The 288,358-nt window shown below is 39.6% G+C and overlaps 6 protein-coding genes and 1 pseudogene across 23 annotated transcripts; 2 read left to right on the plus strand and 5 right to left on the minus strand.

Moving 5' to 3' along the window:
- Window positions 1-2,715: 2,715 nt before the first annotated feature.
- AQP7 (aquaporin 7) lies at window positions 2,716-28,167 on the plus strand. 2 transcript variants are annotated; one of them, XM_072597018.1, is made up of 8 exons: window positions 2,716-3,138; window positions 4,692-4,735; window positions 15,648-15,780; window positions 20,153-20,279; window positions 20,718-20,855; window positions 21,622-21,740; window positions 26,973-27,190; window positions 27,810-28,167. In XM_072597018.1, exons 2-8 carry the CDS (start codon window positions 4,710-4,712, stop codon window positions 28,135-28,137), a joined length of 1,089 nt encoding a protein of 362 aa, XP_072453119.1. In that variant the 5' UTR covers window positions 2,716-3,138; window positions 4,692-4,709; the 3' UTR covers window positions 28,138-28,167. The 2 variants fall into 2 exon arrangements, with proteins under 2 accessions (XP_072453119.1, XP_072453120.1); XM_072597019.1 differs by having other exon boundaries at window positions 3,008-3,157.
- A 4,455-nt stretch (window positions 28,168-32,622) lies between these two features.
- Window positions 32,623-69,518, minus strand: LOC140496794 (tubulin polyglutamylase complex subunit 2-like). 9 transcript variants are annotated; one of them, XR_011964399.1, is made up of 9 exons: window positions 63,992-64,383; window positions 58,900-58,979; window positions 54,736-54,823; window positions 48,311-48,439; window positions 44,594-44,707; window positions 43,574-43,731; window positions 34,572-34,732; window positions 34,321-34,465; window positions 32,623-32,869 (listed from the first exon to the last, which is right to left on the minus strand). XR_011964399.1 is itself a non-coding variant. In XM_072597025.1 (8 exons), exons 3-8 carry the CDS (start codon window positions 58,945-58,947, stop codon window positions 40,251-40,253), a joined length of 768 nt encoding a protein of 255 aa, XP_072453126.1. In that variant the 5' UTR covers window positions 58,948-58,979; window positions 67,605-67,703; window positions 69,209-69,354; the 3' UTR covers window positions 38,844-40,250. The 9 variants fall into 9 exon arrangements, 7 of the variants coding, with proteins under 7 accessions (XP_072453126.1, XP_072453124.1, XP_072453128.1 ...); XR_011964398.1 differs by lacking the exon at window positions 63,992-64,383 and adding an exon at window positions 68,552-68,777 and having other exon boundaries at window positions 34,321-34,732; XM_072597025.1 differs by lacking the exons at window positions 32,623-32,869; window positions 34,321-34,465; window positions 34,572-34,732; window positions 63,992-64,383 and adding exons at window positions 38,844-40,481; window positions 67,605-67,703; window positions 69,209-69,354.
- Window positions 69,519-75,813: 6,295 nt separating this feature from the next.
- Window positions 75,814-156,825, minus strand: NFX1 (nuclear transcription factor, X-box binding 1). 2 transcript variants are annotated; one of them, XM_072597016.1, is made up of 24 exons: window positions 156,743-156,825; window positions 151,172-152,185; window positions 148,803-148,964; window positions 145,544-145,621; window positions 140,179-140,284; window positions 135,438-135,509; window positions 131,300-131,439; window positions 130,060-130,159; window positions 129,757-129,974; window positions 127,572-127,669; window positions 123,608-123,638; window positions 117,521-117,603; window positions 113,174-113,282; window positions 107,250-107,369; window positions 105,766-105,845; window positions 98,897-99,127; window positions 96,009-96,082; window positions 91,853-91,954; window positions 90,898-90,939; window positions 89,617-89,712; window positions 84,294-84,360; window positions 83,644-83,789; window positions 80,337-80,441; window positions 75,814-76,762 (listed from the first exon to the last, which is right to left on the minus strand). In XM_072597016.1, exons 1-24 carry the CDS (start codon window positions 156,765-156,767, stop codon window positions 76,690-76,692), a joined length of 3,372 nt encoding a protein of 1,123 aa, XP_072453117.1. In that variant the 5' UTR covers window positions 156,768-156,825; the 3' UTR covers window positions 75,814-76,689. The 2 variants fall into 2 exon arrangements, with proteins under 2 accessions (XP_072453117.1, XP_072453118.1); XM_072597017.1 differs by having other exon boundaries at window positions 151,172-152,303; window positions 156,743-156,819.
- A 4,821-nt stretch (window positions 156,826-161,646) lies between these two features.
- Window positions 161,647-165,048, minus strand: LOC140532149 (zona pellucida sperm-binding protein 3 pseudogene; annotated as a pseudogene).
- A 9,220-nt stretch (window positions 165,049-174,268) lies between these two features.
- CHMP5 (charged multivesicular body protein 5) lies at window positions 174,269-220,081 on the minus strand. Of its 3 annotated transcripts, none has more exons than XM_072597035.1 (9): window positions 220,014-220,081; window positions 197,263-197,376; window positions 193,969-194,073; window positions 187,470-187,516; window positions 186,266-186,359; window positions 186,114-186,185; window positions 184,301-184,409; window positions 177,189-177,301; window positions 174,269-175,581 (listed from the first exon to the last, which is right to left on the minus strand). In XM_072597035.1, the coding sequence occupies exons 2-9, from the start codon at window positions 197,329-197,331 to the stop codon at window positions 175,531-175,533; spliced, it is 660 nt and encodes a 219-aa protein (XP_072453136.1). In that variant the 5' UTR covers window positions 197,332-197,376; window positions 220,014-220,081; the 3' UTR covers window positions 174,269-175,530. The 3 variants fall into 3 exon arrangements, with proteins under 3 accessions (XP_072453136.1, XP_072453138.1, XP_072453137.1); XM_072597037.1 differs by lacking the exon at window positions 220,014-220,081 and adding an exon at window positions 201,936-202,016; XM_072597036.1 differs by lacking the exon at window positions 220,014-220,081 and adding an exon at window positions 201,498-201,621.
- On the plus strand, window positions 201,951-248,395 carry BAG1 (BAG cochaperone 1). Of its 6 annotated transcripts, XM_072597028.1 has the most exons (8): window positions 201,951-202,064; window positions 212,608-212,736; window positions 223,074-223,156; window positions 227,215-227,328; window positions 235,638-235,745; window positions 236,514-236,642; window positions 243,018-243,080; window positions 247,310-248,395. In XM_072597028.1, the coding sequence occupies exons 1-8, from the start codon at window positions 202,028-202,030 to the stop codon at window positions 247,397-247,399; spliced, it is 753 nt and encodes a 250-aa protein (XP_072453129.1). In that variant the 5' UTR covers window positions 201,951-202,027; the 3' UTR covers window positions 247,400-248,395. The 6 variants fall into 6 exon arrangements, with proteins under 6 accessions (XP_072453129.1, XP_072453130.1, XP_072453134.1 ...); XM_072597029.1 differs by lacking the exon at window positions 236,514-236,642; XM_072597030.1 differs by lacking the exons at window positions 201,951-202,064; window positions 212,608-212,736 and adding an exon at window positions 217,371-218,503.
- Window positions 248,396-259,068: 10,673 nt separating this feature from the next.
- SPINK4 (serine peptidase inhibitor Kazal type 4) lies at window positions 259,069-277,400 on the minus strand. Its single transcript, XM_072650449.1, has 4 exons — window positions 277,280-277,400; window positions 273,124-273,164; window positions 267,856-267,968; window positions 259,069-259,239 (listed from the first exon to the last, which is right to left on the minus strand). The coding sequence occupies exons 1-4, from the start codon at window positions 277,335-277,337 to the stop codon at window positions 259,194-259,196; spliced, it is 258 nt and encodes an 85-aa protein (XP_072506550.1). The 5' UTR covers window positions 277,338-277,400; the 3' UTR covers window positions 259,069-259,193.
- Window positions 277,401-288,358: the final 10,958 nt, after the last annotated feature.

The raw sequence follows: 288,358 nt of genomic DNA on the forward strand, positions 1-288,358 counted from the left end.
CATTTGCATTGTTGTAACCACTATGCATATTGTTTTCCTGGTTCTTTTATTTTACTTTCCATCAGTCTTCCCATGGGTCTCTGAATCATTCCTGTTGGGTTGGGGTTTGCTTGGTTTTTGTTTTGTGGTGTTGTTTTTTTATAGAGCAGTAATATTTCACTAACTCATTACTACAACTTGTTTAATTATTTCGTAATTGTGATGAGCATCCACTTTATTTTATAGTTCTTTGGCATCATGGAAAAGATGTAAAGATATTGATCTTTCTGTCTTTGGGTGTGTGGTCTTAATTGATCACTCTGATGGCCTTTTCTCAATTTTCATCCTTCTTGTCCTTTTTATAGCAGTTAACACTGCATGGTGGAGAGACCTTTGGACTTGGAGTCAGAAAGACCTGAGTTCAAATCCAGCCTCTAATACACATGAACTGTGGGACTCTGGACAAGTCACTTACCTTCTGTTTGCCTCAGTTTCCTCACCTGTGAAATGGACATAATAATGGCACCTACCTCGAAGGGTTGTTGAGGGATTAAATGAGATAACATCTGTAAAGCGCTTTGCAAACCATAAAGCACTGCCTAAATGCTAGCTCTTATTATTAAACTCTCCTCTCTGGGGCTTTGTTCCACTGCTCGTGCTTGGTTCTGCTATGTGCCTGACCCTTCCTTCTCAGTTTCCTTTGTCCTACTCTCACAGCCCTTCCCTCACTTAAATCCAATTCACTGGCATGTCGTGGCATCATTTCCCTGATGTCACGGTCTTCTCCGAGAATCCAGGGCAAACAACCACAATGTAACAGCAACAACTGTGGAAGTTCCCGAAGGCTTTGTTCTCCATCCTCTTCTATTTTTTCTCTCTCATTAACCTCATCATCTCTCATGAATTCAACTCTTATCTCTACCCAGATGACTCCCAGATCTACCTAACTTTTCATGGTCTTTCTCCTATTTCCAACTGGATGTCCCATAGACAACTCAAATTTAACATCCCCAAGGCAGAATCCATTATCTTTCCCTCTACACCTAACTTTATTCTGAGCTTCTCCTGTTCTGTAGAGGCCACATCCGACTTCACCCATGTTAGCATCCTTGGAGCTATCCTCAATTTCTCTGGACTGCCAATCCTTGTCAATTCTACCTCAACAACATGCTACAGATCCATCCTCTTCTCTCCTATCGAATGACCACCCCCTTAACTGATAATACAAATAATAGTGATAGTAATAATAGCTATTTATAACACTTTTATAACATTTAATATAACATGTAATACAGCATTATATTATATAATATAGCATTATAATATAACATATAATATGGCATTTTATAACACTCTAAATATTTTATAAACATCCCATATTCTCCTCACAACAACCCTGGGTGGGGATCAGGTGCTATTATTATCCTTGTTTTTACAGGTGGAGAAACAAAGCAGGTAAAGGTTAAGTGACCGTCCCTGCCTTGTCTCCCTGTCTCACTCTTCCCCCCCACCCAAATTAGCCTCCACATTGCTTCAAAGTGATATTCATAAAGCACAGGTCTGACTCATTGTTCAGGAAACTCCAGTGGCTCTCTACAACCATTGGGATCAAGGACAAACTTCTCTGCATAGCATGTATTTCACAAGCATGGTCAGCCTTACTCCCTTTCATGTGCTCCCTGGTCTAGCCATACTGGCCACCTTACTGCTGTCTCTCACATATGACATCATGTGTCTTCATTACAGGGCCGGGAAGACACTCCCTCTTCACCTTGGCCTTTTAAAACCTCCAGCTTGTTTCAAAGCCAACTAAGATGTCACCTGCTACATGAGACCTTTCCTTCAGCTTCTAGTACTTTTCCTAATCTTCCCCCTAAATGACTTTGCATTTTACATACACACACATGCGTATACACACATATATAATGTATGCATGTATATATATAGATACATATATAATATATATGTGTCTATGCATTTACATAAATATCTGCATTGTTTCCTCCCAATTAGTTCCTTGAAGTCAGGAAATGGTTTCTTTTTTGTGTGTTTGAGTCCCCAGGACCTAGCATATAGTAGGCACATAGTAAAACAGCATGTTGATGGATGAGATTCATTGGCTGGTCCCAGGGAAAAGGTAAAAATTACAACAAGGAAGATTTTGTCTTGATGTAAGAACAGAAAAGAAATTCCTAATAATTTATTCTTGTTCTTCATTCGTTTCAGTTGTATCTGACTCTTCAGGACCCGTTTGGGGTTTTCTCCACAAAGATACAGGAATAGTTTGCCATTTCCTTCTCCAGCTCATTTTACAAATGAAGAAACCAAGGCAAATAGTGATTCGGTAAGCTGTTCAGGGCCACACAGCTAGTAAGTGTCTGAGGCTAGATTTGAACACTCAAAGACGAGTCTTCCTGATCCGAGACCCAGCATTCTTATTTATTGCACCACCTAGCTGCTCCCAAATAATTAGAACTGTCTAATTATCATAGTCATTAGGGCTATCCAAAAGGGAAATGGGCTATCTCAGGGAATGATGGGTCTCTTCTGAGTGGAGATCTTCTTCAAACAGAAGAGAAATTTAAAGAGGGCATTTTTGCTTCTGTGTGAAATGAACTTGACCTCTGGGGTCCCTGATGGCTCAAATGCTGTGCTTGTATGACCTCAGCCTAAGCACAGGACTACGGTACTGACCTCACAAAGGGAGGTAAGGGAAACTGTTGGCTTTGGTATTTTGTTTTCACAGTACCTGGACCCCCTCTTCGGGGAGAAAGTGGAACAGCTAGTGCTGGGTCCCAGAGTCATGTTATGTTGGCTGCCTGTTTTTTCAATGTGTCTCATGAGTAGCTATTAATACCTCTGTCCCGTTGACCTCTCCCCCAGAGAGGTAGCTAGGACAGAGCCTCCTTTCTCTTTGTGTGTCTAAGAGGCACTGGACCTTGGGCAAGTGTAGAAAGGGGACAGGAGACAGAAGGACCAATCCTGCTCTGGCTTCCTGAGCCTAAGCGCCATAAGCCAAGGCACACCAGGGAGAGTCCTCTCTATGGAAGACCCAATTCTGGGGGTACCAGCTATAACTACAGAGTTCCTCTCTGTGCGAACTGAGAACACAGACGTGGGAGAGTGGAACTGAGTTGGCAGTGGGCCCAGGCCTTCAGGGTAAGCCAGGGGCGGAAGGGTGAGTGAAGGCTGTTTGACTTAGATATTTCTTAGGGGACCTGTGTATGCCTTGTACATGGGGGACACGGAGGGGAAAACAGAAGCAGACTATAGTTATCTCTCCATTACATGTACCAGATGTGGGTGGGTTTTTTAAAAAAATGGATAATGAAAAGAAAATCATTCTTACCCAAGTACCAAAAAATAGGGAGGGTTCAGACAACTATGAGATATAGTGGACAGATAACTGCCTAGGAAACAGGAGATTTGGGTTCTAGACCTTCTACTGACTGAAAAACTTAACCTCTGTGTTGTTATCTGTAAAATGGGGCTAGTAATCTACTTACCACAGAGGGTAAGGATTAGATGAGATAATAAATGGGAACAGTGGTTTGGAAAGCACGAAGTTTCTACAAGTGTGAGGTGTTGTTATTAAAGGGTGGGTAACCAGAATTTCCAGTCCTCCAGCCCCCTAGATCTGTAGAAAAAATGGGGTATGGGAAATGTTCAGGCATGAAAGAGATGAAAGAGATCCCCACTCTGAGGAGTTTTGATTTTGAGGGGGGTAATGATCCCAACAGGCTGAAATCAGGTCAGGAAAAAAGGGGGGCTTCTCCTTGAATAGCCTGTAATAGACTGGAGGTGCTAGGGAAAGGGGGGGGCTTTGGGTCCAGAGTTTTAGGGGTGTGGTTTTACCACACAGATTAAGAGAATTAGGCAAGTCTTGGAGAAGGGGTGGGGAGTCAGGCCTTCTGTCCTGGCAGGTTTGGGAGGAAAATAGTGAGATTACAGCTCTTTAGGAGGAGGTGAAGGTGATGTTGTCTTGAGGCAGGGACATAGATTAAATGAGTTCTCAAGATTGCTGTCTGTCCACACACACATCCCCCCCTCCATTTATTGATGGGGAAAAGGGAGAGAGGGAGATCAAAGGTTTAACGTTTTAGTAGCAGCAAGAGAGATTGAGGTTATATTAAATAGAGGACTTCCTGGCTTATGAATGGTCAACATGTCGAGGCAAGATATTCTCCATCAACCCCTACCCCGATCAGACCAAATCCTGAGGTCATTCCCCATGAGAAGATTACAGTCCCAAGAGCCTTACCCTGTTCCTTCCCCATCTTTACATCCCTTTTTGGGGTGAATTCCCAAGTCTTAGGTCTGAGTCTAAACAGGACAGCGAAGGGGATGAAGCTTGTGGAGAGCCTAGGGAAAGAATCTGGAGCATAGTGTGTGGTGTGTGTGTGTGTGTGTGTGTGTGTGTGTGTGTGTGTGTGTGTGTGTGTGTGTGTGTGTGTGTGTGTGTTTGGAGCCTGGTAGAGAATTTAGAAAGGAGAGAGGCTCTCTCCTGATGCCCTAGGATGTTTGGAAATGTAAGTCCCAATCCTCTGCCGGCCATAGTCTTTTCCCAGAAGACAACTTCTGCAGGAGACCCCTGCACTTTTGCTCAAAGATGGGTAATATGCCAAGGGTGGGAGGGAGTTGGAGAACCACAGGGACTCTCCACAGGCTCCTAACTTAATGCTGTTACAGTTCTTTTTTTTCTGTCCTTGCAGGGTGGAAGTAGTTACACCATGGAGGACACCCCACAACAAAGACAGTAAGTTTCTTTATTGCCTCTCCTTTTCTCCTATTCCTCTCCTTCTCCCTTCACTTTTCATTGATTTGAGAGGAACTGATGGCAAATAGAACTGAAGGGGAATGAATGAGCAAGGGTGCTTTTCATAATGGCCGGTTAGACAGCTAGGTGGTTTAGTGAGTGCAGCACTGGACTTGGGGTCAAGAAAAGCACAGTTCAAAAAAGATAAAAAATTAAAAAAGCAACCATTTCAAATACTAACCGTGTGACTGGACAATTCATTTAACCTTTCTCACCCTCAATGTCCTCTTCTGTAAAATGGGCATAATGTATCAGGTTACCTCCTAAGGCTATTGTGAGGATCAAATGAGATCATATATGTAAAGCAACATAGAAATGTAAGCTATGATTATCATCACAGTTCTATGTGACTCCAATCTCTTCCTCAGAATTTTAACCTTCCCTGACAGGAAAGGACACACATTGCCTCCTCTCCCACTTTCATCACTTTCCTCTTCCTTATTCTGTTTCCCCTCTTTCATTGATTGGTTCATCTGTTCATATGGTTTTGAACTGAATTGTTGTAGTAGCTCCACTGGATGCAAATCTCTTTTCTCCAATCATACCCATATTCAGGGTAAGGAATAGGTCTGTCCTTTCTGTTATCTTACCCAAAAAGTAACAGAGGATGGGGTTAGGTGCACAGAGGGTTCAGTAGAGAATTGCTTGTAAACTCATAGATGAGTTGGTTGACAAATTCTGTGTGTGGTTCCTCATTTTCTCCTTTGGTAGCATAGATGATCCAGTCTTCTCACTCTAGATGTCCCTTCTAGATCTCCTTTGTACAGATGGCTCCAAATTTTAATCTCTAGCTGTGAATTTCCATCTCCGTTCCACCTTTGACTCATTACTCATCTTTGAACAAGTCTAGTGGTCTCCTGGGAAAGTTGTCCTCTAGGAAACTTATTGCACAGATGAGAAAGACTAAGGCCCACAGAAGATATAGGCCCATATAAATGTAGAGCCAGAAAAGACCCCAGATACCACATCCCTCATTTTATGGAGAAAGAGATGTCCAATTGGCATTTCAAACTCAAGTTCAAAAGTTAGCTCTTCATCTCTTCAAACTTCCTCAAGTGAATTCATTTCAACAAATATATTAACCCCCCTCCTACTATAGGTGAATAGCCACCCTTTTCCTTAAAGACTCAACTCAAAAGCTCTTTCTCCATGAGACCACCTCAGATGCCCCCCAGAAATCACAGAATCTCCAAGTAAGAAATTTGCCTCAGAGGCATCTAGGCCAACTCATACATGTACAAGAATCTCTTCTACCATATACACAAAAAGTGGATGTTGACTTTCCCTGAAAATTTCCAGTGAGAGGGAAAACCTCCTGAAGCAGCACACTTCACTTTTGTATAGTTCTTAATTTGCCACCTGCAAATTTGATAAGGGTACTTTATCCAGCTCACTGATAAAAATAGCACAGGGCCAAACACAGGTTCCCTCAGCTCCTCCAGTAGAGACCACCTTCCATGATAACATCAAGCCATTATTAGGTTTTTGGGTCTGACCATTCAACTAGCTCAAAACCCATCTGGCCCCTCTCTCTCCTTCCTTTCCACAGGAATAGACATATCAGACTTGATCAAAATCTTTGCCAAGGACGAGAAATGATCACCATCTAAAATTGCTTCCTCTCTTGACACATTTCTTGCTTGTATACCAGTTATTTAATCATGTCTTATTCTCGTTTTGTTGATTAGTTGTGTCCCACTCTTTGTGATCCCATTTGGGGTTTCCTTGGCAAAGATACTGAAGTGGTTTGCCATTTTCTTCTCCTGCTCATTTTATATTAGAGGATAGTGAGGCAAACAGGGTTAGGTGACTTGCTCAGGGTCACATAGCAAGTGTCTGAGATCAGATTTGAACTCAGGTCCTCCCGACTCCAGGGCGCCACCTAGCCTGCCCTGTTTTGTTGTAAACTTCTCAAGATCAGGTGCTGTTATTTCTTTCCATCTTTATCATCCTCACCACCCAATGTCATTCTTCAGAAATTAAGTGGATCATCCATCTCACCAACATCAGTAATTCCCCCAATTGTATAGATTATAACCTACAGACCTCCTGCTCATCAAGCACATCTCTTGCATATGCCCCTCCCATAAACTTCTCTGATGGGGATGTCTTGACATTTCATGAGTACCCATGTAGCCTTTCTGTGCATTTGTGTTTTGCCTTTCTTTGTACATCCAGTGTTTAATACGGTGCCTGGTACATGGTAGATAAAATGCTTGTCACCTTGACTTGACCACTGTCTCTTGGTCATACCTTGGTCTCGATGCATGGCTGGCCTGCATCCTCTTTGATAGTTTATATCTCTTCACTTGTATAATTCATGTAAGGTCACGTGCCTCACCACCTGCATTTTATGTGAACTTCAGTTTCAATTCTTTGGACACTTCCATGATTCATAGCAATACATAGCAATTCTTCTTACTGGAAGAATATTTTTGTTAAAAAGATGGGTCCTTGTTTCGGGGAGGATGCTGGAAATATTAAAAACACTGCACAATTCCCCAGATGCCCTCTGACTCCCCTTTGCTCTTGCTGGTGAATTTTGAGCCTAGCTCTTTGCCCTTTTGCAATGATCCTCTAAGATGTATACACTGATAGGCCAGTTCTATAGACCCAGGAGAGAAAGGGTGTCATCATGGATAGAGAGCTGGCTTCAAAGCTTCAAAGGCCTGGGTTCAAGTCTCATCTTTAACTTATACTGGTTGTGCGACCCTGGACAAGTTCCTTAACCTCTGAGTCCTTGGAAAATCTCAAAGATTCTTTACATCTCCTAGAAAGTACTGGACTGCCTGGGTACATGCAGTTTCCTGACCTTCGAGTTCCCTATGCCAATGACATCACAAGTGTTTATACTTACAATTGGGTATCTAGGTGTTGAAGTGGATGGAGTGCTGAGCCTGGAGTCAGGAAGACTCATCTTCCTGAATTCAAATCTGACCTCAGACACTTATTAGCTGTGCGACCCAGGGTAAGTCATTTAATTCTGTTTGTCTCAGTTTCTTCATCTGTAAAATGGGCTGGAGAAGGCAATGGCCAACCACTCCAGTATCTTTGCCAAGAAAATCCCAAAAGGGATTTAGGGGTCAGACATGACTAAAAGACAACAACAATCCTTACAATTATCCACCCAAATGGCAATCATGGGGCTGCTCTTCCACTTTTTTTTGTTGTTACTGTCCATGTGGACAATTAGGCCAGTGGTTGTAGACCTCATTTTGGACAATCTACCATATTTCAGAAATCCACAGATAAGAACCTTTGGAAAACCTCCCAATCTAGAAGGGAGTTCTTTCATTTCACCTGTGCTAGACACCCTCCACAGTGGCGAAAAGACCTTGGTGGGCATGTCTCACTGACTTACGTCTCACTTGAGGTAGATGATACTCAGGGCATTGTCAAACAAAGCCATTTCATCTTTTAAGGAAGTATGTATGATTTTAACCTAGGCATGGAAGATACTTTGTCAGAGAATACTACTCTTTAAGGTGGAATCTAGCTCTACTGAGTCAAATAGTTTTTTATTTAGTCCACAAAAATACGAGCACAGTGGAATTTTATATTCTGTGTACCTTTGGGGCAATTGTGTGGCTGTAAAAATGTGATCCAGTCTAGAATATCCTCTATGAAAACTAATTCACTGCTTTCCCATATTTTTTGTCAAGGCTGTCCTTGATAAATGTGTGATTTATTTCCATAAAGATCAGGTAGAAGTCAGAAGGAAGGCATGTGGTTACTGATATTTTTTTAATCTTTTTATAGTAAATTTTTCCAAGAATTTAACATTCCCTCCTCTTTCGAGGATATCTAGAAAATTTATTCCTCAACATCCTTGAAATAATTTTACTTCTAGTGTAGCCTTCCTCCATGGGTACTTGTCCTGGTTCATGCTCTTGTCCCATCTTTGTTCTTGTTTGCTTGTATCTTTCTGTGCTTTTTAATGCCATTTCTTCTACTTCCTGATGCACTCTCTCTGAACTCCTGATGGAAAGAATTGTTTGTCATAGAAACCTTGCCCGTCTGTTTCCTTTGTCGTGGTTTTTTTCCATCCAGTTTTATCATTGAGTGCTCTTGGGATGATTTTCTTCTTGCATAGCTTTCTATAAATTCATTTTCCTCTCCATCATTTCTTTTATGAACCATCATAATCATTCACTATCTTCCTTCATAAGATTTTATAAAGAACTTTATGTTCTAAACTGATATCTAAAATATGAGATGTGCCTAAATTCACAAATACTTGTTGAATTGAATAGAACTTTGTTAAGGCATCATTCATCACTGTATTCTGGAAATGGCCCTGAACTCTCTCTCAAAGGCTATCTGAGGAGAAAACAATCTCAGTTTTGTCCTACTAAACTAAAAAAGTTTGGTTTTGGAGATCAGTAGAGATGTGAAGGCAGTATAGGTAGATCTGAGAATCATCAGCTTAGAAATGGTAATTAAATCCATGGAAGCTGAGGAGATCACCAGTAGTAAAGAGAGAGAAGAGGAGAGGAAAGAAGAGGAAAAGAGAGGAGAAGAAAGGAGAGGAGAAGAGAGAAGAGAAAAGGAGAGGGATAGAAGAGGGGAGAAGGGAGAGGAGAGGAGGAGAGGAGAGGAAAAGGGGGGGCAGGAGCAAAGGGGAGGAGGGGAGGAGAGGAGAGAGTCCAGGACAGAAGCTTGTGGAAGTGTTAGAGGGAGTGATCTGGAGGAAGGATCCAGAAAAGGAGACTGAGAGGTAAAGTGATCTGAAAGGTAGGAGGAGAACCAGGCAAAAATGGTGTTCTGAAAACCTAGAGAAAAGAGAGTATCAAGAAGTGGTCATCAAAAGCTGCAAAGAGGTCAAGAATGAGGATTGAGAAAAGGCTATTGGAATTGTCAATTAAGAGATCACTGGTAAGTTTGGAGAGAGAAGTTTTGGTAGGATGCTGAAGTCAGAAGCTAGATTGTAAAGGGTTAACAAGTAAGTGAGAGGAGAAAAGGTGGAAGCACTTATTATATACAACCTTTTCAAGATATTTAGTCACAAAGTGCAGAAGAGATATAGGATGATAATTAGTGAGGATGGAAGGTTCAAGTGAGAGAGCCTTTTGAGGATGGGAGAGACATGGCTATGTATGTTTATAAGCAATAGGAAAGGAATTTGTAGATAATAAGAGATAGAATCCAAGTGACAGAGTGGGGATGACAGAGGGGGCAATCTTTTGGAGGAGATAGGAGGGGGATCACTTGTGCAGGTAGAGGAATAGACCTTGTAAAGAGTAAGACCACCTCAAAGTAAGGGACGGGGTGAAGGAGATAGTGGCAGAAGGCATTTGAGTGATTTGAAGAAGAGGGGAGAAGAGGGAACGAATGGCCTCAAATTTTTTTCTGTCAAATATGAAACAAGGTTCTTAGCTGAAAGAGAGATCTGAGGAGGGATGAAAAGGTTTAGAAGTGCTACAGTAGAAAATGAGATAGTGAGTTGATAAGGCTGGTGTAGAACTGCCTAGCAGAAGGAAGGGCCTACTGTGTACATACTGTACACATACTGTATGTACATACACCTATTGTGTACATAAATTTGTAGGGGATTCAGTCAGAATGGTTTCATGGTTTTCTCCACTTTTGTTTAGCAGCATTAGGAGAGAAGATGGCAGATAGTGAGAGTCTGAGATTTGGCAAGATTCAGTTGGAGACCTAAGGAGCTGGGGACTCAAGAGAAGAGGATAGTATAGAATTGAAATAGTTGACCCAAGGGGTCAAGATAGAGAAAAGAGAAGATTGGCTAGTATAGGAAAGACAGTCTGAGAAAGAACTAAGAGATTGGAGGTCAGGAAGGCCAGAGGGAGTGGTGGGAAGAAAATAGATTATGGTTAGATAAGAGAATTTAACAATTCTTGAACATGGAGTTGTAATGCATTTGGGGGTGATGGCAAGTTCAAGGGTACAACCATCTTTGTGTGTGTCTAAGGTAAGGTGGGGGAACAGATCATGAGAAGTGAATAGTTTTAGAAACTAAGTAGTTAGGGGGTTTGAGACGGAGTCTCAAAGGCAGGAGTTGGGAAGGAGAGAAAAATTGTGAGCCAGGTACCAAACTCATTGAGAAAGGAGAGTGAGTACACACAACAGCTATCAGGATTTTGATTACCATGAATAGCATGAAATTCAAAGGAGGTGAGGTTATTGAGTAGTGGAGGAAGGGGGAGAGCCTGAAAGTGACAATGGGAGAACAAGGAGTATTCCAATTCCCCTTCTTCAACCAATGAGCAGACGGGAATAATTAAATCCAGTAGTGGAGAGAGTGGCCAGAAGGGGAGCCAGGTTTCAGTGATCATTAGAAGATGAAAAGATTTAGAATGAAGGGAAGTTAGTTGCCCATGGAACAGGCATTCCAGAGGGCACAGTATGGAAGGAACAGATGGCATTTGGTTGGGACTTTGCAGCGGGAGGGTTGAGGGGGAATGGGAATAAAGAATTAGGTGGTAAGGAATGGGGAAAGGAGTTTGGAGGATGAGGGTTCACAATCACTGGGATGCATCAGATACAATCAGGTGTGAGAATGCTCATCACTGCCTCTTCAGAGAGGAGGCTGGAGATCAGCCATGAGACTCAAGTGTAACATGAGGTGAGATGGTCAGATGGTCAGACGGTCGAATGAGAAGCCCTGTTTCACTACTGCTAGTCCCTCTAAGGGCTGGAGATTAGGCAGAAGATGTCATAGCAGGAAATGAAAGTCCACTCCCTGACGACTTTCCTCTTTCACTTCCTGAAAAAGGGACAGGCATAGCAGGAGCAAGGGAGGTCAAAGGCAAAGTTTCTTCTTTTCACCCTGGAGGCTTTCCACATCTTGAGTGGGAGATCAGACTGGCAGCAAGGGGTGGATATTTGTATCTATTTTTACATTTTTTTGTAACCCATGGCCCAGAATTCTGAACTGTTGGCTTGTATGAACCAAGGTCTAGTCCTGGAGGCAGTCCTATAAGTGTTGCTTCTTTTTGGCTTGTATCTTTTCTGACTTGGAGTTTATTCTGGGAAATAGCTGAATATAGATTGTGCCTCAGTCTTAGAGATATGGGTTTAAAAGGTCATCCCTTTCCATACAAGCACTCATGATAACAAATAGATACGAGGTACAGGGTAGCTTTGATCTCACCCCAAAGGAAATGAAGAAGATGCAATGAAATTACAGGAGTCCATAAACAAATGCAGAAACCTTATTAAGGGACTTGTAACAGTCCATAAAAAAATTAATGTTCCTCTCCTTCTTCAGTGAGTACCACGTTCCCATAAAATTCTGCATAGTCTCCACCAGACTCATCATGTTATCCTGTAGTTTGAACCTTTCTCCCTCCCTTGAAGGAAACTACCTGACATTTCAGTGAATCCCCTCTGTTGTTTCACAGAAACCTCTGGAGGGCGTGATCTTTCTTGGAAAGGAAATACACTTGAGGCTGTAAGAGAGGCAACTTCCTTCACATCAGACCTACACCATCCAAATAACTTACTGTAATAGTGCAGGGCAGAGCTCTGTTCCTTTTTCTCTCGGTGACATGGCTTTTAGTCCCTTGCCCCTCCTCCATCCAGCATCAGGAGTTATGTGGGCAATCCTCTCTTATCTCCAGGAGAGACCTTGAGAAGATCCCCTTGCTTGTATGGCTTTCTCAGACCCTCAAACTTAAGGTTTTTTATGAAGCAATCTCTGAGGCTGGCACTATGCCAGACATCTCCATTTTTCTGGCTGGAAGTCTAGATTCTGAGATCACTGTGCCTAAGAAATCCTCACCCTGCCTCCGACTTCTCTCTTGGGTCATGTGGGAAAAGAAAATCATAACTGTTTCTGCTGTTAGGTGGATCTTGGGGGTGGAGGTAGGCAATGCCCAACCTATTTCCATCCCTACCTGTTCTTCTCTCAGGAGGATCATCTCTGGAGGAAAGGAGGAAGGAGAAAGGCAAAAAGATCCTGAGTTCTTGATGGACTTATTTAACTCTCTCTCTCTCTTCCCCCCCCCCTTCTCTCTCTCTCTCTCTCTCTCTCTCTCTCTCTCTCTCTCTCTCTCTCTCTCTCTATATATATATATATATATATATATATATATATATATATATATATATATATATACACATATATACATATATATAGTCTTGAACATTCAGTTTTATAAGATTTTGAGTTCTACATTTCCCCCCTTCCTCCCCTCCCCCCTTCCCCAAGATGGCATGGAATCTGATATAGGCTATACATGTGCAATCATATTAAACATACTTCTACATTAGTCATGTAAAAGAAGAATCAGGACAAAAGAGAAAAACCATGAGAAAGAAAAAACAAAAACAAACAAAAGAAAATAGTATGCTTCAATCTACATTCAGACTCCACAGTTTTTCCCCCAATAGGGATAGCATTTTCCATCACAAGTCTTTTGGAATTGTCTTAGATCACTGCATTGCTGAAAAGAGCTAACACAAAATGGGTCATTGTACAGTGTTGCTGTTACTGTGAGCTGGTTCTGTTCACTTCACTCTGCATCAGTTCATGCAAGTCTTTCCAGGTTTTTCTGAAATCCCCCCCTCACCATTTCTTACAGAACAATAGTTGGAACTTACTTTTATAGGCTAATGAGAAGGGGTGGCTCTGATAAGAGTTCATCTTCCCAAGGGTCTGAACCAATTTACCTAGAAGGCAGCCCATCCTTTAGGAAGTGCCAAACAGCAACTCCAAATGGAGTGGTGCATCTTGGGAGCAACCTTTGTCACTTAAGACCTTATCAAGTCATTAGCCTTCTCAACAAGGTGCCAATGGACACTTTCCCCCTCCATGGGAGGTTGCAATTGAAAGTACTGACAATGACTCCCCTCTAGGAGGCTTGTTAAATTCCCAACAAAGACTCATCCTTCTGTGTGCTTAACAAATCTGATTAAGGAGAACTCCTAGATCAACTCTTTATTTGGGTTGTCAGAGGTTTATCAGACTTATGAAGTCATGTTAAGTCTCTTTCAATGCCTCACCTTTTCTTCCTCATGGAGATCACTTGTGATCCCCACTCACTCCCCCCTCACCTTCACCCCTATGATGGTATTGTCAGCTATCTCAATCCCCCCATTTACTTGTGAGAACAAACACTTATCAAAGCTAAGCACGAAAGATCTTCAGTTTAGTAGCCACTTTTGGATTACCTGTGCTTCTGCTCTTTAATCCATTAGTATGGATAGCTGGGATTAAAACTAGTGTCTCACTGGACCACCTTAGTTCAGCACAGGTGCTGCTGTGTCTGTCTGAGGAAAGTCAGGATTGTTGGCAGAACACAGCTTTTTGGAGTAACTGTTCACAGTCTTTTGACACTTATCTCAGTGATGTTTTCACAAGGTTTACCGAATTCATCACTGATTGCAGAGATTGTCCTTGATCTGACTCCCTCTTCCGCTCTACTCTCACCCCATCACCACCACCACCACCATCCTCACCTCCCTGTCCACAGAGGTTGGCACCATATTTTTGCTTACAAACATGGAACCCGTTATTTCTGACAGCTGACCCTCCCCCACCCTTTTTTCCCTCTGAGATCTCCCCTTTATCATTTCAAGTTTTGTTTCCCTACTTTTGCTTAGCTGCCTCCAGACTTTCTGCTCAGTCTTATCCTTGTTTAGCCATTTCAGGCATGTCTGATTCTTTGTGACCCCAACTGAGGTTTCCTTAGCAAAGATACTGAGGTGGTTTACCAATTTCCTCTCCAGCTCATTTTACAAATGAGGAAACTGAGGCAAATTTTCCCCAGGGTCACACAGCTTTAGGAAGTATCTGGGGCCAGACTGAACTCAGGAAGATGAGTTTCTGATTTCAAGCCTGGCACTTGTGTGGGGGAAGCATGACCCCTCCCTTACTCAAATTGACTGCTCAGAGGTGTCTCAAAGTAAAAACAGAAAATCTCCTTTATTAGGAGAAGCAGGTGGTCCCTTCACCAGTAAAGCTGGAGTCAGGAGGCACCTTACAGAAGCAGAATGCAATTTATATAGACCCTGACTCGGAAGTCCCCCTCCCACAGCTGACCATTATTCTCATTGGCTGAGAAGCAAGGTCTTACATTCTAGGCACGAAATCTAACCAATCCCTTTTGAAACCTGGTTCAAATTTCCTGCTCCCCGGATGTTACAAAGCCCATGAAAATACACGTCATTATATGCAAATTATGCATTGAAAATATATGCAAATGAAGTATTGACGACTCATGCAAATGAGCATTGAGAATTTATGCAAATCAAGTGGACCTATGTGAGGACTGCAAACTGCGTGCGTATATGCAAATTAGGTATTGAGGAAGTAGTGAGTCATATCCAATCACTGATCCTAATGCAATATATAGCCTTATGTGGAAATTCCCTGACTCTGGAGGAATGGAAACCTGGGCCTAAGGTCTCTTTTACTCTAGGGAGAAGACTCCCTAGAGTATCCCTGAGAAGTCTTCACTAAATGTGTTCCCATTCATACTCAATCCACTGTGACACCTAGCCACCCTCCATCTTATCCTTCCCCTCTGTCAAATGGATATGGCCAAAACTTTTCCTCTTTACTTCAGCACTATACTATGCAAACAAGAGGTAAATCCCGATTAAGCCCCAGGAACTGTCTGTCCTTCATTTTTTCCATAAACTCTCTGTTGGTCTTTCCAGAAACTTCACTGGACACAGAGCTGGACACCCTTCCCTGCTAGCTTGTCCCAGGAAGAGGACCCCAGTCATGAGTGGGGAGGAGTGATTGGGGGCATGGGAGAAGTTAAGCTTTAAACCTGGTGGATGCAGGGCAAGAAAAGAGCTTAAATGAGAGTCTGAGAGGGCAAAGAGAGCCAACACAGGGAGCTGGACCTCATTCCTCCTCTTTTTCTCTCTGCCTTTCCAGTGTTTTACCCAGAAGCCAACCCTTAAGCAGACTACAGACATCCAGTGATGTCATGCAGCGCATGCAGGAAGTTTTGCGGGGAGACATGATGAGAGAATTCTTGGCTGAATTCATGAGTACATATGTCATGATGGTGAGAGGCCAGTGATGAAGGAGGGACCCATTTTTACTTCCTCCTACAGATGCCTGGGTCAAGGGGGGTGGGTGAGGGAGGGAGTCATCCTGGTCAGAGGAAAGGGAGTATTGTTGTGTGATATCTTGACTATCCAGGGAATAGCCGTCCTCTTATCTCCAATGGGCAGAGGACAAAGAAGGATGCTGTGGGTATTGTCTCTAGAGCTCCAGATGAGAGAAAGGTACCCCAGGGGAGCCAGGAGCCCAGGGTTCCTTCTCCTTGCTTCCTTTGGAAAGAGGGTTGAGGGTGCCGAGGAGGAAGGGGAGACACAAACTTGGTCTAATGAGAAGTGGGAGAGGACATAATCCCCCTGTCCAAGGGAAGCTCATAGTCTAATGGGGAGACAAGACCCATGTGTATGAAATAATTAGAGAACACCACAGGCTAATACGTGAATAAAGGCTAGGATGTTTGCCTCAGATTTAACCTACCTGCTACAGGAGTTCTGAGAACAGAAAGGTCAGTATGAGCTGGGGACAGTATTACAGGGTTTTCCTGGAGAGTTGAAACTGAAGCTAGGCTTGAATGAATACAATTTAAATTTTTTTAGGGGGTTTTGCATAGTGTCAAGAAGTTTATGTATTTAATTTTATTAAATATCATGTAATATATTTTTGTTAAATTGTATAAATCTGGATAAATAATTGAATCTTAATCAAGTATGATTTTAAACTTACATTACTGAACACTTAGCAAAAATGTCTCTATTTTTTCTGAATTATTGTTGGTAATATGTATGAACATGCAGCACATTATCTAGTCTAGGACATGAACCCAAGGCCTCATCAAATGCTCTTTCTAAGTCCTGGTGGCCTGAACTGAACACAGTACCCCAGAAGTAGTCTCTCCAGGGTAGAACACAGAGTGACAGTTACCTCCTTATTCCTGAAATTTCTGCTTCTCTTAAGGCAACCCAAGATCTCATTATGTTTTTGGCTGCTGATACATATCAAGCTTGTGGGCCACTTGAACCCTCAGATTTTTTTCAGACCCACTGCTACCTAATCAGGCCTCCCTCATTTTGTACTTTACAGATCAGGAAACTGAGGGGAGGTGACTTGTCAAAGGTTCCACAGCTGGTACTGCGTGGAGGTTGAAGAAGATGAGAATGGAGAAGTGATTGGATTTGATAATTAGAAGGTCATTGGTGACCTTGGAGAGGACAAAGTGATGGGGGAAGGGATTGGGGAAGACCTTACAAAGTGTTAAGAAATGAGGTGGTTCAAGATAAAATTCACCTAACTTCTGCTACTCCATTGTCAATAAAACCAGTCTTTCTATTTAGCCCATAACTAGTGCCATATGGGCCATACTGGTATGACCCAACTCCAGTCAGCAGAGGACACAAAGACAAGTCAACAGTTAGTCTCTCCCCCCTAAACCAGACCAAAGTTCAGGAAGGTAATAGCATTGAACTTGGAGTTAAGGACTCATGAGTTGAATTGGAGTCCTTGTTCTTTCACTGTATAATTTTGGATAAGTCATTTAATCTCTCTGGGCCTCAGTTTCCCTATCTATACAGTGCTTATATGTAAGCACTATACAAATATAGGGCATTATTAATTCCACAGAGCTTTAATGTAGTGTTCTCAAGTCTTTCATGGACTAAATTCTAGGGTGAACTTTAAATAAATCAATTATCTTTTAATGGGAAAGGATATGGGAAATTGTAGGAATGGGGAGAGAGGAGGTAAGAGACAAAAAGGGTATTGGAGATGCATCCCACCCACTCCCTAGGTGAACAGGTAAGGGATAGTAATTTCTTCAGTTTCTCAACAAGAGTAAGGGCTATAGGAGAACAGAATGAGAAAATGAAGGCTTCTGGGGCAGGGAGTAGAAAGGGACTCTGGTAAGGAGGAGGGGGAAGGTGACTATGGGGAGAATCTAGGGTCTTATAATGGATTTAGGCTGGGGGGGATTTGCTTATTAGGAGAGCACTTTCTTGGAGAAAGACTTTTCTTTTCTAGGAGTGCATCCCATCCCAGGAGGAGGTTTGAGTGCTCAAGGGCAGTCAGCATCCAGGGTAATAAGAGGAGGCATAAAATAAAAAATGATAAAACTTGGCCTTAGAAGGAGAGAGTGATCATGATGGGAGCAGGATGTAGGCTAGAGTTTTATGAGTTGGGACACAGAGTGGCTCACAATAAATGGCATTGCTACCTTTTTGAATTAATATTTCTAAAAGTGATGGACAAGGAAGACAAAAAAAGAGGAAAACAATCAACATAAATTTCTTCAGAGGACTTTCACATCCTATTACCTCATTAGATCCTCAACAATTCTGTAAACTAGGCATTGCATTATTCCCTTTTTGACATATGAGGACACTGAGGCAGAGAGAGGGGAAATGACTGATATGTCCAAGGTCACACAGATAGGAAGCAAGGGTTTAAACCAGCATCTTTGGACTCCAAATCAGTGTTCTTCTCCACCTTTTAGAGAAAGACTGAGGTGGGAGTGGGGAGGAGCTAATGTCCCTAAACAGTTCCCTGGCTTGTTACATGGTCAGGTATTGATTAGATAATAGACAGCAGCTGTTATAATTCCTTGAGATTTTTGCAAATGGGAGATAAAACTCCCCTTCATCTCCTTTTCCTTTTTTTGTTATTGGGAAGTTGTGTTCAACTTTTTGTGATAAGTCCTTGGCAAAGATACTAGAGTTGTCATTTCCTTCTCCAGTGTGCCTTATTTTACAGGGGAGGAAGGGAGGCAAGGAGGGGTTGAGTGACTTGTCCAGGATCACATAGCTAGTAAATATCTGAGGTCAGATCTGAACTCAGGTTTTCCTGAATCCAAGACCATTGCTCTATCCACTATCTCATCCAACAGCTCCTTCTTCTTCTTTAGGCCTACCTTAATTAGAAAGGGGAGGAGAAATAGATTAGATAACCCATCATCTGCACTCATCCCAAATCCCTAAAGAGATGGGGCTTATCAAGGAAGTATCTCTGGATCCAATCTCTTCCTCTCTTTCTCTCTCCCAGATTTAAACCCCCTCTACCATTTCAACCATCAAGGGGCAGTTACTCATTGATACTAAAGAATTCCAGCCCCATGAGGGCTGTTAACCTTGGAACCGAAGGTACAGAATATACCTTTCAGATCTGCCTTTCTCTGGTGCTCTTTGGAAGAAAAAAATAGAAGTGCCCCCGCCTTTTTTGTTTCCCATCTCAGCCTCCTAAGAATCAGACTAGATTCAGTGATTTTGTAACTGCCCTTGTCTGCTGTTGATTTTTTCCCACTTAATTTGAAAACCTGCATTCTCATCAAATTTACAGCTGCTATAAAGTTGGGAAAGAGAATTACTATGTTGAAGGACAGAAGTGGAATCCAAAATAAAAAAAGGTCTTCACAGGCTATAATGATGAGCTGAACTTAAGAGGTTGAAATTGAATTAGAGATAAATGTTAAGGGGAAAAAGACTACTCTTTAGTGAGGACATAGGTATTTCATGCCAAGTCCATGTATACGGGTGTCACAGCAAAGGTACAAATCCTCTGGTGGATAGTTACACCCAGTGGAGGCCAGTTTTCAAACCCTGTAGAGACCACACATATGCCTCTCCCAGCTTGGTTCCATGGTGCACGGCCTTGGTCAGAGTAGGTCTGGTACACTGTGCTTTCGTTAAGTTTAGAACTGATGTTGATAACCTAAGGCACAGATGAGGGAGCTTTGGTTGGGTGAGGAGAGTAGAAGCTGCTGTCTCATTTCTTTTCCCCACCAACTAGTTTCTTTTATATCTGATTTTTGTTAGAAAGGCAGCTTCCCTTTAGGCCTATGGAGGCTCTGAGCAGAGGGGATAAGAGAGGTTTTCAAGCTTGGGGGTTGTCTCCATGCAAGGGAATGGCCTTTTCCAGTTCCTGGCTTTCTTCCTTTCAAAAATCAACACATATTTATTTGTCACCTCCTATGTTCTTTCTCCAAAAAGCCCTTCCTTATTTTTCTATCTTGGCAGTGGGGAGAAGGAGAGGACAGGGTATGATGGTCTAAAGGGCATCCTATTGATAAAAAGGAACTGTACAGAGATGGGATTGATGAGATCACAGTCAAAAGTTTAAGTGTTTTGACACTGCTAAGGGCATGGCAGGGTGATGGGGGCAACGAACACCCATTTGGGAGATGCTAGAAAGCGGGTGGGATGAAGATGGATGAAGATGAATCCAGAGGGAGGGACGTATGCACACAAGATAGGTCCTCCTTAAGCCATTTGCGGTATCTCTTTGGGTCACCCAGTTTGGGAGTCCCCTAAGGGTGGGACCATACAGCCTAAGCTTAGGAGACAGCAGGAGTCAGAGATCTCAAATTTTTGCTCTTCTCTTTTTGGAGCCAGGTGTTTGGTTTGGGATCTGTGGCCCAGAAGGTTCTAGGGGGGAGTGATTATGGGACATACCTCAGCATCAACTTGGGATTTGGCTTTGGTGTTGCCATGGGGGTCCACGTGGCTGGGGGAATCTCTGGTGAGTATCTGGGAATCAGACCCTGCCTCTAAAACAGATCAGCCCTTGCCTTATTTGCCTTATTTGTCTACATAAGCTGATTCCAGTCTTTTTTCCCTCGAACACTACATCATTTTTGCATGTCCAAAGTAATGAAGAACTGTGACTGGGGACCTCCCAGCCCACCCAAAAAACTTATCCTCCTTCACTGATTGCCAGTCATTCCAGGAACCCCCCCCAACCTTCCCTTTTATATTCCCCTGAAGGTTCCCTTTCCAAATTCTCCTTCCCCCTCCTCCACAATTTCTTTGAAGGCTCCACCCCTAGATCTTTTTCTTAAGTTCCCTTCCCCCACTTCCCCCAGCCCAGGGTCTATGTCACACTGGCTGACATTAGGGATGTATTTCAGACCAAGTTCCCTTTCCCCATAAGCCCCATTGCTTACTCTCCTTCCTCTAGGTGCCCACATGAACAGTGCTATTACGTTTACAAGCTGCGTCCTGGGTCAGATGCCCTGGAAGAAATTTCCTGTTTACATAGTGGGACAGTGCTTTGGATCCTTCTTAGCATCAGTTACCATATATGGCCTCTTTTATGGTGAGTCACACAGTAGTAGAATCTGGAGGTCCCATGAACAGAGCCCTGTTGTCTTAGTCTACTACACACACACACACAGACACACACACAGACACACACGTATATATATGCACATATATATACGTGTGTGTGCGTGTGTGTGTATGTAGTAGACTAAGCAGATATGTGCGTATACACACACATATATGTTTATAGATATATACATAGATATATATGACTTTTCACAGATCTGAGGTTAGAAGATCTAGGCTCTGCTATTAATTTACTATGTGACCTAGGGCAAGTCTCCTGATTCCTCAACTGTAAAATTAGGATTATTAGGTTAGGTGATTTCCAAGTTCCCTTCAAGCTCTGATATTCAAGAATTCCAAATCATTTCTCAACTCTGGACTTCTGTCTCCCTATCTGTGAAATGGGTGGTATTGAGTATATAATCATGCCTGTCTTCTTCACTCTCTGCCCTTAATAAAGAGGGTATTCTCTTCCTAAAGTAAATATTTCTGTTTGCTTACTCCACTACCAGATAGATGTTTTCCAGTCTTTATTCTATATCTCTCTCAAGTCCTATACACTATGGGGGTTACATAGGAAGGAAAATAGCTCAGGCTACCTACTGTCTCATCTCCTTCTGGGCCCTGAAGCCTAGTTTCCCAGCTGGCTTAGGGGTTAGGGCAGGGGAAAGAGTCATAGGTCCTAGATTTTTGGTTGCTTTGAGTCCATAATAGTCCAAGACTAACCAGTTGTGATTTTCACCCTCTCTTCCCAGATGCGCTCATACGGTACACGGATGGGAATCTGACAGTCACTGGACCCCGGGCAACTGCAGGCATATTTGCTACATATCCTGCGTCCCACATGACTCTGTGGAGGGGATTCATAGATGAGGTCAGTGGTGAGTGAGGGGCTCAGAGTCTAGGTGGGGGAAATGAGAGGGGGTAGGACCTTCAAGTGTTATGGGAGAAATTTAAGGGCCCTCCTAGACCACTTCCATACAAATGAAATATAGGGGTCTTCTGGACCCAGACAACCCTGCCTGTGCTCTCTACTATATTAGTACATCCAATAATCCGAGGGTGGGATCTGGGAAGAGGGGAGAGCTATGTCAGGGGAAGGGTGAACACTTCAGCTTCCCTCAAACCAAATCTGCCCAAGTAGAGGGCCAATTTTAACCCTTCTCCCACCCCCCCTGAACATGTGCCCCAGAGACAATATTTCAGTCCACTAACAGGACTGTCTCTATGTAAAAGCAAAGAAGGTCTGTTATCTGAGAAGCCCCAAGAAGGCATTTGGCCCTGAAATATCTCATTCACTTATTTGCTTATTATTACAGTAACTGAAATTCTTCCATTTGTTTATTCACTTTCATATGGTATTGTCTTCTTTAAGAAGCAAATAAGTAAACTGGGTTGAAGGATTTTATGCCCTTTCTTGTTCTAGGCAGATGAGAGGACTTGGAGGTCATGTGGTCTTGGTCTTGGGGAGCTTACAGTACAGAAAGGGAGGCAGGATTTGCATCGTCAGAACAAAGAGAGAACACTGTAGAACAGCATAGAATCAAGAAACCAGAGTTTGGGAGCTTGGAAAAAATCAGAGAAAGAGAAAATCAATGAGGTTGTTTAGGGTGTAACTCATGGTTAGGACCTGAATTAGGTTATGAGAATCATGGATAGGATCTGGGTGGTGAGAAAAGAAGGGGAGGGGATTTAGTAAGTCTCCTTTGTTGGGTCATCTTTGTCCCACCCCCAACTGTAGGTGTCCTCCAAGACTCTGGACTAGGAAGGAAAGAAGGAAGGAAGGAAACAAGCATTTATTAAATATCTACTATGTGCCAGGCACTGTGCTAAAAGCTTTAGAAATATTATCTCATTTGATCCTCACAACAACCCTAGGAGGTAGGTGCTATTATCATCCCCGTTTTACAGTTTAGGAAACTGAAGTTAAGTGACTTGCTAGGATCACACAGCAAACAAGTGTGCCTGATGTGAAATTTGAACAAAGTTCCTCCTCACTCTAGTCCCAGGGCTATCCATTATACTACCCCTCTCTCTCTCTCTCTCTCTCTCTCCCCCTCTTTCTCTCTCTCTCTCTCTCCCCCTCTCTCCCCCTCTCTCTCCTCTCCCTTTTTGCTCTCTCTCCTCCTCTCACTCTCTCCTCCCCTTCTCATCAGCTTTTATGTGTTTAATTATCCCAGATTGATATAACCAATCCTATTCTGTCTCCCTAATCTGCCTAGCTGACATGTCTAACTAGAGGTTAGAGCTCAAACTCAGCATGTGCAAAACAGAACTCCTTCTCTTCCCCTGTAAATCTACTCCTCCTCTAAGCATATTTCTTCCTACTGAGAGCACTATCACTCCCTCCAGTCACTCAGGTTTGCTATGTTAGGGTCAATCCTTAAACCTTCCCTTGCCCTCATTCCACACAGTCAATCAGTTGCTGAGTCTTATCAATAGTACCTCCCCAGCATATCTTGCATCCATTACCACCACATAGCCACCATCCTGGTTAAGGCCTACTTGCCAAGGATGGGTGTAACAACTTTCTAATGATGCTCCTGCTTTCCAGTCTCTTCACTTTCCAATCTATCCTCCACCTAGCTGACAAATTGATATTCCTTTTTAAAAAATTATTTGATATATAAGTTTAGTCATGTTGTAAAAGAAAACATAGACACTCCCCCCAAAATAAGAAAAGTAAAGAAAGTAAAAAAGAATGCTTTGATCTATATTCAGACTCCATCGGTTCTTTCTCTGGGAATGGATAGTATTCTTCATCATAAGTCCTTCAGAGTTATCTTGGATCATTGTATTACCAAAATAACCAAGTTATTCACGGTAGATTGTCATACAATACTGCTGTTACTCCATAGGATGTTGCACTGGTTCTGCTCATTTCAGTTCACCTCAGTTCACATAGGTCTTCCCAGGTTTTTCTCAGAGCATCCTGCTAGCACAATAGTATTCCATTACAATCATATACCACAACTTCTTCAGTCATTTTCCAATTGATAGGTATCCCTCAATTTCCAGTTCTTTGCAACCAGAAAAGAGCTGCTATAAACATTTTGTACATAGAAGTCTTTATCCTTTTTTAAAAAATCTCTTCTGGGATACAGACCTAGTAATGACATTTCTGGGTCAAAGTATATGCATGATTTTATAGCCCTTTGGGCACAGTTCCAAATTGCTCTATATAATGGTTGAATCAGTTCACAACTCCAACAGCGCATTAGCATCTCATCAGATTGATATTCCTAAAACACAAGTCCAACCATGTTAAGCCTCTGCTTGAAAACTTTTAGTAACTTCCCTACTTCTAGAAATAAAATACAGACTCCTCTGTTTGGCTTTTGAAGACCTTCACAATCTGGCTCCAGACTGTTTTTCCAGATTTAAATCATATTATTCTTTTTTACACCATCTCCCTTTCAGGCCTGCTGTCCTATGTACTTCCCTCCAAACTTGGTATCCCATCTCTTCTCTCTGTGCCCCAACCTTGGAATTCACCTGTGCCTCTAAGTATATCTCCTGCAAGGCTCACATATCACATTCCCCGGGAAGTCTTCCTGATTCCACTAGATGTTAGCGTTCTTTCCTTCAAAGAATCTTCTGTATGTTTATGTTTACATGGTATATCTCTGAGTAGAATGTAAATGCAGGGACTATTGAATTTGGTTTCTGTATCACTTTGCAATGCCTTATACATGGTAGGCACATGTATTAAGTGCCCACATGAATTAGTGCTATTACCTCGGATTTGGATTGGATTGGAAAAGGCAAGAGGGAGAATCAACACTGAATACAATTCCTTCCCTTAGTTCCCATCTGTCTCGATGCGTCTTCCATCATTCTGACTAAACCTTTCCCCACATTGAGTTTTAGTTCTTGCAATTCTAGCAAGTTCAAGCTTGTCCTTCATAACTGGCTTTAAGTAAGTCATATCAGACCTAGATAAGTGCAAAATTGTCATGGAATTGTTTTCAAAAAACATGTTGAGCTTCCCTTTTGTGGCCTGTAGGGTTGAGAAAGAGAGCTGCCTTTTTCTCCTTGTACATTTTAAGGAATGATTTGGTTTCTGAACACCTAACTTCTTGCCATCCTGATCTCCTAAGTGGGTTATCCCAGTGTTTTTCACAGAGCCACTCTCCTCCTCAAGTCACCAGGCAGATCCCAGCTGTAATTTTCTTCCACTGGTTCTGAAAGGTTTTGACAAATTGATTTATATAGTTGCTTTAAAGTTTGTAAAGCACTTTACGTATATCACCTGTTTTGATCCCTGTGGGGGGAGTGTTCTTATTTTTACAGATGAAGAAACTGAGGGTAAAAGAGGTTAAATCTCACACAGCTACTAATTGCTCCTGGCAGTATTTGAACTCAGATCTTCATGATCCAGCAGTCTAGCCACTGTGCCACATGTCTCCTCTTAATATACTAGCACCAGAATGCCCTACCAACTCCATACATTATGATTCTCCACTTTAGGATGGCTTCCACATCATAAAAATACCATTGACTATGTTAAGACTCCATCTGATCGCCTCACTGAGCTTTGACCCTTATGTCATGTCTTTGTTCAGAATGCTCCTCACGGCTGAAGTGGCCTCCTTCCAATCCCTATTGTTTCTTATTTAAATCCTTCCCTTTAAAAAAAATTACTATTATTGACATTCAGGTTTTTTTAAAACACTTGATTTCTGGATTCACTCCCTCATGTGAAGTCATCAAAACATACTTCCATACTAACCACGTTGGCAAAGAAAAAAAAGGAAGAAAAATAAAGTGAAAAAAATTATGCTTCAATCTGCATTTGGACTCCATCAGTTCTTTCTTTGGAGGTGGATGGCATTGTTCATCATAAGTCCTTTGGAACTGGCTTAGATTATTATATTGATCAGAATAGCTAAGTCATTCACAGTTGACCATTGTATGGTATTGCTGCTACTGTGTGCAATGTTCTCCTGGTTCTGCTCACTTCACTTTGCATCTATTCATATGTCTTCCCAGGTTTTTCTGAAACCACCTCCCTTGTTTTGAGACCCAAATGAGATTCCACCTCCTTGTAGAAGTCTTCCCTATTCCTCCCACTGGGAAGTGAGTTCTCCTTTTCTTGAATCTTTCATAGCACATTTGGCAAGGGGGGCCGGCAGGGTTTGAGGAGGAGAATATGTGTCTTAACTTGTGATATTCTCAGTGAGAAAATTCCCCCTGCTAATGTATATCTCTAAACGTCCTACAACTTATATTCTTAGACATCTGGGGTACTTGCCCAGAGTCACACAGCCATTCCATGTCAGAGGTGACAGGTCTTACCGACTCTAATGCTCCTGTTCTTTCTATGTACCACTCTTGGCCATGCTCTTTCTCACAATAATGTTAACAGCTGAAATTTATATAGAGACTGATAATTTATAAAACACCTACACATACCTTATCTCATTTGATTCTCACAACTATTCTATGAGGCTGGTGGGGCAGATATTATTTTCCCCACTTTACAAATTGGAAAACTGAGGTTCTGAGAAGTGAAATGACATAATACAATTTAGGACTACAAGGGACCTTAAAGATCATTCTGCTCAACCCCCTCATTTTACAGAAGAAGAAACTCCCCAGTCCTACAAAAAAATGAAATTATTTGCCCAGGGGACATAGACAGTAAGTGGAAGAACCAGAATTTGAACACAGGTCTTCTGACTCCATATTGAGTGCTCTTTCCACTAAACCACAGCTTCCCCCTAGGAAGTGATCATATTTAAGTTTGTATAATATTTGTATAGTGGCCATCGTACAGGTCATGCTAGATTGTAAACTCCCGTGTGTGACATTTATTTTCTTTGTCCCTAGGAGCTAGCATGGTCTTCCCTTGTACATAGTAGGTGTTTAACAAATCTTTGTTAAATGAATGAACAAATGAAAAAATGAATGAATGAATGAACTCCTACCCCTTTGCTGAACTCCAATTCCAATCTCTACTGCTCAGTATCACAGGAGGAAATTCAGGTGAAAATGGTGTCCTCTAGTTTGCTGGGCCACTTCTCCAAAGTCAGGTTCTCTTCCCAACAGGTGCTCCTTGGGGTGAGGTTTCCTTTTTTTTTTTTTTTTTTTTTGGTTTCCATAGATATACTTAACCGGAATACTCCAGCTATGCCTGTTGGCCATCACTGACAAAAAGAACAACCCAGCTCTGCAAGGGACCCATGCTTTGGTCATAGGTGTCCTCGTGGTCACAATAGGATTGTCACTGGGCATGAACACAGGTTACGCCATCAACCCATCCAGGGACCTGCCTCCAAGGATCTTCACAAGCATTGCTGGTTGGGGCAATGAAGTCTTCACGTAATTCAATTTCATTTGGTTCTATTAAATGTAACAAGCATTTCCTGAGCGGTCTCCCCCACACCCACACCACCCCCAACTTCAACACTTGCCAGGGGGTTCTGTGTGTCAGAGACAGAAGGACCTAAACCTTCCTGACTACAGGGCTGGCTCTCTATTCACTTAGATACAGAATTCTGAATTAGATACAGATTCTGGGAGTTGGCAGGCTTGATTTCTAGTACAAGCTTTGCTACTAGTTAACCTCTGCAGTAATTGAGTCACATGACCTTGGGCAGGTGCTTTTGCTCTCTCCTATCCTCAGTTCCCCTATCTGTAAAAAAGAGGGACATGGACTTAATTTCTAAGCCTCTTATTCAGTACCTAATACCTCAAGATGAATGAATTTTATTAGATACTTTCTCCAGCTCTGATACGATTTCTGTTTCCTCTCCACTCTGCGGAAAGTAGGTTGGGGTTATTCCATGGTTAGGGCAAGATGAGCCCCCTCTGTTGCATATAAAATTGAGGACTCTGACTGTGATTGTTTGGGGGAGTGAGTCATATGTCATCTGGCTCTTGGGCCAGGTAGTTCTCTGTTCTGTGCCTCAATGTCTTAACTTTTCTGTCTCCTTTGCAGAGCGGCAGACAGCTGGTGGTGGGTCCCTGTGGTTGCCCCACCATTAGGAGCACTCATGGGAGCCATTATCTACCTAATCTTTGTGGGATCCAACAATCTTCCTCAGAACCAAAATGTAGAGGTTACTGCACCTAAACCTCGAGTCCTGCAGCCCATGAAGCAGAAAGTGGTTGTACCCTCTCCTCATCATCCACCTTTATCTTCCCTGTCCTCTCACTCAAATATGAATTCTCCCCAGGCTTCTCCTGTCCCACCCCCTTCCCCTATACCCCTCTCATATAGATCTATTTCTCCTAGAGTCAAAGAGGAAGAGGACACATTTATGTGACAAGGAGACAAATAAAGTCATCCCAAAGAAGCCTCTCTCCTTGAGTGTTTGTTGTGGGGTTGCCTCCCCCCAAAAGAACTGATCCCCAAAATTACCTCCTTTTTTCTGCATCCTTCAGTCCCTATCAATCTTCCACCCAGCAGTCCCAATCTTACAACCCCAGAGAGACCCTTTTGACCTGGAGAAAGTGTCTAATAAAATTCATTCATCTTGAGGTATTGGGGACTGAAGGGTGCTCTCCTTTCCTGGGAAATTTGCAGCTTAGAAGAGGAGACAAGAAAGCAAAGCCAGAATTGAATCAGAGTCTTACATTTTTTCTTTTTAAGGGATCAGAGGAATCATCTGAGTCAACTTCTCAAACCCTACCAAATCCCTGCAAGGGGTCAGCCAGGCTCTGTATAAATATCTCCATTAACTCTCCAATGGTGGAATATGGGGCACTGTGGGAGGCCAAAGGGGATTCTGGGATCACAGGTTTGGAGCTTGAATGGTCTAAGGGTTGTCTAGTTCAACTCTCTCATTTTAGAGATGAAGCTAAAAGAGAGTTTAAATGACCTGACCAAGATGATCAAAGAGGAAAGTGGTTGAACCCAGATTGTTAATATACAAATGATATTTTGCACATGGCATGGGGGGGACTCCCTGGCCCAACTTCTTGATATGACATTGGTGTACAGCATCTGCCCTCACCATGATTCACCACTATTTGGAACAGGACTAAGACTTCAGACTTGTATTCCCCCAGAATTTTCATAAGATCATAGATTTAGAGCTGGTGGGTACTTTAGAGGTTACAGAATTCAACCACTCAATTTTATAAATGAGGAAACTGAGACCTCAAGAGGTTGTGACTAGCTCAGGGTCAATCAGCATCTAGCATACTATGAGTCAGGCATGTGCTAAGTAAGTACTAGGGATATAAAGTAAAGCAAAAGGCAGTCCTTGTTCTCAAGAAGCTCACATTTTAATGGAGGAGACAACGTGCAAACAGTATGTACAAATAAGACACATACAGGTACAGAGGAAAAGCATTAGTATTAAGGGGGATTGGGAAGGATTTTAGTTGGGATTTGAAGGAAGTTAGGCAAGCCAGGAGGCAGAGATGAGAGAGAAAATTCAAGGCAAGATGAAAAACTTGTGAAAATTACACGGAGTTGGGAGATGGAGTGTCTTGTGTGAAAACAAAGAGGTCAATAAAGATCAGAAACAAGTCAAAAAAGATAAGGTATGGGAGAAAGTTTTAAGGGCCTTTATAGGGGTGGGGAGATTGAGGTGTCAGAGTAGAGAACATATATGAGAGGTTATGAAAATAAAACTGGTAGGATTTGATCACTGATTGGATATGAAGGCAAGAGTGAGGAGTTGAGGGTGACACTTAGATTGGGAAACATGGGTGACTGGGAGGATGGTGAGGTCCTCAGCAACAACAATAGAAAAGTTAGGAAGAAGGGAGGGCTTGAGCAGGAAAGAGAATGAGTACAGTCTTGGATGAGCTGAGTTTAAGATATTAAAGTTATTATCCAGTTTGAGATATACAACAGGAACTTGGAGATGTGTCTAAAGAGAAGTTAGTATTGGATAAGTAGATATGAGAATCATCTGAACAAAGAGCATAATTGCATTCATGGGAGCTGTTGACATCACCAAGAAAAACAGGACATAGAAAGAAGGCCCAGGACAGAGTCCTGGATGATACCCACAGTTTGTGAATTCAGAGGTTTCCAAAGTGAATGATACTGCCTCTGAGTGGGGGGGACACTATATAGATGAAGGGAATGGTAGTAACCTCTGGTGTAATTGGGGGGCACTGAATAACAATAAGGAGTGGTGGAAGCATAAGGAAAGAAGAGAAGAAAATTCTGAAAAACCTGTTTCATCTGTTGTGTAACAGAGTTAAAGTCATAGTGATTACATTATTTTCCAGATAAACACACAAAATGCAAGCTATAACTGATAGTGGTCAAATCCGACAACAGGTCTTAACAAGCAAGTGTTGGCAGGTGAGCATATTGCACATTATCAGGAAGTTCAGAATGCACAGGCAGGAATATGTTCATGTAACGATTTGTTTGCAACACAATACTATATGGTTACATGATGCAATATTGTTTCACCAAAATTTCAATGCAGGAAAAACCCCACAAATTTACAATAAATTTTTAAATTTAAGATGTGTCATTTTAAAAAAAATTATATTTTTTCAAATGACCCATTTCATTAAATGATTAAATTTTACTTTAATTAAATTTTATTATATATTAAATATTGTATATTAAAATTTAATATTTCATTAAAGGATTAAAGAAGGCACCTAGTAATTTTTTTTGAAAATGGGGTGGTAGGCCAAATAAGTCTGGGAACCTGTGACTTAGATGAAGATCCAGCAAAGAGCATCAAGAGGCAATGGTCATACAGGTAGGAGGAATACCTTTATTGTTTCACAAAAATCTATAGAGATGAAAGCATCAAGGTGAAGAGGGTGACTATCAAAGGCTGCAGAAAAATTAAGATGTATGAGGACTGATAAAAGACCATTAGGTTTTGTGATTAAGAGATATTGTAGAGGCAGGTCGGTGGTGTAGTGGATAGAGCTCCAGCCCTGGAATCAGGACAGACCTGAGTTCAGATCCGACCTCAGACACCAGCTGTGTGACTGTGGGCAAGTTACTTAATCTTGATTGCCTAAAAAGAGAGAGAGAGAGAGAGAGAAAGAGAGAGAGAGAGAGAGAGAGAGAGAGAGAGAGAGATCATTGTTGACTCTGGAGAGAGCAGTTTGAGCTGAATGATGAGGTCAGAAGTCAGGCTGTGGAGATGAAGTGGAGGTACCTATTGTAGGTGACTTTTTCTATGTATTGTAGGAGGAGTCTAGTCACAAAAGAGAGGAGAGCTTTGTTGGAAGTAGAGAAGAAAGCCATTAGAGAATGAAGATAACTGTGAGAATGGGGGTGATGAATGTCTGAGACAAGATTCCACTCCGACTCTTCCGTGTACTCTGTCCAGACTAGGGCTCTAAACATCATACCACATTGCTCGTAGTTCATGCCTTAAAGTGGTGAGGGATGAAGAGTGAGCTCTATCCTATTCAGAGGGAACTGGGAAAATGAGGTTCAGTCTAGAAAGAGGCTCCTGGAATTTGGAAACAAGGTCTGGTTGTTTTCTGTCCCAGAGCAGCCTTCAGCAGAACAGTGGTGCCAGAAGATGAGGTACGATGAAACTTCTGGGCCTGGATCCCAAGAATCGGCAAGCCCCCCGACCCCCCCTGGAAGACGGGGTTAGAATGACTTGTAAAAGATTTTTTTCCAGCTGCCTAGTCAATCTATTGCTGGGTTGGATCAAGCAGATCATCAGGACAGGCTCCTGTTCAGGCTTAGTTACTGACAGATTTCACCATGGGCTCCCATCACTAGACCTCTGGGGGTGGATTTATGACCTTTGGGAGACTTTCTGTCACTTTGAAGTTAGCTGATAAAACATTCACGGAATACCTGCATATTGTCTGAAGCCGGGCAGAGCCCTTCCATCATGCACCGTCCTGTGGTCCCAGATGCAGGCTCCCAAGTCTTCACATATACAGGTCCCAGGAAGAGTTGATAGTACACTTCTAAGGACTGGCTCGCTATGAGTAGTCCCTCATTTTACACATATGCAGAAATGCCTCTACTATGAGGCAGAATAGGGAGGGTGTCATCACAGGGATACAAAGTGTATTAGATTCCAAAGAGGGAGAGATCACATTTGGTCAAGGCTTAGGGGGTGAGATTTGTAGGAAGAAGAAGCTGTGAATGGCAGAGAGGAATTTTAATAGGGAAATATGGAATGGGTCCAGAGCATTCCAGAAAGTAGGGTGTGCTGATAGGTGTTCAAAGGGAAAGCAGTAAACCTTTATTATATAAGTGCCTACATGCCAGGTACTGTGCTAAGCATTTTCACAAATATTAACTCATCTGACTCTCACAACAACCCTGGGAGATAGGTTATCCCCATTTTACAGTTCAGGAAACTAAGGCAAAGATTTGCCCAGTAAATATCTGAGGCCAGATTTAAACTCAAGTCTTCCTGATTCCAGGCCCAACTCTATCCACTGTGTAATCTACTTGCCACTTACAAACTAACTGGGGGAAATGACACATTCATGGAGAAATAAAATACAAAATAATATGCAAGTATACTAGAGAGGTTTTTAAAAGTTCTACTGCACTGAAATGGAAGAGGTTATTACAGAGGCAGGTTGATTTAGTCTAGTGGGTAGACTTGGAGTCAAGGAGACCTGGATTCAGATTCTGGCCTTAGACATTTACTAGCTGTGTGACCTTGGCCAAATCACTGAACTTCTGTTTGTCTCAATTTCCTTGTTTGTAAAGTGAAAGTTTGGACCCTATGTACTCTAAGCCAACTCTGAGTCAACGATCCCATGAATGAAGGCGCAAGTAGTTCAGAAGAGGCTCCTGATTATGAAATCAACAGCCCCACAATACAATGTCTTGTTTTTGGTAAGCAATTAATAGATGTTTAGTTGAATAAAAGTTTACATTGTCAATGTGAATGAGGTCACCTCAGGAACTCTGGGCTCACAGAAACTGGGTATGATCCTGGAGGTGGACAGATCTCCAAGAGAGTCTTTCTCTTGCCCATTTCTTCCACATGTAGTAAATTCAAGGACCATCTTCAAAATAAAGTTCATAGTTGTAGCTTGTGTTTAAGTTTTCTTCAATTAAAGGAATCCTTTCGCCTCCTAGATGTACAGCACAAATACTGATTATAGGACAGCCTTTATTTCATCCCACTGAAAATGAATATGATGGCTCTGCTTTCCAACCAAGGCACTATACAGAACCATGTTCAAAACCCTTTTCTTTCTCCTTCAGAAAATTCTCATATTTTCTCTTTCTCTCTGTCTCACTTCACACACCACACCCCCCCACCTGAGGGTCTGGTTCCTGACTTCCCAACCTAGGGAACTCAGGTTACCTAAGAGCCAATTCCCACAGCATTTCTCTTCCACAGACAGAAGGCTTAGGCAGATGCTCACTATCTATCACCAGGGTGCTAAACCAAACTAACTCAGTACTAACCTTTCCTGCCTCAATCCCTGCCCTCCTCTCCACTTGCCCCATCCCCACCCCATCCAATAGTTTTCTGTTCCTTGTCCAAGACCCTCCACCCCCCAACTTGTTACATCTGGTACTAGAATGCTCTCTCTCCTTATGGCTTCCCTGAGTTCCTTGAAGTCTGAGCTAAAATTTCAACCTCTATAGGATGCCTTTCCTGGTTCCTCTTAATGCTAGCGCCGTGCTTCTGTGAGGATCACTAGTTCTATATGTTGTGGTTTGCATGTCATCTCCCCCCTTTCCCTTCCTCCCCCGTTAGATTGTGAGCTCCTTGGAGGGCTTTCTTTGTATCCCCCCAGGTTAGCAACATTTCTGAATTTCTGGCACCCTGTAGGAACTTAATATATGACTGCTGACGAACAAAAACGGGCAAAGAAGAAATCCTAGAAGGTGAAGGGCTGGTTTCCCATTTACAGACCAGGGCGTGCTGGGGACTCGCTGGTTAGGTCCCTTCTCTACAAACGAGACAGACATGAAAGTTTTCAGAAAAGAAGGAAGAAGTGATGTTAAGTAGGAAGATGAGGTAGGTCCAGAGTGCCATAAGTAACACTAGGCTCCCCAAATCAGGGAAGATTTTTGTACTACCACAGCAATTCAAAGAACTTTCCACTTGGGTGCTGGTGTGGGGAGGTTGGGGAGGGCAAAGGAGGGAAGGACCAGGGAAGCCTAGAACTATAGGTACTGCTCCTTGGTTAATGAGGTTAATCATAAGGGCACTAATAACGACCCAGATTTATATGTTAACAAAGCATTTATCACCTGTGAGCTAGATGATTCAAGAATTTTTCTTCTCATTTTACAGATAAAGAAACAGAGGTTTGGGTTCAATTGACTTGTGCGTGATCACATGACAAGTATCTGTGTTGGGATTTGAATCCAAGTTGCTTGAGTTCAAATCCAAGGTAGAAGGAGGAGTGAGGGTGGAGAAGAGGAGGGGATATTCCATAAATTTCTAAAGATAGTGCTCTAAGCTCTTAGATTATAAAAGATTTGGTAAACAGTCCTCCCTGTCTTCCCTCCACTCTCCCCCACTCCCCAACTTAAGAAGAAAAAGAAAGAATAAATTTAAACTCACTGGTCAAAAATCAAGTGATGCCTGGATTCCTGGCCTTGGGCCATGGGGGAGGGCAGCCTGAGACAATGCTTCTTTTGGTAAAAGTGATGAAGCTGGGAATTGGTTGCCCAGCCAACGGTCTATTAATGAAAATGGAGGAAGGAAGCTGAGAGGAAGAGAGAGAATTCACACAATTGTCATTAAGTGCTTAACCATTTTAACATGCTCTGTTTGGCGCCACATGAACTTTACTCCTTGGTCTCAGGACTCACTCGTTCTTGGTCTTTCTCCATGGAATTCCATGCCTTTAGCTTTAGACAGCTGTTCTTTATAGGTTTATCTGGGTTCTGGTTCTGTACTCCCTGTAGAGAATCATACTTCTACTCCTCGTGGATAAAGTGGACACATCTCTCTAGAAGCTGGCCTAAGAAACCTGTATAAAAAGACATTTCTCATAAGACCAGTGAGCTTGGACGCCTGGTCTCCACAAGTCACTTATTTTTCTGAACTTCAGTTTTCTTGTCCATAAAATAGGGATAATGACACTATTGTTCAGTTGTGTTCAACTCTACATGACCATGGCAGCGATACTGGAGTGATTTGCCATTTGCTTCTTTAGTTTATTTTACAGAGGAGGCAAATGACAAACTGAAGCAAATAGGTTAAGTGACTTGCTCACGGTCACACAGCTAGACACTTACTGTGTCTGAGTTCAGATTTAAACTCGGGTCTACCTGACTCTAGGGCTACTGCTCTATCCACTGAACCACTTAGCTGCCCCCTACATAACTAAGAGAATTGAGTAAAGTGCTTTGTAAACCTGAAAGATTTATATACTCCTTATGCCTATGATTTCATTAGTATTGGAAACTGGTGAGAAAACATTCTCTACCAATGCAGGTTGGTACTTTCTCTGAAATTTATAGTCTTAGAGAGTTGTCTATCTATCAATCAACCAATCAACATTTATTAAGCACCCACTAGGTGCCAGGCATTGTGCTAAGCACGGGGGATACAAAAAAAAAAAAAGACAAAAGACAGTTCCTCAAAGAATCTAATGGGGGAGACCAAATGCATGTCTATATACATACATATCTATGTACACACATATATACACACTCACACAGCAAGTTACTGTTGTTCAGTTATGTTTGACTCTTTGTGACCTCATTTGAGGTTTTCTTGGCAAAGATACTGCAGTGGTTTGCCATTTCCTTCTCATTTTATAGATGAGGAAATGAGGCAGACAGTGAAGTGACTTGCCCAGGGTCACACAGTTTGTGGTGTCTGAGGTCAGATTTGAATTCAGGAAGATAGTCTTCTCAATTCCTGGTCCAGCACTCCATTCACTGCACCACTTAGTTGTCCCAAGCAGGATAATAATCGCAATACAAGACAAATAGGAAATAATTAAAAAAGGGAAAACACTGGCATCACAAGGGAAGGCTTCCTGTAGAAGGTGGGATTTTAGTTAGGACTTAAAGGAAGCTCTACCTAGGGTTGGTTGGTTGGTTGTTGTCCTTCGTCTTCCAAGAGGACCAAAATGACATCACCATGATAAACTCAAGTTTTAGTGTGTCTGGCTGTGGCTGATCAGACCAATACAAGCTCAGAATGCTCTACCACAGGTTGGGCACAGATAGTCCATGTGAATATTTGGGGTGGGTATCCCAAATTTGCACATCCTGCATTTACCTTGTGCTGTCTCAATTCTGCTTTGCTCAAAGAGCACAGTACCTTTTCTTATGTGGGCACACCATGCTGAGGGGTCCTGTGCTAGTGTCTCCCATGTTGCACAGTCAAATCCAAAGTTATTGAGAGAGACCTTGAGAGTGTATTGTTTCTTCTGACCACCATGTGATCTCCTGCCCCATGCAAGTTCTCCATAAAATAGTCTTTTTGGCAAGTGTACATTCTGCATTTGAACAATGTGGCCAGCCCATTGGAGTTGTGCTCTCTGAAGCATAGTTTCTATACTTGGCAGTTCTGCTTGAGCAAGTACTTCAGTGTCTGATACCTTATCCTGCCAGGTGATCCTCAGAATCTTCCTAAGACTTCAGAAAGGGCCAAGGAACAGTTGATATGGTGTTTTCTGCCCAACAACTCCAGGAGAAATGCCAGGAGCAGAACAGAGGTCTGTACACAATGTTTGTAGATCTGACCAAGGCCTTTGACACAGTTAGTCGTGAGGGCTTGTCGAAAATTATGTCAAAATTTGGTTGCCCAGAGAAGTTCATCAATATTGTACCTAGGGTAGAGATTCCACTAAATGAAGAACCAGATTAAAAGGTAATTGGGGCAATGTTTAACAAAAAATATAAAAGTGCAGTGAAACATAATGTTAATTTGTGGTTTTCTAAATCAATATGTAGCCCTCCATTTCTATTTGAATTTGACTCTCACTGGTCTAGGGTACTCAGAGGTTAAGCGGTTTGATTAAGGTGACCCAGCCGGGAGGCATCAAAGGTGGTATTTGAATTAAAGTCTTCTTGGCTCCAAGGTCACCTTGCTGGGCATAATGCCAAGTTGCTTCTCCCATCCGTAAAGTAAGATAATATTTGCCCAACCTAAATTACAGAATTGTGAGGAAAATGCTTTGTAAACTTTTATGTGAGTTAATATCAAAAAGTGAAATCAAATCAAATCTCCACATTTGTGGATAGATTAACCACTAACTAGCAATCTTGAGCCACTTTTTAACTTTAGATGTGTTTTAAATGAAAACATGTAAATGTAGAAGAATACTGTTATGCTATAAGTAATGATTAAAGGGATGGCTTCAGGGAAATCTGAAAACACTTGCATGAATTGATGCAGACGAAGTGAGTGGAACCAGGAGGACAATACAGTCACTAAATTATCATTGTAAAGCATTGTTTTTTTGCTAGACACACTGGATACAGCCTGTTTTATCAGCACTTCTGTTTTTCCTCCCTTTCTTTCTCATCACTTTGAATTTCTCCTTCTTGCAAAGTGGAAGTTCTTTGCAACATTCTCTCTACTGTCTTCCTCAATCAGGAGAAAGATTACTATGTGGTGGGTCATGTGACTGGATGGTGCTACTTGTTTGGGAAACTCTAAGGCAGGGGTGGGGATTTTGTGGCCTTGAGGCCATATGTGGCCTTCTAGGTCCTTGGGTGTGGCCTTTCGACTAAGTTTTACAGAACAAATCCTTTTATTAAGGTTTGGATTCTGTCAAAGGGCCATACTTGAGGGCTTAGAGGGCCACATGTGGCCTTGAGGACACAGGTTCCCCACCCCTGCTCTAAGGGCTCTGGCACACAACTTGCCAGGATGATGGGGGGAGGGGGAATCCTCTGTAGGGGAGCAGGTGATGGCTGATGAGATAGGAGTCCTTTCTCACCTGAGAGGCTGATTCCAACTGAGTGTGGAGGCCTATGGCCCAACCATGGTCAAGAAAAATACATCTGAAAGTCTTAAGGACTCTAATCAGTGCAGTTGTTCAATTATTTAGTTGTGTCTGACTCTTCGCAGCCCTGTATGGGGTTTTCTTGGCAAAGACATTGGAGTGGTTTGCCATTTCCTTCTCCAGTGGATTAAGGGAAACAGAAGTTAAGTGACATGCCTAGGGTCACAGAACTACTTAATGTCTGGGGGCAGGATTTGATCAGTACCGTGGCTAACCATAATTCTAGAGGATTGAGATGAAGCAGGCTTATTCACTTCTTAACACAGTAATGGACTCAAGGTGCATAACACACTTTTTGGGGGACTTTTTGTGCTTGACTATACTTTTTTGTTACAAAAGTTGTATTTTTTTTTAATTGGGGGAAGATGGGAGGAAGAGAAAACAAACGCTTGTTTATTGAAAAATCTTTTAAAACTTTAAGTTTTTTTTTAATGCCTTCAAGTAGTGGTTTCCTCCCCTACATACATCCCTATCCTCCTGATGATCACTATGAGCCAGAAATCTAAGAACTGCTCTGAATATTTCACTGAGTCAAACAATTGGGGAGATAAATTAGCTGTTATCTAAAACATCACCTGATCATGTCCAAGGTTGAGGTAGTACAGCACAGTAAAAAAGCAGTGGATTTGGATTGAGGACCCAGATTAAAATCCTGGCTCTTCAATTTAGAACTATGACCAAAGGACTATAATACCATGCACACACCCTTTGACCCAGCAATACCACTACTAGGTCAGTATCCTAAAGAGATAAAAAACAAAAATATTTATAGCAGCTTTTTCAGTAGTGGCAAAGAATTGGAAATTGAGGGGATGCCCATGAAGTGGGCAATGACTAAACAAGCTGTGGTATATGATTGTGATGCAAGACTATTGTGCTATGAGAAACGACAAGCAGGATGCTTTCAGAAAAATCTAGAAAGATTTACATGTACTGATGCAAAGTGAAGTGAACAGAACCAGGAGAACATTGCACACAGTAACAGCAACATTGTTCAATGAAGAACTGTGAATGTCTTGGCTATTCTCAGCAGTATAATGATCCAAGACAATTCTGAAAGACTTATGATGAAAGGTGCTGTCCATCTCCAGAGAAAGAACTGACAGAGCCTGAATACAGATCAAAGACATTTTTTCTTTACTTTATTTTTTTGGGGGAGCGGTGTTCTGCATTTTCTTTCACAGCATACCTTACATGGAAATGTGCTTTGCATGACTATACATAAATAACCCATGTCAAATTACTTGCCTTCTCAATGTGGGGGAGGGAAGAGAGTGAGGGAGAGAATTTGGAACTCAAAATTTGAAAAAAAAAAAAAGAATGTTAAAATTGTTTTTACACATAATTGGAGGGAAAATATTAAAAAAAAGAAAAATGAAAAAAATGCTGGCTGTTATTATTTGATCCCCTCTCTATCTGTAAAATGAGATGGATTAGTAAATAGAAAGCTAGATTAATGGTCAATAAGACTTGAGTTAAAGTCTTGCCTTGGATATTTACTAGTTGTGTGACCTCATCAGACTATTTATCTCATCTGTAAAATGGAGATAGCACCTATCTTGCCAGATTGTTGTGGGGATCAAATGAGGTAAAATATGTAAATGCTTTGGAAACTTTAACATACTATGTAAGTACTATTTTTTTTTTTTGCTATCTGGGGGATGGGTCCACCATCCATCCCACAGTTCTCTGCATTCACATGGCCATCTCTTATCCTGAAATAAATCTGCTCCAGCTACTGGGATTATTAACTCAGTGCAATAAAGAAGTTAAAATTTCAGTGAATTCTCCCAAGCAATTAGACAGAAGCCGTTTAAAATGGCTAGGCAGGTTCATTTTTATTCCGAAACAATTTTCCGGAGGTAAATATTTCATATTTAGCAGTAAACCATAGAAAAATTAAACCGTTTGAGACACTGAGAGGTAAAAACACCTCCAGACCAGGGAAGAATAGACTTTCATGGTTGGCTCTATTGATAATGAAAAACAAACAAGGAATTAAATGCAGGGGGCTTTTCTAACTTTCTGTTGAGTCTGGCAATTCTAAGGGGAAAGGATCTGGGGTTTCTCAGCAGCTGTCAAAGCTTTTATCCAGCAATAACCCAGTTAAGCAATATGTTACTGAATGGATATTCTCTTGTGTCAGGACTACTTCCATGCAGGGAAAAAAGCAGAGGTGGTGGAATGCAGATGACTATGGCCTATGTCACTGTGGAAGATGATAGACTGTTAACTCCTTAGAGTGTGACTCAGGATGGGCTTTCATGACTGCTGGATAGGGTGAGGCATTCTCTGATTGGTCTCATCAGACACTTCCTGAAGTCCAGAAGGGAGTAAACTGTCCCTTGTTCCCTTGGATGGGTTGTGGGAACAACATAACACAATCACTTGCTAGGTTGCACAGTCCTGGGCCTTCTGGTGGGACCCAGGCTCTCAGATTTGGGCCCACCCCGAGAGAGGGAATGTAAGAGCCTTTGAACTCTCCCACTGCAGAGGGAAGAGCTCATTTGGCTGGGACAGCTCACTTTCTGGCAGGGTTTCCAGAGGCAGAGGAAGACTTGGTGGAAGAAGAACTTGATGATCCTTTCTGGGAGCTTGGAGGGTTCGGGGTTCCCCCTCTTTTGGTGGGGGCCAAGGTTTTGGTCTTACTCTTGAACACTTTACTGGGGTCTAGTTTGTTTATAAAGTAGTCATTCTCTTCTGTGAGTACCGGGGTATTGTAGGTGATGGGTTTATACATGTTGAACCATTGCTGCACGGAAGGAGAGAGAGATACACACAAAGAACCATCAATCAGAGTTTGAGAAACTGATCTCTGCCAGCTCAGCATGGGAGAAGATGGGGCTGGGGGCACAGAGGCAGAGAGGGGAGGATGAAAAGACTGTGAAACAACCACCGAAGGGCACAATTCTTTCTGAGTTAAAAGGTGATGACAAGCCCCATTTGTCCTCAGTGTTGTACAGCAGTGTCATGCAGCGCCAAGCCTTAGGGATCAGGGACAAACAGGAGCTTGGCCTCCCAGACCTTGCTCCTGGGTACAGCAGGCCATCCTTGGGGGAGGGACAGCAGGCTGTCCCTGGGGGAGGGTGCCCAAGGCCCAGCCCTTTGTCTTCACATGTTCCCTGCCTTCACATGTTCCCCCATCTAAGAGGAGTGTCTCAGTACCAGCTCCTTCTCAAAGCCGCTTCCTCTGAGTCTCTGGGAAGCTGCAGTCTAACAATGCCTCCTCCTCTTGTAGAGCACTTGGAAACTTTGTCAAAATCTTTTACTTCCTTACCCATCATCCCCTGAGCAAGTCACTGACCTTCTCTGGGGCTCAGGTTTCTCATGTATAAAGATGAAGGAGGTGACCAGGTCCTCCCCACCTCACTAGCACTACTGGAAAAGCCTCCTCTTTGGTCTCCCTACATCCATTCTCCACAAAGCAGCAGACTGACAGCACTTAAAGTGCAGTGGTGACTATGGTCTCTTTTGCCCAAGAAGCATCAGTGGCTCCCTACTGTCTTTGGAATAAAGAATAAACTCTTCTGTTTGGCTTTTAATCTGATTCCAGTCCAGATTTCCTGCCTCCCTGCCTTTGCTCCATCTGGTCTACATATCTGGAATGTTCTCATTCACCTCCACTTCTTGGAACCCCTTTTGTAGTTGTTTAATCATTTCCAACTCTCTGTGACCCCTTCTGGGGTTTTCTCAGCAAAGATACTGGAGTGGTTTGCCATTTCTTTTTCTAGCTCATTTTACAGATGAGGAAACTGAGGCAAAGAGGGTCCCACGGCTAGGAAGTGTCTGAGACCAGATTTGAACTCACAAAGTTAAGTCTTCCTGAGTCCATGTCTAGCACTCTATCCACTGAGCCCCCTCGTTGCCCTTCTGGAACCCTAGCTCCCTTCAAAGTGTAGCTCAAAGGCTACCTCCTTTAGGAGCTAGTGGTTTATACCTCTGCACATCACCATGTATCTATTTTTTATGTCTCCTATATTTACTTACTGTGAATTATCTGCACTTCTTTGAAGGCAGAAAATGTCTCCTCTCTAACATCTAGAACAGTGTGCCTGGTACACAGTAAATGCTTGTTGAAAAGAAAATGAAAGTTGACAATAATTTCTAAGGGTCCTTCTAGCTTGAAATTTCCTTGATTTTATTATTCAAATCCCATTACACAGAATCACAGAGAGTTAGAAATGACCCTGAGAGAATCTAGTCTAATTCCCAGCCCGTGTATGAACAGTCTTCACTGTATCGCTGACATAGGGTCGGTTCAAATTTGACCAACTCTGGAATGAGGGTACTTACAGGGAATTTACTCACTGATCTTACTCTCACATCTACCGCTTTACCATGACCCTGGTTCAGTTTCTCTTTGTTGCTCACCTAAACTGTTGTCACTGTCCTCAAATGGCATTCCTGCTTCCAGTATCTCCTAGTCCATTTTTCATAAGGCTGCCAACATAATCTTCCTATGGCACTAATATGACCAAGTCAATCTTCTTAAAAACCTCAGTGTTTCCATATTATCTTTAGAGTAAAAATCATCAAACTAGTTCCCAGACTTGTTTCATTGTACATTCCCTTTCTGTTTCAGTCACAATGGACTATTAGCTTTCCCTGAAGTTGGCATTAAATCTGCCTTTGTCAATGTTCACAAGGCTCCTCCAAGGCTAGAATTCCCTTCCTCCTCACCTCGACCTCTCAGAATCCTTATTTTTCTTTCAGGCTTGGTGTGAAGGACACATTCTCTATGAAGCCTTCCTTGATGCCACTACTTGTTAGCGCTCTCTCCCTTCTCAGATTATCTTATATTGATATGCTTATTGATATATACCTTATATTCACCCCAGGAGAACATGCCATTAAGGGCAGGGATTATTTGCTCAACATTGCTCAACAGATTGCCTTATAGATAGAAGGCATTTATTAAGTATTTATTGAAAGGATGAAAGGATCTGAAGTACTGGAGATGTGAGTAGCCATAGTCACGTGTTATCTACATGTATGTCTCACTACAATTATAGTCTAACTTCATGTCTGTACATAAAATTTCTTTGCTAAGAACTAGTTGCATCTATTGCCTGCTTGTTAATGGAAAGCACACCAGTGAGGGCTCATGAGCTGTACTGTTAAAAGCCCAGACTCACAGGACACCCTACAAGCTGGGATGGCAACTCCCTCTGGAGACCAAACCCATGAGTATGAGAGAGAATCAGAGGAGTGGGCCTACACAGAGTGAGTGGTTCTCTTTCCCCCATGTGTCACACTTTTTCACTCACCAACTTCCTGTAGCTAGCTCCGATTTCCCTTTGTCACCTCTCAGTCTTTCACTTCTTGGATCATTCCTTCCGTATTATTAAGGAACTCTATTCTTCCTAATATGCATGACTATAGAGAGACATTTCTTAATTCATATTATTTTCTCTTCAGTCAGAAAGCCAATGTATATTTAACTCTTCCTACAAACACTGCACAACTCCTAGAAGTTGACGGGACAGATCAAGCTAATCACTGGCACCTACCAACCCTGCAAACTCCCATAGTGCGTTGCTTGACTGCCTGGCTTCTCATTGGCATGACTGGGCTCCTGACAACATGTGACAATAGGGATAGGAATGGCAGGAATTATTAATGCCATTGGAGAGAGGAGGAAACTGAGGGCCAGAGAGGTTAAGTGATTTGCTCCCCACCCCCCACCCCATCCAGCACATTTTCCAGAAGACTAGAGATCACTGATGAGAGGAACCAGGCAAGGGTGAGCAGGAATAGGGAGTGAAAAGGAGGCATACCAGATTATCTGGGAGAGATGTTTCAAGGCCCAAAAAGGCCCAAGGGAATTTAACCTTCTTCTCCTACCTTAGCCTGTGGGCTAACACCGTAGTTGGTGAAGGCATACTGCCACTGGGGGAGGCCCAAGTGGGTGATCAGCAGGCGGTAGTAGGCAGTGAAGCTGTCCGTGAGAAAGTGCCAATACAAAGCTCTGTCCAAGAACCAGATCTTGCTCTCTTTGGCTACTGATAGAATAAAAGAAAGAGACAGTCTCTGAGGAATGTCCATTTTACACACCTATACATATATATCCACATCTAGCTATCTATCTGGGGTATATAAACATATATATGATTTATTTAAATTAAGCATACAAGAAACATACTCTGCCTTCCAAGGATAATCCTGCAGGGGTTCTTAACTTGAGGTCTGTGAACTTATTTTTTAAATATTTTGAGAACTGTATTTCAATATAGTAAACTGCTGGCTGCTATCTTTCCAGGGGAAGCCCAGACAATGCCTCTCACTTCCTGCTCCAGCTTCTCTGCTTCTGTGGCCAGTGTCTTCACGCAGGGGCTGCTGTCCCATGCTGGTTCACATCATCATTTTAGCTCCTCGAGGATAGCGACTGCCCTTTGCTTTTTATTTTCATATCACTAGTGCTTAGCACGGTGCCTGGAACATAGTAGGCACTTAATAAATGTTTATTGGCGGACTACCATATGAAATTAGGTGCACATTACAAAAGAGATGAGAAATTAGGCTATTTCCTTACCCTTTTCTAATTTGTCCCAATGTTTTTCGTTAGATTGCTCCTCAGAAGTGGGGGCTAAGTTTTGCAAAAGCTTAGGGCTTTTCTTTAAAAGGTAAATATGATAAAGGGATAGTCAAAGGGGAATGGCTCTTTTAGTCATGCTAACATGACTCTGGGGGAAATTGTGAACTGCTCCAAAGACTAATCTTAGAGGAGGGACTTACGTATTTGGAAAAGGAAACAAAAGCCTCTGTGTGAAACAGAGGTGGGAGAAGGGAAGCAGCACTTTTAGGGAACCCCAGAATCCCAGTTACGACCTTCTCTACTATATCCTCCCTCCCCTTGTATTTTACCTGGTGAAGTCCTCCTGTAGACAAGACACACTTTGCCATTCCCATTGCAGGAATCCAGCTCAAATATTATACTTCGAGAATCAAAGTGAGGCTTCTCTGGCTGGTCTTCATTAGCTGCAAACCCGGATATTAATAATGACATTCAAACACTAGCCAACACACAACTAAGCTTAAGGAGACTGGGCCTAGATGCCAACACATGATTTTAATGGGATGGTGCCAGGAGGAATGGAGTAGAGGGCAGGCTTCCTAAGTATCCCAGAAATATTTGCAAGTTCCCTGCCCCCCAAGTTTCAGTCAAGTGAATTCTGGATACAAGGGAATAAACCAGCTCTCACCCACTGGATGACCCCTGCTCTCCCCACTCTCTTCATCACTAAGTGATGGGGATGGAACGAGAAGGAAGGTGAGGCACAGCAATGTTAATGGAATCTCTGAGGAATCTGCTGTTAGATTACCAGGGCTACGGAAGACTTAGTAATGTTACAAGAACTCAAGGAGTCTCTAGTAAGATTACTCCTGGAACAAACATGGACTGAATGGCTCAGTGCTGCTCCTGAAGTTAGAAGACGTGGGGCTGAGGCCAGTCTGACATTTCCTACTCATGTAGACTTTCTCAGACACAGTTTATTTTTAAAACGGAGAGAATAATACTTGCACAGCCTAGCTCACAGGGTTGTTGTGAGGAAAGATTATGTAAGCCGTAAAGCACTATATAAGTGTGAGCTATTACTTAACATGAACCTGACTCAGGCTGGCTCACAGTAACATTATCAATGATAATAAAAAGACCTCCAACTGTGGAACCTTGCCGTGTAATCTGGCCAATTGCCCACTCACAGCCTTGCTCCTATAGAAGTAACAATACCTTAAAATATTGTTTTGCCTAACCCCATATCTTCTTTGAAGCCAATGCATGTTTTGGGCTGGGGCTATATGCCTGTAGGTGCATGGTGACATAATGTTGAATGAGACACACTTCCTGCCCTCAGGAAACTTACCGTCTACAGGGAGAGCTATGGTACATTACAACAAATACGCAAGTAATGTTAGTACAAGGCAGAACTTGGCAGGAGCCATAACAGAGGTATCAACAAAATGCTACAGGGTTAAGAGAACAAAGAAATGAGTGTTTAGGATATGTGAAGGGACGAAGTAAGGGATAAGGCTGGAAAGGGAGGCAAATTGTAGAGGGATTTAAATGGGGACTATTCAGTGGGCAATTGAAAATTCTGAGTGGGACATGAACACACAATATAAAAAACTCTCAAGGATATACTAAACAATAGAGAAAAAAATAATGGAATTCCTAAACTAACTGAAAATCATGTGGTTTTTTTTAAATTTTTACAAAAATATACTTTTTTTTTTTCACCAGAGTGTTTCTTCTAAGGGAAACAAGGGTGATTTGACACCCTGTTTATGAAACTACCTATGTGCCTAATCCATTATACCCAGGTCCCTGATGTATCTCATTACCATAAGCAAATATGCCAGGAACTTGTGATTTCTGCAGTGCAGGGGACTGCTTGTGTGGTAACTCACAGTTCAGACGGCAACTTATCTATGACTCAGGAGATAAATGCCAGAGAGTCCCCATATGTGCATGGAAGTGAAGGGATTTGCCCATGGTCACACAGCTGGTTCATGGCAGAGGTAGAACTCTTATCCAATATGCCATGTTACTTCTGAAAAATTGTTTTTCAATATTTCTTCTCACTAATAATAACACGACATTTTTCTCTATGCAGTGCATATGACCAGGACAGTTCTATGCACACTTACCTGATGCTCCTCTAAGGCCTCTCGATCTTTGAGGCCATCCCCCACCCTGTCCCCACCCCAAAACCTTCCTTGACTCTTCTGGCTGTTCTCTGAGTCTAGCACAGCAAAGTCCACACTTAGATACTCAGTACATTCTCTTTCACGCTGTTCTGTCATCTACTTCTAAGTATGTTTTACCTCCCCAACAAGACTGTGAGAACCTGGAGGGGAAAGACCATGTATTATTTTCCTTTGTATTCAGGCTTATCTGCTTTAGGACACACTTTGCTGCCTGTAGGAGACAACAATTCACATCTAGGCACAAACAGAAGTGCTGAATTCAGTCTTAAGTGACCTCTCCTATTAGGCCCTGGGGTAGCCCTTGCCAGGTGTTGTGAGAAGAGACTCAAGTAGGGATTCTGTCTCTGATCCTTACTAGTTGTGGGACCACAAGCAAGCTCCTTAACTGACCCTCAGCTTTTTTTTAAATCTGTAAAATGGATAATGATGCCTATATCACCAAACTCAATGAGCTCCTGTGAGAATGAAATGAAATAGTGCAGGTAAAATCAAAGCGCTTTATAAATACCACCAATTAGTAATGTAACTTATATAACAGGGACAGACACTGGACCTGGGATTTCCTGGGTACAGACACCTCCCAGACGAGACAACTCCCTCTACAAATGTAGGTTGGTATCTTTTCTGGAATTTATAATCTTAGACAATTATCTAGAGCACTGAGAAGTGACAGGACTTGTATGCATGTGTATCTTCATGTATATTTTTACATCTATCTATATCTTATAGATTGATTGATAGATCTACAGATGTGTGTACATGGGCTCACACACACACGTGTGTGTGACAGAGACAGGACTTCTAGTTCCAAGTTCTCTATACACTATGGCATGCTGCCTTTCTGTATACTACACAGGACAAAATATACATTATATGCTGATATAATGATTAGTGATAAATTAGGATCTACTAGAATTTCTGTAAACTTCTTCTAAGGTTGAAGTCAGGGGACTAGATCTTATCAATTTTCTAGAGTATGATTTGCTACATGCCACTGCCTTCTTGTCCCTTGCCAAAAAGCCTGAGGTTAGATAAGTTTTACTTCCCAGACTCTGTCAGAATGGAGACATTGGAAAAATTTTTCTCATTCTCCTCCCCTTCCCCCAACCCATTAAAAACTCTCCAAACCCACTAGCTCTGGTGGGACACGGTCATAACAGCTGACTTTGAAAGGTAAAGATATTATTTCCCATCCCAACTCTCCTTTGTAACTCACGTTTCCTATTCAATTTGACCATTACTTAGATTCTGTCTTCTTTGAGTCCAACACAGTGCAGCTATGGAGGACTAAATTTACAGAAGAAGAATCAGTGCCTTACAGATGAGATCAAAAGAGGCTATGAAGAAACACAGAAAGAGTGGAAATGTTCCAAGATGGGAGGGAGAAGGGAATGGAGCATGAGGGTGCTAAATCTGCTGAATGGTCTCGCTAGAGTGGGAGGTTTGCATTTGCTAAGATGAATAGGGGAAGGTTATGGAAAACCTTGGAAGTCACCTTGAGGAGCTTGGATTTTATCTTGAAGGTATGTAGAGGCCATTTGAGGCTCCTGAGCAGGAGCGTGACAAGACATCTGGGTAGTGTCTTAGGAAGTCTAGTCTGGGGTGGGGTATATGATGGTCTGAAAGGGAAGACCGGAGGAAAGCAGTTGGATGAAATGATGGAAGTGAGAATTAAATGGAAAAAAAAAGTATGGATATCTTTCCAAAGTAGAAACAACAAAACTTAGAAAAAGAGAGGCGAAAGAGATCTCCAAGGCTCTGCAAATGAATTAAAAGTGAAATGCCACAAGGATGCCCTGTGTTTTCAGTACTCTCCTCAGGAAGGCAGCAGGCTGTGTTCAGACAACAATCCCCTGGGGGCACCCATGGTACCTTCTTCCTCTTCATCATCTAGATCCTCCAGAGTTGGTGAATTGGGAAGCGTGTACATAGCAGACTGCGTGAGCTGAGTCAAGTTTGCGATGCTGTTAATCGTCAGGCAACCCAAAGGCACAGGCTGATCTGCAAGAGCATTGAGAGAAGGGTTGGGGTGTTAGCATTCCTCCTCATAGGAGAAGGGTGGATGCACTTGGGTGGACAAAGCCATCACCTTTCCTTCTGAGGACTGTTCCGGCAACTCCCTTTGAGCACAAGAATGTCATTGACAAAGGGCAATCTGGGCCATTGTCATCACCATCACTAACTTGCTTTAAGGTTTGCAGAGCTTTCTCATTTGAGTCTCACAGCAACCATGTGAGGCAAATACCTAAGCTGTTATTATTTTCACTTTACCAATGAAGAGGTGAGTGTTCACACAGTAAATGTCAGAGGTGAAACTTGAACCAGGTCTTTCCTGACTCCAAGTACCACCCTCTTCCTACTACACACCATACAGGCCTAAGGGACCCTCTCTGGGTGACAAAATTTCCCCATGGTATGCGTGGAATAGCTAGCTGTGAACTACCACCCTCCAACTGCCTTCTGTGTGATCTGAATAAAGGATGCCACAGTCAGAGTGAATGATGGATTAAGAGGCAATGGATAAATAGCAGATACATCTGATACTGATAGGAAAAACTAGATGCTCTGAGTTCCAGCCTGAATGGCAGATCAAAAGAAAATCCAGGTAGGGAGCAAAGGGCTATACATGAGAAAATTTATTTCTCTTAGGAGCTGGGAACCAAGTTATATCCACTTTGGGGACCAAGGAGACTTTGTTCAGAAATACCCCTGAAGCTGGGCTAGTGATCAGATGATAAACTGTTTTCTCAGGGGACAGAAAAGGGCAGGGAAAGGTCAGCCTGGACAGGACAGAAACAGGGAAGGGGACTGGACATAGCAGATTGACTTTTCAGGGACCTGGGGAGAGAGAAGGACATAAGCCAGAATGGGACTGGATTCTGATAACTATTAAAATAGTTAGAAAAGAGTTCTCAGTAAGATTTGCAGCCCAAGAAGGATAAAACTCAACTCCTTGTACAGAGGAGAAGTTTATATGAAAAAAGATCTATGGGCTTTGATGTCAGTTCAGTGAGCCAACAGTGTGATGGGATTACCAAAAAAGTAACGTCATTTCAGGTTGCATTGGCAGAAGTCAGATACCCAGGACAAAGGCGGCACCCAGCTTGTACAGGCTCAAGAAAGCCAACTGTTACAATTTCAGTGTGAGTATTCACACCTCAGAAAAGGGCAAACCCTACAAATCAGGACTTTATTCATTGTTTTGTTAACTGTCAAGACTTCAGAAGGTGACAGAGGAAATTTTAATAATGCAGATTAAACTTAAAAGTATGTTGTATGTGTTTCCCCATCCTAGAAATCTGGTTGTTAAACATTTACCAGTGCACTCCTGACTACTCTATGCTGGTCAGACCAGATCTAGAGTACAGTGGTACTAGACACACATTTCAAAAATGATACTGACAAAACTGGCATGTGTGCAGAGATGGGGGACCATGGTGGTGAAGAAGTTGAAAACCAGTAGAAAGGGTGATGGATTTGGAGTCAGAGGTCTAGGTCTAAATCCTGGATGAGTCAACTATGTGACTTTGCATGTGACCTTGGGCAAGTCCCCACCTGGCCCTCTGAAGACATCTGTAATGTCAGGAGTTTGGCCAAAATGGCTTCCAAGGACCCTTCTAACCAGAGAACTCCAGGATTCCTTGAGTTTACTGCCCCATAGGCAGCTTATTTTTGGCCCAGAACTGTGATTTTGGCAGTATAGGAAACTCCAAGTGTAAACACTCCCTTGACTGAAGTAGATCAGCAACTTGTCTATAACTTACAGTAATAGAATGCTGCCTGGGACCATTTAGAAGTGACTTAGCCGTATATATACAGAGTATATCCTGAAACCCAGATATTCTTGACTCCCAAGCCAGCCATCTGCATAACAGGATGCTGTCTTTTGTCTACAGCCTGAGAAAAATCTTGTTGCACTCCCACTGACTGGCCTGAGAGTGTATAGCCACTGATAATATATTATGAGGACTGAAATGGAAATCATGAAAGTGTTGATAGTGAAAATGCGGAAGGCTGGTAACTTGGCTAAAATCCTAAAAATGTGACTATATCCTTTTAATTGCATTCCATGGGGATTTTCTTCCAAAAAAGAAACGCCAGGCAAACAGCATCTTTCAGAGAGGCAAATTTACTTCCAGGATTTAAAACTGTAACTGTAATGTAATTTAGTATCTGTACATGGGAAATTGGTACAGGCAAAATTATGGTTAAAATTGTCAGATTCTGTTTCTACAGGAGTCTCAGAGTGCAGCTTTAGTTCTGCCATCTCTGTAACTATGGAGGGAGGAGAAGGAAGATACTTATTACTTTCGTTAAGTTTGGCCCACTAAAACCCTACTTCAACATTTGTCTATTGTGTGGAGGTGACTGAGCTCTGCAGGACCACACTAGGGCACTGGCTGTTTTTATGAAGCTGGAAAGGCTTCTAAGACAGACTCAGTGACAGACTATTGGTGGTGCAAGGACCAGTCTTGCTAAATTTGAAAAGGTCCATCAGTCAGTTTGGCATTCATCTTTTGGTCATAGCAATGTATGACATGGTCTACTGTATGACTGCTCTGCATTAGTGAAGAGTATTCATGTGGTTGAAACTTCAGATCCTTTAAGAATTCAAGTTACACTTGCTAAAGAATAATAAAGTAGAGAAAGGCATCTAGTCCACCCAACTAGAGTTAAAGAGGAAGACCAGTTAGGCACTAGCTTCCTGAGTTTTTTTTCTTATTTGGAGTAACAAAACCCAACCATCTCACAAACACTATTTCTGCCTGCAAAGAGACAAAAAAGCAAAGTAATTTAGAAGTCTTAGGAATCCAAAAGAGAATCTGGAGGAAGGGTGGCCCCATAATAACTGGTTGTCACAGAAAAAGAGTCTTAACATCATCCTGAATAACTAGGTTGTCTGATTTTCTGCATGACTACAAGAGGGTGTTATGTAGGGTCAACTTATGGTTCCAACTTGGAACTACTCAAATGGAGCTGAGATCTCATGAATAGGGATGTTCCCTTCAGCAATGCTGGTCACAACCCATCTGTGCCTGTTTATCCTGTGATACTCTTATTTACATCATCCCAGAAATTCATCACTGGGAATTGACTTCACATGTAAGAGATCTTTTTTCCTTTACTTACTTCTTTCCCCTGACACCATGAGGGTAATTGTGGTGCACTGTGGCCCCATGCAGGATGGTTCACCATCACTGAAGCACCCTCACCTAGCCCCAGGCTGGGGCATCCTAGAACATCTCAATTTGGGGCTTGCCCCAGAGCAAGTACTTAACTAATGAACACTTCTCATTCATTCATTTCTCTTTCACCATTTGATCAGAACATCTTTTTTTATCATACAGTTCTTTAATGACTTCTTTTACTTTGGTCCTTCCTCAAATCTCCCCATTGGTTATATGTGATAGACTGCTCATACCTACAGGGATCTCTGTGCTATGTTAATTTTTAATTTTTCAGAGTGTATTGTATTCCATGTTTCACTGCCATACAGCAACACTAGTAAAATGTTGGTATCAAAAAAACTGACCTATGCCTTCATGTGAAGCTTGGGGTCATTAAAGAAACTTTGAAATTTCCTGATAGTAATCTAGCCTGCTCTTCTCCTCCTATTCAACTCTGGGCCTAATATACCATCCATCTGAGATAAACATATTAATGGACAAGCTCTATACGTTTTCCATTCAAATGCCTGTTGTAATTCGGACAACAGACATTCTTTATCCCCTGGTCTTTTCTGTGTGAATGATCACGCCAAATTCCTTTGAGCGATTAGAGATCTCTTCCAGAAGACTTTGCAAAGTATTTAGCTTTGATGGGATCAGCACAACGTCATCTGCAAAGAGCAGATGGAGGAAGGAGCATCTGGAAGGCCACACCAATCCACAAGGAATTCTTCTTCAACTTGGACTCTGGGCTGGATTTTCTCCAGATGTTCACAGCATGAACATACATTTCCCTGTTTTATGCCTTGTCTGATGTTCATCATCTGTTGTTATAGCTTTCAAAGAATTTTTAGTGAATTTGCTGTATAGATAAGGGATACCTTCTGTAAAAAAAGAGCCTAATAAGTGTTTATTGACTGTCTCTCCGAAATTAAATGCCTTTTCATACCCAACCAACCAACAGCACAGCGGGATTTTGTATTCTCTACATCTTTCAGGCAACTGCTCAATATTGCTTGAAAAAGCCTCCTTTTGTTAATGTCCTCATGGAGTGCTCTTGATTTGCATACAGATGACTTTCATTAAGATTTTCTATAGGAAGGAGAGAAGGCAGTTCTAGATCTCCTTTTCCTTACTTTTTCAGTACAGTCTTAGTTTTTTTTTTCCCCACGTCTTTGGTATCTTCTCTTTCCTTCCAACAGCTTCCATACTGATACCTCAAAGACTTCACAACTGTTTTGTCTTCTGCACAGACCTCTCTCAGATGCACTCAGTATAATCGAGCTATTTTTTTGATCTTTTTTCATTTAAGGACCATTTTTTTCTGCTCTTATAAGCACAGCTAAAACTGTGACATCACAGTCCAAGCGCGGTTGTTCCACTGTCCTTATGGAGCAGTGTGTAATAATAATTTTTATCAATCTTTTTCATTTTCTTCTGTTTCTGTCCTCAAATGCCCTTAGAATGACTTTGCTTAGTTGGACATCTTGCCAAACTTTCTTTAAACTGATTTTGCCCTCTTTTTCTCTGCTTTACAAAACAATACTACTTAGAATTGTTCTTCCACTTTTTTGGGTAAGATTTTACAAACAAGTTTGTATTCTAACTTGGTGTTGCCTCTGGCAGCTATCTCTCTGTTTGGCAAGTAAGTCAGATGTTTATGGATTAAGGTACTTTCTGGGCTCTTCTGGTCTTGGCTGTGGCAATCAATTCATATTGGTTAAGTTTAAATGCAAGATTGCTATAACTGCCATCGATGTCAGTTCTGCTGTCTGTTTCCCATTTCTGTCATCTTTTGTTGAAATTGTTTAGGATTGAATTGTTTAAAATGTATGCCATTTTTATCATTATGATTATTTCTTCTTGCTTTTTAAAAAAAAACATTTCTGATCTTAGCTCTGATGACAAATCTGTGGTCTGAACTGCCAGATAAATAACAAATTTTGTCCTCTCAAAATATAATCTATTTCATTTTTGCAATGGTATTTGCTTTTCATCATGTCCAGTGTCTACCAATTTGTTTCTTAAAGAAAATACTCTTTATATTTATATGTATTTATATCTGTGCAAACTATAAGCCTTTGGCATCTTTCAGTCCTTCCTCCTGCATTATACTTCCCCATGTTTCTCACTATCCTCACCTTTTCCTCTTCTGTACTGAAGTCACCAAGTATCAAAGTATATGTCGATTTAATTTGGAGGATCTTATCAACTTCTTCAAGAATTTCTACCTCTTCATCACCAGCAAAAGATGTTAATGTAGCAAGTGCAATTATTTCAATGGTAGGTTTTTTCTGCAAATACTTATTAATATTATAATACATGATAACCCAATAATCTCATGAGATAATATTTCTTGGGATAAAACCTATTCCTTCAAATCCTTTCTTTACCTCTCCAAGAAGTACCTGTGAACCATCCTTCCATTTGGATGCAACTTCCTCTGGTTTCATTTTAGTAGGTGTGTCAAGATCTACAGGTTTCAGCTGCTTCAGCAATATGTCCACTCGGCAATAATCTCACATGTGGAATACTAATAGTCAAATTTAAATGGCGTCATTCTTAGCATACTCTGCCTTCTTCCCTGCCACTCTGACACAGTCACTGTAGAAGCAGAAAGGGACATACAAGATTGGGCGCCATTATGTACTTTTCTTTGTTTCACGGGTAACCACAGCCAAAAATTCACCACCAAGTGGCCAGCCCACTGGTCATGATTGTCTCCATACCTAATTAGCTAGATTGGTTCTCTGAAAACAGACTTGGTCTGTTGCCAGGTCCATATTCTATACCTTTCCAGCATGGTAGAACCTACCAGAGCTTACACGCCTTCAAGAACCTCTGATGAGGTACTACACAGTAAGACTTTGTGGGGGAATCTTAAAATTTTGAGTTATTATTTTTTTTAATCTTTGGACTTTTCTGGGTAGTTCTACCTTGTGACTTGGCCAGAATAAGGTCAGAAACCACAGAAATGAACGCTGCTCTTCTTGCACTTCTGAGCAGGTAGAGGACAGCTCATGTTAAATACTGATTAGATTCAGGGGAAATACTTGTCTGCTGAGAGACATTTCAGAGAGGGGCACAGTGTAGCTAGGGCAAGTGACAATGGGCAAGAGACCAACTTACCATCAAGCTTCACACTCCACACCATGTGGAAACCATTTGTCATCAGGTAAAAATTCTTCAAGTCCTCTGGCATTACACAGTCATTTTTCTACAATCACAAAGCAGGAGCGCATGAGGATGGGGTAGGTTAAGAAGGGTGAATCTGTGCCTCAAACCAGAACATGAATGCCACAACAGGGAATGTTGTTTACCACCTCCTATCTCCTGAACCCAGGCACCAATTGGTCATTGCTCAAATTACTCCAAAGGGTATCTTTGAAGATAAACTTCCAACTATCATAAATTGTTCCTGGATAGACAATCAAATTTATGACTTCATCTGGGCTCAGTTCTGGAAAACTCCTGGGCTGGCCACCCAAGGATATTTAGGAAGTATCTTCACTTCTAAAAAAAACTGCTTCCTACTATGTCCTTCAGATTGCTATTCTGGAGTAAGGTAGCCAGAGCTAAAGTGCCAATTTCTATCTTTATCCTGATGGAAGATATGATATGTAGCACATTAGAAACTGGTATACTTTTCTCAGTTTCCTAGGCCTTATTTTTTAATCCTTCCAATTTCTCTATCTCATCCCAAAGATGCAATTTCTACTCTATGACACCCCCACCCCCACCCCCAGTCAGTGATTGCTTTTCAGCATTTGACCTCATAACACTTTGTATTTTTCTTAAGCTCTTCTTGTATTCTAATCTGCATCAGTAGTTTGGGGTGTTTTTCTCATCTCCACTATTAGACTGTAAGTTCCTTGAGAACAGAGACTGTGACTTATTCATTTAAGTATTCTCCATGTTTCCCTTTCCCCAAATAACCTCAGCACCTAACACAACCCATGTGCACACAGGAGGAATAAACATTTGAGGAATGGATAGATGGATGTGAGATGATTTATAAAGGAGACTGCAACAATGGCATAGTTGAAAAAAATGATTGACTTTCTCTCGTCTCTCATAGAAAACTTCTGCTGCCTAAGCTGAGTCCCTTAGCACCAGGTAAGGGGAATTAGTCATCTTGTCTCATAACTTCACTCATCTGTAGGGCAGAGAGAGAAGAAACTCAAAGAGAATTAGATGGAGAGGAGACTTAAAGAGAAGGTGATGAAAGAAGAACAGCTAAATGATAAGGAGCAGGCCCTAGGTGTGTCTGAGGTGGATGGTACAACATAGACAATGCCATCAATTTTGGTTCCATGTCTCTAAGTCACTCTAGGGAACCAAAGCCACAGAGAAATGACATAAAAAGATTTTTTAAACGTTTAGAATGCGAACAGCAAAGATGCTTAAGCTATTTTAAATGTACTAAATCTGTACTGGTAGTGACCAGAAAGCACAAGGCAGGGGATTGATAGACATTTAGTATAGAAAAAGAATCCATAAAGCTAAGGAAAACAGATAAAAAACATGGGATGCATCTGAAGTTCATTCATGTCTTACCAATTCTCCCAACCCAACATCAAGGGCTCTCAGCCATTGGTAGCACAACAGTTCCTCACTGACTTCCCTGTAAGTACTACTGATGGAGAAGACTCTAGGACATAAAAGTCTTAGAATGCAGGTGTGCTCAGAATCAAACACCTCTTCCTGAACCTTCCAGGTTCAGAACAATTATCTAATACTTGTTCCTTAGGTATAGTTTGTCTAAGGTCAGTCAGTCAACACTGAACTAGACATTCTAATTCTGAAACTGAACCATGAGACTGGCTTGATTTAGTTCTGGTCAATGGTAAGAGTATTGACCAAAGAAAAAGGGTGACAGAAGCAGAATCCAGGTATTTCTGGGGTGGCTTCTATCAAAGATCTTGCCTACTCTAAAATGGACACAGGAAATGCTTTATTGGAGGAAGGGCTCCTCTTCTTTGCTTTATTAGTGGCTGCTAAAGAATCTTGTTCACATTGACAGGGCTTATTCTTTTTTATAAGTCAAGATGGAGAATGGCTCATATTCTGTAACTCTTTAAAGTCTTTATATGCAGATATTATCTCACTAATTTACTCCTCATAATATCCTGAAAAAGTGAGTAGTAAAGGGAGTAGAACAGAAATACATTTGCTTTAGTTTCTTTGCTTTGAAGTCAGGAAGACCTGAGTTCAATTCCAGCCTTAGACACTCACTAACCATGTGATCCTGGGCAAATCATCTAACTTCTCTCAGTCTCAGTTTCGTCATCTTCAAAATGGGGATAACACTAAGACCTAACTCACGTGGTTCTTGTGTGGCACTCTGTAACCCTGAGGGTGCTTTACCAATGGGAGCTATCATTACTACTACTATGATCTATTTCCCTGGTCCACACTCCAAGCTAGATGCCCCCACTGGCACCTCAAACTCCATATGGTATTGGCCTTGCTTTATATCTTTCTCCTTAAACCAGCTCCTTTCTTTTTCTATTTATTTTCTAATTCTGCCAGAGGCACCACAGGGCATCTTGTCTGAAACCTTGGCATGACCCTGGACTCTAGCTTCTCTCCCTTCTCCTATCCAGTCAGTGACGGAGCTGTATTGATTCTACCTCGACCACATTTATTCCTGTTGCCCAACACTGGCTCTCACTACCATCCCCCTGGACTACTGCAGTAGCACTCAATCTGCTGCCATGCCACCCTTCCAGATTCATTACTTCTCTACACACTCTGCCCCAGCCAATGCAGAGCCCCTTCTAGGCTCAAATACAACCTAGCCATTCTGGCCCTTCTTCTTTTCCTCTGCACTATTCTTTCTGCCTACAATGTCCTTCTTCCCCCTTTCACCTGTTGAATTAATATTTATTCTTTAATATCCCACTTCTTCGATGGCTTCCTTTTTCTCCCTTGATCCTTATCTAGTACACCTCTCACATACATTTGCTTTGACTATTGTATGTATGTTTAGGAGGATTTCTTTTTTTTTTTTTCTAATCATGTTTCTTTTCCTTTTTGCTCCATTGTGGGGAAAGGGGAAAAACAAAATGTTTATTAACTGAAAAAATAATAAAATTAGATCAGTACCTTTCTAATGCACTAAAAATGTATTAATAATTATTTCTGGCTGTGTTTATCATTGACTATGATTTCAGTGCCACAAGGGCAGTGATTCTTCTTATTTATGTGACTTATCTATTAAATAAAATGCAAACTCTTAGGGGCAAGAATTGTTTTGTCTTTGTAATCCCAGGGGCTCACCCTTCTCTCTTTTTCTACCCCCAACCCTCACACCAGGTCTTCTGAATAGTAGATATTTGATAAGATAGATATTTGCTGCATTAGCTAAACTTCGTACCTCTGCTACTGTAGAGGAGCTATTTAATAAGTTCTTCAAGCTAAAATGACAGTTTATTTGGACAGAGCAGGAAGAGTTGTGAGCCTACAAGTCAGAAACCTGGGTTCTAATCCACCATGTCTGGGGCTGATTAGTTGTGTGACCTTTATCAAGTCATAAAGTACTTAATTGAATTTTAATTTTTCTGAGCTTCATTTTCTTTATCAATAAAATGAAGGGGTTGACTAGACAATCTTTAAGGTCTGTTAGTTCTCACACCCTGTGTTTCTATTGATATTTTATATGGGAGGAATGGCAAACAAGCATTCCTTAAAATGGGATCACTCCCTATGGGTGCTGGAGTCTAAGATGTAGCTGGATGGTAGGATGGCAGGATGGTAATGACTTGACAGCCCAGATAAGACATTCCTTGCTTCCCTACTCTTCTGCTTTCATAGGCCTGCTGGCATTTCTAAGATACATATCCTGTTTTTTCCAGTCACTGAAGATAAGACTCCACCCTTTTACAATGGGAGTCCCAAACCAGTGCTCCCTATACCACCCGCTCTGCTGGGCTGCAAAGGATCATGACTGATCTCCTAAAAAAATGTCTTTCATCTCTATAGTCTTCACCACAAATCCTGGATTCCAAACATGAAAATGACATGGCGATTCCCAAACCAGACCTAGATGGATCAGAAGGGAATTCCAAAGATAAGATACCTCCCTAAAAAACTCTCTTAAGTTTAAAACTATTACAGGATGAGAATTAAGTGCCCTGAGAGTCAACGGGGAGGGATAAGGGTGAATTCCCTACCGCCAATTGTAGTGTGAAATAGAAGAAAGATCGTCTGTGTTATCTCTATCCTTTTTTCTCTGAAGTTACTCTCTCCTTGGGAGGGAGAGGTAATAATCTTATAATGGCAGATACCTACTAGCTCCCATGAAGCAATCATATGGCGCTCAGCAGGCTCCTTTTCCATGATCCTCACTTTTGTCACTCCTGGAGATGCTTCTGGAAAAGAAAGAGGAAATTGTGTTACAGCAACAGACAGCCCTCTCTAGGGCTGTGTGGTTATTGCTCAGGGACATTCCCATATTAGCGGTCTATCCTAAAGAAATTGAATCTAATAAGTAACTCACTGGCCCCTTCCAAAAAAGTGTGATACAGGGGAAAGCACTCAGACTTGGAGTCAAGGATCCAGGAACTTTTTCTTCATCTGTAAAATGACAGGGTTAGGCTTGTCAGTTCCCTATATATCTTGGATATTAAGTATCCAATCTGGTATATTTGATCAAAACTTTCCCCCGATTGATAGCTTCATTTGTCCTAGCTGCACAGATTTTGTTTCTGTAAAAGATTTTACATTTTCTTTTTTGATCAAAACTATCTTTTTAAAAAAGTATTTTGCAACTCCCTCTATTCCCTGCTTGGTGAAGAAGGTCTTCCAATTTTTTACATGAACTTTTATATTTAAGTTCCTATCTACCTATAACATAGTTGCTGTTCGGTTGTTTCAGTCATGTCTGACTCTTCATGACTCCATTTGAGGTTTTCTTGGTAAAGACACTGGAGTGGTTTGCCATTTCCTTCTCCAGCTCATTTTACAGGTGAGGAAATTGAGGCAAACAGGGTTTAAGCGATTTGGCCAGGGTTACACAGCTTTGTCCATGGTGTCTCTAGGTGCTACTGGAGCACAGGTATAATAGATGGTATAAGAGTCTGGGCTAAACTTAACCTCTGCCAAACTACCCTCCAATCATTCCAGTAGTCTTTCTTGAAAAAATTCTAGGAGTCTTTCCCCCAACTGCTTATATTCTCAGTTGAGTCTCAACACAACTTCTGTATTCAATTGCTTCTGAGTCTTGCTTATCTGATCTGATCCAATGATTTATTTTTCTACCAGAGTTTTGAGAATTAAGACTATAATGTCTGAGATTTGGTTATATCCTCTTCATTTCTGCTTCCCCCCTCCTTCTTTTCATTATCTTGAGATTCTAAGCTTTCTGGTTTTTCTAAATGAATTTTGTTATTATTTGGTCTAGTTCTATCCACTCCCTAAATTAGGTAGCAGATTCAAATGGATCTGTAACTTCATCAATGTGGATATTCCCTCCAATAATGCAGATGGCACCTCATCCATGTGTACTTATGTTGTCTGACTCTTGCCAATGTATTTTCATTAGGGTAACACAGGGGTTCATCCACTGAGCTAGGAGTGGGGACTCATTTTTGTTTTTGTGAAGCCAAATCATGAATAATGAATCTCTCTTACGTTATTTAAATCTTTTAAAGTGTTTTGTAGTTGAATTTGGTATCTTGAATATTGATAGGTTAAATGATTCCCAGTTATTTTAAGCATTTTATAGTTATTTTGAGTGGAATTTCTCTTTATAGCATTTTTTTCTCCTGACAACAGAAATTTTCCCAGACTGTTCTATAGAAGTCAGAGTATTCTGTGAATTCCTCTCCAACCAATTAGATTTAGGTCATCTAGTCATATGATTTTAGATCTAGCACTGGAAAAGACTTTTGAGACCATCTACTTACAACTACTGAATTTTACAGATAAGAAATTGGGGAACAGTGAGGTTAAGTGACTGGCCTAAAGTTACAGGTGGTAAGTAGCAGACCTGGGACTCGAACCCATTCTTCTGACTCTAAATCCAGGCCTCTTTTCCCAGCTTCCATTAGCGTGTCAAAGGTTGCTGGTCATGAACCATCATCCTACATTGCTGGGCTCAGTACACAGTGACATAGCATGTCAGATGTACCACATTCTCCATAACGAAATGCAAGCTATATTGCTACTTTGTGGCTGGGATGACTGCCCAGTTTGCTGCTGACCACCATCTTGCTTCTTTTTTAAAATATCATATTGCCTCCCAAGATTTCAGGAAAGAAAATAGCTTGCTGGATTACCACCTTCTACTTTTCCATTTTTTCCTAAAATTTATTTACATATGTTGTTTTGAGGCAACAGGCATATCCCAACAATTTCTTGGCTTCATAGGCTGCCAGGGACAAATCATTAAGTGTTCAGCCTATTTTTGATGAGTATCTCTATATTTAACTAGGCTCATCCTCAGAATGCCAACATGATCTGTTGTTGCCAGGCCCATATCTGAAGTCTTGCCAGCAGGATATAACTTACTAGAGTTTGTTCTCTGCTGCCACAGCATTTGAGAACCCACAGTCATCTTTAATTCACTATGAGGCATAAGAGCTGAACTTTGAGGAATTTCTTCACACTACCAGGCCTGGAGTCAGGAAGATTCAATTTTGTGAATTCATATATGATCTCAAACATTTACTACCTGTGTGACCCTGGGCAAGTCACTTGATCTCTATTTGCCTTGTTCATCCTTCATTTTGAAGAGGGCTGATGACATCATGGAGTGATGTCTTGACTTGCACACTGGATTCAAATGAGGCAGAGATGCACAAAGTTGTCAGCCTCACTTTCTCTTCTAGGGCCACTTAAGTCCAGTGGCAAGACAAGAGTCAGGACAACTGACTGGCAGTGTCCTGGGATGCAGTGGAAGACCTTGGCATCTTCAATGTCTGACCAAGCTCTAGGTGATCCACAGCACATGCCTCAGTCACATTCATGGCACAAATTGTTCTCATCTGCCATTCCACCAGGGGAACTCTTCTCATGCATCCCCCTAACTCACTGATGGGTTTGAGCCCTGTTCGTTACTTACTCTCAACCTAGTTTAGCCCAGTTTTTACCAGAGTGTGGTCGCTGCACATGCTACAGCTTTCTGAAGTCAAAGTCAAGAGTCGAGTGGGTAAAAGATGGGCACCAAAAGTGGATAAGCAGCCCTGAAAAGGCCTTGGCAAGCCCTCACCCGAGGGGCTGAACACCCCCCAAACAACTGTCCTCATCACTGTCATCAGTATTTGCCTTAATCCATTAGAGAAGGAAATGGCCCAGCATTCCATTATCTTTGCCATGAAAACCCATGATGGGATCATGAAGAGCTGAACACGACTGAACAACAAAGTGTTCCTGTTTGAATCACTATAGTTATTGTGTCTCATATTCTCCTGGTTCTGCTTGCTTCAATTCTCATGTTTTCCATGCTTGTCTGAATTTTTCATGTTCTTACAGAGCAATAATATTCCTCTACATTCTTGTGCCACAATCTGTCTAGCTACTCTCTAAAGAGCATCTACCTTCCTCCCAGTTCTTGGTGACCACAGAAAGTGCTACTACTAATATACTGGAGTACACAGAACCCTTCTATCTTTGAACTCCTTGAGGTACACACCTAGTACCAAGATCTTTGAGTCAAACATACTTCAGTTACTTTCTTAACATAATGCCAGATTGCTTTCCAGAATCAATCAATTCACAGCTCCAACAAGAGTGAATGAGTGCACCCATCTCTCCATGACCCCTCCAACAATGACTTTCTATCATCTTTGTGAATTAGCGGGGTGTGAGGGAAGCCCCAGATTTTTTTCCTTAAATTTATGTTTCTCTTAATAATGTTTTCATAAAATTTTTCATAATTCATAATTCTTTTGAGAACTATTTGTTCATACCCTTTGACTACACAGTCTTTTCGGTGGAAAGCAAAAGCTTTCCAACTCGGCATAATCAAAATTATGGGTTTTACCTTTTTTTATCTGTAGTCCCTAGTTTGGTTATAGACATAGTTGCAAAAGATACTTGAACTTGTTCTTTTCTAATTCTTTATGGTGGGACCTTTTATATTTAGGTTGCATATCCATTTTGAGTTTATTGAGGAACATAGTGTCTACTTACAGCTTTCTTTTTATCTTTTATGTAACTATTGTACTTGTATATATATGTGTATATATACACACATATTATATATGTACAGACATATAGATGTATACATATGTTGTCTCCCCACTCAAATGTAAGCTCCTTGAGGGATGGGGTCTTTTTTTGCTTTTTATTTGTGTCTCCACTACTTACTACAGTGGTTAGAATATATTAAGTACTTAGTTAACAAAATTTGTCTGTTGATTAGAAGATAGACAGTACATGTCAATGTACACTTGTGTAAGTTTAATAATTGTTAACAAAAAGGCTGTATTCTCTAACTTTAATAGTTCAGTAAAAACACATCCATATTATGCTCAAAGGGCTATAAAACAGTATCTACCCTTTGATCCAGCAATACTAGTACCAGGTTTGTATCCCAAAGAGATACCAAAAAAAGGGAAGGAAAAGGACCAACACGTACAAAACTATTTATAGCAGTTCTTTTTGTGGTGGCAAAGAATTGGAAATTGAGGGGAGGGATGCCCATCAACTGAGGAACAGCAGAACAAGTTGTAGTATATAATTGTGATGGAATACTACTATGCTATAAGAAATGATGAGCAGGATGATTCTGGAAAACCTGGAAAGACTGACATGAACTGATGCAAAGGGAAGTAAGAAGAACCAGAACAGCGTACAGAGCAACAGCAATACCGTATGATGATCAAGTGTGAATGACTTAGCTGTTCTCTGCAATACAATGATCCAAATCAATTACAAAGGACTCACGATGAAAAATGCTGTCCACTTCTAGAGAAAGAACTGACGGAGTCCGAATGCAGACTGAAGTATACTTTTTAAAACTTTCTTTATTTTTCTTGCTTTTTTTGCAGGTGGTCTGTGTTTTCTTGTGCAACATAGCTAACACAGAAATGTTTGCATGACTACACATGTATAATGTATGTAAAAATTGTTTGCCTTCTCAAGGAGGTGGGAGAAGAAGGGAGAGAGAGACCTGGGAACTCAGAATCTTAAAAAAATGAAAAGTCTTGGGGAGGGGGTAGAGGAAGGAGGCAGAGAAAATTTAAAACTTATGGAAATGAATACTGAAAACTAAAAATAAAATAAAATTTTGTAAATGACTATTAAAATTGTTATTACATGTAACTGGGGAAAAAAGAAAATAGAATTTTTTTTTTTAAATCAGCCAAAAAAAACCCAAACCAAAACAAAACACTGTCCATTATGTTTGACCCTATTCCTGCTGTCTCACGGTGCTGACCTTATGTATATACACGTTGTGGGCATTGTGCCTGTTGTTCTTTCAGTTCTCCTCTCTTCACTCTGCATCGCTCTATGTCTTTCCGTCTTTCTCTGAATTCTTCATATTTGTCATTCCTTACTGCAAAGTAATACTCCATTACATTCATCATTTATTCAGCCATTTCCCAGTTAGTTTCTTTGATTTATCATTCCCATTTTACAGGTCAGAAAATTAGATTGTAAGATAGTCTTGCTACAAGTGACAGAAGCAGGATCTCTGATGACACTCCAATCCCAGACCTCTTTCTACCTGCTATGTTTCCTCATTTCCTCATTCACAGGCCCAATCCCGCTACTGACTAGCAAGGAAGCTTTTAATTTATTCCTTTTCCAGTGTGGGCTGGTTGGGTCCTTTTTGTGTGGCCTGGTGGCACTCTTCTCCACACTGGACTCAGTACAGATACCCAATTAGCTCTGGCCTCATGACAGCTCCAAACACCCTGAGCCCAAGCCTTAAACCAGCCCCAGCCTCCCCAGTGGCCAAGAGTACGGGCAAGTGTCACCACTCCCAGAACCATAAATTTTCTTGAATATGAGCTTCTTCCTTCTAAGAATAGGAATTCAAAAACAGTATTGTTTCAAAAGTTTGTCTGTCTTACAGATGAACATACTTGAGAGTCTCCATATATCCTAGAAGTTAAGAGAGAATTCAGGAAATCATCCACTCTCACCCCCTACCTTCACTACCTCAAAGGAGTCATGATCTGTAATTTGTTACTGGGGCAAGTGTTGAATGAAATCACTAAATATCCTTCTAATCTGGTTTAGTCTCCTCCATGACCTTAGCCACTGTCACACTGGCCTCCCAGCTGTTGCTCACATGATACCTCGTGGCCTGTGTACTTGTCTCCCATACCTGGAAGGCTCTCCCTCCTCCCCCCTGCTTCTCAGAATGCCTGGTGTCCCATGAGCCTCAGCTCAAGTGCCCCCTTCTACATGAAGCCTTTCCTGATGCCACCAGTTCCTGGTGCCCTCCTACCAAATTACCTTGCATATTTTTTTATATGCTCAGATATATATATATATATATATATATATATATATATATATATATATATGCTATCTTCCTCCATTAGGATATGAGCTTCTTAAACAGCTAGTTCTTTTACTTTTTTTTATATCCTTGGTGCTTAGAGTTTTTCCTTGTCCTTATTAGGTGATTAATCGAAGTTTGCTGTGTAGTAGTACTACAGAAACCATTCTAACATTCAGCATTTTTCATCACAATCACTTCCCCTACCAGGTGCTGGATTCATATTCACAGGACCTGACACTTTGCATCCGTGTAGAATGGGGCAGATTACAGCAGGTAAGGACCAGTCTGTCCTTTGGGGTTGTAATCCCACTCACTTGGCTTCAGAGGAGATGTGTAGATTTTTCAAATGCTTCATAGGATCACACTCCACTGTCTTACCCCCTAATAATCAGCTATTACTCAACTCAAACTACTGTCCCTAAACCAGGGTAACCCAGCTGAGACTTCACTTAAGTCTCCAGCCACTCAGCTGGTGGGATGAAAAGGTTTAGAAAGTGGCAGCATCTTGCCAAGTACTATGTCATCTCCTGCCCCTCACCGTCAGGAATAGTGACCATCTAACTTCCAGAAACCCTGCCCCTCAATCAGAGCAAGTGAATCTGCTCCCCTCTGGGGCTCATCCTGGGGCAGAGCTGCCCCCATGTGGATGGAAGGGTAGAATCCCTCTAATCCTAAAAGATCCCCAAATGATCTCTGGCTCATCTAGTCATCCCCCAAGGACACCAGCTAAGCTAGCAGCCAGTGCTGGCATCTTATCTTGTTAAATGTCCTGGAGCTGATTATTTATTATTGTTCCTGTTACCATATCAAGTCAACATCACCACCGCTCTTAGAAAGGGCATGACCCTGGACTGCCCTATGACTCCACGTAGAATCCCTGTGATTCTGAGTCCAAGACTGCCTAGACCAAAGCTCCCTTTCCTGGCCATCACTTCCTACTCTCATAAACACTTAGACCAGCCTAATCCCTTCCAGGCTCCCGTTGATTATATATTACTTCCCCTCTCAAACTTTATGCTCCAGTCAAACTGGCCTCCATCTAGTTCCCCACAGACAATGTTTCATCTTCCACCGCCAACCTACACAGGTTATTCTGATACCTGAAACGATCTCCCTCTTCACCTCCACCTACTGAACCCCTAGATCAGGGCTGGGGAATCTGTGAATTTGTTCTGTGAAGTTTGGATTCAGTCAAAGAGCCACATTTGAGGATCTAGAAGGCCACATGCAGTCTCGAGGCCACAGATTCCCCACCCCTGCTCTAGATCCCTTCTAGGCTCAGCTTAAGTGTCACTTCCTCCGAAAGACCCTTTCCTCATTCCCTGAGCTGCTAGTCCCATGGGCTATCAATGTGTATTGTTTTTGGTATACGTGTCCTTTGGTTAATTATTTGTGAATGTGTTCTATTTCCCTAGTACAGGGATTCTTTACTTTTCTGTGTGTGTCATGGACCCCTTCAGTCATTTGGTGAAGCCCGAGGACCACTTCTCAGAATTTTTTTTTTTAAGGAATAAAATACATAGGATTAAAAGAAAACCAATCATGCTGAAAAAATTTTCAAAATATATTTTTAAAAAGTTCATAAATCTGAGGTTAGGAATTCCAACCTTGTAAAGTTATAAGCTTACTGTGGGCAGGGACTATTTTGCTTGAATCTGAGAGCCCAAACTGAGTAGAATGTTCGGGATAAACGTTTCGGTAACTGATTTGAAAAAAACACAAACATAACAATTTTTGGTTGGTTGATGTCATTTAACAAGGAGCTCCAGTGAAGTCTAGGAGCTACTGAAGGGTCACAAGTCACACACTCAGGTAATTAATAACATTCTCTTCCTGTACAAGCTGCTATGAGCTTACAGCAGTCAGGACCATGTATCATTGGCAGTTACTGTACAGGCTGCTGTTGGGACCATACATGACTGCAGAAGAACTTCATATTAGGCTGCCTGATTTAGATATTGATCAACAACACACAGGCCAGGTGTCAGGGAGTAGCTTAGCCATCAGCAATTACCCGGATCACTCATATACTTTGTAAGGCAACGAACGTGAGCTCTCTCTCACTGTTTGCAGAGGACTGTACTAAGTATTATGAAAAGGGGAATAGAAGAAGGTAGAAGATAGAAGACAGTGGCAGCTTGGAGGCTCTTTAGTCTAGATAAGTAGATCCCAACCTGTCGGCTAAGGATCCATAGCTTTTACTTTGTTAAATGATTCAATATAATAAAGAAGGAAGTATAACTCAGACTGAATAAAGTGTCTCTTGCATATTTGGTTCTACCTGATAAGCATATTTAAGTGCCTACTGCATGTAAGGCTACATACATGTGGTTGGACATGCATGTGTTACTACATGTCAAATGTAGGTAGATACTATTGTACTTATTTAATGAACTGAAAGCACTGTTAATAAATTCATTTCTTAAACCTTACTGAATTAATGTCATCAGGTATTTTCTCAATCAGTGATAGAAGTCCAACTATTATCATGGAAGGTATATAATGCTAAAAGACAGCACAGTCCAGTCAACAGAACCTGGAATTAGGGAAGATCTGGGTTGAATCCTCACTCAGACACACTTTAGCTGTGTGATCCTAGGTAAGTCACTTCACACCCTTCGGACTGTTTCTTCATCTGTAAAGACAAGACAATAATATCTGTAGCACTTATCTCACTGGATTATTGCGAGGATCAAATGAGATAATTTAAGTAAAGCTCTTTGCAAACACTGCAATGGCCCACAAAAATATTCGTTATTTTAAAAAAAGAGAAACCTCATAATCTACAAGGTCAGGAATTTTTAACAAATGTTTAGGACATTTAAGGTGAAACAATAGTTGTTATGTAACATATAACATAGGAGAGGCAGTGTGGCTGTAGTGGACACAGAGTCAGTCTCCCAGTCAGGAAGACCTTGGTTCGAGTTCGGATTCTCACCTCTGATATCTATTGGCTGTAAGCAACCATCTCAACAAGACTGTAAAACTATAAGTGACAGAGAAGCTGCAGGTACAACGTTGAAGTGGGAGTTCCAGGGAGCTCCCTACAACCTATACAATTTCAGATCTGGTCCAAAGACATATGGTCTGTATATATGTATGTATGTATGTGTACCGGACACACATACATGCTTATGTATATATATGTATATATATAATTACATATATATGGTGCCCCAAAAGTCTTAATTTAGTTTAAAGCTCTAATAACTTAAACTGCACTAAGACTTTTGGGACGCTGTAGATGTATGTATTATCTATACCTATTGGCACCTTGCCTATGACTTCACAGACTCTAGGAAGCTCCTCCTGAGGGGGGATCCCGTAGCACGAAGCGCCGCACTAAGACTTCTGGGACACTGAATAACTCTTATCTGCATGTGAACGCACACAGACAGACACAGGCAATACATACATCGATACCTATCGATATAACCCTGCAGCCAGACGCACAAGTGGATGGAGGAAAACCTAAGTTCCAACCTGAGCTCAGACACACACTGGCGGTGACTCGGGGTGATTCCCTTAAAAAACAACCCCAAACGCTGCCTCGCCTCCGAATCCTCCGGGGATGGCCGGAGCACCCCCCTCCCCGGGCTGCGATGACCATTAGACCCTCAGCACGGTGCCCGGCACACGGCGAACGTTACGTCACCGTCAGCCCGAGCACCGCGCCGGGCTCCCGGGGTTACGTGCGTGTTAGCGCTACACGTCAGCGACGATGACGAGCGATGTAACAGAGCCAGCGCCCCGCCCCCCGGAGGGGTCGGCCCGCCGAGGACGCTGGAACAGAACGCACAGGGCAGGAAGGACGTGGGGGTTCGAGGGGTTCGTGGGCCCGCTTCTCAGGCGCGGGCCGCTAAGGCAAGGTTTCCCAGGGCAGGGGACCGTGGTCCGGCCTTGGCCCGCCCGGACCCCGCGAAGGCAGCGGCCTGGCCCGAGAACCCCACGTGGCCCCTCGGGCCGCGCGGCCGCGCTCTCCTCCCTCCGCCACCTACAGGAACAGACACTACCACGTGACTAACCAGGTGCACCTTCGCAGGCCGCGTACCCTCCCCCATCAATGCCGGCTCCCCCGCCCCGCCCCGCCCCGCCCCGCCCCTCCTCTTCCTCTTCCTCATCCTCCCTCCCCCTCCATACCCAAGATACGGGTGATCCCGAGGGTCAGTTTCTCCAGGTGCGGTTTGGTGATGCCCAAAGAGGGCAGCACCTTCTCCTCCATGGCTCTTGGCCCCCCGACTCCGCTTACCGCCGGGGAGTCGTGGAGGGAAGGTGCAGGAGGAACCTCCCCAAATGTCCCGAGCCTAGACTTCAAAACGCGGTACCCGGCGGCCTGCCGGGAGTTGTAGTTCTTCCAGACTTGCTGATCGCTGATTGGAGGGGAGAGGGCTGGAAGGGAGGCCGCTGGAGGCTCCTGGGAGTGAGAGTTTCCACCACCTCCCGCACTTGTAGTGACAACAATTCCCAGAAGCCTCCTCTCCCCGGCTTCCCCCTCTCCGCCCCGCCCCCGACAAACCAGCGATAGGGGGCGGGGAGAAGGCTTGTGGCCGCGGAACCAATGAGAGTCGAGCCTGGCTGTAGGCGGGTCTCGAGGCTTTGGTGGAGGGGCTTTTGGCGAGCCGCCCTGCGAGCAGGGTTGCCGGCTAGTTGCCGCAGCCGATAGAGGGCTTCGGCCTACGCGTCCCCCACCCTGCGACATCCTCCGCCGCAAGAGCTCCCCGAGACGCGGCGCCCCGACGAGAGCCGCCGGTGTCCTTAACTCAGAGTGTTTGAAATACGTTTCGACGCTTTTCAGAAATAGTACTTCGGTATTTTCAACAAATATACCTCAAGAGAATTCATTTTTTAATATTCTGTTTTTAAAAACCTTGAGTCCTGGAGTTTGTTTTTTAAGGCATTTTGGACTGCGGTTTATCCGTGGCGGCCGCGCCGGCCCTTCGGGGTTCTCTTGGCAAAGACCCCGGCTCGTTGTACCGGGAGGAGACTGAGGCCTGCAGGTTAAAAGCCCCTCCTGCCCGCGGGCGGCCTGCCGCCCACCGCGCCCCCTGGCGGCCCGCTTCGGCTAATTCAGCGTCGTTGGTTTCCTCCGTAATTCTTTGGCGTTTATGCTTTATTAAAAACATTGGGAGTGCTTGAGCTTATTAAAGTATTTTTATAACCACTTCAGTATAATTGGTCTCCTTTGGAATCTTATGTAATCTGTGCATTCAAAGCACTGAGACTCCTTGATATTAAAAAAATAACTACAATTGGTCTCCTTTTGTAATCCTATGTATTTTATGCATTCAAAAGCTTTTAGAAGGCATTTTGATAACTCTTTCAATAGCTGGCTTCCTTTGTAATCCTACGTATTTTATAGGATTATAAACTTAATCCCTAAAAAGAACTATTCCCTAAGAACGTTCGGAGAAAGGGTTCCTAGGCCTCCCCCATCCGCTGCAGGGGTCCGTGGTGCCCAAGGGGCTGAGAAGCCCTGCTCTTCTAAGGCCTTCACATTCCGGCTCCTTGTCAGACTTACTCACGACTGGCCTTCTAGCCCTTTCCTGGCCTGAATGCACCGTCCCAGCACCAGCCTCTGATGCGTCCTTAGGGTGCCAACTCCTCCGCTTTGACTGATTTCCAATCTGGTAGTGTGATTTCCTTCTTCAAACAACGTTTTATGGATCGGTTTTGGTGCTGAATCCTCTTCCCCTCCCCCATGGCAAGGACTGAATTTTCTTTTCTTTCATCAGCTGCACCTTGCACCTAAGTGATGAATAAGCCTGAGATGACAAGAACAGCCCAACTTCACATGTAACTGTAGCTAGGCTACCTTTCGGATGTTACAGTGTCCCAAGTTCCAAGCTCTCTGATTCCGTAGTGCGCAGCACTATGCTGGACAATGGGAAGGGGGGATCCAAAAGAACCACATGGACAGGATTCCTGCTCTAGGAATTTAAGATCAAATTAGGGGAAATGATGATGATGATGGTAGCTAGCGCTTGTACTTTAGAGTTTGAGAAGTGCTATTTATCTTATCTTCGCGATAACCTGGGGAGGATGAAGAATCGGAGGCAGTCAACAAATAAGTGACAGGGCAAGTTAATGTATGAGGCATTGTGAGCTGGAGTGGCCAAGAAAGGTGGACATTCCAAGTGGGAACAGGAACAAAAGCTTGGATGAGTGTGGTCTATAGTGGGAGATGAGGCTGGAAAGATTGGTTAAGGCTAGGTTGAGAACAGTTTTGAATTCTAGGCTTGATCTTTGACTAAGATTAGGGAGCCATTGGAGGTTGGTTTTTTGTTTTTTTTAAGTCTTCCCATCTCACTCAAGCTGCAAGGGCAAGCAAGGGTCACTTGCTGACCCAATACCAATCCTGATTAGCAGGGAAGTTTTAACCTGCTTCACTTTTTCTACCTGGGCTAGTTTGCCCCTCCTCTCCCAGAAGGGCTCCCATATTGCTGCCTGGATTAATGAGGGCGTTTGATTACCTTTAGCTTTCCTGAAGCTCAGAACTCCCAAATTTACCAGCTTTAGCCTCCTCAGCTGCAGGGACTACAGGCATACACCAACATACCTGGCCCACTGGAGATTCAAGCAAAGTGGTGCAACAAGGCTAAAACCAGATTATACTAGGTAGCTGTGAAGATGAATGCAATGGGAAAAAGCAAAGCAAAGAGCTTTAGATAATAAGGATTTGGATGAAGTAACAGCAGTAACAGAGAAACGTGATACATTTCAGAGGAACAATTAGAGCACTTGGTGCCTGGGTCTAGTCATAGAAAGGGGAGTACTGAACTTTGAGTGACTGGGAGAATGCTGATGCTTATGGATAGAGCCAGGAAACTTGTTTCCAGGGGGAAATAACAAGTTCTGTTTGAGGTATTTTAAAATTAAAGTGATGGTAAAACATGAAGATTTCCTTCAGGAAGGAAGGAATATGGCACCAGAGCTCAGTCAGATGTATATCATCTTCTGCAGAGGTGATGTCTGAAACTGAGAATCAATTCACCATGGGAATGTAGAGGAAAGAGCAGAGGGCCAAGTACACTGAGTATTGGGGAACAGCCAGATTTGAGGCAGTGAAAGAAGGCAGAAAATAGAAAGTGCAAATGTCAAGGAAGGAGGGTTTTAATAAGTGGATGATCAGATACACAGTTAATATGCTTACAGTAATAACTACACAGTTAAGCTATCTTAACATCTACCTTGCAGCACTAATCAATCTCCAAATTAGCAATGTGTCTAGGGACATGAATCAAATATGCTAAACCAAGTTGCTGTCTACTTGGAATATGGTGGAAAGATAAAAAGCTTTGGAAGTAAGAATTTGGTTCAAATGCAGCCTCTGAGACACCTATGAGGCAATCTTGGGCAAGCAAATTAACCTCTCGGTAACCCTGGTTATTTCAGGGGTAACTCTTAAGATTCAGAAATTATGAAATTAGATTCCCTGGATTAGGTAGAGGTCTTCATGGTCAGTAGGTCTTTGAGACAGCTATGTGGCACAGTGGATAGGGTACTGGACTGGGAGTCAGGAAGAGGTAGGAAGTCAAATCCTACATCTGATGCTTTATTTTTGAGGGAGGTACGTAGCCCAGTGGATTGAGCACTTGCTCAGAGTCCAAAGGATTTAAGGTCAAATCCTGCCTCATTAGACTTACTAGCTGTGTGACCCAGGACAAGTCACTTAACTTTCCTCATCTATAAAATGAGGGGGTTGCCTTAGTTACCTTTTGGTGATTTCCCCCATAGGCTCTTGAATTTTCATTTTATTCCATTTGATCAGTCATATTTACTGAAGCCAGTATTAGTATAATGATGTTTTTACTAAAGTCCAATTTTAGACTTCTAAGGCCTAACTTGGACCATTTATGGGAAGAGGTCCCAGAACCTCATCACTATCACCACAGCAGGGGCAGCAGCACCTTCCAGAAGACATCCTTCCCCTCCCCTATAACTTCCCACTCCATGTATCTAGTTCTTGGTTCTCCAGATGTGTGTGGCAGCAAATAGTAGATGTCAGCAACCAGACTTGTGGGGTTTCCCTTAAAGCAAAGCATAAAGTCTGGAAGCATAAGGCATTATCATTTCTTCGCAGATACCTTGATTTTCCTGTCCTTTTAAAATCTGAAAGTAATACTGATGGGGTGCTTGGGTGCATGTGCTTGGACCCCAATTCTAAAACCACATTTCTCTTTAAAAATCACATTTCTCCCTAGCCTCAAAATACTATCCCAGGCAGTTTCTCCCCAGCCCAAGGACACAGCTTGCCCCAGCAACAACCGTTATCTCCCCTCCTGCCACAGCAGCCAGCTACACCTATAGAACTTATTAGTCTGAACCAGCTGCGTACTGATTGAACTGGCTGTACACTGGGTCATAATGACATTTGCTACTCACTGACCAATCATATGCATCTTAGGTTTAGACATCCGTATACTCCCTTACATTTATCTTGTCTAGCAAGACATCAATGAGAGCAGCTTGGGTATTCCTGAGTCAGCTCTGTTAGTTGATTTAGTGAAGTTTCAGGTCTAAAACCATATCTCCGTGTAGTACCCACCTTGGGCTATATCCTGATGAACTCTGGGTAAAATACCTGTGCAGTAGATACCAAAAGTGCATGTTCCTTTAAGAATTGACCACTCTTTAACCATTCCCTAATCTCACCCTGAATCACCTAATTAGCATATTTGACACATGCTATACTATAGGATATCCTACATAAATTTTACCCGCACCCCTCTAAGGTTCCAGGTGCCCTAAGAACTCTTGCCCACTGAAAAGTGTAAATAAATCTTTTCCTTGACCTCAACAATGTGTGAGTCTGTGAATTCTTCTTCACACTGCCCCATAGGGAATTCCAGTTTGGAGTTCCTGTAATCCTCCCCCCGCCTTCCAGCCCTCATCAATACCACACGAGGGAAATCTGTACAAAGAACAGTGACCCCAGAACCACAGCTCCTTTGATTAACCTCTTACCTCTCTGCTGCCTGTCCCAGAAAGGATCTTCTTCCTCTTCTACCTTCCAACAGTTGCTCAGGATTATTTACTTCCTTGCCTCCAAGTGGTTGAGTCCTCTAAGGCTGGTTTTGCAGGGAGCATTTCCTGATCCTATCTAGTCTGCTCACTCATCATCTAGACACAGCTGCACCCCACAACAGCCTGGTTTCCTTAGATAAATACTCTGTGAGACGCTGTAAGACTTTCCAGTGGGCCAGGGTAAAAAACCCTGGTCAGAACAACAGGAGGCAGCGAAAAAGGAGGTATCTTACTGCAAGACTACTGAGAAAGGAAAAAATGGGGATGACTAGGTTGGGTTCTCCAGCTAGCCAACAAGTGCCATAGCCACAGTGGACCTGTGGAAAAAGAGCCTAAACCAAGCTCTGTCATCTTTTTCATATTTTCTGTATGGAATGGAAATGTCTTCATGTATTTCTGGGCTCACCATTGGTATCCATAATCATGCTAGAATAATGCTTGGATCTCCCAGTGGTCTTCCTGATTCTCCTTTGACAGATTTCATTTCCCCCATATCTGTTGTCTTTCCCAGCAGTTCTCATTGGGTAATAGATTTTGAACTAGAAGGGACTTTAGAAGTTATCCAGTTCAGCTCACTCATTTAAGAAATGAGACAACTAGGCCTAAAGACAGACTACTGCATCTGGAAGTTCAAATTTGGCCTGACACTTATTAGCTATGTGGTCCTGGCCAAGTCCCTGTTTGTCTCAATTTCCTCATCTGTAAAATGAGCTGCAGAAGAAAATGACAAACCACTCCAGTATCTTTGCCAAAAAAATCCCAAATGGGGTCACAAAGAATCAGACACAACTGAAACACAACACAAAAAGGTCACAGTGAGAGAACCAAAATTTGAACTTAGGACTTCTGCTTGAAATTGAGTACACAACCCTGAGCCGTTACTCCTCACTGCTACCAATTACTCCATTGTGGAGGAGTGGGCGAGTAGAAGAAAGGTCCATCCCTGTGATTTCACTGCTGTGGTGTGTACAAGCTCACTGGGGCAGACCAGCAACCTGTTGAGAGAGTTATCTGAAACAGTGAAGATTTAAAAGACCTGCCTACAGTCCCTGTGTCATGGTACTTCTAGAAAACTACAGCAATTAGTGATGAGCTCCCACAACTCTCTGCCTCCACAATTCAAAATTTCGTCATCTTTGTTTTCTCTCTCCTCTGAGGTGCAGCCCTTTCTTCCATCATCATGCTCCTTCTCTTTTTCAATCTCTTTGCTTCCACTGATTCCTTGCCCTTTTATTACTGTAAAAAGGCTCTGAATTTAAATATGGCAAAGGAAGAAAATGCTTTTAACAAGAACCTGAGCTCCAAATAGGAATAAACTTATAGGGCCAGAACCAGAGGGACCCTGAAAGAGGTGAAGATGAAGCTACACAGTCTGTGCAGTTTAAGCCTAAGCCTAAATGGGAAAGAACCTTTCCCAAAGGCTGAATTTAGGCATGGGAGATGGACTAAAGAAATCAGATGAGTTGTTTCTGGTGAAGAGAACGATCATTAATTATAAATAATTAAAGAGAACTGCCTGATGCTAATCAATATCCATAAAGCCATACCCTTTGGTACCCACCTAACTTGTATCTTCTGGGAGGCTTGAACTGACCAGAGTAAAGTTCACCAGATGGTCCCACCCCAACTCTTCGGTGGTCCTTGTCTTCCCTCATAAAATGTAAGTTTCTTCAGCGTGGGCTGTTCTGTTTATGACTCAGTATCCTCAGCATATAGCACAGTGACTTGAACACAGGCATTTAATAAATGTTTGTGGTTGAAATGAATTAGATGGTACAATTAGATTCTGTGTGGATCATAGAAAAATAAGTTCTAGAAATCTGATGCTTTCTCTGACCAAGATTTATGTCACTGTATTAAATGTGTCAGGTGCATCAGCTGTAGATTTGTCCAATTTTTCAGTAAATTTGATGACACTTTAGATGAAGAATCCATTTTCTCACCCCCTAGACAGAGACGAAAAAAGACTTACTCTGTACTAGAGAATTTGCTTACTTTTTTCTAAAGATTACTAGAAATGGATAACTTATTGAGCTGGATGCATAAACTAGTGATAATTACTTCCAGATAAATAAGCATAAAGAAAACTCGAGTTAGTGCTGAATGCAATTTGCAAAGTCAATATTCCAGTGAAAACCATATATCTCATTTTCATCACAAGTAATTAAGATATTCCAATTCCATTAAAATTATAATAATGCAACAGAGAATAAAATCAAACGGCAGTTCTGGTTTCTTTAAAAAAAATCCAAACCAACACTTTCCCTTCCCCTTTCTAATTAGCATTGTAACTGTGCAGCAAGTACTAAAGTACAGTAAGTTGCTAAAACAAAAGAGGGAGGGGTGGGAAAGGATAATAAGGAACTCAGTAAATATACAAGCAGAGTTTGAATTACACTGAAACTCTCTGTACAGGCAGGAATAATAGTCAACAAATTTCGGAGCACACTCATGCTCTGGACTTAAGAGTACAAAACAGTGTGCTAAACACTGATTACACGGAGGTTAAAAACTTGCATGATGATTATGTCAGTTGGTAAATGAAACAGTCTTTCCATTTCATCTATATTAGACTTCTGATTGGCAAATTATTTTCCTCAATCTTGAACATCAAAGTAGTCAATCACTGGTTCCTTTGCTACTTTCTGCAGTCCGCTGCTACCAGGATTCCTGAAATAGAAACAATTACATGATGAGAATTAGGTTTTGGGGAGAAAATGATGTTTTGGAGGAGTTGTATATTTTCTGGAAGTTGATTAATTTGCCATTTGCCAAACTTTGTAAAATGGTTTCAATATATCAGAACCATTACACTATTTAATATGTACAAAGTGTGACTTTAAAATGAGAATTTGTGTATGAGTGACGAGAATAACCTCATCAGTTTACAGCCATATTATATAACTTAAATGCGTTAATAGTAACAATATTAACATAGTAACAAAGCTCTTTCAAAGCCATTTTCTCATTTAATTACACTCACGTTGCCAAATAGGAAAGGGCAAGTAGTATTTTCTATCTATAAGGAAATTAAGTTCTGAAGGCTGGCTTACTTACCTAAAGTCATAAGGGAAAAAAAAGATACAGTCATAAGGCTATTATTAAATAGTCAACCAGATTCAAACCAAGATCTTTTGATTTCAAGTTCGACAGTTCAATCTATTACATACGCCATGCTCACCCTTCCACAGCAATTTTACGTAGCACTTTATTTAAAAAACATTTAATAAAAATTAAATTCAATGGAAATGAAGGATATAAAACATCAATGTTCTAGTATGCAATGTGCATTAAATAGCTGAGCAAGAACAAAAAGTTGTCCCAATATTCCAAATGATTGCATTTTTAAAAAGATAATTATTTCACATCTTACTTTTTTAATGCAAAAAATAATGAACATCTTTCCAAAGTTCTGACTAATGGGGTTTTTAATTGATTAAACAAATGTATTACAGCTAAATGGAAGGGTGGTTACACCATTCTCCTTAGAAAGACAAATAAAGGAGCTGAAGGAGTTAGTTTTATACTGATCCAAGGGCAACAAGTGGTATCACTTAGGGAGATAATTGGTTTTCTCATGTTGCAGAGTTCATGATAAAGACTTGCCAAAAAAATCTACCAATAACTGCAACTTTTATGCCAACATCAATTGCATAGAATAAAGTGGAAGAGAAAGTCAAGAATTCAATAAGGTCTTTCATTATATCAATGTATACTATAATAACAGTATTGGCTAACATTTATATAATTCTTTAAAATTTGCAAAGCACTTTACAAATGTTATGTCATTTTATCCTCACAACAGTCCTGGGAGGAAGGTGCTGTTATCCCCATTTTATAGATGAGGAAAACAAGGCAGATGAAGGCTAAATGTCTTGCCCAGGGTTAGAAAGCTATCAAGTGTCTGAGGCTTCAGTTAAAATGATTGTATCTGTGGAGCCACCGGCTACCTAATTAGTCAGCAACTTAAGTGCAAAAAGCAGGTATGGGGAAGATGAAATTATCTTGGAAAACATAGTTCAAGACTTAAAAATGAGAAAACTCACAAATTTGTAGAACAGACAGAAGTCTGAATATTCTTTTAAAGTAAAACGTTGGGAGGTGCTGGACATAGCAAGCATCAAATTAATACTACAAAAAATGAAACATTATATAATGACAGGAACATTCTATGTGAGAGTCATTTCTGAATCTGCTCTTTGCACAGTAAAGACTTGTTACAAAAAGACCAGTCACCTAAAATGAGAAGAAAAGTCAAATGCAGCTTAAAAATGAGGCAACTTGAACCTAACCTACTTAAAAATGAGACAATGAAAGATGGGAAACTGACTAACCAACATGTATCAACCGCTAACTGTGAAGGGCTGAAGAAGGACCACAATCTCAGTTGAAGATAACTTGACATCCTTGCCAACTGAAGAAGACGCTTTAGCTAAGGACTACATCAGCTCAAACCATGAACTAGTTTGTCAAATCTTACAGGAGACGTAGAAGATTATAAGGAGTGACACCTTCTAGAACAAGGAAAAGCAGTAGAGGGAAAATGATTTATAGAAGGCTTAGTTAGGGGCCCCAATTAAACTATAAAACTTGAAATCACGAAGGATAAAAATAGAAGGATAAAATGAAAAATGGAAAAGATTGTCGAAATGTCTATAACAAATTATGACAGAAGACCCATGATAGATGAAATCTAACATCACAGTCCCTGCTGTCCTGTAAAATGAAGCAGAAACTGCACTGAAGAAAGGATGAGAAAACCTAGATTAGACTACACATACAATAGGAGACGGCACAATTTTGAGGCCTGAAATTCTTGATACCTGAAAGAGGTGAGGACACTCCTTCAAAAATAGATACTTTACTGAGAAAAGGGGGACTGAGAAATTACTAATAACTATCCTCTCACTTTTCCATCTCTACAGAATCTTCATGAGAATCTATAAAATATATTCAAGGCACCTTGATGAAGCAATGACACAGGCTTTTGCAAATGACAGTCTTCAGAAGGTTGCACATTCTATCATACCATGGCCTGGAAGGTGTAGAAATGTACAGCTCCCATGGTGCTGTTTGCTACTTTAAAAACCTTTGATTTGGTACAGGAGAAAGCTGCCTTAAGGGCTCTAACAAAGTACCTGGCACACATGGCAAAATCATCTAAGATTCCTTTAAAAGATATGACTTCGACAACTCACTGATCATTAATATCAAGCAAGGGATCAAAGCTGTGGATGTTTTTCGGTGCTAAGTCCAAATGGAAAAAGGTTTTCCTACAGATGGTGAAGTTCTCCAAGGAAATTTACAGAAATTTCAAAGAAATATACAGCATAGATGGAAAAGTATTCTAAGAGCATGTATGCAGAAAGACACCAGATTGACTGTATTAATTCCTGAAACAACGATAAGCCTATTAAAGGATCATTAGTTAACAATCTGGCCTAAAAACCCAACAAGAAAAACTAAGTAGATAAAGACTATATTGTTCAGACAATAAACTGGAAAGCCTGTGAAACTGAAAAATCAGCTGGACATAGGCTGCAGAGACCCAATGAGCATAGCCCAGAATGGAACAGAGGCAACAAGTGAGCTGCATGACTTTTAGAAACTGTGCAGTTTCTCCATCTTTTTACCATCAATACTCTTCCAGTGATGCTGTACAGCTTCAAATCACAAAATACCAATCTCTGAGGAACTAGAGTTCTGGGTCATCTAAAGGACAATGGTGGGGGGATATGTTACTGCAACACCTAAAATTTCTCAAGAGATGGGGCGTAAAGGACATTACCAGGAAGGCAGCTATATAGGGAGAGCAAGGGAAACTGGAGCTCTGAAACTCCACTGATGTGTATACAACATCCAGAGATCAAGAGGAAAGTTCCTGGCATACGTAGTGGGTCCTCTCAAAGAGGTGGACAAAGGTCGAGTGGCCCCTTTTTGAAACATTTCTAATATACCAGCATCATAACAAAGTGGACCTGGGTTCCAGTCCCAGCTCTGATACTATCTTGCTTTCCTCTTTATCTATCTGGGCCTCTGTTTCCTTATCAATACAAGCGAGGTCAGAATATATTCAAGGTCTTTTGTAGCCTTAACATTCTGTGGTTCTCTGACAGAAGCTATTTGTGCTGCAGGTACAGTGGAAAAGAAAACACGCAAGTAATCAGAGTTCAAGACTGAGGTGTACCTTAAGAGAGCCTTGGATAATTCTCTGTTTCTATTAGCATAAATAAAGAATTCTTACTTATCTGTTTGTTGTTTGTGATGAGGAATTGGTGGTGGAGGTCGTGACTGTATTTCCCTCTCCAATACATCTGTGAGAGTTGTAGGAGGGCAAAGAGATTTCCCCCTAGTAAAAGAAAACACAAAATGTTAAATAATCACTTGGTCAGCAAACCTTTATTCAGTACTTACTATATGAGGGCATTTTTTGCCCTCAAGAAGTGTACGTTCTATGTAATGGAATACTATCATTCCATAAGAAACGATCAGCAGGCAGACTTCTATGAACTGAGGCCAAGAGAACACTGTACGCAGTAACGGCCACAGTCTGCGATAACCAGCTGTGACAGACTCAGCTCTCCTCAGTAAAGTAAGGCTCTAAGACAACTCCAAGACTCGCAGTGGAGAATGCTGTCCACATCCAGAGAAACAACCATGGAGTCTGAAGGCAGGTCAAAGCACAATGTTTGCTCTCTTTTGTTTGTGCCTTCTTTCTTGTGGTTCCTTCCATGGGTTCTAATTCTTCTTCACAACGTGACTAACGTGAAAATATATTTAAGATGAATGTATACATAGAGCCTAGATCACACCCATGCTGTCTTGGAGCAGGGTAGGAGGAGAAAATTTAGAACGCAAAATACAGAAGTGAATGTTGAAAACTAAAAAAAAGAGAAGTGCACATTGTAATGGGATAGACAATATATAAATATCCCCTGCAGCATCACTTGTTTCCTAAAACAGGCATTTCATGATCGTCTCAGAAATTACTTTTGTGTGTGTGTGCGTGTGCATTTTCTCATAAATCAAGAAGACCTCAGATTGAGTTCCACCTATGACAAAAATTAGCTTGTACGATCTTGGACAAATCACTCAAGCTTCCAGTGACCCACTGCAACAAAAAGACTACAAATTAGAGAGAAGGTATCAGTCTCCACTGGTACAGGAAGTTCTTCACTGTAGACTCCCTACTGATGAAATCACAGGTCTGGTTTCAAAATTTATGCATGTATGCATATGTGTGCATATGCACATGTAATGTGTACACACGTGTGTACTTATCTCCCCCGATAGAATGCAAATTCCTCATGGGCATTTTTGTCTTTGTATCCCCCGTGCCTAGCTCAAAGTAGATACTTAACAAATGTATTATTTATTATAAATGTCTACTACATGTAATGCTAACTCATCTAAAAATGTCCATTTCCTTCATTCCAATTACCTAGGATTGATAATTTAACTTCTGACTCTAGGCATTCTCCATCCCTTTTGATTTTTCAACCACTGACTCAGTTTCCCCTTTGGTAGTTTTTGGTTCTCTTCTAGTTTCCTGACTAAATTCTTGGGGAAATGCCATAAAAGCTGGAATGGGAAGGGAACACTTGGTCCTGCTAATGACTTGAAAGGGCCTGAAATGAATTCTAAGATATCAAAGGGAAAAGTCAGGAAAAGAATTCTCTAAGAGAATTTGTTTTGGATGCTGAAGGTAGGATGGATGAGATAATATCTGCAAAGGCCAGCCTGACCTGCTGATGGCAGGAAGAAAGGCTGTTAAAAACCCACAAGAGCAATGTGTTTACAGACACACGATAAAGGTGCACTGTGATGTGTGCTGTATCCAGATTTTAATGCTGTACCCAATTAGAGATTAATAAGGTTACCATTAATGTTCTGCCCAAGTGTCAGATATGCACACTAAAACTATGGTTTTAAGGTGTAAGGGTGAGCAAAAACTGTGTTCTGCGCTCATTCTGACAGCCTGATGACTAAGGGACAATTCTTAAGGGCATGGACGTAGCCCGGGACCTCTTTGTACAGCACCGAACAACAGCCTCTCCACAGAGGAGATTCTATAAGTCACAGCAAAAGGACCAGGTACCTAAGTCAGGCACAATCTGTGAGTCTCTGAGCAGTAAGTTTTCCTTTGCTGCTGTTCAGTCATTTTCAGTCACGTCCAGTTCTTCGTGACCCCATCTGGGGTTTTCTTGGCAAAGATGCCACAGTGACTTGCTATTTCCTTCTCCAGCTCATTTTACAGATGAGGAAACTGAGGCCAACAGGGTTAAGTGACTTGCCCAGGGACACACAGCTAGCGTCTGAGGTAAGAGTTGAACTCAGGAAGATGAGTCCTCTTGACTCCAGGCCAGCACTCTATCCAATTGTGCCACCCAGCTCAAGTTCTCCTTATGGAGGAATAATAAACAGCTACTTGCATCTAGGCTGTATGGCCTTAAGGAAACATGGCTATTATAAGGACAGAGTCCTTTTGGGAAACCTTGGAATGGAAGACTCTAGCTGTTGCCATTAGAGATATGATCTACCTAAGAGGCTTGGCTGTGTGGTAATCATGTGCCTTGTGCCAGACAAGACCTCCTGAGGGAGCATCAAACTATCCTTTTATTCAAGTTTTCCATCCCTGCCTCACAATTTTCACTACTCCAGCCCATGCCCCCTAATGCTGCCAAAGCAATTTTCCTCAAGCTATCTGACAAGGCCACTCCCCAACTCCATAAACTCCCTATTAGCTTTAGAATATAATAAAAACTCCTCCCTTTATCTTTCTATATCCTTCACAGCTTGGCCCTAATCTATTTCTCTGGCTTCACTGTGTATCCCTCCTCTCTCTGCACTGACCTTCTCTTCTCCCACACAGTACTTATTCCATCTCCAGTCTCCAGGCCTTTGCATTCCTTTCTCACCCATCTTTTTGAATTTCCCTTTTCCTCCAAGACGCAGCTCATGCACTGCTATCTCCATGAAGTGTTTCCTGATCTTCCCAACTACTGGTGCCCTTTTCCAGCAACCTTGTACTTATCTGTACGAACTTACGTATGTGCTTGTCTCTCTCCCTCAGGCGATCGTAAGCTCCTTATGAACAGCGATTGGTTCATTTTTACATATGGATTTCCAGCCATACAAGAGGCACTTAATAAATGCTTGTTGACCAAGACATATTTAAATGAAAAGACTGGCAGATGTGGTGGGCAGGTCCCCTAGAGTGGCTTCCAGGTGGGGTAGCCCTTTACTGCATTCTCTTGCACACAGCATCCCACTGTCTGGCAGGTGACAGGAAAGCCCATCTGATACCAGAGAAACATCTGATAACAGCAGACTGTGCAGTTTCAAACTGCTACTATTTCCCCAGACATTTATTCATATTTGGGATAATTCAGCTCCACCAAGTGAAGCAAAGACTCTCAGAACTTAGAACTTTCATTGAGGAAGGCTACCACGCAAAAGCAAATCTTCTCTTTCTGAAAGAACTATTGAAAACCTTAAAATTATTCTAGTTTCCTCTACAACTCAGAATAGGAAAGTAAGATGCAACATACCTCACTGCAGTGATAACAACGTTGCGCTTTGGTTCACTGTCATAACTCACGCTCTCGATACCATAAATTTGGGCCAGTTCATAGATGAGCTTCCGATGGTCTCTGTTCATAGGAGGGTAGCAATGACTCTTCTTAATATTCTTCCCCTGGGTTAGAGGGAAGAGACACAAGATAAACTAAGTCACTCAGAAATTAGAAAACTCTTCATGTAACTCCTAATACAAATAACACCTTTGACTTAGCTTTCAGTCAGGTACCTAGAGTTCGCTAAGAAATCTAGATTACATAACTGATTTTAACATCAGGAGCTAAAAACTACATGTACAAAACTGTGTTTTGCCTTTTGATGCATAGGTCCTCTATTATACATTTTTAACTGCAGCTTTCAGCTCACACTTCAGCTGGAGAGCAGGACTTGCTTCATTCTCTGTACTTGTATCCCCAGGGCTCAGCACAGCGCTCGACACACAGCAGACACTTAATGAATGTTTGCTGATTGAATGTCACCGTTCTGTGCTGTCTACAAACGTATCTTTCCCTATTTCCACTTCTTTTTTACAAAACTGTTCCACCAACTCCAATGCAGATGAGACTGATTTCTTGCGTTATAAGTTGAGTTTTTGGCATTGGTTCAGATCTTTGCTACCAACCTTATTTACAGCTTCCACAAGGGCTTTCATTTCCTTCTCAACGTCACTGACAAATTTTAAGTCTTTCCTGTAATTAAAAATTATTTTAATTATCTTATCCATGAACTTTTTCTAGCAAAATTGATTTTATTTAATATAACCTTCCCACCCCTGGCCAACAAATATGAAAAGGACAAAAGGAAGGAAAACTAAAGGAGAAAAGCTGTCAGATACCTGAGAACTGCTGGAGATAGGAGAAGGGCAGAATGCAAGGCAGAAAAAAGGAAGGGCAAGGAGGGAACAAAGGCCCACTGAAGTGTAGACAGCTATGTAGGGAGGAATTTGAGGAAAGAACTATCTCTCCCATGGCCTTTTCTCAGCCCTTACTGTTATCCTGAGTCAATAGCTCCCTGGTGACATGATTTTTAGAAAAAACAGAAGGCAGGGGGGCAGACCCAAGATGGTGGATTACAGGCAACTCAGCTGAACTCTCAACATTATCTTCCAAACAACTTTAAAATAATACCTCAAATAAAATTTTGGAGCAAGTGTAAGAAAACTTAGGTCAGCAGAAGTTTTTAACACCAGAGTGAGAGCCTATCTGGAGCCCATACGTGCTATCACCACAACAGCTGATAGAGCAGCAGCATCTTCAGGAGCTCGGTCAGAAAGAGATTACAGTGGACTCTTTGCTAGCACTGGGTACAGCTGTCACTCACTGGCAACTCTACTGCCTATACGTAGTTCTGGGTAGCAGTTGCAGGGCAGAGAGGGTCAGTCACAAGAGAGCAGGGGACCTGGTTGCAGCACTAGCACTTGTGGCTGCAGGAAGCCAGGGTCCCTTCCTGAGTAAAGACCAGAGAGCAGACCAGGAGGTCAGGGATCATACCTCTCCCCAGATCACACCACTTTGGAAGCAACAAAAACAACTGCCTCTGAAATCATTAGCACAAAAAAGACAGAAGCTTGGGACAGTGCCTCCCCACCCCTAAGTAAGCTGGACCCAACTTGAACATAAGTTCAAAGTTAGGAAACAGACTGGAAAAATGAGCAAACAAAAAAAAAGCTACTACAGCAGCAGGGAAGAACAAGACATAAACTCAGAAAAGGAGAATTATGTGAAAACAGTTACAAATAAAGCCTCAAAGAAAACTGCTTGATTGCACCAATAAGAATTCCTGGAAGAATTGAAGAAAGATAAAAGTGATAGAGGAAAAATTGGGAAAAGAAATGAGAGTGATGCAAGAAAATTATAAAAAGAAAATTAACAGCTTTGTAAAAGAGGCACAAAAGAGTGCTGAAGAAAAGAACACCTTAAGAAAGAGAATTCATCTAATGGTAAAAGAGGCACAACAATTCACTGAAAAAAAAGAACTTAAAAAACAGAATTGGTCAAATGGAAGAAGAGGTACAAAAGCTCACCAAAGATAATAATTCCTCAAAAATCAAAATTGAGCAAGTGGCAGTTAATGACTCTGAAACATCAAGAAACAACAAAACAAAGTCAAAAGAATGAGAAATACAAGAAAATGTGAAATATCTCACTGGAAAAACTACTGACCTGGAAAACAGCTCAAGGAGAAATAATTTAAAAATTACTGGACTATCTGAAAGCCATGATCAAAGAACTTAAACAGTATATTTCAAGAAATTATCAAGGAAAACTGCCCTGATATCTTAGGTCCAGAGGGTAAAATAGAAACTGAAAGAATACAATGATCATCCCCTTAATGATACAGTAAAATGAAAACTCCCAGGGATATTAGAGCCAAATCCCTGAGCTCCCAGGTTAAAAAGAAAATGACTTCAAGTAGGCAGAAAGAAACAACTGAAATATGGTGGAGCCACAGTCAAAAGCACACAAAAGTTCATGTTGGTGAGTTAAGCTTACACCTTAAAGGAGCAGAGGGCTTGGAATGTGATGTTCTAGAAGCAAAGGAGCTAGTATTACAACCAAGAATAACCTACCCAGCAAAACTGAGCATAGTCCTTCAGAGGGTAAAACAGATATTTAATGAAGTAGAGGACTTTCCAGCATTCCTGATGAAAAGACCAAATCTGACATTCAAACACAAGTCTCAAGAGAAGTATAAAAAGGTATAAATGAAAGAATAATTGTAAGTGTTACAATAATGTTGAACTTTTACATTCCTTCCTGTATGGGAAGATGACACATGTAATCCCCAAGGCCTTCATCATTATTAGGGCAGTTAAAAGGAGTCTACATAGACAGTGGGTATCAAAGTCGATTACGTTGCAATGATCTCCAAAAACAACGAAGGGGTGAGAAAGAGGGCTGTACTAGGAAAAGGGGGGAAAGAGAGAAAGAATGGGAAAAATTTTCTCAAATAAAAGAGCTAACAAGGAAGAGCTTTTACAGTGGAGGGGAAAATGGTGGCTGTGGGCAACTCTTGAAGCTCGCTCTCAATGGAACTGGGTTCAAAGACAGAAGAGTATATAAACAGACTCAGTTGTGTACAGAAATATGAGAGGAAGAGAAGTAGAGAACAGAAAGGGGGAGGGGGGAAATGACAAAAAGAAGGAAAGATTAACAAAGGCAGTGGCTAGAAGCAAAACAGACTTTTGAGGAGGGACAGGATAAAAAGAGAGACAGGAGAAGAAACAGAAGAAAATGGAATGGAGAGAAACACAGTTAACAGTCATAACTATACAGGGTGAATGGTATGAACTCATCCACAAAAGGGGATTGGACAGCAGAATGGATTAAAAACCAGAATCCAGACTACGTTGTTTACAAGAGAGATACGTGAAACACAAAGACAAACACACAATCAAACTAAGGGGCTGGAGCACTCATATTTTTCAGCTGAACTAAAAAAAACTAAAAAAGGCAGGGGTGACAACCATGTCTTTAACAAAGCAAAAACAAAAATCAACCTAAAAGCGTAATCAAGGAAATTACATTTTGGTGAAAGGTACCACAGACAATGAAATAATATCAAAAACTTTTCAGCAAGTTTCTCTGATAAAGGCTTCATTTCTCAAATGTACACTGAGTAAAGAACTGAGTCAAATTTTTAAAAGAGCCATTCCCTAGTAGATAAATGGTCAAAGAATATAAACAAGCAGTTTTCAGAAGAAGAAAGCAAACTATCTATAGTCACATGACAAAATGCTCTAAATTACTACTGATTAGAGAAAGGAAAATTAAAACAACTCTAAGATACCTCAGACCTATGAGACTGATTATCATGACAGAAGAGGAAAATGACAAATGCTGGAGGGGAGATAGAAAAAGTGGGACACTGAAGTACTGCTGGTAGAGTTGTAAACTGGTCCAACCATTCTGGAGAACAATCTGGAACTATGCCCAGAGGCCTATAAAACTGTGCATACCCTTTACTCAGCAATACCACTATTAGGATTGTACCCCAAAAAGATCAAAGAAAAGAGAAAATGATCTATTTGTACAAAAACATTTAAAGTAGCTCTTTGTGTGGTGGCAAAAAACTCGAAATTGAGGGGATGCTCATCAACTAAGGAACGGCTGAGCAAGTTGTGGTACGTGAGACTGTGATGGAATACTACAGTAGTATAAGAAATACGATGACTGTTTCAGAAAAACCTGGGAAGATTTATATGAACTCAGGCAAAGTGAAATGAGAAAAACCAGGAGAACACTGTACACAGTAACAACAATATTGTAAGGATACTCAACTGTGAAAGACTTATCTATACTGATCAAGACAATGATCCACAGGACCCATGATGATGCTATCTGCCTCCAGAGAGAGAACTAAGGAACTCTAGATGCAGACTGAAGATACTTGTTTTTTATTTTATTTTTATTGTTCTATTTAGTTTGTGTTTACTTTTGCAACATGGCTAACATGGAAATAGAGTTTGTATGACCTCACATGTATGACTGAAATAAAAATGCCTGCCTTCTCAAAGAGGGGAACAAGCATCAAGAAAGGGAGAAAATTTGGAAGCCAAAATTTTAAAAAGTGATTGCTAAAAAATTTTTATATATAATTGGGAAATATTTAAAGAAATAAAAAAATGATTTATTAAAAATAAATGAAAATCAAAAAAGTTTCTCTATAGATAGTGAGGTCCTCCTGACATCCTGCTGATCGCACAAGCCCTATAATTCTAGAGACGCCTAAATTAGATCTAAAATCACTGTAGAGTTCAGCCTAATAATCCAAAAAGGGGGAAAAAACCCCAGGTGAATAAAGAATGTTTATTGTGTAAACTATATTATGCAGTTAGACGGACAGACCACTGAATGACCCATTAGTATATATCTAACAGATAGACAATGTGGATGGAAAAAACTGGGCCCAGAGTGAAAAAGGAGGTTGAACTGCATTTAGGAAATTGCAGAGTAGTTCTGATAACCCCAAGCTTCTTCCAGAAAAAAACAAAATCATCTTTTTAAAACACCAAATATCCTTCAAATTCCTTGACAACCTAATGAAGAATAAAAATCATGGATCACCGAAAGGGTGGTAAGATGTACCATGGGTGTTAACAGGCTGCAGCACATTACCCAAAATGAAATGCCTGAAAGAAATCCAAAGACATCTATGATCAATGGCGGGAGAGTCTGTGTATTTCACCGATGCCAATCTTAAAATTAAGAGACGTAGAGAAAATCTCCAGCAAACTGAATATATTCTTTGTGGAGGATTCACAGACAAGAGTGGCAAAAATGAGAAGGTATGGTCAGGTTGCAAAATGAACTTCTGAAGGAAGTCTCTGTAATTACAGATACTAACTTATTTAAGTAAGTAAGCAGCTAACAATTCACTAGTTTATAAACATCTATATGTATATGTCAGTATGATCTGAGAACGCCAACAGCAACATCCCAACACACCTATCGTTCTAAGAGTGCCCTCACTTCTCATCCTGGTGGCGCTTCTATTCCAGTCCAGGTTTTTCTTGCCAGGGAATAATCTCACTATTTCCCCACCTAGGTGAACCACCTCCAGGCTTCCTTTCTGAACTAGGCAGGGTCACCATCCCTCTACAGTGCTCTTTACAAGATCATAAAATACAGTTTCTTCACCAGCTTTTTCTTTGCCATTTGAAAGCGCCCCAACCAAGTTTTGGGAATCTCTCTGTTCTCTAGTCTCTAGTTTAGCTCTTACAACTTAACTGAGACCAAGAGACAAAGCTTAATTAGTTCCAATTTCTTCACAATTTCCTGAACAATTTTAAGACAGTGAAAAATATTTGTAAAACAACAGAATTTATGACAGAAAATTAAACAGAATTTTTATTAGTATCTTCCCAAATCATCCTAAATTCTAAATGATTTAATAGTTCTACCATTCTTCAAAGTACTTGCCCCAAAGCATAAGAAGTCACCTACCGAGCGTCCTCTTTTAGGCTATCGCTGTATCTTGACCCAGACCGTACATTAAACGGGTCAGAACTTTCACTGATATTGAGAGCCTCTGCTAGTCTCCTGAAATTAAGAAAGGGGCAAATTAAATAACTGGTTTATCAGAGATAAGGGAAAACAAAATTAGTACAGTACAGGACAAATACTAAATGGGGATTAATTGGCTTTTTTTGCAAATATAGATGAAAAATGCAGAGCAAAGTTTAAGCTAAATATGAATTATTTATTTAGCTTAAAAGAGAAAACTTAGGAAGTAACAAAATTGGAATTGGTTACCAGGTCTTTATTTTCACTGAGAGGCAATGAGTTTAATTAAATTCCAATGAAGTGCTTTAATAAGGGTACCTTTGCAGTGAAGGGTATTAAATAATGTCTAAGACTGAGAGAAACTTAAACAATGGTAAATAAATAACTAAGGTAAATTTAAGTAGATTCAAAATGGAAATCTAATTGAAATTTATAATGTTTTACCTAGGGTAAATTTTCATTTTACTATTACAATAAGTTTATGTTTTCATGATTATATATTCTCTCTACTGCTTGTCTGAATATTTCCCAAGCCTTTTTAAAATATAAAGCTAATAACTTCCAGTGATGTCAGCTGTTTTCCTGGATGGCACTACTACTGAACTTAAAAATTAAGTTTGGTTTTTTTTTTTTACTTGAAAAAGGATTAATCCAAGTGAAATTCACCACAAAATATGCTTATAATTTGAGAATGGTTATTTATCATTACTGTACCCTCTGAGGAACATTTAATTATACACTGGGGAAGGTGGATCACAAGACATAGTGTAAAATAGGCCTTCACAACATGCAGCCCATAGGCTGTATATTGTGCACGCCTGGTGTAGAAGTATGCTGCAAAATCAGTTATCATCTTTATCAATAACCTCTCAGATGGAATCAGTAAGAGTACTGGTCTGAAATTACTGTGCTGTGGGAAGCTGGATTACATTGACAGTATATCATCACATTTATAAAGTCTCCTTAGTTATTGCTTATTCTAATACACACAGTTCATCAATGTATCTGTTGTAGCCCCTATGATGTCTGGCATAGTGTTAAACATCTAAGTAGTTGCTGAATAAAATACTTGATGATTTGACAAATAACTATTTTCTTTAAAGAGTTGATAGGATCTAAAATGGGAAAGATGATCTAGTCTGCCCCCTCTCCCCACTTTACAGATTTTAAAAAGTTAGTTCCATAAAACCTAACTTTAAGTGGATAAGACACAGAACTTACCTTTTCCTTTCTAGGGCTAAACATTCTTCATCACAATGAAGCCTTGATCAGTAAATGAAAAAGAAAAACAGAATAAATGCTTCTCAGCATACTTTTAGCATGAAATCAAAAAACAGCGCAAAGCACACATAATTTAATACATAGCTATTAAACATTGGAGCATAGTCACAAAGTTCAAGTCTTTATTCCAACCATGAAGTGTGCTGACAGCATATTTTTGAAAAATAGAATTCAAGAAATCTGTTGCAAAAGAAGATTTATTAAAAATAGTAATATTGTTTTTCTTAAGGGCTGATTCTTTTAAGGCACTGATTAATTTGACTTCCAACAACTAAGTATGTCCTGGTGGCACCTTCGATATGCTATGCATAGCAAAATCCTGGGCCAGCAAGGTACAGCCTCCCCTTTCATGGTGCAACCCAGGGATCCAGACCCTTCACTTAACAGCAGGCTAGAGAAGCCAGTTTACTCTGCCTCCTTTGATAAGTCAAGGTAGCAGGGCATGTCAAAGGAGTGGAATTCATTTGTCTGGTCGTCAGAGGGAAGGGAAGGAGTATGGTCAGCTTGAGAAAAAATTTCTCAGGAGAAATTTCTCTCTGGTTATTTCCTACCTTCCCTTGCCCAAGTGTTCAATGCTCAAATGTAACCCAAAGTCCCCAATCATAGCATCCCATCAAAACTATTCCTTCACATTTACTGTACCACATGTTTTGAAATTACATTCTTTTTCATCCACCAAAATTCTCATTTCCTTAATGTGACACCAATCCCATAAAGTGATATAGAGGGAAAATAATCTGATCGAAAAGCCAAAGAAGAGGAAAAGCACCTAGGGGCGTTCATCTAATGTATCTGTTTCATAATTATTGGACAATTAAAGCTATTTTCTGTTTTTGAAAATTATTTGAGAATTGCTATCTCTACCTGTACATTTTATTTCCCTTAAAAAAATTACCTGGTTTGGTGAATTTCTTTCTTAGTAATCAACTTGCTGATCTCCACTGAGTCTCCGAGCTGTAAGTCAGTTATTTTAGTGGCCATAGAAATAGCAGCGATCCTAAGAAGAATGGAAAAAGTATTAAATGGGACTCAAAGTATTTGATCAAATCTAATGACTTCAGAAAAAGTTTTCCAAGCACAACCACTTCAACAGTTTATTTAATTAGGCCCAGACTCACGATTACATTGATAGAGAAAACTTCTAACAAGAAGTTGTACCCAGCCCTGGTGCGTCCGAGGCAGTACCTGAACGCAGGCCTTCCTCGGCCAGCTCTCCGCTCCCTAAGCCACGCTGCGTCTCTTCAATGATTTACATCCTCTTACGATCCCTTATCACTGAACACCAATCTCACTTTTAAGTGAAACAATACAGCAAAAAGCTGCCAAGTCTGCCAGGTGGCAAATCGAAAACAAATAGATCAAACCAGGCCTAAAAACAGACTCATGATGGAAGAGGCAAATCTCACTTGACCAAAAGGCAAACTCAGAACTCCTGTCATTCCAACTTTATGATCCCTAGCTCTGCAGTCTTTAGATCCCAAGATCCCCAGAAAAAAAAGTCTAGGTATCATAAACAAGGACAGAATTTGGTATGGAGTCCTGGGGACCCAAGAGATGAAATATCTAAGAAGCCTGGGGATTTTGGTTCTGCCACTGTGCAGAATGAAATGGGCTAGGGTAGGAAGTTTTCTGGGTGCACATGCCTAACATGACCTTCACTAATAAAGTCATGCCAAACTATTTCCTTTTTCTTCTTTATTTCCTATTTTTATAAGATTGAAGACTTGTCCTTCACTAAAGTTAATCCTTTATGCTTTATTGCTGTATGCAGGTGATCTTGGGTTCTCAAGGGCTATGCCAAATGAGTACAAACTCTGCCAAGCTAGGAAAGTTCCAACTATAGCCCTGTAAGTAGTGTGTTATGTAGATCAAGCTAAGTGCAGAGAGTTTCAGCACCATACAGTTATACACTAGATAATAAATTTCTCTGGCCTTAGAAATTCACCAAGATTGTCTATTAAGGAAAGGGTATTGGTGGAGACAAGATAGTGCAGTAACAGGAAGCAGGGCAGCAAGGAACTCCTCATCTAAAACTCCTCTAAACAAATCTAGAAAATGCCCCAGTATGAATCCTCACACAGAAATTCAAGAAAAGGGGACAGTGAGTCATTTCCAGTTCAGGTCAACATAGAGACATGGAGATTTGTGGACATTTGGGAACAGGGACTGATACAGAGCAGGCAATGTGCAAAATGCATTGGTGCCCATAAAGAGGCTGTGAACCAGGGAAAGAAATGATCCCAGACTTAACTAAAGACCTAGAAGTGAAGTACCTATCAACTGGGAAATGGTTGAGTAAGTTATGTATACGAATGTGATGGAATATGATTGTGCTGCAAGAAATAATAACAGGGATAGTTTCAGAGAAACCTGAGGAAGACCTACATGAAATGGCACCGAGTGAAGACAGCAGAGCCAGGAGAATACATTACACAAAGACAAACAATGCTGAGCTCCAATCAGTGATAACCAGCCACAGTTCCAGAAGACTACTGATGAAACATGGCCACCATCTCCTGATGGGGAAGTGAAGGACTCAAGAACACAGAATGAGGCACACACGTTTGTAACAAGGCTTTTGTTTTTTCTTCATTCTCAACGGTAAATGGATTGAGAGAAGGGGTGGAGGGAGGAGGGAAGGTGGATTTTTGCTCATTAAAAAAAATAAGACATTTTTTAAAAGAGCATCCATGTTGATGAAATAATGGATCCTTGAAGTGTTGAATAAATATAGTTTAGTAAATCAGGGGAATGTTGTCTCTCCACTGAATCTTGATTTCAACAAGTTATTTAACATAGTTTCCCATGATACAATGAACAAAATGAAGAGAGAAGAGATGATTATACACTTAGAGAGATTTGCAGATGTCTGAATAACCACGAACAAAGAATGCTGACTAATGATTCAATGTTATTCCACGGGAAGGACAAGAGGACATGCTGCCAGGCTCCGTTCTTACTCTTTCCTATTCAAACTTTTATTTTTTTTAAATCAATAACTTGGATGGATCTTGAAGATATGTTCCTCAAAACTGCATATGATACCAAGCTAGAAAGAAAGGCTAATATGATGAATAAAATCATTAAGGCCAGATCTAGGAAGAGGGAAATCAAAAGTAAAGTCTTCTAGTTAACTGGCTTCACACAGCAGACTACACTTGTACAGTGCTTTAAGCTTCGCAATGTGCTTTACATGTGTTCTCACTGGATCTTCACAACAACCTTCTGACATAGATGCTATTATTATCCACATTTTACAGATGAGGAAATCGAGGCCAAGAGGTGAAGCAACTTGTGCAGGATCACATGACTAGTTAGGATTTGAACTCAGGTCTTCCTGATTCATGCAGAAGTGGCATGGGACACTCTCCAGAGGGCAGAGGAAGGATCAGGAAATGGCAAACATTTCTAACAAATACAGTTGTGAAACAATGAACTGAATTACTTTGTGAGGTAGTGAGCATACTAGACGCTGACAAACTAGGACATCCATTCTGTCTCTGGCAGATATCAGATTTCAATCTCCACTGCTGTCAGCCCAGGAAAAACACATTTCTGAGTCCTGGCCTTTCTCCACTCCCAATCTATCAGTAAATCTTTCTCCTTTGTGATCTATCACAGTACAAATCATATTCAAGAGCTAGAGTAAAATTTAACTTAGAGGGAATTTCAGGGTGTAAACCATATATAGTAAAACCTCTATTATATTATCTTCTTCATATCCCCAGCACTTAGCATGGTGTCTGGCACAAAATAAGTGCACGACAAATGTTTACTGACTATTATTCCAGTATCACCATGGACTAAAGTATTCTATTTGAATCACCTTTGACTGAGGAGTGAACCCTTCACACTCTACAATATTTTTTCACTTTTAAAATTGGAATTCTAAAATATAAAATACAATTCTCTAAAGTTCTACTGCTTATGTTTAATATCACCGAAATGGTTCCATTTTATTACTATAAATATTACTGTACTGGACTGTCCCATAGATACAGATAACACAGAAAATAGGGCAATGACTCTAGTAAGCAGCTGTGAAACTTGCTTTTAAAAAAAAAAAGTCCCTATCAGGTTGCCTGGAGTTTGGTTGCCTCTTTCTCATAAAAATGGAATGAAAGATGTGCAGCTATTGACCTATATTGCCTTTATGCAAAATTAATGAACCAAGAGCCAAAGCAGCCTGAACTCAAGTGGTTTTCTTGTCCTACAGAAAATAATCTTCATGGTTGCCATGAGTGAGTATCAAAAACTCTCTAAACATTATTTAATTATTGTATCACAAACATAATGGACCATAGGAATCTCTTTTGTTGAACTATTAAGAATCAACTGATCTCTCTCCATTCTCTGAACTTACTTTTTACTATCAGCATTTGATTACAAAGTGCCTCAGATTACTCTCTAATTATTTCAAGGGTATTTATTAGTTTTGTTTCCCTGACCAGTCTGAGTTCCACCCTCACTTAACCTTCTTTGCATCCCCCATACTCTAGCCTTCACTAACATAGGGTGATGCACACACTAGGCACTTAATTACAAGATAAATGAAGGTCTACAAGACGAGGCTTAATTTTACCTCCAGCATAATTCAGTGCAAAGAACACCAGCCAAAATGTTGGTGTCTACTGTTAGATCTTTCGAAGCCTTATCCGTCACTCTTCATGCCTGTCTCACTCATCTCTCCAGCTCTGCTCTAGAATTTCACTTTGATCATCTCTATTTTCCATGCCTGGAGGCTTGTAAAGCCTAAGAGAAAATGAAGGTCTCCTTCTCTTCACTCGTGGCTAGTTGGGGTTTTCATAATGGAGGTGACCATGGGAGTGAAGTCCAAAAGCTGAAGTCTCAATGCTACCTCTACCGCCAAAGCGCAGTGGGATTTTAAAGTCATTTTCTCTGTCTACCCTTCACTCTCATCTGTAAAGTGGGATCTTATGAACTTTTTCAGTGTTATGAAAAAATGAAATGAGAGAAACCACTTTGCAAACTGAGAAGTATTATTCAGATTGTGACAATTTGGGGAGAAGGGAAAGCTGGACAGCACCAACCTCTGATAGGTACTAGACGCCTCAGAGCAAACCATGGTCTCTTTTCTTCTTCCACATTCACACTGTAGCTCCACCTACAATTATATCACAATTCATCAGTTGTCAGCACACACAGCCACAGGGGACATCAGCACAGCCTCAACACTACGCAATCCCAGTGTCTCCAGCTTAGCTTTTCAGGACATCACATCTGTCATTTTTTAACACATTCTTGAGCTTCAGTTTCTTCATTTGCAACATGGAGACAATGATTTTAAGGATTTTGAGTTCCTAGAAGATTTAAAATTGCTTTAAAAATAACTGGATTGAGAAAGTCCACTTGGTATAAAATTTCAACATTAGTTCAGTCCACATAAGTAAATGAGACTCCCTCAATAAATATTTATCGAGTGATTCCCAACACTGTGGGATGGACCACGGAAAACACACAGAAGACTGATCCCCAACATCTGATTGGTAAGAGAAAATGAGTAAATGTAAACAAATCAATCAATAAGCATTAAGCACCTACTATGTGCCAACACACTCTTCTAGGTATCTGGGGAGACCAAAACTAAAATGAAACTCTCTCTGCCCACAAAGAGCTTACAATCTATCATGGGAAACAAAATGTACAGAGACTAGCAAATTCAAAGTACAAATAATACAAATGCAACTTAATTTCAGCATGGGTGGCCCTTGTAGCTACAAACTTGCCTGCTCTTTTAGTAGAATGTGGGCTTGAGAGGGAAACATGTACAAATATGAAGTAGACATGTGAGGAGTACATTCCGGAAATGGGGACAGGCTGTGCAATGGCACAAGGACAGGCTACGGAATATCATAAATGAAGAACAACAGGGTCAGTGTGAGAAGGCACAAATGTGCAATAAATCTGGAAATCTAGGCTGTAGCCAAGTTGTGAAAGACATGAAATATCAACAAATAGTTTGTATTTGATCCTTGAGGCAAGAGGGAACAAGGGAGTGACATTCTCACACTCGGGCATTTGGCAGATGTGTGGAGGCTAGATGGATGAGAACAGCCACAGCTTCGGAGGAAACGGCAATACTTCAGAAGGAGAGAAGGGGCTGAATGTGAGATAATACAGAAGTAGAACTGGCAAGATTTAACCAATGATTAGCTATGTGGCATGAGGGACCGTGACAGGGAGACAGAGGTGACTCAGAGGATACAGGCAGGAATTAACTGTAAGGATGGTGGTGTATCTGACAGTACAGAAAGATTTGGAAGATGGGATAAATAGCATAGAAGGAGGGAGTCTGACATAGCAGAAAAAGCAATGGGAGCAAGAAAGCTGAATTCCAACTGAAAGCTTGCCACCAACTGGCTGGGAATCCTTGGGCAAATAATTTGGCCTCTCTGGGCCTCAGTTTCTTCATCTATAAAATGAAGAAATTGGACTTTATGATACTTAAGGTCTGCTCCAACACTTCACACTTAAGTACAGGATAAAGGTAGATAAATAGATTAGGGAAGACTCTGAAAGCCAGGAAGAAGGGTTGGAACTTGATACTGAGGTTCTTGGGCAGAGGAGTAATCAGATGAAAACAGGAGGAGACACAGCAAGCAGTTAGACAGCTACGAATGTCACAGGGAGGGAAGGAGCTGAGCATTACAGCCTAGATTAGGGTAATGATGTTAGCAGGAAAGGAAAGGGCGAATTGAGAACATCACAGAGTCAGAAAGAACAGAGCCCAGCGAGTGCTGGTAGAAAAGACCACTGATACCAGCGATGAGTGCACGGGTCACCCCTCAGGCCTGGGGCCACCACCACCCGTTCCTCTGTCTGAGCACTTCTCCTCCCTGGCCCAGTCATTTCTTAGCTTTTCTTCTGCCCAGTTTTCTAAAGGTTTTTACAACTGGGAACTTTAGGGAAAAATAGTAAAAATGGGCATGTTGCAAAAAAATTGTAACTCTATAGTCATAGAGTTACCTCTGACCTTCCTGGAATATGAATGAATCTTTCTTCACTAATTCCCATTTATTTACTAATCTCATATTTCCAGGCTTCTGGGCATCAAAACTGGGCAGCATTAAGCCCTTTCCTTTTTCTTCTAGAAGGCAGAAGTGCTCATAAATGTCACACCGAGATCCTCAGCCTACAAATGTTGCCCTTTCCCTCCCATGCTGAAAGGTCCTAAAGATAGTCAATTGAGTCGTTTCACCAAATCTGAAGTGAAATTTATTTACATTTCAGAAAAAAACTTCAGACTGTTTAACTAGACGGATCATCCCTTTGTTTCAGACAGAGCAAAGTTATCCTAGATCATTTCCTAACAGCAGAATGGCCCATAATATTGAAAGAGAAGAAAAAAGAGGAGTCAAAGATGACTGTAGATTTTTGGTTTGGGACACTGAAATGGTAGTATCATTGATAGCAATGGAGAACAAGTGGTTAAAAGAAGCTGGTTTAGAGGAGAAATGAAGGAATTTGCTTGTGGACGTGTTGGACTTAAGGGAATGCTGGGTTATACAAGGAGAAAGAGACAGACCCTACGATCAGGATAATTTTTTCCCCATGGTTTTCTAACCTTACCTCTTGACACTCTCCAAAGCATCCCTTCCATTTTATTCAGCTCAGTGTCCTTACTGTCCCCATATGACATGTTCACTTCTGTCTCCATGCTTGTGTTCATGTCCACCAAGTCTAAAGAAGGCATCTTCATTCAGATATACAGAGATAGAAGACACTGAGTTTCCACAGAAAACAGCTGGAAAAATTACAGAGTAAAGAGGAAGAGCGTGCCGACGGAAGCAAATTTAAAGTGGTCGTGAGAGCACCTCCCAAACAGGCAGCGGGTAGCACTATGGCTGATGGCTGTTTCAGGGTAACAAAGTAGTAGTACAACTGCTAAAAAGGTTTTTCTGTTAATTGGCTTACCTACCTTTGCTTTACAAGAATTCATAGGGCAAGGTGAAGATGGATGGCACAAAGCCATACAAGGATGATTACAGTCAGTCCTAGCGATTGTACAGGGCTGTTTGCAGACCTCATCTATAAGACACTCCCCTTTGTGACAAATCCTTTTACATTTATGCATTCCACATTTTAACATTTGATTGCAGAGAAGTCCACAAGAGATTTCAGTTAGATGACAAGGAATGTTGTATCGTATCTAGAAAGGACACAAAAAATATGCTGAAATGGAAAAATAATTTAAAAAGAAAAGTCAATGTTATTTGAGTCATAATCTTTCAAAAGTGGACCAACCATCAATACTGAAGTAATTATTTTTTATGAGATCTTAAGAACTGCAATTACTAAAGCAAACCTCCCATTTCAATCCATGTTAATACCTAGATAAACAAGTTAATATTTTCCTTCTTTTCTCTGTGCCAAGACAGACCAACAGCTCTGATACTCAGTAAGGCAGACTTAATGGTGTCCAAAGTTAGTACAGGTATCCAGGCCCAAGACTATCTGTAACATTACTATTTGACATACCTATCCTTCCATAACCTATAAAATGAGGTGGCTGGAAAGGAAATAGCATTTTATCTGTCCACAAAAATGAACTAAGTGATGCCTAGAAACCATCCCTCAATATAGTATAGCACACTGATATAAATCAATCCATTCAGCCCAGAAAAAGAAGAGAGTGGAAGCCAATTCTGGACAATTTGATCAAAGTAATGTACACTATGGGGGTGGACCATTTACTAGTGTTTGTCAGACCCCTAACTTGCACAGAGCTCATGGTGCTTCCCTTTCTGCTACAGCAAAATAACTTCTATCTATGTCCAAAATACAAGTCTTAGTCTTCTCTCCAGAACAGAAAGTAAAAAGGCTGGAGGAATACTCCACTCATAAGGTTATTCCTTTAAAAAGAGAAAAAAGACTTCACAATAAAAGACAATAAGACAAAGGGTTTGAAAAGCCAGTGAAGAATCCTGACCTATGTCAGGAAACCGAAGGCAGAAGGATGTAGCAGGAAGAAAAGGAAGGGAGAAGACCCCAGAACATTTGGAGTGAAGTAACAGATACAACGGTCTTCCCAGAGAAGAGGGAGTTAGATCCACTTCAAGAAGTGGCTTCCTGAAATATAAGAAATGATGAATTAACACAAGTGCTTTCAGGAGAAAGATCATCTAGTAAGGAAAGGAGAAATGAGACAAATAATGCTGGATAGTGACCCTCTCTGTGGAGAAGGACTGTGACAGCTATTTCTCAACCTGAAAATAAGAGTGGAAATGTCTGCATGTGTTCCAGATGTGAAAGAACTGCCTAAGAATTGGCTAGCTGGATTACCCACTTCTGGAGATTCATATGAGCGCAAGTGATTCCCCGACATGCAATATAGAAAATGTTGCTAAAGATTATAATGCCCTGAACTAAGCTAAACTTCCTAAACCAAAGCCCTTAGAAACAAAGAAAATATTTTTATCACTGATGCTACCAATTGAAGGCAAGAGTTTTGGGAAAGAAAAGCCAATTTGCAGAAGTGAACAGCTATTTAATAAGATGGTATCTAAAAACTGGGTTTAGATTTCCAGATCAGAGTTTAAAATAAAGGAATAAGGGGCTCAAGAAGGGGAATGCACCTAACAATGGCTTATAAAAACATCTGCCTGGAGTCTGACAAAAGTGAACAAAGGTACTTTTAAAAATAACTGAAGAGAAAGCATGACGAGGAAAACTGGAACATCTACTAAGCTAGATAATATAGAGAACAATTAAAATGGAAATGTTAAGTAGAGATGCTAAATGATTCACAGAATTTATAGAATCATATATATATATATATATATATATATATGACAAGTAACATAGATTCATAGAAGGTGAAATCTAAGAAAGGCGCCATCAACAAAATCCATGGCCTCAGATGTTCACATATAAACTACAGTAATTAGAGATTCTAAGCCAAGCAAGCATATTTGATCCAATAGGCATCACTGTGACTAGATTATGACTGCGAAAAGACAGATTTATGCAAAAGGAACAAGATGAAAAATAGGATACTTAAGTCAATCAACAAGCATTTATTGAGTTATTATTAATATTACTGTTTATTAAATTTATTATGTGTCAAGCACATATGCTAGATGCTGGGGATACAAATACAAAATATAAGGGAATCTAGGAACCACAGGGGCTGAAGTACGGTGTAAAGACAGCATGTGAACATCAGCAGAGATAGGAGGAGAAGCGCTGATCACCAGAATTCACTATAAGGCTAAGCCCGGAGCTTGGAAACAGCAGCCTGGCAACAGCAGCACAACCAAAGCTACCATGTCAGAGGTTGAGATGACCTGAGGCACCACCTCACACCTATCAGACTGAGTAATATGACAAAAAAGGGAAATGTTGGAGGGGATGTGGGAAAATTGGGGCACTAATGCACTACTGGTAGAGTTGTGAACTGATCCAACCATCTGGAGAACAATTTGAAACTATGGCCAAAGGGCAATCACACTGTGTACATCCTTTGACCCAAAAATACCACTGCTAGGTCTATGTCTCAAAAATATGCAAAAAAAAGGTAAAGGGACCTATTTGTACAAAAATATTGATAAGAGCTCTTTCTATGGTCGCTAAGATTTGGAAATCAAAGGGATGCTCACCAATCAGGAAATGGTTCAACAAGCTGTGGTGTATGACTATACTGGAATATTAGCGTGCTCTAAGAAATGACAAGCAGGATGACTTCAGAAAAACCTGGAAAGACATGAACTGATGAAAAGTGAAATGAAGAGAACAAGCAGAACATTATACACAATTAACAGCAATACTGTAGGATGAAGAACTGTGGATGACTTAGCTCTTCTCAGCAACAGAATGATTCCAGACAATCCCAAAAGACTAACGATGAAGCCCATTCTCTGCCTCCAGAAAAAGAACTGACACTGTTTGAACAATTTTTCACTTTCTTTCATTTTTTTCTCTTATTAAAATCTCCTTGGTCAAAATGACTAATTTGGAAATGTTTTACATAACTGCCCATATAACCTATATCTGACTGCTTACCATCTCAGGGAATGGGGAGGGGGAGGAGGATAGAATTTGGAACCAAAACTTTTGTCCTCATTTTAGTTTTTCACAATTACATGTTAAAGCATTTTTAACATTTTCCCTCCAAATTTCGGGTTCCAAATTCTCTCCCTCTCTCCCCTCCTCGCCAATGAGAAGGCATGCATTTTGACACAGGTTATACGTAGTCATTCAAAACACATTTCCATGTAAATCATTCTGTGAAAGAAAACACAGACCAAAAAAAAAACCCCAAGAAAAAGAAAGAAAATAAAGAAAAAAATATCTTTGATCTGCATTCAGGCTTTACCAGTTATTTCTCTGGAAATGGACAGCACCTATCTTCATAAGTCCTACAGAACTGTCTTGGATCACTGCATTGTTGGGGACTCAAAGCTTTTTTAAAAAATGTTTAAAAATTGTTTTAACATGTAATGGGAGAGAAAAATATGTATTTAAAAATATTTTAAAAGAATGGAATAAAAAAGATGTTGAGATTATTAAGGAAGAAGTGGTGGCCACAGAAGCAACAGAGGAGGCAGTGCAGCACATATGGATCCATCAAGGCAGCCTGATGGTGGTAGGGACAAATGAAGGCTTAATGCCTGGGATAAAAGTATTTGAAGCCAGGGCACTGGGCTCACTGGATTGAGGGAAGGTGATAATCAACAAATATTTATTAAGTGCTTACTATGAATTGGAAACTCTTAGACTCCATAAATCCAAAGACAAAAATGAAACAGTCCTTACCCTTGAGATTCTTACTAATCTAACTAGAGTGTGAGTGTGAGAGTGAGAGAGTGAGTGAAAGAGAAAGAGAGAGACAGTGTGTGAGTGTGTGTGTGTGTGAGTGTGTGTGTGTGTGTGTGTGTGTGTGTGTGTGTGTGTGTGTAGAGGAAGGGATATATCTAGCTATGTATAAAACAGATATAAGATAATTTAGGAAGACTGTACTAATTGCTGGGGGAGAGGTCAGGAAAGGCTTCATGTAAAAGGTGTTTCTGGAACTGAACCTTGAAGGAAATTGGGAGAAGGGGAGAGATATGTATGTGCACAAACTTTTTTTACAGACCACTGCTTTCAACATCTACTCAAACTTTATTGACTTTATTGATAAACTTTACTTTATTGACAAAAGCAGAGCAACTGAATAGCTTACCTTAAAAACTTTCTCCATAGAAATTAAAGCTATCTATAATTATATGAAAAAAATGCTCTCAATCACTATTGATTAGAGAGATGCAAATCAAAACAACTCTGAGGTACCACATCACACCTGTCAGATTGGCTAACATGACAAAACAGGAAGATGATAAATGTTGGAGAAGATGTGGGAGAGTTGGAACTTTTAATTCATTGTTGGTGGAGCTGTGAGCTCATCCAACCATTCTGGAGGGCAATTTGGAACTATGCCCAAAGGGCTACAAAAATGTGAATACCCTCTGACCCCACATAGCACTTCTAGGGTTGTATTTCAAAAAGATCATAAAAATGGGAAAAAGTCTCACATATACAAAAATGTTTATAGCCGGTCTCTTTGTGGTGGCCAAGAACTGAAAATTAAGGGGATGCCCATCAATTGGGGAATGGCTGAACAAGCTGTGGTATATGAATATAATGGAAAACTATTGTGCTACAAGAAATGATTACAAGGCGGACTTCAGAAAAACCTGGAAAGATTTATGTGAACTAATGCTAAGTGAAGTGAGCAGAGCCAGAAGAACACTGTACTCGGTAACGGCCAGTGTTCGAGGACTGTTTCTGACAGACGTAGCCCTTCCCAGCAATGCAAGGACCTAAAACATTCCAAAGGCCTCACAATGGAAAATGCCATCCACATCCAGAGGAAGGACTGTGGAGTCTGAATGCAGAGCGAAGCAGACTATTTTCTTTTTTGTTTTGTTTTTTCTTTCTCATGGTTTCTCCTATTCATTATAGTTTTTCTATGTAACATGACTAATGCAAACATATTTAATAGGAATGTATATGCAGAGCCTATGTCAGTTTGCATGCTGTCTTGGGAGAGGGGAGAGAGAAAGGGGAGGAAGGGGGGGAAAATTTAAAACTTATGGAAGTGAATGTTGAGAACTAAAAATAAATAAATTAAGAAAAAAACTTCATGATTGGGGATCAGATTCTCATTATTAAGGAAGAACTGGTTGTTGAAAAAGAAATGATGGGAAAAAGTGACTGCTATTTTAGAATTTGTGTTAGGAGGAAAGAAATCTGAGTACTCTTGATTTTAGGAAAGCAAATTTTTAAAAGGTTCAGAAGAACAGGCAGGATCCTGAGGACTAAAATTCTATAGAAAAAAAAATCACACCAGAAGAGATCGAAACTTCTCAAATATAAAATTACAAAGACACAAAGATGAAGAAAGGGCCTTGTGTAAAAAGACTGCTTTTGATGCACTGTGAACTTTGCCTCATGTTTTAAATGGACAAGTAAGGAAAATGGAAGCAAGTGTAGGTAGTGGATGGTAGTGGAGGATTAATGGAGAAGTGTGGCAGTATCCTATAAGAGTGTCAGGACTGCTAAAACTCAGAAACTTAAAGTCAAACTAAAGTCAGTCTGGGTGAGTCCCTAGATTCCCTCAGTTAAGCATATCCTCTTAACATCTGTCATTTAGTTGTTTTTCAGGCGTACCTGACTCTTCATGAACCTATTTGAAGTCTTCTTGGCAAACACACTACAGTGGTTTGCCATTCCTTCTCCAACACATTTTTCAGATGAGGAAACTGAGGCAAACAGAGTTCAGTGACTTGCCCAGGGTCACACGGCTAGTGTCTGAGATCACACTTGAACTCAGATTTTCCTGACTCCAGACCTGGAGCTCCATCCACTGCTGCCACTGGCACTACCTTGCTGCCCTCCTTCTAAATTCTGTCATAGTATTACCATTGTTTTAAATAAGGGTCAGACATTTCAGAATGTTTTATGTGCTATCTCTTCTAGACCAAGAATGCTGTGACAAGACTTTATAGAGGGGAATCTAGGTTTGGAAAGAAGCAAGTGAATTCAAAAAGAGTTAGTATGACTTCATTAAGAACAGGTAATGTCAAAATAACCTCATAACTCTTTTTGGAAATGTTACCTTTTGGAAAAGTATTTATAAATAGCATCTGAAGGTCTGCTAAGTACTTTACATGTTATTTTATTTGATCTTCACAACAACCCTGTGAGGGAGGCACTATCACTCTCACTTCAGAGTTGAGGAAACCAAGGCTGAGGGATGTGAAGTGACTTGCCATAGGTCACACAATTAATAAGTGTGTGAGGCAGGGTCTGAACTCAGATCTTCCTGACTCCAAGTTCAGCACTTTACCTAAAGTGTCTAGGAGTGATACAGACAGCTTTCCCTCATGCTCTGCACAAACAGCAGAAAGATGCCTGTACGTCCTTGGCTGTGAGTTGCATTACCATTTTTGTTAGTGACTTAGAAAAAATCATAGATGGTGGCATGTATATCAAATCTGCAGACAATATCACGCTGGAAGGGGCAGCAGGCACACTATGAAGCGAGGACCCAAAAGAAGCTGGCACACTGAGCTAGCAGAAGATAAACTGAGTATGAATAAACCATAAGATCACAGGCGTACAGCTGGAAGGAACCGCAGAAGGCATACTTTAAAAAAAATAAAGAAAAGAGGCCCAGAAAAGTTCAGTGAATTTGCCCAAGACGGCACAGATTTTAAGCAGCTGAGCTAGAAAACAAACAGTTGAGCTTTAGCATGGCGTTTCTGGGCAGTGATCATTACTAACAACTGGGAGGACAAAACTTACCTCATGTTTGCCCATGCACCACTTCTGAGTGAGGTAAGTACAAGGGGGGCACTTCACCTCACTATGACAGGAATGGAAAACTGTATTAAAACAAAGAGAAAATAAGGAAAGATGTTTACAAAAAGAATTGCACACATGTCAATCTTACATCTTGTACACTGTTTATATCTTTTAAAATCAGAGGGTGTAAGTTATTTTCTCATGAAATGATAATCACCTAATCAGGAAATATCACACAAGTAGAAAAAGCTTAGTTTCAGGGGAAAGGAAAGGAGTGTGGAGAAAACCAGGTCCTGCCCTACCTCATCTGGAGAAACGTAGAAACAAGGATAGTAGGAGGATATGCTCAACGAGGGAATCTGGGGACTCACCCAGACTGATGTTAGTGTGACTTTAAGTTTCTGAGCTTTAGCATTCCTGACACTTCTCCATTAATCCTCCACTACCATCCACTACCTACACTTGCTTCCATTTTCCTTACTTGTCCATTTAAAACATGAGGCAAAGTTCACAGTGCATCAAAAGCAGTCTTTTTACACAAGGCCCGTTCTTCAACTTTGTGTCTTTGTAATTTTATATTTGAGAAGTTTCGATCTCTTCTGGTGTGATTTTTTTTTCTATAGAATTTTAGTCCTCAGGATCCTGCCTGTTCTTCTGAACCTTTTAAAAATTTGCTTTCCTAAAATCAAGAGTACTCAGATTTCCTTCCTCCTAACACAAATTCTAAAATAGCAGTCACTTTTTCCCATCATTTCTTTTTCAACAACCAGTTCTTCCTTAATAATAGAATCTGATCCCCAATCATGGAGAAAGTTTTTTTCTTAATTTATTTATTTTTAGTTTCAACATTCACTTCCATAAGTTTTAAACTTTTTCCCCCCTTGTATCACTCCCACATCCTCTCTTCCAACTCTCCACCAAGTTACTGAACAGGGGATGATAAGAAGCCTGGAAATGCAGCATGGAAACAGGTTAGGAAAGGGTCTGAACACCACACAGTTTTCCTGACTCCCACACCAGTACAACTGGTATACTAAATACTGCTACTATAAAGTTACCTGAAAAGGGTTAAGCAGTGATAGGAGTGGAGAACAAAAACATTTTAAAGGTGCCTAAAGAGCATCCTTTAAAACCATGGTGGTATAAGAAAGGTCCACTGGGAAGTTACAGTAGCACCAACGAACTTGTAATACTGCATCTTGAGGACTGGCAATTTCTTTTTCAGACAGTAGGTCTAACAGTCAGAGAAATATAATCCATCATATTCCACAAATAAAATTGTACAGTCCTAAAGTAAACAACAATTTCTAAATACGTCTAATGTGGAAGAGGTTACATAACCTGCCATACTGTGTTAAGTGGTGATTGTAAAGTGCAAACTATGAATATTAAAGACAGCAATAAATACATATAAGTAATGGGGGAAAATGTGATTCATTTATAGTTCATAAAGTTCAAATTAGAATAAACGTATAGGAACTCACCAGGATGATCACATTCATGGAGTCTTGTACATGTGTTTTTACACTCTGGGGGCTTAGTACCACAGGGAACTGGAGGAAAAATCACTGACTCTCCACAATAGCATGTTAATTCATCAAAACCTAAGGCAGCAGAAAAATAAAACAACTATTATGACAGTGCAATTCATACAGTTTATGGTCATTTTTTAAAGGGCTTTTGAATGTTAAAGGGGTAAACAACCAGCAGACTGAGTTTAAAATGTGTTCCATCATAAAACTTTGTCCAGGTAACTAATCATTTTTTTCAGTGTATCTGGCAAAAAAAAATGTGTTCCCAAATTATTTCATAAATTAGTTCAAGTCATAGTGTGGAAGCATATTAATAAAAACTTCCTTTGTTAGTTCAACTGAAAACATTAAGAAATAAATATTTCTTTAGGTCTTTTCCAGACTTTTCCCTTTATGAAAGTGCATAGCGGGTAAAGAATGAAACAACCTAAGTCTTTGAAAAAATGAATTATGGGTGGTAACCAAAGTTGGAACAAAAACTACTACTTTGTCTAGTAAGTTCAATGATTTTCCCATCCCTTTGGGGATATACTTACAACCTACCCAAGGGGAATGCCCTCTTCTCTATATTCAGAAAGGATTAAGAAAAAATGTATGTGTGTGTGTGTAAATAAAAAAAAATGGGGAGGAAGCCAAGGCAACCGGGGTCAAGTGACTTGTCCAGGGTCACATAGCTAGTAACTGTCAAGTGTTTGAGGCCAGACTGGAACTCAGGTCCTTCTGACTCCAGGGCCAGTGCTCTATCCACTGCGCCACCTAGCTGCCCCAAAGATGAGAATATGGATCATAGGGAAGAAGCCCTATTAATCAAGGGAGGACTTCAGTAGGTAGAGTAGGTTTAATAGATTAAGTTAATATTATTCTAGAATGTTGATCCCAAAATTGTGCTTTAATATCTTGTGACCTATTCCTTGTTCAAAACTTCTATTAAGTGTTAACTCAAATTGTTTTGGGGTAGAGAGATGCTGGAAGTCATCAGGGAACACTATGCCAGTTTGGACATTTCACTCTCTAAGCCAGAAATGCAGAGATGTTAAATTTAAATTATAATGTTGTGTTATCATTTATAATTATAAATTATAGTATTAAATTTAAAGAACTGTTCCTGGCAGCCTTGTGCATAAAACACAGAGTGCATAGAGAATTCATAGTTTTTCTCTGACAACAGCTTTGTTAACAAATAAACAAATCATAAATTTGAGGTTAGACTACTTCAACAATTTAAATTTTGAAATGCAGAAGACATTTTCCTATGGCAGAAATGAGAAGCATAAGTATATTTCTGAGTTTTAACGTTATTTTAAATTAGTATACGCCAGATAAAACATAGACATGCTTTTTAAAGAAGTATTATTACCAAACTGTGTAACTGTTACCTGCCTATAACAGCACCACTTGAGGCTTTTCATCTTTTGAGAGCTATAGTCTGGATGACACTTCTCAGCTTAGGCAGGGTGACTTCTCTAATTCATGGCCTCAGTAAAGTCTTTAGTTGAGTAGGAAGGAAAATCAACTAGAGCTACAAAAGCCAGGAGCCATGCCAAAACTATTCTCCCACACAATACTACAAAAGTTGGCCACAATATTTTATAAACATCACCTCTTCGCGTTTCAGCCCAACCCATCAGAGGATAATGTGATCTATCTTAAATTAATGCATTTTGGTTCAGAAACTTTAAACTTGACATAAAAAAACTGCAAAAAATTTAAACGATCCATGCATGCCCCCAAATTCCATGTAATAAAGTTTGGGAAAAACTAAGTCAGAAGTATATGCAGGAAAGAAAAAATATATCAGCAGAATCCCTCCTCCTTCATAAAGTCTTCTTATACTATTCTAACTCAAAGTGATCACTCTCTTCTCTGATCTTGTATTTTGTCTGTCCCATTCACCTGTAAATTAATCATGCATTTATTTGCCTTGTGAAATTTCCTATATTCATTCATCCAAATAATTCTTGAGCTCCAGCTATGGTTAAAAGTGCAGTGACAAATAGAGTTCTTATCTCAGAGCATAAAATCTACTAGAAAGGATAAATAAGACATACACACAAATAGCAAAAACAAAAAATAAGAGGTTTCATGAGAGGTATGAACAAAATGCTATGGAAATACAAAGAAAAAGATCACTTCCATCTGGGAGATCTTCAATGAAGTAGAGGAAATGTGGCAAAGCAGAAAGACCTCATCGCTCATATGAGGTACCTGTATCTGTGTCTGGAGTACTGCCTTGCTGTGCAACTTTGAAAAAGCCACTCTACAAACTCTGGACTGCAGATTCCTCCTCTGACATATGATGGGGCAAGACCAGATGATCTGTAAGTCTCTTTCTGCTCTCAAGCCTTCACAGCTTCAACAGTGGCAATGAAGGCACAGGGTTATACCTCTCCAAGGGCATGATGAGGTGTCCTGGGGACAATTTAAACTTTGGGAGGAAGAGTGACACTCAATATCTGTCACATGCCTCAAGAACCATGCACCAGGGAGTTATCAGAGACAACATTAGATGGCACTGTATCCCTTTGAAGGATGGCCTTGAATGTGAGAAATGGTCTGGTTTAAGTTCTCTCATAGGTTTTGCAAATCTGGGTTTTCTGTTGTTGCTGTGATAAAAAGCAAGGACTGCTAAAAATCAGTGCAGAACAGGAAATGAAGGTGGTGGTGCCCAATATAATTCCAAGGTTTGAGAAACTGTGTACTAACAAGTGCACATTCTTCATGCTCAAGTAATTATGATTAAGAATGAAATGAAAATATTGTTTTTTTTCTTTCAATTTGTGTGCTATTTTTCAAATGGCTACTAGGTTGTTGGCAGCTAGGTGGCTCAGTGGATAGAATATTAGGCCTGGAGTCAGGAAGACCTGAGTTCAAATGTGACCTCAGACGTTTCCTAGCTGTGTGACCCTGGGCAAGTCACTTAACTCTGTTTGCCTCAGTTTCCTTCTCTGTAAATGAGGTGGAGAAGGAAACACTCCATTATCTTTGCCATGAAAATCCCAAATGGTGTTGTGAAGCATTGGATGTGACTGAAACGACTGAACAACACCACTAAGTTGTTAAGACATAAATAATTATAAGGTAGTTTGGACCAAACTATTTAATAAATAGAACTGCTAGGTATTTCTTTTGGCTAAGGGGTGCCACCAAAAAATTACTGAGACACAAAGGGCTCTATGAACAGAGCAAATTTGGGTATTCCAGATAAGATATTCATCATTATGTATTTCAGTTAGAAAGTTTGGGAATTCCAGGTATTCTTTGGTAAAGGATATTCTAGGCAGAGAAATGATATGGAAAGACAGGCCAGAGCCACGTCAAGTCAAGAAACCTTTATTACACACTTACCATGTGCCAGCTGCTATGCTAAGCACTAGGAACACAATTATTAGGAGAAAGAAAAACAGTTCCTGCCCTTGAGGACTTTATATTTTCCAACTTTATATTTGCGAAACAAGACATAAAACTAATCTGAGAAACTGAGGGAGGGGGAAGGGGAGGGAGAGAAGGTGGAGCTCAAGAAAGCAATGAAGACTTGAATGGCCAGGCTATAAACGGCCTTGAGTGACAGACTAAGGTATATGGATTTTATTTGGAAAGGCACTAAAAGCTGTTGAACAAAAAATTTTCTCAGGAAAATTAATCTGGTACCAGTATATAAGACAGATAGGCAAGTATAAGAATGGAGGTAGAAAAAATATTTATAGCAGCACTCTATGTAGTTGCCAAAAACTGGAAGTCAAGGGGATGTCCATCAATTGGGGAATGGCTGAATAAATTATGGTATATGAATGTAATGGAGTACTATTGTGCCATAAGAAATGATGAACAAGAAGACTTCAGAGAGGCCTGGAAGGACTTATATGACCTGATGCTGAGTGAAAGGAGCAGAACCAGGACAACTTTATGCACAGCAACGACCACAGTGTGTGAGAGTTTTTTCTGGTAGACCTAGATTTTTGTAATAACACAAGAACTTCTTACAAAAAAAAAAAAAAATAAATCCCAATGGTGGTTCTCAAGGCAAAATGCCTTCCACACTCAGAGAGAGAAATATGGAAGTCACTCACATAATGTAACAGATCATGTTTGTGTATGTGTATGTGTTTGTGTATCATGTTCTGATTTGTTATACGATTTCTTTCATTTATCTTAGTCTGACTACATAGCATGACTATAGTGAAAATATACTCAATAGGAAAGTATATGTAGAATCTATACAGAATTGTATGCAGTCGTGGGGAGGGAGGGGGGGAGGAGGGGGTAGGTGGGGGGGATAAAATCACAATTGTATGGCAGTGATTGTTAAACATTAAAAAATAAAAAAAAATTTAAAAAATAAAAAAAAAAGAATGGACGTAGAGAGAAAAATGCAATAGTTCATAAAAAAACCAAAGAGGGTCTGACCTGGGATAGTGGAAGTCGGAATGGAAAGAAAGGGGCCAGATGTATGTATTATCAGAGACAGAAAGTGAGAGGACCTGGCAACTGAATGAATGTAAAGGACAAGGGGAAGAAAAAAGTCAAGGATGACTGAGGATCGAATGGTGGTGCCATTAACAATAAATGTAGAACGTCTGATACAGTAAAGAGAGTGGAGAAGCCCAACTCTCCAACAAAAGTCCTCAGATGGAATAACGATCAAGTAGACCAAAGAGAAACAGCAGTGAGCTCTACTCTCTAGCCCAGGACTATGCACGATGATGGCCAAAAGCCTGTGGAGATTTGTAGAAGGTCACATTAAGGAAGGCCAAAGCCAGGTGATTTCTAATAAATGGGCTAACAACTGTGGAAGCTCTGAGGAGGGAGAAACATGAAACTAGTACAATGTCCCACAAATCCAGAGTCCAGAGTTCTAGCCAGCAGGGCCAAGGAAATACCAGAATTAGAATTAAGGGAAGTTAGAGCTCCAGCAAGGGATGGAGTCAAATGATGGGGACCATGCAAGGAGAAGCAGATGAAAATGGGGCTGACGACAAGAAATAAGTCAGGTTACCAGAAGAGGATGGTGGCAGAGGGCAGTCTTAATACCAGCCATCTTATTTGGTAACAGTGCCAGCAGCTTCCAGACTAAGGAGGACAGGACTGCCAAGGACATGTCTATTCTACCAAGAGATGGTGTCTGATCCCGGCACAAAGTTCCTATCTAGGAATTGAGGTTGGAGATATCAGTAAAAAGAAGAAAACAGTGATTAAAATGAAGTAACCTTATGAGTTAAGAAAAGTTCAAGATGCAAAAGCAAAACAAAGTAATCCCACAAGTTACAAGGACAACCTCAGAGAAATTAAAAAAAAAAAATGGCTTGCCACAAGGGGCTGGATCAAATGAGGTATTTGTTAAGCTCTTAGATACATAGCAGGGTCATAATAAGTGCTTTTCTTTTCCCTCCTGATCCTGAAGAAATTAAACAAAAGATAAAAAATGAAAATTTCTCAAAGAAAGAATCAGAAAGAGAATCATTAGCCTAGAACAAACGGAAAAATCTTACCCAAGTGGGGGACTCACTGAACAGGAGAAAGGTACAAACTGAACTCAATGATTCCATGACACAAGAAATATTTGAACAAAATCAAAATACTGAAATATTATAAAGGCACATAAGTTATTTATTATCAAAAGTAGCTGACCTGGAAAAATAAATGTGTGATAATAAAAGATTTTTTAAAAAATAAACTTAGTAAACTCAAACAGTGAAAATAAACCTGTTTATTATGCATATATACATATATATACATGTGTACACACACACATATATGAAACCAACATCTTAAAAAGTGAATTAAACAAATGTATAAGTCAAAAACCAAAAATCCAGTGTTTTTGTCCAAGTAAACCACTTATAAAAGTGACATGTTAGAAACAACCACGCAGCACTCACTTGTTTGCCAGCATGTCTGACAGTTCCCCCGGTGACAAGGCTCTTCACACCTATGAAGGCCACAGTTGAGTTTTCGTCCACAAATTAAGGAACACCTGTGCTCTTTATCCTTGGGAAGAAAGAATTGAGTTCTTTTATGAAATGGACTAAATTAACCAACTGATCCTTTCCACAAGGCAATCCACAAGCATTTATTAAGTACCTACTATATACCAAGTACTATGCTAGGTACTGAGAGATATAAAGATAAAAATGAGACAATACTTGCTTTTAAGGGGTTTATATTTCCCTGAGCATATAACTTGTTCACAGATAAGTCAATTCAAGATATATACAAAATAAATACATACTGCTAGGAAGGAGGGAATACTTGAACTGAGTCTTGAGGGGGAGCTAGAGGTTCCATGAGGTAAAAGAGAGGAAAGAAAGTTTATCACATGCCAAGGCACAGGTCAAAATGTGAAACATGAGTAAGGGAAACAAGCTGGCCAATTTGGCTACTGTAGTACAAATCATGTCATATGGAATAGCTAGAACCAGTCTAAAAAGACAGGCTAGAGAAAGACTATAAAAGGCTTTAAATGCACAAAAAACTCCAAGAAATTCTATTTCTTATATAAAATCAATGAAGGATTTTAAAGAAATACTACATATTGTGGGGCATAAGTTAACTGGGTATATGAGCTGGCACTGATGCTTGGAAGTGAGACTGGCAGGGCCAAGAGACAGCCAGGGAATTGAGAAGGACTTGGTTCACCAAATATACATATAACAAGAAACAAAGCAGAACCATAGAAACTGTCAGGTGAGAAAATACCCAATAAAGGTCAAAGTGAGTAAGTGGTAAATTCCTGCTGAGAGATATTTGTCATACTCTAATAACAAAAGAGGCTGGTTGTCCTTCCTGAGTTTGTATACTCAAGATATAACAGAGAACTCCCAAGATTTATAAAAACAGATGGCTACTACTCATACTGTAGTAATTCACAGTGGACACAACCAGAAGGAACCTAGAAAGCACTTCCCAAGATTACAAAGCCTTATGTAAGGAACCACAGGGGCAGAGACAAGTATTTTCTTCACTGTTGGCCACTGAAGGTTAGAGGACACAGAAGAAAAATTAATTTAAGAAATAAACAAAGGTATCTGATAATGAGACTGTTTTTCTAGACTTCAAAGTAATAAAATGCTGCTGGCCACAGATGGAGTGCACATACCAAAGACCAATAAGACAATATTTACCTGATCTATTGCACCCTTAGTCAAGGAACATTTAAACTAAAGAGGATGGGGAAGGAAAAAACTGCTTATGTATTATCCCCTAAGCTAGATACAATAGAGGGTAGTTATAACAAAGAAAAAAAAGAAAAGCAGGTGAACAGATTAGAAACCACAAGAGGTAAGTTCTAAGAAAAGAGTGAGAAAAATCCATGGCAAATAAAAAGCAGAGGCAAATAAACTCCGAGAAGTCCTAATATTCAAAGAAGCAAATTTAATCTCGAGTGCAGTGGAGAGAGTGCCAGGCCTGGAATCAGAAGGACTCATCTTTCTGAGTTCAAATCTGGCTTCAGACACTTCCTAGTTGTGTGACCCAGAGCAAATCACTTAACCCTGTTTGCCTCTGGTTCCTCATCTGTAAAAAAGCTTGGAGAAGGACACTGCAATGTTTCATACAACATCAGATAGATACAGTTAAATCTGGTTCTACATCGAGTTTATTTAAAACAAGAATCAAATGAAAATCCTCACTTATACAAGTATGTCATAGAAAATGGAAAGATGATTTTATAAGCTCTTTTGAGAACGAGGGTACATGCATGTGTCTAACCATTCACTGGGAAAAGCTTTGTACTAAAATACTGAACCTTGAGGGGTGGTTTGTAAACATTTGATGACAGGTTGAGAAACTGCAAGAACATGTTGCAATTAGTAAGAAGGTGATCATTCCAGTGCCTTTGCCAAGAACACCCCAAATGTGGACATGAAGCATAGACAATAGAAAAGACTCAACTACAAAAACAAAATTTGATCTCAAAGGTTTAACTAAGATTTGGTGGGATCAAAACTGTGCCTGGCATGTGCCTCTAGATGGGAACATGTTATGCAGAAGATAAAAGGGAAGGGGAAGACTGACTTGCAAAGACATGATTTAGCTGTAATGGTGGACTTTAATTATTCAGACTCTGCTAGAGCTCTCTCTGCCTAAAGGAGAACTGCTAATATCTACCTGATTTTATTCTTAAAAGGGGAAAGGGATCAAAAAGAACTTCCATTCTGCTCCTGATTCTTGCTAAAAGAGAAGAACTGGTTGCTAGGGAGGAAATAATGGGTACAGAACAGCAGACAAGCGTAACAGGTTGAAGGGAAACCAAAAAGCAAATCTTTCATAATACAGATAAACGGCTTCACACAACGTTCTTTTTTCTATTCTGCTTTGTATGGAAATCTTATCCGGTGTTGGCTAAGTTCAGAATTTTTTTTGAAAAGAAAAAAAATTAACTTGTCTCCACCATCCTCTTATAACTCTCCTCCCTTTCACAGCCAAGCTCCTAGAAAGCCTTGTTGCCTCCCCTCTCTTTCTCTCACTCACATGTCAGCCCTCTGCACTTTGATTTCATCCCTTAGTTCAGTGGTTCCCATCTGGAGGGGTCAGAAAAAGAATTCTTTAATGGCACTTTTAAATAGTCAAAAAATGGCCTAATGACCTTAAAAATACTATTTTTACCCAGCACCAACACGACTGAGGCACTCCAGGTTTGTTGCTGCACGGACTCAAGAAAGACAGAATCATGTGCGTGAGAATTCTGATGTTTGTGCACAAACCTTCTCATAATGACACGTCCCCCTGGTTCAACACTTCATTACCACACGCTCCCCAGTGAGAAGGCAACACACGTGCATACCCTCAGCCTCCAAAGAACTTAGAAAATCCTCTTACCGTTTTTTAAGTATTTGTGCCAGTGAGCATTTTCATTTTATTTTGTTTTAAATAAGCTTGACAATGAGCCAGACTTAACAGCATTGTCTGGTGTGGTGTCAAACATTGCAAACCTTTATTCAAATTAAAAGCTGAACATCAAAATTAAATTTATATATGATTATTGTATTTTATTAAACAACTTCTAAGCTGTTACTTCATTAATATTAGTTAATATAAATGTATTTTATTGATATAAAATTAATAATTAATATTCACTAACTCACATTCAAAAATATAAGATAAAGTAATTTAATATAAAGACTTGCAGATAATAGTAAGTATATGAATTCTTGCTGGATTACTTCTTTAATTCTTACACAATGTCCCACAAAGGCATTTTATAATTAGTTTTATAATTTTCTATTTAGAGTTTTCATAATTATCAGTATAATAAAATTTTACATTTTACAATCATATAATGTAAATTTTAATTTGTAGATTTTTTGAGCACAAGTTATCACTGTTATTACAAGCACTTAATGACTAAACCTAAAAGACTATTATGAGTAAGCTAGATCTTTTTATTTTGAACTGAAAGAAATGGCAACAAAGTGTCAATCATGAAGAACAGTTAAACAAATTGTGGTACATGACTAATAACTGTAATGTGAGAAAAATGTGAGAAAAAATACTGAATACGAAGAATTCTGAGAAATGTGGGCAAACTTCTGTGAATTTACGCAAACAGAAGTAGAACCAGAACATCTGACACAGTGACCACAATAATATGAAGGAAAACACTAAAGGCTTCATTCAGAATGTTGCTCAATGAAGCAATGGATTGTTCCTGTCCATTTTGGGATTAAACACTGACAGAGAGGTGCAGATCAGAATTACAGTGAGGCACAGACGTGGCCAATGTGCTGATCTGCTTTGTCTGACAGCTCACTCCAGTCTACGCGTGCAGCTCTTAGTGCTTTCACCTCTAATCTCACCACCACGCTGCTGACACTACCTCCCTCAGCTTCCTCTCCCCTCTGACTGGAGGGCTGGAGGGTGGAGTACCAAATTCCTTCTAGTGCTTTCTTTTATAGAGCTCATTCTCCTTTGCATCTGCTGTCCTGTCTGGTTTCAGCTCAATGGAAGATGAGGTCCCCATGCTGGCTACCCCGGTGTCCCCTTCCTCCCACCTGCTTTTCTGCCTCCTTTTGTATATAGTCTTTCCCTCACCTCCTTCTATTCTAAATTGTTTGAGGGCAGGGACTGTCTTTATTTTTATTAACTGTATCCCCAGTGCCTTAGCATATTTCCTGGCACATAGTAGGTGATTAATAAATGTCTACTGGAATGGATTGTAACAGGATACAACACTCAAGTCTATGACATCCTAGTAAAATGTTTATCACACTTTACACAAGTAAACTTACCACACAGCATATTTCGTTACATTTGTGTCGTCCACACAATCGTTTCTTACTACATCGCTTGTCACACAAAAATGTAGCATCAGCTATTGTCAAATTAAAAAGAAAAAAAGGCACTTATTAATACTTAAAATGTTAGATTCTGGTAGTGATGAACATTGTTACGTATACAAATAGACTAGCACCACAGCTTATGATTAGAGGTGGCATGGAGGTATGGATAGAGTCATGTACTTGGGAGGCTGGAAGACCTGTGCTTCAATTTAATCTCTACTATTTACTGGCTATTGTGACATTGGACAAGTCACCTAATCGCCCTGAGCCTCATCTTTAAAATGAGTGTTGGTCTACAGATGGCTTCTAAATTTCCAGGCCTTAATCTACAATCCTGGGATTATCTCTTCTGTGTCCTTTTCCTGCAATTCTAGCAGATACAAGTGTTTAAAAATTATAGCTAACATTTACCTAGCACTTACTACGATGCTGGATACTGTGCTAAGTGCTTTGCAATTATTGCCTCATTTAATCCTTACAACAACCCTGGATGAGGAAACTGAGACAAACAGCAGTGACTTGTCAAGATTACATAGCTAAAAACTGGCCAAGGTCAGGTCTTCTTGACTCCAAGCTTGGTGCTCCATGTATTGTGCCATCTAGCTGCCTCATGAACAGGTGCATGTTTATATGTGGGTGGTGCCCAGAAAATGGCCTCTTCCCACAAAGTCTTACTCTGATATCTCACTGTGGCTTGGAGGTGACTCTAGGTGCTTAAAGGCTATGTAAACAGAACAGAAGCCTTGGCAGGTCTATCATCACAGAAAAGTTTTAAGTACAGCCTTGTATAAAGAATCTCATTATCTACTGCAGACTGACTGCTTGGTGATCTATGTCTAGAAACTCACTACATAAAAAAGAAAAACATCAGTCCTTTTCAGCCCTCTTCCACTTCTGCAAGGAAAGTGGGAGAGAATTCCAAGAATCCCAGCTTTTGGATATTCTATAAATTTTAAATTGATTGTTGGTACTATAATTGTGACACATCTGTCTAGGAACCTTATTGGTACTATAATTGTGACACATCTGTCTAGGAACCAATAAATAAACATACTATGAGTGGGACTAAATTTCATTAATCTTAACAGTCACACTATTGATAAAACTAAAAGAAAAAAGAGGCTGCATCTAAATGGAAAGACAGTTTACAGGTGCTGCTTGGAGTGGCAAAGGAAGGAATGGGCATTTGGTTTCATCATATATTTCATGGGATATCTGGTCATTTCATATTGTAGTAGAGGCAGGAATTAAACCACTATGAAAATAATTAGAGCATATGTACTCACTGACATTGGCTGCTAAGAATGAAGAGGTATGGAACTTGTTAGGACCCACAAAATTAAATCATTACAAGACTTTATGATAAGATGGCAGCCTGAAATGAAGGTAAACTACCCATTCCTCATGTGCTTATCCCAACAAAATCCTCTAGTTTGCACCAGACTGAATAATAACCAAAATACATAAGGGGAAATTACAGTAATTTCTTCCACCCCAGGATAGCACAAGAGGTTACCCAGAAAAACAAAGGCCATAGGAAAAGAGACTTGCCAGTAGAGCCAGGGGCAACTCCTGACCCTGGCAAACAAGCCAAGACCATCAGCATGACCCAAAACTAACTGGAGATATGCATAACCTGTAAGGCCAAATGTCCTGAGGCACTTAGAACGAAGGGTCAAGAGGAAGTCCCAGGGTGCAGAGAAGCAAGGGAATGATGACTGACCGGTGTACAGTGATAAGAGCAGAGCACTCCAAAGGCCCTAAGGTTCTGTCAGAAAATCCAGCTTTCTGGACTTCAAGGATCCAGGAGGGGCTTAATTCTGGGAGGTGGGGCCAGAACAGAAATCTAGGTGACCCAAGCAGGACTGTTCACCAGACTCAAAAGTAGAGCAGGGAGCAGAGCCTGCCTAGCAGAAAGATCCAGTTTGGGACACAGAAGACAGGAAATGAAGAAATTCAAAGAAATACCACCTCACATCTATCAGATTGGCTAACATGACAAACAAGAAAAATGATAACGTTGGAGAAGATAGAGGAAAATTCAGACACTAATGCACTGTTGGTAGAGTTGTGAACTGATCCAACCATTCTGGAGAGCAATTTGGAACTATGCTTAAAGGGCACTCAAACTGTGCATACTCTTTGACTCATCAATACTATTACTAGGTCTGTGTCTCAAAGAGATCATAAAAAAGGAAAAAGGACCTACATGTACAAAAATATTTACAGAAGCTCTTTTTGTGGTGATAAAGTACTGGAAATTGAGGGGATATCCAGCAACTGGGGAATGGCTGAACAAGCTGTGGCTGTTGTTGCTGTTGTGTTTGCCCTTCGTGCCGAAGAACACCATGCCATTAGAGAAATGATGACATGACTTGCACTTGACTTTGCTTTGGGGGAGGGAGGGCTGTGCAGGTCACCAGCCTCACTTCTCCTCCTGAGCCATCTGAATCCAGTGACCAGATATCCATCACATGAATGTAATTGAATACCATGGTTCCCTAGGAAATGACAAGCAAGCAGATTTCAGAAAAACCTGGGAAGACTTGCGTGAACTGTGCAGAACCAGGAGAACACTGTAAACAGTAAGTAAGTAAACTGTGTGATGACCAACCTTGATAGACTTATCTCTTCTCAGCAATGCAATGATCTAAATCAATTCCAAAAGACTCATGATGGATAATGTTATCCACATCCAGAGAGAGAACTATGGAGTCTGAATGCAGATCAACGCATACGAGTTTCTCTTTTTGTTTTTTCTTTTTCATAGTTTTCCACTTTCACATGACCAATGTGGAAATATGCTTAAAATGATTGTACATGTATAGCCTATATAAGATTGCATGCCATCTTGGGGAAGGGGGAAGAATGGGGAAATTTTGAACTCAAAATCTTATAAAAGTGAATGCTGAAAACTAAAAATTAATAAATTAATTTTAAAAAAAGGAATGATAAACAGGCAGCTTTCAGAAAAACTGAAAAGAATTACACTGGTGCTGAGTGAAGTGAGCAGAACCAGGATGACACTGCACAAATTAACCTCGCAACACTGCTTGATGATCAACTATAATTGCCTTAGCTCTTCTAGCAATATAATGATCCAAGACAACTCCAAAAGCCTCATAATGGAAAATGCTATGCATATCCAGAGAAAGAACTATGGAGTCTGAATGCAGATCAAAGCACACTATTTTCACTGTTTTTTCTGGCTCTTCCCTTTTGTTCTGTTTCTTCTTTCACAACATGACTAAGGTGGAAATGTTTACACGATTGCACATGTATAGCCTATATCGGATTGTTTGTTGTCCTGGGGAGGGGAGATGAAAAGGAGCAAGGGAGAAAAAAATTTAAAATTCAAAAGCTTATAAAACTGATGCTAAAAACTATCTTTGTATGTAAGGGGGAAAAAAATATTACTATTTACAAAGAAAAACTATCCTAAGAGAACAAAAAGAAGTTCAAAGGAAGCACTGACAAGCAGAACTGCATTACAAGTAGTGTGTTGAATTTGGTGCATATACATATGTGTGATATATACACACACTATATATATATGTATATATATAGTGTGTGTATATATATATGTATATGTATATATACCCACACATGCATATTTTTAAAGCAAGAAAGATGAAATAGAGATTCATAGGTTCATAGAAAATCCTCTCGGAAACGACCTTTTTAGTGTTTAACTTCAGAATTATTTAAAAAGTCTTTTTAAAAAAATTAAAATTAACACATATGAAGTGGGGAAAAAACTGGCCTCAGAGCTTGGAGTTCAAGTTTTGCCTCTGACATCGACTGGCTGTGACTTTGTACAAGTCAGTCATCCTCTCAGTGATGTAGGCAACTTTCTTAAGGTCATTAGTTACAAAGAAGATGCCTACCTTTACTGGTGGAAGGAGTTTCCATATTTGGAATTTCCCTAATTACCAGCCCAATCCCTCTCCCTACATTCTGATGCTGAAAGGCAAAACTGGAAAGAAGAAAAAATGTATAGATGTATACAAAGGCAAGGCTCAGGAAGGAGACAATCCAACAACTTGTCCATTATCATCTTCCTTTATATCATGAATACTTTCTTCAAAAAACACACACACACATACACACAAAAATCAGATGATATCTTGAAAATACTTGTTATTGATGTGGACCGGCCTACTCTAAGCATGTATAGAGGTGACAAATGCAAAATGTGCTGAGGAAGCAATGTGCAAGATAGCTGTAAGAAGGGAAGCTAAAAGGAGCTAAAAAAACCCAAAAGGTATTCGCCAGCATGATGGAGGACATCTAGCGCAAAGTTGAAGTTGAAGAAAGACTCCTTTTAGCTAGAGAGGTACTCAATACGCCCTACTTGCAGATGACAGTGTGCTGGTTGTGTAAGTCCTGGAACACTACAGAGCTTCCTAGAAGAAATTTATACCTACTTAATAGAGATGGGTTTGACAACCCACACGGGAAATGGATGTGGCCAAGTGGATGAAAAATATATATTGCCTAGCAGCTCTTTTTGTGGTAGCAAAACAATTGGAAATTGAGGGGTGCCCATCAATTGGGAAATGGCTGAACAAGTTGTGGCATATGAATGTAATGGAATGCTACTGTGCTATAATAAATGATGAGCAGGCAGATTTCAGAAAAACCTGGGCTTAAATAAACTGACGCCAAGTGAAATGAGCAGATCCAGGAGAACACACTGTATACAATAACAGCAACATTGCGCAATGATCAACTATGAATGACTCAGCTCTTCTCAACAATACAATGATCCAAGACAATTCCAAAAGATTCATAATGGAAAATGCTATCCACGTACAGAGAAAGAATTGATATGAGTCTGAATGCAGACTGATGTGTACTATTTTCATTTTATTTTTTTTATGTTTTTTTTCTTTCTGGTCTGTTTATTCTTTCACATGACTAATATGGAAATATTTTACACGACTACACACACACACACACACACACACACACACACACCCCTATATACATATATAAAACCTATATTAATTGCTTACCATTTTAAAAAGGGGACAGGGAGAAAAATTTCAAACTCAATAATTTTTTAAAAAACGCTAATAATTGTCTACATGTAAGTGAAAAAAATAAAATACTATTAAAATATATATATACATATATACACACACATATACATATGTGTGTTTGTATGTGTATATCCCAGATTACAATATGCATTTGGAGGCAACTTATAGAGCTTTTTGCTTCATCAGTATGTTAATATGGAACAGAAAGGACAGATCAACAATCCTAGGAAACTACAAAGCTCTCTAAATGACTCAAATTCTCATGGAAACGAAGGCCTATCTTTTATTACTGACATTGTACCTGTGTTGTAATATAGGTACCCTAAAAGTCTTAGTGCACTTTTGTGCTTTAATAGATGAAAACTGCAGTAAGACCTTTGGGGCATCCTCTATCATAGTGAGACATAGCATATTATAGTCTTTGAAGAATTTAAGATGACTATCACACACAGGACAAAGGAGAGGCACAAGGTAGCTATGAAGAGTCTGAAATACGTAACCAATGAAGAACTTCGGAGAAAAACAATGTATCATTGATGAGTTGGTCATATATCTCAGAGGGTGCACAGTTGTAACATTTCCTTCCATGCTCACAATGGCAGGAGAAAGTGAGAAAAGATTCTGACATGTTAGATGGACCTGCTATGGTGAACTTAAAGGATGATATAAATAACAGCTGAACAAGGTAAAGATGGTTTGTGTCCTAAAAAGAACCACCAATTTGATGAGATGATGGATTCATTTTAGAATCTAAAAATATAACTACTAATATTGCTTAAAAATGTATTAGTAAAAGACAACTTAAAACAAAACTGGAAGAAATCCAAACACCTAGGTATAGAGTAGTGTTTTGTTCACCTTAAATTTTAATTATTATTGATACTGATTCATTATGATACTTAATCTGAGTATACTCTAGACCTAAAAAGAATTTTTCTGCCCACTTCCTGGCTACATTTAGGTAGTAAAGGTGTTTCATTATATTATTTACCTTCTGTTTTGAGGCTAGCACATGGCAGCTCCTAGAAAATAAAGAAATAATAATCATTAGTAGTCATATTTGAAACAAAGTAACTATAATACTAAACATTTTATCTACATATGAATTTTCAATTAACAAAAACATAGATAAAAATCAGAAAATAAGGAAAAAAGGCTCCAAATGGTCAAAGTAGACTACAAAATTCATGTAGTTTTTTAACAACAGCTGTCATTTATACAGCACTTTAAAGCTTACAAAATGCTTTCTGTACAATATTTTGTTTGTGGGTCAAGGTTCTCTTATAAGGCAGGAGGTGTGATCACAATTTTGCATATAAAGAAACTGAGGCTTGGAGAGATTAACTGGTTTGCCTCCAATCACACAGCGGTAAGTGTCAGAGGTAAGATCCAAACCCAGATCTTTCTGGCTCAGCACCCTAGCTACTAAGCCATGACACTCCCCTATAGATTCATTTGATCACACTTTAAATATGCTTTTAAAAATAAGTTTATTTTTCTGATATCTTAGCTTACAACAAATTTTAAAAGGTAGTGAAAAGTGGGGGGAGGCTGCTGTAGGCATTTGGTTCCAAGATATATCCCTCAAAGGAAAATTATAGATGTCAGAGGGTTGTGGGAAAACATGTACATTATTAATACAGGTTAGTAAAATGGTGAGTTGGTATAGACAATTTAGAAAGCAATTTAGAACTTTACCCCCAAAGTCATTAAATTGCATATCCTTTGACCCAATACTGTAAGATCCAAAAAAGAAGAAAAGGATTCACATGTAAATAAATATAGCAACTTTTTTGTGGTGGAAGTCAGTAAGTGTTCATTAGGAGCATGTTATGTGCCAAGTCCTGTGTTAGGTGATGTAGACACAAAGACAAAAATCAAACTGTCTCTTCCTTCAATAAGCTTACATTAGGAATGAGGAGGAGGAACAGAGGAGAAGTTGTTTTGGTTTTTTAAAATATAATTTAATTTTTCATTTTTAGCTCCAAGTTCCCTCCACCCCCTTTCTGACCCATTGAGAAAAGAAGAAATATGGCAACCATTATAAATATGAAGTCATGCAAAACATATTTTCACATTAGCCATGATCCAAAAAAAAAAAAAGAAAAAAAGCAAAGAAAATTTTAGAAAGGGAAAAAGTATGCTTCAATCTGTATTCTGAGACTATCAGCTCTCTCTCTGGAGCAGAAGAGCATTTACATCCTGAGTCTTAGAACACTGCACTGATCAGAGTAGCTAAGTTTTTTGCAGCTGATTATCCTGACAATACTGTGGTTATTGTGCACAATGTTTCCCTGGTTTTGCTCACTTCACTTTGCATTAGTTCATGTTAATATTTCCAGGTTTTTTCTGAAAGCATCACCTTCATCATTACATACAGTACAACAGTATTCCATCACATTCATATACAACAACTTCTTCAGTCATTCCCTAATAAATAGATAACCCCTCAAGTTTCTAGTTTTTGACACCACAGAAAGAGCTGCTATAAATATTTTTGTATACAGGGATCCTTTTCCCTTTTTATTTCATCTCCTTGAGCTATAAACTTAGTAATGGCATTTCTGCGTTAAAGGGTATTCACAGTTTGATAGACCTTGGGCTTAGTTCCAAATTTTTCCCCAGAATGAGTGGCTCACTTCCAAACTCCACTGCCAGTGTATTAGTGTCCCTATTTTCCCACATCCCAGAGAAGTTTATAATCATATAGGATTTATGAACTGATGCTGAGTGAAAGGAGCAGAACCAGAAGAACTTTGTACACAGCAACAACCACAGTGTGAGAGGATTTTTTCTGGTAGACTTAGAACTACAGTACTGCAATACAAGGACTTAAAAAATTCCCACAGTGTGCAAGGACTGTTTCTGATAGACTAAGCCCTTCACAGCAATGCAAGGACCTAAAACATTCCCAAAAGACTCTTGAGGCAAAATGCCATCCACATCCAGAAAAAGAACTATGGAATTGGAACCCAGAATGAAGTAGACTATTTTCTCTTGTGTTATGTTTTGTCAGGTTTGGTTTCTCTCATTCTTTTCAATTCTTCTATGCAACATGACTAATGTGAACATGTGTTTAATAAGAACGTATGTGCAGAACCCATATAAGATTGCATGCCATCTTGGGGAGGGGGAGAAAATTTAAGACTTATGAAAGTGATTGTTGAAAACCAAAATCAAATAAATTGATTTTAAAAAAAAAGTCTTGTCAGGATTTTCAGAAAATCAAGTTAAGTGTTTTTTATTATCGAAATTTTCATTTTTTTTAGTGCTCTTTTTCAAGGAAAATCAAATAATTTTTATTTTTGCAGATAGGAGAGAAGGCAGGGGCTGTTTTTGCTCTTTGCTATATGGTCAGTGTGTGGGATCAGAGGTTTGCCATTTCGTCCTCTACTGGATAAAAGCAAAGAGAGGTTAAGGAACTCGCCCAGGGTCACACAGCTAGCGTCTGAGACTAGATCTGAGCTCAGTTCTTCTTAATTCTAGGCCAATGCTCTATCATCTGAACCACCTAAGCTGCCACTCTACTACGTGCCAGGCAACGGCTAAGTGCTTTACAAATATGATTTCATTTGACCCTCACAACAACCCTGAGAGGTAGGTGCTATTATAATCCCTATTAAGTAGGGAAGTAGGTGCTATTGTGTCCACAACTGAGGAAACTGAGGCGGTCTGAGTTGAGGTTGTGACTTAACCAGAGTCACACACATAGTAAGTGTCTGAGGCAGAATCTCAACTCAGGTCTTTCTGATTCCAGGTCTAGCATTCTAAGCTCTGTACCATCTAGCTTCAAGAGATAGTGAGGGCCCCAGTGAGGGCAGTGACCACATAAGTGGAGAGAAAGGAATGAATGGGAGACATCAAAGAAGTAGAGCCAACAAGACTTGTGGTCTGAATAATAACAGACGGAAGGAAAACAATAAGATTACTCAGAGGTTTTGAACCTTGGTAGCTATAAAGAGGACAGTGATAACGTTCCCAGGCAAGTCCCTAGGATTATAAACTGGAGATGAACTGCCAGTCTGCATCATGGCAGAGAATTCCCACAGGAATAAAATGGAAAGTTGCCACTTTATTGATTGATCTGCACATCAATTAAAACAAAGGTCTGGCCCTCCCCCCCCAAAAAAGAGTGATTAGTGGGGGTAACAAGGAATAACTCAGGGCTAATGTGCAGCTAGAAAAGAGAGGCTCCAAGTTCAAATCCTGATTCTGTCATCTATGTGACACTCCACTAAATCACTTACCTAATCTCTTTGGCCCTCACTTTCCTCATCTGTAATGTAAGCTTCTGAGGTCCCTCTTTTCAATTCTAAATCTATGATTTTATGAGCCTAGACTTTTAGTATCAACCAACAATTTTTATACTTAAAATTTCCACCTCCACCACATCTTTTGAACAAGACAAAGTCAACAGACTTAAACTCTATCTCTGCTTCTGCATACAGTTTGGTAGTATAAAATAAGCAGGTAGTGTAAAATAAGCAGGCAGCAGAAAGAACTCAAGAGGCCTGCCCAAGTCACAACCTGGATGGAGCATCTCCCATAATCATTCACAATATCTGAGGTGTCTCATGCACTCTGATCTCACACACTCTGACCATATAGCAAAGTGGGAAAATAAGCCCTGTCTTCTCTCCTATCTGTAAAAATAACAATTATTTGATTTTCCTTGAAAAAGAGCACTATAAAATGGAAATTTCAATACTAAAGAACACTAACTTGATTTTCTGAAAATCCTGACGAGAATTTTCAAATCCTATTCCTTCTTAAAACAGTAATAACAACTGAGAGTGAGTAAGGCATGAGTCAAAGCAGTTCATTTTTCAGTTCTGCTGATAAGATACGTAAAAAACTATACTTTAAAAATCACATCTTGAAAAATAAGAAATTCCTCATTACCCTGATTCTATGATGGCAAACATATCTCCAGCAATCATTTAAAATGAGTTTACCTTTGTTCTGAAAGTACATCTGCAGGAAATAACAGATGTGCGAGAACAAGGCCCACATTCTCCTTCATGGCAGAGGTTTTCACATGTATGAATGAAATCTAATAAAAATTAAAATCTCACATTAAAATTTTTAACTATTAATTCAGTCATCCAACTACTGCTTATAAGTCAAACTGTAATTTCTTTCAAAACAAAGGAGAAAAGATAATACTTAATAAGTAATAAGGGGTATTATTAGAAAATAATACTACCTTCACTATGAGATGCAATCACTGTATTAGATTTTTTGCTTGTTTTTCTTTAGCAAGAAGGTTTTATGGGGGAGGGATAAAACATAATAACAAAGGAAACAAATAAACATTAAAAACAAAAAAAAATACTACCTCTGTGACCCCAGGGCAACCACTTTCTCTTACACGTCCTCTGTTCTCGTATCTACAAAATGAGAGTAGGACTACAAGATCTCTGTGGTCTCTTCCAGCTCTAAATCTATAACTTTAATCCTATAAAATAATCCCCCAAGCCCTCACCCTACAATTTTTTTAAAAATTCTATTGACGTACCCCCCAAATTTATTCACCTATATCCATCCCAAACTTGCTCTACTTCCTCATCAAGACAACATGCAAAGAAGATAACAGCCCCAATTCAGTTTCTCCCACCTCCCTGGGAAATGCCCCAGATTTACAGGGGTGGGGAACCTGTGGCCTTGAGGCCACATGTAGCCCTCTAGGTCCTCAAGTGCAGCCCTTTGACTGAATCCAAACTTCAAAGAACACTTGTTTGGATCAGAGCAGTCCCACAAATTGAAAGGGCTATTTTGTGAGGGAGAAAGTTCCCTCACTGATAAGGGTTAAGCAAAGGTTGGCAAACACTTAACATGAATATTCTTTTTGCTGTACGGGTCTGTCTATGGGACTGGGGAAGGGCACCTCCCTCCCTCTCTGCCAGAACAAACTGCAAACAGAAAGACCTATGTAATCTACAAATCTAAGTAAGGACGACGCATATATTCACATAGTTGTCTATCTTACAGCTGAGTCACTCTCCTCTCCAAGAATGCACTGATCTCAAAAGTATTTGAGTAAGACCTTCAGAGCATCTACAATCTGGCCCAATTCCTGTTTCCTAAAGACTGAAATTATCCAAAGTATCCAGAAAAACTTTAAAGAAATAGTCTGCCACCTGCTTCTCACCATAATTTTCAATATTTCTACTATCACTATTACTACTCCTAACAGTAGGAGGGACAGGGACTGGACCTATGATGTCATTGCTATGGGGAAAGCCCGAGTGAGGAATCACCCTCTGCCAACACAGATTGGCTTTTCTAAAATTCAGAGTCTTAGAGAACTAACTAGAGAAATGTCAGTTGAAGTGACAGACTCAGGTTCACGGAGCCAGTGTGACCAATAGCAGTACTCGTAGCTAGCTCATTCTGGCGTCTCTCTCCACTACAGCACACATAACATTTTACACAGCATCTCAGCAGGACTGAAGTGGCATCAATAAAACTTATTTTACAAAAAAAGACTGAATAATGGAACTCATGGTTTGCTCAGTAAGTGCTTATTATCTAAGCTTACACATGACTGCTATGAACTCTCAAACTTTGACCTTTTCCAATATGATATCTCTCATTATCTGTATGAGACCCAGTACCTCTTTTTATCTATCTTTTCTATGATTTACAAAACACAGACTATATCAACCTCAACTGCAAGGCAATCTTTTTACAGTGTGTCTGCTAGAAGCAGAACAGCCATAGTTTAATTGTATTTGGGACATAGATTTATTCACAAGATATCCAGAGCCATACTGTTCAAAATCCAGATACATTTAACCTTCTAAAACACTGTTTATGCAAGGAAACTTGAAGTCTCATAGTCAGAAGAGCTTATAACAAAGTAGTCTGCTGAGAGAAATTATAGTTCCACCTAGAACATTATCACAGCCTAATAATTCAATGCTATGGGTAAAATATCTGTGAATAAAAAAGGAAAATTATTTGAGTAAATGGGATACAACTTAGAGAACTGTGCGTGTTTGGAAAGAAAATGGTACAATGACGATTTCTTTCAAATACTTATAGAAACATCTGTCTACTAAAATGTGATATTCCACTTGGCTTTTTCACACTGCCACACATTTTAACCTTTAAAGATAATGAATGTCATTTACTTACCAAAGGAGCCACAAGATAGAGGTTTGCCACATATTTTTCCACATGATGGTATGGGATCCAAACATGTTTTCCGTTCAACACATCCAAGTTCGAGTAATTTGCTAAGAGGAGTCTGACCACAAGGGCACGTTTGCACTAACTGTGGAAGTCGTGGACACAACTGGCAGGCCTGAGGGTGGCATAACTGTGAACACGTATGGTTCCCACATTTCAATTTCCTGTTAAGAAAAACAATAGACTATGACATGACTATTAATAAGATGCAATTTTACTGTTTATATTTAAGATGAAATAAAGCCTTACTTGCCACATATCTTTAAACAACTGAAGTCTCCAAATTCATCAGACTGTCCTACGTTGGTTCCACATAATACATCTTGGGAAGTGGCCCCACAGTAGCACACTTAAACAAAATAATTTCAGAAATGAGTTCCAACACAATAAACATAACAAAAACAAATTTTTTAAAAAGGAGATGCAAAAAATCTCAAGTTACCCAGAAAAACACAAAAAATACTCATTGGTGTTTTGTTACAGAAGAACCTATAAAGACTTTGGCATAAGACAATCCTCTGTGTTTAAGGAGTTCATAAATGGAAATACACGATAAGTTGTAGAGAAGATACATTGGTAGAGAAAGTTCCTTATTGGTAACTCCCTACAATGATGAATTCACTGGCCTACTTGAAGAAAAAAAATTTCTGGCAATACTAAATGGACCATGTTACATAACCCTTTCATCAATAACAGAGTTCTCAAAGATAGCATTATAGTAAGGGATCAACACATCTTTCTAAAATTCAAAGTTCTAATCATGTTATTATGTGACAAATATACTAAAGCATTTTGATATAAAATCTTATACTTCACTAACTCCAAATTTTAGTCATATGAATTTTCAATGAATAAAAAAAAAGTACTCTTCCTGCTTGCATGTTGTAAGATGCATCCAGACTACAATTAGTACTTTTTTAATGCTAAATGCTCAAGAAATTAAGCGCTCAGTTTCCTGTGTTTAGCAATTCATTTTTTTTCATGTTAAAGGATTTATGCTCCTGGTCACATTACAATATTACATAGCAATGTTATATAAAGCTATATGATTCTACTGGGAATTATATGTTCCATCAATTTATCTATCTTTTCAATCTAGCTGCCTTGGCAAAAAGTACATGAACCTGACAAGTTCTGGTCCTGAATATTTGTATTTTTAAAATTTCAATGTGTAAATTTGTAATGACAGCTTACACATCCTTCTAAAGAAATGTGGTTATTAGGTCCTTTAAAACTTTAAAAAAAAACCTCTTAGTTTCATTCTTTGTGTTTAATAAAGAAAAAATGCAGATGCTATTAGATTGAGAATATGATAAATACAAGTCATAAATAGCACTTTTAGGAAAAATAACAGACTTCATTCTGCTTTGTAATCTTAGTAAATTTTTGACAGAAACTAATGGGAAAACTTTCACAACAGAACAACTGTTATGTGGCATTCTCAGAAAATTAGATGATAATAAGACAGTAAGAGAATAAAAATACTTACCTTGACGTACTATAAGACGGCATGGTTGGCATGCACCTGCATGGCAAAGTTCGGCACAGTTGTGCTTACCACAATTCAGAATATTGCCACACACATTAGAACAGTGAATTGAGGTGGACTGACCACAGCGAACTGAATGACTGGATATAACAAATATCATATTAGCAAATATCTCACTTCCAATTAATATCACTTAAAATCACAGTCTATAACCCAGGTGAACATGATGTAGCATTTACCAAAAATCTTACAGGCTCTCTTCCTAATCCTGTCTGTAGTGTACTGGATGTGTCTCCATTTTTCTCCTTTCCACCTTACGCTATCATATTTAATTATTCACTTAAAAGATCAGTAGACCACAGATAGAAAACTGAAGGGGACCTAAGAGTTCATCAGCCCTAAGACTGAGAGATTTTAAGTGACATGCCCAAAATCACTGGGCTAGCAAATAACAGAAGCAGACAATGATCCAGGACCTCTGATGGTTAACAAGGCACTTTTCCCCACAGCACCAGCTACCTTTTGGTGAACTTACACAATATGTATTTCTTTGAAATGTACTTTTTTTTTTTTTTTAACCAAATACTTACTGCACTTACAAAAATGACACCTTCCCCTATGCTTGATGGTAACCATGATAATGCAGCATCCCAAGGGGTGAAAGCAGCCAGAATGTAGAAGGTAGCCAACAGCTAGACTACGCAACAACACTTGCTGCCTTAGTTTTGAAGGAAAGCTGTGATGAAGGTCAATCATGGAACATCTGCAACCTTAACGTCGCAGGTGACCCAAGGGTTACTAGAAGAAAGGACCATTATGGGGGAAACCAGGCAGCAGCCTGCTCTAACAAGGACATGTGTGTGAAAAGTGGCCCAAAATAAGTCCAGGACATGTATGACTAGAAAAGGAGGTTGGCTAGTCACATGGCAATAACGAAAGGCACCAAATGGACGGCTGAGGGGTTCTCCTAAGACACTAAGAGAACCAAAATGATGGATGGTTCCCCTTTGAAGGATTATAGAACAGGACGGATAAGAAGCCCACACAAAGGATGGAGGAGGTGATGGGCTCTGTGAAGGGAGGTCCACCCTGCTCGAGGTATGTCCATCTAAGTCCTAGTCTGGAAGATGATCAGGGCAGGCCTCTGACATGTCTTTTGTGTCATTATGGGCACAGGTAAGAAATGTGAGGGCAACAAAAGTGACAATGACTGATTTGTATTTATGAAAGAATCTATGTCCATCCGGACACAAGGTTTCTACTGACTACGATATAAGATGCTGTTCCTGGTCCCATTTGATTAACATTTTAATCAATGAAGGCATTGACAACATGCTTTTTCAATTAAATAATGCCTGGATGATGGAAAGAATAACTGTTAGTATGTTAGATGAATGAAAGAATATCTCTAAACTTAAAAAATGTTTCTTTCCTTAGGTTAAAAAAACCCAACAACTAAACAAGTAAAGGGCAGGAGAGATGTAACTAGAAAGCTGTTTGTATAGAGAAGACAATGTACATACACTGTTGTTGACTTGACAGTGACCTAAAAGAGCCAGCAGTGTAAAGTATCTGCTCAAAGACATAATGAGGCCACATTAATGGTGCACCATCCACACAAAGGAAAGGGAGAGTACCACTGTATTCTGTGACAGTCCAACTACATTTATAATATTATTTTTCTGTTCTGGAAGTCACATTGTTAGAGGCATGCTGACAAATTGTAAGAGTATCTGGGAGGCCCATTAGGATAGTACGGGGCTTAAAACCATGCCACATAAGGAACGGTTGAAGGAACTAGGTATGTTAAGCCTGATACAGAGAAGTCTTAAGGGAAATTTAATAGTTGACTTCTTATATCTAAAGAGATATAATGTGGAAAGGTGACTTAATCTCTTTGGTTCAAGAATAATGAACTAGGACCAATGGGTAGACATTACAAGGAAGAAGATTTCAGCTAAGGTAGAACTCCCTAAGAATTAGAGTTGTCAGAAAAAGATAGGCATTTCTTCATAAATATGTTCCTCCACCAATGGAAGTATTTAAGCAGAAGCTGGACAACTTGGCAAAAATACTATAGTGTAGCCTAGGTAAGAGATAGACTCCTTAAGCCAAATGCCTCTTCCAATTCTGGTATTTTCTGATTCTTCAGAGAAGTGAAGAGTCCTCTTAAAATAATAACAACTTCCTAATCAATCTGTTTCATATGCTTAGATTTTTGTGTATCAGGTTTGCTTAAATTAAGTCACATGTATATAAAACATCTTGTGTGAAGGTGGAGAGGTAGTGTGGTGTAGTAAATAGAGAAATGCCAGAGAACACCTGGGTTCGAGTGTAGCCTCTGACATACTGGCTGAGTGACCCTAGGCAAGTCAATTAATCTCTCAGTGCACAATTCTCTTAAGACTGTAAGCTGCAGAGAAGGTGCTGATCCTTGTTCCTACAGGGGATTTCCATATACAGAAATTCCCTGTATCAATGAAATCACAAGCCAAGCCCTAGTCCCTATCACCCTTTGGGAAGGATGCCTTGCAGTAAACTGTTCCTTTGGCCTGTCCAAATAACACAGGTCCTTGTGACCTGTACATTGTACTATGTACACTGATAGAATCTCAGCCTTTATCAGTTTTGAGTCAGTCAAAGTTTCTTTGGGATATATAACCTTTGAGAAAACTGGGGCAATCAAAGAGACAGGATGGTGGGTGTCAATTATTTGGATGCTACTTGCATGAACTACTCTAGACACTGCACAGATACTTTAGTATTTTCATTTCTATTCCCGATATCTTCACAGTACTATCTAACCTCCCCTTTTGTAAAGAATTCCCTCTTTAACATAACATGTAAGGATGTCATGTCATGTAATGCTTATGTAATGTTTACATGCCATGACACATAAGTCTTAGGAGGATGTCTGAGGCCCACAGAGGTTAAATGACTCACCTAGCTTCAAAGAGCTAGAGAATATAAGTGCTCAGGCTACTTCTTATGAACAGGAACAATATAAACTCATCCTCAACGAAGTTATTAAGGATACATATTCTTAGATATCTCAAAGATACACCCAATAAAATCTGTTACAGAGGTCGCTGGATTAAATTTATTTAGACCAGATTCACAGACATGTATCCTTGTACCGAATAAAGAGTAAACTGTCTTTCGAATGTGCTTGAAGTTCTTCAGGCCTTCACATCATTTAATAATGTACTTTATAACTAATAGCTGTCAACTGCTTAATGTCTGCTGACAAGGAAAAAAACCTCAGCAAACTGTTCCTGTGCCCGTGTTTTTGTTACGATCAACAGATGGTTGATTAGAGATAACATAGTTTTGTAGAAAAAAACTGGATTTGGACTTGGGTACCTGAGAATGAGACCGAGCTCTACCATTTACCTGTGAAAGTTACTTATGTGAGCCTAATTCATCTGTACAATGCTGGTAATAACTGGACTGCTCACCCACAGGACTGCTGAGTCAAATAATACAATCAGAAAATGTCACATAAATGTGAATTATAAGCATAGCAAAATGATCTCTCATCCTGGCAATATTTTGTTCTCAAGGCCAATTTCCACTGATTTTTTTTAAACATTGAGGAAATTTTAAAAATTATTATGTATCAAGGGTATGCAGTATGGTCTTGGACAAAACATATAGTACTTGAAGTCAGGAAGATCTGGGTCCAAACTTTCCTCTGCCACTTAACAGCTAAAGACAAGTCATTTGACGTCTCTGAGCCTCCAGTGAGGTATCTTAAAGTGAGAGGTGCAGTATTAGAGGCAATTCCCAAACCCAAAGTTCCTATACCTACAAAATCAGTCCCAAGACACATTCAAATGATTTGTGAACAAGAGTGCCAAAACAGATAAGAAAAGACCAATTTACTGACTGTGTATGGATTCTGTGGGTATATCTGTCCACATATTTTTGCTGGTTTACTGAAACAATACTCAAAACCTCCTACAAAACCCAAGGTACTTTGTTACTATAAAAATTAGACTGAAACAAGTAAGCAATTTACTCTTTATAAGCAAACAGATTGCCCTCATGACCTATTATATTTTACAATATAACTTAAATTCACAAATAGAGATTAACTGAACAATTTCTTTTCTATAAAACAAAATTCTAATCTCACCTTGTTCGTCCACATTCACACGTCTTAGTCATAAAGGCAGGGCATGATGGGCAAGGTCCTGGATGGCAAAGACTTAAAAAGAAATACAATGAACAAAGGATTATTTTGATAATTAATTCAATAACAACCCCCATAAATTCTATTATAAAAGAGTGATAATGCAAATCAAATTTATTATTTGAAGTGTCCAATCAGAATTTGTCTACTCTTGATTCCTATTTAAATAAGAAATGCATTGTCAATGTCACAGAGGTCCATGATCATAAAAACAGAGACTCTCTCAGCTTTCTGGGTGATCACTGAAGCACTTTAAACCTGTTCAGAGTTGGACCCACTTTATACAACATAAAACCTCTTACCAGCCACTTACTCAACCAAGTGAAGGGAATACCCAACTGATGAGTTGTTAACAAGGATTCAAAGACCAAAAAAAAAAGGGGGGGGAATAATGGTTGGGTGACAGTATTGGTCTATAACAGGTAGGTCACAGTGGGAGAAAAGGGCTCAAGGGAAGAGAAAGAGACAAGTTTTGTGCTATAATGCCAAAATTTTGACCTCTAGCTTTACTATTTTACATACAAGATATGATATTAAGATAACGAATGATCTTTAAAAATTAATATGCACAAAGTTACACATTCAAAGAAGTGCTATCTCCTTCAAAGTAGGAACCATCAAGGTTACCTACGTATTATAATTATTCAAAACACACTTTTGGAATTGATCTTGGCATATTTTTCTGAATATCCTCCATCTGGGGAGAAACCCTTGTCCTCTGAAGGTGGCTTTGCTTTTTTATAAAGAGACCAAAGGAGCCAAGTCTGTCTAATAAAATGATCAAGTTAAGTGTGCCTTTTTTTGCTTAAAAATATGATGTGAAAAATTAATTCACTGCTGCCAAATACAGTCAAAAGTTTGGGAGATAAGGTCAAATTTGGGAAGTGAACAGCTGATTAAGAAGATGGTGTCTGACTGTGACACTTGTTCTACAGCAATGGTTCTAAAGCATTTTTATATCATGAACCCCTCTGACAGTCTGATAATGCTTATGAACCCCTTCTCAGAATAGTTTTTTTTTTAATGCATAAAACAGAATAAATAGAATCACAGAAAAAACTAATTATACAGAAATACAGTCACCAAATTTTTTTTTTCCAAAAAGTTTAGAGGCTCCAGGTTAAGAAGTGTTCTAGACCAATATAGAAATGGCAGGCTTCTGGCTAAAGATGAAGTATACCTAAAAATATAATTGCCTGGTATCTTGAAACTCTAATTAAAAGGGCTTTAAACTAAAAAGGAAGGAGGAGAGAAAAAGCTTCCCACATGTATCCAAGTCAGATACCATAGAGACTGGCTACAATGTAAGAATACCAATATAGATCCCCAGAAGTTCACAGGAAAAAAATCCAAGAAAAGAAACAAAAATAAAACCCAAGTCAATACACAAAATGCATAAAGTATGAGTAACAAACAAGACAAACTAAAAATCCTGATAATGGGAAACAAGTCTGATCTCATAGCTACCCTGAGACTTTCTGGGATAGGACTCATCACTGAAGAGTATCCCTTTTTCCAACAGAACAAGATAGGTAAAAATGAAGGAGTAGCAGCTTTGTATATTAAGATGACAATTAATGTGAAGGAATTCAGGAACCAGAAGGCAGAAACAAAGTGGAGAATATGTGGCAGATAAAAGCTGGAGAAAGAAAAGTAATAATTATCAGAGCTTATTATTGATAGTATGACAAAAGAGGAAAAAGTTGAAGAACATGAGGAACAGATTACAAGACTGGTACAGAACATAAGGGAACTCTAACAATACAGGAAAATGTGAGTGCTCCTGTCTAAAGTACAATGGCAAATAATTTTTTCATCTGCTTTACTAATACTCCCCTCCTTCAAAAGGCAAAGAAACTACTGAAGTGAAGTTCTAAATCAGATTCTCATTCTTATCAGCAAGGATGAATCAGATGCTATCTTGGAAATGGTGAAGGCCTGGGATGATAGTGGCCTCTCCATTTTAGAATTAGTAAGAATGGAGGAAGCTAGTCACAGACTGATATGCAACCTAATTTTTAGGAAAGCAGATTTCAAAAGCTATAGAAAAGGAGGGTAGCATGCCATGAATTAAAATTCTGTAGCGGAGATCATCCCAGGAAGGAAGGAAAACTCTCAAAAATGACATGAAAATACAAAGTAAACAATTCCCAAGAAAAAAAGGGGCTACTCCCTAAACAGAATGAAGTCTATACATGGGAAACTAACCAATCAATTTAGATTTTTGAAAGAGATACAAAGGGTAAGATTCAGGAGGATAAAAACATTATGGTGGCACTGTCCCATAAAAAAGAAATTCAGTCTACAATGACTTGCAGCTGGTGAAGGAAGATAAGGAAAAAAGGGTTTTCAAAAAAGCTTACTGAGGAAAAAAAGGACTGAAACAGAGACACTAAGCAGTACTGCTCACTGGAGAGGACATGATGCAAAAAAATGGATAGAAAGGAAAAAAAGAGGAGCTGTCCCATTCTTACTTTGTTTCTGTTTTCTCTGCCAAGGAGAATGACCTTTGCACTGGAAAGAGAACAAAGTGGCTAATACACAACTGATACCTAATATGGGTAAGGAAAGAAACAGAGAACAGTCCAGACAAATTCCCAGTCCCAGAACCAGAAAATAACATCTTCAGGTTCTGGAAGTTCTTGCAGATGTAGCCACTGAGCAAATTATGGAGCCACTCAGGGTGATCCTTCAAAGATCCTGGAGGATGAGGGCAGACTTCTAGTAAAGATGGAGGCAGAAAAGGTAATAGACAAGCCCATTTCCCTTAAGAACCAAAACCCTCCAGCATAAATTTAAGAGGGTGTCAGGGTAATAAAATAAAACCAAAGTGAAACAGTAGCAAGCTCTTCCATCTAGTCCAGAGCTGCACAGGGCAGTTAAAAATGCACATGGGCCTCAAACCAATGCAATCTCTAGTAGACAGTTTCAAAGTCAATAGGAGCTTAGTGCCCACCTGTCAGAAACCCAGCAAAAGACAAAGTCAGTTCTCAGTGGGAGTCTGGGAGAGAGGGCAAAAGTACTTAATCAACAAGCACATATTAAATGCCTATTTGCCAGGCACTGTGCTAAGCCCTAGGGATACAAGGAAAAGAATGAAATAATCCCTACTCAAAAGTAACTCATGCTGGGGAGGGCAGTGATAGAAGCTCTTGTCTGAAACCAGGTTCATTTTTGATTCTGGGTGACCAAAGCAAGGGATTGGGGCAGAGCCAAGATGGCAGAGTAACAACATGGATTTTCTAGAGCACTCCCACCAAGCCTAGCCAAATACCTGTAAAAAATGACTCTAAACAAATTCTGGAGCTGCAGAACCCACAGAATTGAAGGTCAACAGGAAGTATCTACTGTGTCACACTGGGAGCAGAGTGCAGTCCAGTGTGGACCATCAGTACACAGAGGGGACCTGGGCAGGCCTTGGCGAGACTGAATCTCTCGAACCTGTGGTGGTTTCCAGACTTCATGACCCTAAAATGCTGGAGATAAATTGGAAGGTCAATGGGAAGAGCCTGTGGGACCAGTGCAGGAGAGTGGAGTGCTCCAGCCCCAGGGTGGCGGAGAAACTCGAAGCAGAGGACTACCTTGAAAAAGAGCTCAGAAATCAAGTAAATAGCTGGCGAAATGAGCAAAAACTGGAGAAAGAGTCACACTATAGAACCTTGTTTTGGTGACAAGGAAGACCAAAGCATGCAAACAGAAGAAAAAAAGTCAAAGCTCCTCCATCCAAAGCCTTTAAGAAGAATATGAAGCAAGGGATCAAGAAGACAAGTGGTCCAGACCTGTCCACCAGTCCTCCAAGAGATTTGAAACCATTGAGGTGTCCAGCAGGAGACAAAGCAAACTCCCAGTTGGTGACTGTGTCAGAGACAAAGACAGGGCAGGAGCTGATGTCTGTGTTAAGACAACACAACATGGAAGCAGAAGGTAGGTAGGGAGCCAAGTGGCACCTGGGTCTGTAGAACCAGTCACCCCCTTCCAGAACTGTGGCAGAGCAGTCACAGAAGCAATTACACTACAGAAGGGATAAGATCAAGGCCTAGCAACTCCATCACCCAAGTGTGTGAGAGGGAGCAAAACTTGGTCCCTACTAAGCTTCGGAACCTGCAGCCTCGAGATCACATGTGGCCCTCTAGGTCCTTAAGTCTAGCCCTCTGATTGAATCCAAACTTCACAGAACAAATGTGAAATCAAAGGGACATATGGGAGGCCATAGAGGGCCACATGTGGCTTCGAGATCACAGGCTCCCCAGCCCTGCCATAGAACAAAGTCCTAATTCAGGAACCAAGGCTGGACATAAGGAGTTAAAGAAAACTTCAACTACCAAAAGAGAAACTGTGTTAAGAGAAGCCCAAGAGGTAATCACAGAAGAGAGTACTTCCACAACTAAAACAACTAGAGCCTCAGAAGAAAGAATATCGTGGCTCCAAGGACTTTAAGAGTGGTTGGAAGAAATACAGCAAAATGATGAAAGTGGTACGGCTGGAGACAAGCAAATGTACTGATTTATTTTAAAAAAAGGAAAAGAATAGTCTGCAAGCCAAACGTCATTTAGCTTGATTTCACTTAGTAGAAGAAGATTTCTATTTCCTCCACTAATTAAATACTAATAAGATATGAGGATCTAAGATTAACAACCACAAAATACTCCTTAATATTCTTTAGATGTCTAGAATTTAAACTTACAGGTTACATGAATGCGGACAGTCCTGGCCAGGTTGTTTCCTTCTACAAACCTCACCACAACTATGTGGTATTTCGTTTCTGTTCCATTCAGGATTCTTGACTTTACCTGAAACACATCAGATCAAAAATTAAATCGCAGAAACTTAAACTAACACTTTCGTTTTTAAAATTACAAAGCAGTTATGGAACCAAAATGAAGCATCAGTATTAGCTTTCATTGATTAAAAAATTTTGCATTAAAAATTCAAAAACATATATTAATGCAATTTTAGTCATCAAATAAAGTCCTTTGACTAGCTGAAGATGTATTTATTCATGTAACAGCCATCTCTGAATAATGATTACATTTGATTTTAAAATTTAAAATAGTGTTTCATTTGTACTTTTTTTACCTCCTATATTCTTTTCCTACATGATTCAACACCAGTCTTATTTCTTCTAAGATCATAAATCTAGAGCTAGGAATGTCCTCAGAGGCCACAGAGCCCACTCCTTCCCCAGAATTTTACAGATAAAGAAACTGAGGCCTAGTGACTTGATCAAGGTTATACAGGTACTAAACATCAGAGGAGGGATATACATTGAAGTGGTCTGACCCTATAGCCAATGCTCTTTCCACCGCAACATGCTATCTAAAAAAAAAAAAGAAAAAGAGTAGCATGGGGCCATATGTCACAGAAGGGAGAAGCAGAAAAATAGAATACGTGGAAAGGATATAAACCCTCCTTGAAAATGAGATCATTATTTGGGGAGTGAAAAACTGGAAACATCAAAATTTTCTTGCATGAAAGCAACATGTCAGATGAATATAGCTTATTTTACAATTCATCAAATGTTTACTGGGCAAATAATACACCAGTTAATGTCAAGGAAATGAAAATCTACATAGTTCTTGCCCTCAACATGCTCACAATTTTGTTTAGAATAGATGACCCTCACCTTACAATATCGACAACTTAGTTCAGAAGGTAGTGTTTTCTTGATAAGGATTACTACAGTGGTCTCCTGAATAATCTCCCTGCCTCCAGTCTCTCCCTGCTCCAACTCAGGTGCAAAATGTTGCCAGATAAATCTTCCTAAAGTATCAATCTGATTTTTATTCCCTTCATCAAAAGTCTTCAGTGGATCCCCACTGTTAATAAGAGCAGGGCTTCCTAACCTGGGGTCTATGAATTTGTTTTAAAAATATTTTTGTAACTGCATTTTTCAATACAGTTGGTTTCTTTTGTAATCCTATGTATTTTACGCACGTAAAAACATAATTCTTAGAAGAGATTTATAACCTTTAACAAACTGTCAAAGGGAATCTATGATAGAGAAAAGATGAAGAACTTTGGGTAAAAACTGGAACTGGAGTCAGAAGAGAGGCATTCAAGTCATGCCTACATAACTCAGTAGTAGCAGGAAATGCTTGAGTATGATGGCAGGTAAATCATTTCTCTTCTGTGAGCCTCAGTTTCCTCATCTATAAAATGGGTACTTAACCCACAGGTTACTGTGAGGATCAAGTATAGAAAATGTTACTGTTTCTGTCACAGACAAATGTAGTCTTATGACCGGGTTGAAAAACTCAAACCTCACAAATCCAAGATAAAGATAGTAATCCCTGTGAAAAACAGCGGAGATATCAACAGACAGCAAAATTCAACAGAAGTCAACATGCTGGCAGACAAAAAGGTTAATGAGATCTTAAGCTGTACTGAAAGGTGTAATGTATAGAGGTGCAAATGTGAAAGTCCTGCTATACTCTACCCTGACCAGATTACAGGAACGCTGGGTTTAGCTCTGGCTCTCATTTTAGGAAAGGCACTAAAAAGCTGGTCTGCATCTAAAGGCAGATGACTAGAATACACAGCCAAGAAATTATGCTGGATGAGGCTGAATTGGAGGAACTGAAGATTTTAGCCTGACAGAAAGTTAGGATAAGTGGAAAGAAAAGCTTACACAAACTGAGGCAAACTGAAGTGAACAGAACCAGGGGGAACATTTTACACAATAAGAGCAACACTGCATGAGGATCAACTGTGAATGACTTCGCTATTCTCGGGATTACAGTGGTCCAAGACAATTTCAAAGGATTCATGATGAAAAGTGCTATCTATCTTCAGAGAGAGAATTGATGGAGTCTGAAAGCAGACTCAAGTATGGTATTTTTCATTTTCTCTGTGTGTGTGTGTGTGTGTGTGTGTGTGTTTTTCCTATGGGTCTGTATCTTCTTTTACAACATGATTAATATGGTTTTGCATGACTTCTTTTGCATGATTGAACATGTATAACCTTTATCAAATTGCTTTCAGTCTGAGAGAGGAGGTGAAAAAGGGAGAAAAATGAATGTTAAAAACTCTTTACATGTAGTTGGGAAAAAAAAGAATAAAGAAAATTGGGATAAAGCAGAAGACAGATAAAGAAAAAGTAGTGATGCAATAAAGAAAAGTGTATCAAAGAAACATTTTTAAAAAAGAGAAAGAAGTTCAGAAAAGGACACAGACTAGCAAAGCAGTACTGGTATTATTACAATGTTCACTGTAATACATATTTGAAACAAAACTGGCTATCACAGAGATTCACCTTACATAGGAATTTCTGTGCTTACCAAAATCATTAAAAAAAGGAAAATTTCAAAATGGAATTGAACTTTTGAGAAGTGACCCAGTGAAAAGCATACAAGGAAGACTAATCTGTTAGTAGTAGGCATGAAAAGAAGCAATGTAAAGGAAAATGAAGCTGAAAAGGCACTACCATTATCCTCAGCAAATGCTAGTTCAGGGGAGCAGTAACAGAGGAGCACAAAGACAACAATAAATCTGAATTTAAATATGCTGAGGTTGAATTTCTAGTGGGGACTCCAAATGAAGCAGTCTAGCATACAGATAAAAATAGGCACCTAGAGTTTAGGTGAGAGGTTAGAGCAGGAGTTAATATTTGGAAGTCACAGAAGTAATGGTTGATATCATGATAGCTGATGAGATTAAAGAGCACACAAAGAGAAATAAACAGAAAACCTTGGGAAACACCAATATTTAGAGCTAACAGAGACAAAGGAATGATCAGAGGCAAACTGGGAAAGAGGCTGAATTAATGGGACTGGAAGTCAGAGGAGGAGAGGTTTTCATGAAGTGGTCTCTAGTATCTTGTCTTAGAGAGAGGTCAAAGATAAAACTGGAAAAAAAGGCCAATTGCATTGGCAATTAAGTGAGCTACGAAAAAGAAGCTTCAATAGAATGAACAGAGAAGTCAAATTATAACGAGTTGATGGTGATGTACAAGAGGCTACATTCTAGAAGTCTGGACATGAAACAGTATGATAAACTCAAGGTGTTGGGAAGTATTTAGGAGTGATCTGAAAATATGTGTGGGCAGAAATCAAATAGGAGTGAACATCTTTTTAAAAAAAAGGAAAGAAGGAAGGGAGGAAGGAAGGAAGGAAGGAGGGAGGGAAGCAAGGAAGAAAGGAAGGAAGGGAAGAAAAAGAAAGAGCTTTGTTCCCTTTGTTTCCAGGCAAGAAATAGAGTCCCAAGGCACTGCTCTGTGTCAAGGTGACTTGGGGGAAGATCCTAAAGATGATAACTGTATCTCCTGAACATATTCTACAAATTAGAGACTCACTCCAGTTTGAGTTAAGGAACTTCTCTTTTTAAATTTCTAGGAGCTGGGGCTACTTACCTATTCATAGCTGTGAATTACAGTAGTCAATTGGATTGCTATTACAATGAGATGTCAATACATCTTTACCCTAATGTATATTAAGTATTAGTTTGCTACGGAGCTTAGATTTCTACAATTATTTACATTTCTGTCTGGACCATAACCTGACATGGAACAAATCCTCTTTCTCAGAATGATTCCTCCTCTCTGATGTGCCATGAGTCAACAGGGCATTCTCATTTCTTTCTTTTAAACTTCCATAGGTTTGTTCCATCCCCTCCATTCTCCCAACCCTAGTAGCAGCTCATATCTCGATCACCCTAGCAGCCTTTTAACAGTCTCCCTGCTTGCCAATTTATTTGCACATCACTGACAACTCAATCTTCTTAAAAAGCCACAGGTCTTATCACGTCCCTTTCCTACTTAAAACCTTCAAGTGCTCCTCTTTACTAGTACATTTACTATAAACTTACTGGACCTAGTAATCAAGGTTTTTAACATCTACAGGCCATATACTCCTAACTAATTACAAATGCTCCAGTCACATTAAGCTTCTTGCTATTCCCCAAATATGCCTCAAGTTTTCCCAGCTCTGTACTTTATTCACACCCTTTCTTCTCCATCTCCCAAATTTCACCTTATTCTTCAAAATCCTGCTCAAATGCTGCCTCTTCCACAAAGCCTTCCCTGATCATCCCAGGTAAAAGTGATATTTTACGTTTTGTATCTCTTAAATCACTTACAAACAACTGCAATTCAAGGCAGCATGATAAACCCTATCTCCTATACAATACTTTAAGTCCCTTGAGACTTATACACCTGTTATATACACCAACCCCAATGCTTACTACAGAGTAGTTGTTCAGTAAATGTTTGTTAAATAAATTCTCAGGAAATAAAGAGAGAAGGGAAGGTCAAGTATAAGCAAAATGGTGAAGCATCTCATGTCATTTCCTTTGCTTCCAAATATGTTTATATGCAAAAATCAAGATGGCAGCTGAAACCATGGAAGTGAATAAGGTTTTCAAGGGAGAAAAGATAAACAAGTACATATCAGAACAGTCATATTAGGAGGTCAGGAAGTAGACAAGGAATCAGTGAAGGGAGAGAAGAAGTAGTTGGAAGAGAATCAGAGTTTGATATTGCTGAAGAAAAGGAAGGAGGTAGAAGCTATTAAGAGGGAGAGAAGAGACAGTGTCAACATGGTCACCTCTGAGGAGTTTTGGTTTCCATGGACTTCCTGGTAAAAAGGCACAGTGGGTTTTGTAGTATCATAACAGGTACACTTTTTCTTCATTAGAAAGGCTAATTAATCATTCCTAGGCAGTCTATCATCAGTCCCAGGGATTGCTGAAATGGAGAACTATGGTACAACCAGAGTGCTTTCACTTCAAGATACAGGTTTGTACTGTGGGCAGACAAATCTAGTCAGCCCTTGGACCCAGTGTCCAATGATTAGCAATAAAAATTGTATCCAGGAGGCATGGAAGTAGCAGGTACTTAATAGACAGAACTAATACCATCAAGGTTGGTCTTTTGGGGCCACTTCCTCTTATTTCAGGTCCTGATAAGAACCATAAGGATCCCAAAGGCCAAAAAAGTTAAGTCCATAAGTTTCCTTTGACTGGATAGTGTTAGGATATTGTCTTCTAGTCGGGGCTATGAAACTGGCTTAGGTGTAACTCACTCAAGGGTTCTATCAGATATAATCAGTACTCACCACAGAAGCAAGTGTATGTACTAGGAACTTGTGCTGAAACATTCTGACAAGCTGGACATCGCCAGCCTCTGTGAGCATCTGCCAAGAAAAATATTAAGTAAAGTGAATTTTGTTTCTTTCAAAAGCACATTGTAATTCGTAAATTCAAGTAGGACCAATAAAAACATTTTCCACATTAAGTGTGTCTGATAATTTAAGTATTAGTAACACAATTCATGAGTGTTTGTAAATGCAAATTAAGGTTAAAAAAAAAAATCTATGCACACCATGGAAGTAGGAAGAATGAGATCTGAATAAGGAGCTAGAAAAGTCAAATTCCAGACTGGAGATCTCTAGATCAAACAACAACAACATTTGCTTTATACACAAAAGTGAACAAATTTTAAGAAAATCTCTTATGACAAATATTAATTACAATAAAGCACTCTAATAAAACAAAGAAATTCAAAAATCCCAGTAGATAGATCACTTCTTCTGTTGTGCATCTAAAGAACTTTGAGATGACTACAAAGGTCCATGGTTAGATTTAGGTTCTGCTCACCTGAAGAAACTAAGGAAAACCTTGCTACTTCTATGTAGAACAATGAAAGGCTTGTGATAACTGGCTTAGATTATCAAAAACTGTACATTATCTATTAGTAGTTTTCCTTTCTCTGAATACACTGGAGGAGCCTGCTAAAAACCTCAGTGGTTCATCTCTGAACATACCCATTGATTTCACATATAGTTCATCAATCTCCCATAAATCCAATGCTTTCCCTTTTCTGTACTGTACCTATTATTTGGTTCTGTTTCTCCAAGACTATAAAAAAACTCTACTTTGTATCATTTACTGAGAGATTTTTATTCAGACCAGATTTGGCTGGGAGTATACTGCTCTGGGTCTAGAATCAGAAAGACAAGTCTATATGACCCTGGGTAAGTCTCTTAACCTCTGTTTGCCTCAATCTCTACAACTGTAAAATGAAGAAAATAATGACACCTATCTCACAGGATGGGAGAATCAAGTGAAATAAGCACAGTGCCTGGCATATAGCAGGCATTATATAAATGCTTATTCCCTTCCCCTTTAATGGGTCTCTCCTATGAAACTACATGTAATCAATAAAGGAAATATTGCATGCCCTAGCCAGGTAACTGGCAGAATATTGGTGGATTCTTTCTTTGATAACAGTATGTCTTTATCTGATTATAATGAATCCTTTATGAAGAATACCACAATTCTTCTGTAAAAATACTACAGATCCTTCTGTAAAGGATCTCTAATTTCCTTGGTGTGCGTACAACTTTCACCAGTAACAACTGCACCCCCTCTGCAACTCAGTAAATGGTCTTCGAGAATTGCTGGGGCCAAAAGAGACATTATCTTGTTAGTCAACCTGGAAATGAACCCCTCCTAAGTTGGTCCTCAGAAAATAAAGTTAGTCTAGGCCCTTACTTGAAACCTTTTCTGCCCAAGGGAACTTGTACTCTGCTGATTAAGGCTTTACAAACCCTGGGTTACCTCCCTACTACGAGGCATTTAAGAAGCTCTTTAGTCCACAAGAAATAATCTACCTTCCTCTAGTTCTTGCTCATAAAAGTCACCCTCCATGAGGAAAGAATCAAATAAGTATATTACCTCTGAACTGACTAGATGTTTATATAAACCATAATTTTCCCTTAACACTAAATTCTAAGCTCCCTAAATGTCATACCATGCTTCTTGCATTCAATACCCTAACCTTGAGGCATATAACCCATGGATGAATTAAGCTTGCCTCTAAGACTGAATATATATTTTATCCCTGACCCCAACTTGTCACTTCAGACTGGGTTTACCACTAAAAATGCCAGTCCTCTTAGTTTGGAATTAAGAGAGGGTGAAGAGTGGCAGAGGATAATTTATATGTACACACACACATATATGTATGTGTCTGCACATATACATGTGTGTATGTGTATAGATAAATAGATAGATAGACAGATCTTATCTTTCATTTCATCCAATGACAAGGCATATTATAAAGCACTAATTTTTTTACCATACCTCACATTTTTAAACACATCACAAAATCTAATATTCATATTCAGAAAAAAGGATCTATGTCCCTTAGTAGTTGACTGTATGGAAAATACTTTCTCAAATCTTTTTAATGATAGTGTAGTGAATGTAGAAATAAACAAAAAACAAATCTTTATGACACTGATAGAAAGCAGTAACCTAAGTAAATATATTCTCTTACTGGTTTTAATTGCTGTTCCTGAAAGTATAGAAAATTAATCTTCTTTGCCTTTTCTAATTAAAAAGCCAGATTCCATAATGAGTATCTGCTACAAGAATAATTCACTTCTGTATAATTGAAAAATGGCTATTTTTTTCTTCTAAAAATAATTAACTTAGCTTCCAAAAGATGTGATCAATGTCACAAAACCATTTTAAAATCTGATTGAGTATAATCGGAAATTTTGTAAAAGAAAACATTCTGAAACCAGGCTTATGAGTCCAAACCACTACTTAAAAGTTTAAACCTTACTACTTCATTTAAATTTAAACTAGTGCTAGGTACAACTGGAAATATGTTTGGAAGAGTGTTTCTTAATTCTTTAATAAAGGGCAAAAAGTACTTCTGACTGGAAGACATTTGTACATGTTTCATGCTGCTGAAAAGGAATTTTGACTACAAGGATTTCAGCTCTCATTATAGCCATTTGGAGAAAGCAGATGCAGAAAAATGACCCTATCCAAGATGGAAACTGGAAGGCTATCCCTTTATTTCCAACAGTCTAAACACTCAACCTTCTCAGCTGCTACCTGAGACAAGAAAAACAATGGCAGCTAATAAAGCTCAAAGAGCTTTAGACACCAGACTAGTAGCTTGTGCCAGGTCCCAGAAGGAATCTGACTTCAAAATAAAGATTCGGAGTGAATTACAAATAAGTATCTAATCAGTTCGGAAAGTAGGACCAGAATTAGATTAAGTTAGGATTTTATGATTGTGGATAAATCAGAGAGGTACCAAATAGATCTAGCTAGAAATTAATTTCCTTAAATCTTCCACTATTAGTCTCATCTTTTAATAAAGTATTCTTTAATGTTACTATGTTTAACCATTTATTTATTTATTAACCAAAGATTTATAACAATACTTAAATCTGATTTAATCTCAACATTTCAGATGACATAGCAAAGGTAGCACTACTAGAGTAGTTTGAGTTTCAAATCTGAAAACTATAAACGAAGTGGTAAAATCAATGTCACAGTAGAAAACACACAGACCTTCTGCTTGTGAAGCTGGTGATCTTGCCCATTTCTTAATGCAGTTCAAATGAAATACATGATAACAGCTCTGACAACTCCAAACTGGTGCCATCATTCGAACCACTTCACAACATACCATACATTCATATTTCTCTGTAGTTAACTGTTCTATTAAAGACCCTTAAAAAAACACACACACAGTGATCAAGTCATTATATATATAGCTTAGTTCCATACATTACATACAATTCAATCCGAAGGTATTAACAGATATGTTTAAGGTATTTTGAGAAGGAAATGAGCCCAAATTTGGGGCCAGGAATACAAAGCCAAGGAATATTTTGAGGTGGAGCTTTTAGAAAAAGGATACTCACAGGTGCATATTTTCATAGATAAATGAACACTGCCTAGAGGTTGCCTAGTAACCAACCACTTTTTATATTTAGTGGCAAGGCTCAAGCTATAGCTTGCATGACTCCTGCAGCATAAGAACATTTACCATGACATTTTACTATAGGAATTCCCCAGGGTCACCTCAAGAATAGGAGATTCTAAAACTACCCTAAAATTATGAGTTTTGTAGAGTAGGTTGGTTTGATGAATTTCCAGAGGCCCACCCAGCCAGACTGTTCCCAGATATCTGAAGCATCTCTAGAAAGGTAAGAAAGGTTTGGCTTTTGAGCTGGGGAGTTTCATTTTTGTCTTTGTATTCCCAGCACTTAGCATAGTGCTTCATACGTAGCAAGAGCTTTATCAGTCACAGTAGCCAAGGCCAAAATTTGTCTGTTGTATAGTTGACAATAAAATTTAGAAGACTGGAGGCTTTGGGTTACAGTGAATGAGAACCATCACTGTCAGGAACTACCAAGAGAGAGGAGTTACTGACCTTTCGGAACCTCCAATCCTTCAAACTCAGGACTGGGCACACCCTGGAAAGCCTCTCACTGGCTCTAATTATAGGGAGGAGAGTACAAAGGCCAATCGGAAGTTACAAAAAGATCAATTTAGGCTCAATTTAAGGATAAACCTCCAGAAAATTAGAGCTGTGCCAAACAGAGTAAGCTGCCTCTGGATGTAATAAGGCTGTCCAACACTGAAGGCGAGGGACGACTTCTCACACTGGAAGTCCCCTCTCTTCCCTGTTACCTCATCTTCTGATTGGCTTGTTTCTCTAATAGTCTCCATTTCAAAGAGGCTCAGGTCAAACACATCTTCATTCCTCTCCAGGCTATATTGCAGGAACTTCTCTACCACGTCATAGAAATCTCTTACCCATCACTCACTCCATCCTTGCACTAGATGATGCTTCTCATTCCAGAAGCATCCTACTCCGACCTACAGTCTCTCCCTCTAATTGTCTGGTGCCTTCTAGAACCTCCACTTTAAGAAGGAGGTACAGGCCAAACACATCTACATTCCTCTCCAGACTATGTTGCAGGAACTTCTCTACCACGTCATAGAAATCTCTTACCCCTGGAAATTCACTCCATCCTTGGACTAGATGGTGCTTCTTATTCTAGAAGCATCCCACTCCGACCTACAGTCTCTCCCTCTAAGTGTCTGGTGCCTTCTAGAACCTCCACTTTAAGGAGTAGGTACAGGCCAAACACATCTTCATTCCTCTGTGCTGCACAGCTGACTCACCTCCAGAGGACCTTTCCTACCATGACCAGAGCCAGGTACCTTGTCCTTCCCTTGGATCTTCCTTTTATGTGTTATCTTGCCCCATTAGTAAGTAAATTCATTGAAGGCAAGGACTGTTAGCTCTACTTATGTTTGTACTTTTGGCTCTTAGCACAGAGGCAGACATGGTAACAAGTGCATTAAGCACTTGCTTGCTGACTTGACTGGCCAGAAATACTGTATGAGGAATTTCTGTCTAGGCAACGGTTAGACTAGATGACCTCTGAGGGCTCTTTCAATTCTCAGAGATCTTAGGTTTCTAGTCGAATCCCAGTTCTTTCACTTGTTAGCCATGTGACCTTGAGTAAAGAACTTAATCCCTCTGAGCCCATTTCCTTGCCTATAAAATGACTAACAATTTCACTACTTCCCTTGCCGGATTGTTATAAAGATTAAATGTCTAATGAGTTCAGTGTTTCATGAAGCTTAAAGCACTATATAAATATAAGACGCGATGACTCATCTTCTTCCTCCGCCCTGTTCTTAGTGCCTTTATAACCTGCCCATGATGGCCTTATTGGCTTGCCCTGTTCCTCTATGGCCACCCTGAGGCCTTCTGACTCTATAAAGACTGCAAAGCTGGACATTTACATTAACCTTTTGTTTTGCTGAAGGGGTTTGGGGGGGAAGGGAGATTAAATAGACATTTGTTAATTGGAAAAACATAAATTTTAACTTTTAAGAACCTCTTTAGTTGAATTTACCTGTATGTGTTTCTTTATTTTTTGGCACATCATTCTGTTTGTTCCAAATGAGATGAGAGGCTGCTTTAGATTCTTTCTGGAATCGTTTTCCAGAACATTTCTCCATTTCAAACCTTTTATGAGATTTGCTTGTGGTTGCCAAGTTCCGATCATCACCAAGAGATTTTTTAGGTCTTTCATTACATTTGTCTTTTGTAATATAGGAAAGAGAATTTCTAAGTCTTGTATTTTTATTCTTTTGACCTTCATGCATTTTCTGAATCTCTCTGTCTGGCTGTGGCTTATTCCACACAGTCTCCCAGGGATAATTTCTATTTATATATCTTTTATGTTCATTGTTTCTAGATACATCAAAGGGCAATTTTTCTGTGACTGCTTCTGAAGAGTCAGCTTGGCCAGCACCTACAGGTCTCATGGTCTCAGACACCCTATCTTTCTGTTTAGGTGTCATTCTGTTAGTCCCTTCACACCTTGGTTTCCCCCCCTTTGCTTTTGGGCCCCGTCCTGAAACAGATGCCATATATGCCATTTTCTTTGGCTTTGCACCTTTGTGGTCCATACTAGCTATTTCTTTCTCACTCTCTGAAGAGTATACATTGCTCAGTTCACTAGGATTTGCTTCGCACTCTGACCCTGCTGCTATTTCTGAGACATCTAGTCCTGTTCCTTGGTCAGGAGGAGCCTGGACTGCCTGGGCTCTGGTATAATTCCTGTCACTTCTCCATTTATGCCACTGTTGGTTTTGGAAGCCATGATTCTTTGGTGTTTTACTAGAAGGCTGGAAAGAACTTGGCTTGCCCTTATATTTGCTTCCTTGATTATTATAATTGTAGTGACTTGGTGAATCTTCATGGTGACGATCTTGACTAGAAAGCTGACAAAAAGGTGGTGAATTATTACTTCTATTGTGAATCCTACTGGATTCCAGTCTTCTCTGAATTCTGCAATTTAGATCAGGATTTTGTCTTTCATGTGGAATGAAATCAGCTGTGTCTGTACTGACACTTAAAGTACCTATTAGATGAAAAATTGACATGTCAGTCACTAAATTAGTTACCAGTGAAGATCCAGGAGAATCTGAGCCAGGCCATACTGGTCTGAATATAGGCCATACCCCTAAAATGAGATGTCTCTGAAAGGAAAAAATATATACATATATGTATAAACTGAAAAATAATTACACAAAATTACTGTATGATTCTTCCCACCAAAAAGTTTAGGCTTTTGCTACACAAAAACACAGGGTATTAGAATAAATTAAAGGGAATATAAGAAAGTAGTAAATTTTAGAATAACAAACCAATTGCTTTTTGGGGTTTTGTTTGGAAGGTTAGGGAGGAAATAAACAACGAACTTCCATTTTCCCCACTACTTCCTTCTCTCAACTCCTAGGCAGCTCTTTCCAGGGTTGTTAAATCTGAAAAAACACCTTACTGCTAGGATTCACCAGCTTAGTCTCTTTTTCTGCTGCCTTTCCCTTCCATGATACCAAGCTCCAAGAAGCTGGGTCTACATTTACAAGGAACAGCCCTCTAGTAATCTATTTAAAAGTGAGCTCAGAATATGAGCTCAAAGACAAAGTGCATGCTCTTTCCAGATGAAGATTCCTGGGGATACCCACTCAGCTACTACCCTTCTCCAGCCTGGGAAGAAGGTGGAAAGTAGAGTAGAAAAAGATGGGAAAGTTAATGAGCAAACATTAGAGATTTGGGCAGAGATAGCAGGTAATAAAGTAACCACTCTAAGAGCACATGGAAGGGATTTGCTTCACTCCCTTGGCAACAAGAGCAGCAGGTCACTGGCAAAGATTAAGATATATCTATTAAATTTAAGAACATAACAGGCTGTACTTGAGTTTTCCACAAGCCATATTTTGGGTGCAAACTCTCTATGTGAACTAATAGGGTAGCTGTTTTCTTAGGTCCTAATAAATGCATGCATATGTATATGCTATATTCTACATTTCTTCAGAATCGCTGCAATGTTCTCTGAACATCCACTGTGATGGTAGTTCCTCTGTTGGGAAACAACCTTCATGATGCTTCAATAAACCAGAAACTGGACTATCTAATTCTACTCCCCATCCTGTTACCAAAAATCTCAAGTGGTTCCCTAATGCCTTTCAAGTTCAGACTCTTCTGCCTGGCATTTAACGTCTCCAAAAAGCACTTTTCCAGCTTAAACTTATATTGCTATGTTCTACACACTCTATACTCCAGCCAGACCTCCATCGTGCAGTGTTTGCATGCTTCCAAGCATAAAGTTTAGACTGTTTTCTATGTCTGGAATGTCCTCAACTCCTTTGCTTGCTAAACTTTTACCCATCCTTTAAAGCCCACCTCCTCCAGGAAGCCATCTGGTGGTCCCTCAGGCCTCAAAGAACACTGGGAGACTCTCCTGGGTACTTATCATGTAACAGTGCCTCAATGCTGTCTGTCAGTAACCTATCCCAACTTTGTTTGATCCAAACTTTCTCTCTCCCAGTGCTAAATGGTGGTAGATCAAGGTACACGATATACCTAGATTCCAAAATGGCATCTAGCAAAGTCTCCTCATAAAGAAGATGGAGAAATATAAACTGGATGATAATACAGTTATGTAATTTTGAATAGGTTGGCCCCCTAGCTCCAAGACTACTAATTAATTGACGTCTATGGGGAAAGAGGTCTTTAATTGAATACCAAAAGCTCATCCTTGGTCCAGTTTTGTTCAACTTATAGATGCTTCTGGATGTCTCTAGTATAAAATACAGTCTTCAGTCTAGAATTTAAAGTTATCTCCAATTTGGCTCCAGGCTACCTTTCCCAATTTATTTCATGGAAATCCCCTTCACACATACTACATTCCTATCAAACTGAATTATCAGCTATTTCTTGAATTTAGGATTCAGTTTCCGGCTTCTCTGCCTGTGCAGAAGAAGAATGTTTTTTCCATGCCTTGGAACGTACTCCTTCCTCACCTCCACCTCTCAGAATTATTTTACTTTCCACTTGGTTGTCAGTCCTTTCTCCCTGTGAGAGGTTTTATAAATGTAATTAAGTAGAGTGCTGGACTTGAAGTCAGGAAGACCTGTTCCAATCCTACCTCTTTTACTCCAATCCTACCAGCTTTTACCAGGCAAGACATTTAACCTCTCTGTGGTTCAGTTTCCCCATGTGAAAATAAGAGGATTAGACTGAATGACCACCTTCTCAAAACCCTATGACCTCTCCTCAAACTGCCTCGTTTATCTGTGTGCCTGGTACATCTTCCAACAGAATGTAAGTTTCTTGATGATTGTCTTCTTTTTGTCTTTGTATATCCAGCCCAATGCCTTGCACTGAGTAAGTATTTAATTACTGACTCGGATAAAGACATACAAGACATCTGACTAAAGATGTAAACATACAGGTAACATGAAGTAGAAAAAGATGGCATGCCAGAATTAGGCTCTCAAAAGATCCTGACAGGCTGGAATAGTGAACTGAAGCAAATATGATTATATTAATAGGGATAATGTGCATATAAGTTAAAAAAAATCATTGTACAAGATGGGGAAAATATGTCTAGAAAGCAGCTCACTTTAATTAAAGAAATCTAGGGGCTTAGGATACCACCACCTCAATGAATCAGCAGTGACACTCAGCAGCCAGAAAACCTATTGAGCTCCTGGCTAGCATTATGAGAGTGTACAAAACAAGAAAATCACTTGACCCTCAAACTGACAGTGTGTGGAGTCCTATGCTCAATTCTGGGCACCACAACTGAGAAGAGACACTGACACAAAGGAACACAACAACAACAAAAAAAGGTGACTGGCAATGAGAATTATGTTATGCAAGGAACAGCTGAATGATTAGCCTGGAGGACATGGCTTGACAGGAGACATGAAAGCTATTTTTCAAATATCTCAAGGATTGTCAGGCAGAAAGGTATCATATTTCTCCTGCGTGAGTCCACACAAAAACGAACACCAGCTAATGAAAGTTACTATGAGAAGGCAGATTCTTACTCAGTGTTTGGGGAAAAATTTCCTAATAATTAGAATTGCTCCAAAATAGAATGGGCTGCATTGAGAAATGGTGAAAGATTTTACAAAGGCAGAATTCCAGGAGCTGCTAGAACAAGGCAGTTTAGTTTGACAAACATGGGGTGTAGCCAAAAGAGTAGTCAAGACATATGGTTTAGCTTGAGAGAAGGCTTGGAGACAGAAACGGCTTAACAAGACCCATTAGGCTCTTGAGTCAAAGGGTTTTGAGCCAAAAACTCTTGAGCAGAGTAACCTGATTAATGAAAGTCAGGACAGTAAGAAGAAGGAAACAGTTTGTAAAAAATGAGTTAATCCAGGAAAGAATAAAGGCTTAGAACAACAACAAAAAAAACATCATTGGAGAGTAAGTTAATAGTCTGACTCAAAGCAGACTCAAAGATCCCAGACAGGCTTTCAGAAACAGAGATGAGGAAAAGAACACATTCATCAGGATTCAATTCAATGAAATATTTATTAAGCCCTAGGGAAGCATACACAGATAGATGTGCTGTGAACCTTGCTTTCAAAGTGCTTCTAATCTAATGGGGATGAGGACAAAGGTAGAGACATAACAGAAAATTTGGAGACAAGAGAGAAAAGTGCCAAGGTCTGGGCAGGTTATTACTAGAAACTTGAAAGGAGAGATCGATATCAGCTAAGAGAAAGGAAAGATTAGATGGGGAAAGATTGTCATGAAGAAAGCACCTGAACTGGGGAGTTAAGGGAGGGAATTCACAGGTTGGATTCAACAAACATTAAGCACCTACGTGAAAGGCATTTGACAGATACTGAAGACACAGTAGATCTGAGCTAGAGCCCCAGGCTTTGCAGTTCCTGCCTTTGGGGATCCCCGACTTGCACTGGACTAAAAGGGAGTGGGGGTGGGGGTGGGGGGAGAGGATCACTGCCTGCTCTCAAGCAGCTTGCACCCCAATGGGGATGGAACGGGGAGCGTCCATCCTAGATATAGGCGCATTATAAAATCTCTCAAAGATTTAAAGCCACATACACAGCACGCGCATGTTTTATCTCACAGGTGCTCCAGGATGTCACTACCTAAGCATCTTCCTTTTCCTCCGCTAGCAGAGTTACTGAGAGGATTAAGATGCCCCTGCGCTGGGGCGATAAAGCTAATTCAAACAAAGCTATACTGCGCTAAAAGGGGCATAAAACCAACAGGGCAGAGAAATGGAAACCCGCCTTCTTGGGGGGAAAAATGTGAGGGGGCTTGGTGCGGGGGGAGTGGGAGAGGTCCGGCCCCAGCCTCCCTCCCCGTCCGGCCCTTCGGAGCCTCCGTTTCCTGCCCCCACCCCCGCCCCGGTCCGGTCCGGTCCGGTCCGGCGCGAGCCGCCCCCCGGGGACCTCGCCGGCCCCTCTCGCGACGTTAACCGCTGGAGTCACCGCGAGCGGAGCGAGAAATTCAATCAGGCTCAGGGACCCTACTTCCGCTCGCGGGAAAAGGCAGAAACAGGGCGGCCCCAGGTCGCAAGAGCCAGAGGAAGGGGGAGGGCGGAACAGGAGAATAGGAAAAGAAAAGCCCGCGGGCCGGGCCAGAACTCTACCTGAAACAGGCGGCGCCTCCGCCATTCCTTCTAGTGAGCGGACACGACGACGGCGGAGCCAGGCCGTCTCCTGTCACGTGGCCACAGGCTTCCGGGGAGGGGCGGGCCTAGGGAACAGAAAAGAGGCGGGGCGGAGCTGCCGGCCAATGGGGACGCGGAGTGGGGTGATGTCATACTTCTGACGGCCTTCGTCCCCTCTCTGGTTCCATTGAGAGATCCAGGCAAACGAACTTGACCTGGTGTGCCCATGCTCGGGATGGAGTGGTGCTTTGCAGTGTCTGCCTGTGGGGAGCTGACCGGCGGCCCTGCTCACGGATCACCGAGTGGGGCTGGCCTGAAGAAACTGTCTGGTCCCTCCAAGCTATGCCCCAAGCTTTTATTAAGCGTGAAAGGCGCTGGGGACGCACGTACAAAAATGAAATAATTCTTGCTCTTAAAGTAGTGGCATCTATTTGGGTGAGATAATGTATCTGCATAGAAGTATATGCAGAGTAAATAAAAGGTAATTTGCAGAACAGCGCCGGGGAGGCATCCCGGAAGCAAGTCAGTAAGAATTTACAAAAGAAAGGCACTAAGGTTAGGGAGAACTTTGAAAGGCTTCTTAGGTGAGACTTTAGCTGAAACTTGAAGGAAACCAGGAAGATGAGGTAGTGTTTGATCTGAACTTTGAAAGAAACTAGAGATTATGAATGGTGGAGATGAGAGAGTTCATTCCAGGCGTGGGGGGAGGGGGGAGAGCTTGTGCAAAGGCAAGGAGGCAGGGTTTAGAACGTCATGTGTGAGGAACAGTTTGGCCAGGCCCCAGAGTACATGACCTGAAGTGAGGTTAAACCTGCAAAGGTAGGTTAGAGATAAATTGTGCAGCGCTTGTAAATACCGAACGGAAATTATTATTTAACCCTACAGGTAAAAGGGAGCCGCTGGTGTTTCTGGTGTTTCTTGTGTAGGAGAATGACAGGGTCAGGACCTGTGCTTTAGGAATATCACTTGGCAGTTGTGTGGAGGGTGAATGGGAAAGAAGAGAGAAGAGACAAGAAAACAAAGAGCAGTTAAGTGATGGTAGGGGCTTGAACTAGGGTAATGGCTATGTGGGTGAAGAGAAGCGGATGGATATGGGGGATGGAAAGGTAAACTCAACAAAACTTGGAAACTGCTTGAATAAATAAGATGAGGAAGAGTTGAAGGTGATTTCAACGTTATAAACCTGGTTTACTGGAAAGATAAGCTCACTGTCAACAAAAATAGAAAAGTTTGGAAGAGGGGTAGGTTTGAAGGGAAAGATAATGAGTGTTGTTTTGAACGTGGTTAAGTTTGAGCTGCCTGCAGGATACACTGTTTGAAATATCTAATAAAGTTGGCAATCTGTGAGTGGAGTTCAGAGAGACTAGGGCTGGATATGTATTCCAGGAATTATCTCTGTAGAGGTTGTAATTAGACCAAAATTTTCTTTAGAGCATTACCAAGTGCTCATCTAGCCTTTGCTTTAAGACCTCAAGTCTGGGGGATCTCACTGTTTGCCAGGGCCACCCACCCATTCCACTCTCTGATAGCCAAATTTTCATCCATTGCATCAAGCCTAATCTACCTCTTTTCCATTACTACCCACTGTTCTTAGTTTTATCCTCTGGAGCAAAGAGAATTAACATATTTAATAAAATGCAAATTCCACATAAGACTACAGGATCCAAAGTCCTCTTTTTACTGAGAGGAGAAAAAGGGCTTAAAAGGTTAAAATTACTTGCCCAGGTCATCTAATTAGCATGTAGCCTTCCAAAATTTAGTTCCAAATATTTATTTTTCTTGCCTCATTTTATGCTTTACCTAGTCTAAGTGAGCCTAACTGGATTCTAGCATAAAGGGGACTACTTACTAATCCTTGTTCCCCAAGCTTGTGTCCTCTCACATACACATTTGTGCAGGATGTTCCCTATCTCTTCACCCACTGAAATCCTTTTCTTCCTTTAAGGCAAAGTTCAGGTTCCGCTTTTTCCATGAAGCCTTCCTTGATTCTCCAATGAGAAGGGATCCCATTTTTATTAAATTTCATATTGTTCCCTTTGACCTTGCATTGATATCTGTGCATGTGAAAGAATAGTATGGTGTAACATAAAATACATCAGACTTGGAGTCATAGGATCATAGATCTAGAGCTGGTCGAGACCTTAAAGGCCAGTGAGTCCAATTCTTGGTTTTACAGTTGAGGAATCTGAGGTTGAGAGATTAAATTGCTTGCCCAGGCATATAATTTCATAAGAGCATGCCATGATGCCTCTCAGAAGTTGGAAGGCCAAAGAGTTTACTTTGTAATCTGTTGACCAATTGCTGTCAGAACATGTTTCTTTCTCTCTAACATGGGAACAGTAATGTTGTACTAGCCCCCCAAGATGTTGTGAAGCAAGCTTCTTGAAAGCTACTATGTAAATATAAACTAGCATCATTATTGTATCTAATATTCTTGATACATTGTAGCCTTTTCATCTTCCTGACTACAGCAGTTTACCACCAGTGCCTTGAATTTCATAGGTGCTTAGCATCATTATTGTATCTAATATTCTTGATACATTGTAGCCTCTTTTAGAACAGGAACTATGCCATTTTTTCATCTTCCTGGCTACAGCAGTTTACCACCAGTGCCTTGAATTTCATAGGTGCTTAATGTTTGTTTTACATTCAGGGGCCAATTAAAGAACAATTAAGTTATTATAGAATTATTAGAATTATAGAATTATAAAATTATAGAATACTTTTATAGACTATGTATCCTGGTATATGTTGGTTCCTTTATATCTCACTGATATGACTTTGTTCTAATGTGGATGTTGTCTCCCAATATCCCAGTGGATCATCTTATCAAGGTAGGTATCCCCTCCAATAATGCATATAATAACCCACCCAAGTCTACCCATCCCATGTGACACATGTTTACACTGTACCATGTGTTTGCCACAGCAGCTCTACCCAACATACCCTGGCGTTGATTAAGTTCTGCTTGTATCTTGAGGATAGCGATGGAGGACACAAGCTGTCCATACTTTATCCTTCCCTCTTGCCACATGTCCAAGCACATTTTTCATTTCTCTGATGGCATCTTCCATGTCACTTTTGCATAATTCTCTTTCTAAAGAATTAGAGCGTACTCACACCCATCATACGCCTCTTGATCGCCCTTTGGGTGGTCCTCCACTTCAGTTTTTCAGACTATTGTGCTTCATGACTCAGAGCCATACAACATCACCAAAAGTATAGTGTGATATTTGGTGAAGTTTTCTCATGGATATTGCCAAACAAGATAAAAATATATAAAGTCAAGTTATCACATTGAATGTCATGACACAGTTGCATAATGTATATTTTATTATAAAAAAACTATATAAATATTATATATTATAGAAAATCTATATATATAAATCTATTATAGAAAAATTGGACTCAGCAGCCCCAAGTTCACATAGACCTCTCTCAAGTAGACTTGGACATAATTTGTTTCTAATGTTCTTGACTGTGAAAATAGCTTTTAAAAAATCACTGCAGAGTAGTGATATTATAAGAATAAAACAAAAAAATGAAATGGTGATTTGGACAAAGATTTGAATGAATATGGTATGAGTGGCAATATGTTTCCACTTAGTTTGCCACAGCATATAACAAGGTATAAATTATGGAGCTAATGAACCTTTTTTTTTGGCATTAATAATGTCTCCTTGATAGGGTATAAATTTTTTGCTCTACAGAAAAATAGAGGAGAAGGGGATAGGAGAGGGGGATAGAAGAAGGGAGGATGATAGAAGGGAGGACAGGCTGGAGGAAGGAATGGATGGAGTGCATGCTGTCCTGGGGTGGGGGTGGGAGAGATAGGGAAAAAATTTGGAACTCAAATTCTTGTGGAAATCAGTGTTGAAAACTGAAAAATAAATTATATATTTAAAAAAATTTTTGCTTTATTCTAGGCCCTTGTCATTAATATGATTATAAATGATTTTTATTTGTACATGCTTTTATTTTGCTTAAAGTTTATTGATGCTTTTTTATTTTACAGTCATTTCTGAATATCTCTTAGCCTCTCTCACCCTTCCATTTTTTTTGTCTTACAACAAAGGCAAAGAAAAAGTCAATTAAAACCAAATGACACATTCAGCTATGACCATGTATGTCAGAGGTGTTACACACTGCAAACTACAACACTCCCACATGCTGCCCAAACCAGATTAAAATGTAATTTGGAATTATTTAACAAAATTAATAAAAATACAATAAAACATAAATAATATTACATTGTAAAACTAAGACAGTATATGACCCACAGGAATCCTTGTGTATAGATTAGAAGCCCTTGTTTCTATTTGTTTGACACCCTTGATGTATGTAATATTCCATACCCAGAGTCCCCTGTATCTGTAACACAAAGAGGTTCATCTGTTTTCTTAAGGATCAAGAAAAAGATCCCAAGATTGGTCATAATCACTGCATAGCATTCAATTTCATTATAGTGTTCCTTTCATTTGCATTGTTCTAGTATGTAGTTTTCTATTTCTGCTCACTTCATGCTATCCTTTGACTGATGATATTACTGCCATTTATGCCACTGACACTGGCCTTTATAAGTGGACACAGATCCACAGCTGGGGAATGAATGACTGAACAAATTATGGCATATAAACATAATGAGATACAATTGTGCTATAAGTAATAAGGAAAGGAGTGATTTCAGATAAACCTGGAAAAATTGTACGAACTGTTTGCAGTGAAGTGAGCAGAACCAGGAGAATAAATTATACAATAACAACAACATTATAGAAAAAAACAACTTTGAAAGTCTCACAAACTCTGATTAGTGCAATGACCAACTATGATTTTGGGAGGCGTCATTTTTTAAATTGTCTTGTAGATAAAAAGTACTTCATAGGTCAGGAGGCACTGCTGTGTTTCCTGCAAAGAAGAACCAAGTCCATGATGACTAAGATGAGAATCATTACATCAGTTTGAGACAAACTCAGGCCAAGGGTCACGTACTTTTCCATGAAATCTGGGAAGGCCCATTTAGGGTGTGGTGACTGACATTCTCTGCTAAGAAAATGAGCTCAACAGTGATGTCTGCCACTGTGCTGAGTTCTTTTCCATTGCTTTTCAGGAGTCTTATTCATAGGAGGCAGTCTCCTAGATTAAACTGGATTTCTGCAGTTTTTGGTGGTGTAGCATCAGCAGATGTCAGCATTACCTTCTACTGGAAACCAGTTATTGGTGGACTTGCTGAAGGAAGAGACTTTGTTTGTTTGGTCTGGAGCTTGATCAGCAATAGTGACCTTCAGATGGTATGTAATGTACATCAGACTTTGGGTATCAACAAATAATGGGACATGTTGACTGTGAACTAGAGAGTGTCTGTCTGGCTTAAGGCTAGGGTCCTAAAAGCTTAAGAGGCACTACAGACTCCATCTACTAAGTTCCCATGGTAGTTCATAACAGAGTTCAGAGTTCTTGTTTGGGGACAATGTGACCAACAAAAAGCCTCAGGGTCACATGGCTGCCTGTGTGTATTTCAACCTGGAAATGGCCTACATCACATCAGTACATAAGTAATCATTTATCAGGTGGAGTGAGAAGCCAAGTTTTTTTTCAGAAACTATCGTACCCACAATAAGTTGGTTGGCTCAGCTAACATATTGTGCCCCCTGGGATAGACACTCCATGGGAACTTGTCAGATTAGTCCTTAGGACTGCAAGGTTTCTTTCTGGACTTGGTCTGTAGGACAGGCTTACGCAGAATATCAACCAATCTACCTACACAACCTTGAATATCAACCTGCACAAGACTACCACATTCACGGAGGCCAAACTCAAAGGTGACTTCTTTGGTATCTTCCTGCAAAGCTATAGATGGGCTCAGACTCAAGTCTGTTGCTCTGACCAGTTTCCAGTGCCAAATATGCCCCTCTAGACTCTAACCATCATCTGAGACTCCAGCATAGGGTGGGGAGAATGGGAAATCTGCCAAGAAGCAACTGCAGGAGTAGAAGAAAAGGGAAAGCAAGAAGGCTAGAAGTGATAGACCCAAGATGCAGAATAAGACATATATTTTCACATATAGCCAATGTAGGGATTTTTATTTTTGCTTCACTGTGCATATTGGCTACAAGGCCTTCCCCCACCCCTTTCTCCCCCCCAAAGAAGAAGATGGTGGGAGAAATGGGAGGGTAGGGAGAGGCAGCCACCCTTAACTTCTATACTCTCTCTGAGGACCTCCTTCCCCAAAACACATACACATACAAACTTCAGCTCCCTTTTTATGTGTTGTCTTCCCCAATTAAAATGTAAACTTCTTGAAGACAGAGATTATTTTTATTTTTGCTCATATTTGTATCTCCAATACTAGCACAAAGCATGACAATAGATGCTTTCTTACGGACTGACTAAATGATCTCTTATACTAAATAAGCTGTTTAATTTCCTCCCAATTCTTTCCTCAGTAACTATCATTTCATTTCCCATTCTTTCCTATAGAACTCTCATTTCATTCATATTATAATTTTAAAACTCTTGCTTCATTTCTTCCAGGAACCTCAGTAGAACTTATGGCACATCTCTGTGTGATTTTCTTTGAGATTTTGTCCTCAGATCAACTGTTCTTAATGTAGTGTGCACAAAACCCCAAAGGGCCCATGGATAGATTTTGGTAGGGGTGGGGAGAAGAATCTATAAACTTCGATGGGAAATATTCGTATCTTTATCTTAATAATAATTCATTTTCTTTGTAATCTTATGTATTTTATTCAATCCATTTGAAAACATTCTGAGGAATTCTTAGGCTTTACAAGATTTCTTTGTAACCAAGACAAAAAAAAGAATTCACATCTTTTCAAGGCAATATCAATAATAAAACAAAGGGCTACATGGATAAAGGAAGAGGAACTCAAGATAATGCCTAGGCAAAAATTCTTCATTTAGACACATGGGGTAGAAAACAAGAGAAGGGAGAAATTAAGGAGACTGGATTAAAGGATACTACTTCCTCCAAGAGAAACAGATCCAGAAAAAAGTACTTGGAGTGGACAAAGAGACTAGATAATAGCATGGAGATAGACAACAGGGTAACTTGGGCAAAAATATAGGGAGATACAATTAGGCAATAGTAACCATAGCATATGCAGGGGACAGTGAGGAAATCTTCGTGAATGGAGTAGAGGTTATTCATTGGGTCTCCTCCCCTCTTTTAACCATTGTCCATACAACTGCCAAAGTGATAGTCCAGATTGTAGTCTGTAAATAGAATGCACTGACTCCTTGCCTTCAACCCTTAGAATCCTTAGTTTCCTTTAAATCTTGGTGCATACTATTTCTTACATAAGGCTTTGCAGATCCCTTGTTAGTAGAAATCTCCCACTACCTTCAGTAGCTTGTATTTTTTTTTTGTATGCTTATGATCATACATGTTGATCCCCTTTGTAAAATCATAGAATTAGAACAGGAGGAGCTCTTAGAAGTCACCTAGTCCACTTTTCCTCTCCCCCCCTCATTAAAACCTTTAATTTCTCTCCTTCCCACTCCCCACCCCCACCATTGGAAGAAAAAAAAATCCTTGTAACAAATACACAGCCAAATTTGGACGTTGGCAGTGTCCAAAATTATGTTTCATTCTTCATCTTGAGTCAATCATCTCTTTTCCAGGAAGCAAAGAAGCATACTTTGTCATTAATCCTCCAGAATCCCACAATGCTCCCCTCACTTTTGAAAAAAACTTATTAGTTTTTGATATTCATTAAAACATTTTAAATTCCAAATTTCTCTCCCTCCCTTTCACCCCTTCCCCACCCATTTGAAAGCAAGAATTGTGACATCAATTATGCATGTAAAATCATGCAAAATATTTCCATATTAGCCATGTTGTTTTTTTTTTAAAGAGCAAGAAAAATAAAGTGAAAAAATTATACTTCAATCTATAATTCAGACACCATCAGGTCTTTCACTGGAGGTGGGTAGTATTTTTCATCCTGAGTCCTTCAGAATTGTCTTAGATCATTGTATTGGTCAGAATAGCTGTCATTAATAGATGATCATCATATAATATTACTGTCCTGTGTACAATGTTCTCCTGGTTCTGCTTACTTCTGATAGGTGTGAAGTGATACCTCCGAGTTGTTTTAATTTGCATTTCTCTAATCAATAGTAATTTAAAACATTTTGTATGACTATATATAGCTTTGATATCTTCTTTTTTAGTTTTTAAATTTTTTAATTACATGTAAAGACAAATTTTAGCATTCATTTCTTTATTTTAAATTCCAAATTTTCTTCCTCCCTCACCTCGCCATTCCTAAGACAGTAAGCAATTTGATATAAGTTATATAAGTGCAATTATGTAAAACATATTTCCATATTAGTCATGTTGTAAAAGAAGAAACAGACCAAAAGAAAAAAATCATGAAAAAAATAAAGTGAAAATAGTATGCTTCAATATGCATTCAGACTCCATTAGTTCTTTTTCTGGAAGTGAATAGCATTTTTCAACATGAGTTCTTGGGAATTGTATTGGATCATTGTATGCTGAGAATAGCTAAGTCATTCAGAGCTGATCATAGCACAATATTGCTGTTACTGTGTACAGTGGTGTCCTGGTTCTGTTCACTTCGTTTTGCATCAGTTCATGTAAGTCTTTCTGAAATTCATTTTTCTGAAATTTTCCTGTCTTCTTGACACTTCTTATAGCACAATAGTATTCCATTACATGTATATACCACAACTTGTTAAGCTATTCCCCAATTGATGGGCATCCCTTCAATTTCCAGTTCTTTGCCACCACAAAAAAAGCAGTTATAAAAATTTTTGTACAGATAGGTCCTTTTCCTTTTTTAAAAAAAAAATCTCCTTGGGATACAGGCCTATCAGTGGTATTTCTGGATCAAAAGGTATGTATAGCTTGATTGCCCTTTGGGCATAGTACCAAATTACTCTCCAGATTGGTTGGATAAGTTCACAACTCCACCAAGATCACATTAGTGTTCTAGTTTTCCCACATCCCCTCCACCATTTATCATTTTCCTTATGTTAGCCAATCTGATAGGTGTGAGGCAGTACTTGAGGAGTTTGTATTTCTCTAATCAATAGTGATTTTAAAGCATTTTCCCATATTACTATAGATTGCTTTGATTTCTTCATCTGAAAATTGCTTGTTCATATCCTTTGACCATTTAACAATAGGACTTATAAATTTGACTTTGTTTTCTAACTTTTTGGAGAAATGAGACCTTTATTAGAGACATTTGCTATAAAAATTGTTTCCCAGTCTTTTGCTTTTCTTCTAATCTTGGTTGCATCAGTTTTGCTTGGGCAAAACCTTTTTAATTTAATATAATCAAATTATCCATTTTATATCTTGTAATGCTGTCTATCTCTTGTTTGGTCATAAATTCTTCCCTTCTCCATGGATCTGACAGGTAAACTACTTTCTGCTCTCCTAATTTGCTTATGATATCACCCTTTGTCTAAATTATGTTCCCATCTTGACCTTATCTTGGCATGATGTTGGTCTATGTTTCTGCCATACTATTTTCCGGTTTTCTGAGCAGTTTTTGTCAAATAGTGAATTCTTGTCCAAGAAGCCGGGGTTTTGGGGTTTATCAAATACTAAATTGCTATGGTCATTTACTATAATGTAATTTGTACCTAATCTATTCCACTGATTCACCACTCTGTTTCCTAGCCAGTACCAAGTAGTTCTGAGGATTACTGCTTTATAATATAGTTTGAGATCTGCTACAGTCAGATCACTTTCCTTTGCATTTCTTTTTCATTAATTCCCTTGATATTCTTGACCTGTTATTCTTTCAGGTAAATTTTGTTATTATCTTTTCTAGTTCTATAAAATAATTTTTTTAGTAGTTTGATTGGTATGGCAATGAATAAGTAAATTAATTTAGGTAGAATCGTCATTTTCGTTATATTGGCTTGGCCTACTTATGAGCAATTCATATCTTTCTAATTGTTTAGATTGGTCTTTATTTGTGTGAAAAGCATTTTGTAATTGGGTTCATATAGTTCCTTGGTGTGTCTTGGCACGTAGATTCTCAAGTATTTTATATTGTCTGTAGTTATTTTAAATGGAATTTCTCTAACTCTTCCTGCTGGACTTTGTTGGTAATATATAGAAATGCTGATGTTTTATATGGCCACTTACTTTTAAAGACGAGGAAAATGAGGCTTAGAAAGGTTATATGACTTGCTCAGAGTCACAAAGATAGTTGATGGTAGATCCCCAGTTTGAACATAGGTTCTATAAGTCCCAATGCATTCTATCCTCTCTTTTTCCATTCAGAAATTCTACTTTTCTTTAATTTCAGAATCATCTCTTGAAAGAGTCCTTCCTTTCAACTGTTGAGTATTGTTCTTGCAACTAGGAAATAAGAAATACAGGTAATGGGGTATAGAAATTTATCTTGCCCTACAGGACAAAAGAGAAGATGGGAATAAGGGAAGGGAGGGATGTTAGAAGGGAGGACAGATTGGTGATAGGGGTAATTAGAATGCTCGGCGTTTTGAGGTAGGGCGAGGGGAGAAATGAGGAGAAAATTTGCAACCCAAAATTTTGTGGAAATGAATGTTGAAAATTTAAATAAATAAATTTAAATATTAAAAAAAAGAGTCCTTCCTTTACTGATATCTTCAACTGCTAGTGTCTCCCTCCAAAATTACTTGTAGTTCATATATATGTTTACATATGCACAAGTATATATAAATATATATATGCATTGTACATGTTATTTCCCTCTTACAATGTAAGCTCCCTGAGATCATCCTTTGTTCCCCTCTGGGTCATGCTGCTGCTGTTCCAGACTTTTCCTCCATGCCTTGGCTGCCAGTACCCACGGCCTTCTTACCTTGGGAAAACCTTTCACTATATTGGTTCCCCTTCTCCCATTGTTGCCATATCACCTTGGAATGTTTCTTTTTTCATTAGTGAGCTCCTCCTGGGACTTCTATGTTAGGGAGGGACCTAGGCCAGCCTTCATTCACCTCCCAGCTCTCCTTGGGACATTCCAGACTCTGCCTCAGATGCCATATCATGATGGAACTTTCCTAAATGCCTATGACCTTCTCCAACATGCTGGTCACTTCTATCAGTGATTTCTTCTTGGGACCTTCATTTTGTGGAGGGGCCCAGGCCACCTTTCCTTCATTCCCCTCCAAGTTCTGCTTCTGACTCTTTGATACTAAATTCTTATGTGGATACTTGCCTCCCTTCTTGACCACTATATTCACCTCCTTTTTGTATGTTATCTTTCTCCATTAGAGTATAAGCTTCTTGAGGGCAGGAACTATTTCCTTTTTTGGCTTTTATTTATATCCTCAACACTGAGCACAGGATCTGGCACATAGGAAGCACTTAATAAGTGTTTGTTGCCTTTTTGTTTCATATCTCAGTTATTTGCAATTGACTGAAAAATTTAGAGAATATACAATTTCATTGTACTTAGTTGTTTGTTGACTGATACAATATTTAACAAAATACTGCATTTACGTACTCTTTTCCAACAATATGTCTCCCAGACATTCATCAATATTGCTCAAGATTCCTTGAAAGATGCAAGATTTGAAATATCTGATAATAACGTAAACATCAGGCAAGGTACATAACAGGGAAATACTTTCCAATCATGCTTGCCACTATTATAGAGAAGATACAGTACAAAGTACAAGTTGAAGAGTGTTTTTCTGCATGTGGTAATGTCTTCTTAGTGCCCCTGTTTGTGGATAATATTGTATTGGCTGCATCAAGTCCTGAAATATCGTAGAGCCTCCTTGGCAAGAAACACTCAAAGTAAGGATCACCTGCACAAGAAAGATCACGTAGAGGAAGAATGTCTTTTGCCTAGTTTATGAAAGGGAGATTTGTGAAAAATTTATGGTCTGTCTGTCAGTAGGTATATCTGAAGCAGGCAATACAAGATAGATGGACAGTGACTTGGAGCCAAAGTTGAACAGGAGGAGAGATGGTTAGATTACCTTCTGGAAGCTGCAAAGTTCCATTGATGACATCAAGTTTCCCATGGAAACAAAGACCCAGCTACTTAAGTTATGTAATCTTATTGTATCCTTTTTCATTAACATTCTACCAGTATTGCTGTATGGTGGTGACACATGGAATTATTTATACATTGAGAAGATTCTGATCAAGTGCCAAGAACTCCGAAAACTTTAGGCATATGCAAATATGTCATTATTTTTAACTTTGTCAGTCTCTTCAGCTTTCACTGACAGAGCAAAGATATTCATAAAGAATTTTTTATTATTTTCCAAGTTTCCATTAAAGAAGCTGTTTCCCATCGCCCAGGCATAAAACCCACAAGTGGTAAAATGTTATAAAAAGTGTTCATAAATAACACTGTTGATGTCTTCACCAGAATATTCAAGCTTCACTCAGATTTGCCATCTGGACTATAATGAGGGACAGAGGGAAGAGATAAAGGCCTGGTGCTTTAAAAAGACTTCAAGTGAGATTTTTGTGTACTTTAATCAGGAAAGTGTGAATTCGTTTAAAAAAAATAAGCAAAGTACATGTTTTCATGATTCATTAATTCTTGAATTAAATATCAGAGGATAAGGTAGAGGTACTTGACATGAGGAGATTGTAACAGATAATCAGTGAAGAACTTCTAAGAAATATTATCAAGGAAATGTATGTTAGGAGGAGAAAATGTCTTGATTACATGGGGAGGGATGACAGGTTGACAGTCAGAGTGCTCCACTGGTACTCTCACAGTGTCAGCAGGGAGGAAGGCCTCTGGCACACTGGGTGGCAAACTTATGGAAGAATACAGACATTCATGGCAGGGAAGGGTACAATCTGTGTTGGAGGGAATTCCCAAATTGATGAGATCACAGATCTATTTGAATACTTAAGTATATTCCCCAGCACTTGTATATAGGTTGCTTGCTCTGGATCCTATCCTTCCATTCATGAGTTTTGCATTCCACGTCACATTGTTGACTCATATTGAGTCTAACTAAAAACCCCTGGATCTTTTTTACATGAGCAAGATCTCTCCTATCTTGTATTTGTGCAATTAATTTTTGAACCAAAGTATAGGAATTTATATCTACCCCTATAAAATTTCATTTTAGATTCAGTCCAGGATTTTTGCCTATATGGTTCTTCTGGACCCTATTTCTTTTGTTCAACATAATCAATTATTCCATTCAATATGTTAATTATATACTTTGTATCATCCACAGATTTGGGAATCGTAACACCTTTTATTCAAGTCCATGATAAAAAACATTGAATGGAGCAGCGTCAGTGACAAAGCACTTGTGACAATTTATTAAGTACTTATTTTCAGGTTAATTGCAATCATCCTTTGGGTTTGGTCATTCAAACAGTCTTAAATCCACCTAACTACACTATTGCCCAGCCTTGATTTCTCCATCTTGTCTGCCAGAGTACTACCTTTTCATTTTGCCTTTATGAGTTCCAAGTACACCATATATATGGCCTCTTCATCCCTGCACTATGAGGCAAAAAAGAAAAAAGAGGTTGGTCTGTGCATTATTTGACCTCATAGTTTGGGTTAAAGCAAAGACCTAATTCCAGGAATTTATAGGAAATGGGTGCTCAGGAAACTGGTACAGCCAAGAGTTTTATTATTATGTGGTGCAGCAAGCAGGCAAACACACACACACACACACACACACACACACACACACACACACACACACACACCATATGGCAATTAAACAGATGTTCATCCCCCAGATGTAAGAATGTTACCCAGCACAAGGGGAAGATGTGTCAGGCAGAAAACACACTCAGAGTTGGAGTTCAGGTAGTGAAGTTATATACCTTAAAAATGAGGTTGGTGGAGAACAGGTAATCAGTGCCAGATGTGAGAGGGAGCATTCCTAATCAGACCCACACGTGAATTTTTGCGGTCACTTATCAATACCAGGCTTGGGTAGGGGAAGTTTCTTTATTGGGACTAGAAACTTGAGAGGGTCTGGGTTGACTTAACTAAGGCAGCAGTACAGGAATGACTTAGAGACTACCACAGTTGGTCAGGAGTTTTATCCAGTTAGCAGCTGTGAGCATTAACTGCCTGAGATGGAGTTAACATAGGTCAAATCTGTTTAGTACCATTCTGTCTTTGCTTATACGTTTTATGGACATTTGGACCACTTAGCCTAAGTAACTCCATTTTGGAATCCAATAACGAGAACTATAACATTGAACAATTAAAAGATTACAATGATCACAATCTGGCATTACTGTATTGATGAACCTGGTTTTGGTCCCTAGAGAAGACCACCTTTCTAAGTGCTTATAAACCATGGGATTGCATGAGATTTTTTTGGCTATGAACAGAAGTTAACTTTAAAAGCATCCACCTTTTTTTCTAATTAAAAAAGACATTTGCCCATCTCTAATGCTTTAACATTCTCCAGTTTTTTAAAGACAGTGATAGCAATCACATCTGCAAGTTCTTTCATTTTTCTTAGATTTCAACTCTGTTACTGTTTTTGTTTTGTATTTCCCAGTCTGAAGATTATTCTTGGTAACAACAAACAAACAAACAAACCAGGAGTTAAGTAATTCTAATTTCTTGGCAATCAGTGGTCCTTTCCTTTTTTATGATCTCCTCTTAGACCTCAATATATTTATTTTTAAGTTCTTGTTCTTATTCTAAGCCTCAGCTAATTCTGAGCCTTCGTGTTTCTGAAATTATTCTTACAGTTCCCATAAGTTCATTTTCATTTACCTGTCCTTTTTTCTGTCTTCTCTATATATCCATGACATATTCTTATAGGACAGTGTTCCTCTTTGTTCACCTGTCCATGCTTCTATTTCCTGTATATGTTTTTTAAAAAAATTTTATTTGATAAGTTCTATGTGGTCATATCAGTCTCCTTTGATTGATTTTGATTGTCCTTTTTTCCTTATTAGAATTTTTTTGTGTTTACATCACCAAAATTCTGATAAGAGTATCTCATCCCTCCTAAACTGTTGTCCCCTGTAGAACAAAGGCCATGGCAGTCCAGGATCCTTTGAAATCTTTCATCTTTCAACTATGTCTAGCTTTTCTTCTCCTTATATATCAAGAGCTCCATGTTGAAATGGTCACTTCTTCCTAAAAATCCCATTATTTCTACTTCAGTTGGTCAGAGTTGGATCCAGAGTAGCAGTTCTTATCACTTCTTCTACCTTAAGAATGTGGAAGAACCTTAAGAAGTTGTCTTCCAGGCAAGTCAAGCATTAGCGAGAGAGAGAGAGAGAGAGAGAGAGAGAGAGAGAGAGAGAGAAAGAGAGAGAGACTGAGACAGAGAGAGGAGAGGAACAGAGATAGTGAGATAGAGACAGTGAGACAGAGACAGAGAAATGAGAGAGACAGAAACAGAGACAGAGAGGAGAGAAACAGAGAGACAGACAGTGAGACAGAGAGACAGAGAGATGAGACCGAAACAGAGAGATACTCATGCCTTCCTTTTCCTAGTTATCTCCTTAAAGCGATGGATATATACAAATATAGATATCTATATCTATTTTCACATCTGCTACTACTTACTCCCAGTAATCCTTCTACCCAATATCTGCCTTCTGAATAAAGCATACCCTTTCACTGCTATAGTCCAGTAATGAGTCACAAGTGCCAGTAACATCCTGACACTCTGATGGACATTTTTTCATTGAGAATCATGTACTGAATGACCCAGCCAAACCGTTTTCCATGTTGTCTTCCCTATTAGATTATGAGCTCCTTGGGAGCAGGGCTTCTTTCTACCTTTGTGTTCCTAGAGCTTAGTGTTTGTTACAAAGCAGGTACTTAAATGCCTATCTCTTCCCTCCCAGTCTTTGCACCAGCTGTACTCATTGCTCTCCAGGAGCTCACAGTCCAATGGAAAATGCAGAAAAGGAAGCTGGAGGAGAGGGGGAAGTCCCCGAGTGTGAGCATGGTGTTGAAGTTTAAACCAAAGAGATCATTTAGGAGGTTCTGATATTTTCCAGGACTTGACTCTATCTACACTGGTGCCTGCGAAGAGGAGCATCTGGATTTATTTATCATTTACACAGGAAAGTCTTCTTCTGTTTGGACTTCGTGCTGGATGGGCTCCCTGACATTTACGAACACCTCTGCTGAACACACATCTCTGTTTAATGTCACTTGACACTAGAAGGTCAAGATGATGTTTCAAGTAATCTTTTATGATTTTTTTCACGTTGATGGGAGACACTTTGTTGGAGGAAAGCCTTTAAAATGGTACTTTATACTGCAAATCAAACACTTTAAAAAAAGTCACTAATAAGCATTTGCTTTTATATTCTTCCTACCTTTCAGTTAGTCAGGACTATAAAGATATGGTTTGCTGTAGTACGTTGTATGCAAAAGCCTGCTTATTTTCTTCTCAAATTTTCCTCAAAGATGACTTTCATTTGAATATAAATTTATAAAGACTTTACAAAGATGGCAAAGTTGGCATGGGACGTGGTAATTACTGATGTTTTCTTGTAGCCTTCTTTTGATAAAAAGGCCTACAATTTCTCTGAAGTGTTTGATTACTTCCTTCTTTTAGGAATAACTGAGATGGAATTAGTTTTCCTTATTACTCAGGTACAATTGTACACTTTTGGGTAGACAGCTTACATGAGCAGTATTATTACTGACCCTTCTCTTGCTAAGTCTTTCATGAAGAATTGGGCCTCTCTATTGACAGAGCTGTTCCTTTTCTGTGTCTGCTATTCAAGGCCCAACTCAAGTGCCATCTTCTTTATGAAGTCTTTCCTGACCCACTCTCAAACTGGGTAGGATCTTTCCCTCTGAATCTCCATAGCATTTTATTTGTACCTCACCTTATAGCACATCATATCTGGCTTTTTATTGTAAGTATCTGCATACTTGCCTGTTCCCCTTATTAATATAAATGACCTAAGAAGATGGAATTTCATTCTTCTTTGTACACCTTCAATCACCTAAATGAACTGCACATAATAAGTAGATACTTAATATGTATCTTGAATTTAATTCTATGGCTCCTCTGGGTTATGTAAAGCAGAAGTGCCAAACTTGCTACTAGATTCAATTCAGATTGAAATGTAATTGAAAAATGTTTAACCAAACAAATAAAAATACAACACAACACAGATAATGTTAATTTGTGGTTTTCTAAGTCAATTATGAGTAAACTAATTTCTATTTTAGTTTGACTCTACTTATGTGCAGGGTAGTTTGAAAGTCATTATTGGTCAAAGGTTTTCAGAACATAATGCTTACCTTGAAAAAGTAAAAAAAGAATAAGCAAACTGAATATATGTTTTAGTTATAAATGTTGTACTAGAGTTACCTTTCCAAAATATAGGCCTAGAGGACTAAAATGCCATTTTTTGTGCCCTTTTCTCTGTTAATCAGCATCAGGGATAAGTTGGCAGAGATAAGATTAAAGCAATGCAACAAACAAGATAATACAGACCACAAGATAAGGTCCCTATAGTAAAAACTGTAACCAATACCTCAGTGCTAAACATTACATGCAATTCTTACAGCAATATTTATTTAACAAATATTTATTGAGCACCTACAATGTGGCAAAAACATTACATTTGCGAAGTAATTTACAAAAAATGTGTCCATATGTTATTGAACACGTATGTGAAATAGCATGTTATCGTGGGAAAAATGCTGGACTTGTGGTTAGAAGACTCAGGCTGAAATCCCAGATCTCCTCCTTACTACCCGTGAGGCCTTGGGCAACTCACTTCACTGCTCCAGGCCTCATTTTTCTCATCTGTAAAATGATGGTGTTAGACTAGAAAATCTCTTAAGATCCCTTCCAGCTCTAAAACCTACAACCCTATATTAATTCATTTAATCTTTGCAACAACTGTAAGATAGGCAAATGAGCTACGATTATCACTATGTTACAGACAGGATGACTAAGGCCCGATAAAATGACTAATCCAAAGTCACCCAGCTAGTCAGGTGACAGACACAGACCCAGGGTCTAGGTTTTCTGGCACCCAATCTAGTGTATTTTCTACCATACTGCCACTGTCCATGACACATTGTCATTGGCAAATTTTGGTTTTTAGTGGAACCTTTAGGTTGAAGGAAATATTATTAAATTATATCCTTTTGAAAAATATTTATTGAGTATAAATACATGTAAGTGTTAGGATATAACTTCATTAATGATTATAACTCAACTGTAATACTGAAGAAACCTTAGAATTATCCAGGTTTAAGACAAAAGCATAGGAAGAAAACCAATTTAAATATTGAAGATAGTGATGATTCACTGACATGAAGATACAACAAAACCTACATCTCAATTAAAGACATTTTAAATTAGTGTCTGATTTCACAATGGTATACATATTTGAACTATTTTCAGAATTACAAGAATGGTCCAAAATAGTTTAATAATCTTGATAAGGAAGTAGGGTCTTATAAATACATCATTTCTTTTATCAAGTTATTAGGAAATTAAAGAATTTAAAGAAATCACATATCCTTGATTTTACTTAATTCAGAAATAAAATATAAATAAAGGAAAACTGAAGTCCTATATAACCACCAATATTTTACAGGTTTTTCTTTTGTAAGATGGAAGGAATTTTAAAATCTTACATAAAGAAAGTTCCTATTCAATGAATCAGTTCTCTAAATGAAAAAAAAAATAGTGTCCTAAACTTTTTCAGGGAAAGGAACAAGGATATGCAAATTGTTATGGTGACATTGCAAAGGCAAAATATTTCCCACTTTTCCATAACTTGTATTTATTATATATAGCATACTGTTAAAGACAGAGCTCTATGTAGCTGGAATCTGTGGCAGTCCAAATTCATCCACCAGGACACCATCCTGCAGGAGGAAAAAGATCTCTTAATATCACATATGTAAAAAATTTATAACCAATCATTAGCAAAAAACTTATTCCCAAAGTTCATCAAGCAAAACAAACAATCCCCAATAATCAGTAAAGAGGGAAACAAAGGTGAAAACCTTTAAAGAAACGAGAAAAGAAATGGAAAAATGAAGCAATTAGGAACCAAGAAAGAAATTCACAGTAGGAAAAGAGAAGAAAACAAAGAAGGTAGAACAGAGAACAGGGAAATACAGGAAAAAGAAGGAAAATAAAAGAGAAATACAATTGAAAAAAAGAGGGTATAATAGTTTAAAAGAGAAAAAACTGGGGAGACAAAGTCTTTTCCCTCTAATGTAACTTTTTAATTTAAATATATGTATGTATGTATTTATATGTATCTATTTTGTATACGTACACACATACAACACTTCATTTCCAAGTGAAGCATATTCCTTTCTTGTTCTCTTGAATCATTCCAACAAGTCATCTAAATTGAAACTACCTTCGCTAATACGCTACAGTAGACAATGACATTTTGTCATATTTCTGTTAATGATGAGTGTAGATTCCAGTAACTCAATTTGTACAGAAAGGTCAGGAGGCAAAGGTACATGGGATACCCATGTACCAAAACAGAGGAAGCTTTAGGACCTGGAAAAAGTCAGGATATAGTTTCCTCTCCCTCATTAAGAATTGGTCCTTTAGAAATCATAGCTAGGCCAGTCTTCCCAATTCATCCTATGTAAAGAGGAGGAAGGAACTGTTTTCGAGGATTGATAACCATTCCTTCTGACTGTACACCTCTTGGCTCTCTACCTTGGTAAAAAATAAAAACTAAACTCATGGTATGATATTAGGCTCCCCCCATGTTCTACCCCCTTCTCAATTCTCACCACCTGACTGATGATGCCCTGAAATCTTTCAATAAGGAACAAAGCCTTTTAATATACAGTTAGAAGTTCAAGACCTCACGCAAAAAGCATATTAATGGGGACTTCATTTATACTTAAGTGCAATCCCTTCACTATCCAATAAGTGTAAATGGCCAGTACAAAATGAGAGGCAGCACAATGAAGAGTGGAAGGACCTGGGCTCAAAGCTGGTTCTTCCACTTATTGCCTGTTTCTCTGGGCCTATTTCCTCCTCTATAAAATGAGGGAACTGGAAGAGATGAAACCTAAGGTCTCTTCCAATTCTAAGTCTATGTTCCTATGGAAAAAATTGAGAAAACTCAATATTTGGGAAATACTCAGCAAAGTAAATTGATTTTAAAACAAATTACATCAATAGATGGAGAAAAATATAAAAGTACACGTCAAAAACTGGCATCTTTTTTATGTTAACTTATCATGCTATGTTATCTTATCATGATAACATGGACTGCAGTGTTTACTGGATAGAAGTACTTCTGTATCAGTGTGCCATCACCTATTGGACTACATTTATATTCAACTGCAGGAAAACTGAATTAAGTTAAACTTGAGCTTAAAGGAATAAAGACCGTACCACTTCTCACCATGATACTTCATAAGTGTTTTTCACATTCTCATATCTGATTGTCAGGAATAAAACTTTATTTTCCTATCAAAAAAAATCTTCCCACCTTGTTTTTTGCATCACTGGGAACACCTTCAGGAATTGCTGGTGCAGATGCTGCTTCATCTAAGTAAGAGCTGTCTTCATCAGCTAAGAGCTCATCACCAAGTGCATCCAATTCTGAAAGAAAACCAATAAACTCTGTATTAACCAATCAACTTTCTAGAAAAAAATATATTTGAGAATAATATTAGATAACAAAATGCCAAGACAGTTACAGTATTTTAGCAAATGTGAAGCAAGTGTGGAAAGGCATAAGAAATGCCTTTGATTCGTCTACATTAATTCATTTATTGAACCTGTCTTATCCATTTGATTCAGTGCTCTGTATATTTTAGAAATGAGGCCTTTGTCACAGACACTGGTTGTAAAAATTCTCTCCTAGTTTTGTGGAAATCTCTCCATGGAGAACTGGCAGCATGTTGCTGTGGAAAAGAGGACTTAGTGGAGTCAGAGTCATAGGTTCAAGTCTAACGTCTGCCAACTCACTATCTCTGTGTGATCTTGGACAATTCACTTACCTACTATGGCCTCAGCTTCCTCATTTGTAAAATGAGGTTAGCTTAGACCGAAAGTTCTCAGAGCATGGTCTGGGGAACTCCTACAGGTCCCAGAGACCCTTCCAGAGGGTCTGTACGGTCAAAACTATTTTCATAATAATACTAAGATGTTCTAATTTCTGATAAAGTAAATCTCAGTGGATATAACTTACATAAACAAAAGCTCTTGGGGGGGAAAAAGAAGTTCCTCAACAATTTTTAAGAATTTTAAGATGTATATTCAATATGGTACTAGAAATGTTAGCTTCAGCAATAAGAGAAGAAAAAGAAATTGAAGGAATCTTCATCTTTGTAGATGATATGATGATATACTTAGAGAATCCCAGAGAATAATGTAAAAAAACTACTTGAAATAAAATAACTTTAACAAAGCTGCAGGATATAAAATAAACCCAAATAAATCTTCAGCATTCTTATATATTACTAACAAAGCCCAACAGCAAGGTTCAGAAAGAGAAATTCCATTTAAAATTATTGTAGACATTATAAAATATCTGGGAGTCTACCTGCCAAAACAAACCTAGGAACTATGTGAACACAATTACAAAACACTTTTCACGCAAATAAAGTCAGATCTAAATAATTGGAAAAACTTCAGCTGCTTGTGGGTAGGCCAAGCTAATATAATAAAAATGACAATTTTACCTAAATTAATTTACTTATTTATGCCAATCAAACTACCAAAAATTATTTTATACAGCTAGAAAAAATAATAACAAAATTCATCTGCAAGAACAAAAGGTTCAGAATATTAAGGGAATTAATGAAAAGAAATGTGGCCTACCCATACCAGATCTTAAATTTTACTATAAAGCAGCAATCATCAAAACTACTTGGTACTGGCTACGACACAGAGTGATGGATCAGTGGAACAATTTAGGTACACAAGACACAGTAGTCAATGATTACAGTAATCTACTGTTTGATAAACACAAAGACTCCAGCTTCTGGGATAAGAACTCCCTATTTGACAAAAACTGCTGGGAAAACTAGAAAACAGGATAGCAGAACTGGGCATTGACTAATTATCTTATATCGTATAGCAAAATAAAGTCAAAATGGGTTCACAATTTAGATATAAAGGCTGATGGCTATAAGCAATCTGGGAGAGCAAGGAATAATTTACCTGTCAGATTTACAGAGAAGGGAAGAATTTATGACCAAACAAAAGACAGAGAACATTATGAAATGTAAAGCAGATAATTTTAATTACATAAAACTGAAAAGTTTTTGTACAAACAAAGCCAACGTAACCAAGATTGGGAGGGAAGAAGAAAACCGGGAAAGAATTTTTACAACCAGTGTCTCTTATAAAGGCCTCATTTCTAAAATATCTAGAAAACTGAGTCAAATTTGTAAGAGTACAAGTCATTCCTCAATTGGTAAATGGTCAAAGGATATGAAGAGGCAGTTTTCAGAGGAAGAAATTAAAGATATTAATAGTTAGATGAAAAAATGCTGTAAATCACTACTGATTAGAGAAATGCAAATCAAAACAACTCTCAAGTACCACATCACACCTGTTCAGATTGTCTAACATGACAAAATAGGAAAATGATAAATGCTGGAGAAAATGTGGAAAAAGTGGAACACTAATGCATTGGTGGTGGAGTTGTGAACTGCTTCAATCATTTTGGAGGGCAACCTAAAACTATGCCCAGAAGGCTATAAAAATATGCATACTCTTTGACCCAGCAATACCACTCCTAGGGCTGTACCCCAAAGAGATCATACAAATGGGAAAAGGACCCACATGTATAAAAATATTCATTTTGTGGTGGCCAAGAATCGGAAATTGAGGGGATAACCATCAACTGGGGAATGGCTGAACAAGTTGTGGTATATGAATGTAGTTGAATACTACTGTGCTATAAGAAATGATAAGGAGGTGAACTTCAGAAAAACCTGGAAAAACTTATATGAACTGTGATGATGAGTGAGGGGAGCAGAACCAGGAAAACATTTTACACAGTTACAGCCATATGGTGCGATGACTAACTTTGATAGACTTGGCTCTACTCAGCAATGCAAGGTACTCAGACAACTCCAAAAGAGTCATGATGGAAAATGCTACCCACATCCAGAGAAAGAATTATGGAGTCTGAATACAGACCGAAGCTCACTATTTGCTCTTTTTTGTTTTGTTTCTTCTTTCTTGTAGTTCATTCCATTGGTTCTAATTCTTCTTTGCAACATGACTAATGTGAAAATATGATTAATGTGAATGTATATGTAGAGCCCATATTGGATCGCATGCTGTCTTAGGGAGGAGAGAGGCCGAAGGAAGGGAGGAGAAAATTTGGAACTTAAACGCTTGTAGAACTGAATGTTGCAAACTAAAAATTAATTATTTTTTAAAAAGAATTTAAAAAATGTAAAGGGAGTCCTGAGACCAAAAAGTTTGATGACTTAGAACTTACAGTTCTAAGTCTATGAAATTATAATAACTGTTGGATCAGAACAATATAGTTTCACAGCTGGCCAGACCTCAGAGTTCATCTAGTTCAACCCCATCATTCTGCAGATGAGGAAACTGAGGACATAAAGGTTAAATGGCTTGCCCACAGTCACAATGTTACATACATTGTGGCTAAGCCCCATCCTGAAACAGTTATGACACAACCGATAATTAAACACACAAATCCTTTCTGTTCTTTGCCTGAGTAAACCAGAAACTAGTGTTCCATATTAGGTGGTGCTCATTTTTCTGGCCAGGGACTATGGTACAAAGGGTTAGTGAGAGAGTGGTACAGTCTTGAGCAAAAGTGTCAGACATGTGGCCTGCACCAGATTAAAATGTAATTGAGAAATATTTAACATAAAAATACAATAAAACATAGATAATTTAACATTTTAAAACTGTTAATAAACAGCCTATGGGGATTGTTATGTATGGCTTAATGGCCTCCATTTTTATTTGAGTTCCACATGACTAGTCTTAAGGACACCCTCATTTGCCTACCTAACGAAGGGAAAAGTTGTTGGGAGGAATGAGATATATCTATAAAATCAGTTTCTTGTAAAGATCTAATTTAAGTTTTTATATTTTGTATTTTGGCCCAAGAAAACACTTCATGTTTATGACTTGTTTCCTGTGGAACCTAATTATGATCACTGTAGTCTTGTTTCAACTCATGTCATTGTTGATTAGATGACTTTTGCTGGTATCCTTGCTCTCTTGGTTGCCTATTCATGTGTGTATTTCTTATTTTCTCTACTAGCTGGTAATCTCCTACAGGGAGGGCCTTGTGGATCTGAAATCAGGACCTCAGTTCAAATGCTAGCTCTGCCACTTACTGTGTTGTGTAAATTACTTGGAATAAGCAATAATTTTGATAATGATTTTATAATGGCAAAGATCATGTATGTATGCTTCCACTGGCACTAAGCTGACTCATAATATCTGACCCCAAGGGAAACTGGATTAAGCTGGTTTCCCACCTTAATTATGATTAGCTCCCAGTCAGACAAGTGCTGGATTTTGTACCATACACATGGGTTTCATTACTCTCCTTTGTTGTGTTTTAAATTCTATGGTTTGTAAGGATGGATACCATGCTAAGGAAACACGCAAAAGTTATAGTGCTTAAAGAGCAACTGCAAACCCATGATGAAAACAGGAGCACTGAAGCACAAAGGAAAGTGGTTAGAAACCAAAAACAATGTTCCAACCTGACAAAATATTACTGCAACAGTCCTTAGAAAACCATTAAGGACTTTCTGAGAGGCCTGGAAGTTAAAAGGGGTGATTATTGATTTCTCAACAACAGGGCTTCTTAACCTGATGTCCATTATCATTTTTAAAAAATTATTTTGACTTTAAAATTTGATTAATTAAAAATTATTTTGACATTTCAATATAATCGGTCTCCTTATTTTATCAATTTAAAAACACTATGCTGAGGAGTTCATAGGCTTCACAAAGCAGCCAAAGGGCCCAAAGCACAAAAAAGGTTAAAAACTGGTGTTTTAAAGTATGGCATGAACTTCTTGAAGTTGGTAGAACAGTGAGATGATCAGTTTTTCAAAAAGATGCTAATCACTTCCATGAAGAAAAAAAACATGTTGTGGGCAAAATAAGAAAACTGAAATCTTGAAGAACAAAGGAAAAAAGGAAACTTTTGCTGATGAACTAAATTTTTGTTCAAGATTATACCAACATTGCTGTGAGAAAGGTCAGATGGACCTGTGAGAGCTGGGCAACTTTATCAGATTTTTAAAACATTAATCCCACTCCCACCCCTTCTACTGCCCACAAAAAAAGTTTAAGGGATTTTAAAAAATATTTCCAATGAGATTGGAAGTCTTTTTTCTACTAAGAAAATGATGAATATATTGATACACTGAGAAGCAGCACTGACTAGGAGTTACAGAAATTCACAAATGGAGATAAAATACTGCAAACTGCCTTACAGCATCAGGAAAAATTAAGAAATTTATCTAAGAGACGGATATAAATTTAGTTCAATAGCTTAGGAAATCATCTGATTTAAATCAGTCTGAAAACATACAGGCTATAATCAAAGCCAGAGTTTCAAAAATGGATTTATCAACGATAAGTTTAATATCCAATATGATAAAATTGATAAAAGTGATAAAGAATTAAAGAATGTGTCAAGATCTTGTGAATCTAACGCCAAATCAAGTAAAAGAAAGGAATCCAGCAAAAGAAAAATAAATTTCATTTGAAAAGGTTTTTAAGATGTAAAATTGTAAGGTTTATTGTATATTAGTACATTTAGTTATTTTATATTTTCCAAGCTCATCTGCACATCATCATGCTGACTGTAACCTAAGGCAGATCTACCAGAGTCACAATTTCCTCATCTATAAAATAAGTTTTGAATTAGATAAATTTAAATTTATGAACCTATGAAACAGTAAGTATTAAATGAATCCAATACCACAAATATTTATTATGCAAGTATTAAGGTTGACTAATGGATAACAATTTGTATACATTTAAGTTAAATTGTCATGTACCTCAAGGTGCACATTCCACATAACCTTTGGAAACACGACTTCCAAAAGAGGAGAGTGCACTGAACACTTTCTACTACATATAAGGCACTGAGCTAACTGATATTCTTTAGAATAGGATTTAGATTTGAATCCAAAGAAGAAACAAGAATCACTAAGGGTTCTTTTTTCCTTTATGGTAATTATTTTTGAATTGTTCAGAAAAAAGTGCTACATGTAGACAGATACATATTATGGAGAGAGAATAAAATCCTACTTGTAACTTCAGCTTTGCACAGTCCCTTGTCTTCAGCACCAAATTCTGTTCATTTTCAAAACTGTGAAATTCTAAATGATTGACTTAATATTTCTTCTTCATTTATGCTTTAGAGAATTAAAAAGTGAGGGTGGAAGAAGACTTGAACAAGTTGAATACAGAGGTATGATTAAATAAAATTCAAGCTCAAAGGTAGTTTTATATTTACTGGTAGCAAAATGAGTTGAATTAGAGAAATGGATCATACAACTGCAGAGGATTCAGGATAAACAATGGTGCCACAGAGAGTCTACAAAGGACAAATGGACAAGAAGGGGAACACCCCAGGAGAAAATGCAAAATGACCAATTAAAAGAAGTAAAAGTAACAGTAATCATGATTATTATAAAGATAATTATTATAAATAAAATTATAAATTATATAAAATATAAATATTACAAAATCATGATATATTAGAAATGATAAATATGATAAAATAAAATATAAAAAATATATAAATTATAAATATTATAAATTATATAATGCTTTGCATTTTATTTAATGTAATCCTCATATAATCCTGTGAAACAGGCAATGTAAATACTATTATCATCCCCATTTTATAGCTTTATGGTGGGGAGATTGAAGCTTAGAGATTAAGTGACTTGCCAAAGGTCACAGAGCTAATATGAGAACTGAGATTCAAATCCAGGGATCTCCTTCCTTCAGGTGTAGAATTCCTTCCATTACTCCATGCTTCCCCATTGGTAATAATGTTTTGAATAAACAAAGGGTGAAAAAAAAGATCATGGAAAATATGTTAAGAGGAAGAAGGAAGTATGAAGTAGAATGGTAAAGGAATCTAAAGAAATTAAAAGAAAAACATTCCATAAAATTGCGGAGTTTGAGGGGACTAGAATTTCACAATGTCCAATGGTCTACCTGTCCAATACAAGGAAACCTCTGACTGAGGCTGGTCCTCTTGGCCTCTTTCCATAATATTTCTTTTCTTTCTTTCTCCTTTACTGACTCTAAAGAAAAGGGAATTGAAGAAACAAATAGAGACAGGAAAAAGAAAATCTGTACTTCCAGAAAAGGCAAGAAAGGATTAACAATGGAAAATGTATGAAAATCATCTGAAGGTTCTCAGGGACACCTGCCTCCCTAATTCTTCCTTGTGAGTTTCAATTAATGCGACAGCTGCTAAATGGAAAAAATAACTAAAATTCTTGACATTTCTGTTTCATATTCTCTTTCCCTTGAATTATCTTGCCTTATCTCATGGAAAACTGGCAGCCCCAAGCACTGAATATTAAGAACCATGAACAGCTGATTGTTACTCACCTGCCTCTAGGTCATCTTCATCTATCTCTGGGGTTCCGTAACTCCGGCTCAATGCTTCTTGGATTTCATTTGCATCTTCCATCATATCTTCCAATTGGTCTTGTATATCCTAAATAAATTTTTAAAAAAGCGTTTATTCACATACTTCTTTCTGTACCTACCCCCTTCAAATTTAAGAAAATGACCAGATTTTTCTTCTGCCAGTGAGTTCATTAATTAGTTTGTTAGCAGCAGGAGGAGCTATTCTAAGTTAAATGATGAAGAGAAAATTTAATGGGACAATAAGGAGAGAAGTCAAGCTCCAGAAAAGGAAGATGACACTAAGAGAGAAGGTAACAAAGTCACACACAACAGCAATGCAGAACTTTCCTGCCTGTCTTTATTAACAAAAAGCTATTAAAATTCGAAATAAAGGGTGGGTAATACGCTAATTTTTTCATTTAAACTTCAGTGTCCTCCTCAAGCTTACATAAAGAGGAAACTTAGACTAAACACATAAATTACGCAAACATCTCTACTGGCAACCCTTGATTATCTAAGCTAATGGATCAAAGCAGGATCTGAATAATCACCAAAAAAGCAATCCATTGCCACTTGAGGTATCAAACAGAAATTAGTCCTGTTACACAGGGCAAAGGAGAAGGGTGAAGCTCTGCCTGGATGGCACTGATAACAGACAGAAAATGAGGTTCCTGTTCGGTTAGAGTTCTAAATCTTTTTTTGTGCTATGGACCCCATTTCCAAGCAGTGTTTTTAAATATACACATAAAAGCAGAATAAAGAGAATGAGATTCAAACACGGAGTGAAAAAATGATGAAAAGATTTTAAAAAAAGGCCCATAGAAATATTTAGATAGAGGCAAACAAAAGGATGAGCAGAAGACAGCAGGGAAGCAGGCAGAAGATACAGGAAAAAGGGAGCAAGGTAAGCCAATACAGGAAGCAGACAAATCTGTAAGCTGAGGGGAGAGAAGGAGACAGTGGACATTTGTTATTTATCCATGAGAAAGGGCAAAGAACAGGTGGAGAGGGCATGGCACACACAAAGAATGGAATGATGGAAAAATATACCAGACAGAAAGACCAAAGGCTTGACTTCCTTATGACACATGGTTATGTCTAACACGGTTAGATGGAAAGTATAAAACATTCCATCTCATTTTACTCTACTCAGTTTTACTGTTTAAGTGTTTGTAAGCAAAGGCTATTTCTTCAACAAATTCTTCCCTTGTTTTAACCTGTGCTTCAGAAACTACGCTTATGCACAAGATACAAAACTATATAAAGAGGTTTTGTGGAGATGGTAGAGGGTGTTTTGGAAGCAGTTTGAAGAGATATTCTTGAAAAAGTAAGGAGGGAATCTATAAAACTTAGAAAAAATAAAGAGTGAATCCTCTTTTTCCTTTACTGAAAGATACAGCAAGACACAGAAAGAGTGTCCCTCTATAGATTCAGCACCAGGGTCAAGGTGATATTACTTTTACAGCTTTAAAAATCTTCCTATTAAAGACAGCAAAGACAAAACAACAACAACAAAAAAAACACTGACAAACTTCTCCAGGCCCAGAAAGGAAGTTTCAACCCCTTCCAGCTAAGTAGCACACTATTCTTTTACAGATGGCTGCTTCCTCAGACGATGAAATTGAAAACTGAATTAACTGAAAAAAGGTTGAGAGCAACTTGAATTAATATAATCCCCCCATGCCATCTGAAAGAAAATCTCATTTTAGTGATGTATTAAAAATATGAAGTTATTAAAAATATAAAAATTTAACACCAATTCGAGCTGTTCGGACATAAAACACAATCTCACCTCAATTTGGTCAATTTTGACTTGCTTGTATGCTTTCTTCATTTCTTTTACACCTAATTTCATAGCATCCACCTACAAAGGAAAAAAAAACTAAGTACATGTGATGGTTCTGACAGATTTTAAAATTTAAAAAACATGATTTTATTCATTACCGTTGTTTTGGTGTCTTTCAATGACTGGATAGTATAATTTGCTTGTTCCATATTAAAAGACTGCTGTGAAAGATTGTCCCGTTGTTGCTCATACCTATTCGCATTCAAGGGAGAATGTTAAACATGAGTCAATATTGAGGTACACAAGAAAAAATATCACAATGAATGCTGCTGAAAGGAGGCATCATCAGAGCTGGAAACAAGTCACCAGGTTGTCTGGTTATTCACAAAGATTCAGCAAATTCTGCTTTGCCTAATTCCCACAACTGCCAGAGGATCTTGTCTTGTCAAATATATCAGATGATCATAATTCATTAAATCCATATCTGGACAACCTCAACCTGCATCACAGAGGTCAACCTTACTCTCTCTGCTCTGCCCCGGATCCTAAGGAAACTTTCCTTCTGTTTCTAGAACTGCTGTTGCCTGAGGAAAGTGATGCCTTTCAAAGACTGCTGCTGGCCCACCTGCCTTACTTAAGTCCTCACCCCACCTCTCTCAAACCCAGATTGCTTTAGGATCTTTCCTATTCTCCACTTGTTTCATCCACAGACCACCTGCCCTTCCTAGAAAGTATCTGAAACCCATGTCCAACTGCTAAAATCCCTTCCCTATATCCATCAATCCTCATTCTAATAATAACAAGTTAACAGCTAACATTTATATAGTGCTTACTCTGTGTCAGGGATTTTACAATTTTTATCTCATTTGATTCTCACAACCACCCTGGGAGGTAGACAATAATCTCCATTTCACAGATGAGGAAACTGAGGCAAATAGAGGTTAAGTGATTTGCCCAGTATCACACAACTAGTAAGTAGGTGAGGCTGGATTTAAGAACTAAGGTCTTCTTGTGCTCTCTGCACTGGGGCATCTCATTGCCCCTCTAGGAACCGTTTACCATTTATGTCCCCTCCCACCTTAGCCAAAGTTCCTGCAGCAGCTGAGGCAGATAAGGGTGAGGGGAGGAAGAAAGAGCGTCCCTACTTTGGTACAGTGACCTCAGAAGCTCATTTAGTCCAACCCCTTCATTTTATGAGGAAACTGAGTAAGGTAATAAAGTGACTTGCCCCACGTAATTGTATATGTAAATACTTAATAAATAGAGAATGCTCATAAAATGTTAGCTAAAACATAAAAAAAGGAAAAAAATTTTCTTTACGTGAAATAAGTTTGATTTAGGGAGAGTATGGCAATAACTTACATTCGCTTCTGCTTTAATACTCTCAAGGCTTTCTGTTTTACCATATTCTGAAAGCAAAAAGAAAATTGCACTTGAATTTAAAGAAGCTGAAAACAGACCCAGCTGAATTGTACAAACTCCTCAATTACACTCCCCTAGCACACTCCCTCCTGCTAGCAGACCTGTGGTGACACTAACTACTCCTCCACAATAAATCTGGGGATGCACCAAGCTTATGTCCTAGTAGCCTCTACCATTCTCTATTTACTCCTAACTCTTGGGGAGCTAGACCATTCATGGCTTCAGCTGTCATTTCTTAAGCTATGATTCCAGCTCAGATTTATCGCTAAAGTTTCTCTCTTATTTCTTCGTTACCTAAATGTCCTGGAATTCCATGACTCCAAACCAAATTCTTCTTCTTTGTGTTTATTCCCTATATACATATATTCCCTATATATGTACTTCTTGTCTCCTCCAAAAGAATATAAACTCATTGTGAACAGAAATTGTTTCATTCTCTGTATCTTGTGTATACAGCACACTGGATCTTTCCCATCCAAATTCCAAAGTGCTCCCATTAAACTATATCCTCCCTAAACACTGTTCTAACAACTCATGAGATTGTTGTTTAACCTCCTGAAATCACTCTAGTTCTGTGGAAGTGAAAATTCACCCACTCTATGAGGTCTTAAGAAAGGTAATAAGACAGTAAGAGGGCAAGCCCAAGGCCTTCACTACTGGGGTAGAAGTCCCAGCTTTCATCTTTACCCCAGTCAAATCTCTGGGTCAGAGTTCAGAGTTCCCACCATCAGCCTTTTGACTCCCACCCTAGCCTGTCTTGTCTGTCCCTTCTCCCATCAGCATCACCCCTTTCACCTGAGCTTTCCCCTGGTCACTCAATCACTGAGCCCACCTACTATGTACCAAGTACCATGCTAGGCACTGGGGATAGAAGAACAAAGAATGAAACAATTCCTGCTGGAAGGGAGCTTACACCCTAATGGAGGAGACAACATATAAACTACATGTATATAAACATTATGTATAAAGTACATATGAGGACAACATATAAATCACAAACATAAAAATATAAAGTTAATACAGACAAATAGATACAAACAAAATAGTTTTTTTTAAAGGTAGTGTGGGAAGGAGCATTCTAGTGATTGAGGGAGCATGGAAAGACTCCTTGCAGAAGATGGTGCTTGAGCTATGTCCTAGAGGAAAAGAAGGGTCTTTGAGGCAGTGTAAGGAGGGCATCCTAGGCATGTGTGCTGAAGGTACTAGGAGATGACTTACTATAGATCAGAAACACAGTTTTTTGGCTGGGTCAAAGGGTGCAAGATTTGGAGTAGTGTCCAATGAGGCTGGAAAGGTGGGTTTAGGGTCTGGTACAAGTTAAACCAGAGGTTATATTTTATCCCAGAGGCAACAGAGGAAGACAAAGGATTTAAGCGAAGAGGAGAGTTCCATGGTCAGAGCTGCTTGGGGAAGACAGACTGGAATGGGGAGATTTGAGGAAGGAAACCCATTAGAAGGATCCTGCAATAAGCCAGAGGGCTTGAACTAAGGTGGCAGCTGTATGAGTGGACAGAATGGCTCAGATCTGAGAGATGTTGTAAAGGTAAAAATGAAAAGATGTGACATTTAATGAGATTTATTTCTCCTTATTTCTCACCTAGCTGCACTCCTTTAGGACTTCTCTAACATGACCCAGGAAGTTCATTGCTGGGATAGTCTCGTCACCCTGCAAAACCTCGCCAACCTTGGTACTCCATCTCATCACTACCCTCTGCCTCTCTGCCTGGAGGGCAGGGCCAGGAACTCCAAACCTTCATTTAAGGAGAAAGCTCAGCTGAGACATCTCATTTCCCACCTGGCTGCATTATTCTGGGACTTCACCATGTCCCAAGCTGGCTACCTTCTTTTCTCTCCTTCCTTTTAGTTTCCTTTTGTAAGGAAATTAGATCATAAGTTTCTTGAGGGCAGGAAGTTTCTCTTTTTTGTATTTGTATCCCCAGTGCTTAGCACAGTGCCTGGCATATAGCAAGTGCTAATAAATGTTTACTGACTACTGATATGCAGGATAAGGGACAGTAAGCTGTCAAGGATAAAATGGAGGTTATAAAGGTGGGATACGAGAAGGGTGGTAGGGTCTTCAGAAAAAGAGAAGCTTGGTAGGGGGGAGGGTGCAAAGGTAAAAAATTCCATTTTGGACATGCTGAGTTTAAGATGTCAGTCGATAAATTTGTGTGTGCCAGACCAGACACTGTGTTAAGCACTGGGGATACAAAAAGAAGCAAAAGATAGTCCCTGCCCTCAAGGAACTCACAGTCTAATTGGAAGGGACAACAAGCAAGCAATCACACACAAATTATATGCAGGATAAATAGGAAATAATGAAGAGAGGGAAAGACACTAGAATTAAAGAGGGGTTGGGAAAAGCTTCCTGTAGAAAATGGGATTTCAGCTGGAACTTACAGGAAGTCAATGAAGCCAGTAGGTGGAGATTGACTGATAGAGTAGCGTAGTGAAGATGGCCAGGCAGAGAACTGAGGGATCAAGGGGTTGGAGATCACAAGACTGATGAAAAGTAGGGTTTGGTAGAGAGAGATGAAAGAGCCAATAGACTGGGGCCATATAAGGGAATTTCAGAATTCTTGAAAATGGAGGGGGGCGGAGCCAAGATGGCAGAGTAGAAAGACACACATACACTAGCTCCAAACCCACAGGCCATAGAATATCCGTAAAAAAGAACTCCCGGCGAATTCTGGAGCAGCAGAGGCCACAGAACAACGGAGCATAAGAGATTTCTGTTCCAGAGAGCCCTGCAAACCTCTCGCAAAAGGTCCTTCGCGCTGCAGACCTGGAGCCCAGTCCAGCCCTGCCTTGGCCGCACGGCACCAAGAGGAGCAGATCCGAGCTGGCTTCAGGGACGGAATCTCCAGTGACCGCGTGGGTCCCTCCACCCACAGGTGACAAGGGTCGGTGAGAGGGTCTCTTTGGTGGGTCAAGAGGGGAGTGGGGTGCCCCCATAACTCAGGTCCCCTCGGGAGGCAGCAGTGGAGGGGGGAGCAGACTGGGGCTCCCCAAGCAGGCAGGAGCCTGGATCCATTGTTGAAGGTCTCTGCATAAACCCCCTGAGGGAACTGAGCCCATGAGGTGGCCCTGCCCCCACCTGAGCACCTAAATTTAATCTCACACTGAATAGCAGCCCCGCCCCTGCCAAAAGCCCTGAGGCTGGGAAGCAGTATTTGAATCTCAGACCCCCAAGCGCTGGCTGGGCGGATCTGGAGGCGTGGTGGGTGTGAAAAGAATATTCAGAAGTCAAGTCACTGGCTGGGAAAATGCCCAGAAAAGGGAAAAGAAATAAGACTATAGAAGGTTACTTTCTTGGTGAACAGGCATTTCCTCCCTTCCTTTCTGATGAGGAAGAACAACGCTTACCATCAGGGAAAGACACAGAAGTCAAGGCTTCTGTATCCCAGCCCACTCAATGGGCTCAGGCCATGGAAGAGCTCAAAAAGGATTTTGAAAATCAAGTTAAAGAGGTGGAGGAAAAGCTGGGAAGAGAAATGAGAGACATTCAGGTAAAGCATGAACAGCAGGTCAGCACCATGCTAAAGGAGACCCAAGAAAATGCTGAAGAAAATAACACCCTGAAAAATAGGCTAACTCAATTGGCAAAAGAGGTTCAAAAAGCCAATGAGGAGAAGAATGCTTTCAAAAGCAGAATTAGCCAAATGGAAAAGGAGGTTCAAAAGCTCACTGAAGAAAATAGTTCTTTCAAAATTAGAATGGAACAGATGGAGGCTAATGACTTTATGAGAAACCAAGAAATCACAAAACAAATTGAAAAGAATGAAAAAATGGAAGATAATGTGAAATATCTCACTGGAAAAACAACTGACCTGGAAAATAGATCCAGGAGAGACAATTTAAAAATTATGGGATTACCTGAAAGCCATGATCAAAAAAAGAGCCTAGACATCATCTTTCATGAAATTATCAAGGAAAACTGCCCTGATATTCTAGAACCAGAGGACAAAATAAATATTGAAAGAATCCACCGATCACCTCCTGAAAGAGATCCAAAAAGAGAAACTCCTAGGAACATTGTGGCCAAATTTCAGAGTTCCCAGGTCAAGGAGAAAATATTTCAAGCAGGTAGAAAGAAACCATTAAAGTATTGTGGAAATACTATCAGGATAACACAAGATCTAGCAGCTTCTACATTAAGGGATCAAAGGGCATGGAATATGATATTCCAAAAGTCAAAGGAATTAGGACTAAAACCAAGAATCACCTACCCAGCAAAACTAAGTATAATACTTCAGGGAAAAAAATGGTCTTTCAATGAAATAGAGGACTTTCAAGCATTCTTGATGAAAAGACCAGAGCTGAAAAAAAATTTGACTTTCAAACACAAGAATCAAGAGAAGCATGAAAAGGTAAATAGCAAAGAGAAGTCATAAGGGACTTTACTAAAGTTGAACTGTTTACATTCCTACATGGAAAGACAATATTTGTAACTCTTGAAACTTTTCAGTATCTGGGTACTGGGTGGGATACACACACACACGTGCACACACACACGCACACACACATACACATAGAGACAGAGTGCACAGAGTGAACTGAAGAGGATGGGATCATATCTTAAAAAAATGAAATCAAGCAGTGAGAGAGAAATATAGTAGGAGGAGAAAGGGAGAAATGGAATGGGGCAAATTATCTCTCATAAAAGAGGCAAGCAAAAGACTTATTAGTGGAGGGATAAAGAGGGGAGGTGAGAGAAAAATATGAAGTTTACTCTCATCACATTCCACTAAAGGAAGGAATAAAATGCACACTCATTTTGGTATGAAAACCTATCTTACAATACAGGAAAGTGGGGGAGAAGGGGATAAGCAGGGTGGGGGGGATGATGGAAGGGAGGGCATGGGGAGGAGGGAGCAATTTCAGGTCAACACTCATGGGGAGGGACAGGATCAAAAGAGAGAATAGAAGTAATGGGGGACAGGATAGGATGGAGGGAAATATAGTTAGTCTTATACAACACGACTATTATGGAAATCATTTGCAAAACTATACTGATTTGGCCTATATTGAATTGCTTGCCTTCCAAGGGGAAGGGGTGGGGAGGGAGGAAGGTAAAGAAGTTGGAACTCAAAGTTTTAGGAACAACTGTCGAGTACTGTTCTTGCCACTAGGAAATAAGAAATACGGGTAAAGGGGTATAAAAAGTTATCTGGCCCTACAGGACAAAAGAGAAGATGGAGACAAGGGCAGAGAGGGATGATAGAAGAGAGAGCAGATTGGTGTTAGGGGCAATTAGAATGCTCGGTGTTTTGGGGTGGGGGAGGGGACAAAAGGGGAGAAAATTTGGCACCCAAAATTTTGTTAAAATGAATGTTAAAAGTTAAATTAAAAAAAAAAATGGAGGTGGTACATTGATGGTAATAGCAAGATCAGGGGTAATTATGTCTTTGTGAATGGCCGAGGTGGGGAGGGAAGAAATAACTCATAGGAAGTGAGCAGCATGTTGAGGAACTGGGTAGCTAGGGTCTTTGAGGGAGTGTCAGTGTGTATGTTGAAGTGTCCTAGTATGATGGAAGGAGCTGAGGAGGAGAGAAAAAGAAAGGGAGTAACCTGGAAGTCTGTAGACAATAGTTACCAGAACTTTGCCTGGGTAGCAGATGTGAATAGCATATCTCCTCCTCCTCCTCAAAAGAAGACAGGTTACTGAGCAGTGGGGGTAAGGAGAGAAACTGTCACTGAAAAGAACCTGAAAGTAAAGAGTATTCCAACTCCTCTGCCTTGATGAGTGAGCCAAGGGGTGAAGGGGCAGTCAGTACTGTAAGGGTGACCAAGGGAGGATGTGTCATCAGGAGTGAGCCAGGTTTTAATAATAGCTAGAAGATGGAAGGAGTGGGAAAGAAAAAGATTTAGAATAAAAGGAAGATTGTTGCCTATGGAACAGGAATTCCAGAGAGCAAAGTGAAAGGGGCATGTGGGATCTGGGTTGGAACTTTGAGATGGGAGGGCCAAGAGGGATAGAAATAAGCTCAAAGAATTCAGTGAGGATGGATTTAGGAGTCACCTGTAGAGAGATGGCAGTTAAATCCATGGCAGCTAAGGAGGTTACCTTGAGAGTAGAGAGGAAGAAGAGAGCCTAGGAAAGAACTTTGAGGAATATTTCCTTTGTATTACTCATTTATCTTTGAACTTTACTCCCTATTATAATGATACATTTGTGTTCCACTAATTTCCCCACTATTATGTTGCAAGCTCCTTCACAGAAAATACTATATCTTATTCATCTTTGAATTTCTCTAAAATTCTTTGCATTCAATAAATGTTTGCTGAATTTAACTCAATTATGGCCTCCTTATGGTGTTCCTACTATAATTCTCAATAGTACCCTTTACAATGCTCTGCTGCCCCTCTACCCCTCAAGGCATTTAAGTCACTTAAGCATTTAAAAATTCCTATAATTCTGAGGTGCATTCCATCTTACCTTTGCAGGTCCTTCTCTCATCTTTTTTATCTGATCTTTATACTTTACTAGCTCTGAATCAAGTCTAGAAATCTTCTTGTCAATGGATTCCGCCCGACTATCAACCTTTAGAAGGAAAAAGGAAGAACAGTTATTTCACTTTAATACATAATTATGTAATGCAGGCACATGTGCACAGGGGAGAAGAGAGAAGAAAGAAAAGAGAAAACATGCACATTTAGTAGACAGTGGTAGATAACACCACCTTACACTGGTATAGTGCTTGGGCTTTCACATACATTATCTTATTTAATCCTCACAACAACTCTGTGAGATAGGCAGGATTAGTCTTATTATTCCTATATTATAAAGTAAATGGTTTGTCTGAGGTCACAGTGACTAGTAAGTAGCAGAGGTGTTTCTCATACTTAGGTTTTTTCCCAATCCAATGCCATTGCCTCCATATTTAGGGAACCTCAGACAATCTGTTTAAATTATGAAGCTGCTGCTTTACTGCCCTGATGCTATACCCCTACCCTAGAATGAGGGTATTCAAGGACTGCAAAAAGGTCATCCAGTCTAATGAATCTTTATGGAGAAGGCATGCAAATGAAGTATTCTCAATCAGTAGTTCAAAGATTCATGACTTTATCTGACACAGCTCTTTCATCCAATAAACACATAATGAAACACAGAATCTCAATTATTAGAAGAGACACCAGAGGTCACCTTCCACAGCCCATATTTGGAAAAGAATTCCTCCAATAACATCCAAAATAATGGTCTTCTTGCTGTGCTTGAAGATAATCATTGAGAGGAACCACCTAGGGCATCCCATTGCACTTGTGGATAGAGGGCTAACAGGAAGATTTTCCTGATAGCAAGATGACATTGGTCTCTTGGTCCCAAGGCTGGACTCCTAATTCTAGCCTGGGGGCAAGCAGAACACGAATCTCCCTTCCACATTCCAGCCTTTTAAATATTTCCTGTTTCCCTAAGTCTTTTTTTCAGGTTAATTTCTTCACACAATCTGTCTATGGAATGATCTCATGGCTCTTTACCATCCTGATCATCCTACTCCAGATTATCAATATCTCTCCTAAAATGAGACATTCACAACTGAATATAATGCTCCCAAAGATGTGGTTTGACCAGGGCAGAGTGTACTGGGACTATCACTTCCCTGATCTCCACAGGAGGTCTCTCAAAGGTTCCTTATTGTTTTATTAACCCATGTTTAGCCTTCAGTTTGGTAAAAAACCCTTTTATAGCTCAGTAGATGGTCTTTGTGAACTGCAGTGGTCAAAAACAGCATCACCTCATGGCTGCCATGAATTTAGGCTTATTCTGCAATAACATTCAGTCTGGCATTGGGCCCAGAGCCAAAGCCTTCCCAACAAGGTAGGAAGTGATAAAAGCCCATCATTTGACTGGTCATTTTCAAGAACTCAGGGTTACCTCCACACAACAGAAAGGCACCAGAGAGTAGTTATTGCGACCCTGGGCAAGTCATTCGATTGCTCAGTGTACCTGGCACCTCTCTAAGGCTGTAAATGGTAGAGTAGTTGCTAATCTGCATTGGTTGAGAGAGTTCCCTACATTGAAGAAATCAGTACTTTGTACAAAAACAACAAAACAAATTGTCACGTTTCCCAGCAAGATGAGCATTAGATCTGAGGTCAGAGCACCTGGATTTAAATACTGGCACTGCCACTCACTACAAGCCACATCCACTCTCTGGGCATCACTTTCCTCCTTTATCAAAAGGAATGATAGCTAGATTCTATCCAAATGAATTAAGAGCAAAGGTTCTGAACCTTCTTTGGTGTGCTATGGCACACACCTGTATATTTTTGACAGATTTGGTGAAGCCTATGGATTGTTTCTTAGGATAATTTAAGAACTGAATAATAATTGAAGGAAATGCTAAATTTCAGTTAGAGGTAAGGGAAAAATAAAGATGTTATTTTTCCCCAATCCACCTTCATTGATCCCCTGAACTCTAAGAGGTGAAATCCCACCAGCCTTCGTATTCAATGTCACCAACACTCTGCCTCTCTGATTGCAAGGTGGAGCCTCCTACTCCAAACCTCCATCTGAAGTGATAGCTCAGCACAGACATCTTTTCATTTCTCACCTGGCGGAATCACCATAGGATATCTGAGATTTCTCCACTAGGCCCCACATTGGGGCTCCCATTATATTGTAATATCCCTAAGGGCAGGAACCATCTTTCTTTTTTCTGCACACTTAGCAACGTGCCTACAACACAGTAGGCATCTAGTAAAGTTTATTGAAGGGGGATCCATGGACCACAAATTAAGAACTCTTGCTTAGACTAGATCTAAATGCCATCTGGGCAGCCAGCTCTGGTCTTGGACCCAGCAAGGCCACTTGTCCAAATCCAGTCATGGACATTTTCTTGTCACAAGACACTTAACTTTAATCTGCCTCAAGTTTCCTCAGAATCATCTAAGTTTTATTTAAGCTGTTATTTTACCTATATGCTTATTTATCTATTGTACTTTTATTTATTTTCCTAAATATTTGCTAATTACACTTTCACTGCGAGTGTTACGGGCCACATCCGTGCTTGACACCTCTGCTTTACCCTGACAGACACAGTTCTTGCCCTCAGACAGCTCACAGTGGGGCAGCAGCTGGGATCAGTACCAGCGGGGGCAGTGGGCCGGCCTTGACGTCAAGAAGACCTGGGTCTAAGTCCCACCAGATAATTTATTGTGACCCCTAACCTCACGTCTGCCAGGAGAGGATGATAATAAGTCCTGCCTCCCCGGGTCAAGTGAGAAAACCGGCGAGAATCACTCGGCCAGCCTTCACGGGGCACACACCCACATGCCTACTGCTGCCAGCTACTACGGCCACCGGATCCTACACGAGCGAAGCCGGGTTCCTGCTCCCCAGGGGGCTGGGGGACTCCTTGGACCCCCTCCCGTGGGAAAGGAAGTGGAAAAGAGGGGGTGTGGGTCGGCATCTCTACCAACCCCCCAACAGGGGCACCCCGCCCTCTGGTCCCCCACCATCAAGCTCGTGCCCGGGGGTAAACTCCCTCCTCCCAGTCGGGCCCCCTCCCCCGACTCTCGGGCAGATTCGCTTCCGGGGTCCCCGGTGGGGGAGGGGAAGGAAGGGGAATCCTGGCTCTGCGCCCCTCGCCGCTGCCCGACCCCCCGAGTTCTCGGGCGGATTCGCCCCCGGCATCCTAGGGGAAGGGGCCGGGCCGGGGTCCCCGGCAGGTGGGACAAGGCAGCCGGGGCTGGGGTCCCAGTAGGCCAGGGACGGCGCTCACTCGCTCACCGTGCCGATGCAGTCCGTCAGGCTGGGCGGCGGCGCCTTGGGCTTCGCTTTGCCGAAGAATCGGTTCATTTTTTCCGGCCACCGAGGGTCCCAGCGGGGGCAAACAGAGAATTCCTAGCAAAACCGGAAGCGAAACTAGCACACTTCCTCCGCCCACCGCACCGCGGCCTCGCTTGTCCCCGCCTCCTTCGGGCTTCCGCCCCGTCGGGGAGCCTACTGCGCCTGCTCAGTCCGCGCGCCCGACGCGATCCGGCGCCGCAGGACTCTCTAGTCCGGGTTTTCGAGGCTACCCGGGATCTGGGCGTCCTAGCCCTGGAGATGCGAAGTAACCGGGACGCAAAGAGCGATTTCCCTGGGAGAGAGAGCTTGAGCCTTGAACGCGGTCCTGGCTTTAGCTGGAAGGGCCCCTAGACATCAGGGGTCCTTGGGCAGTCTGGTGAAGCCTGTGCAACCCCTCTCAGAATAATGTTTTTAAAGGTATAAAATAAAACACACAAGATTACAGAGTAAAGCAATTATATTACAGTAGTGACCTGAAATATTAAAAATAAATCCTGAACTTTAGGTTACAAATTCCTGCTCTACAGCTGTAAAAGACTCTGGTCAACAATTCCAAATAATGAAAAATGTTGTCCCTTCCGGAGAGAGAATGGATCAACTTTGATTGGAGATTAAATCGTGCTGTTTTCCACTTTATTTTTTTTGCTTTTTTTCAACATTGCTAACATACAAATATATTTGGCATGACTTCACATGTATAATGAATATCAAATTGCTTGCCTTCTCGATGGATGCAGGAGGGAGAGAATTTGGAACTCAAAATTTTAAAAAATGTTAAAAATAAATTTTAAAAATTCCTAATTTAGTCAAACTCTACCATTTTACAGACAATCATAAAAATGTTCATATTAGAGCATGGAATGTTAAAAGTAGGAAGGAACTTTAGATGTTTGTCATTTTGTCTACTCCCTACATTTTACAGAGAAAATTGAGGCTCAGGGAGAGGAAAGACCTTGCCCTTTTGTACACACTCCCTCTTGAAACAAATATTTCGTTGTCATTTATTTATGTACCTATTGTTCCTCAGTCTTCCTTATGAACTCCTTGAGAGCAGGGACTGTAATTTCAAAAAAAAATTTATACCTATTACCTATCAGAGCCTGATAGGTAGTAGGTACTTAATAAATACTTGTTGAATTAAATAAGGAAACTGAGACCCAGAGAAGGGAGATGACTTGCCCAAGGTCACACAGGTAGAGACATGAAGAACCAGGGATCTGATGTCTTCTAGCTTGAAATATTATTTCCATACTTTCCCTCTTTTTAAGAAACCCCATTTCCAATAATACTCATAGGTATGAAGTAACATGTTTTTATATTTCAAGAAATAAAATAAATATAATTGTATACCTAATTATATAATATTATACATAAAGTACATTATATATTATGTCTAATAATAAATAAATATTTCAATAAATAAATTTATAAATAAAATTATTTCATTAAACAAAAATTTTAATAAATGTACAACTGATTTTTCTACATGAGACTACAGATTTGCACAGCAGCATACACAGACGGAGATTTGAGTTGTATTTGATGTCACAGTTATGTTCAATCCTATCTCCAGATTCACTGTCCCTTTAAAAATTTCTCTAAAGACCCATTTGTGTGTGTTATCTCTTCTAAGAAATCAATTGTGAAGTGATCATGAATCAAATATCCTTCTCCTACTCTAATAATGATTTCATTTTTTTAATTGATATAAATCTTACTGGCCTTTGACCATGCCCACAGGGAGTAGAGACACTTCTGACTTTTGGGAAATCCACCAAGTCCAAGAGGCTAACCTTCTTCTCCTCCCCTGTCCTCTGTTGAACAGGTAGTTTTGTTCACTCAGATTTCTATGTTTTTTAGTTCCTTGTGGGCACAGCCAAAGGTAGGTTATATTAATATGCATCAATGTGAATGAAATCTAAATCTACTTTATCATGGATCTAGAGATGGAACCCTAAAGATCAATTGGTTTACAAGTGAGGAAACTGAGACCCGAAGAGGTTAAGTACTTTGCCCAAAGTCATTCCAAAAGCAAGTGGCAGATGGAACTTTTAAATTCAGGCCAATTAGACTCCAAATTCAGACTGATGCTTTGGTTCTGAACACTGCTCTCTTTCTACAAGTCATAGGTGTTAACAAACATTTTAAAAATGAATGACTCAGTCTACAAGGACATATTTCTGTGTTACTGAGTCATTTTCCAGTCATGTCCAATTCTTCTTGACCCCATTTGGGGTTTTCTTGGTAAAGATGCTGGAGTGGTTTGTCATTTCCTCCTCCAGCTCATTTTACAGATGAGGAAACTGAGGCAAACAGGATTAAATAGCTTGTTGAGGGTCACACAGCTAGTAAGTGTCTGAGGTCAAATTCTAACTCAGATCATCATGACTCTGGGTCAGGCACTCTAACCCTGTGCCACTTAAATCTCCCAAATTTCTTTACAGTGACTTAAAAATTAAATAAGCATTTTTCAAAAGCCTTGTTCTTTTCTTTGGTCCCAAAGGAAAAGACTTCTCTGAAGGTCAGGTATGGAATTGAACCCTTGAAAGGAGGTGTTAGCTTCTCTTATTTGAAGAAACCACTTGTGCTGATTTTATGATCACTCACAAGCAGTTGTAAAACACAGAGGGATTTTCATTCCTTCCTTCCAACACCTAATTGAGTGCCTAATGCTTGTAAGATTTTGTATTAGGGGCTAGAAAATGTTAAGATGAAAGTCTTATCCCTGTCTTTAGAGAACTTAAGAGTCTACCAGGTTTAATTGAGATTCAATAAAGTACTTGGAGATAAAATCAGGTAGTTATACAAAATCTTCAAAGAAATTCTTCAAATGCTATAGAAAAAACAGAGTCTGAAAATTTTAAATAATCCTCTGCAGAAAAATGATCTCATTAGTCAGGTTATATTCATTCATTTATCTGTTCATTCATCCATTTAACAAATGATCATCAAACATCAATTAATCTCCCGTGCCTACGTACTCTGTTAAGTGCTGTGGATAGAAAGAAAAAGCAGTCCCTCTTCTCACGAACCTGGCAATCTAACTGGGGGAGACAACAAGGAAATAACTGTCTACGAACAAAAATATATCCCAGATAAATTGGAGGCAATCTTAGAGAGAAGAAATTTGCACAAAGGGGGACTGACAAAGACTTCTTTGCAGAAGGTGGGATTTTATTTGAGACCAGGAAAACCAATAGGTGGAAATGAGGAAAGAGAGCATTCCAGGCGTGGGGGATAGCCAGTGAAAATGACTAGGGCCCAGAAATGGACTGCCCTATGTGAGGAATAGAAAGGGGGCCAGTTACTCCTTTAGGTGAAGGGGAGCAAGATATGGCAAACATTTCATTGGCCCCCTGCTGTCTTCTCTAAAGTTAAATCTCTGTTGTAAAGCTTAGTAGAAGAGGTAATTATACAAGTTCAACAAGCATTTAATAAGTGTCTGGCCTACTATGTGTACGATATTATATGTATATAACACTATACATACTATATGTATATGACACTTAAGTTCATTAAGCATTTATTAAGTGGCTGGCCTACTATGCGTACAATGTTTATGATACAATGTATATGATGTATCTCCTTCAAGGAGATTACAGATAACTATAAGGAAGGAAATAAACTTTCCAAGTGCTTTACAAACATCTCCTTTCATCTCCATTTTATAGTAGAAGAAAATGAGTGAAGACAAATTACGTGACTTGCCCAGAGTCACATAACTAATAAGGGTATAAGGCCACATTTGAGTAGAAGTCTTGAGGAGTGCAGGCCCATGGCTCTATCCCTGCACCATCTAGCTGCCTCCAAGTCCATCAATAAACATTTAAGTTCCTACTATGTGCTACTATGTACGGATTTTTAAAAAGGCAAAAAGTCTCTGCCCTGAAAGAGCATACTTAGTGTTAGGATCAACTGTAATGTTCTTACCTCTAGGAAATAAGAAATACAGGTTAAGGGGTAAAGAAAGCTATCTGGCCCTACAGGACAAAAGAGAAGACGGAGACAAGGGCAGGGAGGGAGGATAGAGGAGAGAGCAGATTGGTCACAGGGGCAATTAGAATGCTTGGGTTTGGGGGGGAGGGGATAAAAGGGGAGAAAATTTGTAACCCAAAATTTTGTGAAAATAAATGTTAAAAGTTAAATTAAAAAAAAAAAAGAAAGAGCATACTTACAGTCTATTGGGGGAGATAAGCAAACCAAAAATACCCAGCGACGTCCAGGATAAATAGGAAATAATGAGGAGGGAAGGCGCTAGGAAACATGGCAAGGACACTCTTAGGAGGGCTATGAAAGTTTCATCAGAGGATGCTCTAAGGAGGTGACAGGTGAATGGCCAGGATGTGGAGCGGAAGAGACGGAAAAGGCCAGCGGTGGGATAAGGACGGGGTCTCCCGCCCAGGGAACCCCAGGGAAGACAGGCTGGGAGCGCAGACTCGGCAGCGAGCGCCCCAAGCCCTGCCCGTCTCCCTCCCGGAGCAGACCCAGAGCGGCTGCTGCTAAACTGCGGAGAGGCGGAGCTGGCCCCTCGGCCGGCCGCTCTCCTTGCGGTTGTAGCGAGCATGCTCAGCAGCCTGCACAGGTTTGGGCGCCTGGCAGCTTGGCTCTCCTACCTGCAGCGTGGGGAGGGGGCAGAACCTGGAGGGCCGGTGGATGATCGTCGGGCCTGCGATTCGGGGAGTCCGAGGGAGTGGTCTCAGCGGAGATGTCAGGGCCCTCAGTGACCGTCACTGTCAGCTACAGTAAGTGGCCGGGGTCGGGGGAGCTGGCTGATTGCTGCCTATGCTCCCCTCCGGGCAGGATGCAGTCGGGGAAGGGGGGTCTCATAGACTGTTTAATGCTGTTTAATGATGGCACTGTGGTGAAGGATTCCCGGGAGCCGAGTCACGGTCGTGTCATTTACTAGTAAGTCAGGCAGTCGGTAAGCCTTGATTAAGCTCCTACCATGTGCTAAGTATCATGGAGAGGACTTGTCTGTTTGTTTTTCTTTCTCTTCCATATTTTTTCTTTTCTTCTTTCTCCTCTTCTCCACTCACTTCCCCTTCTCGGTTTAGAGACTTCTTTTTTTCAGTTCTGAGAGGTTAGGGGGAGACTAGATGGTCACCGAGATCTCTTCCAATTAACTCTCTTGAGATTCCCTGATTCCGTGAGCTAGCAGCTTCCCATAGACTCCTGTTCCTCCTTTTGTTAATAACAGCAATAGTTAGTATTTAAATATATACGGCACTTTGAAGACTTGCAAATCATTTTACCCATGCCAACTCATTTGGTTTCTGGAAGGAGGTTGGGAAGGCTCAGGAATCGTGGCAGCCAGCCTGCACTCCATGGAGTTACTGATGAGTAACCCTTTCTAAAAAGTTAGACTTAACTGCTGTGATTATGCCCTAAAGCAACCAGGAGTTCACAGTGCCAGATCTCTTATGGTAATCAAACCTGACTGTGAAAGTGGCCAGGCTTTCTCCCCCCCTCCCCCCCTCCCAAAAAAGGATGTTCTCATTTTAAAGGAGTCCAACTTTTTAAAAAGCAAACTTGGTATTGCAGGACCTACATTAAATAGATCTCTTTGGAGAGTAATTAGATCTCTCTTAACAGTTATTTAACAGGAACTGTATACAAAAGTGGCTATTACATAGGTTATAGTATCATAGGTCTAGAGCTGGGAGAGATTTCAGAGTCTGGTCAACTCCCTTGTTTTATAGATGAGTAAACTGAGTCTTAGGTTAAGTCAATTGATGTGAGGATCAAATTAAAGTAAATACATATCAGGCATTGGATGAACTTTAACTACTATTGTGGTTATTGTTGCCGCCCAAAGCCACACAGATAATGTCAGAGATAAGATTTGACTCCAAAGGCAGTGAATGTTCCTTTCTTAGAGTAGTACAAACACTAGAATAAAGGGTAAGGACACCTAGGTTCTTCTACCCTTTCCAGAATGAGGCAACAACATGGCTTTATGTTCCAGTGAATTTTAAGGTATATAGAGAGTATGCTAGACAGCTGTAAGTTTAGGGCTATCTGGCTATATAAGTAGATCCGTTTTATCCAACAAGTATTTCTAGATAGTCTACTATGTACTGGCACTATATTTGGCACATCACGAAAAAGTAAATCAAAATCCCTACCCTAAGGTAATTTATAAGAGAGGCTGTGTAGTATAAGTGAAAAGAACATTTGGACTGGGAGTCTGGAGAACTAGGTTCTGATCATAATTCTACCTCTGCTTTTGGGCAAATAATGCTGTTCTGCCTAAGGACAAATTTTCAAAACAATGAAGAAAGTCAAACTCTTAAGTCAATAGACTTGATCTCAGTTCATGTCAGAATAGAACTTGTTATGGAAATGGTGGTACATCTACCCTTTTACTTTATATCCAGAAGAAGTGACAATTATAGAGAGCCATCATACTTTTATCAAGAACTAGTTGGGGGACCTCTGGGTCATGTGAGCAACAAAATGGAGGATTAAACATTTTCTCTGATAACCATGACCTCTCAAACCAGAAACAGAAATTATGCACCAAAGATGAAGCCACTTCAGCTGTCTGCATGGTCTGGGATACCCATAATCCAAAAAGAGGGTTAAAAAGAAACCCCCAAACCTGTGAACTAACTAACACTCAACAAACCCTGAGCTCATCCAGCACCCATCTTAGCTTGAAGCCACCAGTAGGCTGCACTAGCAGATCCAAGGACTAGATGCACAGATCTGCAACAAAACCCATTCCTATACCCAGGTTCTCTCTCCCTGTTTCCAGTGCTGTGGAGACCCCAACTCCAGGCTGTGGAAATTTACCCCAACTGTGTCAGACAGTCAGCTGGCCGCAAACCCTTCTGGATCAAAAATACTGTCATGGCAAAGCTCTGAACTGCTGATACTGGGCCAGAGAACTGAAGAACGGAGGGAGGAGATCAGGTCACCAGGACAGGACACCATGTGTGTATGTTGTGGGGAGTGGGGGCAGAGAACTCTGCTCAGCACTCTACTGAGTCTGAGGGAACGTGAACATGCACGGCACCCAGGAGGGTCAGTTCTGACTAACCCTAACCCAAAAATCACTTGGGGCAGACCTAGGCTGGTGAACTGTGGAGCCTAAGAGGCTTGGAAATCCACCATCAGAGGGGGCAGAGCCAGAAAGCGAACAGGGGAAAATCAGGGGAAGAAAGCACCAAAAATCTCAGGAAGAAGAAAACTCAAAGACCTTGAATATAAGAAGATCAATCAATAATCAGTCATTAAAGATTTATTAAGCATGTACTATGTGCCAGGTAATGTGCTAAGCGCTGTGGTTATAAGAAGAGTAAGAGAGTCCCTGCCCTTAAGGAGCTTACTACAATCCTAATGAGGGAGATAACATGCAAACATATATGTACACATACAGACATATAGATAAACACACATACACTTATATGTATATATACATTACACATATATGTGTGTATGTATATATATGTTTATACACATACACACAGAGCAAACTCTCTACAGGAGAAATAAGAAATAATTAACAGAGGGAAGGCACTAGAATTAAAAGGGGTTAGGGAAGTTTTATAACAGATAATGATATTTTAGTTGGGACTTAAAGGAAGCCAGGAAAGTCAGTAGACAGAGCAGAGGGAAGGAGAGTGTTCCAGGCATGGGGGACAGCCAGAAAGGATGCCTGGAGCCAAGAGATGGAGTGTCTTGTTCAAGGAACATCCAGAAGGCCAGTGTCATTGGATCAAAGAGTTCCTGGTAAGGAATAAGGTATAGGAAGGCTGGAAAAGTAGAAGTTTAGGTAATAAAGGGCTTTGAATGCCAAACAGCATTTTGTATTTGATTGCGGAGGCAATAGGGAGACAATAAGGAAGGGGAAGTGATGTGATAAGACCTGCACCTTAGGAAAATCCCTTCAGTGACTAAGAAATCAACAAGGAAAGCATCAATAACAGAAAGAAGAATGACCTTTTGATCCACTAAATGAGTTCAGGCATCTATGAATAAATACTGCAAAATAAAGGAAAATTATCCTACATTGGATGAACGTGAAGAGAAATTTGAGAACATAGAAACACAATGTGCTGTTCCTAAGCGGTTCAAAAGAGACATGAGAATTATGAGAGCAGAATTTATGGCTTTGCTGCTAAAATATAGAAAAATTGAAATCTGTAATGGCAAACTTCACCAAATAAATAAAAGAGAGAATGATAGGCTGGTAATGCAGAAGTGAAGAACAATCTGAAAGAGATACAAAAAACCCCAATAACATTAAAAGAAAAAAGGAAAACATAACTGATCTTGAAGATAGGATGTATAGATACAATCTAAAGATCACAGGTTTCCCAGAATGTGACAGGACAAAAAAAACCTATACACCATGATGCAGCAAATAATGGAAGAGAAATGAACAAAACTTCAGAATGTAGAAAAATATACCATTTGAAAGAATTCACAGATCATCTCCAGAAAAATGCAGGCTGCAAACTCTAAGATACATGGTTAAATGTCATAATCCAATTCAGAAACAACAAGCTATCAGGAGAAATATCTTCAAATAGAAAGGAAATGAAATGTGAATAACCTAAGACTATTCTGTACCCACTAGAAAATGTTGGAGAAAATGGAATAGTGTATTCCAAAGAGCCATAGAACTCAGGATGCAGACCAGGATAACCCATCCAGCAAATCTGAGTCTAACCTTACAGGACCAAAAAAATGTATGTTCAATAATAAAGAGGCATTTGAAATCTTTTTAGAAAGAAAACTAGAACTGAAGAGACTATTTGCTTCTTGAATACCCCCAAAAATAAAAATGCTGGGGGAGTGAACAAATGTAATAGCTTAGTACAGCAATATCTAGTGATAGCAGACATCATTAAGAAACTTTTTTCTAAATGTACATAAGGAGACAAAAGTAAAGGTGGAGGAAGGAGTGAAAAGGCAGGCATTGGACATTAGGGACAGAACAAGGTGATACCTTGACTACGGATAAATCATTGTATTTTTTTTTTGATGGGAGAAAGGCAAGCAGACAGATAGAAAGGAATGTGTGATGTGCCAGGGTCAGCTCAAGGCCTACTAACAAAGAGGAGGAGGAGGACCTCCTCCTCCCTACCCTGCCTCCAGAAAGAGTAGAGCTTACTGGGGTGTTGGTGAGGAGGAGGGCAGATTGAAAAGAGAGGGAAAGGTAGGAGGAGGTGGTTCCTCTGATGAATGCTTTTATGACGGAAGAGTCTGTGAGCGGAGACAGAGACATTTCAGCATGTGTGGTCTTGGGGATCTGGTAGTTGAAAAGTCTACTAGTCCTACTTTGAGAGGAGTGGAATTGGAATTCCTATTGGCAACTGGCATTGAAAGACTAGGAGAGCATGGACTGAGGGAGGAAATTTTGAGGCAAATGAGGGAAAAAAATAATCACGGGAAGCCATAGTTCTATAGTGGGCTGTGTCATCAGGGATGTGGTGGGGAAGGAGCCCTAGCCTTTCCAGTGTCCTCACTGATACCTGCAATAATTGGCATTGTTCTGGGAATGAAACACAACGGAAGAGAAGAATCAATGGGTCAAGTTCCACTAGGTAGTGGGAGAAACTACCCAGAGGGGAAAGCCTAGAATAGATATCTTGGAAGCCTTGATTGCCTGAGGAATTCAGAGAAAAGAGAGAATATATTATGGGGATCATGAATCAGAGAATGAAGATCTAGAGTAGAGATAGGATGGATAATGAAGAGACTGAGAAAAAGCCTTTTTGGAAAAGGGTACAAAAGTGAAATTAAAAAAAAAAGATTAATGAACAAGACTAGTTGAAGGGAAGGAAAGGGAAAGGGGGAATCTACCTGACTGAGAGGAAAAGGGTATAAGACTTATGTAATCAGATAAAAGCAAGACAGAAAAAAGATCTAATAACAAAAGCCCAAAGGGAAAGGAGTAGAAATGAGATCAGGGTAAGGACCACCTTAAAAAAGATGAAGGAAAAGGACCTGAAGAAACATAATACTGTGTTTACAAAAAAGGCGAAAAAATCCTAACTTGAAGAAACCCACCAGTATTAGAGAGAGGAAAATATAAACTTCTCATACTTTTACATGTAAATACACTAATCCAATAAAATAAAAAAGAGTAACAGATTGAATAAGAGAGCAATACTCTACTGTTACCTGCAAGAAACACATTTGAAAAACAGTCATATACAAAATAAAACTGAGATGGGAAAAAATGACTATGTATCAAGTGATTCCAAAAAAGCAGAAATTGCAATCATGATATTTGACAAAGCAAATAAAATAAAAAGAGGTAAATGAGGAAACTTAGGCTAAAAGGAACCGTTGAGGTTTGGGGTGCAAGGGGACTCCAAAATATCAACACACCAGGTCCTGCTTGAATGAATTCGACACAAACCATCTTAAAGCCAAAGAAAAACAAACTTTATTAAAGATTCGCCATACTGGGTTGACTCTTAAGGAGCCTAAGCATTTGTAACGCTTGTATGAACAAGCAGGCCAGGTAGAAGCTCAGCTAGACAGAGTCTGAGCTGGACTGAATCTGAGCGCCTTCAGGGAGGCCAGATGGAACCTGAATACAGAAAAAGAATGTGGGAAGAATCCATCCAGGTGTGGCCCAGTATTCTGGGGTCCCAGGGATAGTTCTGATAGATCAAACTCAGGGAAGATCCTGATGGGAGGGGCGGTAATAGGATCAAACGGAGGAATATCAAAAGAATGCTAAATAGTCTGGACTACAGGATTTTGATGAGATTGGGAGTATCTGGGCTGGGAGAAATGGAAGGGGAATCCAAGGACCCCTCCCCAAGGAAAGGGACAAAAGCCCTCCCGATCCAAGGGAAAAAAGTCTTGGCTTTGGCTTGTACCCCATCAGAACCATAAGCAACAAACCAGTATCACTAATAAACTTATATACTCCAAATGCTTTCATATATAAATTCATAAAGAAAATATTATCAAAGCAACAAGAAGACATAGACAGTAATACAATGATGAGATTTCAGTATCCCTCTCAATTTTGGATAAATCTAACAAAAAAATGGAGATAACTGGGTGGTTCAGTGTATATAACACTAGACCTGGAGTTAGGATGATCTGAGTTCAAATTTGGCTTTAGACTCTGGCTGTGTGATCTCAGGCAAGTCTCTTAATCTCTCTCTACCTTAATCCCCTGGAGAGGGAAATTGCAAACTCCCCCAGTATCTTTGCCAAGAAAACCCCATGGACAGTATGGTCCGCAGGGACATGAAGAGTTAGACCTGACTGAATTGACAGAACAACAACAGAAAGATAAGCCAAAGAGGAAATATGGAACTGAACAAATTGCTATAGACACTAGAATTAAAAGTTTTATGGCATCTTCTAAATGGTTCTGCAAAAGAATATGCATATTTCTCAGCACCATACGGGACTTTTACAAAAATTGATCATGTACTAGGGCAAAGAAATATTGTAAACAAATATAAAGAAGGCAGAGGTAGCTAATACATTTATATACTTTATATGCTTTAATATACTTTATATTTAATACTTTATATACCATAACATAACAAAAATAGAAATTGGTTCACAATCAAAAGATACAGACCCAAATGGAGATTTAACAGTGAAATCCTAAATAATAAGTGAGTCAAAGAACAAATGATAGAAACAAAAGCTACATAACAGAAAATGATAATGATGAAAAAATGTACTAAAATTTCTGGGATGCAGCTAATTTTTCAAGGGAAAAATATCCTTATAAACAAATATAAGCAAAATAGAAAAATAGAGGATTAGTGAATTGAACATGCATTTATAAAAATTAGAAAGCCAACAAATAAACCTAACAGGCAAAAAGTCCTTGGAGATGTTAAAAATTAGAGGAGGAATAAATAAATGGGAAAAATAGAAATGATAAATAAAACTAAAATCTAGTTCTTTGAAAAGACTAATAAAATTGATACACTTTAGTCTAATTAAAAAAAGAATAGAAAAATCATGCCAATAAAATAACAAATAAGCAAAGTGAAATCACAGCAAAACCAAAAGAAATAAAAAGAATGCAGTCATACTTCATTTTACTGTCCTGCACTTTATTGTGCTTCACAGATATTGCATTTTTTGGGGCAACCCTGCATCAAGCATGTCTAACAGCGGCATTTTCTAACAGCATGTCCCCACATCATATTTCACAATGTGAGACATTTGGCAATTTTTGAAATATTTCAAACTTTTTCATTAATACTATATCCTGTACAGTGATCTGTGTTCAGTGATCTTTGATATTACTATTGCAATTGTTTGGGGCACCATGAACCATACCCCTAAAGGACCATGAACTTAATTGATAAATATGTGTGTTCTGATTGCTCCACCAACCAGGTATTCCTTCATCTCTGTCTCTCTTTCTCTCTCTCTCTTTCCTCGGGCTTCTCTATTCCCTGAGACACAACAATATTGAAGAATATTACATAAACTTAGTTGATAAAGCACCAGCAGAGTTTGAGAGGATTGACTCCAATTTTGAAAGAAGTTCTACTGTGGGTTAAATGCTATCAAATAGCATGGCATATTACAAAGAAATCTTTTATGAAAGGAAGAGTCAATCGATGCAGCAAACTTCAATGTCTTATTTTAAGAAATTGCCATAGCCATCCCATCCTTCAGCATCCACCACCCTGATCAGTGAGCAGCCATCAACATCGAGGCAAGACCCTCCACCAGCAAAAAGGTTGACGACTTTGCTGAAGGCGGCTCAGATGATGGTTAGCATTTTTTAATCAATAAAGAATTTTTAAATTAAGGTGTGTACGCTGGTTTTTAGACATAATACTATTGCACACTTAACAAATGACAATATAGTAGAAACATAACTTTTACATGCATTGGGAGACCAAAAAATTCTTGTGACTTGCTTTATTGCAATATTCATTTTATTCCTGTGCTTTGGAACCAGACCCACAATAACTCTGAGGTATGTCTATAATCAGAACATATTATTAGGTATAAAAGTAATAGACATTCCCCAGTAGACAAATTGTCAAATAAATGAACAAACAATTTTCAAAAGAAGAAAAGCAAAGTATTCACAATCACATGAAAGAATGCTTCAGATCACTAATAATAAGAGAAATGCAAATCAAAACAACGCTGATGTTGCACCTTATACCCTGCAAACTGGCAAAAATGGCGATGCTCAAAGTTGGGGGAATTGTGGAATAATAGACGTCCTAACACATTGTGGAGCTGTGAAATTTTGCAAGTGTTTTGGAAAACAATTTGAAATTGTGCAAATAAAGTGACTAAAATGTCCATATCTTCTGAACCAAAGATTCAGTCACTGGATCTTTATACCCCAACGGAGCCATTGATAAGAAGAAAGTCCCCATATGTTCCAAAATATTTATGGTAGCACTTTTTGTAATTGCTAAGAATTGGAAACAAAGTCGATGTTCATCCGTTGAGGAAATGAAACAAATTGTGGTATATGAATGCAATAGAATATCACTGTGCTGTAAGAAATGATTTGTGTAATGTAAACAGAGAAACATGGAAAGATCTACAAGAATTGATACTGAGTGAAGTAAGCAGAACCAATAAAAAAAATACACAATACCTACAACCATGTAAATGTAAAGAAACAACCGTACACAAAATATCAAAAGTGAATGAATCGAGAGACACGAGAAGAGATTCCCTCAACCCAACCCTTCATGGATGAGGGAAATCCACACGTGTTAGCACTGCACACGTTTTTGAATTTCTTCAATGTATTGATCAGCTGTGCTGATTTTTTTTTTCATTTCCAAAAGATACCATTTGTAAAATGGGATGATTTTTTTGTGGGGAGGAAGGAGGAATACTTGGGATAATTATGATGATGTAACCAGAAGGTATCAATAAAAACTTATTTTAAGAAAATAAACGTCAGGTTTCCTAGGTCAGGGCAATGCTGAAGATATGGTTTATCTAGATTTTAGCAAAGCATTTATCAGATTCTCTCATATTCTCCTTTTGGAAAAGATAAAGAGATGTAGGCTAGATGGATACATTTAGTGCTGATTAGATGGCTGACTTAGAGGGTAGCTCAGGTGGTGCAGTGGATAGAGTGTAGTCCTGGAGTCAGGAAGGCATCTTCCTGAGTTTACATCTGGCTTTAGGCACTTACTAATTGTGTGACTCTGAGTGAATCACTTAACCCTGCTTGCCTCAGTTTCTTAATTTGTAAGATGAGCTGGAGAAGGAAATGGCAAACCATTCTAATATCTTTGCCAAGAAAACCCCAAATGGGGTCGTGAAGAGTCAGACACAACTGCAATGACCGAACATAATAGATGTCTGAATATGAAGTATTGCGTTCACCAGTGGAGTGCTTCAGGCATCTAATGTCCTATGTTATTTAGCATTTTAACCAATAACTTGAATAAAAGCATAGATGGCAGGCAGGATTATCAAAGTTGTGTATGACACAAGGATACGAAAGATAATATATTGGATCATAAAATCAGTATCCAAAAAGATCCTAACAGTGTTGAGCTGAATCTAACATGATCAGATACTTAATAAAGACAAATATAAAGCCTTGAATTTTGGTCCAAAAAATCAATTTACAAATGCAAGCTGGAGATATATAGCTAGAAATTAGTTTGTAAAAGATCTTGGAGTTTTAGTGGAATGTGAGCTCAGCATGAATTAATAATATGGCAGCAAATGAAGTAAATGTGAAAAGGAATGGGCTCCCTTGGGGGATATTTTGTCTTCAGTAGAAAAAGACTTAAGGATTACTGTCTTCAAATATTTCTAAGGGGTAGCGCGGGGAAGGAAATTTAGGAGTTATTCTGCATAATGCTGGAGGGAAAAGCTAGAATCAATAGAAATTGCAAGGAGGCAAATTTGAGTTTAACATTAGGTGAAAACTTTCCCAGAATTAGACTTATCCAGCAGTAAAAAAGGCTACTTCCTATGTTAGGAGTTCATTGTCACTGATTATTTTTAAGAAGATTGTAGGTCAGTGACCTCCAACTGGGGATATTATAAAAAAAATTCTGAGTTAGGAAGGAGGTGAACTAAATATCTGCCATCCCTTGAAATTGAGATTCTATGATCCTAATAAATTCCTTGAGAGTAGGGACACTCCCTTTACTTTTTATCTCTCTTGTTACCCATCAGAGTTCTCAACCACTGGTAAGTGCTTAAATGATATTACTTGAAACTGGAAATGCTTGTTTAATTTCTGCTCTAAAGATAATTTTTATATGATTTAGGAAACATTTACATCGAAGGATTGCTATTTTCTTGCTACAGACGATTTTTCTTTCTTTTCAGACAATGAAAAACATAGCATTCAAGTTGTAGCACAGCAAGGAAACGATGAACCAACCCTTCAGGACATGGCCCTTCTTATTGAACAAGTTACTGGAGTTCCACTTGCTTTTCAGAAATTAATATATAAAGGTAGAATTTTTGTCTTTTAATATTTTCAAAAGATCCTAAAGTTCAAGTTTGAATACTAGTAATAAAGGATAGACTTAAGTGTATGACCTTATTTTTTCCAATTCTCAAGCTACAATTGTAAATATCAGCATAAATTTTGCACAGAGAATTATTAGACATGAATTACAAGCTGGTGATAAAATAATACATGTGACAAGTAATATTTGTGATAAAAGATGAACACTTGTTTTAGAAATAATTTATATGTATCTATGGTTGCCTCAACTTCTTCCTTCTTCCTTAAATCCCCACATCCTTTACCTCTAAAACTCCATCCTCATCCCAGGGCCTAGGCCCTGTCCCATGGGAGTCTCTGTGTAGTAGGTACAGCTCCTGCTGCCACGAAATCCTGCAAGTCACCACTGGCAGAGGTCCTCTTGCTTTCTCTTGATAATCAAGACCTCTGGACCTTGGTTCCAGAGCTCTTTCTTCTCCTTCTCCCCTTGAAATCCCAATGGAAAGGAAATTCTTCCACCCAAGTTATAGAAAGAGTACGCTATAGTCATTTAATCTACGACAGGGAGATCTATTCTTGGTGATTCCTATTGGAATTTAGCTTTTTTTCCCTATGAAAACAATCTTAAAAAGGGGTGCAAGGCTCTTTCTTACAGAGAAAATGAGTCTTACGTGGGACAGAATTGTTGTCTTCAAGTATGTAGAAGATGGATAAAAGAGTTGTCCTTCTTATCATCCAGGGCAGATCTATCTATTAGCAGTGGGCAGGCAGATCTAATCTGGATTTCAAGAAATATCTTCCTCCCTATTAGAGGTGTTCAAAAGTGTAATGGGCTACCAGACGTATAGTCCTTTACTGGTTATCTTCAAGCAAAGTGGATGACTACTTGTGCAGATTGAAGGGGTTCATTTTTAGGTCTAGAGGGCCTTTAATATCCCTTCCAGTTCCAAGATTTTGTATTAATTACAAAGAATTAATTATTTAGTAAAAATTATTATATTAGATAATATATGACAATATAGAATGAAATGTTATTCAAATAATTAATTTCAAAAACTGTACTTAATGTATGGTTTTGCAGACTGGCGTAGAGACCTAAATACCATTTATAATACTGTTTCTATGAGAAAATTCACTCTGAGTTCGCAGGAGACCCACTTAAAAAATATATGAGATACTATCTCTTTGTAAGTTAGAAAGCTGTGTGCATATGTAATGTAGACTATGTTATTTTCCCCAAAAGTGACAACTCATTTTATCCCCAAATGTCTAGTATGGATGGTATTTATAGGCAAAAGTCAGATAAATCATGTGAAAATGCCCTTCAGATTACCAACATTCATAATAAATTCATCCACTCAAATATATTTAGTATATTTGTGCCTTTGTGGAGCTCACCTCTACACATTAGTTTGACTTCCAGAGTTCTCTCAGAGAACATGATTTACTGCAGTGACAAGTGTGAATTTGAAAAGGGTTGCAAAGTAGTTTTTCTTATTGAATCTCAACTTTTGATGCCTTGTGGTAGACCACTTTACAGTTTAAAATGAATTTTAATTGACATTCATGCTGACGGTTTGCTTTTCCTATCTTGTAGCATGGTTTTTTGAAGTTTTTCAAGCTGCACAGAAATTTTTAGATTTCTTGTTTTGGAAGGTCTAGCTGACCACATCTTTAGGGTTGAGTGACAGTAAGGTCCAGTTGACACTAGATTATAATCTGAAAGGAGGTCAGTATTCTAGAAACATTTACTTAGCCCCTACTTTGTGCCAGACTATCTGTTAAACCCTGGGGATATAAATAAAAAGACCATCCCTGCCCCCAGGGTACTTACCAGCTTAATGGGGGAAGACAGTACACAGAAGGAAGCTGAAAGGTTTGGTATAGGGCCTTGATGTTTGTGAAAGCAAAATCAAGCTGAGCAGCTGGTAGGAAATGAAGAGAGGAAGGAAGTGAAGTGTGGGCCATAGTAGGTGCTTTTAGGCAGCACTTTTTAAATTAGGTCTTGATCCACAGTTTGTGTTTGTCTTTTGTTCTCGAAGAGGACCATGACGTCAAGATGATGACATGACTTGCCGCTGACTTTGATCTGAGTGAGGGAGGGCTGTGCAGGGTCACCAACCTCATCTTCTTCTCCTGAGCCATCTGAGTCCAGTGGTCCGATAGTCATCAAGATGGCTGGAGATGGCCCAGGATGCAATGTGAGACTGTGGCCCTTTCAGGCTAAGGTCTTATCACATTCTCACTTTTAGTGAGCTACACCCATTCAGTGAATAGGCTTCTTTAAGCTACTCAAGATCCACAGTTTAAGAAGTGCTGAAGGGGTCATGAGTGGAAAAAGTTTAAGAAACCCTGCTTTTAGGTATCTTAAAAACTGTCAGAAAGAAGAGATGTTAAATGTATTATTAGAAAAGGAAAACATAGGAATTATAGGGAAGCATATTTTGCCAAGAATTGGAGCTGTCTGAAAATGGACAGGCCTGCCAGTAGTTAGGTAGTGAGTTCCTTTCTACTGTAAGTGTTCAAGCAGACACTGGACTTGCTGGGGGAATATTGTGAAGGAGATTCATACAGCAACTAAGGACTGAACAAGTTGATCTTCTAAATATGGGATTTTATGAATCTGGAAAAGTAGGTAGGAAGCTGTGATTGTAGGTTGTAGAGGAGTTTGAATATAAAACTAAGGCATCTGGATTTGATCGTCAGCAGCCACTGAAGTCTTTGTTTTGTTTTCTTTGCTAGCATGGGCATGATATGAGGAAGGTAACGTTTTATATCACTGAAACTGCCTATTCATCTGTCTGCTTTCATATTCATAAGAAATGGAATTTCTTATGGCTCCTTTAACTGAAGGCTGTTTGTTATTGCTTCAGAGCTGCTAGAGGCTCCCCAGACATGCATAATTATATTGGACCTAGTTCCCTACAGTCCTTTTTGGAGCCTGAGTTAAGTTTAGATCTAGAATAACAAACCCAATGCAGTTACATCCTCACATTCTTAAAGGGGTATGTGCCTACAGTCTACAATGGTCAGGACTGTCCCTTTCAAAGGGAAAACAGGGTATAATTAGAAAAATCAACCCACTGTTCTGCATGGGGTCACTTATTCAATATTTTTTTACTGCTCCTTGGGACAAATTCCGTATTCAGATGTCACTCAGAGCTACTGTGTAAGTACTCAATGAGTCAGTATACTGAGAATTCCCCTAACCCCATGTTATTGTGTGTATGTATTACATTTTATTTAGCACTCCTCCACATTAATTCCAGCAAGTGTTAAAATCTACATGTGGAACCAAGATCAAAGTAAGATCATAAACCATTTTTACACTGATATTTCCAGTAATTGACTCTAGGTGACTTTGGGATTCTTTAGGAGTAAGAAGCCCCCTCATCCAGCTTAAAAAGTCATTAAGATATGGTTTGTACACAAGAGACCTTAAGGATTCCAAAAGAAAACCATTCCTCTTAATCTATTAAGGTTTAATGTAGTAAAATTTATATTACAAATAATTTCCTAAGCTTTTAATAAACTTTTCAATACAATTAGGTGATGATCTAGATGATTAACAATACAAAAGCTTTAGGTCCCAGAAAGATCTAGGCATATTTCATGCTTTTGCATTTGACCTTTTCCCTTGGGAACTTTCACTGGGAACCCTGATGGTTACAAAGTAAACTGAGATCTGAGAATGTATTCCAAGAGAACTTGAAGACTTAAATGACCAAACCCTGCCTCACAAGGTCTCCCAGGAGGTACCAACCACCTCCTGATTCTCAGCCAATCTTGGTGTCACATCCTGCAACACCCTAACAACCAGAAGAGAGAAGAAAGGACTGGCACAAACTGAGGGACCCATCCTCATGGATATCGACATTACTGGCTTCTGAGTTACAGTATGAATCTATCCAATACACATGAGGAGACCTCTCCGATTGAAACTGCTCTCTAATAAGCTGTAGTATCATGTCTATACGTATCATTTGTGCAGCTACTAGGGAAGGCTTGTTCAGGAAGGCTGAGACTCCAAGTATCTAGGGCTTCAGGACCTCTATGCAGACTTCTAGGGCCTTGATCTGAGCATTGAGGCCTTCCTAGCATTATCTTTTGAGAGAACATGAAAGGCCCTTCTTACACCTTTTTCAAACATCCCTCCAAAAGGATTGGATAGGGACCATGGGAAGGCCACGACTGGGAACTTTACTGAGGAGCCTTGGGCAACAAGAGTTTTCAGACCAAGGTAGGATGATTTATATCTTCTGGGACCAGGTGTCAGTGTGACTGCTGGCCAAATCTGAGTTTTCAAGCCAGCGTAAATGGTAGAATAATGTTCAGGGGGTACATTAGTGCTACTTTCGGCAGCAGTTGGAATGAGGGTTCCTTAAGCTAAAGAGGTTTAAAAAGAAGCAAGAGGCTTTATCAGTTTCTCCTGCCTTTTTTAATTCCTTTATTGGCAGCAAATGCCACATTAGTGATTATATGGTAATCTAAGCATCCACATAATTGAGAGGAGAAAATGAAATCCACCTCTTGCTTAAAACTGAAATATCCAAAGGAGATTGATTAAAGAGTATTCTTTATAGTCAGATGGATGTTTGAGTGGGGCGCTGCATGTCTCTGAATCATTGTCTAGATTGGGGTTTGGGAGTAGATTGAGGTATGATAGTTCCTTAGATTGCTGTGGTGTAACAGTTCTAAAAACAGCTTCTCAGCTTTCCCTTTTTGTCTAGGAAGACTCCAGTTTCACGAGGAAGCCAGTATCACTGCAGAGAACATGAAGGGGAGCAAAATGCAAGAAAACTGGAAAGCTAAGAAGGGGCTTTGATGAAAGCTCCTTCTTTCATTATGAAAAGTCTTAAAAACCAAAGAGAAGATTGAGGTGCCATTGGAGTTTATTAAACAGAGAAGCAATATGGTCAGTTTTGTGCTTAAGAAATATCAATTTAACAACTAAATAGAAGATGGAATGGGGAGAAACTTGAGTCAGGGAGACTACCAAAAAGGCTATTGTAATAATATAGGGGTGAAGTGATGAGGACATGCACCACGGTGGTAGAAGTATCAGAAGAGAGAAGAGAGCCATATCAAGAGATGTTGCAAAGGCATAAAGGACAGGATTTGCAAATTATTAGATATGGGGGTGGTGGTGAGAGACAGTGAATAACGGAGGATGACACTTAGGTTGTGAGCCTGAGTGACTGAGAGTGTGGTGGTACCCTGGACAGAAATAGGGAAATTCTGAAAAGAAGAAGGTTTTGGAAAAAAGTTATGCCTATCAGACATCCATTTTAAGACATCTAAAAGGCAGTTGGAGATGGGAGACTGAAGGGCCTTAGGGCTAGGTAAGAAAATCTGAGAGTCGTCTGCATAGAGATCACAATTAAAAGCATGGGTGCTCATGAGACGATCAGGTGAGGTATAGTATGTGGGAGAAGAGAAGAGGGCCCATGACCGAGCCCTGTTGGATTCTTGTGGTTGTGGCATGAGTAAGAGTCCCAGAAGATGGGCAGGCATGGATAGGTTATGTTCTGCATTGTTGAAGCCAGCACAAACATTGATGAGATCATAGATCTGTGAGAGTAGTTGAATATTTTGTGTAGAGTTTAAATTTAGGTGAGTTTAAGTTTGAATGCCTAGATATCCACATGGAGACCTAATTAACCATCACTTGGAAGAGAGGAAAAAGAATTTAGAAAAAGATAAGACAAGTAGTGTCAAATGCTACTGAGAAATCAAGGATAAAGATCGCAAAAAAGCCATTGAATCTTGAAGGTAGGAGGTTGCTGATGACTGAGGAAAATTTTACCTGTGTAGTAAAGACAGAAGTAAATTATAGGAAAAAATGCTATGAGGAGGTAATAGAGGTAGTACATATTGATAACCTCACTTTTTCTCCAACACACCAGATTCTTATATTGATGCTTTGAAAATTTTCTTCATTTTTTTGACTTTCTTTTACAAAAGCTTAAAAAAACTTTCTACATACTCTTCCCCCAAACTCCCACCTTTAAGAAGTTCTGTCAATACAGACAATAAACTGATCAAGAGATGAGAACTTCACATTTGGGCAGATTTCTTCTATCCCATTCATGGATAGGCAGCTCTAAGCTGGGAAAGAAATTTATTCTTCCTTGAGCAGGACTCATCTGCCTTTTTGCAAATAGACATGCCTATTTACCAATGGATATGTCTTCAGAAACAGACCATAGCATGTTGCTCTTCAGTTCTGAAGTTGGGACTGAGGATTAATCTAATTTTTGATTCTTTTATTAACTGCGTACTTCAGCAAACATGATTCCATGCATATATATATTCATATACTCTTGTGTATATGAATGTATAACACATTTATCTACAAGTTTGTATATGTATATATGAATACACATTTATCTACATGTATGTATACATATAGGAATACAGTAGCATACAATACATTTAGTTTCATGAATCTACATGTATATGGATATCATGCTGTATTTGTGTATTATTCATAAAGATGCATGCATATATAGCAATGTGGTGTATATCATATATTTGTTATATGTACATATTTATATATGCAAATACACACACAATTGTCCAGCCCTGTAATTTCAAGGGTCCAAAGAGCTTCTGAGGAGGACCTTCCTCTCCCAGTTTTTGTTGAGTCATTTCAGTTGTGACTGACTCTTCATGACCCCATTTGGGGTTTTCTTGGCAAAGATACTGGAGTGGTTTGCCATTTCCTTCTCCAGCTCATTTTATGACTAGGAAATGAAGGCAAATAGGGTTAAGTGAGTTGCCCAGAGTCATACAGCTAGTCTGAAGCTGGATTTGAACTCAGGAAAATGAGCCACCTAGTTGCCTCTTCCTCTCCCTGTACAGCTCTATATCTGCTCTGAAACTTACATAGAGTAGACAAACAAACACATATTAGCTATGTGACCTTGTACAAGTCATGTAATTTCTTTGAGCTTGTTTTACCAGTTGTAAAATGAAGGGTATGGATTAAATGAACTAGGAAGTCTCTTTCAAACTCTAAAATTCTGTAAATCCTATGATTTAGTTGCTACTTCTGACTGTGCAAACCACAGGCCAGACAGTATAACTCTCTGTCCTGGTTCCATTACCCTGGTCCTCTAATGAGATAGCCTCATTGTCAATGACTCCTAGTTCATACTTACTTGGATCAGAGACCCCCAAGGTCTGCCTTATATTTGCCTAGAATTATTTACAAGACTAAGTTTACCATATTGTTCAAAAATTGAAGATGAATTGATCCTCCATCTTGAAATAAACCTACCCTTGGTCGTTCTCTTTCTGCACCTGACAGACTTCCCAAATAAGAAAGGTTATAAAGGCGGGCGGGAGTTGTGCTGTCATTCACCTTTACCATCTCAGGCCACTTAAACCAGTTATCTCCGAGGCATGAAGCAGGGGAGGACCAGGCTGGTGGCAGCTAATCAAGCCAACACCCTGGTGGACAGTCTGGAGCTTCACGTAGCCCAGCACGGTCAGAGCATAAGGCCTTGGACAGCTCCACGGTGAGACAAGTCGGGAAGGGGCCAGATCTCGTCGCTGCCGCCTCGCCTCCCTGGTTTTATCCTTCGTCACCGCATGGAGAGGGCTGCCCTGAGTGGTCTCTGAGGCCCTCACAGTGCACACATTCTATGATTTCATGAATTGTGACATAGCTTGGAGACCTGGGTGCTCAAGTTCCCGGGGCAATCCCCATACGGCAAGAGGGAATTGGAGAGGATACCCTCTTCTGGAGTTGGTATGGTGTGGTCTTGAAGGGGTGGCCTTCTGGTTTCTGTTTGGGTCCTGACTTGTGCGCTCACTGAGGAGGGGAACCTCCCAGTGTGGAAATTTCCTTCATTAACAAAGGTCAACAACTGATTTGTAATTTATGGGCTTCGAGAGTTGCCTTGGGGCACTGAGAGGTTAAGTGACTTGTCCGTGGTCTGGTAGCCCTTATATGTCAGATTGAAACTCGCCTTCTTGACTCCCAGGCTCTAAGTCCATACTGCCTCTACTCAGTTCTTACTGCCAGTTTTCTAGTCAGGCCCTATTGCTGATGTTTTCAAATGAAGAATATTATCTCTAAGTGGAGATGGGTCCCCAAAGCCGTTCTGGGGTGTGGTCAGCAAAACCTTAAATTTGGGCTTCAAATCTCTATCAAATGCTTTGGGTTGAAAGGAAAGATCTGGAGACAATGCTTAAATAGTAGGGAATACAAGTTTTTGCCATAGCTGGTGTGACAGATTGGATGTGTGTCTGGTGTATTGCTGGGGGTTGTAGAAATATTAGAATGTCATTAGGATAAAAAGAGAACCCATTTGTTCAGGAATCACTGGAACATTCCGTTCATAAAATGTTGGAAGACTGAGGTGACATCCTGGTGTCAAGCACAGCCAGTTACTGGGTTTTGAACCTCGCCAGTCAGGAAGTTAGGGGTTGTCGCTCAACACCTGCTAGCCATATTGATTAGTCCTTGCATTTCAAGGCTTCACTAGCCTGACTGAGGAGGTAGAATCAAGTATGGCCTATATTTCATTGTCCTTGAAAAAGGCGTACTGAGAATGGCAGCTTTTGGTAGTCCCTGGATATTCTATAATGGACTTTCCCCAACTTTTAATAAAACCTTTCAAAGGCAGCATTTTGTCATTGATTGGGTATTGTTCCTGAGTCAGGAAGACCAGAGTTAAAATCCTGCCTCAGACGCTTACTAGTATAACCATGGGGAAGCCACTTAACCACTCAGCCTCTGTTTCCTCATGTGTAAAATGGGGATAAGTCACTTACACCAAAGGACTGTTGTCGGGATAAAATGAGATAATGTGTGTAAGATGCTTTTCAAACCTTAAAGCATGATGTCAAATATTATTATTATAAAGAGCTGTCTTCTGTGATGAGGTCTCACCCTTGAGAGTGTTTTTGTCTGAGGGATGGAGAGCAGTTCCTGCTGTAGAATAAACATATTCACATGATTATAGATTTAGAGCCACAAGGGACCTTGGAAATCATCTAGTTCAACCCCTTTATTTTGCAGGTGAGGAAACTCAGACCTGGAGACAAGAACTTACTTGCCTGAGAAAAACAATGTCAATAAATATTGGTTAAACACTTGCTATGTGCCAGGTGCTGTGCCAAATGCTGGAGATACAAAAAGAGGCAAAAGACAGAGCTTGCCCTCAAAGAGCTCATCATCTAATGGGAATTTGTACAAACAAGCTAAATACAGGTTAAATAGGAAATAAGGAAGGCACTAGGATTAAGCAGGTTAGAACCTTTTCTTCCTGAAGAAGGTGGGATTTCATCTGGTACTTAAAAGAAGCCAGGGAAGCCAGTAGGCTGAGAGGAGCATTCCAGGTATGGTAGAAAGCCAGAGAAAATGCTGGGAACTGAAAGAGGGAGCTGCTTTTTCATAGAACAGCCAGGAGGCCAGTGTCATTGGATCAAAGAGTATGTGGTGGGGTGTAAGGTGTAAGAAGACTGGAAAGGTAGCAAAGAGGCTAGGAAGTAACACAGGTAATTCAGGAGAATCAGGATCTAAACCTTGGCAAGTGAGATAGACTTGCTGCAAGAGCACTTACCCTACCTTAGTCATGGAAGGAGATGACATATAGGACAAAGGAGGGAGATAATTATTACCGGTGAATGTAAATTGACTGTTGCCTTTGGGTGGATTTGACAGAAAAAAACTGACCTCTGTAAACTTTCATTAAGCAGAGATGGACCCGGCTACAATTGTGTAGGTGACACAGGGCATTTCCTTCCACATGTTCTTTGTATCCTGTTTGTATATTGTGCCACTGGGAAGGCCGATGGAGAAGAGACAGTGGTGGTGTGTCTTTTTCATTATATCCTAAGTATCTTGTGGACTTTGGTTGCGATAAAGCCTGATATTCCCTTTGGAGTCTCAACCAGTGACTCCATATTCACCCAAATATGTTTAGGATAATGTAAATTAGGATAACATAACGTATATTCAGATATAGCCTAGGCTGCATATATTGAAGAATAAGCTGAGACTCAGTTCTATCCCTTTAGAGAGAGCCCTAGATGTAAGGTCTGAGTTCAAACCCTCTATGCCCTCCCACAGCTTCTCTGTATAGTTGGGTTTCTTTGTGAACTTGACCCAAATGGCCCCCTCCTCACACACTTCTCAGCTGTTTATCAGTGCCCATGGTAACTATCCTCTACGTTTCTATCCAGTCCTAAGATTCTACAACTCTAACTTTAGTTCCAGGACTGTCATTCTGTTATCATCTGAAAGTTTTTCTTCCTGTAGATTGATAAAATTCCTAAAACCGGTCTTTAAATTTTATTTGCCAAAGGAATAATTTTATTTTCCTTTCAGGAAAGTCTCTAAAAGAAATGGAACAGCCTTTGTCAGCACTTGGAGTGAAAAATGGTTGCAGAGTGATGTTGATAGGGAAAAAGGTAGGTTTACTTTTCTTAAGAGTCTCTTATAATTGAATAATTAAGCTCTGTTGACATATTTTTGTTTGAAAGGTAAATCTAGATCATTGTGATTCTCTCCTTTCATAGTTAAAATAGTTTCTCTAAAAACACATATTATCCATAAGGAACTCTTTAAGAAGGAGCCCTCTCTCCCAATACCACTTATGCTGTCAGTATGGGTCCCCAGAGAGTACCTTCTAGTTTTCCCCTCAACCTCTAGGGGTAACTCTGAGGGGTTGTGGGTGGGTTTGTTTTGTTTTTTTTTTTAGTACTATAACTCATTTGCTTCTAGTAGTGTCCTCCCCCCATGATTATCAGTTGACATCAGTCAGCCAAATTTCATTAGTTTTTGGAAAGGGATAGTTTACTAAGGTGGTATAGTAAGGGAAGGTGATATAAAATACTGCTTTCTCTCACCTGCCCCCCAAAAATCTGTGATACATTTTCCCATCAGTGCATAGAGAGAACAGGGGAAAATGGAGCTCACACTTAAAGTACATGTGGCGAAGTAGGTGACTTACTTATAGTGTTTCTGGAAATCCTCTTGCTGAAGTCTTAAGATGGTCTTAAGAATGATATAGCTTCCTACTAGTATCCTTGTAGAGTCCTAAACCTGTCTTTCCTCAGTATGTCTAGTTTCTTCTAGGATCCTGCTGTAGACACTGCCACCAGTCAGTCACTGCCATTCTTGGGATGCTCCTAGGACTCTGATGAGAAGTCCAAATCTTCCAACCCTCCAAAGTTCACAAGGTCATTCTCCAGTCCACGTGGGAGGGGAGGAGGCTTTATTCTTCTTTCTCCATCTTCTCCCCAGCCCCCAACAATTGATTCTCTCTTAGGGGCTTTTCTAGAACTCTCTTCTAGATTCTAAATTGTCTTACTGTTTTATAGAAGACCTACAGGAATTACATTTATTTAATGCCCTTACTGGATTGATTGAGTGAAATGTTCTCACCTAATAAAGTTTTCAAGGCTAGAGTAGTTTTGTGGAGTGGAACTAAATTTGTTATTTACTTTTACTGGGCGATGGTGATCGACAAATTGACTCAGTTCACCTTCTAGCCTTATTTGAAGTTTCCAGATATCATCTGAGATTCTCGCAACTACTCCATGTGGAGTTTAGGCTACAACCATATGGAGTTTTGGGGCTTAGCTGATTAAATATCCAGTATGATGTTGCTAGAACAAGAATTTAGGGCTTTTTTCACCAAATTAAGCTGTATGCTTTAAGGTTTGCTAAGCGATTTCCGTCATTACAACCCTGTTAGGTTGTTAAAGGTTGTTAGACTGGTACCAGAATTTTTTATCCTTTTTGTGAATGACAGTGTGCTGATTGTATCAAGCCCAGAAACATCACATATCCTATTCAATGAGATCCCTGATCACTCAGAATAATTTAGGCTACCCATCCACCAGGAAGAACTAAGTGAATGAAGAATGTCTGTTGTCCAAGACTATAAATATATGGTTGAAGGAACAGTCCATTCAGTTGAGCTGTATGAGACAGATTCTCAGAACTGGTTCATCAGTATGAAATGCAGATGGATGATGAAACTGTGCCTAGAATTAACTAGGATAAGAGAAGGCTGAATTGTTTTTGAAATGCAGTACATTTAATGGCCTAATGAAATCCCAGGTCCTGGTCCCTATCCCCTTTAATGATCCCTAAGCCCATCTTTTAAAATTCAGTATTCTTTGAATAATGCTCTATGGGTGTGAATCATGGAAAAATATAGTATCGGAAGAATTAAACTTATGTTATACCTGAAGGACAATGGAATTGCACATAGTAGGTGTGCATCACATTACTAATGGAGAATTGAGCTAGAGAATCAGTGTATCTTAGAGATATGTATGACTGTGAAAGAAAGCAGATAGATTGGTAGTTGGAAGTGGCCTCTGTGCTCCTTTGATATGTCAAAAGATCTGGAGGAAGACTCCCAGGAGGAGTGGGCCCCCTGTGGAAGACATGGTCAAGAGTCACACAAGTTGAAAATACTTGGATGTGTTTCTGTCTGTACCACTGGGGAGAATGCCAGGGTTAATAAGATCACAGGTTAACATATGCAGATTTTATAGAAGAGAAAATTGAAGCTCACAGTGCTTTAGTGACATGCCCTAAATCATACACTACTTAAGTGTCAGAGCTGGGATTCAATTCAGGACTCTTGGGTCTCTGAGCATAGTGCTCTGTCTCTGTGCACCCTGATATGCAAATTTGGAGGAGGCCTTTGAAGCAGTCCTCTGTCACCAGAGCTTCTACTGAGATCTGAGCATTGGGACATGATCAAAATGTTGGGAGTAGAAAATGATTTTAGCTCTAGTGCATACAATGGCTTTGTTGTTGTTGTCGTTGGGTCATTTCTGTCATGTCTGACTTTTTGTGACCCATTTGGGGTTTTCTTGGCAGAGATACAGAAGTGGTTTGCCCTTTCCTTCTCCAGCTCATTTTACAGATAAGCAACTGAGGCAAGCAGGGTTAAGTGACTTGCCCACATAGCTAGTAAGTATCTGAGGCCAGATTTTGAACTCGGGAACATGAGTCTTCCTGATTTTAAGCCCAGTGCTGTATCCACTGTGCCACCCAGTTGCCCTAGAGGGAGTCTAGATGCTAGCAAAAATGAGGTTATAGTAGTCTAATTGTAAAGTTACCTTATTCTAGAATGAATTTGAACAGCTTTACAAAGAAGGAAGCTTAGTGGAGAGAGGGTGGCCTGGGAAGTAGGAAGATTCCTAGGAGTTTAAGTCCTCCCCCTGAATACACCTACTATCTGTGTGGCCAAGTCATGTAACTTTTCAGTATCTCAAAGCAACTGTCTGAGACTCCCCTAGTTCTAGGTAAAAGTATGAAGTCTGCATGGTTGGGTTTTCACACCAGGTATTCCCCATACAGATGAAACCACAAAGCAAAGGATAACAGAGAAGGCTTTGGCTACTGTTATGGGACAGAGTCGAAGATACAGACACATCCAAGACTTTTTAGGTACAAGGCATAGTGATGTGTGTTGGTAAAGACAAAGAGATGTGCTGTATCTCAGAGTAGAGATAATGGGACATCTCATTGAAAATTTCCTGAAGAAAGAGGATGGTTTCCTATTGGATGAAGATGGAGAAGCAGAGTAGGGAGATTTGGTAATTATCTGCTTAGAAATGTTAGGAGAATTCCCCTCCGCTTGATTAAAAAAATATCTCTGGAGTATTCTCCCTTATTATTTCTTCTTCCACCCCAGCCCCTGGCATCTGTATCTGTTGACATCCTACCCATGTAATTTTCTGTGAAGTCATCTGTGATCACCCACCTAGAAGTGATCTCTTCATTTGATTTTATGTAGCTTTCAGTCTTTGCTACGCACTTTTCATGTTCTGGTTTGTATTTACGTCTCTCTATGTGTTGTTTCCTTCTATTGAAGTGGCACTTTGTCTTATTTCATCTCTCTATCTTTTTCAGTGCTGTACACACAGAAATGATAAAGGAATGATTATACGCACAAATCCATTTGCCTACAAATTGTCCATTTCTGCCAGTAGTAGCTTTCTATTGACAAACAACTCCAGATTCTGACGACTACTCAGGTCTGATCCGACATGGGATACCTGCTGGAGATGTGCTCCAGGCTTTAGTGGAAGAAAGGTTAAATCAGGCTTGTACAACCTGTGGCCTGCAGGGGCCGCTTGCTGCATGCCTGAGGATTTCCTCTACATACAAAGGATGTTTTCCTCCACATTTTTCACAGGCCACCCAGAATCCTTTTTGGCATGTCACAAGCGGCCCATGGGTCACACAGTTGGTGCAGACCTGGATTAAACCATTTTCCTAAAGTTTCCCTGACCTCCTCTCTAGATCAAAATCTTTTCACATATGGAATTCCAAATGTCACATTTTTCATCAGTCACACTTGTTTTTTCCAAAGTGGCCACAGAATGGAGCCTCCTCCCTCTAGAAAGTTAATGGTTTAGACCAGGCTCACTTGGAATTGTTCCTTCAATGAACTATGCCGTCCTTGACAATTCCTTTATTTTCCTTGAACATTTTTTAGAACAGTCCAGAGGAAGAGGCTGAATTAAAGAAGTTAAGAGACCTGGAGAAGTCGGTGGAAAAGATTGCTGGTCAACTAGCAGGAGTTAATGAAGAACTGGCTGGTATCCAGAAGGTAAATCTCTCATTAGTTTTCTTAGAACTTTCTTAATAAAATTTTTTTTATCTTTGTTGTTTTTGCAGCCAGCATTCAGTTGTACTCCGTGGCATGATCTGATATGTGAAATACAAAGACCAGTTTCATTTTAGGCGAGCTATGTGTATGCATTTAACGCATCAGACATGTCTATTTGAAGTTTCTCAGTCTTGACAAAAAGAATCGCAAAGAATCCTCTCAATATCCATACTGTGAATTTCCTTAGAACTTTTTTTTGCCAGTTAACCAACCCTTTAAATATATTTATATATAAACATAAATTTATATATAAATTCATAACGTCCTTTGCACAATTCTTCATTAGTAACGTGTTGGAGCCTTCTCTCACCCACCATGTGCTTTCACCATTGCCCTTTGGAACTATAATATGACATTTTATAGACAGATGGAAAGATCTATAGATTGCACTTCATCAACTTATAGATCTACATCTATATTTATGGATCTGTGTATCTAGGTTTAACTCTTTAGATCTATAGATTAATCCATCTATCTACAAATAAAATGTTATGTTGTGCCTGAGGGGTACTTCTATCTGTCTGTCTTTACGTATCAATCAATAAGCTTATGTTAAGTGCCTGCTATGTGCCAGGCACTGTGCTAAGCACTGGGAATATAGGCAAAAAGTTCCTGCTCTCAGGGTGCTTACAGTCTAACAGGGGAGAGACATCACAAAAACAAAGTATGTACAAACCAGATACATACAGGACAAAGTGGAGAAAATATATGTGTGCATATATACATATGTGCTTGTGTGCGTATATGCATATATACAGGCATGCACTTTTATGCTTCAAAAAGAGACAGCATGTCATAGTAGAGGGCTAGACTTGGACTTGGGAAGATTAAGTCTAGATACTTGCTAGCTATGTGATTATGGGCAAGTCACTTAACCTCTCTTAACTTCAGACAACCCTCTAAGACTTAGAGGCAAGATTGCCATTGGCATCAGTGCAAGGAATTCCTGCCTCCAGACATCCCAGATCCTTGATTTACTGATGTACTAATCATTATGTTGTCAAGTCTTTTTTGTTAGCAAATCAAATTTCATTGGGGGGAGGCGAAAGGGGGGGGAGAGAGAGAGGAGAGAGAAGAGAAAGAGAGAGAAATGAGAAAGAAGAGAGAGATGAGAAAGGAGAGAGAGAGAGAGAGAGAGAGAGAGAGACAGAGAGAGACAGAGAGAGCAACACCTTTATGGTTAGATTGTATAAGTTATTTTTTACATTGTTTGAGTTCTTTTTCAAAAATTAGTTGCAGCCTCATTGACATGTTTTAGACAAAGTGCCTCATGAAATAATCAGTCAGATTTAGCAAACCAACCACAGAATTCTGTGCTGTCCAACTCTTATTGTTTGGGTGCCTAGAGTCTACCATGATCAAAGCTTAATTACTGAAGAATTCCAGTAGTTAAGAGTTATTTTGCTCTGTATTCTGATTGGTCTGGGCTGTCATTCAGTCATGTCCTACTCTTTGTGACCCCATGGTCACATGGTCACACTTTATAGCTTTTTCTTGGGATCCAAGGGAAACAGTTAATAATAACTCATATTTATATAGGGTTTTATAGTTATAAAGCATCTCATATCTTCCTCACATTAACTCCATGAGACAGTGCAGAGATTGTTGTCTCCATTTGCCAGAAAACTGAGAGTTAGGATTGGATAGGCTTAACTTGCCCAAAGTTACACAGCCAGTAAATAAGGGAAGATGGAACTTGAACCCAAATCTTCTGATTTCAAATTTGGTGTTTATATCAGTGTTGTTTCTTATTATGTTAAATGATGGTGTTTTTGTCTCTCCAACCCCCTGATTGTTCGTTATTAATGGAGTTTAAGTAGTCTTTAACCTAAAAAAAGCAGCTTCTTTTCTGAACATGGCACACCCTCAAAGCTTTTACTAATATTGGAGTTTGGGGAACATTTCTTTTATAGAGGACACATGGAATGGGAGTGTCACTCTCTGAGAGGCTTAATGTGGTTGACAGAGGATTCTGGTAGAGGTCATCTCAGGGTACTGAGGTAGAGGCACTGTGAGGGCAGGGAACCTTGAGTGGAGGGACACATATTTCAGAGGGATGGAAACGTGGGAGCAGGGGGATCAGTTTGTGGAGTTGCTCAGACATGCGCAATGGTGGGTAAAGCATTCTCTGTGGGGACTTCAGTGGGGTTTTTCTTTTCCAGGTCTCTCCCCACCTCCCCTCGCCAGAAGGAGGAATCCCAAAGGTAGACTTTGATGGTTGTAGAACAAAAAGCATTAGGTCTTATGGAACCTCTTGGAACAAACCTTTAAACCCCCATTTTTTTCTTGCCCAGCATCCTCAAGGGAGGGAATCTCAGGATGATAAAATTTGCCCCATCATTTACCTTGATACTTACCCATGAGCGCCTCATTTCCATGCTGTATTTCTACCAGTGCTTTGGTTATCCTTATTCTGCCACAGCTCTCAGAGCTAGAGATCCAGCCCTAGTTACTTTCCCAAATTCCAGTCCTGCCTCTCTAGCTGTCGCCTGAACAAGTAAACATAGAAGTCCTGTAGGAACCTCAAACTGAATAAGTCCCAAACAGAACTCATTATCTTTACCCCAAACCAAATTTCTCCTTATTAGGATAGTATCATCCTTCCAGCCACCCAGGCTTGAAACCTCAGAATTGTTCTGGCTTTCCTACTCCTAACCCCCTTGATATCCCAACGGTGGCCAAGTCTTGTTGATTATCCTACTCCAGTATCTTCTGACACCATCCCCTTTTCTCTACTCACATGGCCACCCCTCCCCCACCTTACCCCAGTTCAGAGACCCATTGGCTCTTTACTATTGCCATCCCAACTTCCAGTCTCTCCCTTCCCTAACCATCCTTGACGTAGCTGTCAAAATAATCTTCTTAAAGTACAAGGCTGGCCTTGTCACTCTCCTGCTCTGGAACCTTCAGTGGCTCCCTATTTCCTCCAAGATAAAATACAGGTTTCTTAGCTTGGCATTTCATACTCTTCATAATCTGGCTCCTTAATTACTCATTCTTTCTTTCCCCCTTATCTTCCACTATATAAGATGTTCCTCAAACTTGGTATTCTATCACCTCCTTGCCTTTCTTTGCATTGGCTATTCCACAACCTTGGAATGCACTTCTTCTCTATTCTCTGCCTCTTAGAATACCTAGTTTTTTTCAAGCCTTAGCTCATGGACCATTTCCTGCCAGAAGTCTTTTCTGATCCCCTTGATTGTTTGAGTTCCCTTCCAACTCTGAAATTCTGGTATTCTGTGAAAATCTGTCAGACTTTTATTAAGACATAATGAGGGCTGTGGAAAGGGGAAATAAGACCCAGAAAAAGGTAATTAGAGCTGAGGGTGGTTATTTAAATAATCATATCATGTTAGATTAGGAGACATCTAGGTGGCACTATGGATAGAGCACTGGACCTGGAGTCAGGAAGACCTGAGTTCAAATTCAGCCTCTGACACTCACTAGCTGTGTGATCCTGGACAAGTTACTTAACCTCTGTTTGCTTTAATCCAACAAAGAAGGACATGAGCAAACCACTCTATTATCTTTCAAGAAAACCCTATGGACAGTAGGATCTGCTGGCTCACAAAGAGTCAAACATGACTGGACAGCAACACTTAGGGATCTTTAAGTCCAATTTCTCATTTTGTAGGTCAGGAAGCAGAGGTATAGAGAAGTAAAGGTCTACATTTAGAATGTAGGAGAAGAAAAGGCGGGCTCAGAGAGGTAAGAGCATAGTGTCGTAGAAACCAAAGAAAAGAAATGTTCAAGAAAAAGTTTGGTCAGTAGTGTCATAAGTTGTAGGGAGATCAAGAAGGATAAGGAATGAGAAAAAGCTCATTGAAACAAGGAAGTCTCTGGTGATCTTAGGTTGTGTCAGACTTTTGGGTAGGGATAGACACTATTTTGAAGAAATTTTCTGAAGAATGAGTGGGTAGGTGGTAAAGAAAGGGAGTCAGGGAGTATAGACTACACTTTCTGAGAAGTTTTCCCATAAGAGTTAGGCATTAATGTTAGGTTGTTAGATTGGGAAAATAGAAGGATTTAGGCAAAGATACTTTTAGGGAGAGGAAAATGAGCCAGTGAAGGAGAGATTGAAGATAGAAGAGAGAGGAAAGAAACGATCAGACCAAAGCTTGTGTTCTTGGACTTTAGTTTCCATTAGGCAAAGGAGGAGCAGGAGGAGTGAAAGGAGGAGTAGAAATATTGATGACTCTGTATCTCATCCTACAAGGCTCTTATGGTTGAAAGAAGGCAAGTGGAGGTGAGGAAACTGCCCTTCTTTTATCTCCAATTCTTCTCCAAATCAGATTAATCATTGCCAATCATTAAAACAAAATTTACCTTCACATAGGGCTTTATCATTTATAAAATACTTTCATACAGTATCTTATTAGGTTCTCACAACAAGCATATGTGGTGAGGGAGTCATATGGTATCAAGTCAATGAGATTTATTCTTGAGTCCTAGCTTGGCCACTACCTAGCTGTATGACATATATTACCTTTCTCAGTGTTTTTTTTTTTTAAAAAATGAAGGGGATGATGAAACGTATCTCCCTCTTTTCAACAGAGGAAGAGAATTCTTAGGGTGGAATGTTGTCTACATCATTAGATTTGGTCACTGTATTGTGTATTTTTGCTGAACTGTCTTTCATCGTTACAAGGGAGGGTTCAGTTTTAAGGGAGATTGAGGAGTATTATCCAAAAGATAGACTTAAGGAAAATTAAAATCCCAAGGGATCAAGTAGGCAGGTAGGCAGGCAGGCCAATAAAACCTGGCAGGGTGGCTGGCTACTTTGGAAGTCTGCACTCATAGATGAGATGGAGGCTTCCTTGAGCTTAGTTATCTCTTCCACGTCACAACTTTCCCCGTTGTGGTTTTAATATATAATGGGTCAGCATAAAAACTTAAATAGGAAATTTTGTGAAATTTTGCAGAAGCCATAGACCATACGTGAAGGCCAGTAGAAGGAAGACAGAAAAAGTTTAGAAACTCAGAAATGCACAAAATATATGTATAGTATTGCATAATATCAATACATTTTCTCTTTTAATACTGTAAGCATACACACTTCTTCTCTGGTACAAAGAGAGGGCCAAAAAATTTTGTGCAGATTTTCCAGATCACAGGAACCCTCTAACCCCATTCGATGTGAAAGGGATAACTACTCTATGTGTGTCCTTGGTGGGGGAGTGTAAGTCTAGCAGCCTTTGGCGCCACCTAGAATTCAAAGGCTCGCATTGCAGAGTATCCTGTATTTGACAGAATCAGAGTATCTTAAATTGGAAAAGAGGCAATTTAATTCAAACATTTGCCCATCGTGGTGCCTCCCGTTCCAGCATTTTAGGCAGATGGTCCTTTCACCTCTGCTTGAGTGCATGCAGTAATAGGGAGCTCACTATCTCATAAGGCAGATCACTTCATTTTCAAACAGCCCTAATTCACAGAAGGACTTTGGAAGGGTCTTTGAAGGTTGAAGTTGTCAGGAAATTCTTCCTTATATTGAAAAAAAATATTCTTCCCTATACCTTGTATGTATTTGCCCTAGCTTTGCCTTCTTGAGACACCTAGAATAAGCCCTTTTCCATCTGCTAAACCTTCACATATTTATAAACAGATATGATGAGTACCCTAAGTTTTCTTTCCTTCAGGCTAAAACATCCCCCAATTAGTCTAGCGTGCTCCAGGGAAAGGAGGATGAGTCTAGCATCAGAGGATCTAGGTTTATAACCTGTATCTGTCTATGTGATCTTAGGCAAGTAACTTAACCTGTGTAGGTCTCGTTTTCTGTTTTTGTAAAGCTAGTCTAAGCACCTGCTATATATTCGGCACTCTGCCAAATGCTGGGGATACAAAAAGAGGCAAAAGATAGTCCTTGTCTCAAAGAGTTCACAATCTAATGGAGGAAAGAACATGTAAACAAATATGTACAAACAAGCTTTGTACAGCATCGTAAGAAATGATTAACAGAGGCAGGTACTAGAATTAAGGGAGATTGGGAAAGGTTTCCTATGGGGATTTTAGTTGAGATTTAAGGCAACCAGGGAAACTAGGAGGCAGAATGGAGGAGGGAGAGCCTTCTAGTCATGGGAAATGGCCAGAGAGAATTCGGGGAGCTGAGAGATGTGTTGTTTGTGAAACAGCCAGGAGACCAGGGTTACTAGATGGAGTTACTACTTGGCAGAGAGTAAGGTGTAAGAAGACTAGAAAGGTGTGGGGGGGGGGCTAGGTTATAAAAGGCTTTGAATACTAAAAGAATATTTTGTATTTGATCCTAGAGGTGATAGGGAGCCCCTCGAGTGGGGTGGGGCATGGGGATGGTGTTAAGAAGGAACGTGGATGGGCAGCAGGCTAGGAAAAGCACTTTAGTAACTGAATGGAGGATGGATGGGAACAGGGGGAGCCTTGAGCCACTAGACTATTGTAATAGCCCAGACTTGAGAGGAGGGCTTCTACCAAGGTGGTGGCAATGTTGGAGGAGGGAAGGGGGCATATTCCAGAGATGTTGCCAAGATAAAATTGAAAGGCGTTGGCAACAGATTGGATATGGGAGATGAGAAAGATGCTGAGCAATCCAGGATGACTCCTAGGTTATGAGTCTGAGGGACTGGGAGGATGGTACTGCCCTTTACAGAAATAGGGAAAGTGGGAGGGAGGGATGGTTTAGTGGGAAAGAGATTAAGTTCTGCTTTAGACATATTGAGTGTAAGATGTCTACGGGCTGTCCAGTTTGAGATATCTCACAGGCAGTCGGAGAAGCAAGATGGGGGTTCCACAGAGAGGTCTGGGCATTGCTTCAGTGTACTTTCTACTACACTGAGCTACTCTGATAATTCCTGTAAAAAACTGAATGTTATTAGATAGACAGACAGAGAGACAGACAGACAGACAGACAGACAGACAGACAGACAGACAGATAGATAGATAGATAGATAGATAGATAGATAGATAGATAGATAGATTAAAAAGAAAAAGCACTTATTAAGCCCTTATTATGTGCTAAGTCCTGTGCTAAGCTTTGGGGATACAACACTAGCAAGTTAAGATAGTCCCACACCCAAAGAGGTTGCAGTTTAATGGAGGAAGACTACAGAAAGAGGTATCAAAGGAAGAGGGGGCAGAAGTGGGTAAGAAGGGGAAAGAATTATGTTCCAGGGGAAGGAATTATGTGTCAGGGGAGACATAGGCCCCAGAAAAAGATCATCCATTAGAGCCAAGGGGCCTAGAGGCAAGATCCATATGACCTGTGAGGAGGAGGTGGAGATGTTGGTCCAAGTAATAGTAACAGCTATCATTTATATAATGTTTTAAGATTTGTGAAGGACTTTGTATCTTATCTCATTTGGTTCTTATCCCCATTTTTTACAGATGAATAAACTGAGGCTGAGAACAGTCAAGGTACTTGCCCAGGGTCGTGCAGCTAATAAGTATCTGAGATAGGATTTAAGCTCGGGTCTTCTTGACTCCAAGTCCAGCTTTCTAGCCCCTGTACCACCTCGCTGCCTTGGTAGAGAAAACATGGTGGGTGGGGAGCAGGCCTGGACACTGTCATTTCTACGACTGAATCAGATGTGACTGATTTGCTCACTCAGTGATGGTGTCCGTTCAGCACATGTCACTGAAATGAACACTAATTTTAATACCTGATGTTTACATAATATACTTGCTTCATAATAATAAGATCTTATAAAGTGCTTAACATGTTATCTCTTATGATCCTTAAAACTATTGAGTGAGGTAGTTATTACCTGTAATTATTATTATATAATTATCTATATAGTTATTATTATCCCCTTCTTATGGATAAGAAAACTGAGACTCAGAGTGTACACGTAGCTAATACGTATCAGAGGGAGGATTTCACTCCTGGGTCTTTCTAACCTCTGGTGTAGCACTCTTATCTACTGGACCAATGTCATCACGGAAATCCCAGAGTCACCCTGACAAATCAGATGTCAGCCTCTGTGCTTCCTGGATGTTCCGACCTACAGACCAGTAGCTTCACTGTTTGAAACTTGGAGGCTTCTGAGATGCAAAGGATTATGCCCATTTCTCAGCCTTTCGTGCCTTGGGGCCGGCTCCATGCTAGGTTCACTGATCCTGGTGTGAAGAGGTCCTGGAGTCAGATGAAGGCTGCACAGTTTTCAGTGACTCTTCTCAGGTCCAGCTGTTACCTGCTTTCACTTGCCACTGTAACTTGTCCAGCTACTGTATATTTAAAACAGTCATGCAAATCCCTAGGAATAACATATTTCTCCATGCAGGGTTTTCTAGCCAAGGACTTGCGAGCTGAAGCTCTCAGCAAACTTGACAAGAGAGTAAAAGGAACTGTTGAGCAGTTTATGAAGATCTTGGAACAGATTGATTCATTAGTGAGTAAATAGTTACATAAGCAGAGTAAATATTTCTTAGAGACGTATTTTTGACTTGTGTCTTCCAGTAATACTTGAATAATGCCTATATTTGTATATGAGACAACACATGAGATGTTTCTAGGCTTATAGAAGAAAAAATGTGAGTTGTGTCTAGACACAAACAATACAAAGGAAAACACCTTCCCCCCCCCCCTCATTATTATTTATGGAAAGGGCTAAGGTCCCTTAAAGCTCTAAAATTCTAATTTTTTTCCTGTCTTGTTCTTTCCCTGGACATAGGACCATAAACCCATAATGAATGCCTCCAGATATAAATAGCAAGGCTACAGAGCCTTAAGGAATTTTGCTGCCCACCTCATCTCAGTCCTCTTGCCCCTCATTCCCTACCCCAGGTCTGTATCCCTACCCTCCACTATTGGTATGAATCAGATAGTTATTGTGCAGACCTGAAACTACACTTGCTGCAAACATTTGCAGACAATAGAGAAGTTCAAATTAAAGGGCTAGAGAAGGGTGTGTGTGGGTTTTGGGTTTTTTTTTTTTGAGTCCCTCAAAAAATTATATTCAAAATCAGGAGCTTTCAAAAAGATGAGTCTGCACTTGACGATGGCTGTTGTCCCATCAACTGCCTTTCACATTGGATTAAGTTATAATCTGGCTTTTACGTAAAACTCCTCCTGCTCACCGACTCCCAGAATGCCTGTAAGTCTTCCCGTGCCCCAAGGTTCAGGTTCCCATACCTTGCTCCCTTCTCTGCCTTTGTAGACTTACAATAACTACCAGGCCCCTCTTGCTGAGCAGGACTTCCAGTCCTCGACTCCCTCCTGTCCAACTCTCTTCCGTTGCTGCCTATGTCCCAAAGTGACAGAAACCGTTTCACCTGGATACCCACCGGTAGGTATCCTTTCTGTCATTAGAAAAGTGGACTTCCTCATTGTTCTAGAGAGTACTCATTCTGGGAAAGTCAGCTCTGGTGGTAGCTTTTAGAGAAGACGTTCTCTTCAATAATATTTCAAGATATCTACTAGATCTTTCTTCCTTATGCTCATAAAGTACCGTTATTTGGATCTGGTCTCTTGCTGAGAATCTCAGTTCAGTCTTGGAGTTAAATGATGAGTATCCTATACTTGATCTCATTCTCTGACTCCACCAGCTGACACCTATGGAAATAACTACTGTTATCAGTTGCCAGATATAATAATAGTCATCATACTTGGTGATATTTATATGGCACTTGAAGGTTTACAAAGCACTTTATGACTTCTTTCATCTTTTGAGGAAGCCCATTTCTGCAAGAGCATGTCTGTGGCAGGTGTTGAGAAGTTCTTCCCACTATGAAATGCAGACTAGAGCAGTAGAAAAAAACACTAGGTTTAGAGTGAGACATGGTGTTTATTGTTCAACCATTCAGTTGTGCCTGATTCTTTATGATCCTGTAGATTCTAGCATACCAGTATTGTCCATGGGGTTTTCTTGGCAAAGATTTCCTTCTCTGGTAGATTAAGTGACTTGCCCAGGGTCACACAGCTAGTAGGTGTCTGAGGTCAGACTTGAAGTGAGGTCTTCCTGGCTTCAAGCCCAACACTCTATCCACTGAGCCACCAAGCTGCTGCTAGATTTGAAGCCTAAGGTCATGGGTCTAAATCTGAACTCTTCCACTTAATACCTGTATGAGCATGGGCAAATCACTTAATCTGCTTCTCTGGCTAAAACAAAGAGGTTAGATTAGATGAATCTCTAGATCCTGTATAGCTCTAAATCTATGATCTTTGATTTTTCTAACAAGTTACTTCCTTTTCTGATTTCATGCAAACTTAGAAACTAAAAATGATCTCATTATATTAGGCACATATGTACGTGTATATATATATATATATATATATATATATATATATATATATATACATATATATGTAAGTATTATGGGCATGTGTCCATCCTCATGTGCTTTCAGGCTATGAATGATTCAGTGGATAAAAAAAAAAATCTTTCTAAGAATTACAAGATACTATAAGAGTCTATCAGTTATCAGGGAGAGTACATCTCTGGAGAAACAAGCTTTCTGAGTATAAGAATTGCCAGTGTTTTTCCATATGTAAAATGGCATCAATAAAATACAGCATGTGTGGGTCTATCCAGAAGGTACGTAGGGCAGCAACTGAAGGATGAATTGAATCATTTCTTCCTCTTTAAAATAAGATGGTTGGAATTTCTAAGGATCCTTCTATGTCTGAATCCGTGATTCTCAAATGCTTCACCGTTAAGCTTAGAAAAGATAGTCTGGGCAATGAAAATGATTTTTCTTGCACTTTCTCTTCCCTTCTCCAACAGACTTTCTAAGAAGCAATGAAATCACAGTATTTCAAAGCTGGAAGGGACCCTTATTTATAAAAACAAAATGAGTTCATAAAACTTTTTAAATAGCCGTTAGAGTTGACCTGCCTTCCTAATACTGCCAGTAACTGGCATCACCTAGGCCAGTGGTGTCAAATTCAAATGGGGACCACTGTTCTGTACGTAAGGATCCTTTTGGGTCATATCAACATAGTTTTCAAATGTAATATTATCTATGTTTTATTGTATCCTTATTTACTTTGTTAAATATTTCCCAATTCCATTTTAATCTGGTTCAGGATTGACTTGGAGATGCATATTTGACACTTATGCCCTAGAAGCAGCTTAAGCACTTGAGTGTAGAGCTGTGGTTTGGTAAAACTAATTCATGCCTGACTCTTAAAATTATGCAATTTTAAATTTAGCATAAACTAGGGTTACAGTTGTTTTCTATCTAACCAAATTTCTGAACTTCTTTGCTGAAGGGAGCCAAATACTAGTTACCTAAAGTGTTTTAAGACATAATCAGCTGCAAAGATGGAAGAAGAGAAAAGATGTGGAAACAGTCGTCAGCTCTCGATTGGCTCATTGGCTGATGTTCTGTCTCCAGAGCCCTGGTCTTTTCTCCGACCATTCTAGTTCTCCTAGTAACTACAGTGTGACCTTGGGCAAATCCACCTTTCTGAACCTCAGTTTCCTGCTGTGTTACATGAGCTTGGATGAGGTGGTCTCTAAGGTCCTATCCAGCTCTAAAGGTACAGTCCTGTGGCAAGAAAGGAGAAAGAGCTCTGGGCAAAGGGCCCAGGGATGTTCAAGTTACAGCTTCAGCACTTACTTGTAACTTCTTTGGGCTTCAGTTTCCTCATCTGAAAGATGGGGATAATGATACCTGCCACTACTTACCTAATAGGGTTATTCTTAGGAAAGTGCTTTGTAAACCTTATAGTACTATAGAAATATAGGTTATTATTAGCATCAGCACTAATTAATATTTAATAAAAAATAACAATTATAATAATTTTATAAATAAAAGATTTTTCTTCTTTTGCCGCAGTTATTTGCAAAATTAAATAATCAAGACATATTAGTCCTGCCAGCATTCCAATTAATCAAGGCTTTAAGGAAAGGGGCTGAGTTTTAGAGATGGCAAATTTTCAATCAAGACATCTCTCTAGACTAAAGATCATTTCTGTGGTTTGGAAAAGAGTAGCTGGAGAGCAGAAAGCTACCTGGACTTCTAGAACCCAGAAGATCCAGATTTTTGTCCTGCTCTGACATATGACCTTGGAAGAGCTATCTAATTTCTCTCCTTTCCCTCCACTCCTCACTCTGCCCCCATCCCCATTCCCTACTCTGAGTTTTCTCAACTATGAAGTGAAATGGTCTGTTCTATCATTCTGCCACACAGCAGCAGGATATGAATAGTAAATGACCAACCAAAATGGTCTGGGGTCTGGAACCAGCCCTGGTCATAGTATAATGGTTGCAGTAATAGTTTTGAGTGTCCAGAGATCAGAACTAGGGTTAATTGGAAGGTGTTGGGGGAAAAGAGATGCAATGCCAAAGGAATGGAAGTAAAAGGGAACTGAGAGTAGGGCATGGGCTAGTTTCTAGCAAGATGAGCAAGATGTTCACCAGACAGGTGAACAGGATGAAGTAGAAAAGAGAACCTGGAGAGGAACTAGCCATAAAGAATTAGTTTGATATTTATGAATGTTTTCCCTGTGTGTAAATGCAGGGAGAGGAGACAGAGGGCTCACAATAGCACATACCACGTGACCTAGATATAAAAAGTCATATCATAAGTAGATCAGAGAAGGGAAGGACGTATGTTTCAGAACTACATGTGAAGAAGAATTTTGATTCAAGGGACCGGGATAAAATGGACAATGTTATTACATGAAGTTGAGAAGTTTTTGTAGGACCAGTTATCGATACAGTTAGAATTAGAAAGAAAATGGTGGACTGCGAAGAAAACCCTTTGTAGCAAATTTCTCTGATAGTTAAGATATGTAGAGAATTGATATAAATATGTAAAAAATTGAAAGCCATTCTCCAATGATAAATTGTCAAAAGTTGTGAATAGAAAATTTTCAAAAAAGAAATGAAAGCTATGAATAATTAAATGAAAAATGTTCCAATCACTAATAATAAGAGAAATGCAAAAATGACAAAAATGGAAAATGACAATTGTTGGAGGGGCTGTGGGAGTTCTGGCACCCTAATGCACTGTTAGTGGAGCTATAAATTGGTTTAACCATTCTGGAAAGCAATTTCAAACTATATTCCCAGATTCCTTAAAGGGTACATACCTTTTGATCCAATGATATCATTGCTAGGCATGTATTCTGAAGGGATCAAAGACAGAGGGAAGGGACCCTCATATACAAAAAGATTTATAGGAGCTCTTTTTATTGTAGCAAAAAAATAGAACTATCATGGGAAATAGCTGAACAGATATTTGTAGTAGCACTTTTTGTGGTAACCAAAAAAAAATTTAAAAGACCAAATTAGGAAACATTAGGGAGTGGCTAAACAAAGTATGTTATATGAATGTCATGGAACGTTATCGCGCTGGAAGAAATGACGAAAGGGTCAGACTCAGAGTGAACCGGGAAGACTTGTATGAACTGATACAGAATGAAAGGAGCAGAAGAAATAGAACAATTAATTCAATAACTACAGTGCTTTAAAAGAAAATAATTTTGAAAGATTTCAGAACTCTCAAAGCAGTTACTGCTTATCACTCTAGAAAACTGATGATGAAGCATTATTCCCACCTGTTGGAAGAGAAATAGTAGATTGTAGCTGCAGGATGAGTCATATATTTTCAGATTTAACCAATGTGTAAATTGGTTTTGCTTGACTATACTTATTTGTTACAAGGAAGGGCTCTTATTTTTTGAGAAGGAAAAGAATTGTGGGGAGGACAGTTACAGTCTTAGGGAGCCTGATTTATTTCCCACTCCTGAAGGCACAGGATGGTTGACAACCATCTAACTAGGCAACCACAGACTTCTAGCTTTGAGTAGAACATTCGGGATATGGAGGATTCCAGAGAAGAGGCAGGACAGAGGAAAGGTCATATCAGGTAGGAGGATGGGGCATAGCTAAAGACGCGGCCAGGACGAAAAAGAAATGGATTTCTTTTCTGGACTACAATGGTTTTTTAGTCTTCTCTGCCATTTTGTCACCTATTTTGTTCTCTATAAGTCTGAGTGTCCCTCAGGATTCCCTTCTATTCCATTCTTTTCTTTTCCCTTCTCATTTTACACCGTTCCCCGTTGGTGTTCTATCCTAGTTCTCACCAGTTCAATTATCATCTTTATGTAGGTGACTTCTAAATCTACATATTCAGCCTGAATCTCTCCTAACTACAGTTCCAGCTGTCTGATGGACACCTCATACTTAACATGTTTAAATAGAATGTCATTTTTCTGCCAAAACTTGCCCCTCCTCCAGATTTCTCTATTTATATTGAAATCTCTGTTGTCCTTGATGCCACCTAGATTTAGAACCTCAGACTCAAACCTGACTTTTCCCTTTATACTTCACACAGTCACTGGCTAAAATCTTATCATTTCTACCACCTCTTCTTTCTACTCTTTGGGATGTGATCCTATGCTAGGTCCTCATCATCTCACAGGGAGGAAGAAAAGACATTCTTTTTTCTGCCTATCAGCATCAAGATGATTCATGGCAGTGAATGATGGCCATAATAATGCCGGGTCTGGTAGATTTAAAATAAGGCCAGGAAGAGAAAATTAGAGGCCAGGTATGGGAGTGACCCAAGCCAAAGCAACCCTAGAAACTATTGGTTAAGGTAGAACCAGAGTTCTGGACCTAGAAGAATAACCCAGAGTTGGGGTGCACATAGATCCCAGAGATCTGTCAGCCTCTATGTGTCCATAGTTTCCTTCCTTGTAAAGTAAGAATGTCAGACTAAATGATCTCTAAGGCCCCTTCTAATTCAAAATGCTTATGATTCATTGAGAAAGAGTTAAGACAGTATATTGAATCCAGGTAGGCAGTTTAGAACCAAGAAGACACAGAAACAAGAAAGTAAGTAAATATAATAGGAGTTTAACTGGACAAACAGTCAGGAGCAAGAAAAACTATTTAGGAAAGTGAGCTAGCTCCCGAGTCAGCATTCTGTCTGACAGTTGTTCCATTCTGTGTAGCAGCATGCCACCCCTAGGATCTGGGCTCAGAGGTTCCTCAGTAGTGGCCCTCCAGGGTTTGTCTGTCTGATCATTTTTCACTCTTTTCTTGCAGCTCTCACCACTGTCTGTTCTCTCAAGCAGGTCATGGTAGTGACTTAGAAACTCAGAGAATCATTACACAATAACCTAGAATAGTTCTAAGTGCTGTGTGTGTGTGTGTGTGTGTGTGTGTGTGTATGTGTGAGATACAAAAAAGGTGAACACACAGTTCCTCCCCTTATTGAGCTTACAGTGTAGACATCAAGATAAAACATTTAAAGAATGAGACTGCATATATTAATAGGATTTGCCTATAAAGTACAAGCAAAGCAAGAGAAGGAAGGTGTGTGTGGTGGAGCATTCAGGTAGATGGCGCTCAATATTTATGAAGATAGGCAACTTGGAGACTTTTGCGTTTGTGGAGAGTTCCCATCTCATAAAGTGACAGATTCTTAACATGGACATAAACTGGGTTTATTAGAAATGAAACTTAGAAGAAACCTCAAAGACCAACTATTCCCAACCTCCTCATTTTGTAGATGAGAAAACTGAGATCAAGGAAGGTAAAGGGACTTGCCAGCGTCATCATCCAAAGTGGAATTTGAACTCAGACAGTGCTCTTTCCACTGTACCATATGACTTAAAAATCCAGAGTAGTTGTTTTCAGATTCAATATTATTTCTTGTGGTGATTTTATTGAGGATTATTCATCTATTACTTTATATTTCTGCAGACTCTTCCAGAAACTTTCAGAGACTGTAGACTGAAAAGAAAGGGATTGGTGAAAAAAGTTCAGGTAAGTTATGGAGAAGATGACAAATCTCTTTGGCACATTCCGTATGTTTGTCGTAGGCTTATGTCCAACATTAGCCACAGGAAACCATTAGAAAACACCCACCAGTATCTTTCCTGTGTTGAGATTTGTAACTTGTGTAAGGAAGACTAGAAGCTGAAGGGAAATCCAGTTCCTTGGAGCTCATTTCTTTCTTACTTAGCTATTCTGTTACAGAGATGATTTGGGAGCTCCTAATGGTAGGGAAACTTTCCTGAACCTATGAAACAAACTGTCCACGTTTTTTGGTTATTACCAAATAAAAGCTTGTTGATTGATTGGACATCCAGACTCTGCTTGAAGACATCTTGTGACAGAATCCACCACCTCCTGCAATAGCCCATTCAGTTTTTAACTGCTCTTATTGTTAGGAAGTTTTTATTTACAACGAGCCCAGATCCACTTTTCTCTAGCTTCTCCCCATTGCTCTTAGTTTCACTCTTTGATGCCAAACATTACAAGTCTAATCCCTTTTCTATGCAACAGCCCTCCAAATGCTGATGTCCTTCAGAGAATCCTCATAGGAGATCAACCCCAGTCCCCTCCCCATCCTTCTAGCCTTCCTCTGAATGCTCTGCAACTTATCAATGCTCATTTCCAGCTAAGGTGCTCAGAATGAACACAATATTCCAGAGGGATTCTGATCCATCTATTATCCACCCTCCATCCCCAACCCCCAGAATAAGTACAGAAGGACCATTGCCTCCTTATTCTAGGCAACTTGCATCTTTTAATGCACCCTAGAGAGTATTTGGCTGATATTTCATACTGTTGATTTATATCACATTTCCAGTATCATTCTTTAAAGTAGATGTCATTTGTTTTTATATTATAGTTATTCCTAGACATAGTCCCTCTCACTTCTCATATCTGTCAAACACACTACTGTTCTTTACTTATGGAATTGATTTTTTTGAACAAAAATATAGTACTATACATTTTTTCTTATCTAATTTCATTATAACATTTGGCCCACTGGTCCAGCCTGTTGAGATCTCTTTAAAACCTAATGGTTATCCATCATATTAACTTTATCTCTCAGTTTTGTGCCATCTGCAGATATGATAAGCATGCTATATATGTCTTCATCCAAATGACTGAAAAAATATTAAATAGAATAGTGTCGATAAACATTTGGTAAGTGTGTCTGATACTTTGATAAACTCTGGGGATACAAATAAAACAATAGATATGCCCTGCCCTCAAGGAGTTTATAGTCTAGTGGAGGAAGATAATGTCCAAAAGGAAGCAAAAAGCAAGGGCAGGGAGGAGAGAATAAGTTTCCTGTGGAGGGCATGGTGGAAAGGAGTGCAGACAAGTGGCAAATGAAAAATAAAGCGAAGTATCAATCTCTGGGACACTTGGTTATTAATCCAGTGCTAGATCCACCACCTTGTGAGGTGTCATATAGTCTGGAGCCCACTTCTCTTCATTTTGTCCTCACAGCATGAAAGACTTTGTCATACACTTTGCTGAAATCTAGGTATCCCATGTCTACAGCATCCCTCTGAAATATTCTTATCAAAATACCTCATAAAAAAAGAAACAACAGCTGTCAGGCATGATTACTATCTCAATTGCTGTCTTCTGTTGATTAGTAAATTCCTGCCAAATCCCCAATGAAAAAAAAGAGAGATACTGCTTTTAGCTGTTATATGGGAGGTGGTGCAGTGAATACAGCCCTAGCCTTGGAGTCAGGAGGACCTGAGCTCAAACCAACTTCAGATTCTTGACACATGAGCTGTGTAACCTTGGGCAAGTCACTTAATCCCAATTGCCTTGCCTACCCTCCTCCAAAAAAGAAAAGTAATCTGCACTCAGACTCCATCAGTTCCTTCTCTGGAGGTAGAGAGTTGGTTTTTTTTTTAATCAGAAGTACTTCAGAATTGTTATTGTATTGCTAAGAAGAGCTAAGTTATTCATAGTTGATCATCATACAATGTTGCTGTTACTGTCTTCAATGTTCTCCTGGTTCTGCTTACTTCTGCTTACTTCCCTTTGCATCAGTTCATGTAAGTCAAAGATTTATCTACCAAATCATAGGCAAGATGAAATTCCTTCCATATGTCAGTAGAAGGAATTCCTGCCTTGATGAAATCAGAAATCCTTATCACTCAGACACTCAGCAAACATTTATTAAGAGCTTACTGTGTGCCAGGCCTTATACTAATGGTTGGGGATATAAGAATCTGGGGCCATCTCTAGTCATCCTGAGGTATATCTGGTGACTGGACTCAGATGCCTTTGGAGGAGAAAATGAGGCTGGTGACTTTGCACAGTCCTGCCTCACTTAAATCCAATTCACTTGCATGTCATGGCATCACCTCCATGATGTCATGGTCCTCTTTGAGAAGGAAGGACAAACGACAACAACAAGGGATATAATGACAAGACAGAACAGTCCCAGCAGTGGAGACATGCTTACCTATACAAGTATAAGCTGAATGTCTATTATGTAGAGCTTGTTTCTTTTAAGTAAATCATAAATTCATCATGTAACTTTCAAAACTGTCCTGTTTGTCTGTGATTCCTTCTGGCCATCTTTCTGTCCTCTTTTGTGCCCTGGAGTTCAAATTTGATTCAGAATGTAAATCTAAGTTTTGATAGGTAACCTCAGGCAAGCCACGCAACCCTTCTGAGGTTCTAAGGCTTCTCAGCTAAGTTCTAGTTCTAAGTTCTTCATGGAGAGACTCCATGGAGGTTACTCCCAATTGAATGAACTTACAGATTCTTGATTTATTGAACTTGTCTATCTAAAAGGCTAATGGAAAAAAATTTTTTCCTACTTAATGTTTAATTTTGGATTCCATGTTCAACTCCTTGCCCCACTCACTGTCACTGAGTCAGGCATTTCATCATTCTGTCTCCTCCAAAAGGACAAAACAGCCTCTGAAAACGTGCTGCTTCTGTTCAGAAGCAAGAGATGGGGTAGAGATTGAGTAAAGAGATGCCAACACCAATGATCGTTTTTTTTTCAAATGAGGGATCATAAATAAAGTCATTGGTGTTAATATACTGCCTAACTTGTGAATTTCTATTCCATATTTCTGCCTTCTTTTCCCCATTGTTTGACTTCTTAAATAAGAAGTAGTTCCCTTGCCAGATGTCTCCCTTTAAGATCTTGAATTCTGACTTCCATTCCCATCACTCAGCTGAAAGTAGTCTTTTCCCAAGATCCCCAGGGACTGTCTTACTGCCTTGTCTTCAGTCTTCATGATGCTTGGTGTGTCACCTTTGACACAGGTGAGCCTCCTTTGGCAGGTGTGATGCTCTGTTAGTCTGATGTTCATCCTACCTCTTTGATCGCAACTTTGCTGGCCTTTCTTTATTGTCTTGCCCCCCACCCTGGACATTCATTGTCCAGGGATCACCCCTTAACCCTTGCTCTTTCCTTCTTGTACCAGGAGCTGTTGGACTATCACTTGAGCTAATGATACAGTTCCACACCTTGCCTTGCTCAAATCCTACCTTCTACAGGAGGCCTTTCTCATTCCTCTTCTAGCCAATCTCCCACTCACTCCCACACTCTATTGGACTTTCTTTCTGAGATTATCTTACCTCTATACTGTATGTGTCTTGCATGTGCATAGTTATTTGCAAGTTGGCTTTCCCATTAGAATGTGAGCTGCTTAAAGACAGGGATTACGTTTTTGTCTTTTTTTATGTGTGTGTCCCTAGGACTTAGCATGGTGCCTAGCATGTAATAAGCAATCAATAAATGCTTGTTGACTGACTCTTCCTAGCCTTCTTCTGTGAGTTTGTTTGGTTGGTTTTTTTTTACTATTTTCATTCCTGCTTCCATGACAATGCTTGGTTTTGTTTCTCTAACCTGGAATGGCCTCTCTTCTCCCCTCCATCTCTCCAGTGCTGCATACTTCAAGATCTACCTCAAGATCCACTTTTTGCATGGTCTTCTTTACTTTGACTATCCATTATTGATATATCTTAAAACTCCTTACAACTCTCAGAGTCCACACCACACAATGACTCACCTAATTCTATACCATTCTATGTTACTGATGAATTGTTTCCTATATATTTATCCTTGTATCTCCAACTGGGATGGATACTTGAGGTGAGGATCATATCTTGTTATTTCTTTGACGACTACAGTGCTAAGCTTGCCATAGCTGGTACTGAGCATAGACTGATTTGATTTAGTCTCACTTTGCCATGTATTTCTGTTTTTACAGGCTTTCCTAGCTCAGTGTGACACTGCTGAAAGAAGTATTGGACAAGAAACAGATAAGCTGAAATCAAAAAATCTAGCCCTAACTGAATGAGAGTTCTGTATAAATTAGAGGGTATGATTGCTCTGAATACGAAGAAAAGTTTACTCTATTTTGTAACACATGCCTACCTTTATTTTTAGATCATGCCTGGTTTTATTGGTACCCACTGGGAATTGTTTTCTAAATATCAAATTTATTCCTCAAACCCATTCTCATAGGTTTTTGAATTATTTTTATGTGTCATGATCCCATAAATTAATTCTTTTACTCTACATAGTTACCCCTTTCCAAGTCTCTAGGGGCCTAAGGCATTACAGGACGATGGGAGAAAGCTTTTTTTTCCTAAATTGAATATAAATCAGAGGTGGCTATTTGTGTCCTTTGTGGGATCAGTGGAAGCTTTGCTTTGTCTCCTATTAACCTCATACTGAAACTCTAATTCAGTCATACTGAAACTAATTAACTCCTACACTCCCACATAGATGAATGACTGCAAAACAACTCATTAATAGAAGTCACATTCGTGTGGCTAACAAGTCAAAGCAGGTGTTTGGTGCTGTGTAGGTCAAACTGCAGGCTGACTCCCTTTTAACATTTTTTTGATGGGCTGTGTTGGTATCCTATATATACCCCTGATAAAGCATTAGAAATTGTCATTCCACATGGCCCTGGCGCAGGGGCCAAATGGGGTATGGGAGCCAGTGGGGGCACAGCAGCCAATCCCCAAGGTCTAGAAACCTGGTTCCAAAAGGGAATTTGGGAGAGGGCAGAGAATGTAGTGTGGTGACCTTTAGAGCTAAAAAAGTTAAAATTGTTCAGGTACTAAAAAGCAGAAAATTCTCAGAAGCAGGCAACATGTATTTTCTTCAAGGACATGTATTTTGTTTCAATCTATATCTTTTGTGATATATGTTTTCGTCACTTCCCATTATTATATTATTATTATTTTTATTATTATTATTAAAATACAAGTTCAAACAAGAGGTCAAATGAACAGATCTGAGAGTTTTTCTTATTTTAAAATAAAACAATAATCATTGTATTTTATTTTAGTGTGAGTCCATTTTTAATGAATGGTAGCGCCTAGGAAGAGTTCGGGTTTTACATACTTGGAAATTGTCCTCCCTTTACTTTTACTTATTTGGAAATTGTCTTCCCTTTTCCTTAAGTCGGTGCTGCTTGGTTACCAGGACGTGTGTGTGTGTGTGTGTGTGTGTGTGTGTGTGTGTATGTGTCTTTGAGTCTGTGTCTGTATGTCTATGTTTTCCTGTGTGTCTGTGTATCTGTGTGTGTGTGTGTGTGTGTGTGTGTGTGTGTGTGTGTGTGTGTGTCTTTGGATCTGTGATCATCCATCTGGAAAGTGTAGAACAAGAATGGTTAAATGGTTAACCAGAGAACTGCAACTCTCGAAAATTGACATTGTGAAAGAACATCTAATTGCCTTCACTGAATTCAAGTCATCAGACCTAGATAAATGGAAATAATTTACAGACATGACTGCTAATGTTTGGTGATTTTTGGAGAAATATGTCTATGTTTTTCTGCGTGTGTATGTTTGTGTATCTATCTCTGTGCGTGTGCATGTGTGTGTGTATGTGTGTGTATGTGTGTTCTGGAGCATGGGAGATTGCTGAAGGCAGATTTGTGAATATTATATTAAGTTAGTGAGAGTACAGGAGAAAAAGCCTACATTTCAGCAGATTTAGCAGCAGCTGGGTTTGACATGCTGGTGTAGACCGGGTTTTTTCCATAATGAACGTGTAGCCAAGCTGAATTTTCCTAACCTAGAAATCTGCCTACCTTCATTTTCTCCACTGGGTGTGCAAGTTTGTATAGAACCTCTTACTTACTTGATTTTTTTGTTGTCGTGTTTTGATTCTCTAGATCAGGCAATGGGGTTTGTTCAGAGAGACTGAGCTGGGGAAGAGGTGGAGGGGAAGGCCGGAGTGTGGAGTGGTGAAGAGGAGCAGGGGAGGTTGTGCATTTGGAGTGGAAATTCATTTAGGCGATGACCCGGGAGCTTCTATTTTGTAAGCTACATAAGCATTTATTAAGTACCTGCTCAGTGTTAGGCCCTGTGCTGAGTGATACGGACAGAGACAAAAAAGACAGCCCCTGCTTTCAAGGAGCTCATGGTCTATTGGGAGACAACAGCCAAATCTATTGGTTTGTACATCAAGCTATATACAGGATAAATAGGAAATAATCAAAAGAGGAAAAACACAAGAATTAAGAGGGATTGGCAGGAGACTTGCTTCTTTTTTTTAAATTTTATTTATGTATTATTTTATTTATTTTTTTAAATGTTCTACAATCACTACCATAAAACTTAGATTTTTACCCCCCCCATACCTACACCCCACCACCCCCTCCCTCCCCAAGATGGCATACAATTCTATATAGGATCTACATATACTTTCCTATTGAATACGTTTTCACTATAGTCATGCTGTGTAGACAAACTAAAATAACAGATCAAAACATAATACACACACACACACACACACACACACACACACACACACTCACTCACACACACACCAACATGATCTGCTACATTCTGCGAATGAATTCCATAGTTCTTTCTCTGAGTGTGGAAGGCATTTTGCCTTAGAAAACCATTGGGAATTTTTTTTTTTTAAATTCTTGTGTTATTACGAAGTTTCAAGTCGACCAGAAAAAACTCTCGCACACTATGGTCGTTGCTGTGCACAAAGTTCTCCTGGTTCTGCTCCTTTCACTCAGCATCAGGTCATATAAGTCCTTCCAGGCCTCTCTGAAGTCTTCTTGTTCATCATTTCTTATGGCACAATAGTACTCCATTACATTCATATACCATAATTTATTCAGCCATTCCCCAATTGATGGGCATCCCCTTGACCTCCAGTTTTTGGCAACTACAAAGAGTGCTGCTATAAATATTTTTGTACATGTGGGACCCTTTCCCATTTTTATGCTCTCTTGGGGATACAGTCCTAGTAGCAATATTGCTGGGTCAAAGGGTATGCACATTTTTGTAGTCCTTTGGGCATAGTTCCAAACTGCTCTCCAGAATGGTTGGATGAGCTCACAGCTTCACCAACAATGAATTAGTGTTCCAACTCCCCCACATCCTAGGAGACTTGCTTCTTTCATCTTGACTGATATTAGCATTAATCAGAATTTCAAAGCCTTTTGAAGTTGTTTGATGAATTTATCCCATTTAGGTATCATCTCTATATTAATAACTCTCAAAAATCCTTAACTGCAAATTTAGCTTTCCATTCAAGCTCCATATCTATAAATACCTGAAGAACAGCTTTTGGATGTACTACCTTGCAAAAAATGCTGAAGACAACGAAAGAATTTTTTTTTTTTCAGCTATATGATGTCAAGGGGAAGACTTTTTTTAAAAGGGATAGAATGACTTAAAATGTAATAAAAATAAATTACATTTTAAAAATAAAAGGAATGAAATGGCTGGGAGAGGGATTATAATAATGGGTAAAACTAATCAACTATTTTACTTCTGTTTAACATTCTGCCAAGGAGAATGATCATCCATCTGGAAAGCGTAGAACAAGAATGGTTAAATGGTTAACCAGAGAACTGCAACTCTTGAAAATTGACATTGTGAAAGAACATCTAATTGCCTTCACTGAATTCAAGTCATCAGACCTAGATGAATGGAAATAATTTACAGACATGACTGCTACTGTTTGTTTGGTGATTTTGAAGAAATATGTAGGATGGGAGAGGTGCCCTAGTGTTGGAGACTAACGTCTGGATTTAGACAAAAATGTTTTTCCATTAAAATTTCATTTTTATTTTGTCTCCCATCTCCCTTCTCTCTCCAACCCCCATTAGGAAAAAGAAAAGAAAAACCAAACCCTTATGACAAATAGTACAGTAAAACAAATTCTCACACCGCCCATTTCCAAAAAATAGGTCTCGTTCTGCACCCTGAGTCCATCACCTCTGTCAGGAGGTAAGATAGCATGCCAACATGTTTCATCAAGAGGACTGTGGAATTATGATTGGTCATTGCATTGATCAGTTCTTAAGCCTTTCAAAGTTGTTTGTTTTTACAATGTTGCTGTTTCTGTGTAAATCTGATACTGCAATTTCTACCCTTTCCTTCTGGTTTTGTGCTCTGGAGCCAAAGTCTCTTTGATATGACATCTTCAAATACTTGAGCACAGTTAAAGCATGTCTTTTCCTCATCTCACCCTTTGTTGAATGAATTCAATTTTACACTGACCTCTTCTCTTGAATCCATTACCCCCTTATCATATGGCTAATCTTGTACTTCCACGCTTCAGTCTTGGATTACTCTCACCATCCACCTCCTTTGCTGTTCATGCCACTGCACCAAGCTGGAGAAAACCACAAAACTGTCCTACAATTTTATGTTATGTAAGTTTACTTTGGCAAGCACTCTTTTTACGCTTTCCTAATTGATTTGCTATCTCATTTGCCACACTGGCTATTCCAGATCTTTTCATCCCTTCTCAAATCTCCCATGACTCTTCCTTCCCCTGCTCTCTCAGTTGAGAGTTTTGCCTCATATTTTACTGAAAAAATGGAGACTATCTGATGAGAATGCTTTCTAATACTCTCTTCATGTTTCAATGACCCAGATACATTCTGACACTATTTCCTCTCTGCCCTATCTCACATGAAGAAGTGACCCTTTCCTTGCCAAAACAATACATGCACAAGTGATCTCATTTCTGTCTTCTCCAGTAGATTGCCCCATCAATCATCCCTTCTCTCTCAATAATTTTTAATCTTGTCTATTGACTGCTTCCCCACTGCTTAACAAGAGATCCATGTGTCCTCCAGTCTTCAAAAAGTCCTCACTTGATTTGTCCATCTCTACTAAGCTGTCATCCTATATCTCTTCCTTTTGTGGCTAAACTCTTTGGGAAGGCTGCCTACAATCAATTTCTCCATTTCCTTTCCTCTTAACTCTGCAGTCTGGCTCCCAACCTCATCATTCAATTGAAACTGCTTTTTCCAAAGTTATCAATGATGTTTTAATTTCCAAATCCAATGACCTTTTCTCATTCCTCATCCTTAACCTCTCTACCCACCTTTGACACTATTGATCAATCTCTTCTTTTTGACACTCTTTTTTTCTCTAGGTTTTTTGTAACAATCTTTCCTAGTTCTCCTACCTGTCTGTTAACCCCTTTTCAGTTTCCTTTGTTGGATTTTCAACTAGCTCTTGATCACCAATCATGGGAATGTCTCAAGACACTGTCCTGAGCCCTCTTCTCTATCCCTCTGTACTATTTCACTTGGTGATCTCAGCAGTTCTGATGAATTCAGTGATCTATGCTGATGATTTTCAAGTCTTCTTGTCTATCCCTAACCTCTCTACTGTCTCATATCTCCAACTGCCTAATAGACATCTCAAATTCTATGTGCTGTAGACATCTTAACACTCAACATTTCCAAAACAACTCATGATCTTTCCTCCAAGCCCTCTTTCTAATTTTCTTATTGTCAAGGACTTCACCATCCTCCCATCCTGCACTGTGTTGGTGGTATGGGCCATCACCTCCAGATCATGTCTGGACTATTGATTGATATTCCTTCCTCAGGTTCCTTCCCACTCTAATTTTGCCTTCAGCTGTAAATTAGTCTTCCTAAATTTCAAGTCTGACCAGTGGTTTCCAATCACCTCCAAGATCAAATATAAAATTCTCCATTTAGCATTTAATATCCTTCTTAACCTGAGTCCTCCTTACTTTTCCAGTCTCCTTATACTTTGCTTCCCACCACAAAATCTGCAAACCAGTGACATTAGCCTTCATTCTCTTTCTTGAACAAGACACTTCATCTTCTGGCTTAATGAATTTTAACTGATTGTCCCTTATCCTTTAGAGTCTCACTTTCCAAACCTCCATCTTCTGTCTTCAAGTCTTATCTAAAATTCCATCTTCTACAAGTCTTTCCCAACCCTCCTTAATGCTAGTTCCTTCCCTTTAAGATTAACTAATGTTTATCCTGAATATGTCTTGTTTGTACATAGCTTTTTGCTTGTTGTCTCCCCATTAGACTGTGAGCTTCTTGTGGGTAGACTCTCTCCTTTGCCTTTTTTTATCCCTAGATCTTAGTATAGTTCTAGTAGATGCTTAATAAACGTTTGTTAACTGATTGACTATAGTATGCTTCCCTTAATGCCACCCCAAATCACATTAGCCTTTTTGTGTACTACATCACAGTGCTGACAGTGAGCTTGCCATTAAAATTCCCGTATCTTTTTCAAACCAACTGCTTTCTAACTATGTCTCCTCCCTTTTGTGCTTGTGAAATTGTGGGATTTTTTTGTACCCAAATATAAGACTTTACGTTTATCAAATACTACATATGATATAGGACTATCTGACATGAGGACTAAGTTAGGGTTCGTGTCAATCTATATATTAAATTTTAGTAAAGTTTAGCTTCTTTGTGAGATTAAAAACAAAATTTCTCATTTTCCTTTTTGTACACCTTCTGGTGTGCATGGAGCCCCACTTTGGGGACTACAGGTAGAACCCATATTTCTCCATCTTTTCTACAAGAATTATATGATAAACTTTATCAAATACTTCTTTGAAATCTAGGTAAACGATACCTACAGATTACCTTGTCAAAAAAGTATATAAGGTCAGTTTGATATTATTCGTTTTTATAATCACTGATCACAAATCAACAAGCATTAAACACATTTATTAAGTGTGCCAGATACTTTTCTTCCTAGATATTCACTAACCATCTCATTTATAACCTTTTTTTTATGTTTAGACTGTTCTCTTCCCTTTTTCAAAAACTTCGACAACATTCCTACATTGTGAGGTCCTTGAAGGCAGGGACTGTCTTTTGCTGCTTTTTGCATCCTCAGCACTTAGCACAGAGTCTGTCACTTAATAAATACTTATTGTTTTTATTAATGACCCAGGAGAGCTGTATTGTCAGCGCAAGAAAAGTGAAAGTAAATTGACCCAGCTCATTCAGTAGCTAGTAACAGAAGTCTTGGTTTTTAAAAATTGTTTTTCAAGTTTTTAAACTCTTGGTTTTTGAAGATTTTTGTCAAACAGAGGGACAGCAGAAGTAGCTGTCGAAGTGAATGGAGTGATATTGATGAGGGCTTCTCTGCGGTAGGCTGCTATCATCATGCCTTATGACAAGCCTGTGTCAGGACAGTTGTATCCCATACTCTGGACTGAGCCCAACCCAGTGGCAACTGGCTTTAACTATGGGTCTCCTACACTACCCAACTATACAGGCTAAATAAAACTAGCAAAAAAAAAAAAAAAGGCTAGAAAATCTGTACCGTGAAATTCAGAATCTGTGCAGTAAGAACTCTTGTGCTTCCCACAAGGTTAGAGAATCTCCTACCCCACTTAACACTCCTAATTCATCCAAGTATCCGCATATAAACTTGAAGGACTTTGTAGACCAGCCTCCTTAGGGTCAAGACCAAGATTCCTGGTCATCTTAGCTGAGGGAACCAAAGGCCATCCACTTGAGTCACAGTGCTCTGGAAAGGGAAGAAGGTAGCTAAATACATAAGGGATTGCTAATCCTGGGCAACCAGGTAACTAGTGTAGAAGGATACCCCAATAGGTACATAGGGGCACTTCACTTTCCATTCGCATTTTGGGGCAGACTGCTGAGGGGAGGGGCATACTTGCTCCTTTGGAAGAGGGTGAAGACCCTCTATTAAGTCAATTAGCAAGCATTTACTAAATGGTTTACTATGTGCAAGTGTTGCTAATTAATTAAACTTACACTTCTCATTGAATGCAACCAAACTTTATTCATCAAAGTGTACAAACAATACCCCCTAAGAACAAACCACTAACATGCTGTCTGAGAAGTTCTGATCCACTTCTTTCATACCAGACTCAGCAGTGTCCCTCTCTGCCCAGCTGGAGGCCATGTATCTTCTTTCTGGGGTAGCATTCTGGGAAGTCTATGTAATATCTGTCAACCAATCAGCACTGCCCTCAAGTCAAGGTGGTCTTACCCAAGTCTCAAGGACAGGAAATACAAGAATCAAAGCTAGTGAGGCTGGTTAGTTATGAGTATTCCAAAGTTGTTTACCACAAAATGTGATTTGTAATTTACTTTAAAATGACTGATAAATGATATCTTATAACTTGCCTTCTCAAGGGGTGGAGTGAGAGATTAAATGAATGTAAAGAAAATATTTTAATGTAATTGGGGAATCTTTAGAAAAATAAATAAAAATGTATTTTAAAATTACTTAGAAAATTTCCTATATTTTTCATCTGTCTTTTCAGCGGGTCCATATATATTTATGAACTGTTTAAGAATATGTATACATGTAACTTAACTGCATCATAACATACAAGTTCTTATTATATTATTGACAAACAACTTGTAGAAGAATAAATTACTCAAAACAACTCAGATATACAATGGAGGCTTAGACCAAAATAGAATCATTTATACTAAGTTGACAAACTATTTTATTAAGGTAATAAAACTTGTTCTCACTACATTATCATTTATAATGAATTGGCATACCGAGGTACTAAAACTTATTCTCACCACAGCCAGCAACTGTACTAAACTCTGGGGTACAAAGAAGGACAAAACAATCCTTGCTCTCAACAGGATAAATGACTGGACATAAGATACAGACTAAGTAGATGGAAGATCATATGAAGGTGATAAACTGGGGGGACCAGGAAAGGCCTCCAGTTGAAGGTAAGATATGCACTGAGGCTTGAAGGAAGCCAGAGAAAATAAGAGGTGGAGGTAAGGGGGCATGTCATTCTAGGCTTGGTGGACAGCCAGTGCAAAGGCAGAGAAAGTCGAGATAGTGTCTTTCTATTCTTCAATTTTGTCCATGTTCAGTCATTCCTTCAGATCATTAAATGTTTCCACTGGATCTGGATGGCTCTGAAGGAGAGAGTGAGGCTTGTGCCTTTGCACAGCTCTCCCTCACTTCTATCCAATTCACTTGCATGTCATGATATCACCTCCCTGATGTCATGGTCCTTTTGGAGAATGAAGGACAAACAACTTCTGTGAGTAGAAAGCAGAGCTGCCTCACTGGGGACCCAACTGGAACCGGCTAGTTGGGCAACATTGTTCCTTTCTTTTTCCTTTCCCTTCCTTTTTCTCTCTGTCCACATAGAGCATCACACCCTGACCTGTGGGTGCTCTAGAATTTTGAATTTTGGAATGTGAATTGTGATCTCTGAATTTTTTTCTTAATGACTATGCCTTAAACCCAAATCACTCTAGCTCTCATTGATTGGCCAATAAAAGGTCACAAGTCAAGCCCTGCTTGGTCATTGTTTAGGCCCTGGTTGGCTCAGAGTGAATGTAAATCACAATTATTTCTGTTTTGGCCAGAAACCGTGAGGGTCTTCCCCTCCCAGATTGTTTTTTTTTTTTTATGACTAAGTTAAGATGCCATTCTCTGCTTCATTTCTTACCTAGCCTTCTTGCCTCAGTGAAACCGAGACCTAGAAAAGAACTTAGCTTAAAAAGGCCAAGGTCTTCCACTGCATCTAGGTTGTCCTGATGTATATCTTGCCACTGGACTCAGATGGATCTGGAGGAGAAAATGAGACTGGTGACTTTGCACAGCCCTTCCTCACTTAAATCCAATTCACTTGCATGTCATAGCATCACCTCCTTGATGTCTTAGTTTTTTTCTAGAACAAAGGACAAACAGCCACAACAATTGTTTCCCAAGGGGCCACTCTTCATGGGCATAAATTTTCCCAGTTCCCAGTTTGTAAAAAGGCAGAACTTTTCTAAGAAAGTTGTCCAACAATGCAATGCATTGCTCAGATAAATGGTGAGTTGTTATAAAGAAGACCCTAGACTCAATTCTGAAAACTGATGTCTCAAAGTTTCTTTATTGGAACAAGTGAAGTGTGTTCCCCTTTGATTCTCAAGAAGTGGGCACACCTCTGTAAGAAGGGAGAGTGTGCTGAATACAGAAGCAAGAGCAGGCTTTATAGGGTTAATAATCCTAACTCCTCCCTTCTGGATCAGGATTGATCCTAATCCTTGCAGGTTACAATCTTCCTTATACGTCCTTCACATGTTTCCACTTCGCATATACTTCCTTCCTCGTCATGCATGGCATGTTCCTCTAATGAGGTTCTGATTTTATGTGGGGAGTTTCCCATTATATGCATGAGGTTAATTTAGCATGTGCTGTAGTAAGAGGACAGCTGACCGTTCATGACTCCAAACTGGCTTGGTCCAGTTTGCCTAGGGCCCCCAGTTTATGGTACCTGAACCTCTTCAGTTTGGTGCTGATTGGGCTGATGACTTATCATATACAAGCAACTTCTGCTTCCCCTCAATTCTGAGGTTCGATGATTTTAACAGTGTGGAAGCTTAACTATTTCATATCTCTCACAATTACTGTGAGAAATGAGCCCCAAGTGAGAAAAGTGCTCACCTTAAACCAAGAACAATACTTGTGAAATCAGGAAAGTCTTTATTAATTTTAACATGAACAGGTAGCTCGTAGGGGAGTGTTACAATTATTCAGACCAATGCAAGCCTTCTTATATTGTTCCAAATTTGAATCTCCCACCTCATTATCTATTGGCTAAATGAGGCCTCCTGAACACCTCATTGCATGTTCTCCTCTCTGATAGGTTTCCCTCAAATAGCTTGTCAAGTCTGTGCACAAATTTCTGATCTTTTACCTGACCATTCTAGGTCATAACTGTTTAGTTGCTAGGAGGATTTTTAACCCTGTGAAAACACAATTCCTTTTTTTGTTTCCCACATGAGTTCCTTGTCAATAGAGGCAGTTAAACAGAACTTCATGCAGAAGAGATTCATTCTTGGGGAAGAGTTAGGTTAGTTGACTTTTAGGACCTCCTAAAATTCTAAGGTGTGTGGATTCCAAGTGTAGCCCAATTAGGAGATATCTGTGTTCTCTAAAAAGATCTCTATTGGATTTATCCTCATTCTATATGAGGATGTGTTTTCCTGAACCCAGACAAAGGTCATACTATGTAACTTCACTGTATTGATCAGGAAACTTCCTGATCAGTTCTCCTTATATAAAATTGAGAAAAGAAGAGCACCCTAGGAGCCAATTGCCTTTGGAGCAAGTCTTGATTGACTTGCAGCTTGCCAGTGACTGTAATCAAATCCCTTAACCTTTCTCATACTCGGTTTCCCCATATGTAGAATGAGAGTTGGATTAAATGTGCACTAAGGTTTTGGAGTTCTGTGATTCAAAGGTTAGGTGGGCTGTTTATTTTGGTGTCTTTCTAGTCAAAAGAAATAAAGATGTGATGTTGCATTCCAATAATTGCTGCTACTGGGGAATCTGATGGATCACTTGATTCTAGGAGTTCCGGGATCAGGCCCATGTGAAACTGTTGTAATCATCTGGGCAAGATAGAGAGATCCAGGAGAGAGAGAGACAGAGAGAGAAAGAGACAGCAAAAGAGGCACAGAGAGAAAAAAATAGAGAGAGACAAAGTGAGAGGAAGGGAATAATGAAGGAAGCAAAGAAAGGGGGAAAAAGAAAGAGAAAGAAGAATTCTATCTTCCTTATCTTCTCTATCCCCTCTTCCCTCCCGAGAACCAATTTATTCCCTTACCTTCAAATGCTTTCTCTTGATGACGAAGCAGTGCATTCTCAGTACTGAAATGCAAGCAGCATCTTCTTGGTGATAAACTCTGAACTTCGTAAAGTTCCTTTGACGGTTTCAATGACAACACTCATGTTAATTTTTCATGTAGATTTTATTGTTCTCTATACAGAATGTATTTAGTGAGGAAAGGGAGAAGGTACTATATTTCTGAAGCATTTAGAAAAGGATCATATAGTCTCCTATTGAATGTTTCTTCTTTAGCATACGCCATCCTTTGTTATCTGGATATCCTGTTTAGTTTTTCTACAAATAAAGGAGGAAAAAATTAATTACAAATTATAAATGGGTTACTGTTTTCTTACCACTGTGTCTATCATCATAGAATCAAAGCGTTAGAGATAAAAGGAAAGTATTAGAAATTCTCGAGGTGCCCCAGGCTCTAGCCCCATTTTTAACATAAGGAAATTTCAGAGAAGTGACTTGCCCACAGTCACAAGGGGCCAGGGTTGGGATTTGCATCCAGATCCATTTACTCCAAATCCACTGTTCTTTCTAAGGTACCATACTACCTGTATACATTTATAATACAGCAAATTTTTCTTTAATATATCTATTTTTAACAACTAGCTCTCCCTAAAGGCAATATAGCTTAAAGGATAAGAGTGCTCAAGTGTGAATCAGGAAAATCAAAGGTCAAATCTTGCTTCTAATTTTTACTAACTATGTGACCCTGGCTAATTCCCTGAGCTTCTTTGTTCCTCAGGCCACTCCTTAGGATTATTATTTTTATTATTATCCTTAATATAATAATATGTTATATTAAGGATAATAATACTATTATTATCCTTAAGTTATTGAGAGGATCCTTCAACATCTAAGAGTTTTTTAAAATAACTTTATCCAATGTTGCTTTGATGAACTTGGATTCATGAAGGCTATGGATATCCTAACAAGCTATAAAGGATTGGAGTACAGATCTGGCAATGGACTATGATCTAGGAACCAGGCTATTTAAATTTGGAGAGGCTAGATACCAGGTAATGAGTATTTTTTAGCTATAGTAATTCCTAAAACAATCTACTAAAGAATCCTAGAGGGGCTGGGGTGTGCATTGCTGAAAGGAAAGCCCACACTGATGAAATCATGGATCTTTTCAAGTATTGATACATTCTTTTTCTCCCACAAACATAAAAGTAAAGTTGAAGCTCTGTTCTGGGTGACATGACCAACAAGATGGAGGACTAGACATTTTCTCTAATCACTGCAATTTCTCAAATCTCTCCAAAGTAGGAATTGTATACAAGAGATGAAGCAATTTCAGCTGTCTCCATGCCCTAGGATGCTGAGAACCCAAACAAATTAAAAACTCAATATATTAACACAGAGAAGAATCCCTAATGTACTTATTCAGTACCTCTTCTCCCATCATCCACCACACTTCCAGCAGTAGGGCTGCATAAGGTGTAAAACAGAACTCAGTTTTACAACCTTTACCCATACCTCCCTCCAGTGTCTCAGAGATTCAAATAGCAGAAATTTGTTCAGGTAGCAAGAACAATGTGGCAGCTATTTGTGCTGCAACAGAGCTCAGTTGGAGAATGAGATAACAGAGGGGAAAGGGGGCAAGACAAATGTGTGCAGCTGTGTGGTAATCCAATAAGCCAGAAGAAAAGAGTCTAGCATGTGCTGGGCATTTCTGTCCCCCAAAGTCATTTAGGGCAGAGACCAAGATCAGTGAATTGCCCAACATGGAAAGAGGCTGAGATACTCTGAGATCCAGCCCTCTGAGAAACTGACATCAAAGAGGAAAGAGTCAGAAAGTGAGCAACAGGGAAAAATAAGGAAAGAAATACTCAGAAGATCTCAGGAGGAAGTAAACTCAGCTAAAGACCTTGAGTATAAGCAAATATGGCTTCTAAAGCAAGTAAAAAAGTTTAGGCATCTCTGAACAACTATTACAAGACAAAGGAAAATAAATCAACACCTGATCAGGCATGGAACCACAATAAGATGTTACTGAATGGTTTAGAAGAGAAATGAGAATCATGAAAGCAGAATTTATGGCCTGCACAGCAGAAATAATTGGCTGAATAAAAAACCTTGAGTCCACAATGACGAGTTTTATCAAAGAAATAAAAGCATGATTTCTATATAAGAGAAACATTGATCTCAAAACCAGGATGCATAGAGACAAAGATGATAAGGTCTTCCGTAAGAACACAACAAATCAAAAAACCTGTACACCATAACATAAGAAATAATATAAGGCAACTGTCCAAGACTTCTGAACACAGATAACAAAATGTCAATTGAAAGAATCCACAGGTTGTCTCCAGACAAAACAACAAAAAACCTGTGGCTACAAACACCAACACATATAGAGGCTATACAATTCCACTAATAGCAAATCCTAAAAGTCACCAGGAGAAAGACCTTCCAATATAAAGGGAAGGAAATCTGAATAACACAAGCCTATTCTGCACCCACCTTAAACCACAGGAAAGAATGGAATAATGTGTATCAAAGAGCTCAACATGCAGCCCCAAATGATCTACACTACAAATCTAAGCCTAACTGTAAATGAAAATAGATGGGTGTTTGATGAAAAAAGTATTGAAAACATTCTAGAATTAAAACTGGCACTGAAGGGATTATTTGCTTCTCAAATACTCCAGATAACAGAAACACAATAAGGACAAACAAATACAGCAACCATGGACAACAACAACAAAATAACAACAGAAACACCACTAAGAAATTTCTTTCAAAATCTACCTTGCTACCTGAAGTAGCAAGGATGAAAGCAGAAGTCAAAGAGATGTAGTGGTGGAGAAACAGCTTTGATATATCATAGATTAAATCTCAGAACACTCCATTTAGTGAATTTTTTTGGCAAGATTAATTTACAGAATAGGAGAGTGAATAAAAAGGGAGAGAGGAAGAAGGAGATAGAGAGGAATGCAAGATGTACCCTAATCAAGTCAAAAGCTATCAATGAAAGAAAAATAACAAATGCTGTCTTTCATGAAGAAGAGAGCCCATAGGAAAGAGGGCAAGAAGGCATAGAGAGGGGTTGAAAAATGGAAAAAGCAAGTGAGAAATCTTATTTTAGTTGTACCATCAGTGGTTCCACTGATGAATGCTCCTATGGGAGGAAAACAGTATTCTATAAAGAGAGTTGGGGACCTTATAATTGGTACAATCTGCAGAGATTTAATTCTGAGAGAGCACTCCTCCTGCCTTACGGGAAATCAGATGCCTGAGAAAAACTGACACTAGAAGGGCTAAGGGGCATGGATCCAGGAGGGAGATAAGGCAAATAGGGGAAAAAATGACCAAGAGGACGGCAAAGTCAATAATGAACCACACAATCAGGGAAGTAGGAAAATTCTGCAATGGGGCAACATCTCCTCTATCACCTGCAGGAATTATTTCTATGGTCTCCTTGAAAAGAGTAGGGGGGAGCAAAAGCCACAAAGTAATAACACAGAAATTGTTTAGAAGATATCTCAAAATAAGTACCTTGGAAGCATTAATTTTATGAAAAATAGAGACTAAAAAAGGACTAAATAACTATGAGGGCCGTTAATCAAAGAATAAAATCTAAAATAGAAATGGAAGATAAATAATGGACTGGGAGAAAGAAATCCTTTTGAGGAAAAGGTACAGAACTGGGAACTAATGCATTGTTGGTGGAGTTGCAAACTAGTCCAACCACTCAGGAGAGCAATTTGGAACTGATGGGGTGTTTGGGTGCATGTGCTTGGACCCCAATTCTAAAATCACATTTCTCTTTAAATATCACATTTCTCCCTAACTTCAAAACACTATCCCAGGTAGTTTCTCCCAGCCAAAGGACACAGCCTGCCCTAGCAAAAGCTTTATCTCTTTTCCTGATACAGTATCCAGCTGTACCTTTAGGATTGATTAGTCTGAACCAGCTGTGTACTGGCTGAACTGGCTGTACATTGGGTCTTAACAACATTTACTACGCACTGACCACTCATGTGTATCCTAGACTTAGACGTACATATACTCCCTTACATTTATCCTGTCTAACAAGATACTGATGAGAGTAGCCTTATATTCCTTAGTCAGTCCTGACCATTAGTTGACTTAGTGACATTTCAGGGCTAAAACCACACCTCCAAGTAGCTAAGTCTTTCACAGTTTTCCATCATACAATATTGCTATTACTGTGTATGATGTTCTCGTGGTTCTGCTCACTTCATTATGCATCAGTTCATATAAGTCTTTCCAGGTTTTTCTGAAATCATCCTGCCCCCTTGGGCTATTTCCCTATGAATTCTGGGTAAAATACCTGTGCAGTAGATACTAAAAGTGAGTGTACCTTTAAGAACTAACTACTCCTTAACCACTCCCTAATCCCACCCCGAATCACCTAGTTAGCATATTTGGCACATGTTTTACTATAGAATATCCTATATAAACTTTACCTGCATTCCTCTAAGGGTGCAAGTTCCCTAAGAACTCTTGTTGAAAAGCATAATAAATCTTTACCTTGACCTCAAGAATCCTTGAGTCCAAGAATTCATTCCAGGTGAATTGCCCTGTACTTTGGTCTTTGGGGGATTTCAGAATTTCATCCATCCCATCCCCCTTTCCAAGAACTATACCCAAAGGGCTAGAAAACTGTGCATACCCTTTGATCCAATAATACCACCACTAGGTCTACATCCCAAAGACATTTTAAAAAAAAGGATGAAATGACATATTTGTACAAAAATATCTATAGCATCTCTTTTTGTGGTGGATAAGAATTAGAAATCAAAGGCATGTCCACCAACTGGGGAATGACTGAACAAGCTGTGGTATATGATTACAATGGAATATTATTGTGCAATAAGAGATGATGAGCAGGATGATTTCAGAAAAGCCTGGACTTATATGAACTGATGCATAGTGAAGTGAGCAGAACTAGGGGAACATTATACAAGAATAGCAATATTGTATGATGGAGAACTGTGAAAGACTTAGCTCTTTTCAGCAATAGAATGATCCAACACAATCCCAAAGGACTGATGATGACTACCCATCTCCCGAGAAAGAAATGGTATTGATTGAATTCAGATTGAAGCATGCTATTATCACTTTCTTTCATTCTTTCTTTTTATTCGAGTTTTCTTGTGCAAAATGGCTAATATGGAAATGTTATACATGATTGTATAACTTATACCTGATTGCTTACCATCTTGGCGAGGTAAAAAAGGGGGGAGGGAAAGAATTTGGGACTCAAAACTTAAAAAATGGTTAAAAATTCTTTTACCATGTAATTGAGGAAAAATAAAATATTATTTTTAAATAAAATTTTTTAAATTTAAATTTGAAATTTAAATAAAAATTTTGAAATAAATAAAATTTTTAAATAAGCAAATTTAAATTAAAAAGTACAGAAAATTAAATAAAAATAACCCTGTTGACCAAAACAAATTGAAGTAGAAGAGAAAAAGGGAGAATTCTGCTTGACTATTACCAGAGAGAGAGAAAAGAGAGGAAGAAGTAAATAATTAGATAAAAGAAACCAAAAAAAAGTAATAAGCAAAACTCCAAAACGAGGGTAAGGGGTAACAAAAGAGAGGAGGGGAGACTTAGGGGGGGTGAGAATAGGATTGTTTTCAAATAGATTAAGAAGTTGTAGTTGTGTTCATGAGTAACATGTGTTTATGGAAATGTAACAATGAATTATAGGTTGTAAAATGCTAAACAATAATAGCGGAAAGTTCTCTTTTGGGTAGGAGGATGGACTAGATGATCTCTAAGGTTTCTGTACTATATGTCTTGATTGATGATTCTATATCATTGCATTGTATTGCATATTATAATATTCCCTAGCTTTATACTCATGATAGTGTATATTAGTAGAGATGCTGATTCTGCTTTGCTGATTAAATTAAATTAAACTTAAATTTAATTTAATTTAATTAATTGAAATTAATCATTCCACCAGTGAACTTGCATTTATTAAGCGCCTATGCTCCAGGAACCATGCCAAGTACTGGAGGTGCAAAGAAAAGCAAAAACAACTAATCCCTGCTTTCAAGAAGCTCACAGTCAAATGGGGGAGAAAACATGGAAACAACTACACACAAACAAGATATATAGAGGGTAAATTGGGGGTAGTCTCAGAAGGAAGGCACTAAGATGAAGGAGAACTGGGAAAGGCTTCTTGCAAAAGGTGGGACTTAAACTGAGACCTAAAGGAAGTAAGGAGGGTCAGGTGAGAGTTCCAGCTCTAGAGAGAGAGTACGTAAAAATGCCTAGAGGAGTTGAGAGATGAAATGTTGTATGCAAGGAACATCGAAGAGTCCAGTGTCACTGGACTGAAGAATATTTGAAAGGGAATAAGGAAAACTGGAAATATAGGAAGTGTCCAGATTATATAGTTTTGAACTCCAAACAGAGGATTTTATGTTTGATCCTGAAGATATTTGGAAGCAGTTGGAGTCTGATGAATTGCATGTGGTCAGATCTGCATTTTATGAACAACACTTTGACATCATGAGAATTGACTTGCCTCAGTTTCCTGCCCTGTTTCCAGCTCTTAGGTTTTATTTTACTTTTAAAAAAAGTTTCTTTGATGCCTTTTGTTTTTATACAAAATTCACTTCCAGATATACCCTTCTCTATCCCTCCTCCCACAGTGAGCCTTCCCTTTTCCACAAAGAAAAAACATTTAAGCAAGGCTAACCAATCCAGCAACCAGATCCAATGGTTTATGGAATTTGCAACAATAAATCTCCTCCCTCTGGAAAGAAAAGGTGGATGCTTCTAACTATTTTCTTCCTTCTTTCTTTGTGAGAAGGCAGCCCCAACCAAGATATGAGCCCTGACCTAACCTCTTAGATTCTAAAGGCAATAACCTTTCCCCACAGGCAGCCAGAAGGGTTTGGGATTGGCCCAGAACCTGAGATCAGAGGAATCCTGAAGGAAGATAGACCTACGTTGGATTAGAGTACAAGCAGTTCAGCTGTAACAGTTGGGGTTTCAAAAACACAAATTTGTTCTAAATTTGTTCCAATGCCATTAGCATATTAGGGAACTTTCTGAGTATGATTTGAATTACGAATTGGCTTCTGCATGATTTCTTCAAGGGAAACAGTGAGAAGGTGGAATCACTATCAAATTTCAGGTCTTTTCAAGGTTAAGTGCCATGTTTCTGTATATCTTCTGGTGTAGCAGGGTCTGTGGGCTGAAGAGGACTGGGCCTAGCCACTCCCGTTCCTACTGCCTTCGCCTTCCTCTATGGTCTGAGACCACGAGGCCAGGGTTGATGCTTGCCCAATTGGCTGGAACTGGGAGCTACAGCCGTTATTTATTGTAGCATTTCAATATGCCTTAACCATTTAACCCGGAAAAAAACTGTGCTGCTGCTGTTTTTAATTAGGTTCCTGTTTCTTTTTTTTGTGTCACTGAAGAAATTTTTGAGCATTGTGCTCCTAACTTCATTTTCCACTTAAACTCTGTGGTTTTTTATTGTGCAGTTTTGCATAATGTGATGCTTTTTGGGAGAAGGATTATATCTAGCTATGGCAGACCTGCCTGTACTTTTTAAAAATTCATTAAGTCCATCTCTGCAAGGGGAAGGCTTGCTTCGTTTCTTTGTTTGAGGACTTACTGTACTATGTATGGGAAGCTATCAGTACATTCTACTGAAGAAAGTCCAAGATTATCAGCCAATTGGGAAGACTGGGGTGAAGGGATGGGGCTAAAGAGAGGGAAAGAGAAAGAGCTTAAATTTCTCTCCTGTGGTCAACTTTTTCTCCCAAATATTTGGTTTTTTAAAATTGTTTATATGTTGTTGTTAATGTTAGGGTCAGGATGAGAGTAATAGAAAGAAGATAAGATGGATTTAAGGTGGGGAGGGACATTTGAGATCATCTAGTCATCCTCTTAGCTGGCTCTGTGGATAGCATGCCAGGCTTGGAGTTAGGAAGGCTCATTTTCCTGAGTTCAAATCTAGCCTCAGACACTTACTAGTTGGGTGGTCCAAGGCAAGTCACTTAACCTTGTTTGCCTCACTTTCCTCAACTGCCAAATGAGCTGGAGAAGGAAATGGCAAACTACTCCAGTATCTTTACCAAGAAAACTCCAAATGGGGTTACAAAGAGTTGAACAGAACTGAAAAACCACTGAACAACAAAAAAATCCAACCTTTTCATTTAAAGGTGAGGAAACTGAGGCCCAAGGTCACCTGGGTGGTAGGAGTTGGAGGAGGCATGTGAGTCTAGTCTGTGCTCATTTAAGTTGGAAGGAATCTTAGAAAGCATATACAGTAATCCAAACTCCTGATTCTATAGATGAGGAGACAGCCCTTGAGAAAAGTGAAATGTATTGTCTGAGGGCTAACACCAAGTTAGCAGGAAATCTCTAGACTTGAACCAGATTCTGTTATTCTGTATTCCTTTTTCTTTTTTTTGAGGCAATCAGGGTTAAGTGGCCTGGTGCCCATAGACATACAGCTAATAAGAATCAGAGGTCAAATCTGAACTCAGGTCTTCCTGACACCAGGGCCCATGCTCTATCTACTGTACTATTTCTTCTTGAAAGACAGTATTCTGAACAGAATTGTCCTTGTGGCAAGGAACAGGTGAAACGCAGGTGCAAGGAGATAACTTCTCAGCCTATGCTGGGTATGACAATGGTATGGAGCGGAGGTGTCAAACACACAGCCCCAAAAAACTTTCCAGAGTGAGACTAAAACCAGATTAAAATAGAATTGGAAAATAGTTAATAAAAATACAATAGAAAGTATATGGCTATCTCAGTTAATATGAAGCTAGCAGCAACACTTATGTACAGTTTAGTAGCCCTCATTGTGATTTGAATTTGATACCACTGATATGGATTATGTAGCAATACTGAAAGACTCAGTTAAATGTAATTAGAAAGTGATCTTACATTCTTGCAACACACAGTTGACATTCATTGTCATAGGTCTTCCCATTGGTTCCACAGACAGGTTGGTTTGTCTTAGGGCACGGCGGGATTTCCCCCATGTGTTCACAGAAAGGCTGAGGAAAGAGGTATGCGTAATTCAGAGAGAAAAGTTCATTATTCTCCCTTTCATTTAAGTCTCTTTGGAAAGAACTTTGTGGGAAAACTTCATGATAAAGAAACAAAAACTTCAGGAAAAACTGTTCAACAAGTTTTCAGGAAAAGATTTCCCCCCTCCCTGCCCCATATTCTCTAGAATGTTTAAGAGAGGGGCAAACCTATAAATTGTGAACATTGCCTCTCAGGCTAGAATCAGTCCTCAAATAGATGCTGACTCAATTTCATGTCAAAATTTTAATTCTTATTGCCAGTTTCTGCCAAATCAGAAGCAGTGGGTGGCTGGCCTTTACAGATACGAATGCTTCAGGAACATAGAGCCCAAATATGGGAAGCTAGTCCAAGATTTGTTGGTTCCACTACTTCAACTTCAAAGGTTTTTGATTCATCTTTGTGTAGATCGTAATTCTCTCATGCTATAGGAGACAGTTTTATGAGATGCTCTGATTTTTTAAAAAAATATCCACTTTTTTGATGTCTCTTTTAGTCTTGGCTAGACTGAATCTCAAAAAACAGATACACTGAAACAAATCAACAAGCATTTATTAAATGCTTACATATTGGCATAAATGCCAGGCACTTTGCTAAGTGATAAGACACAAAGACAAAGGAAGGGAAAAAAAAGCTTTAGGAACTCACAGTCTAATTGGGGAGAGAATATACCAACAAGTAGACAGCTAGAAGGCTCAGTAGGTTCAGTACTCTCCGGGCCTGGAGTCAAGTATATCTGAGTTCATATTCAATCTCAGATACTTAACCTTTTTTTGTCCTTAATCCACTGGAGGACATGGCAAACCAACTCAGCACTTTTGCCAAGAAAAACCCATGGGCAACATGGCCCATGGGGGTCACAAAGAGTTGGATACAACTGAATAACAAATATAAATGTTAGCTATTATTATTGGGTATTATTAGTTATGTACAAATAAGATATATACATTATAAACTGGAGATAATCGAGAAAGGGAAACACTGAAGGAGATTAGAAAACATGTCTTTTAGAAGGTAGGATTTAAGCTGAGACCTGAAGAAAGCCAGAAGAGACTAGGACATCATATGTGAGAAGCGGCCAGGAGACCAGCCTCACTGGACTACAGAGTGTGTGGAGGGGAATAAAGTGTAAGAAGACGGGAATGGTAGGAAGGAGTCAGGTTAAAAAGAGCTTTGAAAACCAAGCAGAGGATATTAGGTTATAGGAGGTGCTCCTACTATATGCTTAGCACATAGTAGGCACTTAATAAATGTTTATTGATTGATAGCAAGCCATGGTGATTTACTAAATAAAAAACAGATACAGAATTTAACAGACCAGGCCTCTTCATAAAGACTATCTAGTTTTGTAGGACCCACCAGTGTTTGTACCCTGTGGGCATAGCCTTTGAGAGTCAATCGTCACCTATGCACCGTGGTGATGATAAAGTGCAAGGATAAAAGGAATATTTAGCATCTACACAGCATACTTTGTTTTGTTTGATAAATGGCAATAATCAGTCTAGATAATTTGTGACATCAAAGTTATCTTGAGGTAGTTGAGGAGGGCTTGAGTGGAATTGCTGCATCATCATCTTAGGTACTGTCAAAACAGAGGTAAGGATAGAGTGGGACCATTGAGAGGGGTTGCTTAAAATAATAAATTGGATTATGCATATTTAATACTGGTAACTAGAGGACTGGTGCCTATTCCCCTTATAACTAGATGATGCCATATGCTGTTTAATTAAAATTAAATTTAATGAAATTTTTAAATAAAAATTAAATTTAATCAAAATCTGTCACGAGATTTTTGGACCTTTTCTAATTGATTCAGAAATGCTTCTCTCCCTGACCCTTCCCAATCCACTAATGACTGGAAACTCATCATCCTTCTTGAGATGCTTCCAGATAAAGAATACTGAGCTTCTAGCACTGAATTTGTGTTTTTATTGGTACCTCGACTCTTTCTGAATCTTTCTTTCTAGAACCCTTCACAAAAGGGTGAGTGGATTATGCCAATTTGTTTTAGAGCAGTTCAGGTTCTCACAGTAAGAAGGACATGGTGACTTATAGAGATTTTTGGAGGTATGTGCCCTGAGTCTAGAAGATATTTATGTATAGAATGTGCCTTCCCGGCAGAGGCTGGATAACCACTTGCCTGGGATACTGCAGAAGGGATTCATTTATTGGAAATGAATATGAACTTAGATGACCCTCTTTGATGTTGTCAGACTCTGAGGGCCGAGGATTCTTTAAAAGCGTGTTCTGGTGAGATCTCAGGCCAATTCCTTGAAGAAGCAAAAAAACTTGCTAATTGTGGCTTCACGTGGATAGTTGACATTACACTGGGTGTCATCTCAATGGGTGAGGAAGGAGTTGGAAGGAGGGAGAGAATTGAGAACTCAAATTTTAAAAAATGAATGTGAAAATATATAAAGTATAATTATTTTTAACAAATATTTTAAAAATATGCTAATTGGTCCCTTTTGTTAGCCTCACTAAAATGTTCAAGTCCCTTGAGACTGAACAAGTCTTTCGCTGAGTCCCCTCTTTTTTCTCCCTTTTGGAGAAGATTGTAGCACATTGACAAGACAACATTAGCGACTTGACTTACCAGATGTCTCCATGCTCCACGAACTTTGCATGCTTACTGAGCTCTTTGGGAGAATGCTGTATACACATGGAAATCCAGTGGCCCTCATTCTTTCAAATCACCTTGAAGGTCTCCTGGAGGAAGAATAATTCTAAAAACTGAAACCAGGGGGCCTGGGGTCAGCCTGAAATAAGATGGTGGGTGTTGAGTTGTGAATATATGTGTGTATGGTGTATGTATGTGTGTGTATACACATAGACACAGACACACACACAGATATATATATATATATATATATATATATATATATATATATATATATATATATATATATATATACCTACAATACACACACACGCGTGTGTGTGTGTGTGTGTGTGTGTGTGTGTGTGTGTGTGTAAGTGCGTGCGTGAAATACTGCATCTCACAGAAAGGACTCCTCACCTATGACTCAGGTAGCTGTTAATTTGTTTCAGTCATGTCCTGACTCTTTATGACTCCATTTAGGTTTTCTTGGCAAAAATACTAGAATGCTTTGCCATTTCCTCTTCCAGGCTTATTTTATACATGAGGAAACTGAGGCAAATGGGGTTAAGTGATATGCCCAAAGTCACAAAGCTAGCAAGAGTCTGAGGCTAGATTTGAACTCAGGTCATCCTGGCTCCAGGCCCAGTGCTCCATCTATTGAGCCACTTCCAGGCCATTGCAGAGTCCCTACTGTGCGTGGTACATACTAAATGTTTATTAAAAAATGTTTGTGGGTGGATTGATTTCTTCCTAATGATTACAGCTGTGTAAAAATGGAGTGAACTGCTTGAGTGGTACTCTTTACCAGTGGGGGTCTTCAAGCAGAATTTGGGTAAGTCCTTGCCAAGGAGTGTGTTGGTAAATATTGCTTGGAAAAAATAATATAGTCATAATACACTTCTAAGTTTAATATATATTATTAACATTTTCATCATGACTTTCTTAAGCCTAGACAATCAACAAACGATAATTAAGCCCCTGATTTGTAGCCTTTTCCAATTTTCAAGGTGTAAATGTTCACGCAAAATTTGACAATTGATTTTTACCAGCTCATAAGACCTGGCTCTGGCCAATTCTTAGATATAGAAGACAGGATCAATATATTTACTAAAGGTTGGACTGTGTGCTCTCAGAGGTCTGTGATTCCATGGATAGGAATATAAGAGATATTAATAGTTTTTATAGGGTGCTCTCTCTTTCTCTCTCTCTCTTGTAAATGTTCATAGGTAATCCTAATTAATTTGAGGCACCAAAGTTTATTGCTTCACCATGAATTCTGTAGTCTGTCTGCATTATCTAAAGTAGACCACTAATTCTACTCCACTTTGTTCAATGTAAATCCAGTCATTATGAAGGAAAAGGAATACAGGCTTCCCACCCTGACTAAGAGATCCTCTTCACCTCTTTCCCCTTTTCTTGATGTATGTAACCCCATACAAAAAATGGGACAGAACTACGTTACTGGTCATTGTGGATAATCATTGATCAGCAAAATGAAAGTAAAGAGAGAGAGACGGAGACAGAGACAGAGAGAGACAGAGACAGAGACAGAGACAGAGAGACAGAGACAGAGACAGAAACAGAGACAGAGAGAAAGAGAGAGAGAGAGAGAGAGAGAGAGAGAGGAAAGAAATTGAGAGGAAGAATTATTGTGCTAAGCTATGTCTCTGACTCTTTGTGACCTATGTGGACCATAACACACCAATACTGTCCATGGGGTTTTCTTGGTAAAGTTACTGGAGTGGTTTGTCGTTTCCTTCTCCAGTGGATTAAGGCAAACAGAGGTTAAGTGACTTGACCAGAGTCATACAGCTTAGTAAGTGTCTGAGCCCCAAATGTGGCTCAGATCTTTACTCCAGGCCCAGCACTCTATCCTAAGGGAGGATAATAGTTCCCTATAAATTATAAGAATACATTTCATATATAAATGATGTTTTTGATTTACAAAGCACTCTAATAGTAACTCTTCCTCTCTGACTTTAGGGAGGAAGAGGAACAGTACTTACTTGGTTGCAGGCTGGACCAAATCATAGACCCAGACAAACCTTGTCTTGGTTTGTAACCATGTGATGGCAGGATGGAAGTGAGTATTCCCCTAGTAAATCTAGGGTGACGCTTTATTTAATAGGGAAAAATAAAGAAAACCTCAGGTGGGTCTAGATCTGAGTCTAACTTTGAGTGCAAGCCCTCAGGCATCATGGATAAGGAACTGGCATCCTATAAGTCCCAGCTAAAATCCCATCTATTATAGGAAGTCTTTCCCAACTCCTCTTAATGCAAGTGCCTTCCCTCTATATATTATTTCCTATCTATCCTACATATAGCTTGCTTTCTCTATATTCGTTTAAATATTGTCTCTCCCCATTAGATTATAAACTCCTTGAAGGTAGAGACTATCTTTTGCCTCTTTTTGTAACACAAATGGTTAGCACAGTGCCCAGTATGTAATAGGTGCTTAAGAAATGTTTATTAATTTTTTGGTTGATTACATTAGAAGACAAGCATAGATTCATCCTTCTTACCATTCTCTGAAGAAGCACTTCTTTTGCCTTCATTGACCCTCCTGCAAAACATGGTACAGTTAGTTAAGACAAAACAGATAAAGGAGATGATTCACATCACTGCCTTTTGTAAACTGCATAAAGTACAGAAAACTCAATATGTGTATAAGAATCAACTTTCCAGTTAACACTAAAATTTGTCCTGGACCTTGCACATGATGGGGATTAATTAATTGACCATTAATTGAAAGAATTAAGTAATGAACCCTAGTATATAAACAAGACTCTGCCTCACCTATAATATAGCCCAGGGACTAATTTAGAGAAGAAACTGGATTTTTGTGCTGGGATGACCCACTGCAAGAAGCTTCTGGGTCTATTTGATTCCAGGGATATCCCAGGGCCTTCGAGTTGAACAGATTGGGACCTTGAGAAGAGAGGTGAGTCAATTCCCATAATGTCAGGCTTTTTAACCAGGAACTAATGTCATTGCTGGTCCTTAAAAAGTATAGCTTGTTCCCAGGGGATGGGATAAATCTTAGAATTTCAGAGTTAATAGGGATCTCAAGGGTCATGAGTCCAACCCCAGGACAGATGCAGCAAATCTCTCCCTTCAGCAACCTCTTGGTAAGTATTTCAAAATACAAACAGTACACTAAATGCCTAAACGCTCTCTGGGGAATGTACATGCATGCGCGCGTGCGCGCGCGCGTGTGTGTGTGTGTGTGTGTGTGTGTGTGTGTGTGTGTGTGTGTGTGTATGTGTGTGTGTGTGTGTGTGTGTGTGTGTGTGTGTGTGTGTGTGACATCTGGCTCTCTCTGGTACTCTGGAGAATTTTTAAGCTAGAGAGGAACATTTTGGTACCACAGGCAGAATTTCACTTTGGCCCATTCCATTCCATGCTACTTTGCCTTGTTAAGCTGTGTCCAACTCTTTGTGACCCCATGGACTGAAGTAGTTTGCCATTTCCTTCTCCAGTGTAACCCCCATTTTATATATTAAGAATTGAGGCAGATAGCAGTTAAATGACTTATCAGGATCATACAGCTACTAAGTATCTGAGGCCAAATCCACAGCACCACCCAGCTGCCCCACACTGGGCTCATTTGGTAACTGCTTACCATATGGTGTCCAAAGTCATAAACTTGGGGCAACTAGGGCTTTGGCTCAAGGTGCTTGTATCAAGGGGGTATGCTTTCTCCCTGTGGCTACTCACACCTCCACCTGTGGTCTGCCACCAGTCCCTGTCTACCATATCCCAGAATCTTATTGCCATGCTAATCTGATGGCATTATGGGGCTCACATTCCTGGGCCAGACTTTACCTTATATCGGTGTGGCTGTACCTGTGGTTGGGCTGTCCTCCGCTTCTGCTTTTTCATCCTGTCTCACTCCCACCCCCTTGCTCAATTATTTTTGTCCCAGGTAATAATGTTCCTAGTTATGGATCCAGTGGCATGGGTCTTTACTATGTCCTCATGCCTTCAAAACAATTTTTCCCTTTGCCCCAGTGAGATATGTTTGGCACCAGAGAGCACAAAATGGGATAATGACATTATGGCAGAGGGGTTCCTTGAAGGTTTATCTTAGCCACTTGTGAATTCCCCTGATCATGTAGCAGTAAAGAGCGTTTACTCTCTACTTTATAGGAAGGAGACCCTCACATTCTCCATTTTAAAAGTCTACAAAATTATTCTTTATTCTTTTTAAAAAACAATATTTTAATCAAACTATTTCTCCTAAAAATGCAAGAATGCTATGCTAAAATTATAACAGTATACCTAGGAATTATAGAAGGGCAGATTTTGACTTATCATAAGGGAGAACTGTCTAAAAACATAATGAGTTGCCTCAGAATATTAAAGATGGGGAAGAAAAACTGTGCGATCCTATTAAAACTGATTTAGAGGGGTTTCATGCTGAAGGCAGGGGTTGAACAAGGTAACCTCTAAGGTCTCTTTGCAGTGCTAAGAATCTGAATCCCAGAAGTCAGTATTATTCATTTAGGATGCTTTTTCTGCTTCGGGTAGAGGACTTTCTGGAAGAAGCACACATTTGCCTTATAGAAGATAGCCAGGTGATGCAGTGGATAGAGTGCTGGGCATAGTCAGGAAAACATGAATTCAAATCCAGCGACAGACACTAGCTGTGTGACCCTGGGCAAGTCCTTTAACCTGTTTGCCTCAGTTTCCTAAACTGTAAAATAAGGATAGTAATAGCACTTCTCTCCTTGATACTCTGATTTCTATAAACCAAGAGGAGGTTTAAAGTAGAGGAAGGGTGCCAATGTTTACTCCCTTGCATCCTCCAAGCCCTGCTTCTGCCCCTGTTTCTTGACACCAAACAATAAAGGATTTCAGCCTGCCAGATCCCAGTTGAATAAATTCAGCCAACTTAGAACAAGATATAGTTCTAACTTGGTCCCAACTTATCCTAGTCACCAGTGATGGCAGCCAGAGCCAAGACCACCATACTTATCATACTACCTCCTAGGGTTGTTACGAGGATCAGTTGAGATAATGCTTGTACAATGCTTGGCACACAGTAAGCATTATAGAAATGCTAGTTAATAGTGTAAAGCTGAATGAAGACTTCTGTGGTGCTCTGTATTAAAGAACAGTTATCTGTTTTGGAGAGATCAGTAAAATGGGAGAATCACAATAGCACATCTCTTCCTGGTCCCATTCCTAGCAATTTATGTATGAACAATTAGAAAATCCTTCCCCTTTCCCCATAATTGTCTCCTTCCATCTTCCATTTCAACTAAGTGCAGCAAGGTAATTTGGAAGAATAGATCTGCCCACCCACCTGCTATAGCAGTCAGAATGTCATTTTAACTCACCCCATTCCATGCTACAAGTAGGTAGGCTCTTCTGACATTTTCGTGAAGAGCCATAACTAGCACAGGGCAAATAGAGCTTTGTACAAGGCCACTGACATCAGGGAATGTGCTTCTTTCCCATGGCTACTCATACTTCACTTCATGTCCCCTATACCTATACCTACCACACTTTCTTCTCTTCACTGGCGTAATGGGTCAATGAAGTTAAAAACTCTGTCCATCCTTTTCATGTAGATGGTCAGTAATGAAACACATCCTCTCTTGATATTCCAGCACATAAACTGTTGCTTTTATGAATTTCTAGGATATTCTTTCATGCCACTCCAATGGGAACACTCAAGCACAAAGAAGAACTAAACTAATTATGCCACTAATTATGCTTCATCTAGCCCCATCATCCTTTGTGTGCTTTCTTTCCTTCTTCTCTGTCTTTTCCTCAGCTGCAGGACCACCTCCAGTCATCCTGATCTATATCTGGCCAGATGGCTCCAGAGGAAAGAGTGAGGCTGGTGACTTTGCACAAGCCTCCTTCACTCAAATTCAATTCACTTGCAAGTCATGGCATCATCTTCCTGATGTCACGATATTCTTTGACAACAAAGGACAAATAGCAAAAGAGAAAACACAGCTCCCTCTGCCAAAACTCTCTGTTCCCTACCTGTTGAAATCCTACCCCCCTTTAAGGCACAGTTCCAATGTTATTTTCTCCAGAAGGCCTTTTATGATATGATACGACTAGCCAAAAGTGATCAATCTTTCCTCAAACTCATATATCACCATGTACTATCTTAGCCACTTAGTACCTCTTTCCTCATTTACTGCTTATTTGTATCTCTTGTTTCTCCTTTCTAGGCTTTCTAGGCTTCCTTGAGGGTAGGTACTATTTTTTTCTTCATCTTTATATGCCACACAGCATTTGCATATTTTAGGCACCTGGCAGATAGTTTGACGAGTGAATATTGAATGAATGCTAATACTTTATAGAGGTCTAAATAAATTTCATTACAGAGCAGATGTTTAACACCACAAAGTTTTAAGAGAGGCCAATCAAAGGATCATCTTTACCTGTCTAGTCAAGATTTACCAATCAAGTCAAGTTTTTTGAGTTACATGGGAGGTGGATGTTACAAGGATTAATTAGTCCCCCTTAGACTTTTTTCTGATTTCTGTATATCCCAGGGAGGTTTAAAGTAGAGAGAAGGGTTGCCAAAGCTGGTTCTCTTGTTTATTCCAGACCATGTCTCTATCCCTGTTCCTTAGTAAAAGATTTCAGCCTGCCAGATTTCAGTTCAACAAATTCAGCACAAGATACAGTCCTAATTTGATCCCAACTTACCCCAGGCACCAGTGATGGCAACCAGTGCCAAGATGAACATACACATTTTGAACTTCATGCTGAACTCAGCTCTGAGGCTGTGGTGGGGACTGGAGATGGAGAGTGATAGTGGTGGAGAAAGTTCCTCTGGTGTTATATCCTGAATCCTATTTATAACCCATATCAGCCCCTCTTATCTTATCATGGGCCAGCTGTGAAATGCAGTGTCGAAGACGTGGTATTCTTTAAACAATTAACCCCTCTACTTCCTGGTGAATGGAGGCCTCCTTCCTCTGAATCAATGCCTTTCTAGTTGACAATGTAGGACACTCAGGATGAGGAATCATCCTTTCATATCATCTCTCTTGATCCCTAGAGACCTTATAAATGTCCTTAATTGGGCTCACATGTGTTTTGGAGCCAGAAGGGTTAGCTCAGGGATTCTCTTATTGAGGAACACAAAGGTGAATGCCTTTATCCAAGTTATACAGCAGAAGAGTAAGAGACAGAAATGAGAGAAAGAAATAACGCCTTTAGCATCTAGTCTGTCACTGCCTGGCCAGAGGGTGGAAAAAGTGGAGGGAGGGAGAGGGGTGAATGCAGAGGTGCCATGGAGCTGGATTTTACCAGTGATGGCCCATTGCTAAGTTTTCATTGTGAACATTTACCTCTCAGAAATCCCCAAACTCTACAGATCAAGGCTTGACTTACTGTTTTATTGATTGCCTATCTATAAGGAAATGATGGAGAGAAAATATTAATGATGTAGATTAAATGGAAAAATGTGTCCTCTTTTCAGAGAGCTGGTTGAACATTTACCAGCACAATAATGCCTCCTTCCTTGATAGCTATGTCCTATATCTCTCCTCCTTTTGTTTTAGGCAATCAAGGATTAGTGACTTGCCCAGGATCATATACTTAGTTAGTATCTGAGGCTGGATTTGAACTCAGGTCCTCCTGACTTCAGGGCTAGTGCTCAATCCACTGTGACACCTACCTGCCCCGCTTTTGTGGTTTCTAATTGCAGTTTTGTCACTAATTTGCTATGTGACCTTGGGTAAGGTGTTATCAATAAATTAAGAATAGTAACATCTACTCTATCTCTTTCTCTTTTAAAAAAGTATTACTAAAGTTTTTTGTAATATTTTTGTAATTGTAAATTTTGTAATTTCTTGATATATCACCTACCCTTCTAAAAAAGAAAAACAACTGAGCAAAAAGTGCAGCAACTTTATCTGACGGTGCGTGCCACATTCTGCACCCATCGTCTTCCATCTCTCTACGCAGATGAATGTTTAACCACCTGACTTTGGAACCAGTATTTATCACTATTTCATCTGAGTTCAGCTGTTTTTTTAACTGCTGTTTTACATCAAATTATAACATGTAACTGTCATAGAATATTTTAAGGAATAAGACATGGCAAAGATGAAGAATCCAGAGAAACATGGGGAGATTTGTATGAACTGATGCAAAGAAAACAGAACCAGGAGAATGGTATACACAATGCTCTGTTTCTATTGCAGGGTTGTTTTGAATATTAAATGGGGTAGTGAGTGTGAAAGGTCTTTAGAAAGTATAGAATACTAGAAAGGATAATAATTATTATTAAACAGTTCAAACTTCCCTGGAAGAATGATAGTTCTCCTTCTGAAACCTGGGGCAATTTGTTCACATTTCTCAGGCTGTTTTGTATTTTAATTATTTGTACAAGTCTTAGAAGCAACTTGAGGCAGATGCTGTGAGTCTCTCCCACCTTGTACACAGTAGGTGATTAGTAAATATTAATAATACCTAGTATTTTTATAGCAACCACTATATGCCAAGCACTGTGCTTTGGAAACATCTATTCTGATCTTCATAACTACTCTGGGAGGTAGGTGCTATTATGACCTTTATTTTACAGTTGAGGAAACAGACAAACAGAGGTTAGGTGAGTGCACTTTATAAATATTATCTCATACTATCATCATAATGACTCTCTGAGGTGGGTACTATTATTGTCCTTTTTTGCAGTTGAGGAAATTGAGGCAGAGGTTAAGTGACTTTCTCAAGCTCACAGAGCTAGTAAGTGTCTGATGTTAGATTTAAATTCAGTTTTCTGTTCCAGGCCCAGTTCCGTATCCACTGTGCCACTTAGCTGCTTCAGTATTGAATGAACATCTCCAAATGTCATCTTCTTGGCAATTGTAGTGACAGGGGAGCTAGGTGGTACAGTGGAGGAAGCAAGGTGGTTTAGCAGATAGGGTGCCAGACCTGGACTCAAGAAAACTCATCTTCCTGAGTTCAAATCTGGCCTTAGATACTTAATAGCTGTGTGACCCTGGTCAAGTCATTTAGCCCTGTTTGCCTGAGTTCCCTCATCTGTAAAATGAGCTGGAGAAAGAAATGGCAAACCACTTCAGTATCTTTGCCAAGAAAATCCCAAATGGGGTCACAAAGATTCTGACACAACTGAACCACAACAACATTAGTCCTAGAGGAAAAATATTACCCATGGAAAAAAGTCAGTCTTCAATGCTAATTGCTGTCTTTTTACAAAGATCCTGCCTTGTGGGGTGGGCCAATCCCTGCTCCAGCTGGAAGAGTTAATTGCTAATCTTTATCATTTTAATGCTTATCTATTTAAAGTCAATATTTAATATCATTTCCTGTATTTAAAAAAAAGATAATAATGAGGAAGGGGAAGTGACCACAGTGACTGTTGCACCAGTGACTCCCAAGGCCTTCTGGTGCTGAAAATGTCATAGAGCATGAAGACAGAATCCAGCATTCACAAATGTCTGTTATCAAATCAAAGGTCAACATGTCACCTGAAGTCATTCTTGATGGCCCCCTACCACTCCTACCTGGGTCCCTCATTTTTTTCTCTTTCTCTCTCCTTGTTTTCCCTGTCCCTTTCTTCATTTCTTTTCCCATCACCTTTTCCCTAATTGTGGCTATTGAGTCTATCACCTCCAGAATCAAATACAACATTTTTGTTTGACATTCAGGGCTCTTTGTCACCTGGCTCCTTTTCCACCTTTCCAATCTTTTTGCACCCTCCTCCCATATTCTGTGATCCGGAGACTCTGGCCTCCTTGCTGTTCCTAACACACCACATACCACTACTAACTTGGGGCTTGCCTGTTTGCCATACCTCTGTTTCACTCTCCCTCCTCATCTCTATTTCTTGACTTTCTTCACGTCCCAGCTAAAATTTCATCTTCTACAAGAAACTTTTCCTGATCCTCTTCAATACTAGTGTTTTCCATCTATTGGTTCTCTCCACCATATATGCACACACATATATAAATATACTTGCATGCATACACATATGTATGCCACATATACAAACTATATAAACAAACATATAGTTGTTTGAAATATATACATATGTAACACGTGTATACACACAAACCCTCATGTAGTTTGTATATACTTGTCTGCATATTGTTTTCCCATTAGACTGTGAACTTCTTGACAGTGGGGACTATTTTTTGTCTTTTTCTACATTCCTAGTGCTTAGCACAGTGCCCACCACAGAGCAGATGCATGATAACTTGATGCATGACCCTGCTTGCTGATAATTATGTCAAAATGTCCTAGCATGTGAGAGCTGGAAAGGTCGTTACAGGACATCTGGTTGAATTCTGCCATTTTACAGTGGAAACTGAAGCCTAGGAAGGGTAAATATTTTTCCCAAGGTCATTTGGGGAGTTAATGACAAAGCCCAGACTAGAGTTTCTAGACTTCCAGTTAAGAACTTCATCCATTATACCACTCAGTATCAATGTCCTGATGGGAGATGTCAGATTGTAGAAACTCTGCCCATGCTAGATCAAAATGTATGCTTCTCCAACTTGGCATGTAACTTACAATGCTGGAACTGATTGAAGATAGAATGTCTATGAACACACAATTTATGCAGACTGTCTAAGATTAACCCACAGTGCAACTGGCACTTTTGACCATCATTTCTCATGACACTATTCAGAGATGGAGTGAATCAGCCTGGGCTTGCCATAATTGTTAACTCTGTTAACTCTGTAAATTGCTTCCTCTTGGGTAGTGAGAGGCAGTGTGGCCAAAGTAGAAATGACATGGGACAAGGAATCAGAAACCCAGGTTCAGGTTCTAACTTTACCTCAGACTTTTCTATAGTCTTAAGGCACTAGACCACACAATTTCATGATTTGAGATAATCTCATAACTTGAGTTTCTAAAAGGATCAAGAAGGATTGGAGACTCTCAAGAATGAAATTCTAATGACCCATTCTCAGATTATTTCATCAAAGGGGAAAAAAGTGGGAGACAAAGAAAATAATGTTGCTGTCCTGGTACCTCTTTCATAAAGTCAGATTTTAAAAGGACAGAAGCAAAAGACAGAAGCGGGAGCTTGTAGCCAAGGATGAATATGGAAGAGGAGCATAGTCCTAATAGAATGGTTTTTCCTCGGTGCTACAATTAATAAGCTAGGGTAGTTGATAATGTGGGAGCAGAAAAACAGTGAATGTTTCCAGTAGCTCTGATGAGAGTACTGACTCCTCTCCAACTTTGAGAGAGTGGAGGCAACTTAGAAAAGCAAGGAGAGTCTGTTAAAATGGTTCTGATATTGTAACTGAATGTGTTGATCAATCAGTAAACATGTATAAAGAACCTGCTATGTGTTAGTCACTGGGCTGTCAGGGATACAAAAAAGCAAAAGACAGTCATTGTCCCTTCTGATGGGAGAAGACAAAGTGCAAACAACTGTATACAAAACAAGTGATGTATAGGAGAAATGGGAAATAATTAAAGAGCAAAAGTCCTGGAATAAAGAGGGTTTGGGGAAGGCTTCCTGTAGAAAGTGAGACTTTAGTTGGGACTTAGAGGAAACAGGCAATCCATATGTTTTGAATGAATGTTGAATAATTGTCAACTCCATAAAGTTCCACTTCACTGAAACCAACAGAATTACCCAGGTTTCGTTTTAAGTGCTTACATATTGAGCACCTGGCAAGGCAGGTCACCAGGGGTACACCAGGATCTGAAGGGGCTCTTGCCACATCATACATTTGTTAAATAAACCTGAGTTGATGCAAACTTCACAAGTTTAAGGTAAAATATATAGTAGAGGAAGCCAATAGGAAATTAATTATAGTTCCCAGCTGGGGACTGAGTCACCTTGAAATGATAAAGGGAACAATTCAGGGTATGTTTGATTGAGGATGAACATCTGGTGATTAGGATGGCACTTGAATCATCAGACGTCATTGCAGATATGTTCACTTCCTGGGGCTTTGCTGAGTGGAGACGCCCCTGACTTTTCTTTTCATTATTCTGCATCTGTAAACATACCTTCCTGCCAATCTTCATTGTGTACCTACGGTAAGATTCAGCTCCAAGCACTTTCTGAAACTAGGTTAGGAAGATTAGGTTGCAAGTTAACAGTCTGTATAGAAACAGACACCATGGAGGGAGAGCATCATTGTTAAGTGATGAGACACAAGCAAAAAGAGAGTCTTCTGGTGTTTTTCATTTTGGCTGTTTCTGGCCTGACTTCATAGACAGGGGTCTTTAACCTTTTTGATTACATATTCCAGTTCACATTTCTTGAGCATTCATTCTCCATATTTTGTCGTTGTACAGTTGTTTTTCAGTTATGTCCGACTCTTTGTGGTCCCATTTGAGGTTTTCTTGGCAAAGATTTTGAAGTGGTTCGCCATTTTATTCTCCAGCTCACTTTACAGATGAGGAAACTGAGACAAATAGGGTTAAGTGACTTGTCCAGGGTCACAAAGCTAGTAAAAGTCTGAGGATGGATTTGAATTTAGGAAGATGAGTCTTTCTGACTCCAGGCCCTGAGCTCTATCCCCTGTGTCAGCTAGCAGCCCCAATATCTATATTCATTTACAAATATATTCATAAATTTGTAATTAAGAACTATATTTGCTTATTTATAAAGTGGAAAAGTCAGAATATCCCTTATTTTCTATTGCCCCTTGCAGACTCTCCCTTTTCCTCTAAAACTTAGCAACCTTTTCTCATTCGAAGTTCACAATTATATGAAATTATCACCAAATTCAGATCCCTGTGGCCATTATCAGACAGAGAATATTCTGTCTCCTTTCTCAATGAATTCAGTGCCTGGATCGCAGTCTTTCCCTCTGGCCTCAATTCTTCTTTCATTGAAGGGGACTTCGATATTTATACTAATGTTCTCTCAAATACTGTAATTTTCCAGTTCATTAATGTTCTCAGTTCCTATGACTTCTTCCACTCCATTTAAACTACCCACATTTTTCATCATATCCTTGGTCTTGCTATTTAAGATGAGGCAGAATGCACTAACCCATATTTTACTTCAGTATGCATGAACTCAGATTCATTTATTTGACCACATTCTTCTATCGTCCTGTCTTTCTTCATGATCCTTAACCATGCTTATTGTCTTTACCATAACGTTCAAGGGTAGCTGGGTGATGCAACAGAGTACTGGGCTTGAAGTCAAGATTCCTCTTCCTTAGTTCAAATATGAACTTCCTGAACTATCTGTGTGACTCTGGGCAAGTCATTTAACTCTGTTTGCCTCAGTTTCCTCATTTGTAAAATGAGCTGAAGAAGGAAATGGCAAACCATTCCTGGAGAAGGAAATGGCAAACCACTCCAGTATCTTTGCCAAGAAAACCCCAAATGGGGTCATGAAGAGTTGGACATGACTGAAAAATGACTGAACGATAACATGACCTCCAACCCTTCCATTCCTCAGGGCTTTCTCAGGCCATCCCCCCTGCACTGGCTACACTCTTCTCCCTTTCTTATGCTGACTCTTTCTTGGTGAACCAGTTAAATTCCACACTATTCTCTGCCCTTTAATCCTTGTATTATCAAAGACCATGCCTTAAAAATCCTAACCCTGGATTAATTCTACCAACTGCTTCCTCTTCTCTTCTGGTTACATAGGTTTGATTATAGCCACTCTCTGGTCTTATTTTAGCCTGATTCGGTCGTGTCAGGCATAGCTATGGGCCAAACTAACACAAAAGCAAAAAATCTTTGGTTCTGACTATCCTGCTATAACAGTTATATCATTTTCCCTAGGAAGGCGAAGAGGATGATAGAGATAGTGGCCATGGTAGAGATAGTAGCCATAGTGCCAATAGATACTACACAGAGGATGAAGATGCCAGGTAGACAAACAAGGGGTTCCTTGCTCAATCTGAGGGCTATTAAACTGTTAACCCAGGGCTGTACCAGAGCCAGCTCATATGAGCTAGTGAGGAGGGGCAGCTAAGTGTGGCTTTGGACAGAGCACCGGCCGTGAGATCAAGAGGACCTGAGGTCTAAACCAGACTCAGACATCTACTAGTTGTGTGACCCTGGGCAAGTCACTTAATCCCTATTGCCTCAAAAAAACTTGGTAATGAAAGTCAGTTCCCAAATTTTCAACGTGAGCATTTACACCCCAGAATTGGCAAACTAATGAGGGATTGATTTGGTTTTTTTTTTTTTTTTATTTAGACTTAAGAAAGTGGAGAGAAAAAGAGAAAGTGATGGACAAAGTTTTAATAATGCAGATTAAACTTTCAAATGTGTCCTGGTATTTTTTTCTCCCTGAGAAGCCAGCTGTTAAATGTTTATCAGCACACCACTTCTGTGAGGTCCTGGCAATAGAGTAGCAGAAAGTAGAGCAATAGATTTCCTAGACTAAGGCAAGGATGTTGCTCAGGCTTGAAGCTTCAGGAGCCACAGCCAAGGGTACTAGACTCACTATTACAATGGCAAGGAAAAGACCTGGACCTTGTCCTTTTCTGCATGGTACCTAGCACATAGTACACCCTTGATGAAAGCTTGTTGACTGACTCTGGTACTGTGAGTCATATGGACTGTGCAGCTCTTGGGGAAAGGGGCTCAACTATCATGGACCATTGTGTTCTTTCCCCACATGAGATGAGAAAAATTCAACTTCTGGACCATGATATGAGTCTGGACCAACTATACAGATCCCTGGAAAAGATAGGGTTCACCAAACGAATGGATTGCTTGACTCTACAGAAATTGAATTTTTTTTTCCTGCAGGGAAGGATCTTAACTCCAGAGCAACACTGAAGTCAGAGGAAGGGGTGAAAAAATAGATTCCTGGGGGCTGAGGGGGCACCAGAATGGAAAGTTCTTTTCTGTGGCCTCAAAATAATTTCCTTTCTGTATTCTTTGCTATGTAATAGATTATGTTACCCATATGCTTAGCTTGGTTCTTTTAAGAGAACTGAAGTCATTGAAATGAGAACCAGAATCAAGGCAAAATCTGATGTTTCCAGGAGAAACTCTGAGTTGGGGCATAAGCCAAAGGGGGAAACCAAGAAACCTCCAAGATGGGAGCTTGGGTCTACATAAGTTCAGAACTGCTTTTGCCCTGAGTTACTTACATTATTTTTTAAAACTGCAACATTTTATTTTTAAAAAAATTGACAGTTTTAGAATGGTTTCAAATGTAATAACCTAAAAAAATACCAAAAAGTACAGTGTAAAGCTCCTCATTAAATACACTTTCTTTTCATGATGCATTGCATCAGTTTTTTGCATTGATAAAAACCCAGTTCATGTGTTTTTTTTTTTAATCTCTGTGGAGAACCCAGGGCCCATGAAATCTTCCACAGGGGGAAGAGAGATGGAGGAAAATTTTTGCGAGACACAACCAGAGATGATCCTGTCCCAACTGGTTCTAGGACAGACAGATAATATCAAAATCTAGGTTGCTTTGAATGTTCTCTGGGCATAAAATAGGATAAAATGAGAAGTGATTTGTACATTGCAGTGCTCTTTAATTTTTTTCCACTTTCACAATTCAGACTTGTAGGAGAGGACAGAGGGGGGAAGAAATGTGTGATATGGAGATGCATGAAAATCAGGACCAATATTGTCCAGAAGCAACCAAGTTCCAACAAACACTAGTGCTCTCATGTGCCTACACATCCTGTAAGCAGTGAGGGATCTGTTGACTGGGACAAAGAGTTACTTATAATACTTCACATAGTCTAGGCATTTCCTGATTCCATGCTGAAATGGGGATCATTTCAGCAGCCTGATCCATAAAAGGGCAAGTGATACAATCTTTTTTTAAATTTTATTAATTTTATTTATTTTCAGTGTTCTACAGTCACTATCATATAACTTAGATTTCCCCCCCTTCCTTCCCCCCTCCCTGCCCGAGATGGCATACAATTTTATATAGGTTCTACCCATACATTCCTATTAAGTACATTTTCACTATAGTCATGCTGTGTAGAAGAATTAAAATGAATGGGAGAAATCATATAACAAACCAAAACGTAATGCAAAAGAAAATGATCTGCTACATTCTGTAATCAAATTCCATAGTTCTTTCTCTGAATGTGGAAGCCATTTTTCCTTAAAAGACCATTAGAAATTTTTTAAGTCCTTGCATTGCAAAGTAGTTCCAAGTCTGCCAGAAAAACTCTTACACACTGTGGTTGTGGCTGTGCACAAAGTTCTCCTGGTTCTGCTCCTTTCACTCAGCATCAGATCATATAAGTCCTTCCAGGCCTCCCTGAAGTCTTCTTGTTCATCATTTCTTATAGTGCAATAGTATTCCATTACATTCATATACCATAATTTATTCAGCCATTCCCCAATTGATGGGCATCCCCTTGATTTCCAGTTTTTGGCCACTACAAAGAGAGTTGCTATAAATATTTTTGTACACATGGGACCCTTTCCCATTTCTATGATCTCTCTGGGATACAGTCCCAGAAGTGATATTGCTGGGTCAAAGGGTATGCATATTTTTGTAGCCCTTTGGGCGTAATTCCAAATTGCTCTCCAGAATGGTTCAGCTTACAGCTCCACCCACAATGAATTAGTGTTTCAACTCTCCCACATCTTCTCCAACATTTATCATCTTTCTGTTTTGTCATGTTAGCCAATTCAATAGGTGTGATGTCGTACCTCAGAGTTGTTTTGATTTGCCTCTCTCTAATCAATAGTGATTTCAAGCATTTTTTCATGACTATAGACAGCTTTAATTTCTTCCTCTGAAAACTTCCTGTTCATATCCTTTGACCATTTATCAATTGGGCAATGACTTGTATTCTTATACATTTGACTCAGTTCTCTATATATTTTAGAAATGAGGCTTTTATCACAGACACTAGCTGCAAAAATTCTTTCCCAGTTTTCTGCTTCCCTCTGAATCTTGGATGCATGGGGTTTGGTTCTGCAAAAACTTTTCAGTTTAATGTGATCAAAATTATCCATCTTGCACTTCATAGCAAGTGATACAACTTAACTGTGGGAAAGTGCAAGATGCCTGCAAGTCTTGTTTCAGCCCTTACAAATCATCTGAAGGCAGAATTGCCTTTGTCTCTCACAACTGAATCAAGTTCCTGATGTCATGACTTCTTACTGACTTGTTTCACTGACACTGGTATCTTTAGAAACTAGAATATAACTAAATTTCCTGGGAGATTCAGAATCCATGACTATTTCCAGTCCTTTTTGATGAGGAGGGGAAAAATTGATAAAGTAAGATCCTGGTTCCTCTCATGTTTGTATCCTCTAGTGAGGGTTGTGTTTAACTGGGAGAAAGGAAACAAGGATTTATATAGCTCCTAGTATGTGCTAGGTAGTGTGCTAAGCACTTTACGAATATTACCTCATTTAATCCTCACAACAGCCCTGGAAGGTAGGTCCTATTATGATCTCTATTTTACAGTTGAGGAAACTGAGGCAGACTGAGGTGAAGTGACTTGCTCAGGGTCACATAGTTAGTTAGTAAATGTCTGAGGCTGGATTTAAACTCAGGTCATTCTGACTCCAGCCTAATGTTCTCTGCATTGCACCACCTAGGATCTCCAGAAAAACAAACAAATAAAACCAGTCATAAGACACGTCTTGAAAATTTAATCTTCATTATTAACATTTCTCTATCATTTTCTGAAATCTAGACAATTAACAAAACAATAAATCACACTCTGATTTGTAGCATTTGCATATTTTCTAAGGTGCCTCTTCCAAGCAGGTTTGAGCTGTACCACCCTGCTCCTAAACCTTCCCTTCCTTATTCAATCTCTTCCTCCTCCCTTTTTCTCATCTAGTCCAAAGTTCAGAATTGGGGTATAA

Source organism: Notamacropus eugenii, chromosome 3, assembly GCF_028372415.1.
Source record: "Notamacropus eugenii isolate mMacEug1 chromosome 3, mMacEug1.pri_v2, whole genome shotgun sequence".
Classification (NCBI taxonomy): Eukaryota; Metazoa; Chordata; class Mammalia; order Diprotodontia; family Macropodidae; genus Notamacropus; species Notamacropus eugenii.

What these genes read in the sequence shown, in the direction of transcription:
- NFX1 (XM_072597016.1), bottom strand. Translation starts at nt 156,767, where the DNA reads ATGGCGGAGGCGCCGCCTGTTTCAG. An exon ending in TGTCCGCATTCATGTAACCT is followed by an intron (nt 135,510 to 140,178) that starts GTAAGTTTAAAT and finishes TTTCTTTTTAAG; the next exon opens with TCTTTGCCATCCAGGACCTT. An exon ending in GTAACGAAATATGCTGTGTG is followed by an intron (nt 113,283 to 117,520) that starts GTAAGTTTACTT and finishes TTTCTTCCCAAG; the next exon opens with GATAAAGAGCACAGGTGTTC.
- BAG1 (XM_072597028.1), top strand. Translation starts at nt 202,028, where the DNA reads ATGTCAGGGCCCTCAGTGACCGTCACTGTCAGCTACA. An exon ending in GACCGTCACTGTCAGCTACA is followed by an intron (nt 202,065 to 212,607) that starts GTAAGTGGCCGG and finishes CTTTCTTTTCAG; the next exon opens with ACAATGAAAAACATAGCATT. An exon ending in TTTCACCTGGATACCCACCG is followed by an intron (nt 236,643 to 243,017) that starts GTAGGTATCCTT and finishes ATATTTCTGCAG; the next exon opens with ACTCTTCCAGAAACTTTCAG.
- SPINK4 (XM_072650449.1), bottom strand. Translation starts at nt 277,337, where the DNA reads ATGAAGTTCAAAATGTGTATGTTCATCTTGGCACTGGTTGCCATCACT. An exon ending in TGCCATCACTGGTGCCTGGG is followed by an intron (nt 273,165 to 277,279) that starts GTAAGTTGGGAT and finishes CATGTTTTGCAG; the next exon opens with GAGGGTCAATGAAGGCAAAA. An exon ending in AAGTGCTTCTTCAGAGAATG is followed by an intron (nt 267,969 to 273,123) that starts GTAAGAAGGATG and finishes CTCTTTCCTCAG; the next exon opens with CCTTTCTGTGAACACATGGG.
- AQP7 (XM_072597018.1), top strand. Translation starts at nt 4,710, where the DNA reads ATGGAGGACACCCCACAACAAAGACA. An exon ending in CGTGGCTGGGGGAATCTCTG is followed by an intron (nt 20,280 to 20,717) that starts GTGAGTATCTGG and finishes TCCTTCCTCTAG; the next exon opens with GTGCCCACATGAACAGTGCT. An exon ending in CATATATGGCCTCTTTTATG is followed by an intron (nt 20,856 to 21,621) that starts GTGAGTCACACA and finishes CTCTCTTCCCAG; the next exon opens with ATGCGCTCATACGGTACACG.
- CHMP5 (XM_072597035.1), bottom strand. Translation starts at nt 197,331, where the DNA reads ATGAACCGATTCTTCGGCAAAGCGAAGCCCAAGGCGCCGCCGCCCAGC. An exon ending in GTATTAAAGCAGAAGCGAAT is followed by an intron (nt 186,360 to 187,469) that starts GTAAGTTATTGC and finishes GAATGCGAATAG; the next exon opens with GTATGAGCAACAACGGGACA. An exon ending in TGAAAGACACCAAAACAACG is followed by an intron (nt 186,186 to 186,265) that starts GTAATGAATAAA and finishes TTTCCTTTGTAG; the next exon opens with GTGGATGCTATGAAATTAGG.
- LOC140496794 (XM_072597020.1), bottom strand. Translation starts at nt 68,678, where the DNA reads ATGGTCATCGCAGCCCGGGGAGGGGGGTGCTCCGGCCATCCCCGGAGG. An exon ending in CAGTGTGTGTCTGAGCTCAG is followed by an intron (nt 58,980 to 68,551) that starts GTTGGAACTTAG and finishes TTTCTTTTCCAG; the next exon opens with AAGCATCTCCAGGAGTGACA. An exon ending in AGATGATGAAGAGGAAGAAG is followed by an intron (nt 44,708 to 48,310) that starts GTACCATGGGTG and finishes CCGGGTTTGCAG; the next exon opens with CTAATGAAGACCAGCCAGAG.